At 43.1% G+C, this 280,437-nt stretch overlaps 4 protein-coding genes and 1 long non-coding RNA gene across 9 annotated transcripts in view; 1 reads left to right on the forward strand and 4 right to left on the reverse strand.

Moving 5' to 3' along the window:
- The window catches only part of SRSF10 (serine and arginine rich splicing factor 10), a 21,844-nt gene extending 6,831 nt beyond the window's left edge, over positions 1–15,013 (reverse strand). The window contains exons 1-3 of the mRNA XM_056557033.1: positions 14,206–15,013; positions 5,485–5,589; positions 1–73 (exon numbers count right to left, since the gene is read on the reverse strand). The exon at positions 1–73 is cut by the window's left edge and continues 31 nt beyond it. Of these exons, the coding sequence (XP_056413008.1) occupies positions 1–73; positions 5,485–5,589; positions 14,206–14,270 (243 nt within the window). The 5' untranslated portion in view covers positions 14,271–15,013. The remainder of the gene's footprint in view (positions 74–5,484; positions 5,590–14,205) is intronic.
- A 22,838-nt stretch (positions 15,014–37,851) lies between these two features.
- Positions 37,852–106,705, forward strand: LOC130356032 (uncharacterized). 5 transcript variants are annotated; one of them, XR_008888748.1, is made up of 6 exons: positions 37,852–38,226; positions 42,931–43,061; positions 43,348–43,502; positions 73,828–74,026; positions 76,077–76,098; positions 106,336–106,705. It is a non-coding gene; the product is annotated as an uncharacterized LOC130356032 (long non-coding RNA). The 5 variants fall into 5 exon arrangements; XR_008888749.1 differs by lacking the exon at positions 37,852–38,226 and adding an exon at positions 104,297–104,319 and having other exon boundaries at positions 42,837–43,061; XR_008888750.1 differs by lacking the exon at positions 42,931–43,061.
- LOC130356031 (fatty acid-binding protein, liver) lies at positions 40,016–43,500 on the reverse strand. The gene is made up of 4 exons (XM_056557034.1): positions 43,342–43,500; positions 42,800–42,972; positions 41,615–41,704; positions 40,016–40,124 (listed from the first exon to the last, which is right to left on the reverse strand). Exons 1-4 carry the CDS (start codon positions 43,406–43,408, stop codon positions 40,074–40,076), a joined length of 381 nt encoding a protein of 126 aa, XP_056413009.1. The 5' UTR covers positions 43,409–43,500; the 3' UTR covers positions 40,016–40,073.
- Positions 73,684–214,887, reverse strand: MYOM3 (myomesin 3). Its single transcript, XM_056557031.1, has 36 exons — positions 214,714–214,887; positions 203,748–203,828; positions 196,224–196,383; positions 190,259–190,416; positions 176,403–176,498; positions 169,645–169,733; positions 165,231–165,275; positions 163,645–163,785; positions 163,323–163,484; positions 159,847–159,988; positions 149,983–150,182; positions 148,684–148,737; positions 147,599–147,726; positions 147,259–147,442; positions 145,154–145,328; positions 129,222–129,343; positions 128,332–128,519; positions 128,101–128,227; positions 127,512–127,690; positions 124,538–124,652; positions 120,944–121,100; positions 120,686–120,792; positions 116,736–116,780; positions 109,872–110,008; positions 107,993–108,137; positions 106,300–106,359; positions 106,144–106,211; positions 104,394–104,504; positions 100,552–100,639; positions 99,092–99,130; positions 97,362–97,467; positions 93,469–93,632; positions 91,918–91,954; positions 77,745–77,767; positions 75,809–75,864; positions 73,684–73,999 (listed from the first exon to the last, which is right to left on the reverse strand). Exons 1-36 carry the CDS (start codon positions 214,818–214,820, stop codon positions 73,715–73,717), a joined length of 4,281 nt encoding a protein of 1,426 aa, XP_056413006.1. The 5' UTR covers positions 214,821–214,887; the 3' UTR covers positions 73,684–73,714.
- A 22,971-nt stretch (positions 214,888–237,858) lies between these two features.
- IL22RA1 (interleukin 22 receptor subunit alpha 1) lies at positions 237,859–260,935 on the reverse strand. Its single transcript, XM_056560126.1, has 7 exons — positions 260,893–260,935; positions 257,229–257,361; positions 254,163–254,356; positions 250,958–251,139; positions 248,227–248,365; positions 245,120–245,241; positions 237,859–238,814 (listed from the first exon to the last, which is right to left on the reverse strand). Exons 1-7 carry the CDS (start codon positions 260,933–260,935, stop codon positions 238,035–238,037), a joined length of 1,593 nt encoding a protein of 530 aa, XP_056416101.1. The 3' UTR covers positions 237,859–238,034.
- Between the last annotated feature and the right edge of the window lie 19,502 nt (positions 260,936–280,437).

Raw genomic sequence — 280,437 nt, forward strand, 5'->3', positions numbered from 1 at the left:
AATCTGGCGTCCACAAATCCATCTTCTGTCTAAGTTATGCAAAGCATCTTCTGCATCACGGACATCTTCAAACGTGCTAGCAGTTAAGGTACTTTACAATATTGCATGGATAGAAGTTACAAGTTCTTTATACAACATGTTAAAGAGTAAGAGACAACAATGGCAGCATCTTGTCTCTTCTGTTGAAGACAGTTGACCTTGTCAGGCTACTAAAAAAAAAAAACCAAAAGTATTAAAAAGAATACAAAAATTTGTGTACCTGTGTTGGTTAACTTAAGGTATAACTAAAGATCAGACCAAAACTCTAAATCCATCCTTGATAATTACTGCACTTGAACAGTGGAAGTGTCAACAACTGACACCTGAATGACCGTGAGCTGCAGTACAAGTAAAACCAACCAGCACATACAATAACCTAATTCCTCAAACTAGTCTAAGACGCAGCTTAAGCAGTCCATTACATTATCCCAAGAAGGGTGTAACAAGTTGATTTCATGGGGAAGGAAGTTGGAGGAGTTGTTAACAGCAACAAGTACTAAATATCAAAGTCTTGATACTCATTAGCTGTAAGTGGAAAAAATGTTCTTCTCTACTGCCACACCGTAGTACAGGTTTATAAACATGTTATATGTGGTAAATGTGAGCGATTACACTTTGCCAGTAGGGAAAGCTAGAATTTCGATTTGACAGTCATTTTTTATTTTAGTCTGTTACATCAAACACCATAATCACAAGTTGGCTATACCTAAAAGGTAATTTGAGGCAGCAGCAAAGTCATGCCTTGGCCAGCAATAGACTAAGTGGCTGTGTCACTTATTTAGCCCCAGGACTGTTCTTCCTGGGCTCAGTACGTCACACTGCAGTTCAGCCTATCACTGGCCGAGGTAATAATACATCACTGTGGCTGGCGACATTATCTGAGCAACAGTATCAGGCATGTGGAATTGCTATCGCCCGATGCCCAGGACTAGCAGTTTTGGGCGCCAGGCAGGTGAATTTGTCCGGCCCTTAGCCCGGCTTCGGGCAAGCAGGGCCGGACCTGACAAGTGCGGCGGCGATCTGCAGTCTGTATGGAGCGGGCTGCCGACTCCTACCCGCTCCATACTCTGCAGCCTGTGTCCTCGGAAGCAGAGCAGGGGAGATGAGAAGCTGTGTATTTGTCTTCTCTACCCTGCTCTGCAGACGTGCGGGGGGAGATGAGGGGGCGTGGCTTCTTGCTCTGCAGACGTGCGGGGGGAGATGAGGGGGCGTGGCTTCTTGCTCCCCGTGCAGACCTGCGTCCTCTGCCTTCACTCCCCCCAGCTAAAGCTTCGGAGAGCTGAGGGAAGGAGGCACGTCTGCACAGGGAGATGCTTGCGACGATCGCCGCGACTGGCTATTAACCCTTTAGATCGCCGCTGTCAAAGCTGACAGCGGCGTCTAAAGGGACATGTGTATGCTCCCTGGTGGGGTGGATCGCCCCCCCCCCCCCACAGCGTGATCGCAGGGGGGCGATCCACTATAGAGGTAGCCGGAGGGCTTACCTCTGTTCCCTGCTGTCCCGCTCTGTCATTGATAGAGCCTGGTCCAGCCAGGATCTATCAATGGACCACAGAGCACACCGATTAATAGAATTCAATAGAACTATATTCATCTGTCTGAGGAATCTAATGATTCCTCCTATAAGTGTAATAAAGTGTAAAAAAAAAAAAAAAAAAGTTTTTATAAAAGTTTGAAAGACACACATTAACCTAGTAGTCTTCAAACAGTGCCCCTCCATAGGTTACAAAACTACAATTCCCGCATGCCAGGACAGCCGTTGGCTGTGCAGGCATGCTGGGAGTTGTAGTTTTTCAACATCTGGAGGGCCACAGTTTGAAGACTGCTGCATTAAGCCCTTCCATGTTAAAAGTTCAAATCACCCCCTTTTCCTATATAAAAACATGCAAACATAATAAAAATAAACATATTTGTTATCGCTTCGTGCGTAATTGTACGACCTATTAAAATATAACATTATGTATCCCGTACGGTAAATGTAAAAAAAAATACCAAACCACAGATTTGCAATTTTTATAGTATCCCAGAAAAAAAAGTAAAAAAGCGATTAAAAAGTCAGATCAATACCAAAATGGTACCGATAAAAAAAACAGATTATGGCGCAAAAAATGAGCACTCATACAGCCTGGTATGTGGAAAAAAAAATAAAGCTGCAGGGGTTAAAAAAATGGCAATTAAAAAAAGTTCAGAATTAGTAAAACATGACGTAAACGATACAAATCTGGTATTGCTGTAATCAGGAGGCCTAAAGTATAAAACTAACATGTTATCTCAACCACAAGGTAAATGGCGCAGAAAAGAAAACCACCAAATCTGCTAAATTATCTTTTACTATTTCAATTCCCATATATATATATATATATATATATATATATATATATATATATATTTTTTTTTTTTTTTTTTTTTATTGTTCAGAGAATATGTTATTGAAAAATTAAAAGGTATCCTTATAGTAGGTAGTTATGGCTATTATAGGGCGAGAAGGAAAAAATTTGAGCGTAAAAAGCGAAAATTGTCCCGGACAAGTGGATCGTCATGAGGGACAAGTAGATTTTGCACCATTTTAGTCCCGTGGACAAGTAGTTTTTTTATAAAATTTCCACACCCCTGAGTATGCATGTCAACCACTGGCAACTAGGAGCAGCAATACCAGGGCAGCTGCAGGGTTTTAGTACAGGTTCTTGTGTTATATGCCATGTGAGGTGCAGAACTGCATCCTATGGAATTCTGCATTCGCTCTTCCCCTCAGCTGCTCGCAGATTGCAGACGATCCAGCGAGGGGAAGGCAGAGCTGGGCAGGAGGCGACACTGCACCTCCCTTCTCGTGCCTTCCTCAGCCCCCGCTCCCATATCGCACCTCCCACAGCAGCAGGAATGTAGCTCTGCACAGCCCTACTCCTGTCATGGGGACGTAGATCTACATCCCCATGACAGGAGTAGGACTGTGCACACCTGCCAAGCTCTGCCTTCCCCTCCCCTCTCTGTATATTTGTCAATCACTGGACAGCTAAGGGAAGGAGCAAATGCAGAACTGCACAGGAGGCAAGTCTGCACCTCACAGCGGAAGCCTGCGGATGATATAAACTGGTCAAGCCTTCACTACTTCAATAGTCAGAACCATGAATATTGCATCTGAGTACACTTCCTTGTCCAAGAACTATGAGGAAGATTTATCAAGTCTTGTGCAGAGGAAAAGTTGAACAGTTGAACATTGCTTTTTTCAATTTTTAAAAAAGGTGTACAAAAAATAGAAGCAATCAGATTGGTTGCTATGGACAACTGCTCCACTTTTCCTCTGCACAGGTTTTGATAAATCTCCCCCTATGGCATTCATTCTGCCAGACAATTACGCTATAAAATATGCAAGAATAGATTAAAAAGGCTTTAAAAGGAAAACTGTCTGGTAGTGCGGGGGACGCTGATCAGTTTGATGCCTACCGTGCCTGGATCAGCCCCACCGTTCGCCCAAAATCTTCAATTGTCTGTATATGCTAGTTAGGTGCTAACTGGCACTCTGACATCAGCGCCACCCAGATCATCAATATTCCTCCTCTCCCTCTTCATTACAGAGCAGGGAGAAGAGGGAGAGCCAGAGGGAGGAATATTGATGAGCTGGGCGGCGCCAGTTACCCCGCCTGTGCCAGTTAGCACCTAATTAGCATATACAGAAAAATCAATTTCGGCCGAACGGTGGGGCGGATCCGGGCACGGTAGGCATAAAAAATAATGATTAAGTACAAAAGTTAAGCCACCTACAAATAGACAACTAAGTAAGCAGCGATACCAAATATCACTGCATGTCTGCTATAAGCGGCGGTCCTCAGCTACAGACATCAGCTGAGGGCCGCCAGATAGGGCGCAGGCTCGAGTCGGGAGCCTGTGCCATACACTCAACAGCACACTGACGTGTATACACTGGTTGTTAATGGCAATACAGCCTGACCACCAAATGTAAAGACATTCTGGACACTCCATAATCTGAAATTACAGTCAAATAAACAGTTGTGTCTCATTCATTATGGAAGCATGTAAAGCCACGAGCTGCAAAGCAGTGTAAGGATCACTTCTAGGTCACAGCTAGTTTTGAAAGTGCAGATCAAACTGAAATCTGATCTACTGCAAGTTATTCTGAAAAGCCTGGGTTATAATTAGGTCAACCTTTAGCAAGGCATACCAAGAAACACTTACCTTTTATCAAAGAGCAAGACGGACATGCACACATGGCAAAGGCAATTTTACCATCTTCAATAGGGTTCCTTTGTATTTATTATCAGATTTCACATAGACTGGGTGAACTAGCAACTATTAGCCATTAAATACACATCTCCAAATATATCATATCATTAATTACACCTTACCAGCAATTTACATTATATTTTAGAAGGTTTTATATATGGGGAAAAAAAATAAAAAATACCACACATCCAGAAATGATAAACACCACGAAAAGTCTGAAAACAAATTGAGAATGTGTTGGAATTCAAGCTTGCAAAATCAGTTATCTAGTCCATCTAGTTATCTAAAGCAGTGGGAATGCCATAAAGTTATTCTTTCTTACGCTACCCTTTCCTATGAATATTTTGCACTTTTGATACTGGCCATGATGTAGTCAAATATACCCTGAGCTTGAATTGTAAAAAAGGATACCGATAACACCTCGCCTACACACAGAATGTTGGTGGTTAAGGCAACCAGTCCAAACCTATAGCCTACAGCGACCCAATGTCAAACCACGTACTTACACAAGACTGTAAACACGTCTTTGTTTGGCAGGATACATCAAGACTCCTGTAATCTTGACAACCATTCAACTTTATCTTGACCTTTTATTTCTAAGAGCTTGTCAGTAGGACTTGTCATGAGATGCTTGCCAATTATTAGATGCTTTTAACTTTGATAAATACATTTTCTGAATTAAGCGAAGCTTTGACCATATTTTGCCTTCTTCTTGCAGCTTTTCTTTTCCCACTTTCCCTTTAAATCTTCAAGCCTGATCAATAAGATGTCTTTGCTTTGTCTACTTGTCTCTACTCTAAAGGTTCTTTCATGCTTTCTCTGTGGTTCGCCTTTACTGTACAGCTTTAAACTCTGAGGTAACAATAGAGGACAGCAGAATTAATGCACAGTATTAAAATATATCTCCATCCAACACACAGATGCCATAAAATGCAGTGATCAATGTTAATGACACTATACCCGTTATTAATGAAATACTAGATTCCATAAATGTCAACGATAAACAAAATGACATCTTATGTGACTAACCGCAACAACGTGAAATACCACAGAATGCTGCAGAATTACTTTGCTATGTATGTACTGTATAGTGAGCAATACAAAAATAAATATGATCACAGCAAAGCAATTCTCACATGCTGTTACCTCACAACATCTTCCAAACGTCATATTTCCTCATCAAGCAGCTGGAGGAAGAAAGGATATTGAACATAGGCAAATCCTCTTGGGCGTCGTGTGTAGAAATCAAGGGGAACATATACATCAACGATAGGACCATATCGGCCAAATTCTCTGCGCAGATCTTCTGACCTAAAATATAAGCAAAGTTGTTTCTTTTTTAACTTGCATATGACCGGAATAACTTTCCAATAGGTCAGTCCAAAACAGTATTCATCAAATATATATCAGTGAACACCATAAAACTGCTATAATATCTAGTATTTGCAATTAGGGATCGGCCGATTATCGGTATGGCCGATATTATCGGCCGATAATTACGATTTTGGGCATGATCGGTATCGGCAATTACCTTGCCGATAAGCCGATAATGCCCCGCCCCCCACCCGCCCGCCGCATTGCGACCACCCCCCTGACCCGCCGCATCCCCCCAACCGCACCGCCCTGGCCCCATTGCCTCCCCGGTTTTATAATTACCTGTTCCCGGGGCCCACGCCACTTCTTGCTCCTGCTGCGCCCTGCGTTACGCTGTGCGCAATGACGAGTGACGTCACCGTCAGTGCGCACAGTGACCGCTCAGGAGGACGCCACCGGAGCCAGATGTAGAGTGGACCCCGGGAACAGGTAATTAAAAACCGGGGATGGGGGAGGCAATGGGGGCGGTGAGGTGCGGCGGGTCGGTCGCGGTGCGGCGGTGGGGGGGAGCGGTGGCAGGACTCAGGACCCCCGGACAGGCAGGGGGAGAGAAGCAGCGGTGGCGGCCTATGGCACCGCAAAAGCCACTCCAGTGCATTGATTTAAAGCGCCCGCTTTAAATCAATGATCTGCAGCGGTGTCGCGGGGGGATAAATAGCCGATAACTTATACCGGAATATCGGTACAAGTTATCAGCCCTAACCTCCACCAATTATCGGTATCGGCCCTAAAAAACCGATATCGGTTGATCCCTATTTGCAATTAGTGTTTCTGTGTAACAGTAGCATTCTCTGCTCACCAACAAAGGTCAGCTCCCAGCTGTTTCACAAATGGCGTGTGGCTGTCAGAGCATACTGGGAGTTTCAGTTTTATAGCTGAATATTTCTTCTCCATTAATTTCAAAGCACTATCCAGCTACCGTGTAATCACCCAAAAACTTCTATACATGTAGGGAGATTGATCAAAACCTATGGAGAGAAAAAGCTGGCCAGTTGCACATAGCAACCAATCAGATTTATTCTCAAAAAAATAAAAACAATAAAAATAAAAAGAAGCCTTTGAAACATAAGATCCTATCTGATTCGTTGCTAGGGGCAACTAGTCAGCTTTTCCTCGGCACAGATTTGGTTAAATCTCTCCCGCAGTGTTCTACTCATTCACACTAGGGCAGGGCGGTATTCCTGTTCATACCGAATACTGACATGTTTGTGCTGCACGATATGAATTTTAACCCATACCGCAATACCGGTTGGGCCCCTCCCCCTTGGGAATGAATTGTCAGCCCAGCGCTGCACTGTCCCCACATCGGGGAACTAATCATATGTGACCCGCGAGCGCTGCCACCCCCACCCCCCCCCCCCAAATTAATTATCAGCCAAGCGCGGTCCCCATCAGGGTACTACTCACATGTCACCCGCATGCGCTGGCCTCCTCGTCCCCCTGCTTGTCAGCGCCAGCGGCCGCAACAATCTATACCAGTTGTCTTCAACCTGCGGACCTCCAGATGTTGTAAAACTACAACTCTCAGCATACATGCTAGGAGCTGTAGTTTTGCAACATCTGGAGGTCCGCAGGTTGAAGACCACTGGGCTGCAAAAAAAAAGTAAAAAAATAAACTATCTTACCTCCCGTAAGTCCGGTACCGGCCTTACGCTCTTCTTGGGGACGGCTCTGTCCGGCTCCTTACATGACAGTGGGCTCAGCCTATCACCGGCCGAGGCGGAACATCGCTGCGGACGGTGATAGGCTGACGGCTTTCCGACATTCCCGGCCCCAGCGTAAGGCCAACATCGGAACATGCGTTGTTTTATTTTGTTTACCTTTTGCAGCCCGGGCATAGGGATACCGCACAGTATGGATTTCAGCGCCGGCAGCCGCAACAAACAGCACGAGGAGGGCAGCGCTTTGCGGGTGACATGTGAGAATTTACCCCCACGGGCAGCACTGGGCTGATAATTAATTGGGGGGGGGGGGGGGGGGGCTTCAGAACAGCGCAGCGCTGGGCTCATAATTAATTTGGGTGGCGGGAGAGAATACCATTATATACCGTGGAACCGCGAAAAGGTACAAAAATACCATGATACACACATTTGGTCATACCGCCCAGCCCCAATTCGCACACCATTTTTGGTCCAAATAAGTTTACTGGCTATATACAAAACAATTGTTAGCAAAGTAATCTATTTTATGGTAACCATTGATTGATCGCCGCATTTAACGCAAATTTAAAACCGTTCCCGGCAGCTCAGTTGGGCTGTTCGGGACCGCCGAGGTGCAATTGTGATGTCCCGAACAGCTGAAAGGACAACGGGAGGGCACTTACCCGCCTCCTCGCCATCCGATCGGTGATCTGCTGCTCCATGCCTCAGCGCCGATAACACTGATCAATGCTATGCTATGGCATAGCATTGGACAGTGTATGTAATCAGAAGATTGCATGTAATCGTCCCCTATGGGGACTAAAAAATGGTATAAAAAAATAAAAGTTAATGTGATTTAACCCCTTCCCTAATAAAGGTTTGAATCCCCCACCTTTTCCCCATTTAAAAAAAAAAAAAGCAAAAAACAAACATATGTGGTATCGCCGCATGCATAGATGTCCGAACTATAAAAATATAACGTTAATTAAATTGCACGGTCAATGGTGTTTAAGTAAAAAATAGCTTATTTTTGGTAATTTTGTATAACCTAAAAATTATAAAAACGTGATCAAAAAGGTCCCATCAAAACAAAAATTACAATAAAAACTACATACCACAGCGCCATAGATTGTGGTAAAATGACTGATGTCATTACAAGGTAAAATTGGTAGCGCATAAAACAAGCCCTCATATAGGTCTGTTGGTGGAAAACTGAAAGAGTTATGATTTTTAGAAGGTGAGGAGGTAAAAACAAATGTGAAAAAACTGAAAAACATTTAGGGTTTTTAGTTGGGACAATTAGGCACGCAACGATACCAGATGTTTATTTTCTCATATGGAAAAAGGGAAAAGAAGGGCGATTTAAACTTTCAGTATAGGTATTTCTTAAACTTTTATCTAACTTGTCTCTTTTACACTTTTTTAGTCCCCTTATTCAATTTCATAGCGCTCCATTGATCTGTCTCATCTGTGCTCATTTGGTTGACACAGCTACAGCCAGGCTCAATCAAATGAAGAGCCACAGACAGTGATGCAGAGGTAAGCTCTCCGGCCACCTCCACAGTGGACCCCCCCCCCCCCACCCTGCAATCGCGCTGCAGAAGGGCGAGCCCTTCCCTTTAGGCCCCTCTTCATCTGCCAGCAACCCCCCCATCCATAGGGGCCCCCTATTCCTCCAGTGATAATAGCATCAGCTGATTATGGGGGTACTGCTGGGGGGGGGCTGTGATTTGTGAGGTGTTGGTGGACAGACCGCAGTAGCACCCTAATCATTCATCCGCAACCTCCCCCCCCCCCCCAAAGGCTAGAACCCCCAGCACCCCTTTTTTTCTGGTCCTTAACCAGTTAACTGTCGGATATCGGGACAATCTTCAATGTGCGTCATTACAGGCAGACATCAGCTGCTGTTAGGGTACGTTCACACCACGGAATTCCAATTCCACCGCTGAAACTGTTCCGCGCAAAGAAAGAACATTAAATATTTGCGCGGATTCAGTGAGCACTGCATAGCCGTCAATGGTGACGGCTCAGTGCCCCGCGGCCCTAGTGCCGTATTTTTTCGGCGGCCGCGAGACGGAATCTCCGCTCACTGAATGAGATTCCGCAGCGTGAACTCACCCTTAGAAGCAGGCATCTCCCGATTACGACGTGGACCTGTATATGTACATGTATGCCATGGGTCCGGAGAGGGTTAAGCCCCGTACACCGAAATTAGCTGAAAATTACCTTGGACGAAAAAGCCGAAAGGGACATTTTTGGTGGCTGAAATTTTGGTGCACGCCTAATAAAGAGTTTCATATCCTGTTGATGTTTTAATGACTACCATACTAGCTGTGTAAATTTCTTCCGTAATAGTATTTTGGATTGTCCTATAAATGTATGCAAGTAAGATTTAAGTAAAAATAAATGCTACTGCGAGTTTTTACAAACCGATAAAAGTGGCCATTTTCTTTAACGAAAAGTGAAGTATGGTGAGTTTATATATGTTTCCAGTGTCTTGCTCTAATCAAAGGTCATAAACTCCCTTAACAAAAAAATTTCAATACAAAAATAGTGAGGGGGTATGTGAGCCTGATCAGGGATGTATGTACTCACAAGCCATGTGTCTTATTCACATCAACTCAACCTAAACATGATTTTTCAGGGAAAAGTGCAGACTCAAACAGTAATCCCTGTATACCTTGGATACTTTTTTATACTGCAGGGATGTGGAAATCCTATCGCCCGACGCTCGGGACATGCAGTTCCGAGCACCAGGCAGGTGAATTTTTCATAGCTTTAGCCCTGTATCGGGCTAGCAGGGCCAGAGCGACTCCCCCCCCCCCCCCCTCTTTTTTTTTATTTTTATTTTTTATGCCGGTGTGAGGTGCGTACTCTAAAAGGTGCTGAGCGGATGCAGGCTTGCATGGGACGCAAGTCTGCAGCTCACACCGGCGCTCAGGGTGTACAGAGCGGGCTCTGGGCTCCTGCCCGCTCCATACTCGGCGGCCCCCGGCTGTTTTCAGTAGCCGGGGGCCGCCGCTAGTAGCCCGGCATTCGGCGATTGCCGTGGCTGGCTATTAACCCTTTAGATCACCGCTGTCAAAGTTGACAGCGGTGTCTAAAGGGATTTTTAACCATCCCTGGTGGTCTAGTGGGGTGATCCCCTGTGGAGGTAGCCGGAGGGCTTACCTCTGCATCCATAGCTGCTCCCACAGATCTGCATTTGATTGAGCATGCCTTGAGCAGGCTCAACCAAATGAACGCAAATCAAATGGAGTTCAATAGAAATGTCTTTATATGTATGAGGAATCTAAATGATTCCTCCTAAAAAGGTGTATAAAAAAAAAAAAAAAAAGTTTAAAAACACCCATTAACCCCTTCCATATTAGAGGTACGTTCATATGGGCATATTTATTTGCAGGTTTCCCGCTGCGTATTTGAAAGGGGGCGGTCTCTTCTCGGCTGTCCGCAGATTTTCCACGGCAGATTTTCCACAGCGTAAATTCCGCCTCGGAAAATCTGCTGCGGACAGCTGAGAAGAGCCTGCCCCCTTTCAAATACACAACGGGAAACCCGCAAATAAAACCGCCCGTGTGAACGTACCCTAAAAGTTCATATCAGCCCCCCCGTTTCCATATAAAAATATATAAACATAATAAAAATAAACATATTTGGTATTGGCACGTGCATAATTGACTGAACTATTAAAAAATAAAATTTTATATCCCGTATGGTAAATGAGGTTAACGTAAAAAAAAAAAAAAAAAAATCACAGAATTGCTTTTTTATGTTTATAACATCATATCCCAGAAAAAAATGAAGTAAAAAAGTGTTCAAAAAGTCTGATCAATGCCAAAATGGTAACGATACAAACAGTATATTACGGCCCAAAAAATTAGCCCTCATACAGCCCAGTATACGGAAAAATAAAAACATTATAGGGGTCAGGGATTTTCTTTTTTAAATTAAAAAAATTAAAATGTGATGGAAACTAAAATTTGGTATTGGTGTAATCAGGCTGACGTAAAGTATCAAAATAATATGTAAGTTTGACCACAAGGTGAATGGCGAAAAAAAGGAAACCTCAAAATTAGCATTTTTTCAATTTCACCTCACAAATAAAATGTTTTTTGTTTCAGAGCATAAGTTATGGAAAAATGAAAAGTGTCATTACAAAGTATACTTTCCCGCAAAAAAAAAAGCCTCATATGGGTCTGTAGATTGAAAAATAAGTGTTATGGTATTATAGGACAAGGAGGAAAAAATGAAAGTGCTGAAGCTAATAGAGACCCTATTTATCTACCAGGACAAGTGGATTTTCTTGAGGGACAAGTAGATTGTGTTCCGCTTTAGTCCCTGGGACAAGTAGTTTTTTTTATTTTCACACCCCTGTACTGGCCATCCATCTGCTGCACTCCTGTGAACACCCCTGTACTGGCCATCCATCTGCTGCACTCCTGTGAACACCCCTGTACTGGCCATCCATCTGCTGCACTCCTGTGAACACCCCTGTACTGGCCATCCATCTGCTGCACTCCTGTGAACACCCCTGTACTGGCCATCCATCTGCTGCAATCCTGTGAACACCCCTGTACTGGCCATCCATCTGCTGCACTCCTGTGAACACCCCTGTACTGGCCATCCATCTGCTGCACTCCTGTGAACACCCCTGTACTGGCCATCCATCTGCTGCACTGCTGTGAACACCCCTGTACTGGCCATCCATCTGCTGCACTCCTGTGAACACCCCTGTACTGGCCATCCATCTGCTGCACTCCTGTGAACACCCCTGTACTGGCCATCCATCTGCTGCACTCCTGTGAACACCCCTGTACTGGCCATCCATCTGCTGCACTGCTGTGAACACCCCTGTACTGGCCATCCATCTGCTGCACTCCTGTGAACACCCCTGTACTGGCCATCCATCTGCTGCACTCCTGTGAACACCCCTGTACTGGCCATCCATCTGCTGCACTCCTGTGAACACCCCTGTACTGGCCATCCATCTGCTGCACTCCTGTGAACAGCCCTGTACTGGCCATCCATCTGCTGCACTCCTGTGAACAGCCCTGTACTGGCCATCCATCTGCTGCACTCCTGTGAACACCCCTGTACTGGCCATCCATCTGCTGCACTCCTGTGAACACCCCTGTACTGGCCATCCATCTGCTGCAATCCTGTGAACAGCCCTGTACTGGCCATCCATCTGCTGCACTCCTGTGAACAGCCCTGTACTGGCCATCCATCTGCTGCACTCCTGTGAACAGCCCTGTACTGGCCATCCATCTGCTGCACTCCTGTGAACACCCCTGTACTGGCCATCCATCTGCTGCACTCCTGTGAACACCCCTGTACTGGCCATCCATCTGCTGCACTCCTGTGAACACCCCTGTACTGGCCATCCATCTGCTGCACTCCTGTGAACACCCCTGTACTGGCCATCCATCTGCTGCACTCCTGTGAACACCCCTGTACTGGCCATCCATCTGCTGCACTCCTGTGAACACCCCTGTACTGGCCATCCATCTGCTGCACTCCTGTGAACACCCCTGTACTGGCCATCCATCTGCTGCAATCCTGTGAACACCCCTGTACTGGCCATCCATCTGCTGCACTCCTGTGAACACCCCTGTACTGGCCATCCATCTGCTGCACTCCTGTGAACACCCCTGTACTGGCCATCCATCTGCTGCACTCCTGTGAACACCCCTGTACTGGCCATCCATCTGCTGCACTCCTGTGAACACCCCTGTACTGGCCATCCATCTGCTGCAATCCTGTGAACACCCCTGTACTGGCCATCCATCTGCTGCACTCCTGTGAACACCCCTGTACTGGCCATCCATCTGCTGCACTCCTGTGAACACCCCTGCCTGCCCTTCACTAGACATCTTTCTTTACCTGTAGGGAGATTATTTGCACACTCTAGTACCAGTTTACTCACAAACAAGCTGCTTGCTTTAGGTATGTGCACAATCTTGAATGTCCACATACATTCCCACTAGTGTGTGCAAAACAAAGCCCAATGTAATCTCTGGGGCTGTGTGTACACACTACAAGTGAGGAGAGGGTGAATGAAGTCCTGGAACAGGAACCACCAAGACACCTATTACAGTTTCAATAACACATGGAAATGTTAAAGCGAATGTCCAGAGGTTTGGGGGCATATAACCAGTGTATGGTGTGTAAAATATGTCTCCAGTCTTACTTTTATCCCTCTTATTATGGCTTTTATTAGCTCAAAACACACATGTATGCTGCCACTGACAGACGGATAGGCGTGGCCAGGGGGTTCGCTATGTCCCGCCCATCCCGATTGACAGGTCCCAGCGCATGCGCCCCTTATCTTTCATATGTGAGCGCCGACTGACATTACAGAGCGAGTGCTCTGTCCATGCGCGCGGGCAATACTGGCGGCAGAGTGAGCGGTCTGGGAATGCAGAAGGGCCCAGCGCGGGAGAAGGAGAAGCACAGGCACTATCCGTGCACACAGAGCCGTCAGACGGTTGAAGTGAGCGCTCGCTCTGTAAAGTCACGTCGGTTGGCGCTAACATATGAAACTGCCATCTTCTTAGTACCATAGGCAGTTAGCATGAAGCCCCCACAGACGATGGTAGATACACTACACCGAGTATGTATCCCAATGAATGAAAGTCTATGAGAAAGCAAGCTGGGATCTGATTGGCTGCCTGCAGTCTTCCCACACTCCTCGTTATCCCGAGGACCCGCCATGCCGCGTCTCACATGGAAACCGCGCTACAAACAAAACGCCGCGACAATATCGACGCTATAAACCAACACCACGATACAAGAAAGCGCCGCACCGGGGCTCAGCTGCTTTCCCTGGCGCCGTTACATCAGAGGTTACCGGTGTCCTCGGGAAAGCCCTTACAATAGGCCTCCTCGGTCGTTTAACAAGAGCTCCACTTACCGAATGTCGTCCGCCACATTCCGAACGAAGAGCGAAGTGTTCGGGGGACGGAGGTACCTGGACATGGCTGATTTCTAGAAGAAAACAAACCGCGTACGTAACACGCTGCCACCAGCTCACGAGTACAATGGCTGCTCGCTCCTCGGCCAGGGGAGATCTCGCGAGACTTCCAGGAGGGGGCGGGGTGCTGGCAGTGAGTTGGGATTGTTGGCGCGGGAAAGTGAGCTCTTGTGTGTTAGGAGCCATGGGACAGAAAGAATGCAATGATGGTAAAAATCAATTGAAAAGAAAGAAAGAAAGAATGCTATGATAGCAAATAGTGACTGGACATTTTATACGGATATTTCTGAAATAAGCGCTACACATATTCGAAGTGGATGAAAACAGCTGTACTGTATCATATACTCAAAGGCGGGAATGAATAAAATCAGAAAAGGGGGGGGGGGGGTAATATTAATTATATGACTTAGCATTTACAATTCTAAAGGCAGTGTTTCCCAACTTCCAACATGACAGGACAGCCGGAGGCATGTTAGTTAACCCCTTAGGGACTGAGCCCATTATGATCCTACGGACCAGAGCATTTTTTGCAAATCTGACCACTGTCACTTTAAGCATTAATAACTCTGGGATACTTGTACTTATAAATATGATTCCGAGATTGTTTTTTCGTGACATATTCTACTTTATTTTAGTGGTAAATTTTCGTCGATGCTTGCATCATTTCATGAAAAATGTGAAAATGTAACATTTTTATAACTTTGAAGCTCTCTGCTTGTAAGGAAAGTGGACATACCAAATAAATTATATATTGATTCACATATACAATATGTCTACTTTGTTTCCATCATAAAGTTCACATGTTTTTACTTTTTGAAGACATTAGACGGCTTCAAAGTTCAGCAGCAATTTTTCAAGTAAATTTCAAAATCTTAATTTTTCAGGGACCAGTTCAGTTTTGAAGTGAATTTGAGGGTCTTTATGTTAGAAATACCCAGAATGGACCCCATTTTTACACAAACATGTTCTTGTAGACCCATATTTTTTATTTTTACCAGGGGCAAAAGGAAAAAGCCCCCCAAAATTTGTAACCCAATTTCTCTCGAGAAAGGGTGCTTTCACACTACGATTGTAGTGTATGGTTGCTGGATCCGGTTGGAAGGGGCGAAAACCGTCCGCTCCCGTATCCCAGCTGGATCCGGCCCGAATCTCATTCATTTCAATGAGCCGACTGGAGTCAAACGCTGACTCTGGTTGTCTCATTTGTGCCCCGTATACAGTTTTCTGACCGGACCTAAAACCGTGGGATACCACGGTTCTAGGTCCGGTCAGAAAACCGTATTCGGGGGAAAATGAGACAACCGTTTGTCAGCGTTTGATTCCGGTCGGTTCATTGAAATGGGCAAAAGGCATGTTGGGAGTTGTAGTTATGCAACAACTGGAGGAGAACAGTTTGAAGACCACCGTGTAGTGGTGTCCAAACTGTAGCCCTCCAGATGTTGCAAAACTTCAACTCCAAGCATGCTCAGACTGCCCAGGCATGCTGGAAGTTGTAGTTCGGTAACATCTGAAGAGCCACATGTTGCCGAACTACAATTCCCAGCATGCCTGGGAATGTTTGGAGTTGTAGTTTTGCAACATCTGGAGTGCTACAGTTTGGACACCACTGTATAGTGGTGTCCAAACTGTGCTCTTCCAGATGTTGAAAAACTACATATCCCAGCATGCTGAGACTGTCCAGGCATGCTGGGAGTTGTAGTTCTGCAACATCTGAAGGGCCAGATGTTACAGAACTACAACTCCCAGCATGCCTGGACAGTCTAAGCATGCTTGGAGTTGTAGTTTTTCATCATCTGGAGGGCTACAGCTTGGGCACCAAAGTGGTCTATAGTGGTCTCCAAACTGTGGCCCTCCAGATGTTGCAAAACTACAACTCCCAGCATGCTCAGACAGCCTTTGGCCGTCTGGGCATGCTGGGAGTTGTAGTTTGGCAACTCCTAGAAGGCAGCAGTAAAGGTCACTTACCACAGAATTTTACTGCTGCCTTCACCGCTGCTCCGCCGCAGCCTCCTCACTGCCGCAGATCCCGCCGCGATCGCCGGTCCCACCACCTCCATGATGACTCCGTTACCCGCCGCCATCTCCCCCCCCCCCCCCGCTTTGCCCGACATCCAGGGGCGGGCAGAGCGGGGATTTCAACTGTAACCCCCCCGCCACCCAATTGCCATTGGTTGGTTAGTCCTAACCAATCAATGGCAGGGGATAGGAGGAGGTGACATCACTGCCACCTCGCTCCAATCCTTCAGGATGATCGGGGATGTCTCTGACATTTCCGATCATCCCTATTTTCCGGGCAATCGGGTCATCAGAGACCGATCAGCCCGAATTTGCATTGATTGCCGATATGGGTATGGGTACGCCCTGCATCCTTAAGGGGTTAAGTGCCAGGGAGCAAGGGCGTACCTGTACGCCCTTCGTCCCCAAGAGGTTAAGGTCCTTTCACACCGGAAAAATGTGTGGCGCTGCACAATTTCGTTCACTAAGCTGGTGTAAGGAGAGCCAGCCTTGAGCTTCCATTGGTTTTTAGTGTGAGCTTTAGAACATAACTGGGCTGTAAGTAGGGACATGTTAGGTATTTTTACTAATTTCTAATCTCAAAAGAAAAGGAAAACAAGGGAAAAAAAGTGCAAAACTGCCAATATCCATAAAAATATGTCGACAACTTTTATTGAACAAATAAGTATAAACTACAGTAGAATCTCCCTTAGCAGACACCTCCCAATAGGGGACACTTCTCACTATCAGACAGTTTTTAATTCCCCGCCAGGGCTCCAGAAGACTTAAAGTATTTGCATACTCCGAATAAGGGACATTCACAATAGCGGATGTAGACACACCCAATAGGGGACAAAACACTCCCAATAGGGACAAAACACTCCCAATAGGGGATAACCAGGCTTATGTGCCAACTCCACCATGTACACAAGGACTCCTTCAGGGGGTAAGGGGCCCGAGCCCCCGCTGCAACCCCCCCCCACCCCGCAGCAGTACCAGTACAAAGGCAGAAGACCACTGTTTAGTGGTAAATCAATGTTTATTGCATAAGAACCACAAAATCAAAAGACACATGTCACCAACAAACAACATTGGCAAAAGAAAAGTAAGGCAATGGTGAACAGTCGCCGCCTATATGAACAGACTGTACGGTATCATGCGGCAAAAACATACCCCAATATCAATTTGCAAAAAGGAAAAGACAGGAGTAGACGGACAAGAAGATGAAGAGTAGTACAGAAAGACAAGAAGAAGCACAAACCAGGGAGGAAAAGACAAGGGGAAGGGAGCAAGGAGGGGAAGGCGGACAAGGGAGAACACAGGGAAGGGGGGGGGATAAGGGTAAGGGAAGCAGCGAAACTGACAATAAATCAGATAAGTCAGTGGAGAACTCAAGGGACTCTCTAAAAGCATCCTAGGAGCACCACGTACCGAAGAACGCCTCATTGGCATCCCGGTCGAGAGCGACCAACTCCTCCATCCTACGAAACCTCCAGCCTGGAAGGAACCACATTGGACTTCCAATGACGCAGAATCACAGTTCGAGCTGCACTCAAGAGGTGACACAATAGGCCGCTTTTAGCACAGGGAATGGAAGAGGGATATAAAGACAGGAGAACAAGGCTGGGTGAAGGGGCAACAGACTCAGCACAGATCCTGTTGAAAAGATCAAACACTGTATCCCAAAATGTCTTAATAAGGGGGCACCCCCACCAGATATGAAGGTAAGTGCCCAATGCTCCATTACAGCGCCAGCACACCGCCGATGCCGAAGGGAACTTCGCGTGGATCCTGTCAGGGCATCTGTACCACCGTGAGAGGATCTTAAAGTTCCGCTCCTGAGACCGGGAGGACAAGGAAGTTATATGGGTGAGGAGAAACAACTTAGAGACATCAGCGTCTGAAAGTGTAATATTCAAGTCAGACTCCCACTTTGACAGGTAGGGAGGCTTAACGGGAGTCTCCATCTCCATTCGCAGTGCTCCGTAAATCACTGAAATTGTATGAGAAGGGGGGGAGGAGAGCACACACAACTGTTCAAATAGGGTAAGCTGTCTATGAAGCTGGGATCTAGGGCACAGGGAGAGATAAAAATGACAAAGATGTCCGTACAAGAGCCATAGACTCGGGAGGGGGGAACAGGCATGAGATCATTCTCCGCCAGCGCCTGCCGGATGCGGGGCAAAGAGCCCGAAGGAAGACCCAACAGGGAGCAAAGGCCTGCAGCATCAGCGAAATGGGGATTACCAAAGAGGGGAGTCAGGGGGCCAGGGCGGCTGGAAAGGGACCAAGGAGTCATAATAGAATCCCATATAGGGAGTAAAACCCTAGAAATAAAGGGAAGGTCCAGGCCCGAGGGTCTGTGCGTCGGGTCGACCCAAGGCAGGGCCGCCGGGTGAAGAGGAGATAGATTAATTTCTAGGGCAACCCACTGCTTAGTCTGGGAATGGTGGCAGAGATCCAGGATCCTGGTGCAGACCGTGGCCATGTAGTAAAGATGAAAATCAGGGAGTCTTGCTCCACCTCTCTCCTTGCATCTAACCAGAACGGCATGTACTAACCTCGGGCCCCCAGGGGACCAGAGGAATTTAGAGCAAATAGGCTTGAAACGAGCCAAATAGGCGTCCGGAATGCTAACGGGCATGGTCTGCATCAGGTACAGAATACGAGGGAGAATGTCCATTTTCAACGCAGCCATTTTCCCAAACCAAGACAGAGTGAGGAGGCGCCACTGCCCCAGTTATTTCTCAATTTTGTACAATAGGGGAGGGAAATTGGAGAATAGATCGTTCAGGTCCGCCACTAGGTTAACACCAAGGTAGAGGGCACGATGTTGAAATTTAAATGGGAATTGGGAAGTAAGCTAGGAGAGAACATGAAAACCACTGTTTAAACAGTGGTCTCCAGCTTCTGTATGTCCACCTGCCACATCATTCACCCTCCTCCTTCCCTGATCCCTCAAGGCCACTTTATTTCCCCTTTGCCAAATCATCCCTCCATTATTACCCACTGTAACACATTTCCTCTTGATATCCCTTCCCCCCTGTGGCCTTTCATTCTTTCTTCATTTGCCACTTTATAAAGAGGGGGTGATGAATCTGCACAAAGGGTAATAAAGGAGGAATAAAATATCACAAAGGAAGGGGGTCTCTAGGAGAAATGATGTGGCATAGGGGGGAAGAGGGGAGTAATTTGGCACAAGGCACGGGGGAAGAAGGTGGCACAGTGTGTAAAGGGGGGATGAATTGGTACAGGGGGGGAGGATAAGGGGTGATTAAACAACACTCCTTTTTATCATGTTTTATAGGTAATTACACTCTGCAGTGAGTGCAGGACAGTATTTAGTCATTTAGAAAGATTTTGGAGCCTTTTTTACCCAATAAGGAACATCTCTCAATAGCGGACACTTTTTTATTCCCCGTGAGTGTACTCAATTGGGAGATACTACTGTATAAGCAAAAAAAATGTCACTCATTTCTATGCATTTCCCTGTCACCTACTGAAGTTAATGGGAGCAGGTTTTTCTTAAGTGACACTGTGTGGTTTGTGGCACAAATTCCTCAGTTTTTACTTGTGTGAACATACTATATTAGGGTACATTCACATGTGTGTATTTTTGCTGTAGACCTGCTGTAGATTTGCTGCTGCAGTTTTTGCCTCCTATTGACTTCAATGGGCAGCAAAATCTGCTGAAGCAGATCTGCAGCAGAAAATACACGTGTTAACGCACCCTTAGGGTAGGGTCACACGTAACGGATCTGCAGCACATTTTATGTTGCAGATCTGGCGGTACACCTGTCAAACAGTAACGCAGGTGTCCTAAGGTGAGCTCAGGGAGGACAAAAACCTCCCTTTGAGCGGAAGGGTGCCTCCTGCTCTTGCCTATACCCACTCGCACCCATGGTCTGCTCGCAGCGGCAATCCGCCACTCCAAGTATCCACGCTGGGGGCCTGCGAGTCGCCGAGTGCACTTAGAGATCGCAGTGTAGCCGAGATGTCTGAGTACACTGTGCATGCGCAGTGTACACAGACATTAAGGCTGCTCCGGCAACAGCAGGAGGCACAGTATAGGTCGGGACACCGGCGGATCCGCAGCGTGAAATATGCTGCGGATCCATTACATGCGACCCTACCCTTTCTGCAATTTGTTTTCACAAAACTGTGTGGCTATCAACATGAGTGACCGTGTACTTGTTATCTTTTGGGTTCTCAAGCTGCGACTGCCACTTGCTTGCCAACCATGGTATTAGGCTACATGTGGCCAAAATGTGACAGCCAATATTTTTCAGCCAATGTGCTAAGCAATTGGCTGTGAATGGCCACTTGTGTGGCTTCACCCTCACCAATAATATTGTTTGACTGTAGGTTAACAGATGTGGGTGTGGATTTGTCCGCATGTGGTAGCTGTAACTACGAAAGAAAGCTACAAACATACCCACAACGTATATCCAAATTGTGCAAATACCATCATACATCTGCGGTGAGGCTCGGTTCACGCTTTGTTCCTGCCCCGTTAATCGTATCCATTGGCATCCTGTTTTTTGCGTATACTGTTAACAGGAGCATCAGTTTCCATTCACTTCTATGACTGAACTTAGTCACCTAGTGACTCAGTTTAGGACTCATCTGATATTTTAAGCGGACTCAAAAGTGAAGGCTGTTGTGCTTTTGAAATAGCGCATACATCCTGAACGGAGTCACTAGTTGACTCAATTTGACCATAGACGTGAATGGGATTCACTACTCCTGTTAACTGTATACGTCAGGAACGTAGTGTAAACCGAGCCTGAGAGACATGAAAACACAAATAACCACTGAATTACCAGAAATTGTTGTGGGGTTTCAAGTAGTTATTCCTGTAAAGACCTAAAAAGACCTAGCAAACCTAAAAAGAAATCATGGGGTTAAATGAAACAGCAGTGGAACCTGTACTTTTCCTGAATGATACTAAAATACCCCTCAATATAGCGGACAATATAGGGGCTCCTATACCCCACAAGCGGACTCCAGATAAATCAAGGCCTTTGTGTTTTGGCATGTAGCTGGGGCAATGGCTGTAAAAAGGGAAACCCCCATACCTCTGAAAACTGCCCCCAATGATTTTCCCCTTGTTTTGGTTGGTTTCGGAGACACATATTAGTCCCATGACAGAGCTAAAAGAGCACTGGATATCACTCATCAAGCTGTCTAAATGAAGCGGTCTTTGATGTCCTTTGAAACCAATTACAGAGCAGCTTTTATTTTACCCGAGCAGTTTAGTTGAATGAAATCAGAGCTCTGAATGGTTTAAGTTTCCTTAAAGACTACCTCTCATGATCTTGTTAAATTTTATAATCCTCCCAGTTCACTGCCCCATCAGGATAAACCACCCCCTGCCTTTATTTTTATTATTTGTTAGTTTTCTACCTTGATATTGCTCTGTATTTTCTGCTCAGTCTCAGTTAGATTCACAGACTCAGAAGGGGCGTTACCCAGCAGGCTGTGACATCATCTGAAGCTGTAAAGGGGAGAACTTCCTCACTCGGCTACACACAGCCCAGAGCAGTTCAGTGTGTGAGGTGAGCTATGATTGGATAAGGTTCCACACAAACCCCTCAGCATTTCCTGCTTTTGGACTTCTGCCAGGCCAGAAGGAGTCCAAAGTCTGTGCAAAAGATTGGGGAAAATGTGCTTTGGACAAGCAGGGAGATACCTAGTGGCAGCTTTTTAAACACAAATAAAACATAGAAAACTTAATTTTTTTTAAAAACAAAGTACATTAGAAAGTACCTGTACGCCCATGGGATTTTTCGGTCCCCACCGTGCGGGAACTGGACCAGTATGCCTGCTGAAAACATTCAGCAGGCACCCCTGTGCAAACCCCATTCAGCAGGCACTCCTGTGCAAACCCCATTCAGCAACCACAGCGTGCAAACCCGATTTGCAGCGTTTGCGGGCTGATCGGGTCTCTGAAATCATTCAGTAGGCACCCCGTGCAAACCCCATTCAGCAGGCACCCTGTGCAAACCTGATTTGTGGTGATTCCGGGCTGATCGTGTCTCTAATGACCCAATAGCCCAGAAAATAGGGATGATCGGAGCTGTCAGAGACATCACCCTAAAGGATAGAAGCGAGGTGGCAGGGGTGCTACCTCCTCCTATCCCCTGCCATTGGTCAGAAGTATTGGAGGAAAAAAGCTGCGTTGGCGCTCCCAAGGAAGTTGTGACGATTCGGCTGGCAGGAGGTGGATCCTCTGTGCCAGAGAGGGATTGGCGTGGACCGTGCTGGTGGACCGGTTCTAAGTTGCTACTGGTATTCACCAGAGCCCGCCGCAAAGCGGGATGGTCTTGCAGCGGCGGTAGCAACCAGGTCGTATCCACTAGCAACGGCTCAACCTCTCTGACTGCTGAAGATAGGCGCGGTACAAGGGAGTAGACGAGAGCAAGGTCGGAGGTAGCAGAAGGTCGGGGCAGGCAGCAAGGATCGTAGTCAGGGGCAACGGCAGGAGGTCTGGAACACAGGCTAGGAACGCACAAGGAAACGCTTTCACTGGCACAATGGCAACAAGATCCGGCGAGGGAGTGCAGGGGAAGTGAGGTATAAATAGGGAGTGCACAGGTGAACACACTAATTAAGCCAACTGCGCCAATCAGTGGCGCAGTGGCCCTTTAAATCGCAGAGACCCGGCGCGCGCGCGCCCTAAGGAGCGGGGCCGCGCGCGCCGGGACAGGACCGACGGAGAGCGAGTCAGGTACGGGAGCCGGGGTGCGCATCGCGAGCGGGCGCCACCCGCATCGCGAATCGCATCCCGGCTGGGAGAGGTATCGCAGCGCACCCAGTCAGCAGGTCTGACCGGGGCGCTGCAATTGCGAGGATGTTGCGAGCGCTCCGGGGAGGAGCGGGGACCCGGAGCGCTCGGCGTAACAGTACCCCCCCCCTTGGGTCTCCCCCTCTTCTTGGAGCCTGAGAACCTGAGGACCAGACTTTTGTCTAGGATGTTGTCCTCAGGTTCCCAGGATCTCTCTTCAGGACCACAGCCCTCCCAATCTACCAAAAAAAATCTTTTTCCTCTGACCGTCTTGGAGGCCAGTATCTCCTTCACGGAGAAGATGTCAGAAGAACCGGAAACAGGAGTGGGAGAAACAAGTTTGGGAGAGAAACGGTTGATGATGAGTGGTTTAAGGAGAGAGACATGGAAGGCATTGGGAATACGAAGAGAAGGAGGAAGAAGGAGTTTGTAAGAGACAGGATTAATCTGGCACAAGACTTTGAAAGGACCAAGATAGCGTGGTCCCAGTTTGTAACTGGGGACACGAAAGCGGACATATTTAGCGGAGAGCCATACCTTGTCTCCGGGAGCAAAAATGGGGGGAGTTCTTCTTTTCTTATCGGCAAACCTTTTCATGAGGGATGAAGCCTGTAAAAGAGAATTTTGGGTCTCTTTCCATATGGTGGAAAGATCACGAGTCACTTCATCCACAGCGGGCAAACCAGAGGGCAAGGGAGTAGGGAGGGGGGGAAGAGGGTGACGGCCGTACACCACGAAAAATGGGGACTTAGCAGAAGATTCAGAGACTCTGAAGTTGTATGAGAATTCGGCCCATGGTAGAAGATCTGCCCAGTCATCCTGGTGGGAGGAAACAAAATGCCGTAAATAGTCACCCAGGACCTGGTTAATTCTTTCTACTTGCCCATTGGATTGGGGATGATAAGAAGAAGAGAAGTTTAATTTAATCTTGAGCTGTTTACAGAGGGCCCTCCAGAATTTAGACATGAATTGGACGCCTCTATCCGAGACGATCTGCGTGGGCAAACCGTGAAGACGAAAAATGTGTACAAAAAATTGTTTTGCCAACTGAGGCGCTGAAGGAAGACCAGGAAGAGGAATAAAATGTGCCATCTTGGAAAATCGATCAACGACCACCCAAACAACAGTGTTGCCACGGGATGGGGGTAAGTCTGTAATAAAGTCCATACCAATCAGTGACCAAGGCTGTTCGGGGACAGGCAGAGGATGAAGGAGACCAGCAGGCTTCTGGCGAGGAGTCTTATCCCGGGCACAGACAGTACAGGCCCGCACAAAATCAACAACATCCGTCTCCAGAGTCGGCCACCAATAGAAACGAGAGATGAGTTGCAAGGACTTTTTGATGCCCGCATGGCCTGCGAGGTGGGAGGAGTGACCCCATCTGAGAATCCCGAGACGTTGGCGTGGAGAAACGAAGGTCTTCCCTGGAGGAGTTTGCCTAATGGAGGCTGGAGAAGTGGAGATCAGACAGTCAGGAGGAATGATGTGTTGCGGATAGACCTCTACTTCCGAGGCATCCGAGGAACGAGAGAGGGCATCGGCCCTAATGTTCTTGTCGGCAGGGCGAAAATGAATTTAAAAGTTAAAACGGGCAAAGAACAACGACCACCTGGCCTGGCGAGGGTTCAACCGTTGGGCAGACTGGAGATAGGAGAGATTCTTGTGATCGGTGTAAATGATAACTGGAAATTTTGATCCCTCCAGCAGATGCCTCCATTCCTCAAGTGCCAATTTAATGGCCAGTAGTTCTCGATCCCCGATGGAGTAGTTTCTCTCCGCCGGAGAGAAGGTCCTAGAAAAAAAACCACAAGTAACAGCATGCCCGGAAGAATTTTTTTGTAGAAGGACCGCTCCAGCTCCCACTGAGGAGGCATCTACCTCCAATAGGAAGGGTTTAGATGGGTCAGGTCTGGAGAGCACGGGAGCAGAAGAAAAGGCAGACTTGAGCCGTTTAAATGCGTCTTCCGCTTGGGGAGACCAGGACTTGGGATTGGCATTTTTCTTGGTTAAAGCCACGATAGGAGCCACAATAGTGGAAAAGTGTGGAATAAATTGTCTGTAATAATTGGCGAACCCCAAAAAACGTTGGATAGCACGGAGTCCGGAGGGGCGTGGCCAATCTAAGACGGCAGAGAGTTTATCCGGGTCCATTCGTAATCCCTGGCCAGAGACCAAGTATCCTAGGAAAGGAAGAGATTGACATTCAAACAGACATTTCTCCATTTTGGCATAAAGTTGATTGTCTCGAAGTCTCTGAAGAACCATGCGGACATGCTGGCGGTGTTCTTCTAAGTTGGCAGAAAAAATCAGAATATCGTCCAGATACACAACAACACAGGAATATAAGAGATCACGAAAAATTTCATTAACAAAGTCTTGGAAGACGGCAGGGGCGTTGCACAGGCCAAAGGGCATGACCAGATACTCAAAGTGTCCATCTCTGGTGTTAAATGCAGTCTTCCATTCGTCCCCCTCCCTGATGCGGATGAGATTATAAGCACCTCTTAAGTCCAGTTTGGTAAAGATGTGGGCACCTTGAAGGCGATCAAAGAGTTCTGAGATAAGAGGTAGGGGGTAGCGGTTCTTTACCGTGATTTTATTAAGTCCACGGTAATCAATGCAAGGACGTAGGGAGCCATCTTTTTTGGACACAAAAAAAAATCCAGCTCCGGCAGGAGAGGAGGATTTGCGGATAAACCCCTTTTTTAAATTTTCCTGGATGTATTCAGACATAGCAAGAGTCTCTGGAGCGGACAGAGGATAAATTCTGCCCCGGGGTGGAGTAGTGCCCGGGAGGAGGTCAATAGGACAGTCATAAGGCCTGTGAGGAGGTAAAGTCTCAGCTTGCTTTTTGCAAAACACGTCAGCATAGTCCATATAAGCCTTAGGGAGACCGGTTACAGGGGGAACCACAGGGTCACGGCAGGGAGTACTGGGAACCAGTTTAAGACAGTCCTTGAAACAAGAAGTACCCCAGCTCTTGATCTCTCCTGTGGACCAATCAAGGGTTGGGGAATGGCGTTGAAGCCACGGTAATCCAAGGAGAATTTCGGAATTGCAATTGGAGAGGACAAAAAACTCAATTTTTTCGTGATGAGGTCGGATGCACATTAGGAGGGGTTCCGTGCGGTAACGCACGGTACAGTCCAATCTTTCATTGTTAACACAATTGATGTAGAGGGGTCTGGCGAGACTGGTCACCGGGATGTTGAACCTGTTGATGAGAGAGGCCAAAATAAAATTTCCTGCAGATCCGGAATCCAAGAAGGCCATAGTAGAGAAGGAGAAGGTAGAGGAAGATATCCGCACAGGCACAGTAAGGCGTGGAGAAGCAGAGTTGACATCAAGAACTGTCTCACTTTTGTGCGGAGTCAGCGTACGTCTTTCCAGGCGGGGAGGACGGATAGGACAATCCTTCAGGAAGTGTTCGGTACCGGCACAGTACAGGCACAGATTCTCCATGCGGCGTCGTGTCCTCTCTTGAGGTGTCAAGCGAGACCGGTCAACTTGCATAGCCTCCACGGCGGGAGGCACAGGAACGGATTGCAGAGGACCAGAGGAGAGAGGAGCCGGGGAGAAAAAACGCCTCGTGCGAACAAAGTCCATATCCTGGTGGAGCTCCTGATGCCTTTCGGAAAAACGCATGTCAATGCGAGTGGCTAGATGAATAAGTTCATGCAGGTTAGCAGGAATTTCTCGTGCGGCCAGAACATCTTTAATGTTGCTGGATAGGCCTTTTTTAAAGGTCGCGCAGAGGGCCTCATTATTCCAGGATAATTCGGAGGCAAGAGTACGGAATTGGATGGCGTACTCGCCAACGGAAGAATTACCCTGGACCAGGTTCAGCAGGGCAGTCTCAGCAGAAGAGGCTCGGGCAGGTTCCTCAAAGACACTTCGAATCTCCGTGAAGAAGGAGTGTACAGAGGCAGTGACGGGGTCATTGCGGTCCCAGAGCGGTGTGGCCCATGACAGAGCTTTCCCAGACAGAAGGCTGACTACGAAAGCCACCTTAGACCTTTCAGTAGGAAACTGGTCCGACATCATCTCCAAGTGCAGGGAACATTGTGAAAGAAAGCCACGGCAAAACTTAGAGTCCCCATCAAATTTATCCGGCAAGGATAGTCGTAGGCCGGAAGCGGCCACTCGCTGCGGAGGAGGTGCAGGAGCTGGCGGAGGAGATGATTGCTGAAGCTGTGGTAGTAGCTGCTGTAGCATCACGGTCAGTTGAGACAGCTGGTGGCCTTGTTGCGCTATCTGTTGCGACTGCTGGGCGACCACCGTGGTGAGGTCGGCGACAACTGGCAGTGGAACTTCAGCGGGATCCATGGCTGGATCTACTGTCACGATTCGGCTGGCAGGAGGTGGATCCTCTGTGCCAGAGAGGGATTGGCGTGGACCGTGCTGGTGGACCGGTTCTAAGTTGCTACTGGTATTCACCAGAGCCCGCCGCAAAGCGGGATGGTCTTGCAGCGGCGGTAGCAACCAGGTCGTATCCACTAGCAACGGCTCAACCTCTCTGACTGCTGAAGATAGGCGCGGTACAAGGGAGTAGACAAGAGCAAGGTCGGACGTAGCAGAAGGTCGGGGCAGGCAGCAAGGATCGTAGTCAGGGGCAACGGCAGGAGGTCTGGAACACAGGCTAGGAACACACAAGGAAACGCTTTCACTGGCACAATGGCAACAAGATCCGGCGAGGGAGTGCAGGGGAAGTGAGGTATAAATAGGGAGTCCACAGGTGAACACACTAATTAAGCCAACTGCGCCAATCAGTGGCGCAGTGGCCCTTTAAATCGCAGAGACCCGGCGCGCGCGCGCCCTAAGGAGCGGGGCCGCGCGCGCCGGGACAGGACCGACGGAGAGCGAGTCAGGTACGGGAGCCGGGGTGCGCATCGCGAGCGGGCGCCACCCGCATCGCGAATCGCATCCCGGCTGGGAGAGGTATCGCAGCGCACCCAGTCAGCAGGTCTGACCGGGGTGCTGCAATTGCGAGGATGTTGCGAGCGCTCCGGGGAGGAGCGGGGACCCGGAGCGCTCGGCGTAACAGAAGTAACCCAAGTCGTGGGTATTGATGCAAAATAATTTATTGCAGGTGGTTGCTGCAACCACCTGCAATTGAAAAAGGGAGATGTGACTCCCGAAACGCGTCTTGCTTTATATTTATTATTTTCTTTGATTTCTTCTGCTGTAAGAATAAATTATTTTGCGTCAATACCCACGATCCATGGGTTACTTCCTTGGGAGCGCCAACGCAGCTTTTTCCCTCCAATACTTCTGCATTACTCTACGGACTCTCCTCTGGGCTCCGTCCTCACGCTGCTGGCCTGCATACCAAGCTACCATCACCGCAAGGAACATGCTACCCCCACCTGGGTACCCACCCATACCTGATAAAGACCTACACCGCACCCGGTGCTACCTCCGCTTTTTTACTCCATTTTATTGCTCTGCCATTGGTCAGTTAGGATTGACATACCAATGGCAGTTGGGGGAGGGGGGTTAAAATTTTAATTCCCGCTCTGCCTGGCCCTGGATGTCTGGGCACAGTGGGGGGGGGGGGGAGTCGGAGCGGCGAGGGACCAGCGATTGCGGCGGGACTGATGGCAGGCAGTGGCTGGACCGGCGGCAGTAAGGAGGCAGCGGTGGAGGCAGCAGTGAAGATCAGTGGTAAGATCAGATGTTACAGAAATACAACTCCCAACATGCCTGGACTGTCTGGGCATGCTGGGAGTTGTAGTTTTGCAACATCTGGGGGGCCACAGTTTGGAGACCACTGTGCAGTGGTGTCCAAACTGTAGCCCTCCCAAATGTTGCAAAACTACAACTCCCAGCATGCCCAGACAGCCCAGGCATGCTGGGAGTTGTATTTCTGTAACATCTGGCCCTTCAAATGTTGCAGAACTACAACTCCCAGCATGCCTGGACAGTCAGAGCATGTTTGGAGTTGAAGTTTTGCAATATCTGGAGGGCTACAGTTTGGACACTACTACACAGTGGTCTCCAGTGGTCTGAGCATGCTGAGAGTTGTAGCTTTGCAAAAGCTGGAGACACACTGGTTGAGAAACACTGAGTTAAGTAACAAACTCAGTGTTTTGCAAACAGTGTGCTCCAGCTGTTGCATAACTACAACCCCCAGCATGCACGGACAGCCAAAGGGCATGCTGGAAGTGTTAGTGGTATGTTAGTAGTTTGTTACCTAACTCAGTATTTCTCAACCAGTGTGCCTCCAGCTGTGGCAATCTACAACTCCCAGCATGCACTGATAGACCACACATGCTGGGAGTTGTAGTTTTGCAACAGCTGGAGGCACACTGGTTGCAAAACATTGAGTTAAGTAACAAACTCTGTGTTTTGCAACCAGTGTGCCTCCAGCTGTTCCATAACTACAACCCCAAGCATGCACAGACAGCCAAAGGGCATGTTGGTAGCTGTAGTTTTTGTAGCTGGAGGTTTGCCCCCCCCCCCCCCAATGTGAATCGGGCAGGGGTTTACAGCGTGTTTTTCGCTGCAAGTTTGAGATGCAGCAAATTTTCCGCTGCAGCTCAAACTCCCAGCGGGAAACTCGCTGTAAAACCCTGCCCGTGTGAATGTACCCTTTGGTGTATTGGATCATGGAATTCGACTCGCGATTTCCGAAAGGTCTCAGTCGCAGACAAGATGTTCTTTTACATTATTAATGCAATATTTATTATATAGTGATTATATATTTGCTTACATCTGTCTTGCAATTTATAATAATTTTTAATTATGCCTCTCCTTTTATATGCTTTTTCGGCAACATGCATACTTATTTTTATATACTGACTAATATTTATACAATATCGTTTATACATTTTTCTTATATTTGCTTTTATGCCGAATTTGGCATATGCCTTGAAATATATGAATTATTTTATTGCACATTGTATTTTGTTACCTTTATGATGTGTTTTTTTTCTTTATACCTTTTGTATGTTCTCTATGGGGGTGGTCTCACCTGATTAGCCCAGGTGTTACCTGGGCGGTCCGTTGATCCTCTGCTTCCTATAAAGACATAGCTTTATTATCTGTTTCTTTGTATGAGTAAGGCTAGTCACACCGGCTGAAACGCGTAATCCTGTTTACTGCTGTCCTGTGGCTTGAATAAAAATCAGCTTTTATATGCACCGTTAACCTACGCTGGACTCAGTGGAGGACAAATCACATGTGCAGCATGTTCAGCTGCACAGGGGCCGCCACTACACATGGGCCCTCTGGCACTGGCCAAGGGCCCCCTTGAGAGAGTGGTGCAGCTGCTGAGGATCCAGGATAGTTGTCCCGATCCCCAATCAGACAAGCGATTTTTACAATCCCTGCGCTGCTCCTGCTCCGGTATCATTAGGGAGACAGGCAGTAGCGCAGGGATGAAGGTATCTGATTCATGGCTCCGCCCCCAGCACAGGAAGAGGATGGAGGCCGAGAGCTGACAGGCCTCCCAGGAGCACAGCGGCTGTGAGGGGAAGTTATGTCCCCTGTCCTGCCTCTCTTCTCACTAGCAGTATAACCTGGGACTGGGGGGTAGCAGCCCAGTGGGGTCACTTTCCCTGCTCCGGTGTCCACAGGTCACCTACAGGTCACATTACAAGAACAATTTTGGGGAAAAATTGTGGGAAAAATGGTGCGTTTTTTAAAAAATTGTTCTTGTAATGTGACCTGTAGGTGACCTGTGGACCTCGGAGGAGGGAAAGTGACCCCACTGGAGCCACAACATGTGGACACACTGCTTGTTTATTTATCATTAATCCATTAAGGCAGTGTTTCCCAACCAGGGAGCCTCCAGCTGTTGCAAAACTACAACTTCCGGACAGCTAAAGACTGTCCGGGCATGCTGGGAGTTGTAGTTTTGCAACAGCTGGAGGCACACTGGTTGGTAAACACTGAGATAGATTGACTGGGCATAGATCAGTGTTTTCCTACCATGGTGCCTCCAGCTGTTGCAAAACTACAGTTCAGGCATGCTGGGAGTTGTAGTATTGCAACAGCTGGAGACACCCTGGTTGGAAAACACTATCTATCTACCTATCGATCTATCCATCCCACAGGGTGCCTCCAGCTGTTGCAAAACTATAACTCCCAGCATACCTCAACAGCCAAAGGCCCAGGAGTTGTAGTTTTTTAGTTTTGCAACATCTGGAGGCACCCTGGTTGGTAAGAAGATATTCATGTCCTATCTATCATCTATCTTTTTTTACACATCACCACAGTCTTCTCATTTGGGCACTGAGCACCCCACTGCTGCATATATGAGCAAGCCTACAGCCAAATACAAAGATGGGTAGGTGGATGCCCGGAAGACCCAAAAACAGTGAGTGGACCGGTATACTGTCTCCCATATGGGCAACCACCAGGGACCGACAGTGAATCTGGTAAGTCTAAAAGAACGGATACCGTTTTGTGACGACCCCCCCTTAACATGGGTACTTCCCCAACCCCACGATGTGCTAGTATAACTAGTGACAGGCTGTATAAAAGCTTGTGTAGGAACGAGAGTATGGGGTTGCCAGGTCCCAAGATGGCGCATACTCCAACGAGCCATCAGGATGCATGCGCATGTGGCACCATGTGTTATTGTTTACCTACTTCACCTCCGCTCTGTACCGGAAATTATGCGAATGCCATCTGCACCGTATCCTATACAGTGTCTCCACAGGTTACGGTGTGTGACGCATGTGCCGGGACTCCTCCTCCCTGCCGGAATGTACACTCACCATGCTTAATAGCACTTATTGTATGGACTTTTTATGTACAGCAATTATGTTTTATTTGCACTATTTGTTTGATTTCATAGGCGTCTGATGTATATGCAGTGTTTGTATTTTGCCTGTACGCCTATGATCATATTGACACGTTGTTTGCTGTCTATTTTGTAAACACATTACGTCATTGATTACGTCACTAATTGTACCACACCTGATGTGTATATATACTCTGCACTATGTACTTACCATTACTTGACAAAGGCCTTGAGAGAAGGCTGAAACTTCTGATGCTTTGTGAATAAAGCCACACACTATTCACCTGCAACCTGCGAGTGCTGCTGTTTTTCTTCCATATTTACCTGGGACTTGGGACCGAGTCAAAAAGCTAACACCATCTCTCACTTCGTAGTGCTGCCTGTTTCTATCTACTATCTATCTATCTATCTACTGTATCTATCTCTATCTATCCATCTAATATCTTTCTATCTATCTATCTCACATCTATCTATTTCATATCCATCTCATATCTATCTATCTATCTATCTATCTATTCCATCTCATATCTATCTATCTATCTATCTATTCCATCTCATATCTATCTATCTATTTATCTATGTAATATCTATCTATCTTATATCTATCTCTCTCATATCTATCTCTCTCATATCTATCTCTCTCATATCTATCTATCTCATATCTATCTAACTCATATCTACATATCCAAAATAGATGCAGCACACCACCAGATTCAATACAAAGTGAAGAGGTTTATTCCATGATGTATTACAGACAACGTTTCACCAGCCTCACGCTGGCTTTTTCACCAGCGTGAGGCTGGTGAAACGTCTGTAATACATCATGGAATAAACCTCTTCACTTTGTATTGAATCCGGTGGTGTGCTGCATCTATTTTGGATATGTGGATGAAGGAGCCAGCCGGCCGAGGCTCTAGTTTGCTTGCACCCCGACATCATCTCTTCTGCCTACCTCGTGTGCTGCTCATATTGGAATTTTATCTCATATCTATCTATCTATCTCATATCTATCTATCTCATATTTATCTATCTATCTCTCATATCTATCTCATAGCTATCTATCTATCTCATATCTATCTCATATCTATCTATCTCATATCTCATATTTATCTCCTACCTGAACAATTGATGTATGGGTCGGAGGGGGGCACAGGCACGTTCTTTGCACAGGAGCCCTATGCTGTCTGTGTCCGCCCCTGGCTGGACCTCTACTTTTCTACATACCCTAAAAACACTACACTAACACAAACCCCTACACAGTCCAACCCCCCCCCCCCCCCCAAAAAAAATGTCTTGTACCACCCTGTTTCCAGAACGGAGCCTCCAGCTGTTGCAAAACAACTCCCAGTATTGCCGGACAGCCAGTGACTGTCCAGGCATGCTGGGAGTTTTGCAACAGCTTGAGGCACCCATTTGGGAAACACTGCCATAGGGTAATTTTGGTATTGGAGGCAAGTCTAATTCTTGCATCTGGGTCCATCCCTATGCAAATCCCTTATTTAGGCCTCAAATGCGCATGGCGCTCTCTCACTTCAGAACCCTGTCGTATTTCAAGGCAACAGTTTAGGGCCACATATGGCGTATTTCTGTACTCGGGAGAAATTGCCTAACAAATTTTGTTGTTTTATTTCTCCTTTTACCCCTTATGAAAAGGTAAAGTTGGGGTCTACTTCAGCATGTTATTTAAAAAAAATATATAATTTTACACTAACATGCTGGTGTTGCCCCATACTTTTTATTTTCACAAGAGGTAAAAGGAAAAAGAGACCCCCAAAATTTGTAACGCAATTCTCCTGAGTACGGAAATACCCAATATGTGGACGTAAAATTTGCAAAGCGGTTCTGACATAAATGCAAAAAAAATAGAAAACACCCACATGTGACCCCATTTTGGAAACGAAACCCCTCAAGGAACATAACAAGCGGTATAGTGAGACTCATCACCCCACAGGTGTTTGAAGAATTTCGTTAAAGTTGGACGTGAAAATGAAAAATGATTTTTTTTCACTAAAATTATCCCAAATTTTTCCATTTTCACAAAGGGTAATAGGAAAAAAAGCCCCACAAAATTTGTAACCCCATTTCTTCTGAGTATATAAATACCCCATATGTGGATGTAAAGTGCTCTGCGGGCAAACTACAATGCTCAGAAGAGAAGGAGAGCCATTGGGTTTTTTGAGAGAGAATGTGTCTGGAATTGAAGGCCATGTGTGTTTACAAAGCCCCCATGGTGCCAGAACAGTGGTGCCCCCACATGTGACCCAATTTTGGAAACTACACCCCTCACGGAATGTAACAAGGGGTACAGAGAGCATTTACACCCCACAGATTTTTTGAACAGTCGTCCGTAAAAATGAAAATTTTTTATTTTTCATTTGCACAGCCCACTGTTCCAAAGATCTGTCAAAAGCCAGTGGGGTGTAAATGCTCACTGCACCCCTTATTACATTCCGTGAGGGGAGTAGTTTCCAAAAGGGGGTCATATGTGGGGGGGGGGTCCACTGTTCTGGCACCATGGGGGCTTTGTAAACACACATGGCCCCCGACTTCCATTCAAAACAAATTCTCTCTTCAAAAGCCCAATGGCGCTCCTTCTCTTCTGAGCATTGTAGTTCACCCGCAGATCACTTTACATCCACATATGGGGTATTTCCATACTCAGGAGAAGATGCATCCCAAAATTTTAACCCCGTTTCTTCCCTTTGTGAACATGAAAAATTTGGGGTAACAGCAGCATTTTAGTGAAAAAAAAAATCTAATTTTTCAATTTCACGTCCAACTTTAGCGCAAATTTGTCAAACACCTGTGGGGTTTAAAGGCTCACTGTACCCCTTTTTACATGCCTTGAAGGGTGTTATTTCCCAAATGGTGTGCCATGTGGGGCTTTTTTTGCTGTTCTGGCACCATATGGGCTTCCTAAATGCGACATGCCCCCCACATGCCAAATGTGGCTCCTTCTCTTCTGAGCATTGTCGTTTGCCCGCAGTGCACCTGATATCCACACATAGGGTATTTCCATACTACAATTTTTTTCTTTGGGGGGGGGGGGGGGGCATTTTCTCCTATTACCTCTTGTAAAAATGGTAAATTTGGGAAATAAACAGCATTTTAGTGAAAAAAACAAATTTTTCTTTTACATATCCGATTTTACCGAAAAGTCATCAAACACCTGTGAGGTGTTAAGGCTCACTGTACCCTTTGTTACGTGCCATGAGAGGTGTAGTTTCCAAAATAGTATGCCATGTGTTTTTTTTTTTTTTTGCTGTTCTGGCTCCATAGGGGCTTCCTAAATGCGACATGCCCCCCAAAAACCATTTCAGCAAAATTGACTTTCCAAAATCCCATTGTTGCTCCTTCCCTTCTGAGCCCTCTAGTGCACCCACAGAGCACTTTACGTTCACATATGAGGTATTTTATTACTCAAGAGAAATTGGGTTACACATTTTGGGGGGCTTTTTCTCCTTTTACCCATTGTAAAAATTCAAAAACTGAGTGTAGAAGAACATGTTAGTGTAAAAAATGGAGATTTTTAATATTTCTCCTTCACTTTGCTGCTATTCCTGTGAAACACCTAAAGGGTTAACACACTTTCTTAATGTCATGTTAAATACTTTAGGGTGCAGTTATTATAATAGGGTAATTTATGGGGTAGTTCTAATATGTAGGCCCCTCAAATCCACTTCAAAACTGAACTGGTCCCTGAAATATTCCGATTTTAAAAATTTTGTGAAAATTTTGAAAATTGCTGCTGAACTTTGAAGCCCTCTGATGTCTTCCAAAAGTAAAAACATGTCAACTTTATGATGCCAACATAAAGTAGACATATTGTAGATGCGAATTAACATATAATGTATTTGGTATGTCTATTTTCCTTACAAGCAGAGAGCTTCAAAGTTAGAAAAATGCTAAACTTTCACATTTTTCATGAAAAGAAATGATGCAAGTATCAACAAAAATTTATCCCTATGATAAAGTAGAATATGTCACGAAAAAACAATCTCGGAATCAAATTAATAAGTAAAAGCATCCCAGATTTATTAATGCTTAAAGGGACAGTGGTCAGATGTGCAAAAAATGCTCTGGTCCTTAAAGGGTAGCTCCCACCATCACTTTTTTTTTCTTTTCTGTCCCTGCCTATTACCCATCTATCCCTAACCCCCTCCCTGCCTTTAATTTTTTTTTTTACATATTAAAAATGCTTTTTTGTCTGCCTGGTAGTGTGCTCACTACCAGGCAGACTTCCCCAGCAGGCACCACGTCACTGATGCCTGCTGGGGCCAACACTTCCGCCCGTAGTTCACCTATACAGGGTGCCTCCAGCTTTTTCCCCACTGCAACTCCCAGCTTGCCCTGACATCTATTGGCTGTCAGGGCATGCTGGGAGTTGTAGTGGGGAAACAACTGGAGGCACTCTGTATAGATGAACACCGGAGCACATCACCCGCCGTGCAGCCCGCAAACCCTCCCCCGCCCCCGTCGCGCCACTCAACTCCCTCCCCCTCCCCCTTAGTTCACCCAGAGTACTCCCTCCACGCCGAGCAGCCCGCAAATCCCCCCCCCCCCCCCCCCCGGCCCCGCTGCTCCGCTCAACCTACTACCCCTCAGTTCACCTATACAGTGTCCCTCCAGGCTTCCCCACTAAAACTCCCAGGGCATGCTGGGAGTTGTAGTGGGGGAACTGGAGGCATACTGTATAGGTGAACAGTATACATAATACAGTGAACATAATACTTTACCTTGTCCCCGAGCCTGCGCGCGTCTTCTTCCTTCAAAGCGCTCGCTCCCGCCTGTTTGATTGACAGGCGGGAGCGAGCACTGCAGTGCCTGAATTTCGACTCGTTGCCAGGCTTCAACGAGTCGAAATTCAGTGGTGACGTCACTGCTGAATGCATTCGGCCACTAGGAGGGCGACCCCTAGTGGCCGAATTTAAAAGTGATTTTAAACTGTTTTAAAATCACTTTTTTTAATTAAACTATATTAGAGATATGTTGTAGTACTGAAGTACTACAACATATCAATTTTTGGTTTTCATGACAGTGCCCATTTAAGGTTAAAATGGACTCGGTCCCCAAGGGGTTAAGAATAGGATCACATATAGTGTATATGCTTTGAATTTCATGCTGCTCAAAATCCATTGCGCGGTAGATTCTCTTATGAGACATACAAGGCTACCCCGTGGCAGCCCTGTGTGTAAAGTTAGTTTTGGAGGCGGGGCTGGCACATCATTGGGATTGACGCGCAGCCCCACCTCCAAACCTCTCTGCACACAAAGGGCTGCCGCCGGGTTGTCCTGTGTATCTGCGCTTAAGAGAATATTCCTGAGCAGCGTGAAATACTGCACATATGCTACTTATGACCCTCCCCTAAGGGTTAATTCATACATGACTTCCATGGGTAGCAAAACCTGCTGTGGAAAATCTGCAGAAGAATATACACATGAAAACTTACTCTTTACAGTTTTGAGTGGGTCCAAAGCACATAAAAAGGTGAAGATTTTTCCATCATGTACTTTTTTTCTGTGTCAATTCCACTCCCAGTTTTGGCTGTAAATACTAAACAAAATGCTATGTGTGAAACCAGCTTTATGATACCTGTAAATCAGGTGATGTTTAGTTAGCTCAGAGTTCAGAGTCATGGTCAACAATCTGGGTCATACACTGGAAGGCAACAAAGTATGGGAGGATAAAGCAGCGGTAAAGTCAGGAAACAGGCATAGGTCATGCACACAGGAGAAAGGAACCTTCGCTGTAAAAATTACAGTGTTACCCAGGCACCACATGAATGGAGGAGTGCTCTCATATAGGTGGTGCCTTTCAGGGATTGAAGGAGGACAGGAATCAGGCACGCGCATGGCTGTCAGGGATTGAAGGACAGGAATCAGAGATGTGCACACCCCTGGTCCCTACAGGGTGCGCCAGAAACTGTCGCCAGCTGCAACAAACAGAGGAGGATGCCCGGAGTCTGAAGCGGGGAGGGAAAGCCTAGCGCATGGCACAGCCAAGGTGGGCAGGTGGACGCGCTAGATGCTGGTGACTGCCAACTGCCAGTCTTACTCTATGGATTATTTAAAATGTTATTTCATTAGACCCTTGGGCACTAGTATATATGGTCACTCTAGTTTTAAACTACATCTCTTTATTTGATTGGCTATGTGATTCCTAACAGTTCTGTAAAGCACTTAATTTACCAAAATTGACTTCTTACCCCAGAATCTCTAATGTCTTGACCACTAGGAGTCTCCCTTCCCTTTCTTCCCTATTATTTTCTGTCCATTGCCTGTTTTCCAGGGAATTCTGTCTTGTTGATCAGAGAAACAAGGACAAAACTGGGAATTAAAGATAGGGCTAAGCTACTGTTATGCAAAGGAGAGGGAGAACTCTACCTGCAAGCTGTGTCTGTTCTCCAGTTGATTTGCAGTGCCCTTAAAAGGTAAATCAAGCCCTCTCTCTTTTTAACAGCATTTTCCGTGATCAGTCACTTTCTCTTTTTTCTCCATCTGGCCGTGACTATTTCTTATATCTAGAATTTATTTCTGCAGACCCTGCCAGACAAACATCTTAGGCTCTGTACTTTTTAACACCTTCCTTCCCTTTTCCCCACCTATTGGGTTCCAATACACAGTAGGTAGGTCGGTTGGGGAGGAGTTGGTAGGTCCCCCCATTAGATAGATAGGTTGCTCCAGTAGGTAGTTTTCCCTGTTTGGTAGTTTCCCTTAGTAAGCTGGCACCTGCAGTTTGTAATTCCCCCCAGTGTGTTGGGTGTCCCCTGTAGGGAGTTTCCCCAGTATGTAGTTTCAAGTTGGAAAGGTAGATACTCACCTTCTTGGTTCCCTTGGCTCCACTCATTCTTTGGGGCATTCGGATATTGCTGAGTGCTGAGGATCAGTGGGGTAACCAGCAGATGTATTTCCACCAATCTGCTTGTTTTCCTATATCCTGAGAATAAGGCAAAACTTTTCATCTTTGGGTAGTCCCTTATGTTGACTCATATGTACTGTATAAGTTAAGTGTTTGCTAAAATAGCCAATTTTAACTATTTTGGCTTACCGTTTTTTTTAAAGGAGTACTCCACCCCTAGACATCTTACCCCCTATTCAAAGGATAGGGGAAAAGATGTCTGATCGCGGGGGTCCCATCGCTGGGGACCCCCGCAATATAGCATGCAGCACCCACCGTATCTGCTTCCGGAAGCACTGGCTATTCTGGCTCCCGACCACGGGGACGGAAGATCGTAACGTCATGACTCCGCCCCGTGTGATGTCATGCCCCGCCCCCTCAATGCAAGTCTATGGGAGGGCTGCAGATACCTCCAGCGCTTCCGGGAGCAGATACGGTGGTGCTGCATGCCATATTGCGGGGTCCCCAGCGGCGGGACCCCCGCGATCAGATATCTTATCCCCTATCTTTTGCATAGGGGATAAGATGTCTAGGGGTGGAGTACCCCTTTAAACTTACTGTAAACTATTCATTAGGACCAATGGCAGACTCCTTTCTGTAAGAAATGTGAGCTGTCTTGTAAGAATTTTTGTGGCCATTGTCAGCTAAAGCTAGATGTGTATTGCATGATCATCTGATTACAGATGATCGTGCAAAAATTGTGCTGCACACCACTAAAGAAGGCTTCACTTGTTTTTTTGTTTTGTTTTTTAAATAGAAGTGATTTACAAATCTGTGTAACTCACTGGCACAAGTTAATTTAAAAAAAATGGAACACCCCTTTTAGTAAATTTTGCACTTTTTCCGGCTCCATCTTTTCTGGGCACCTAAAACACCAGTTTTTTGGAGCAGTTTACACCAGAAATCTAGAATTCTAAAACATTTGCCATAGTTGATCTGCTCCACAGTACTCAATTACTTTGATCTGCCTTTGCATAGTGGGATGTTCTCTAGATGCAGTTGTGGCAGTTTGTGTTACTTGTGCTCTTGTTTTTATCTGTGGGGCAGATTCCCATATATTATTATTTGCTTTGCTTTGTGTCTTATTTTGGTCAGTTTTTCCAAAACCAGAAGTGGGTCCAAAATATGAAAAAGATGAAAATCTTTCTATAATAGATTTTTTTCTGTGTTTGTTATACTACTGACCAAAATGTAGCTCAAAATTACTATGCATGACTCCAGCCTTATTGTGCATTCACCCATCTAAGCTGATGATCTTTTTTTTTTTCTTTTTAGCATGTATAGAAAAACAACACATTTAATGTAAATTGTAACTTTATTTATAGTCAACACACATATATATTTTTGTTTTATAATAAACACTATTTGCAGGGTTCTGCTTTAAGCCCTTTTACTTTTCCTCACCAGTGTTGCTGAGCCAACAGTGATTGTCTGAAAGGAATTAGAAAAGAGAACCAATTAAGTCACAAATAATATACATTATGTGCTCTATTTAGATGCTGTATTTGGCCTCTTTCACACATAGTATTTTGGCCAATGTGGGCATAAATAAAATGTGAGCATAAAATAAAATATGCCACAAAATTTTGCACTGTGTAGCCATAGCCAAACCTTTACAATAATTGTAGTTTTACACACAAAGAAAATTGCATCTATTTCAAACTGCAATATATGGTATGTTACATATGAGTGGATTATTTGGACAAATCATGGATTATTTAGCATCTGAGATTTACTTAGGAACACAGCTCAAATTTGCTTGGAGAGACGAGAGGGACAATCGGCCTACTGAGGTAACAACTTACTGTGGGTGCTACTGGAGCTTTTAGGGTAGGGTCACACACACACACAGCAAATCTGCAGCGTATTTGACGATGCGAACGAGCTGCCAGCAGTCATAGAGTAACTGAAAAGCGAGCTCCCTGCTGCGCTGGGTAGCTCTGTGACTGCCAGCAGCATATCCCCAGTGTCAAATATACTTCGGATGCTCTGTCTGTGACCCTTTGCTTAGTGAATATTAGTTCATACCCCAGTGCTGAATAAAAGAAGAAAGTGACAAAGCTGGAACTTTTTATTTGGATCATATAAAATGATACAGCAACCATCAAATAAACGCCAATGCTTTTCAGACCATACAAGATCCTTAGTCATGGCTAAGGATCTTGTATGATCTGAAACACATTAGCGTTCATTTGATGGTTCCCGGATCATTTTATATGATCCAATAAAGAAGTCCTGTTTTATTGCACTATAATTGCAGGACACTTTCTTTTTTGGAGTTCATATTGGGTCCGGGAGCACTACTCGCCAGTTGGTTCACCAGTGTGCTTATCAGAGGAGGTGTGAGCTGTCGATCACCCATATTGAGATATACCAGTGCTGAAAAAATAGCTTACACTGTACAGTATTGCTCTATAATATCCTTCATGCTGCTGCTTATTTGAGGGTCTGCTACAGACATATAAAGGGGCAATTCCTGCCTTCTGTGTGTGTGCAATGTATTGGAGAGATTATAGCAGATTGTCTCCACCTAAAATCTCAGGGACAACTAAAATTATAGAAGAAGCTTGCGGAGGTAAAAAATGCCATACACAAGTCTTACTTAATGGTCATAAATAGTGTTGCTCCCCATGTACCCACATGACAGTTCATCCTGAAAAGTTACCTGAAACTACAGGTATGTTCTAATATCTCCTCTGCAAATAAAGCTGGTCATACATGGCAGATAAATGTCGATTAAGTCTCTCGATTTAGTTGAGTCTGGCAGCGGCTTACCTCCCCCTTCTCTATTGAAAATATATGCACACTTGCCTGAGTCAAGTCTGATGTATATCAGACAGCTGTCGGGTGGATGAAAATTTGACCAACAGTTACATAAAGTGTATTGCCCGTTTAAGCCCTGTGATCTGTCAGAATCATACCTCCACCATTTCATCTCCTTTGACTTCCTGAGTGTGAGAAAATGCATCACTTTTACAGATAAGTTTTCCACCTTCTAAATTAACAGTAACCTGAAAAAGAAAAAAAAATCAATTTCCTTATTTTCCCAATTTTTCCTACAGGCATCTTTAAGAAAATAAGAGGCAAGAAAATAATAAGAATACCATAAAAAACAGCAAAACAATTTGATTTGACAACTCCTATATCATTGTTAAAGGGGTTATCCAGGAATAGAAAAACACAGCGAATTTCTTTCCAAAACAGCTCCAGGTCTGTCTCTAGGCTGGGTGTGGTTTACCAACTTGGCTCCATTTACTTCAATAGAACTGACCTGCAGAACCACACCCAACCTGGAGACAGACTTGGAGCTGTTTTTGAAAGAAAGTAGCTCTGTTTTTCTGTTTCTGGATAACCCCTTTAAATTTGTGTAATTACTAACACATATTAAAGTTTAACTATATATATTCAATTCAAATAAAGGCAAGAGTAACCCCGGAACCATTGTAGCCAATGTTACCTCAAAGAAAATAAATCCTTCCTGACCCCACAATTAAAGCAATTTCTCTATGAGATTATGGACATTTTTAGAGGTCTGACTGCTCCATACCTCTGTAGTGACTGCCACGTCTACCTGGTATTACAGCTCAGGTTCATTTACTTAAAGGGGTACTCCGGTGGAAAACTTTTTTATTTTTATTTAAATCATTTTATTTGTAAATTACTTCTCTTAAAAAATCTTAATTCTTCCAGTACTTATTAGCGTCTGTATACTACAGAGGAAATTATTTTCTTTTTGGATTTCTTTTATGTCTGTCCACCGTGCTCTCTGCTGACAACTCTGTCTGTATCAGGAACTGTCCTGAGCAGGAGCAATCCCCATAGTCAACATATGCTGCTCTTGACAGTTCCTAAAATGGACAGAGGTGTCAGCAGTGAGCACTGTGGACAGACAGAAATCCAAATAGAAAAAAAATTCCTCTGTAGTATTCAGCAGCTGATAAGTACTGTAAGGAATAAGATTTTTTAAAGTTATTTACAAATCTGTTTAACTTTTTGGCACCAGTTGATTAAAAAATGTTTTCCACCAGAGTGCCCCTTTAAGTGACTAAAGGCCAATATGTAGGACAAAAACAGTAAGATTTCCAGACAGTAACTTGATTCTTTACCTTGATCTTCTTTCCACCAATGCTGGTGATTTCAGACTCCTTTCCCACAGAAAAGGAATTGCTATTACTTTGCTTTGCGGTCTTTGAGGTAACAACAAAGTCATTTCCATTTTGTTGAATTTCAATTACAGGGTTGATATCCTTTGCTACTTTCACTACATCTTCTGGCAGTCCTGGAATAGAGAATATTAAGAGAAATCATGGGCAAATGTAAAAAAAACAAATGCTGGAAACTTTTTGCAGTTGAAGTGTCTGGGAACAGGTCCGTGTTAAAACAATGGTATAGTTTGTAAATGGGATTCTGAAATGCTCGACATAAGGGATTATGGGGGAGATTTATCAAAACCTGTCCAGAGGAAATGTTGCTCAGTTGCCCATAGCAACCAATCAGATCGCTTCTTTCACTGTTCAGAGGCCTGTTCTTAAATGAAAGAAGCAATCTGGTTGCTATGGGCAACTGGTCAACTTTTCCTCTGAACAGGTTTTGATAAATCTCCCCCTATATTCGCACATGTGTAAAGTCTAATCCATTCTGTTCTTACCTACAGCCCTCAGGAAATTCTCGTAGTTCTCCTGAGCATAAACATTCCAGATTCCATTGAAGGCCATGGTGACGCTTGATGTGCAGACTGAGGCAAGGAAATGGAAGTGACGGGAGTGATAAGTGATATTGCCTGTGCAAAAGCAGCTTATATCTGACCAGGTACCCCAATGAATGTATTGAATGTCATAATAATTAACCACACTACCATCAATTATTAATGACTTGTTTGATGAGCAGAGAAATGACCTATAGTTCAGTGTCCAGTGGTGTCTGTGTTAGTGAACATTATGTAACTTGACCCTTCCATTGTACTATCCTAGAAAAAGTAATGTTACAAGCACTGTCTTATACAATAGTGTCATGCAGGCTTTCTTTAAAATATGATATCAGAATAGTGATTTATGGCTTTTTCTTTGCATGGCTGCAAACTAGATGCAATCTTCACAACATACTTTCTAGGGGAAAAGTTGCATTATAATAATTCCTATTTAGTATTAGCAGGATAGAGGCTAATACCATGCCCAGGGCCGTTTGAAGGAATTTGAGGGCCCCAAGCAAAGTGGACATGGAGGCCCCCCCCCCTTGATGTTCACGCACGTCACGCTCTAGGGCCGGCATCAGGACGTAGTAACGCCGGCCCTTGAATTCTGGGAGCGCGTTGTGAGCGAACGTCGATATGAGGCCCCCACATTAGGTGCAGCACAGTTCCCCCCACATTAGGTGAAGCACAGTTCCCCCATGTTAGGTGCAGCACAGTTCCCCCAACGTTAGGTGCAGCACAGTTCCCCCCACGTTAGGTGCAGCACAGTTCCCCCCACGTTAGGTGCAGCACAGTTCCCCCCACGTTAGGTGCAGCACAGTTCCCCCCACGTTAGGTGCAGCACAGTTCCCCCCACGTTAGGTGCAGCACAGTTCCCCCCCATGTTAGGTGCAGCACAGTTCCCCCCACGTTAGGTGCAGCACAGTTCCCCCCACGTTAGGTGCAGCACAGTTCCCCCCACGTTAGGTGCAGCACAGTTCCCCCACATTAGGTGCGGCAGAGTTCCCCCCACATTAGGTGCAGCAGAGTTCTCCCCACATTAGGTGCAGCACAGTTCCCCCACATTAGGTGCGGCAGAGTTCCCCCCACATTAGGTGCGGCAGAGTTCCCCCCACATTAGGTGTGGCAGAGTTCTCCCCACATTAGGTGCGGCAGAGTTCCCCCCACGTTAGGTGCGGCAGAGTTCCGCCCACGTTAGGTGCGGCAGAGTTCCGCCCACGTTAGGTGCGGCAGAGTTCCCCCCACGTTCGGTGCGGTAGAGTTCCCCTCACATTAGGTGCGGCAGAGTTCCCCCCACATTAGGTGCGGTAGTGTTCCCCCCACATTAGATGCAGCAGAGTTCTCCCCACATTAGGTGCAGCAGAGTTCTCCCCACATTAGGTGCAGCAGAGTTCTCCCCACATTATGTGCAGCAGAGTTCTCCCCACATTACGTGCAGCAGAGTTCTCCCCACATTACGTGCAGCAGAGTTCCCCCCCATATTAGGTGCAGCAGAGTTCCCCCCACATTAGGTGCGGCAGAGTTCCCCTCACATTAGGTGCGGCAGAGTTCCCCTCACATTAGGTGCGGCAGAGTTCCCCCCACATTAGGTGCGGTAGTGTTCCCCCCACATTAGGTGCAGCAGAGTTCTCCCCACATTAGGTGCAGCAGAGTTCTCCCCACATTAGGTGCAGCAGAGTTCTCCCCACATTAGGTGCATCAGAGTTCTCCCCACATTAGGTGCAGCAGAGTTCTCCCCACATTATGTGCAGCAGAGTTCTCCCCACATTACGTGCAGCAGAGTTCCCCCATATTAGGTGCAGAAGAGTTCCCCCCACATTAGGTGCAGCGGAGTACCCCCCACATTAGTTGCAGCAGAGTTCCCCCCACATTAGTTGCAACAGAGTTCCCCCCACATTAGGTGCAGCAGAGTTCCCCCCACATTAGGTGCAGCAGAGTTCCCCCCACATTAGGTGCAGCAGAGTTCCCCCCACATTAGTTGCAGCAGAGTTCCCCCCACATTAGGTACAGCAGAGTTCCCCCCACATTAGTTGCAGCAGAGTTCCCCCCATATTAGGTGCAGCAGAGTTCCCCCACATTAGGTGCAGCAGAGTTCCCCCCACAATAGGTGCAGCAGAGTTCCCCCCACAATAGGTGCAGCAGAGTTCCCCCCACATTAGGTGCAGTATAGCTCCCCCATATTAGGTGCAGTATAGTTCCCCCACATTACATGCAGTATAGTTCCCCCACATTAGGTGCAGTATGGCTCCCCCACATTAGGTGCAGTATAGCTCCCCCACATTAGGTGCAGTATAGTTCCCCACATTAAGTGCAGTATAGCTCCCGCACATTACGTGCAGTATAGCTCCCCCACATTATGTGCAGTTTAGTTCTCCACATTAGGTGCAGTATAGTTCCCCCCCACATTACGTGCAGTATAGTTCCCCCACATTAGGTGCAGTATAGTTCCCCCCACATTACATGCAGTATAGTTCCCCCCATATTAGGTGCAGTATAGATCCCCCACATTAGGTGCAGTATAGTCCCCCACATTAGGTGCAGTATAGTCCCCCACATTAGGTGCAGTACAGTTCCCTACATTAGGTGCAGTATATAGTCCTCCACATTAGGTGCAGTATATAGTTCCCCACATTAGGTGCAGTATATAGACCCCCCACATTAGGTGCAGTACAGTTCCCCCACATTAGGTACAGTATAGTTCCCCCACATTAGGTGCAGTACATAGCGCCCCACATTAGGTGCAGTATATAGTCCCCCACATTAGGTGCAGTATATAGTCCCCCACATTAGGTGCATTATATATTCCCCCACATTAGGTGCAGTACATAGTCCCCCACATTAGGTGCAGTACATAGTCCACCACATTAGGTGCAGTATATAGTCCTCCACATTAGGTGCAGTATATAGTCCCCCACATTAGGTGCAGTATATAGTCCCCCACATTAGGTGCAGTATATAGTTCCCCCACATTAGGTGCAGTATATAGTCCCCCACATTAGGTGCAGTATATAGTCCCCCACATTAGGTGCAGTATATAGTTCCCCCCATTAGCTGCAATTTATAGTCCCCCACATTTGGTGCAGTACAGTTCCCCCACATTAGGTGCAGTATAGCTCCCCCACATTAGGTGCAGTATATTCCCCCCTACAGAAATACAGCCTTCAGCCATATACAGTGTATGGCTGGAGGCTGTTTGCCTGTTTATTGCCCCACTTCATTATTCCGACCATACTGCTATGGCCCATAGCCTATGATCGTGACCCTGGAGCGGTGGTCGGAATACTGAAGATGACTTGCCGCTGCCCGCTGGTCACTTACCTACCATGCGCGCGCGTCCTCCTCACCTCACCGCTCCTCTCTGTTGCCATGGGCGCACGCACGGGACGTCAATGACGTCCCTGCGTGCGCTACTTCCCGTCGGCCCCTGCGTTTTTAAAGTTAACGCGGGGCCGGCAGCCGCACAGAGGTAACCGGGGCATCGTTGTGTCCCGAAAAGATTTTTTGGGACACAGAGATGTCCTTAATAGTGATTGGGGGAATTGCCCCATCGCTACAGGATGGGCAAGCACCAGCCAGCTCGAGGCCCCAAGCAATTGCTTGGTTTGCCTGTCCTGTAGCGTCGGGCCTGACCATGCCTTATACTTCTATGCTTAACCATGTGTATAAAAAATGTTTGCATTATGCTAATAACACATGCAAAACAATTAATGAAAACTGTCAGAGGAAATTAAAGAGAGTGGTAGGTACCACCACAGTTTTGTTAAAGGGGTTATCCAGGAAAAAACTTTTTTTTATATATCAACTGGCTCCAGAAAGTTAAACAGATTTGTAAATTACTTCTATTAAAAAATCTTAATCCTTTCAGTACTTATGAGCTTCTGAAGTTTAGGTTGTTCTTTTCTGTCTAAGTAATCTCTGATGACACGTGTCTCGGAAAACGCCAAGTTTACAAGAGGTTTGCTATGGGAATTTGCTTCTAAACTGGGCGGTTCCCGAGACACGTGTCATCAGTGATTACTTAGACAGAAAAGAACAACCTTAACTTCAGAAGCTCATAAGTACTGAAAGGATTAAGATTTTTTAATAGAAGTAAATTACAAATCTGTTTAACTTTCTGGAGCCAGTTGATATATATATATATATATATAAAAAAAATTCCTGGAATACCCCTTTAACTCTTAAAGTATACATTTATGGCCTGCTGTCTCCAAGATAAATATTTTTAATCAGCAATTCAACAGAATTTTGCTAAGGAAGAGATTCTGATAACCCCTTAATGACCAAGATTATTTTATTTAGTTCTGTCTTTCTGTGGCTGAATTCAGGGAGCCATAACTTAAATGGGCACTGTCATTAAGCCCTTAAGACCAAATTTTATTTTTGCATTTTCGTTTTTTCCTCCTTGCCTTCTAAAAATCATAACTCTTTTATATTTTCATCTACAGATGAGTATGAGGTTTTGTCTTTTGCGCGACCAGTTGTCCTTTGTAATGACATCACTCATTTTACCAAATAATGTATGGCGCAACCAAAAAAAAATACTATTTGTGTGGCGAAATTGAAAAGAAAACCGTAATTTAGCAAATTTTGGAAGGTTTCGTTTTCACGCCGTACAATTTACGGTAAAAATGACATGTTTCCTTCCATGGGTCAATACAATTAAAATGATAACCATGATTACATACTTTTCTATTATTGTACCACTTAAAAAAAAACTGAGTGGCTGATGACTCGGACCGTATCGGGGAGCGAAGTCTAAGGTGCCGCTGGTCTTCACCAGAGCCCGCCGCAAGGCCGGATGGGCTTGCTGCGGCAGGCGACGCCCAGGTCACTACATCCGACACGGCTTGACCACACAGGTAGCTAGCGTACTCAAACGTAGCAAAAGGTCGAGGCAGGCGGCAAAGGTGCGGAGTCTAATAACATAATGGTTGGTCTGGAAACACTGGTAAGGCTAATAGGCTATAAGGGTCTCTTAAGCTCAGGCTATGGGCACTGAAGATCCGGCAGGGAAGTGTGGGAGGTGCAGGGACTTATAATGTGGTGTCAGGTGCAAACACTAATTATGGGCGCACTGGCACTTAAAAATTCAGAGCTCCAGCACGTGCGCGCCCTAGGAGATGGGGATGCGCGCGCTGGAGCTTAGACACAGAGGCAGTGGAGCGAGGTGAGTGACAGGCTGGGATTCGCATGTGGGCGCATCCCGCGATGCGAATCCCAGCACCGCCAGCAGACGGGGACACCGGCACGCTGCGCTCACGGCCGGAGCTTGTGGCTGGAGTGCAGAGCGTAACAGTACCTCCCCCCCTCCTTTTGGTCTCCCCCTCCTTCTGCGGTTCAGGAATTTCCTGAGAATGTCCTGGTCCAGAATTTTGTCCTGCGGCTCCCAAGATCTCTCCTCCGGACCGAATCCTTCCCAATCTACAAGAAAAAAAGCGCTTTCCTCTGACAAATTTGGAGTCCAAGATCTCCTTAACAACAAAAACATCTGATGTCCTTTTGAGAAAAACGGTTGTAGATGAGCGGTGTGTCTTCTGACAGATGAAAGAAAAATTCTGCACTTGTTCATCAACAGCAAAAACTCCAGAGGAAGAAGATAAGGGGTGAGGAGGACGAGGTTGAAGTACCAGTGGAATCTGAATATTTATGATTGTAGGAAAACTCTGCCCAGGGAAGCAGATCAATCCAGTCGTCTTGACGCGCAGAAATGAAATGGCATAGATAGTCTGCCAAGATCTGATTCACCCTCTTACATAGTTACATAGTTAGTACGGTCGAAAAAAGACATATGTCCATCAAGTTCAACCAGGGAATTGAAGGGTGGGGTGTGGCGCGATATTGGGGAAGGGATGGGATTTTATATTTCTTCATAAGCATTAATGTTATTTTGTTCCAGGAATGTATCTAATCCTGTTTTAAAGCTGTTAATTTTTCCTGCTGTGACCAGTTCCTGAGGTAGACTGTTCCATAAGTTCACAATTCTCATGGTAAAGAAGGCGTGTCGCCCCTTGAGACTAAACTTTTTCTTCTCCAGACGGAGGGAGTGCCCCCTCGTCCTTTGGGGGGTTTAACCTGGAACAGTTTTTCTCCATATTTTTTGTATGGGCCATTAATATACTTATATACATTTATCATATCCCCCCTTAAACGTCTCTTCTCAAGACTAAACAATTGTAACTCCTTTAATCGCTCCTCATAGCTAAGAAGTTCCATGCCCCATATTAGTTTAGTCGCGTGTCTCTGCACCCTTTCCAGCTCCACAGTGTCCCTTTTATGGACTGGTGCCCAAAACTGAACAGCATATTCCAGGTGAGGCCGTACCAATGCTTTATAAAGGGGGAGTATTATGTCCCTGTCCCTCGAGTCCATGCCTCTTTTTATATATGACAATATCCTGCCGGCCTTGGAAGCAGCAGCCTGACATTGCATGCTATTCTGTAGTCTGTGATCTACAAGTACACCCAGATCCTTCTCTACCAGTGACTCTGCCAGTTTAATCCCCCCTAAGACATACGATGCATGCAGGTTATTAGTACCCAGAGGCATAACTTTACATTTATCCACATTGAACCTCATTTGCCAAGTGGATGCCCAGACACTTAGTCTATCCAAGTCATCTTGTAACCTATACACCTCTTCTATAGACTGTACCATGCTACAAAGCTTGGTGTCATCTGCAAAGATAGAAACAGAGCTGTTAATGCCATCCTCTCAACCTGTCCATTAGATTGAGGGTGGTAAACCGAGGAAAAATCCTGCTTAACTTGAAGGCATGAACAGAAGGCCCGTCAGAACTTAGAAACGAATTGGACACCACGGTCAGATACTATATGGGAAGGAAGTCTGTGTAAGCGAAAGATATGCTGAAGAAAAAGCTTATCATGCTGTGCTGCAGAAATAAGTCCGGGTAACGGTACAAAATGAGTCATTTTAGAAAATCGATCTACTACCACCCAGATGACTGTATTGCCATGGGAAGATGGAAGGTTGGTAATGAAGTCCATGGAAATATTGGTCCAGGGAAGCTCTGGAATCGACAAGAGCTGAAGAAGTCCCTCTGGTTTGGAACGAGAATTCTTGTCCCAAGCACAGACTGAGCAGGACTGGACAAAATCAATGACATCCCGTTTTAAGGTAGGCCACCAATATTGTCTGGAGATGAGCGGTAGGGATTTTCGAATACCCGGATGGCCGGCCAGAAGAGAAGAATGTCCCCATTTCAAGATATGTAAGTCTTTCCGGGAGGCAGATGCTGAACACTTGCAGGTGCTGCAGAGATGAGACGTTCAGGAGAAATAATATGCTGCAGAGGAGATTCATGGTCATGCACATCAGAAGACCTGGAAAGGGTGTCTGCTCGTAAATTATTTTCCACAGGACGGAAGTGAATGTAGAAGTCGAATCTGGAGAGAAATAAAGACCACCGGGCCTGCCGAGGGTTGAGTCGATGGGCTGTCTGAAGATAGGGCAAGTTTTTGTGGTCTGAATAAATAGTGACAGGATGTACAGAGCCTTCCAAGAGGTGACGCCATTCTCGTAACACCAGCTTAATGGCCAAGAGCTCACGATCTCCGATGGTATAGTTTTTTTCCACAGGGGAGAAGGTTTTAGAGAAAAATCCGCAGGTTAAAGTTTTCCCCTTAGTAGATTTTTTCGTTAACACTGCACCTGCTCCATGTGAAGAAGCATCCACTTCCAAGATAAATGGTTTGCTAGGATCGGGTCTAGATAGAACAGGAGCAGACTTTTGGATTAGCAGTCTTCTTTTTGGGTGCAATGATGGGAGCTACCAGAGTGGAGTAGTGAGGAATTAATTGCCGATAGTAATTGGCAAATCCGAGGAAGGGCTTTCAGACCAATAGGTTGTGGCCAGTCCAGAACTGCGGATAACTTGTTGGGATCCTGTCAAGGCTGGCTACGATATAGGCCTTAAAATTAGCATTACTGCCGTTGTATACTTCTGAGTGTCGACACAAGAAATATACACCAGTTGGTATAAAACTCTTTCTCAGCAGGAAGCTCAGGAGCTGTCCCGAAGAGTTCTGAGAGTTCTGTTTATTACACGGAAGTACATTGGTTTTTACATTTCACAAAAAGGAGAGGTTAGTTATCACGTCAAAATCATCATGTTATATTTTGATTGGTTATTTGAGTATTGCGTCTGTAAATATTAGCATATTTAAGCATTCATTTCTCTCTTGGCCATAGTTCACTTATGTTGCCCTCTCACTCTTCTACCGGAAAATTCTGGATTTCCCTGTCTTTCTGCACAGTCTATATTTCTTCAAACATTTTGTCTTTTGACTTCTTATCTTGCTTCTTTTGGCCTCGTTCCAAGGTCTTCATCTTAGTCACAAGCAAATAGCAAGCTGATATATCTCATAAGGAAAATAATGTTTTTCCTGCAGCATATTAGCATATATATCTATTTTTAATATATATATTGATCAGTATTCAAAATCATTAGAGATGAGCGAACTTACAGTAAATTTGATTCGTCACGAACTTCTCGGCTCGGCAGTTGATGGCTTTTCCTGCGTAAATTAGTTCAGCCTTCAGGTGCTCCGGTGGGCTGGAAAAGGTGGATACATTCCTAGGAAAGAGTCTCCTAGGACTGTATCCACCTTTTCCAGCCCACCGGAGCACCAGAAAGCTGAACTAATTTATGCAGGAAAAATCATCAACAGCCGAGCCGAGAAGTTCGTGACGAATCAAATTTACAGTAAGTTCGCTCATCTCTAAAAATCATAATGGTCTTTTCAAAAGTACATTTCTCCAGTTTAGCGTAGAGATGATTTTCACAGAGACCATGTAACACTTGGCGGAGGTGAAAGCGATGAGACTAGACATTGGGCGAGTAAGTGAGTATGTCATCCAAATAGACAACGACACAGGAGTACAGGAGGTCACAGAAAATATAATTGATGAATTCCTGGAAGACTGCTGGAGCATTACAGAGTCCGAATGGCATCACTAGATATTCGAAATGTCCACGTGTATTAAACGCAGTCTTCCATTCGTCCCCTTCACGTATATGAATCAGATTACAGGCCCCACAAAGTTCTAGTTTAGAGAAAATCTTGGCACCTCGCAGATGATCAAATAACTCCAAGATTAAAGGAAGTGGGTAGCGGTTCTTTACTGTAATTATATTCAAATCTCGGTAGTCAATGCATTGTCCCAATGACCCATCTTTCTACGAAGAAGAAGCCGGCTCTGGCAGGGGAAGAGGACTTCCTGATTAATCCCTTCTGAAGGTTCTCTTTGATGTAAATAGACATGGCCAGAGTTTCAGGAACGAACAAAGGGTAGATTCTGCCCCTGGGAGGTGTGGTGCCGGGTAGCAAGTCAATTGGACAATCGTAGGAACGATGCGGTGGTAACACTTCGGCTTGCTTTTCACTGAAGACATCAGGATAGTTCTGAAGAAAGGAAGGCAAACTGGGCATAGTACGAGATGATGGTTCCAATTTTGAGACACGTATGTGGATACAGTGGTTGTTGCAATGTGGAGCCCAGTGATGAACTGCTCGATCTCAGACCAGAGCAGAAGACCCCAGGAGACAGTCGGAGGCAGGAGAGGGGACCTCCAGCTGCCATTTAAAGAAGATCGGATCACCGCGGCAATGCGACAATCCATATTAAGTGCTGCACTGCCGCAGATGCCATGATCTGTATTGATCAAGGCATCTGAGGGGTTAATGGTGAACATCAGCGCAATGTCCGCCATTACCGGCGGGTCCCCAGCTGCTGATAGCAGCCGGGGCCTGCCACGCATGACACGAGCACCTTTCCGGTGCTCGTGGTCATGTCTATGATGTAAATGTACATCATGGTGCGTTAAGTACAGTCATGGCTGAAATTATTCAAGAAAATTAAGTATTTCTCACAGAAAAGGATTGCAGTAACACATGTTTTGCTATACACATGTTAATTCCCTTTGTGTGTATTGGAACTAAACCAAATAAGGGAGGAAAAAAAGCAAGTTGGACATAATGTCACACCAAACTCCAAAAATGTGCTGGACAATATTATTGGCACCCTTACAAAATTGTGGATAAATAAGATTGTTTCAAGCATGTGATGCTCCTTAAACTCACCTGGGGCAAGTAATAGGTGTAGGCAATATAAAAATCACACCTGAAAGCAGATAAAAAGGAGAGAAGTTCACTTAGTCTTTGCATTGTGTGCCTGTGTGTGCCATTCTAAGCACGGACAATAGGAAGAAGAGAAGAGAACTGTCTGAGGACTTGAGAACCAAAATTATGAAAAAATATCAACAATCTCAAGGTTATAAGTCCATCTTCAGAGATCTAGATATGCCTTTGTCCACAGTGCACAACATAATTAAGAAGTTTGCAATCCATGGCACTGTAGCTAATCTCCCTGGGTGTAGACGGAAGAGAAAAAATGATGAAAGGTGTCAACGCAGGATAGTCCGGAAGGTGGATAAGCACCCCCAAACAAGTTCCAAAGATATTCAAGCTGTCCTGCAGATTCAGGGAGCATCAATGTCAGCACAAACTATCTGTCAACATTTAACCCCTTAAGGACCCAGCCAATTTTCACTGTAGGACCCGGACATTTTTTGCACATCTGACCACTGTCACTTTAAACATTAATAACTCTGGGATGCTTTTACCTTTCATTCTGATTCCGAGAATGTTTTTTCGTGACATATTCTACTTTATGTTAGTGGTAAAAGTTTGTCGATACTTGCATAATTTCTTGGTGAAAAATTCCCAAATTTGATGAAAAAATTGAAAATTTAGCATTTTTTTTTTACTTTGAAGCTCTCTGCTTATAAGGAAAATGAATATTCCAAATAAATTTTATAGTGATTCACATATACAATATGTCTACTTTATGTTTCCATCATAAAGTTGACATGTTTATACTTTTGGAAGTCATCAGAGGGCTTCAAAGTTCAGCAACAATTTTCCAATTTTTAACAAAATTTTCAAAATCGAAATTTTTCAGGGACCAGTTCTGTTTTGAAGGGGATTTGAAGGGCCTTCATATTAGAAATACCCCGCAATTGGCCACATTATTAAAACTGCACCACCCAAAGTATTCAAAATGACATTCAAAAGGTTTGTTAATCCTTTAGGTGTTTCACAGGAATAGCAGCAAATTGAAGGAGTAAAATTCAAAATCTGAATTTTTTACACTGGCATGTTCTTGTAGACCCAGTTATTGAATTTTTACAAGGGGTAAAAGGAGAGAAATCTTACTAAAATGTGTAACCCAATTTCTCTCGAGTAAGAAAATACCTCATATGTGTATGTCAAGTGTTCGGCGGGCGCAGTAGAGGGCTCAGAAGGGAAGGAGCGACAGTGGGATTTTGGAGAGGGAGTTTTTCTGAAATGGTTTTTGGGGGGCATGTCACATTTAGGAAGCCCCTATGGTGCCAGAACAGCAAAAAAAAAAAGCAAAAAAAAACCACATGGCATACTATTTTGGAAACTACACCCCTCAAGGCATGTAACAAGGGGTCCAGTGAGCCTTAACACCCCACAGGTGTTTGACGACTTTTTGTTAAAGTTGGATGTGTAAATGATTTTTTATTTTTTTTTGCTAAAATTTTAGTTTTCCCTCAAATTATTTTTTTTACAAGGGATAATAGGACAAAATGCCCCCCAAAATTTGTAACTCCATCTCTTCTGAGTATGGAAATACCCCATGTTAGGACGTAAAATGCTTTGCGGGCGAACTACAATGCTCAGAAGAGAAGGAGTCACATTTGGCTTTTGAAAAGCAAATTTTGCTGAAATTGTTTTTGGGGGGCATGTCCCATTTAGGAAGCCACTATGGTGCCAGGACAGCAAAAAAAAAAAAAAAAAAAACCACATGGCATACTAGTTTGGAAACTACACCCCTCAAGGCATGTAACAAGGGGTCCAGTGAGCCTTAGCACCCCACAGGTGTTTGACGACTTTTCGTTAAAGTTGGATGTGTAAATGATTTTTTTTGTTCACTAAAATGCTGGTTTTCCCTCAAATTTTTTTTTTTACAAGTGATAATAGGACAAAATGCCCCCCAAAATTTGTACTTCATCTCGTCTGAGTATGGAAATACCCAATGTGTTACTACAATGCTCAGAAGAGAAGGCGCGCCATTGAGCTTTTGGGAAAAAATTTTTTTGGAATGGAAGTCAGGGGCCATGTGCTTTTACAAAGTCTCCCGTGTTGCCAGAAAAGTGGACCCCCCCCCACATGTGACCATATTCTGGAAACTACACCCCTCACAGAATTTAATAAGGGTTGCAGTGAGTATATACACCCCACTAGCGTTTCACAGATCTTTGGAGCAGTGGGCTGTGCAAATGAAAAATTTTATTTTTCATTTTCACGGACCACTGTTCCAAAAATCTGTCAGACACCTGTGGGGCGTAAATGCTCACTGTACCCCTTATTACATTACGTGAGGGGTGTAGTTTTCAAAATGGGGTCACATGTGGGGGGGGTGGGGTCCATTGTTCTGGCACTATGGGGGCTTTGTAAATACACGTGGACCTCAATTCCGGACAAATTTTCTCTTCAAAAGCCCAATGGCGCTCCTTCTCTTTACATCCACACATGGGGTATGTTCTTACTCAGAAGAAATGGGGTTACAGATTTTGGGGGGCTTTTTCTCTATTTTCCCTTGTGAAAATGAAAATTTAGGGTAACACCAGCATTTTAGTGAAAACATTTTATTTTTTTCATTTTTCCACCAAACTTTGAAGAATTTTCATTAAACACCTGTAGGGTGTTAAGGCTCACTATACCCCTTGTTACGTTCTGTGAAGGGTTTAGTTTCCAAAATGGGGTCACATGTGGGTATTTCTTTTTTTGTGTTTATGTCAGAACCGCTGTAAAATCAGTCACCCCTGTGCAAATCACCAATTTAGACCTCAAATGTACATAGTGCACTCTCACTCCTGAGCCTTGTTCTGCACCCGCAGAGCATTTTACGCCCACATATGGGGTATTTCCGTACTCAGGAGAAATTGCGTTACAAATTTTGGGGGTCTTTTTTTCCTTTTAACGCTTTTGAAAATAAAAAGTATGGGGCAACACCAGCATGTTAGTGTAAATTTTTTTATTTTTTTACACTAACAAGCTGGTGTAGCCCCCAACTTTTCCTTTTCATAAGGGGTAAAAGGAGAAAAAGCCCCCCAAAATTTGTAGTGCAATTTCTCCTGAGTAGGGAAATACCCCCTAAACTGTGGCCCTAAACTGTTTTCTTGAAATACGACAGGGCTCCGAAGTGAGAGAGCTCCATGCGCATTTGAGGACTAAATTAGGGATTGCATAGGGGTAGACATAGGGGTATTCTACGTCAGTGATTCCCAAACAGAATGCCTCCAGCTGTTGCTAAATTCCCAGCATGCCTGGAGAGTCAGTAGCTGTCCGGAAATGCTGGGAGTTGTTGTCTTGCAACAGCTGGAGGCTCCGTTTTGGAAACACTGCCATACTATACATTTTTCATTTTTATTGGGGAGGGGGGGGGGGACAGTGTAAGGGGGTGTATATGTAGTGTTTTACCCTTTATTTTGTGTTAGTGTAGTGTAGTATTTTTAGGGTACATTCGCACTGGCGTGTTACGGTGAGTTTCCCGCTAGGAGTTTGCGCTGCTGCGAAAAATTTGACGCAGCCCAAACTTGAAGCAGGAAACTTACTGTAAACCTTCCTGTGGGGGGGGGGGGGGGGGGGGCAAACCTCCAGCTGTTTCAAAACTACAACTCCCAGCATGTACTGACAGACCGTGCATGCTGGGAGTTGTACTTTTGCAACAGCTTGAGGCACACTGGTTGGAAAACCTTCAGTTAGGTTCTGTTACCAAACTCAGTATTTTCCAACCAGTGTGCCTCCAGCTGTTGCAAAACTACAACTCCCAGCATGTACTGATATCACCGAAGGGCATGCTGGGAGATGTAGTTATGCAACAGCTGGAGGTACGCAACTACAACTCCCAGCATGCCGAGACAGCTGTTTGCTGTTTGGGCATGCTGGGATTTGCAGTTTTGCAACATCTGGAGGGCTACAGTTTTAAAAAAAAACACTGCAAAGTGATCTCCAAACTGTGGCCCTCCAGATGTTGCAAATCTACAAATCCTAGCATGCCCAGACAGCAAACAGCTGTTTGGGCATGCTAGGAGTTGTAGTTTTGCAAGATCTGGAGGGATACAGTTAGAGACCACTGTATAGTGGTCTCAAACTGTACCCTCCAGATGTTGCTAGGCAACTTACCGGCTTCCGTAGGATCCAGCCGCACGACATCGTCACCCACCAATCTCTATCGCCCGCTGCCTCCGGATGAGTAAGTGGATCTTCAGCGCCGGTCCTCTTGTGGGTGGGCAGGACGGGGAAAACGAAAGTTTACCCCCCCCCCCCCGCCCCCGATCTGCTATTGGTTGTCGCTTCTGACGACCAATAGCAGGGATAGGAGGGGTGGCACTCCTATCCCTTCAGGGGGATCGTGGGTGTCTTAGACAACCGCGATCCCCCTTATATTCCGGGTCACCATAGACCCGTAATGACCCGGAATCGCGCAAATCGCAAGTGTCAATTCACTTGCGATTTGCTGCAACCGCCGACATGGGGGGGGGGGGGGTCTGATGACCCCCCTGGGCGTTTGCACGGGATGCCTGCTGAATGATTTCAGCAGGCATCCCGGTCCGATCCCCGCCCAGCGCGCGGCGGGGGCCGGAATTCTCCATGACGTACGCGTACGTCATGGGTCGTTAAGTACCAGGGTGTCATGACGTACGTGTACGTCAAGGGTCCTTAAGGGGTTAAATGAAATGAAACACTATGGCAGGAGACCCAGGAGGACCCCACTGCTGACACAGAGACAAAAAAAAGCAAGGCTACATTTTGCCAAAATGAACTTGAGTAAGCCAAAATCCTTCTGGGAAAACGTCTTGTGGACAGATGAGACCAAGATTGAGCTTATTGGTAAAGCACATCATTCTACTGTTTACCGAAAACGGAATGAGGCCTACAAAGAAAAGTACACAGTACCTACAGTGAAATATGGTGGAGGTTCAATGATGTTTTGCTGCCTCTGGCACTGGGTGCCTTGAATGTGTGCAAGGCATCATGAAATCTGAGGATTACCAACGGATTTTGGGTCGCACTGTACAGCCAGTGTCAAAAAGCTGGGTTTCCATCTGAGATCTTGGGTCTTCCAGCAGGACAATGACCCCAAACATGCATCAAAGCGCTGGATAGTTCTAAAATGGCCAGCAATGAGTCCAGATCTAAATCCCATTGAAACCTGTGGAGAGATCTTAAAATTGTTGTTGGGAAAAAGGCGCCCTTCCAATCAGAGAGACCTGGAGCAGTTTGCAAAGGAAGAGTGATCCAACATTACGGCTGAGAGGTGTAAGAAGCTTATTGGTGGTTATAGGAAGCGACTGATTTCAGTTATTTTTTCCAAAGGATGTGCAACCAAATATTAAGGTAAGGGTGCCAATAATTTTGTCCAGCCCATTTTTGGAGTTTGGTGTGACAATTAGCTTTTTTTCTTCTTCTTTTTTTTTTTTTTTTTGTTCCAATACACACAAAGGGAATAAACATGTGTATAGCAAAACATGTGTTATTGCAATCCTTTTCTGTGAGAAATTTTCTTCATTTTCTTGAAAAATTTCAGGGGTGCCAACATTTACGGCCATGACTGTACCACCGCACCATGATGTACATTTACGTCCAATGTTGTTAAGGGGTTAAAGGTGTACTCCACTGGGAAAAAAAAATTCAAATCAACTGGTGCCAGAAAGTTAAACAGGTTTGTAAATTACTTCTATTTAAAAATCTAAATCCTTCCAGTACTTATCAGCTGCTGTATGTTCCAGAGGAAGTTTTTTTCTTTTTGAATTTCCTTTCTGTCTGACCACAGTGCTCTCTGCTGACACCTCTGTCCATTTTAGGAACTGTGCAGAGTAGGAACAAATCCCCATAGCAAACCTCTCCTGCTCCAGACAGTTCCTAAAATGGACAGAGGTGTCAGCAGAAAGCACTGTGTTCAGAAATAAAGAAAATTCAAAAATAAAAGAACTTTTATTAGTAGCTAGGTAGAGGTATTGAAGCGCTATCCGTTCTCAAGCGCTGCTGTCCCCCAAAATCTCGTATCTTCACAGCATAGACAATTGCCTTCAGATGACCCCAAAGATAAAAGTCTAAGACCTTGGGGGCCATTCAACTGGCCCACGACGACCAATCCACTTTCCAGGAAACTGTTCATCTAGGAATGCTCGGACCTGACACCCATAATGTGGTGGTCACCATCTTGCTGGAAAAACTCAGGGAACGTGCCAGCTTCAGTGCATACAGAGGGAAACACATCATCATGTAGCAATTTCGCATATCCAGTGGCCTTGAGGTTTCCATTGATGAAGAATGGCCCCATTATCTTTGTACCCCATATACCACACCATACCATCAATTTTTGTGTTCCAACAGTCTTGGAGGGATCTATCCAATGTGAGTTAGTGTCAGACCAATAGTGGTGGTTTTGTTTGTTAACTTCCCCATTCACATAAAATTTTGCCTCATCACTGAACAAAATCTTCTGCGTAAACTGTGGGTCCTGTTCCAATTTTTGTTTTGCTCATTCTGCAGCACCTGAAACTACGGATACTGGAAGCCTGTGCTAGCATTTCTCCTACGGTGTTGCTATCAGTGTGTGAAGAGTGGGAGAAGAGGGTTGCATTGACAATCCAACACAATGGGCAGCACATAAGTGGTCAGAAACTTGTAAATAACTCATGAAAGAATAAAGTTACGTTAAAACCAAGCACATCATTGTTTTTCTTGTGAAATTCCCAATAAGTTTGATGTGTCACATGACCCTCTTCCTATTGAAAAAACTAAAGTTGGATTCAAAATGGCCAACTTCAAAATGGCCACCATGGTCACCACTCATCCTGAAAAGTTTCCCCCCTCACATATACTAATGTGCCACAAACAGGAAGTTAATATCACCAACCATTCCCATTTTATTAAGGTGTATCCATATAAATGGCCCACCCTGTATTTTATTTCATGGAAGATGTATTGATAAGTATATATAGACATTGGAGGTTTAAAGAGAATAAGAAGGAAAAAAAAAATATTAAATAAAATAATATAATAGGAACAATTAGGAAAAGTAGGGTATGTTTGAGTATGTATAAATATGTTATATATTGCTCAAATACGATATATAATCTATATTAATGTTATAGTGCAATGAGGGGAAGTTGCAAACATATGACATTTTTTTTTGTGATGTATAAAAAAATGTATCACATTTTTTTTATAACAATGGAATACATAGAGTAAAATATATAAAATGTATAAAAAATGTATGTAAAACATAATATTTATAAAAATACTAATTACATTAAAAAATTAAAAATAATAATAAAAAATGACTAAGAAAGAGCCAAAAATCTCCAATTCTGAATTTAGGTCATAAGGTGCCAGTGTCTGAAATTCATAAATATTGCGACTTTCGATCCGGGACATTTTTGCTATATGGTGTCTAAAATGGACAGAGGTGTCAGCAGAGAGCACTGTGGACAGACAGAAAGGAAATTCAAAAAGAAAAGAACTTCCTGTGGAACATACAGCAGTTGATAAGTACTGGAAGGATTAAGATTTTTAAATAGAAGTAATTTACAAATCAGTTTAACTTTCTGGCACAAGTTGATAAAAAATATATATATATATTTTCCAGGGGAGTACCCCTTTAAGTAACAGTGTCCCTTGCCCAGCTGATTGTTCTTGGAGCCAGTGGACCTGAAATGCAATGGCCCCACCAGCACGAACACCCTGCATAGGCTGGCAGAGCAGCAAAGGTTTTATTTAAAAAACAAGTGGGCCAGTCCAAGCCTGCATTGGAGGCCATTCTCCCATTAATCTCTATAGCGCACCATCTGAAGAAGCAGCATGAAGGAAATTATAGAGCAGCCCTGAGTGGGGTGAGCTGTGAATCAAACACTAGGATGAGATAAAAGATTTACTACAAACTGTTGCTCGGTTTTGTGTCTCTCCCTGCCTCTATGCAGTCACTCCTTGCTCCTTTTCTCCCATGCCTCTTTCTAGATTGCTATGAGAAGTTGTAACCTGATTCCTTTGTGAGCTGATCTATGTTGTCTCTCATGACAACACTTGACCTTTTGAATATTTGAGGGTGTAAGTCTTCAAAATCTTTCCCTCAAATAGGTATGAGTAAACTTCATTAAAAGCAAAGAGGCAGCACTCCCAAGTAATATGCTTTTTATTTCAGCCATACATGCATTATAGAAAGTAGAAATTGCAAGGAGTTACACTAATTACAAATTCTCATTTGGAAGCTGATTAGTACATATTTACAGGTTAATGTCATGTCTCTATTCTGCTGTGTGTGTGTGTATATATATGTGGTGTCTAGGGGTGTGAATGGGAGGTGTATGGGGCAGATGTTGTAGCCCAGGGGCAAGGTGTTATTAACCCCTAAATGTTTGTGACGCCAGGGCGTGGTTTTCCCGGTAACCAGCCCAACGGTAGCACTGCTATCCCAAGGTTAGGCAGGGTTAGGGTTAACGGTAGCTTTACTGAGGTAGACAGATGGAAATAGTCTTTACGGCTAGGCCAGGATCCCAGATAGGTGGCAAGTAACACAAAAGGACCTCGCAGCTTGCTGGGACTTGTAGTGACTTTGACAGACTTTAGGACAGCCACGTTGACTATAATAGACTTGACTATAGACTTTACTGTAGGTAGAGACAGCAGACATAGATGACTTGACTTACTGGCATGTGGCTGTAGGTAGGCTTGAGGCTTGAGTCCAAATGTGCTGGACACTAGCTCAGAGACGTCTGTTGCCTCAGGATCAAGAAAAAGATTGTAATGGCTGCCCCTCTTATAAAAGGGGGCTGAGCCAGAAGCCCATAGGTCAAGCTGCAGGTCATTTGCTGGTTAGCTGGTGCTCTCTGGGTAACATAACACATCATGTGAACATATTATCATGTGACTAACTCAAATGTCCTTAAAGGTCCTTTATACATAACACACATAACACTATAATATATAGATATATTACTATGGGGGAGACACTGCAGGAGAGCCCCTAGGACACAGAGGGACTCAACCTGACAGGGCCCAAGTACTGTACAGGACTATATCCTGTACTGGGACATCACATATATATATATTTTAATATACTATAGAAACTTTGTTAAAACATTCCTGATAAAGTGATCTAAGTTGTCTCAAAAGCTTACTATTTAGCATAATTTCTGTAACACTTATTTTCTTGAGAGCAGTGCAATTTAACATTTTAGGCATCCGATTGAAGCACAGGTTACTGACCTTACAGCAGTATGATAAAAACCACCAGAGTGATATTTAAAAACTGTAGTAACTGATACATTAGAATGGAGTCTAGGTTACTCACCTTACAAAAGCAGCTTGTGACATGCAAAGTTCAATGACCTCTTACTGAGCGAAGACAAGGCCACAATTTTGCAACTAGGAATTGAAAGTACTACCGGTAAGTATAGATCTCAGAATGTAGCCATTTCCCCAGTGGAATTATTTTATCATAGAACTTTTATTACAGATGATAATACATTAAATAATGATGAAATATTCACAATGGTTCAGTCATGTTTATCCCTGTTCTTCTATTCCTTTTCTATAAGAACAGTATAGGCCTCTCAGAGAATGCCGGTGAGGGCTTCATTTATTTAATTTTAAGTAACCATAGCTAAAAAAAAAATTAAAAAGGCTAAACTCAGAATCGAAGAATGTGTATGTAGCTTTCCTACTCTTTTGTTAGACTACATGCAATCATGTTATCATCACACTATGATGGCAGGCACATCTGCTACTCAGGCAGCACATTTACTGTATCTACTGACATGGCGGCCAGTTTATTACACATATGGCACCTAGCTTTTCCAACCAAATTTGGTCATGTTATTTTTCTTGCAGCTGCCAGCTAGGTTCTATCTGCCCATACCACAGCCTCTGCCTTTGTCTTACTAAAGTTATGCTGTGTTTTCTTACTGTGGTTTTTGCACAGCAACACAGAACTGAAAGAAACTCCTTACTTTCCTGTTAAGAGATGGATTCTGATACATTGCCGCAGCCGCACCATTACTCACAAAGGAATTTACCTTCCCTCCAGCTGTAACTGCTTAGAAGCCCTTACTTCCTTTTCCTGCCCAAAAGAAGCATAAGCTCCAACTTTGGCAGATTAATGGCAGATATCAGTGATCACACCAATTTTTGGCATAACCGGTGAGTCCCGTTAGTCACTACATATGAAGCACCCTCAGCTTGTGAGCACACTTCATACACTCAGATCACGACCAGGGTGTACATGTACGATCTGTGTCATTAAATGGTTAAAATAATTATATTTGTTTAGTCCCGAGAAGAGATTTTTCCTGGGGTGTGGGAGGGTATGTTCAACTTTTTTAAGTATTTAAAGGGCCCATACCAAAACGAGAGCTTTAACACAAGCTCAGACAAATTCTTAGAAGAAAATAACATTAAAGGAGTACTCCGGTTAAAAACTTTTTTTTTATTTTTTTTTTTAAAGAACTGGTGCCAGAAAATTTAACAGCTTTGTAAATGACTTCTATTAAAAAATCTTTACCCACGGACAGAGGTGTCAGTAGAGAGCACTGTGGACAAGAAAAAAATAACTTCCTCAGTAGCATACAGCTGCTAAAAAGTACAGGAAGGGTAAATATTTTTTAATAGAAGTAATTTACAAATCTGTTTAACTTTCTGGCACCAGTTGACTTATAAAGACCTAAAAAAAATGTATTTTTCCACCGGAGTACCCCTTTAATACATATGTAGAGCCCCTTCCCTTCATTCACGCATATCCCTTCTTTTCATTCATTTCTTCCTCTCCCTGGTTTAACTTCATGAACATGTGTTTTTTACAACCGTACTGTATCACTACCAATAGGATACTCTTTTTTTTTTGCAATGCTTCACTATGGCAGACTAATGGGCCTTTAGTAGCATCTTCCAATTATTTCATGGCCTTGCAAGTGTCTGGCAGTTAAACAATCGCTGCTTGAATCCTCCGAAGGAAATGGGTATAAAAAATATAGATCTATTTAATAAAGTTTAATAAACCCTGCATAAAATTCAGATATTTTTTTTTTTTACATGAATGACAGATGTGCGGCTGGGGACTATGAAGCAAGCTCCTGAGCTGAGCTTGTGAGCTTGCTGATAGCATCAGCAGCCTATCCTCAATGTCAGTGACCAACATCAGCAATATGTGAATCTACACCAAATTATATCCTAGTTAAATAGTTCCAAATTACATATGGGAATATATTTGGTATAGGATATGACAGGGATGTGGAATTTGTCTCGCCCGATGCCTGGAACATGCAGTTCTGGGCGCCGGGCTGGTGATTTTTTCAGGTCCTTAGCCCTGCTTCAGGCAAGCAGGGTCAGACCTGAAAGCCCCCAACAAGCACGGCGGCGCTCAGAGGAGTGCATGATGTGGCTCCTGACTTCTGCCCGCTCCATACTCTGCAGCCCCCGGCTGTTTTCAGTAGCTGGGGGCCGCCGCCAATAGCCAGCATGCAGCGATCAACGCAGCTGGCTATTAACCCATTAGATTGCCGCTGTCAAAGCTGACAGTGGCATCTAAAGGGACGTGTAAATGCTCCCTGGTGGGCTAGTGGGGTGAATCGCAATTGTGCGTGCGTGGGGGGGGGGGATCGATCCACTATAGAGGTAGCTGGAGGGATTACCTCTGCTTCCTGGTGTCCGTGGCTCTGTCATTGATAGAGCTTGGCTGGATTAGGCCCTATCAATGGATTGCAGAGCACACAGATCAATGGAGTATAATAGAACTCTATAGATCTGTATGAGGAATATAATAATTCCTCCTATAAGGACTAATAAAGTGTAAAAAAAATAAAATAAAATTAAATAAAAGTTTAAGGGTACATGCACACCACGTTTTCAGGCTATGGCTGCTGGATCCGGCAGAGAAAACCTTGTGCTCCCATACCCCAGCCAGACCGGCGTTAAAATCCATGGACTTTAATGAGCCGACCGGAGGCTATGGCTGCCGTATACGGCTGGGGGAGGGGAAAACTGTGCGCTCCCGTTCCCCAGCCGGACGGGCGCTATAATCCATTGACTTTAATGAGCCGACTGGAGTCACCGCTCATTTTTTACCTGTATCCGGTTTTCTGACCGGACCTAAATCCGTAGTATTTAGTATATGGGGCAACTCCGGTCGGCTCATTAAAGTCAATGGATTTCAGCGCTGGTCCGGCTGGGGTACGGGGGAGCGCACGGATTTCCCCTCCCCCAGCCATATCCCGCAACCATAGCCTGAAAACGTGGTGTGCATGCACCGTAAAAGACACACATTATCCCCTTCCATATTAAAAGTTCAAATCACCCCCTTTTCCTATATAAAAATATCTAAACATAATAAAAATAAACATATTTGGTATCACTGCATGCGTAATTGTACAAACTATTAAAATATAACATTAAGTATCCCGTACGGTAAATGACATAAATGTAAAAAAAATACCAAACCATAGAATTGCAATTTTTATAATATCCCAGAAAAAAAGCTACAGGCATCAGAAAATGGCAATTAAAAAATGTCAAAAAAAGTTTAGAATTTTTTAAAATTAGTAAAACATGACATAAACTATACAAATCTTGTAGTGCTGTAATCAGGACGAACCTAAAGTATCAAAATAACATGTTAGCTCAACCACAAGGTAAATGGTGTAGAAAAGAAAACCACCAAATTTGCTAAATTATCTTTTACTATTTCAATTTCACTTCACCAATATTTTTTTTGTTTCGAAGCGTATGTTATGGAAAAATTAAAAGGTATCATTATAGTAGTTAGTTATGGCTCTTATAGGGCGAGGAGGAAAAAACGACAGTGTAAAAGCAAAAATTGGCCAGGACAAGTGGATCGTCATAAGGAACAAGTAGATTTTGCTCCGTTTTAGTCCCATGGACAAGTAGTTTTTTATTAAATTTCCAATTTTTGGAAGCAATGCTTCTAGAGGAGAATGTTTCCCTTATTTGGCATCTGATAAAACTTGGCATGATTTTTTTGGGGGGTTTGCATCAAATTTGTCTGGCTTCATATGAAATTAAAGACATGCTAAAGAATGTATTGTAGTATAGATTTCCATGTGTGCTTTTTAACCTCTACCTGTACACCCGTGGGAATTCCGGTCCCCGCCATTCGCCGGTCAGGGACCGGACCGGGATGCCTGCTGAAATCGTTCAGCAGGCACCCTGTGCAAACCCCTAAGGGTCCTGAGAATTCAGATTGGCGATTTGCGGTGATTCTGTGATTTGCGGTCTCTGGTGACCCGATCGCCCGAAAAATAGGGATGATTGGAGCTGTGAGAGACAGCCCCGATCATCCTAAAGGATAGGAGCGAGATGGCAGGGGTGCCACCTCCTCCTGTCCCCTACGATTGGCTGGTCAGGGTTGACCGGCGAATTGCAGGGCAGGTACGGGGGGTGAAAGTTCATTTCCCCCACTCTGCCCGCCCCTAGAAGTCCAGGCAGAGCGGGAAAGATGGCGACAACAGCTGCGGAGGCCGTTTATGCGGGGGAAGACCGGCGGCTGATACCTGGAGGGCATGCAGGGAGTGGGGACCAGCGGCAGAAAGGAGGCGCAGGCAAGTGGATGGACCGGCGGCGACTTCAGAGGATCTTCACTGCTGCTTCTGGGAGTTTCAAAACTAGCCTTTGGCTATACAGTGGTGCCCAAACTGTAGCCCTCCAGATGTTGCAAAACTTCAATTCCAAGCATTCCGAGACTGTCCAGGCATGCTGAGAGTTGTATTTTGGCAACATCTGGCCCTTCAGATGTTGCCAAACTAAAACTCCCAGCATGCTTGGGCAGTCTGGGCATGCTGGGAGTTGAAGTTTTGCAACATCTGCAGGGCTACAGTTTGGACACCACTGCATAGTTCTCCAGTTGTTGCAACTGGAGACTGTTCTCCAGTTGTTGCATAACTACAACTTCAGCTGTCTGGGCATGCTGGGAGTTGTAGTTTTGCAAAAACTGGAGGCACACTGGTTGGGAAACATTGTCTGTTTCCTAACTCAGTGTTTCCCAACATGTGTGCCTCCAGCTGTTGCAAAACTATAACTCTCAGCATGCACAGACAGACCATGCAAGCTGGGAGTTGTAGTTTTACAACAGCTGGAGGCACACGGGTTGGGAAACACTGAGTTAAGTAACAAACTCTCAGTGTGTTGCAACCAGTGTGCCTCCAGCTGTTGCATAACTACAAGTTACAGCATGAGTTTCTTGCTATAAGTTTAAGATGCAGCAAATTTTCTGCTTCAGCTCAAACTCCCAGCGGGAAACTCGCTGTAAACCCCCGCCCGTGTGAGTGTACCCTAAAAACACTACACTACACTACAGCTACACGAAATAAAGGGTAAAACACTACATATACCCCTACACAGTTACCACCCCCTCCCCCCAATAAAAATTAAAAACGTCTCATACGGCAGTGTTTCCAAAACGGAGCCTCCAGCTGTTGCAAAACAACAACTCCCAGTATTGCTGAACAGCCATTGACTGTCCAGGCATGCTGGGAGTTTTGCAGCAGCTGGAGGCACCCTGTTTGGGAAACACTGCTGTAGAGTAATTTTGATATCGGAGGCAAGTGTAATTCTTGCATCCGAGTCCGTCCCATGCAAATCCCTAATGTAGGCCTTAAATGCGCAAGGCTCTGTCGTATTTCAAGGCAACAGTTTAGGGTCACATATGGGGTATTTCCGTACTCGAGAGAAATTGCCTAACACATTTTGGAGGGCTTTTTCTCCTTTTACTCCTTATGAAGAGGTAAAGTTGGGGTCTACTCCAGCATGTTATTGTAAAAAAATTTTTTTTTTACACTAACATGCTGGTGTTGCCCTATACTTTTCTTTTTCACAAGAGGTAAAAGGAAGAAAGACCCCCAAAATTTGTAACGCAATTTCTCCTGAGTACGAAAATACCCTATATGTGGAAGTAAAATGCTCTGCGGGCACACAACAAGGATGAGGAGTGAGAGCACCATGTACATTTGAGGTGATGTGCACAGGGGTGGCTGATCGTTGCAGCAGTTCTGACATAAACGCAGAAAAAAAAATACCACCCACGTGTGACCCCATTTTGGAAACTACACCCCTTACGGAATGTAACAAGGGGTATAGTGAGCCTTAAAACCCCACAGGTGTTTGAAGAATTTTCATTAAATTTGAACATGAAAATGAAAACTTTTATTTTTTTTTATTAAGGTGCTAGTGTTATCCCAAATTTTTCATTTTCACAAGGAGTAATAGGAAAAAAGCCCCCAAAATTTGTTACCCCATTTCCTATGAGTATATAAATACCCCATATGTGGATGTAAAGTGCTCTGCTGGCACACTACAATGCTAAGAAGAGAATGGCCATGTGCGTTTACAAAGCCCCCATGGTGCCAGAACAGTGCTTACGGAATGTAATAAGGTGAGCATTTACACCCCACAGGTGTCTGAAAAATTTAGGATTACAAATTTTGGGAGGCTTTTTCTCCTATTACCCCTTGTGAAAATGAAAAAAAATTGGGGTAACATCAGCATTTTAGTGAAAAAATCTAATTTTTCCTTTTTTACGCTCAAGTTTAGCGGAAATTTGTCAAACACCTGTGGGGTGTAAAGGCTCTCTGTAACCTTTGTTACATTGGTTGAGGGGTGTAGTTTCCAAAATATTGTGCCATGTTGGGCTTCTTTTTTTGCTGTTCTGGCACCATAGGGGCTTCCGAAATGCGACATGCCCCCCAAAAACCATTTCAGCAAAATTTGCTTTCCAAAAGCCAAATGTGACTCTTCCCTTCTGAGCATTGTAGTGCGCCAGCAGAGCACTTGACATCCACACATGGGGCATTTCCATACTCAAAAGTGATGGGGTTATAAATTTGAGGGGGGGGGGCATTTTCTCCTATTGCTCCTTGTAAAAATTTTATATTTGGGGGAAAAACAGCATTTTAGTGAAAAAAAAATTCATTTCCGCATCCAACTTTAATGAAAAGTCGTCAAACACCTGTGGGATGTAAATGCTCACTGTACTCCTTGTTATGTTCCTTGAGGGTGTAGTTTCCAAAATAGTATGCCATGTTGTTTTTTTATTTTTTATTTTTTTGCTGTTCTGGCACCATAGCGGCTTCCTAAATGTGACATGCCCCTCAATAACCATTTCAGAAAAACTCACTCTCCAAAATCCCATTGTAGCTCCTTCCCTTCTAAGCCCTCTAGTGCACCCACAGAGAACTTAACCTCCTGAGCGGTTATCCCGAGCGTGACTCGGGGTTAATTTTCCCTGCCAGGATCGGTAACCCCGAGTCACGCTCGGGGTAGAATTGCAGAGTTCCCGGCCGGGCTGCACGATATATCGCAAAAGCAATGCAATATAGCGATGCGGCCCCCGGGAAAACATGCGATAATCTGCTCGGGTCGGCTCCCGTTGCGGGGGCCGGCCAGAGCAGGTAAAGAAAAATACTAAAAGTCAGTGTTTCCCTACAAAGGGGACTCCTGCTGTTGCAAAACTACAACTCTCAGCATGCCCGAACAGCCAAAGGCTGTCCGGGCATGCTGGGAGTAGTAGTTTCACAACAGCTGGAGGCCCCCTGGTAGAAAAACATTGAGCTAAGTGTAAAAGGAAGAAGTAGTAAAATAAAAAAACCTTTTGCTCACCTAATCCCGGTCCCTGCAGATGCCGTTCCCCTCCATGCGGTCCGGGGTGTCCTCTCTTCACTATTCATCTTCTAGGACCTTTCACTTTTCAGCCAATCACAGGCCGCAGTGGTGTAAAGCCTGTGATTGGCTGAAGGGGAAAGGGCTTGTTCTGCAGCAAATACAGTAGGTTTGAAATCTGCCGGGCAAACCTAGTGTATCCTGCTGCAGGACAAGGTGAGGGGGGGGGGAATGTGACATGAAGGGGGGATGTGACAGGGGGGGAGGGGAATGTGACATGAAGGGGGGATGTGACAAGGGGGGGGATGTGACAGGGGGAGGGGAATGTAACATGAAGGGGGAGAATGTGACAAGGGGGGGAATGTGACAAGGGGGGGAATGTGACAAGGGGGAAGAATGTGACAAGGGGGGAAGAATGTGACAAGGAGGGGGGAGAATGTGACAAGGAGGGGGGGAGAATGTGACGGGGGATGTGACAAGGGAGAGGGGAATGTGACGGGGGAGATGTGAAATGGGCGGAGGGAGATGTGAAATTCAGTTTAAAAAAATTGTACCGCTTTTGGTACACATTTCCAGACAGAATCATACCGCCAGGGAGGTTAACATCCACATATTAGGTATTAACTTACTCGAGAGAAATTGTGTTACAAATTTTAGGGTGATTTCTCTTCTTTTAACCCTTGTAAAAATGTAAAAATTGAGAGTGTAAAAAATGAAGATTTTGAATTTTCTTCTTCACTTTGCTGCTATTTCTGTGAAACACCTAAAGGGTTAACACACTTTCTGAATGTCATTTTGAATACTTTGAGGGGTGCAGTTTTTGTAAACGAGTCATTTATGGGGTATTTCTAATATGAAGGCCCCTCAAATCCACTTCAAAATTTTGTGAAAATTGGAAAATTGCTGCTGAACTTTGAAGCCCTCTGATGTCTTCCAAAAGTAAAAACATGTCAACGTTATGATGCAAACATAAAGTAGACATATTGCAAAATGCTAAATTTTCTAATTATTCATCATATTTTGGAATTTTTCACCAAGAAATTATGCCACTAACATAAAGTAGAATATGTCACGAAAAAACAATCTCGGAATGAGAATAAAAAGTAAAAGCATCCCAGAGTTATTAATGCTTAAAGCAGTTTTTCCCAACCTTTTTTGGGTCGGGGCACCCCTCGGAATAATTTTTTTTTCGCGGGCACCCCTAGAGAGGTTGGCAAGCAAAAAAGGAAAAAAAAAAAAAAAAAGGAAAAACTGCAATGCACTATATCTGTGGGTATGTAGATTACAGTGCTGCTTTATACAGCAACTCACAGATACCGTCTTCTCTAATCAGCGTTGTTCCCTTCTCTTATCAATCTAGTCTGGGCCATCATGACGATTTCTTCCAGCCACAATTCTTCAACGTTAAACCTGCAAAACAAACCTATTAGGCTGTAGGGGTGAAGAGGAGTGTACATGGGTGACAGATGGGTGTAGAGGAGTGTCCATGGGTGACAGAGGGGTGTAGAGGAGTGTACATGGGTGACAGATGGGTGTATATGGGTAACTATGTATAAATATATCAGGGGGCCGTACAGAGATCTCTTTCATGATCTATTTATACCCAGGTCTGTATCTATAACAAGGGGAACTCTGTAAAATAATTCAAAAGAGGTCTGGATGCATTTTTGGAGAGTAATAACATTGCTGGTTATGTATACTAGATTTATAGGGACAGAACCTTGATCCAGGGATTTATTCTGATGTCATATTTGGAGTCGGGAAGGAATTTTTACCTCTAGTATGAGGGTTTTTTGCCTTGGGGCTCATTAGGCATATAGGTTGAACTTGATGGACTCTGGTCTTTTTTCACACTTATTAACTATGTTACTATGATAGAGGTTTGTAGAGGAGTGTACATGGGTGATAGATGGGTGTACATGGGTGACAGAGGGGTGTAGAGGAGTGTACATGGGTGACAGAGGGGTGTAGAGGAGTGTACATGGGTGACAGATGGGTGTAGAGGAGTGTACATGGGTGACAGAGGGGTGTAGAGGAGTGTACATGGGTGACAGAGGGGTGTAGAGGAGTGTACATGGGTGACAGAGGGGTGTAGAGGAGTGTACATGCGTGACAGAGGGGTGTAGAGGAGTGTACATGGGTGACAGATGGGTGTAGAGGAGTGTACATGGGTCACAAAGGGGTGTAGAGGAGTGTACATGGGTGACAGAGGGGTGTAGAGGAGTGTACATGGATGACAGAGGGGTGTAGAGGAGTGTATATGGGTGATAGATGGGTGTACATGGGTGACAGAGGGTTGTAAATGGGTGACAGAGGGGTGTCGAGGAGTGTACATGGGTAACAGATGGGTGTAGAGGAGTGTACATGGGTGACAGAGGGATGTAGAGGAGTGTACATGGGGGACAGAGGGGTGTAGAGGAGTGTACATGGGTGACAGGGATGTAGAGGAGTGTACATGGGGGACAGGGGGTCAGAGAGGTGGACAAGGGTGACAAGGGGGGTGGACAGGAGTGACAGAGAGGGGTGGACTGGGGTGACAAAGGGACAGAGGGGTGAATATGGGGGGTGGAGTGTGGACATGGGTGATAGGGATGGCTGACAGAGGGGGTGAACATGGGTGACGGGGGGGTGGACATGAGTGACGGGGGGAAAGGTGGACATGGGTGACAGGGGGGTTTGGACAGGGTTGAGAAAGGGTAACAGAGGGGAGGGGTGGAAAGGGTACAGTACCTTAAGCAAGCCGGCATGGGAATCCGGCGCAGCTTGCAGTTCCACGGGACGGGAATCCGGCGCAGCTTGCAGTTCCTTCCACGGCATTCAGGGCACCATTTTCGGCTCACTGCGCCGCAAGGGGGACGCCAGGGGATGCTCAGTGCGCACCGTGAGTCATAGGCGCGCAGGCCGGGGCGGGACATTTAAAAAAAAATGTTATTCACAGCAAAATCCCGCGGCACCCTGGGCAGTGGCGAACAGCATTTCAGTGTGCCGGGGCACTTCGGTTGGGAATCACTGGCTTAAAGTGACAGTGGTCAGATGTACAAAAAATGCTCAGGTGCTTAAGGTGAAAATGGGCTGGGTCCTTAAGGGGTTAAAACTCTGTACCATTTAGAGATTACAATAGTCATAGCATTAATAGTTACATATCCGACATAAAGAATTGTTTATTACAGATATATAAAAACAATCACTTGTGACTGATGGATATTTTTTTCTTCGGGCAAAAAAGAGTTACTATCGATAAACATAAAATATACAAATACTACTAAGTTACCTCATGAATGATATTTGTAAAATTGGGAATGATTTTTGTGAATAGTGTTTTGGAAATGTCTGTAGCTAAGGGTATATTCACAAATTGTTGCTATATAACAGTTTTTGCTGCAATTTTGCAACAATCTTGTAAAAACTGAACTATGAGTGCAATGTGCGACTATATCCTGTGTTCTCCCTTAATGTTTTTTTGTGTGACATAATAAACCTATGGTTAGTAATGTCATTAAACATGCTGAAAGGTGTCTGTGCAGAAATAAGGATATACTAGATATAGACATAAAGATCATAATTTCTTTATTGAAAGTTAGTTTTTAACTTAACAATGTAACACGTTTTGATATCTAAGGCTCTGGAGCTTTGTCATTTGTGTTTTTAAGTTCTTCTGGTTCTTCTCCTTCTTTAAATACACTCACAGTCACTTGCCCAATCTCAGACCCATATTTATTCTTCACAGAAATGCTGTAGCGCCCAGTATCTTCAGCACAGATCTTCTCTATGGTCAAAGTTACGATTGTACCCTTCACATCCAGTTTATAGCGGTCTTTGAAAACCACCTTCTTCTCATTCTTTACCCAGGAGACCTCAGGGGCAGGATCTCCAGATATATGACATGTTAAACACAGGGTCTGGTAACAAGAGGAAAAATTTAAAAGGTTTGTTGTATGTTAAGTACATATTAATACAGTATTCTAAATACATTTCTTTTAGTGATCACAAAAGGTATTACCTTATGAAAAGTTTAACTGGGAAAGTTGAAATGGCAAGATGCATATATTCTAGGGCTGCAACGATTATGCAATAAAATCGATGAAATTCGATTACGGGATTCGTTGGCGACAAATCCCGTTATCGAATAATCGTCCGATTCAATTCACCAGCGGTCATAAGGCTGCTGCGGGCACCGGTGGTCATAAGGCTGCTGCGGGCGCGTGGTCAAATGCTAGGCCGCACCGCCGCAGACTCTGTTTAAGTCCCTGTCCCACCCTACACTCACCAATCATGCATGCTGCTGCTTCTCTCCTCCCCTTCCCCGCTGCTTGTGGATACTCTGTATATTGTGCCTCCATTTTATGGAGCCTCAGCCTTGCCTGGAGGACCTCACCCGTACTACTGCCACCGGTAGGCCGGTTTCCTGTTGTTTAATGCGCCCTGCCACTGTTACTGCCGCATTGCATATTGATACACATGGGGGTTATCATCTACAGACACTAGGGTGCAATGCTCTGCACAATACCCCCCATGGATATAGCAGTGTGTATATATATATATATATATATATATATGTATATATATATGTATGTATATATATACACACTGCTGTACCCATGGGGGCATGTGCAGAGCATTGCACTCTTGTGTCTGTACTACAGACATGGGTGCAATGCTCTGCACACACTGCTATACACATAGGGGTATATGCAGAGCATTGCACCCTTGTGTCTGTAGTACAGATACTAGGATGCAATGCTCTGCACATACAACCATGTGTATAGCAGTGTGTATGTAGTACACACTTACACTACTATACACATGGGGGTATGTGCAGAGCATTGCATCCTAGTGTCTGTAGTACAGGCAGTTACCCATGTGGCAATATCAAATTTACACTGGTTTCTGTACAGGATCATTGTACAGCAACTGGCGTAAGCATAAAAAATAAAAAAAAACTCGAATTGCTGCTGTTTGGTCACATCACATGCTAGAAACTTTTAATATGGCCATTGTACGTAATTTTTCAAGTAGAATCAGCTGAACCCCTTTTTTTTGTCATTTTGACATTTTTTCCGATTAATCGATGAAATAATTGGCAACTAATCGATGATTAAAATAATCGTTAGCTGCAGCCCTAATATATTCTACAAAGTGTACAGTGGTGAATGCAGAATATCCCAAACAATACAAACCCAAATAATTTTGTTACAGAATGCTGTGTTACCCAGATGGCAGCCCAGCTTCTAACAATAGATAGGGTTTTATAGATTGCCTGCAGTTGGTTTCATACAAAGTTAATAATATGTCTAAAATGTATCCATAATGCGCTCTTGTAAAACCAACCTAACACTGACAGGCACTAGAACTTTGGTTATACTATATACTGAAAAGCATTATATTTCCATTTTTGATCTACTAGGGATAAAAAAAAAAATGCTGAGATCAATAACATTAAATAAAAAGTCTCTACAATGAAAAAAAGCAGAACGTTTTTTTTCTTATTTAGGTTACGTTCATACGTTGCTAACTAGCAGTGCGTTTCCTGCTGCAAGTTACGCTACTATTTATTTGAACAGGTCTGCTGGTGGTCTGCAAATCTGGCACTATTGCAGACTGTCTGCGGACCAATACAAATAAAAAAAAAATCAGTTTGTCTTGTAGGCAGGAGAGTTAATAAGGTAATGTTGGGAAAACTATTGTCAATTACAAAGTTTAAATAATACCTTGCCTATCATTATTGTTGCCAGATCAGGTAGACCTCGGACCACTTTAGCACGATCTAGAAATAGAAACCAAATGTTAAACAATTAATTATACAGTGAATGCCACCAATACCACATAGTAAATGCTTTTTGTAAAAATGTTTGTCTAATTTGAGTTGAGTGCCGTTCCATATAAACATGTGAATGTCAGTAGCTGGGTATATTAGAAAATACGTTGCTTTGGTTTTCATCTGTTTTTAATATTTTTTATTATATGATTGTCTTGTAGCAATCTACAGGAAAGCATTAAGGTAAGTGAAACACTGGTGTACAGTGGTCCCTCAGTATACAATATTCATTGGTTTTAGAACAAACATTGTAAGTTAAAATAATCTAGACCAGTGGTTCCCAACCTTTTTTGCCTGAGTACTCCTTGGCAGCCCATGTCCAAAAATTGTACCCCCCATATTAGTGACATGTTTGTGTTTAATATAGTTGTTGTTATTTCAAATTTATATGTGTTTCTTTATTCTATATCCTCTCCGTGGCCCCCTGATCCTCTCACCACCTATGTACACAGTAACTCCACCAGCAGAATAGTGAGTGGAGCTCTGGAGTATAATACAGGATAAAACTCAGAATCAGTACAGGATAAGTAATGTAATGTATGTACACAGTGACCTCACCAACAGAATAGTGAGTGGAACTCTGGATTATAATACAGGATATAACTCTGAATCAGTACACGATAAGTAGTGTAATGGGCTGAGGGAGAATGTGTGTAAATGGGTAAGTAACTGGCTCAGTGATAGGAAACAGAGGGTGGTTATTAATGGCACTTATTCTGATTGGGTGAGTGTTACCAGTGGGGTACCACAGGGGTCAGTCTTGGGTCCTGTTCTATTTAATATATTCATTAATGACCTTGTAGAGGGGTTGAATAGTAAAGTAGCAATCTTTGCTGATGATACGAAACTCTGTAAAGCGGTAGACACAATAGAGGACAGTGCACTGTTACAAATGGATCTGGATAGGTTGGAGGTTTGGGCTGGGAAGTGGCAGATGAGGTTCAACACTGATAAATGTAAGGTAATGCACATGGGGAGGAAAAATCCAGGCTGGGATTATGTACTAAATGGGAGTACACTTGGGACGACAGACGTGGAAAAGGAGTTGGTAGTCTTAGTTAACAGTAAATGTAGCTGTAGTGACCAGTGTCGGGCAGCTGCTGCCAAGGCAAATAAAGTCATGGGGTGCATCAATAGGGGCATAGATGCCCACGACAAGGAAATAATTCTACCGTTGTACAAATCACTAGTCAGACCACACATAGAATACTGTGTACAGTACTGGGCACCAATGTACAAGTAACATATAGTGGAGATGGAGAGGGTTCAAAGACGGGCAACCAGAGTAATACGGGGAATGGGAGGATTACAGTACCCAGAAAGATTATCAGAATTAGGGTTATTTAGTTTATTAAAAAAAGAAGGCTTAGGGGAGACCTAATAACTATGTATAAATACATAAGGGGGCAGTACAGAGATCTCTCCCATGATCTATTTATACCCAGGACTGTATCTATAACAAGGGGGCATCCTGTAAGTTTAGAGGAAAGAAGGTTTCTACACCAGCACAGATGGGGTTCTTTACTGTAAGAGCAGTGAGACTGTGGAATTCTCTCCCGGAGGAGGTGGTCATGATAAACTCTGTAAAAGAATTTAAAAGGGGTCTGGATGCATTTTTGTGGGGGATACTATACTATCACCAGACTGTACACCTCCTCAGTGTTGTGCTGTACAGCCTGTACGGATTCCATTGAGCACAATATGTACAGAAATATTCTCTTCTAGAAGCAATGTTTCTTTAGTCTAGTAAATTACCTTTAGCCTAGTAAATTACATACATGACACAGATTGTGGTATCAGAATCCCATAATCCTATTCTTGTTACTTACTTTTTTCTACTACAGCTGTTTCCCTAAAAGAAATATAACAAAAATATCATATTACAAATGTCATATGCAGAGAGCACCATAATAGATTTTGTCTTATAACACAAGTACATGTGAAAAAGATACATTTTAACATGTTTACCAATTTTGATCTGTTGATGAAGTTTCATGTATAGATGGCCCCTAAAACCACTTCTATACTGTAATAGCTAAATTGGTAGTTAACAAAATACTGATTCTAGGAAAGAGAACAGAATGGCCACTTTCTGAGAACTATGGTGCACAGCTGTTGTGATATTTGTGCCAAGGCTTGACGCTCTGTCTTATGTATTAAATAAGCAGAAGAACCAAGTAAATTTTTTCATGCATGCCAACAGTTGAAACCAGCTACAAAAATCGCCCACTGTCTTACATCTTTATGGTTCCAAGTCTTCATACATTTAGTTTTTTTTATACTAGCCTAGTATATATAACCAGTAACATACTGTTTTTGAAGCAACAAGTCAGAATCATATGCACAAAATATATGATTTTGGATTTCAAGCATACCTGATGGTAATAAAATTCACCTTTTGTAAAATATGACCTCTGAAGTGCAGTCAAAACATTGCAACTATGCTTAGGTACATTGAATTCATATAGCTTAAACATAATTTTTTAAAGACTATCCTCAATTTTAGCTCATAATTTTGGAAAGTGTGCAACCTCCATCCATTAGATTAGATGAAAAATGACTGAACTCTAAACAGTCTGTAGTAGATTTTGTGTCTTCCTATTTTTATGTGGATTCAATTAGAATGAAATTAGGGATTATTGATGTACACAATGCGTTTCAACCCTGTACTAGGGTCTTCATCAGGCATACAGACAATTAAAATACCAGTAAATTACATACAGACTTAATCAATTACTTTTGGGTGATAGGTATAGAACCCTTTTGCAAAGCAAACTCACTGGGAGAAAAAAACTATTGTAAAAACAATATTCTATGTAACAGGTGTTACGCCGAGCGCTCCGGGTCCCCGCTCCTCCCCGGAGCGCTCGCAACTTCCTCGCATTTGCAGCGCCCCGGTCAGACCTGCTGACCGGGTGCGCTGCAATTTCTCTCTCAGCCGGGATGCGATTCGCGATGCGGGAGGCGCCCGCTCGCGATGCGCATCCCGGCTCCCGTACCTGACTCGCTCCCCGTCGGTCTTGTCCCGGCGCGCGCGGCCCCGCTCCTTAGGGCACGCGCGCGCCGGGTCTCTGCAGTTTAAAGGGCCACTGCGCCACTGATTGGCGCAGCAGGCTTAATTAGTGTGTTCACCTGTGCACTCCCTATTTATACATCACTTCCCCTGCACTCCCTTGCCGGATCTTGTTGCCATTGTGCCAGTGAAAGCGTTCCTTGTGTGTTCCTAGCCTGTGTTCCAGACCTCCTGCCGTTGCCCCTGACTACGATCCTTGCTGCCTGCCCTGACCTTCTGCTACGTCCGACCTTGCTCTTGTCTACTCCCTTGTACCGCGCCTATCTTCAGCAGTCAGAGAGGTTGAGCCGTTGCTGGTGGATACGACCTGGTTGCTACCGCCGCTGCAAGACCATCTCGCTTTGCGGCGGGCTCTGGTGAATACCAGTAGCAACTTAGAACCGGTCCACCAACACGGTCCACGCAAATCCCTCTCTGGCACAGAGGATCCACCTCCAGCCAGCCGAATCGTGACAGTAGATCCGGCCATGGATCCCGCTGAAGTCCCACTGCCAGTTGTCGCCGACCTCACCACGGTGGTCGCCCAGCAGTCGCAACAGATAGCGCAACAAGGCCACCAGCTGTCTCAACTGACCGTGATGCTACAGCAGCTATTACCACAACTCCAGCAACAATCTCCTTCGCCAGCTCCTGCACCTCCTCCGCAGCGAGTGGCCGCTTCCGGCCTATGATTATCCTTGCCGGATAAATTTGATGGGGACTCTAAGTTTTGCCGTGGCTTTCTTTCACAATGTTCCCTGCACTTGGAGATGATGTCGGACCAGTTTCCTACTGAAAGGTCTAAGGTGGCTTTCGTAGTCAGCCTTCTGTCTGGGAAAGCTCTTTCATGGGCCACACCGCTCTGGGACCGCAATGACCCTGTCACTGCCTCTGTACACTCCTTCTTCACGGAGATTCGAAGTGTCTTTCAGGAACCTGCCCGAGCCTCTTCTGCTGAGACTGCCCTGCTGAACCTGGTCCAGGGTAATTCTTCTGTTGGCGAGTACGCCATCCGATTCCGTACTCTTGCCTCCGAATTATCCTGGAATAATGAGGCCCTCTGCGCGACCTTTAAAAAAGGCCTATCCAGCAACATTAAAGATGTGCTGGCCGCACGAGAAATTCCTGCTAACCTGCATGAACTTATTCATCTGGCCACCCGCATTGACATGCGTTTTTCCGAAAGGCGTCAGGAGCTCCGCCAGGATATGGACTTTGTTCGCACGAGGCGGTTTCTCTCCCCGGCTCCTCTCTCCTCTGGTCCTCTGCAATCCGTTCCTGTGCCTCCCGCCGTGGACGCTATGCAAGTTGACCGGTCTCGCTTGACACCTCAAGAGAGGACACGACGCCGCATGGAGAATCTGTGCCTGTACTGTGCCAGTACCGAACACTTCTTGAAGGATTGTCCTATCCGCCCTCCCCGCCTGGAAAGACGTCCGCTGATTCCGCACAAAGGTGAGACAGTTTTTGATGTCAACTCTGCTTCTCCACGCCTTACTGTGCCTGTGCGGATATCTTCCTCTACCTTCTCCTTCTCTGCTGTGGCCTTCCTGGATTCCGGATCTGCAGGAAATTTTATTTTGGCCTCTCTCATCAACAGGTTCAACATCCCGGTGACCAGTCTCGCCAGACCCCTCTACATCAATTCTGTTTACAATGAAAGATTGGACTGTACCGTGCGTTACCGCACGGAACCTCTCCTAATGTGCATCGGACCTCATCACGAAAAAATTGAATTTTTGGTCCTCTCCAACTGCACTTTTGAAATTCTTCTTGGTTTACCGTGGCTTCAACGCCATTCCCCAACCCTTGATTGGTCCACAGGAGAAATCAAGAACTGGGGTACTTCTTGTCTCAAGGACTGTCTTAAACCGGTTCCCAGTACTCCCTGCCGTGACCCTGTGGTTCCCCCTGTATCCGGTCTTCCTAAGGCTTATATGGACTATGCTGACGTCTTTTGCAAGAAGCAAGCTGATACTTTACCCCCTCACAGGCCTTATGACTGTCCTATTGACCTCCTCCCGGGTACTACTCCACCCCGGGGCAGAATCTATCCTCTGTCTGCTCCAGTGACTCTTGCCATGTCTGAGTACATCCAGGAGAATTTAAAAAAGGGCTTTATCCGCAAATCCTCCTCTCCTGCCGGAGCTGGATTTTTTTTTGTGTCCAAAAAAGATGGCTCCCTACGCCCTTGCATTGACTACCGCAGACTTAATAAAATCACGTTAAAAAAACGCTACCCCTTACCTCTTATCTCGGAACTCTTTGATCGCCTACAAGGTGCCCACATCTTTACCAAACTGGACTTAAGGGGGGCTTATAATCTCATCCGCATCAGGGAGGGGGACGAATGGAAGACTGCATTTAACACTAGAGATGGACACTTTGAGTATCTGGTCATACCCTTTGGCCTGTGCAACGCCCCTGCCGTCTTCCAAGACTTTGTTAATGAAATTTTTCGTGATCTCTTATATTCCTGTGTTGTGGTTTATCTGGACGACATTCTGATTTTTTCTGCCAACTTAGAAGAACACCGCCAGCATGTCCGCATGGTTCTTCAGCGACTTCGGGACAATCAACTTTATGCCAAAATGGAAAAATGTCTCTTTGAATGTCAATCTCTTCCTTTCCTAGGATACTTGGTCTCTGGCCAGGGACTACAAATGGACCCAGATAAACTCTCTGCCGTCTTAGATTGGCCACGCCCCTCCGGACTCCGTGCTATCCAACGTTTTTTGGGGTTTGCCAATTATTACAGACAATTTATTCCACACTTTTCCACTATTGTGGCTCCTATCGTGGCTTTAACCAAGAAAAATGCCAATCCCAAGTCCTGGTCTCCACAAGCGGAAGACGCATTTAAACATCTCAAGTCTGCCTTTTCTTCTGCTCCCGTGCTCTCCAGACCTGACCCATCTAAACCCTTCCTATTGGAGGTAGATGCCTCCTCAGTGGGAGCTGGAGCTGTCCTTCTACAAAAAAATTCTTCCGGGCATGCTGTTACTTGTGGGGTTTTTTTCTAGGACCTTCTCTCCAGCGGAGAGGAATTACTCCATCGGGGATCGAGAACTACTGGCCATTAAATTGGCGCTTGAGGAATGGAGGCATCTGCTGGAGGGATCAAAATTTCCAGTTATCATATACACTGATCACAAGAATCTCTCCTATCTCCAGTCTGCCCAACGACTGAACCCTCGCCAGGCCAGGTGGTCGTTGTTCTTTGCCCGTTTTAACTTTGAAATTCATTTTCGCCCTGCTGACAAGAACATTAGGGCCGATGCCCTCTCTCGTTCTTCTGATGCCTCTGAAGTAGAAGTCTCTACGCAACACATCATTCCTCCGGACTGTCTGATCTCCACTTCTCCAGCCTCCATCAGGCAAACTCCTCCAGGGAAGACCTTCGTTTCTCCACGCCAGCGTCTCGGGATTCTCAAATGGGGACACTCCTCCCATCTCGCAGGCCATGCGGGCATCAAAAAATCCTTGCAACTCATCTCTCGTTTTTATTGGTGGCCGACTCTGGAGACGGATGTTGTTGATTTTGTGCGGGCCTGTACTGTCTGTGCCCGGGATAAGACTCCTCGCCAGAAGCCTGCTGGTCTCCTTCATCCTCTGCCCGTTCCCGAACAGCCTTGGTCTCAGATTGGTATGGACTTTATTACAGACTTGCCCTCATCCCGTGGCAACACAGTTGTTTGGGTGGTCGTTGATCGATTTTCCAAGATGGCACATTTTATTCCTCTTCCTGGTCTTCCTTCAGCGCCTCAGTTGGCAAAGCAATTTTTTGTACACATTTTTCACCTTCATGGATTGCCCACGCATATCGTCTCGGATAGAGGCGTCCAATTTGTGTCTAAATTCTGGAGGGCCCTCTGTAAACAGCTCAAGATTAAATTAAACTTCTCTTCTTCTTATCATCCCCAATCCAATGGGCAAGTAGAAAGAATTAATCAGGTCCTGGGTGACTATTTACAGCATTTTGTTTCCTCCCGCCAGGATGACTGGGCAGATCTTCTACCATGGGCCGAATTCTCATACAACTTCAGAGTCTCCGAATCTTCTGCTAAGTCCCCATTTTTCGTGGTGTACGGCCGTCACCCTCTTCCCCCCCTCCCTACTCCCTTGCCCTCTGGTTTGCCCGCTGTGGATGAAGTGACTCGTGATCTTTCCACCATATGGAAAGAGACCCAAAATTCTCTTTTACAGGCTTCATCCCGGATGAAAAGATTTGCCGATAAGAAAAGAAGAACTCCCCCCATTTTTGCTCCCGGAGACAAGGTATGGCTCTCTGCTAAATATGTCCGCTTTCGTGTCCCCAGTTACAAACTGGGACCACGCTATATTGGTCCTTTCAAAGTCTTGTGCCAGATCAACCCTGTCTCTTACAAACTCCTTCTTCCTCCTTCTCTTCGTATTCCCAATGCCTTCCATGTCTCTCTCCTTAAACCACTCATCATTAACCGCTTCTCTCCCAAACTTGTTTCTCCCACTCCTGTATCCGGTTCTTCTGATGTCTTCTCCGTGAAGGAGATTCTGGCCTCCAAGACGGTCAGAGGAAAAAAAATTTTTTGGGTGGATTGGGAAGGCTGTGGTCCAGAAGAGAGATCCTGGGAACCTGAGGACAGCATCCTAGACAAAAGTCTTATTCTCAGGTTCTCAGGCTCCAAGAAGAGGGGGAGACCCAAGGGGGGGGGGTACTGTTACGCCGAGCGCTCCGGGTCCCCGCTCCTCCCCGGAGCGCTCGCAACTTCCTCGCATTTGCAGCGCCCCGGTCAGACCTGCTGACCGGGTGCGCTGCAATGTCTCTCTCAGCCGGGATGCGATTCGCGATGCGGGAGGCGCCCGCTCGCGATGCGCATCCCGGCTCCCGTACCTGACTCGCTCCCCGTCGGTCTTGTCCCGGCGCGCGCGGCCCCGCTCCTTAGGGCGCGCGCGCGCGCGCCGGGTCTCTGCAATTTAAAGGGCCACTGCGCCACTGATTGGCGCAGCAGGCTTAATTAATGTGTTCACCTGTGCACTCCCTATTTATACATCACTTCCCCTGCACTCCCTTGCCGGATCTTGTTGCCATTGTGCCAGTGAAAGCGTTCCTTGTGTGTTCCTAGCCTGTGTTCCAGACCTCCTGCCGTTGCCCCGGACTACGATCCTTGCTGCCTGCCCTGACCTTCTGCTACGTCCGACCTTGCTCTTGTCTACTCCCTTGTACCGCGCCTATCTTCAGCAGTCAGAGAGGTTGAGCCGTTGCTGGTGGATACGACCTGGTTGCTACCGCCGCTGCAAGACCATCCCGCTTTGCGGCGGGCTCTGGTGAATACCAGTAGCAACTTAGAACCGGTCCACCAACACGGTCCACGCCAATCCCTCTCTGGCACAGAGGATCCACCTCCAGCCAGCCGAATCGTGACAATATCTCATAGGTATACTTACTATAATACAAATATAATATTTACAGGGAACAAATAACCAGCCAAAAGAGTGATATTATTTAGCAGATGACTTCAGAAAGTTAATTCAGACTTTCCAAAGAGAGAGAGAGAGAGAGAGAGAGAGAGAGAGAGTCCCCAACCTATAAATCCAAAATATCTCTTTTCTCCATAATTGCTCAAACCTATTGGAGGCTTCCTTGGTGATCGATTCTAACGGTGTAATTATGATCAGGGTGTATGTATATTTGCATAGTGCCTAGAGAGACTGTGTAGTTGGAATTTTGTCTTAATGTTATGTCTATGTTTGTTAAGCCTATTATAAAGAGGTTGTAACTGTACGGCCAACATATTGGAGGGAGCGCATATACATTGTATGACATAGATAACATTCGGTTTGGCATGTAAGATGACCTTTAATTTTAAAACTTTTCCCTGTTTTTCGTGATGTCACAAACATTGCTCTGTTGTTTATCTCTGAGCAGCACAAGCACCTAGTTTTATTACATTTGTAGCTACCTGATTTTGCATATATTCCTATTGTATTTTTTCTCATTTTTTGCTGTCGAAGTTGGCTGGGTGCTAGTAGTCTTTTTAAATTGGGGGCCCGTCTGTATGTCATGCGGGGTAGTTTCGGAAGGGATTTCTTTAGAAAATCATCTTGTATCAAGATGTGCCAGTGTTGGTTTAGTATTTTCTTAATTTATTTATTTTTTATTTTTAAAGGGGTTATCCAGGAAAGAACTTTTTCCATATATCAATTGGCTCCAGAAAGTTAAACAGATTTGTAAATTACTTCTATTGAAAAATCTTAATCCTTTCAGTACTTTTGAGATTCTGAATTTAAGTTTGTTCTTTTCTATCTCTGATGACACGTGTCTCAGGAACCGCCCAGTTTAGAAGAGGTTTGCTATGGGGATTTGCTTCTAAACTGGGCGGTTCCCGAGACACGTGTCATCAGAGAGCACTTAGACAGAAAAGAACAACCTTAACTTCAGAAGCTCATAAGTACTGAAGGGATTAAGATTTTTTAATAGAAGTAATTTACAAATCTGTTTAACTTTCTGGAGCCAGTTGATATATATAAAAAAAAGTTTTTTCCTGGATAACCCCTTTAAATCTTTCCTGTAAGATACGGGATTGTTTTTTGATACAATTTTGCCTAATCTGTTGATACTGGGCTGACTATAGGGGATATTTTGAAGCCATTTTTGTAATGTCCAGTGTGGTGTCCTGTACCATCTCTAGGTCCCCTCCGGAAGAGTCCCTGCAGTCCATAGGGCTCTCCTGCAAGGCTCACCCCTTGCTCTCCTTCTGTTAATGCATTGTAAATGTGTTGTGTACATATTGTTCATTATACATAAAGTTGTACAAATGTATAGAGGTTAGTCATGTGAACCACTGTCATGTGACACTACCCAGAGTGCCATGGGCACAGAAACCACAGGCTTAGCAACCAATGGGCTTTAGTCCAGCCCCCCTAGTAGATAAGGGGCTGTAGTCTCTAAACTCTCTCTCTTGATTCCTGCATTCATAAGAAAGCACAATTTCTTTACTATCTAAATTCATCTCCGCTAGGCCAAAGCCTAAAGAACCTGCAGCCACTTCAAAATATGAGTTGTCAAGCTCTATCTACAATTCTAGTGACTATTACTCAATGCAAGAATAATATTAGCAGCACAGTGGCCTGCATAAATCATCTCAATACTACAAGTCCCAGCAAGCCTGTGAGGTATCCTGCATCCCGGTTGCCTCTAGAGAAACTGCATATTTGTAAAGACTGTTTAATAAGAATTCCAAGTAAAAGTTCCAGCTATTTTCACAATTCCTACTGTGGACATTCCTTTATTGCCTGCCGTTTCTGGGTTGGTTGTCAGCAGGACCTTATACCGAAACAACCACATCCTGGCGTCACGACTAATCAGGGGTTAATAACACCTTACCCCACAGGGTTAATACCTTAATATTAATAGCTATTAGCATCAATGGATTTAAAATGCGTAGATGTTAGGAAAGAATTTTGATTGTGAGTTATGCACAGATCCAAAAACATTACTTTTTCAGTACTTGCTTCTAAAGTAAAAGAAATACCCCAATAATTTTAATTAAAGGGGTACTCCGGCCCTAAGACATCTTATCCCCTATCCAAAGGATAGGGGATAATATGTGTGATCGCAGGGGTCCCGCCGCTGGAGACCCTTGCGATCTCTGCAGCACCACTCCACCATCATCACTCCAGAGCAAACTGGCTCTGTGCATGATGACGGGGCGATGCAGGGGACAGAGTATCATGACGTCACTGCTCTGCCCCATGATGTCACGCCCCACCCCCTTAATACAAGTCTATGGGAGGGGGCGTAAAGATCACCCTGCCCCCTCCCATAGACTTGTATTGAGTGGGCGGGATGTGACATCATGTGGGCGGAGCCGTGACGTCATTATACTCCGTCCCCTGCATCGCCCCGTCCTCATGCAAAGAGCCAGTTTTCTCTGTAGTGATGACGGCAGGGTGGCACTGCAGAAATCGCGGGGGTCCCCAGCAGAGGGACCCTGCGATCAGACATCTATAGATGTCTGGGGTGGAGTACCCCTTTAAGGGTTTCTAAGATTACTTTCTCCGAACCATCAGGCACATCCCAGATAAAGATTAAATATTTAATAAATCGACAATATAAAATAATATAGGGGAATAATATACCATTAGTCCAAATACATTTATGTTCAAATACTCCCATAAACAGGTTAGTAAAAGAGGGGGCCACTATGGTCCCCATCGCTGTACCGACTTGCTGATGATACACTTTATTGTTATAGGTGAAGTCATTATTACGAAGAATGAAACTTAAACAATTCTCAAGGAAATCCTTCTTGAGAGCAGTTAAGGTTGCGTCTTTATTCAGGTATTCCTGAACACATCTCAGACCTACTCCGTGGCCAGTGTTGATGTACAAGGCGGTATCGTCACAGGTAATAAGTAGCCAGCCAGGTTGCCAGGGGATACGTAGAAGACATTCAATAAGATGTGCTGAATCCCTTAGCTATGCAAAGATAATATGTAATCTTGTAGGTATAAATCCACATAATGTGCAATATTGCAACTTGCTGAGTTTGTGCAGGAGACTATAGGATGGCCAAGGGGGATTATTGAGATATTTATGAATTTGTGGGAGGAAATGAAAATATGGCTTATTGCCATTTTTATGGTGATGTAATTGTACATCCTGAGTAAGTAACCAATTATCAAAAGCTTTATTAATAAGGCAGTGAAGGTTTTTTTTTTTCTAATTGAGGAAAAGGGTCTTTATGAATGAATGAATAATCTATTATGTATAGTATCTGATAATATATGATTAGCTTCCTTCTGATAATAACTATAGTTCATAATTACTAGGCCCCAACCTTTATCAGCGGGCCTTATCTCCTGGTTATTTTGCAAATCTCATAGAGCCTTCCTTCCGTACAAAGTGATGTTATGTCTGATGGATGAATTGGTAGCAGACAGTTTAATAAATTCAGTGGAAACTAATTCTGAAAAAACCTCTGTAAAGGGACCTTAATTGTAAGTGGGATAAAAAGAGGGTAACTTGAGTGACTGGTGCCTAGTGGAATTTGAATAATTCGTTTTAGTTTTTTATTGTTGTGCTTCGGTTACTCGTACTTTTATTCTCTTCATTATTTTCTTGAATGGAAAAGAATCTTTGTATAGTTAACTCTAAGAAATTTATTAAAATCCAGAAATCAAGATCGGCAATTTGTGGCAATTCTGGGCTGATCGGGTCTCTGTTGACCCGATCGGCCTGAAAATAGGGATGATGGGAGCTGTCAAAGACAGCCCCGATCATCCTAAACGATAGGAGCGAGGTGACAGGGGTGCCACCTCCTCCTGTCCCCTGCAATTGGCCGGTCAATTCCCCACTCTGCCCGCCCCTGGAAGTCCGATCAGAGCGGGGGAAGATGGCGGCAATGGTGCAGGGGCTGTGGATGCGGGGGGACCAGCGGCAGTTATCTTCGATCACGTGAGGACCGGGGACCAGTGGCGGAAAGGAGGCGCAGGCTACTGGGGGCAGAGGCAGAAGTGAAGATCGCTGTAAAGTGATCTTCACTGCTGCTTCAGGGAGTTTCAAAACTACAACTCCTAGCATACCCAAACAGGCTTTGGCTGTCTGGGCATGCTGGGAGTTGTAGTTTTGCAACATCTGGAGGGCCACAATTTGGAGACCACTGTGCAGTGGTCTCCAAACTGTGTCCTTCCAGATGTTGCAAAACTACAACTCTCAGCATGCCTAGACAGTCCATGCATGCTGGGAGTTGTAGTTCTGTAACATCTGGCCCTTCAGATGTTGCAGAACTACAACTCCCAGCATGCCTGGACAGTCTCGGCATGCTGGGAGTTATAGTTTTGCAACATCTGGAAGAACGCTGTTTGTAGACCACTATACAGTGGTGTCCAAACTGTAGCGTGCCAGAAGTAATTTCAAAGCATGCCGCGACTGTCCAGGCATGCTGAGAGTTGTAGTTCGGCAACATCTGGCCCTTCAGGGAGGCCCGGATCTGCAGCACTGCTGAGCCCAATAAACTGTCACAGAACCCGGCGGCGCTTTGACAGTTTATTTCCATCAGGTACATGTATGTGGTGATGCGGGAAGTCATCCCTAATCACCACGTACATGTACCTGATTTTGCATAAACGGGTTAAAGTCAGTCGGAGTCCCTGAGGGGTAATTTTCTCCGTAATATACACTGCTCAAAAAAATAAAGGGAACACTAAGATAACACATCCTAGATCTGAATGAATTAACTAATCGTATGAAATACTTTCGTCTTTACATAGATGAATGTGCTGACAACAAAATAACACAAAAATTATCAATGGAAATCAAATTTATCAACCCATAGAGGTCTGGATATGGGGTCACATTCAAAATCAAAGTGGAAAACCACACTACAGGCTGATCCAACTTTGATGTAATGTCCTTATAACAAGTCAAAATGAGGCTCAGTAGTGTGTGTGGCCTCCACGTCCCCGTATGACCTACCTACAATGCCTGGGCATGCTCCTGATGAGGTGGCAGATGGTCTGAGGAATCTCCTCCCACACCTGGACAGTCTGTGGTGCAGCGTGGCATTGGTGGATGGAGCAAGACATGATGTCCCAGATGTGCTCAATCGGATTCAGGTCCGGGGAACGGGCAGGCCAGTCCATACCATCAATCCCTTCCTCTTGTGGGAACTGCTGACACACTCCTGCCCCATGAGGTCTAGCATTGTCTTGCATTAGGAGGAACCCAAGGCCAACCGCACCAGCATATGGTCTCACAAGGGGTCTGAGGATCTCATCTCGGTACCTAATGGCAGTCAGGCTAAATCTGGCAAGCACATGGAGGGCTGTGCAGCCCCCCAAAGAAATGCCACCCCACACCATTACTGACCCACCACCAAACTGGTCCTGCTGGAGGATAGTGCAGGCAGCGAACATTCTCCACGGTGTCTCTAGACTCTGTCACGTCTGTAACATGTGCTCAGTGTGAACCTGCTTTCATCTGTGAAGAGCACAGGGCGCCAGTGGCGAATTTGCCAATCTTGGTGTTCTCTGGCAAATGCCAAATGTCCTGCACGGTGTTGGGTTGTAAGCACAACCCCTACCTGTGGACGTTGGGCCCTCATACCACCCTCATAGAGTCTGTTTTGGACCGTTTGAGTGGACACATGCACATTTGTGGCCTGCCGGAGGTCATTTTGCAGGGCTCTGGCAGTGCTCCTCATGCTGCTCCTTGCACAAAGGCAGAGGTAACAGTCCTGCTGCTGGGTTGTTGCCCTCCTACGGCCTCCTCCACATCTCCTGATGTACTGGCCTGTCTCCTGGTATCTCCTCCATGCTCTTGACACTACGCTGACAGACACAGCAAACCTTCTTGCCACAGCTCGCATTGATGGGCCATCCTGGATGAGCTGCACTACCTGAGCCACTTGTGTGGGTTGTAGACTCCGTCTCATGCTACTGGAGTGTAAGCACTGCCAGCATTCAAAAGTGACCAAAACATCAGCCAGGAATCATAGGAACTGAGAAGTGGTCTGTGGTCACCACCTGCAGAACCACTCCTTTACTGGGGGTGTCTTGCTAATTGCCTATAATTTCCACCTGTTGTCTGTTCCATTTGCACAACAGCATGTGAAATTGATTGTCAATCAATGTTGCTTCCTGAGTGGACAGTGTGATTTCACAGAAGTGTGATGACTTGGAGTTACATTGTGTTGTTTAAGTGTTCCCTTTATTTTTTTGAGCAGCGTATAAGTCCAAAAAAATAACATCAATTTGGTGCTGCATCTCTTCCTATTTTTATGTGAACATTTTAGGACAAAGGGATTATCCAAAGGGATCAACCTTCTTTATATGCTACAACTATACAGTGTAAACTACAGTGTAATAAAATTCATCTTAAAGGAGTACTCTGAAGCAAAGTTATTTTATGGCATTGCACAGCAAGCAAGAAGTTGTATAAGAAAGTCAAATTACCTCAGTAATCTCACTTGCATGCATCCCCGACTTTTCCTATATCCGGAAGTACAGCCTGTCTGCCAGAATTAGGAATTTCTCCCCCGTGTGTTCAGTCGGCTGCGGCCATCTTGGTAATGAAACGTCACCGCTCTCATAGTCCTACTTGCTCTCAGCCTGCCCCTCTCGCCGTGATCCGGTCACTCCCATCCTTTGCATATTCATCTGGTCTTCATTGGCACAGCCGTCATTGGTTGGGCTGTGCAAACGCATCAGAATACCCTGCGCCTATCAGTGTGATCGGGCCGTGCGTGCACACATATCATCTCGGGACCGGACGTGACTACTGTAGGCCAATGATATCCCTGATAGTTACGCTGACATAACTATCAGGGATATTCTACAAACTATTTAGTAACTTTTGTAGCGTAGCCCCAATTCAGAGTGCATGCGCTACTTGAATACAGTAAAAGCAATCCATTACAAACTTCTTCTCAGGCACCACGGGAGATGTATCTATGACAGCAATGTGTGCTTGCATAGCTATATCTCCGTTGGGAGCTGAGTGCAGCCGCGGAGCTCCCTTTCATTGGTGCGGGGGAATGGAGGGGGAGGGAGACAAAGATGATAGGGGTGTGTTTAGGGGCATGGGCGGCAGCAGGGGGCGTTTTTATTAAAATTATTAGGGAGGGGAGAGCAGGAGGGAGAGGAGGGGTTGAGGAAGAGGGAGGCACGGAGGGACAGGAAATTGTAGCAATGTAGCATGGGGGATGACGATTTTCACGTCATCCTCCACACCACCATAATCAGGAAGTGGCAGAAAATACGGGGCCCCTCACAGGGAGAATGGCTGCACCTATTTCAGAAATAAGTACATGTGCAGAGCGGTACAACCATGGGGAACATTTGGGTGTATACATTTTTTAATCAGAGTACTCCTTTTAGACATCAGACATCTTAAAATGAATGCCTCTTCAGCACTGTAATATAACTTTTAGAAGACAAGGCTGTACTTATTCTTTCTTAACACTTACTTGCATTTTTGGTGTTCTGCCATTGCATCCTCAAATGCTGAAAGTTAAAAAATATATCTTTAAAACATGGTTGCATAAGGTTGCTTGCTTTAAGTCAATTATCAAAAATATTGCATAGAAATGTGGTGAGCTGGGGTTAATGCCGTGTTGTGCCACAAAAAAGTATGCCATAGCAAACGGATTCCAGGGGAGGAGAGGTAAGGGCTGGAAACAGACCCGTCAAGGCAGCTTCTCTGAAGGATTTCATTGAATGTGCATTTTAGGTAAACACAGTGAGACTGTAGACAGTAATGTTTTTTAATAAACACTTATGGAGTAAATGTGTTTCTACCATTATCCAAAGTGGTCTATAGCCTTTAAGCCTCAATGCAAACTCTGTGACAGATCCGCTAAAAATTGTTAACTGGTGTCAAAAAGTTAAACAGATTTGTAAATTATTCAAAGCCTATAGATGCAGAAATGAATGTCCGGCACAGCACTGGCGAGCAAAGGGTATGCAATGGTATGATTGTATCCGTACATATGGTATTGGATCCGTACCAATGGCATGATTGGATCCGTACATATGGAGTGCAGATAGATCACTGGTGATGCAAAACGGGGTGCTGGTAGGGAAAGGCACAAATCGCTGTGTAATTAAACAGTAGAAGAAAACCGCACTCACCCGTTAGTAGTGCACCGATGCTTTATTGCAAGAGAACCGTGGACATGAACACAAGACGGCAGGATACCCATGTGTGTGTCCTGGCGTTCCTGCCGGTATACTGCCGTCTTGTGTTCATGTCCACCGTTCTCTTGCAATAAAGCATCGGTGCACTACTAACGGGTGAGTGCGGTTTTCTTCTACTGTTTGATTACAAAGCGATTTGTAAATGACTTCTATTTAAAAAATCTTAATCCTTCTAGTACTTATTAGCGGTTGTATACTACAGAGGAAATTCTTTTCTTTTTGGATTTCTTTTCTGTCTACAGTGCTTTCTACTGACACCTCTGTCTGTGTCAGGAACTGTCCAGAGCTGCATAGGTTTGCTATGGGGATTTTCTCCTGCATTGGACAGTTCCTGACATGGACAGAGGTGTCATCAGAGAGCACTGTGGACAGACAGAAAAGAAATCCAAAAAGAAAAGAATTTCTTTTGTAGTATACAGCCGCTAATAAGAACTTGAAGGATTAAGATTTTTTAATAGAAGTAATTTACAAATCTGTTTAACTTTCTAGCACAAAAAAAAAAGAAAAGAAAAAACATTTTCCACCAGAGTACCCCTTTAACTATCTTGTGCCATTTTAATACTGATGACTTTTAATTTGGTAGAGGGTTCCTTGGGCCTTTTGATGTGCCAGCCACTAGGTGCAGCTGCTACCTCTGCACCCCTGTTTGTGACATAACAGAAGAAGATGATTTTGTCCTGATTTCCTCCTTAAAGCATTATGGTCTAGTTTTGTAAGAGGATTGTATGAACACATTACAGTATTTGATGCAGGCGTTAAATTAAACGTTTATGTTTTTTTAACACAGGCAGAGTCTAAGACACAACATGATTTTTTATTACCTTTACCACTCAGGTCCAGGGTCCGTTTATGGATGTCTTTACCATCAAACAGTTCAACTGTATACAGACCTCGGTCTGAATCAGTGGGATCCTTCATTTGAAGCCACACTTGGTTTTCTGTGCTGCCAGATTTAATCCTTTCTGTACTGGACAATTTCTGAGTTCTGCTTAAATAAATTGCAATACTTTATTTATACAGGCATTTAATGCACAATCTGTAACAGAACCCCATGTAAACCATCTGCCATTTATAATATTGGTGTTTTCTTATGGGGCAGAGGTGCCTTTGGGCCCCCTTAGCCACCAGGGCCTTGATGGGACTGCTACCTCTGTCCCCCCCTATAGTTACACACCTGTTGGTTTACAAGGGTTATCCAGGAATAGAAAAACAGAGCTAATTTTTACCAAAAACAGCTCCACGTCTTTCCTCAGGTTGTGTGTGGTAGTACAACTTGGCTCCATTTATTTCAATAGAACTGTGCTTCAATACCTCACACAACCTGGGGACAGATGTGGTGCTGTTTTTGGAAGAAATCAGCTCTGTTTTTCTAATCCTGGATAACCCCTTTAAGCTGCCCAATTGCTTCAGCTCACATATTGCTTTAAGATTTCCTTCCTGACACTTTGATGGCTTCCTTGTTCTTCTTTGTATAATTTTATTTTCTAACCTACCCATTTTGTGTACACTTTTATTTGCTTACAGGTTTGTTTGTTTACACCTTCCATCATTTTTTTCTCTACTTGATCTGGAAAAACATATGTCACTAAATAAAATAATTTTCAGTTATTGACCCCTTCCCCTATGGGGCCTTAATGCCAAAGTATTTTTTTTTCTATTGTTGCTTTCCAAGTGCTGTAACTGTTTTTTATTTTTCTGTTAACATATAAGGGCTCGTGTTTTGCAGGACAAGTTGTTCTTTTAATGCTGCCATTTTGGGGTTCATATATTTCATTGGTTATTTTTTATTAACTCTTCTTTGGCTGGTCAAATGGAAAAAAAGAGTGCAATTTTATCATTTATTTTTTAATTGAAGCCGTTCACCCTAAAGAAATTACAGCTTTATTTTATGGGTCACTATAATTACAGAGCTACCAAATTTATATAGGTTTCTTCTTTTTTTTTTTTTTACTACATTGTCAAAATACAAGTCATTGTATTGTCACATTAAAGTTTACGTTACATTTTTTTTAGCGGATGGCGCTATGTTAGGTCAAATATTTTTTACAGGGAGGCAAAGTTTTTATAGGTACCAATTTGGAATGTGTATACATTTTTTTTTTTACTTTTCAGTTATTCCATAAGGGGGCTGACAGCGATCATCAGATCAGTGTATGGCCAGGTAGACAGACACCCATGGCAATCCAGGGGGGGCTTTACAAGACCCCTGGCTGCCGTAGAAACCAGAGTCTGGGTTCACAAGAGCCAGGGCCGCTGCATGAGGATGGCACCACTCTTCACATGCAGCAGTCATGATTTGAACGCAGCATGAGAAGGGCTAAACTACTGAAGTGAAAACACAGCAAAAGCACAGCTATCATATTGATGGCCGAGCTCCTGCGATCCCTGCACAGGAGAGTGGCGCTGCCTTATTCTAGCCCTGCTAGAGAACACAACTGGCTAGAATAAAAACCCTGAATGACTTTCATAAAAAGCGGTAAAAGGCGTATCAGTGGTTCTTTTTTTTTTAATCAACTGGTGCCCAGAAAGTTAATCAGATTTGTAAATTACTTCTATTAAAAAATCTTTACCCTTCCAGTACTTATTAGCAACTGTATACTACAGAAGAAATTCTATTCTTTTTGAATTTCTTTTTTTTTTCTTGTCTACAGTGCTCTCTGCTGACACCTGATGCCCATATCAGGAACTGTCCAGAGCAGGAGAAAATCCCCATAGCAAACCTATGCTGCTCTAGATAGTTCCTGACACAGACAGAGGAGTCAGCAGAGAGCACTGTGGACAAGGCAAAAAAGAAATTCAAAAAGAGTAGAATTTCCTCTGTAGCATATAGCTGCTTATAATTACTGGAAGGGAAAATATTTTTTAATAGAAGTTATTTACAAATCTGTTTACCTTTCCGGCACCGGTTCATTTAAAATTTTTTTTTTCCACAGGAGTACCCCTTTAAGCAATGCATTGTCAAATCTGTACTATTTGTATTTGTTATAAATAAATAAAAAAACAAATGGGTAAACATCCTTGCAATATGATGTTTCCATGATTGTTTCCACTGGTTGTATAAATGTCATAACTATTCACGTGACAATTTTATTTAAAGAGTAGCTCCCACCATCCTTTTTTTTTTCTGTCCCCACTTATTTCCCATCCATCCCTAACCCCCTCCCTGCCTTTAGTTTTTTTTTTTTACTATCTTAGAAAAGCCTTTTTGTCTACCTGGTAGTGTGCTTACTTACCAGGCAGACTTCCCCAGCAGGCGCGACATCACTGATGCCTGCAGGGGGCTGACTTCCGCCCTTAGCTCATCTATTCAGGGTGCCTCCAGCTGTTTCCCAGCTTGCCCTGACATATATTGGCTTTCAGGGCATGCTGTGAGTTGTAGTGGTGAAACAACTGGAGGCACCCTGTGTTGAAAACAATATCTTTCCATGGCTGTGGCCGCCACGCAACCCGCTACCCCAAACCCGCTACCCCGAACCCCACCGTGCAACTCGCTCCCCCCACCCACTCGAAGAAGACATACCCGAGTGCAGGACAGCCCTGAGGCAGCGGCAGCAGCACATATATTCCAGGAGGCGGAGCCGGCGTGCGAGGCCAGGGAGCCATTGTGCGCATCCTCTGTTCTCACCACTCGCTCCTGCCTGTCTGATTTACAGGCAGGGAGTGAGCACAGCCTGACTGAATTTGGACCGATTGCCCGGCTGGCATCGGTCCTAATTCAGTCGTGACGTCACGGCAGGCTGCAGCCGGCTACTAGGAGGGAGACCCCTAGAGGCCGGTTTTCAAATATAAATATTATAATAAATATATTTTTATAGAAAAAATAAATGAAAGTATAATAGAGATATGTTGTAGTACATAAGTACTACAACATATAAAAAAATTGGTTGGTAACAGTGCCCATTTAATATTAAACATTGTTAAAGGAGGAATATTGTAGCCCTAAATCAACAGAGCTTACAATAATGTTTGCAAGCCCTATAGACAATAATTGAAGTGAGGCACAATAATTCTAAGTTCATTTGGAGTTACAATTTATTCAATTTATCCCATTTATTCAATGGCCCAAGTGTAGTCAGCTAGTGACAATGTTCGGGTCATTTTCACAACATATCCGAGTTTTGTCCCGGACAACAATTTGCTGCATGCAGCATTTCTCAGTCCGAGTCAAAACTTGTAAACGCTCAGGAATTTTCCTGTCGTATCCGTGCTTCAAAGTCACAATCAGGATGTGAATCTAGCCTTAGATAGGAACATCACTTTATTCATTTTATTCAGTGCATAAATCTGAAATAATTAAAGGGGTACTCCGGCGCTAAGACATCTTATCCCCTATCCCGGGGACGGAGCATAGTGATGTCACGGCCCTGCCCCCATGTGACAGCTGTCACGCCCCCTCCATTAACTTGCATTGAGGGGGCGGAGCGTGCGTCACACGGGGGCGGGGTCGTGACATCACTATGCTCCGTCCCCGTGATCGCCAGTAATCAGACCCAGAGCGAGCACGCTCTGGGGGCTGATTCTATCGGGGTGCGGCGTGGAAGATCACGGGGGTCCCCGGCGGCGGGACCCCTGCGATCAGGCATCTTATCCCCTATCCTTTGGATAGGGGATAAGATGTCTTAGCGCCAGAGTACCCCTTTAATAGTGGTAGACATCCTTTAAGTAAGCCATCTACAAGTTTTATTTAATTCAAGAAAGGGGAGATAGGACATACTTGTGGTGCCACACTGGATTCATTATATCCGTGAATTGTTTCACATCACTATAAATCTTTATTCCTTCAGGCGTGCCCTGACATTTTAGTGGGGAAGCAGAAAAAGCTGTGGGGAAAAAGACAGATGAATCAGTTAAAGGCACACTGTCAACATTACTTTTAATAGACACCAAACGATAAAAGGTATTTTTTCATTTTCTCAATATTATACAAAAAATGTCTTATATTTTCAGTTCTATGTAACTAAATATGAAATACAAAATAAGGCAGTCAGCACAAATGCCTAAAATTCCTTAATGGCAGGGCAAACTAAAGTCCGTTTACAATCTTCTGAAAATGAAAGAGGTCCCCTCATTATAAGGCTATACTCACACACTGTAAAATAAAAAAAAATCTATGTATATAAAACTCAATGTGTGTATGTATGTGTGTATGTTCCAGCATCACGTCCAAACGGCTAAAGATATTAACATGAAACTTGGCACACATGTTACTTATATGTCAACAACAAACATAGGATAGGTAATTTAACCCTTACTCACCCCCATTTGCCAGGGGCGGGGCTTATGTTTAAAGTCCCATACAAGTCTATGGTAAATAAATGTTACTGCATAACTTCCAAACGGCTGGAGATATTTCGATAATACTTGGTCACATGTTACTTATATGTCCACTTAAAATATAGGATAGTTAATTCAACCCTTAACTACCCCCATTTGTGAGGGTCAGGGTTTTTGTTTAAAGTCCCATGCAAATCAATGGGAAATGTATGTTCCCATATAATTTCTGTACGGCTGGAGCTATTTCAATACCTGGTACACATATTACGAGTCGGGATATGAGGACGGGATGGGTGCCCTGGATAGGAGGTCGAGATAGGAGGACGGGATAGGAGGACGGGACAGGAGGTCGGGATAGGAGCTCGAGATTGGAGGACGGGATAGGAGGTCGGGATAGGAAGCCGAGATAGGAGGACTGGATAAGAGGACGAGATAGGAGGACGGGATAGGAGGCCGAGATAGGAGGACTGGATAGGAGGACGAGATAGGAGGACGGGACAGGAGGTCGGGATAGGAGGACGGTATAGGAGGTCGGGACAGGAGGTCGGGATAGAAGGACTGGATAGGAGGTCGGGATGTGGGGTTGGGATATGACAACAATATATGAGGATAGGATATGAAGTCAAAAGCTTCCTCCTTTGTTTATTTTCCTCCCCAAAAAGGATTTGTAAGGAAAAACCGGGCAATGCCGGGTATTCAGCTAGTAGGCTATAAAATAGGCATAAAGGGGGTCATCTATTAAGCTCCGCCAGTGGCACAGATGCCTAAATGTTGCTTATTATAATTTTGATACATTAGATTATAATGACTGATTTCCGATTTCTCTATGACATTCATGTCTGTTATGTACACATTTTACAGTAAGGCTACTTTCATACTGGCGTATGTCTCCGGCAGTGTGAAGCCCGTTATATTAGGATCGCGAATAATGGGAGAAAAACTCGCCGCTAAAAAATAACGGGTCCGTCGGGACCCCATCACAGTGAATGGGGTCCATCAGTACCCGTAGGTACCCTTTAGGACCCGTCAGGTAACGGGTCCGTTTTCGGCCAGAAAAAAAAATAGAGCCTGATGGACCCGTTAGTGACTGGTCCCGACGGCAGTGTGAAAGGAGCCCTAGAAGTTTTGCTGCTTGCATGCAGTGGATATCACACTTTTTGTAACTCTTACCACTTATTCTAGAAATTTCCTTCATTATATCTTCAAAGCCTGAAAAAATACAAGCACATTAAACATGCAAGTTTTTTAATTTGATGCATACATGTCTCTGTATCCATTTATCTGTCTAATTCACCTGATGCCACCAAATAATCTATAAGTATGTTTACTATGGATGCTATTGGAGCTAGTGGCAATGATACAATCAATAAATGGCAGCCTATTCGCTTTGCTACTTAAAAATACTAAATTTTAACTCAAGGGGTAAATAAAAACTATCTATTTCTTATTGTAAACTTAGACTAGACAGTCTAAGAAAGTACCAGATTTATCTTAGTGGCTTAGCCTGTTTGAAAATATCGCATATTTAGACTAAATGTAGTACTCAAAATTTAGTACGCTGGATAAAATGTAATGACATCCAATTATTTTGCCGACTGATAACCGACCATCCTCATCTAAAAAGATGTTGGATGTGACTGAAATTTTCCGCTGACAGCTAGATAAAAGATCTATATTCAAAGAAGGTCCTTTGTTTATGAATAATATTACCAGAATATTTCCAGAACGATTATGTGCCCTTATTTAGTTAATATGAACTAAAATTTGGATGGTTTTGTCTCTTAAAGGGGTACTCCGGTGGAAAACAAATGTTTTCAAATCAACTGGTGCCAGAGAATTAAACATATTTGTAAATTACTATTACTGTAAATTACTATTCTATTTAAAAATCTTAATCCTTCCAGTTCCTTCAGCTGCTGTATACTACAGAGGAAGTTGTGTAGTTCTTTTGAGTCTGACCACAGTGCTCTCTGGTGACACCTCTGTCCTTTTTAGGAACTGTCCAGAGTAGAAGCAAATCTCCATAGGAAACCTCTCCTGCTCTGGAAGGTTCCTAACATAGACAGACGTGTAAGCAGAGAGCACTGTGGTCGGACTGGAAAGAAGTACACTACTTCCTGTGTAGTATACAGCAACTGATAAGTACTGGAAGGATATAGATTTTTAAATAGAAGTACAAATCTGTTTAACTTTCTGGCACCAGTTGATTCAAAAACATTTGTTTTCCACTGAACATTTGATACCTCTTTAAATAATCATCCATTAGTTTTAGGGCTATATAAAATTCCTTCAACAGGCATGGTTATTGACAGATTATTTGCATTATGTGCTGCTCAGAAAAGAGGATTTTTGAGTCTGCATAAAAGATATGTTCAACCAATGACAAACATTTGCTCATTCATTGGCTGACTACAGGGCAATCATTAGAAACAAATGTTTCTGGAACATTTATTAGACTAATGATTAACCTATGTAAAAGGACCTTTACCTAGTTTATGGAAATCTTGCCTTATCTCTATAAATAAGAGTGCTAGAAGTTGAGGCATTGTATGTTCATTCTCTGCACACAACAAAATATCCTATAAAACAATGATAACTGATCTTTCTTGAATATAATATTTTTAACATACCTTCCTTAGTTAGATCCAAATCACTGATATCTTCTCCTCTAACATCCTTTACTATAGCTTTGTAATGCCCTTTGTCTTCATTTGTGAACTGCAAAGAAAGCGCTATAGCAGTTTAAAGGAGTATTACAATAATTTTGTTTATTTGACTATGCTACAGGGGCAGTAAAGTTAGTGTAGTTCATAATATAGTGTCTGTACCTGTGTGTGATGGTTTTCTCACAATTCTTCTGTGATTTTCACCCCAATATTTATGTTTACCAGTATACAAAATGACTGTTGTCTCAGATTTTTCCCAGCTTGCAATGCGGCCAAGACCTGACTCACTAGTCAGCTGATGACAGGGAGCCTGTCTGCTTCAGTGGGTGGAGGGTAGTGTTGCTCGCGAATATTCGCAATGCAAATTTTATTTGCAAATATCGCATATTTGCGAATTCGCGAATATAGCATTATATATTTGCAATTGCGAATATTATTTTTTTTTCACAGTACACATCACAGAGATCATCCCTCTCTGCTTCCAGGTTGTGTGGTGTAAAGAAGGGTCTAATACTACTGTGTGAGACTGGCGTGCGAATCTTCGCATATGCGAAAATTAGCATATGCTAATTTCCGCATATGCAAATTTTCGCATATGCACATTTTTGCAAATGCAAAAATAAAACGCGAATATTACGAATATGCGAATTTAGCGAATATATGACGAATATTCGTCCATATATTCGCAAAATATTGCAAATTCGAATATGGCCTATGCCGCTTAACACTGGTGGAGGGATCAATCTGCAACTAATGCAACAGCTGTAGGCACCCTGATTGAAAACCACACATCTTTTGTTTCAATGGGTGGGGTGGCTGATGTGTGGGAGGGAGGAAAATGGAATTGTGGGATTTGTAGTCAAAAAAACATAAGTCAAACAGGAAATACCAGTTCACAAAAGGCTAGCCACAGTGTTATTGTAATCTCACAACATAACCATTTATCCCCAAGACAAGCGCAGATCCTTCCTAATCATGTCCATTAATGTCTGCCAGGTACATACTAAAATCCCCTTATGGTGGAGAACCCCTTTAACAACAATGATACAGATTAACCCCTCAAAGAGTTTTTCCGGGCTACAGGATTATGATGTAATGTGACCCTGGCCCTCATTTTCTATTAAAGTAAAGTTTTAATTTTGGGTGAAAAAAGTGTGGGGAAATGGAAGTTGTCAGCTAATTTTCCAAAATGTGGGCATGATTTTCTGTATTTTCACAATTCAAGTCCTTTTATGAAATTGTTCACCCTGTTTTTTTTTATTGGTGCCCTTTTACCCAGTGATTTTTCCCTTTTAATAGAGGTTAAATAAATAAAAACCACTAACATTTTCAGCAATGTGAAAAACATATTTGTGAATATATGGGGAAAAAAAATCACTATGTTACTGGAAAATTAAGATTGGAAAAACGTAAATGAGGACCCCTGTGCACAGAAAATGAAAAAGCTGGCACACTTACATTCTCTACATATACCCTGCTGTCAGATTTTCCGGTCCCCACTACACTCCTGTTATAACTCCTTCCACTGATGTGTCACTCTCTGCTCAGCCAATTACAGCCGAGATTCGGCAGTGTGTGGAAGCATTAGTGGAAAAAAACAAAACAAGAGTGCAGCAGGTAAGTATGTTACATTTTTTTTCTGTACACAGGTTTTCACGTTACATAATAATGACGTAGCTTGAAAAAACCTGTTAAGGATGGAGCCATTTTGTCCTTCACTGGGTATTCCAATAAAAAGCATTGTTTTTGCTATCCATTGAAGAGGACATGTCAGCTTTAGTAATTAATTGTACTCCCCATGAATTCATTTTTGGATATCTTTTCTTAGAACTATGCAGCATGGTATTCATCTGTAATACTTTTTGGAAATGTATAAATCAATTGATAACTGGGTGCTTCTTACGCAGTAGAGTGTGGCCATCCACAACCTGACATTGTCAGTGTAGGAACACACTATAGTGTGAAGGGACACACTATATCAGCAATGGGAATTGTAACGTAATAAAAAGTGCTCCCACATTGTAATTATATTAATAGGTAAAGCTAAAATAGGGCTTAGGGCCGACTGAGCTGTAAATGTAACCAAGTCAGTGCTGCATTTCTGCTGCTGTAATGCATTAGGGACTGACGCAGCAGAGACAACTATCTGACTGTTAAAGCAGTCATCTGTGTGCTGTCTGCAGTGCTGGTGCCTTGCAGTCTCTAAAGAATACAGACAAAAAGGCACTGTTGGTGTGGGAGTGGAAAGGAGGGGAGTTTTTATAATTTTTTTGTAATGAGGCACCTATCTAGCGAGGGACAACTTTTTACTAGTTAAGTTAAAGGGGTATTCCGGGCAAAAACATCTTATCCCCTATCGAAAGGATAGGGGATAAATTGTCTGATCACGGGAGGCCCACCGCTGGGACCCCCCGCGATCTCCCTGCAGCAGCCCGTATTGCATAGCTGCGTCTGCAGTTTCAGAAACCTGCTGGGCTTCCGCGACGGGGACATGACATCACGCCACGCCCCCTCCATTCGGGCGGTTTCAGAAACTGCAGACGTAGCTATGCAATGCGGGCTGCTGCAGGGAGAGTTTACTAGGGGGGTGCAACTATCAACCTAGTGGGGTACAACTGTTTGCGAGGATGGCCAACTAGCTACAAAACAAAGCTATACATACCTTTCATACTCCTCCACTGCCTCTGGTAATGCTGCTTCCGGTCTCCAGTGCTCTCCTCTTCTGGGTGTTGGGGCTCAAAACGTGGACTGCTGCTCAGCCAATTCCTAGCCTCTGCTGAGGTAATCTATTGTGTAATGTATTGGGCCCCAGCACCAGGAAGACTAGGGCTTGGCCAAATACATAAATAGCCACTTACTAGATGAGGCGGGACACCACGGTGACCAATCATTGGCTGAGCAGGAATTAACGTATTGGGCCCTCACAGCGAGGAAGCTTGAAAGGTATGTATAGCTTTGTATTTTCTATCAGTTATCCTGGACATTTTATTTTTTATTTTTTTAAATCTTCAGCTGGATAACTCCCTTTTTATATGTCTAGCGTCTATCTTCTTCTCACAAATACCTTCTTAGTTTGTAATACTGTGCTTTGGAGGGGGCATGTCCCTCACTCTGCATGGCTCATCTTCCTCCCTGAGTATGCTGTGCTTGGTCTTTTCATCCAATCAAAGCAGGCTGCTTTGTAACTCCCTCCTGTTTTCATGCTGCAGTCTAATAGGACAGGAGTGAGCACAAAGTAGTCTAGTTATTGGACTTTGTCCCTGCTTTAGCTTGGACAAAGATGCCAGACAGGATTATGTACTGGATGGTATGGGGACCCCTAGTGGTGTTTTGTATAAGCCATGATTTCTATAAAAAGGAGATATCATTTTTTTATGAAGTATATTAAAATAGTTAATGTTTTGCTAAGGCGTACAACATATAAAAAGTTTTTGAATCTAACATTGCCCATTTAAGTATCTACTATGATTCCTGAAATTCTTTAGGAAAACAAACTACATGTAGCTAAAGATTCTAATTATTTTTGCTTGATTGAAATCCTTGCTGAATCTATGGACTTGAAATAAAAATGAAACTTCTAGACACATGAAGACAAGTGTTTTGTGAGTAAATGGTTAATGCAGTGCAGCAAGTGATGTATCTATTTGTCCTGAAATAAAAAATATTCCTTTTTATTTTTTTTATTTTTTTTTATATATACCTTGGACAGCTCAAGAGCATGGTAGATTGCAGGTGTGTGGGATTTCTACTTAGAAGAAATAAGCATTGGTGCTTTTATTTGACTGTATTTCAATTATTTTGCTTACCTTTTTAATAACCAATGTTCCTGATCCACTTTGTCCATCGTATTGTCCGTTTGGAAGTGGTTTCTTATCAAAAGTCCATTTGAGAGTTGTTTCTTTCTCAGTGTTTGTGACCTAAACAAAAAAGCAAATCTAATTAGTCTGTTGTACTATCATGCATATTCTGTATAATCTGGGATCTGGGCAGACTTATCAGGTTTTACCCAATATAACACATGGCAACGCATTATATATGTTAAAATCTACTTCCTTGCTATGCCCTGGAAACAATGGAACCAGCGATGGTGAAGATATGAACTCTGAAAGGTGCCCCCCCCAACTTGTAACTAGTTCCCTTGGCGGGAGTCAGGGATCCATCCTCTTCTAGTCTCATCTTGCCCCCTCGGCATGATTGACAGCCTGTGTCACCAATCTACTTTCTAAGCAGATGGGGCAGGGTGAAGGGTTGTGTTTACAGCCCAAGCAGACAGGATTAAGGCTGCATTCACACCACGTTTTTGCAATACAGTTCCCGTACCAGGTTTTTGATGATAAAACTGATTTCTCAAAACCGTACTAAACTGTATCAAAATGTGTGTACAAATTTCAACCCGTATACAGTTTGACAAATAATGTTCAGTAGCAATTTTTAAGAAAAAAAAGTATATGTTTTTAACTTTTCACTCTATTATGAATAAAGTTTCACTTGTATGATTGAAATTCTAAGAAAAAAACCTTCGGCGTGCACTGCGCTTGTGCATAGTCAAAAACCATATGGTGCAAACCAGATGGAACTGTACGCACATACGGTTCTCTACTGTTTCCATTGACTCCCATGTTAAATGAACCGTATAAGGTTTCAATATAGTTTTTCACCCGGACCAAAAACCGTGGTAGGCTACGGTTTTGAGTATGGGAAAAAAAAAAAAAATACAAAAACGTACAAGACGCAAATAGTACACAACTGGATGCATCGTTTGGCATACGGTTTCAAATGGGGAGTCAATGCATACGGTTTTCAATACGGTTCTATATGGTTTTCAAATTGAAAACTTATATGGGAACTATATTGCAAAAACGTGTTGTTAATGCACCCTAAAATAGGATAGCTCCCACACAGAGGATTACTTATGGGCTGGCGGGGGACACCTTTTAAACTTTATATCTTCACCATCGCTGCTGACAGGAACATCTTCTGGGCATGGTAAGAAAGAAGATTTTACCATACATAGCGCATTGCCTCGCGTTATATATGGTAAAATCTAATGACAGTGGTCCCTTTAACAATTCAGTACATAGATTGGAGTGTATATTGAAAAGTATAGCTTGAAGAAGAATTTAGTCACTGCCCCTTTAAAACAATACTTATTTACAGAAATAAATTGTTAGTTTTTTGGCACATGTACTTGAATATTTTCTCTTCAGATATGTGTAGACGTTGCAGTTACTTTAGTTCATAACCTAATTTATGGAAATTACTAGACAAGGATTTTCACAAGGGTATATTGTGGGGTAATATGGAGACTCCACATTACACTCTTTAGAATACTTAAGTTACAATCCAGCCAACCTTCTGTTATCTCAGCCTCCCGCCTACTATGATGGGTCGCAGCTGAAACAGCTTGTGCTGGGCCACCACAGGTCCATATGCAGATATACACTTAATACCTTAAAATATCTGAGGCTTGGAACCACACCTGTGTGTGTATGGGAAGGGGGTTAGTCTTGGAAACCATGCATTAGGCCCACCAATGTATAAAAACGTCCCTGATACCTTGCATGTCATTATAACATTGCACTCTTCTGTAACCGTCCATTCCAACTGCTCCACAAAATGTGGTCCTGTTAAAAGTAAATAAACTGCTATAAATGACTGTTTGCAGTTTACTAAAAAGTAATGAAATATTGTTGTAAATGTATTTTTTTTTACCTTTCTTCTTTTTCCATTGCTTTTGTTTCTGTTTAGACTCATCAAGTACCTTGTCAAAGTCTGTGAATGAAAGTACATTCTAGGAAGGAAGAAACTCCATAGAATATAATTGACTACAAACTGTACAGAGCTACAGATGAGCTGCTCTATATAGGCAAATCTAGACATACTTAGACCCCATCATCTCATAGCTGTCATACTGTACATAAAATATATATGCTACAGAATACAATTATCTTTTCTAATTATAATATGGACCACATGCACCATTTTTCTAAAGCATGTTACATGACTTTTATTGCATTTTATTTAAATATAATAGTTTTATTAGAAAAATACATTAAAGGGGTTGTCCAGGAAAAGAAAAACAGCTGAGTTATTTTAAGAACCAATCCCTGTCTGTCTCCATTAGTGTTGCTCGCGAATATTTGCAAAGCAAATTTTATTTGCGAATTTCGCATATTCGCGAATTCGTGAATATAGCACTATATATTCGTAATTACAAATATTCGTTTTTTTTTTTTCCACAGTACACATCACAGTGATCACCCCTCTCTGCTTCCAGCTTGTGTGGTGTAAAGAAGGCTCTAATACTACTGTGTGAGACTGGCGTGCAAATTTTCGCATATGTGAACATTTGCATATGCTAATTTTCGCATATGCGAATTTTCACTTATGCAAATTGTTTTATCTGCTAGTTTTCGTATATGCGAATTTTCGCTTATGCTAATTTTTGTATCTGCTAATTTTCGCATATGTCAATTTTCACATACGTGAAGTTTTCGCATATGCGAAAATAAAACGAGAATATTACGAATATGCGAATATTCGCGAATATATGACGAATATTTGTCCATATATTCGCAAATATTCGCGAATTCGAATATGGCCTATGCCGCTCAACACTAGTCTCCATGTTGGGTGTGGTTCTGCAGCCCAGTTCCACTGAAGTGAAGTTTTAATACCATATATAATATGGGGACAGACGTGGAGATGTCTTGGACAGAAATTATCTCAGTTTTTCTATTCCTGGGGATGTATTGTGCAGAGTCTTATCTTATTGTGAAGAGGGTTAATAAATGAACTGTGCCATACTCTAAATTGTAGAGGCAATCTGTTAGCAGAAATTCTAATGTACTAGTGATAAAGATGGATAATGCCATTAAAAGTGTTTGATGTAACAATTAAAAAGCAGTGCCTTACATCATCGAAGAGGTAATTTTGTATAATAATGTGGGAAAACTGTGTTTAATGCTATGGGGGGCTCCTGGCTGGAAGTGGGCATATATTGTGGTTTATACAGGAAACATTTTTTTGCCACAGTAGGACTAAGTTCACAGTTAGGAAGAATTCTGTCCGGAGATTCGGAGTTCGCCCTGCACGGACATAGCTGCACCCACAGGCGACAATGTCTTTGGTGCGGATTGCGCCAAAAGAATGAGCGGGTGGAATTTTAAAGGTGTTTATTCCGTAGTGTGCAGTGTGCAGTGGAATCCCATTGCCAGCTATTAGTCAGTATCGTTTTCTCTCATTTGTGTCACAAAAAAGACACCTGTGGTCCACAGAATGGGGAAATATACTTTTTTGGCATCCAAATTCTTTAGTTTATAACTAGCTTAATCTTACAGGACTGAAACAGACTAAAGCAAGGACATGAATAATAATGATTATATTGTTTCTAGACTTTTCTCACCGTCTCCAGTAAGGATGATACTGAACAGGTTGGATGCTTTTCCATCCACCACTTTGGCAGCATATGTGCCCTTATCTTCTTCTCCAAAGTCTTCTTTAATAATTTCTATAAGACCATTTTCCTTGTCAAACTTTATTTTCCGTTTCTGCAATAAGAAGTATATACTTGACTTACGGTACTATGTCTGTACTATCACTACATTCGTTTAAAGGAGTAGTCCAGTGGTGAACAACTAAGGATAGGATAGGGGATAAGTTGCAGATTGCGGGGGGTCCGACTGCTGGGGCCCACCACGATCTCCTGTACGGGGGCCCAACAGCCCGCGGGAAGGGGGCGTGTCGACCACCGCAGGAAGCGGCGGCCGACACGCCCCCTCAATACAACTCTATGGCAGAGCCGGAGCGCTGCCTTCGGCAATCTCCGGCTCTGCCATAGTGATGTATTGAGGGGGCGTGTTGGCCGCAGCTTCGTGCAGGGGTCGACACCCGCTATCTGGCTGGAGAGCCTGGCCCCCGTACAGAGAGATCGCAGGGGGCTCCAGCGGTCAGACCCCCCGCGATCTCAAACTTATCTCCTATCCTTAGGATAGGGGATAAGTTTTTCACCACTGGACTACCCCTTTAATGTACTGCACAGTGAACACATTCCACATGTCATAATGGATATAAATGTTGCATTTACTTTAAACTTAAAATAGGATATTCCCATCTTAAAAGATATATTCCTATCTGGACACTTATGGCATATGCCATATATGTGTGATAGATGTGTCTCACAGATTGATAAAATAGTATATAGGAGGGTGGACATTGTTCACACTAGACTAAAAACATTGCATTAATTGCCACAGTTGACAATGACTAACTGCAGTGTGGATTTTAAATCAGCAGCATGTCAAATTATTTAGCTGAAATGCAGGTTTGGTGCAGATTTTGCCCTTTGACCTAAATGGCCAATGTAAAATCCACAGATGCTCTCCATACTTAAAAAGTTTTGGTGTGGCTTTGCTGCCGCAAATCTGCAATAGTTAGGGAAGCTTAATAATATGTTACTGCTCCCATTGGTCATATCCATTAGCATCCCTCCGAAAATGGGATCCGACATATACTGTTAACGAAATCAGTGGACCCCATTGCTTTCTAGGCCATATGGAGTCATATGGAACCTTGTGACTCCATTCAGGACATATGTACTATTTTAAAAGCCCAGGGGCCTGCACTTTTTGAGTCTGCTGATAAAAGCGCATGTGTCCTGAATGAACTCAGCCAAAGAAATCAATGTGGTCTGCTGCTCCTGTTGACAGTATATGTTGGTATCCCATTTTTGGCAGGATGACAATGGATCCAACTTGAAGCACTGAAGTAGTGTGAACTTACCCTTACTGTGAAATTAATTTTGCAGATTTTGTATGCCACTGATTCTTCGATAATGATTTTTCACAGCTGATTCACCCATGTGAAAGTATCCTAAGGGCTTGTTTACATTGCAGAAAATTCTAATTGGAAAATTCTGCTTCAGAAGCTGTGTGAAATCCACATCTAAAATCTTTTTTTATTTTGAGGCAGATTGTGATCTGGATTTTCAAGCTCTAATTGATTTAAATAGTGAGTCATTCTGTGAAGACCCACTGGAATTGCTTTCTCTTCTGACAAATGTACAGGTCTATACTATGATTGCTCTTAGTAGCCATATAACACTACATTTTTCTTCTATTATGGCCAATGCAAGAGGAGTGGACACTGTACTATTCTGCCCTTACAAAGTACAGCATAGTCTGATGAAAGGATTCTGTTTAATGAATAAAGCAGAAATAAAGGCATGCACAGCTACATATATTTAGGTGCTATATATTCATATAAGCAAAAGTAAAATAACATACTGGTGTATTTTTGATGATTTTGTCATTGAGAACCATTTCTAAGTCTGCAGCAGGGGAAAGTTTTTCCAATTCTAACCAGAGCCGCACATCACCATTTTCCAGCACTTCCACATTCCATCCTGATATTTTCTGTATCACTAGGAATATTAGCATAATGTGATATAATATACCATCAGGTTTCAGCTATAACTTTGCATACACTATAATTATAAATGAAAACATCAGTTAGCCATAACATCAAAACCAATGTCAGGTTAAGTAAATGCCATTGATTATCTTGTGCCAGTGACAGAAGAGCTACTGTAGCATAAATTGCTGAACAATGCCAGAACAAATAGGGCCTTATAATGTACTGTGTATGGAGCTGCTTATCTGTAGACCAGACCATCGGAATGTGCATTCCTGACCAATGTCCACAATGAGTGAGCCTCGGAACTGTAAGAAAGTGGCTTAATCTGAACTGTAAGAAAGCTGGCTGCCAAATTCCACAAATTTCAATCAGATCGAGCATCTGGAAAAACAAGGCTTATCCATGAAAGCTTTATCTTAATTAACAGGATTTGTCCCAATGTTTTGGTGCCAGATAATACCACAACGGTGTTGTTGAGTCCATGCCCAACAGGGTGGTTTTGGTGGTCTGAGGAGGAAATTTAAGTCAGGTGATTTTAATATTATAGCTAATTAACCCTTATCCAAAGGATAGGGGATAAGATGCCTGATTGCGGGGGTCCCGCCACTGGGGACCCCAGTGATCTTTGACGCAGCACCCCGTTACCATCATTAGCCCCTGGAGCATGTTCGGTCTGGGTCTGATGACTGCTGATCACGGGGCCGGAGTATTGTGACGTTACGGTTCTGGCCCTGCTTGACGTCACGCTCCGCCCCCTCAATGCACGCCTATGGGAGGGGGCATGACAGTTGTTCTTGTAGGCCCAGTTTTTGAAATTTTACAAGGGGTAAAAGGAGAAAAAGCCCCCCAAAATTTGTAACCCAATTTCTCTCGAGTAAGGAAATACCTCATATATGGATGTCAAGTGCTCTGTGGATGCACTACAAGGCTCAGAAGGGAAGGAGTGACAATGGGATTTTGGAGAGTGAGTTTTTCTGAAATGGTTTTTGGGGGCATGTCACATTTAGGAAGCCCCTATGGTGCCAGAACAGCAAAAAAATAAAAAAAATAAAAAAAAACAACAACATGGCATACTATTTTGGAAACTACATTCCTCAAGGAATGTAACAATGGGTCCAGTGAGCCTTAACACCCCACAGATGTTTGGCGACTTTTCGTTAAAGTCGGATGTGTAAATTAATTAATTTTTTTTCAGTTATAGGGGTAATAGGAGAAAATGACAACCAAAATGTGTAACCCCATCTCTTCTGAGTATGGAAATACCCCATGTGTGGACGTAAAGTGCACTGCGGGCGCACTACAATGCTCAGAAGAAAATAAGTCACATTTGGCTTTTGGAAAGCAAATTTTGCTGAAATGGTTTTTGGGGGGCATGTCGCAATTAGGAAGCCCCTATGGTGCCAGAACAGAAAAAAACACATGGCATGCTATATTGGAAACTACACCCCTCAAGGAATGTAACAAGGGGTACAGTGAGCCTTAGCACCCCACTTAACACTTCCGCTAAAGTTGGACGTGAATATGAAAAGTTCGATTTTTTTCACTAAAATGCTGGTGTTACCCCAAATTTTTCATTTTCACAAGGGGTAATTGGTGAAAAAGCCTCCCAAAATTTGTAAGCCCATATGGAAATACCCCATATGTGGATGTAAAGTGCACCGTGGGCGCACTACAATGCTCAGAAGAGAAGTTGTGCCATTGAGCTTTTGGTGAGTGAATTTGGTTGGAATAGAAGTGGGAGGCCATGTGCGTTTACAAAGCCCCCCATGGTGCCAGAACAGTGGACCTCCCCACATGTGACCCCATTTTGGAAACAGCCCCCCCTCACAGAATTTAAAAAGGGGTGCAGTGAACATTTACACCTCACTGGCGCTTGACAGATCTTTGGAACAGTGGGCTGTGCAAATGAAAAATTACATTTTTCATTTTCACAGACCACTGTTCCAAAAATCTGTCATACACCTGTGGGGTGTAAATGCTCACTGTACCCCTTATTACCTTACGTGAGGGGTGTAGTTTCCAAAATGGGGTCACATGTGGGGGAGGGTCCACTGTTCTGGCACTATGGGGGCTTTGTAAAACACATATGGCCTTCAATTTCGGACACATTCTCTCTCCAAAAGCCCAATGGCGCTCCTTCTCTTTTGGGCATTGTAGTTCACCCGCAGAGTACTTTACATCCACATATGGGGTATGTTCTTACTCAGAAGAAATTGGCCTTTTTTTTTGCGCGGGGGGGGGGGGGGATTTTTCCTATTCTCCCTTGTGAAAATGAAAAATGTAGGGTAACACCAGCATTTTAGTGAAAAAATATATTTTTTTTCATTTTCACATCCAACTTTAACGAAAATTCATCAAACACCTGTGGTGTGTTAAGGTTCACTATACCCCTTGTTATGTTCTATGAGGGGTATAGTTTCCAAAATGGGGTCACATATGGGTATTTATTGTTTTGTGTTTATGTCAGAACCGCTGTAAAATCAGCCACCCCTGTGCAAATCACCAATTTAGACCTCAAATGTAAAATGGCACGCTCTTACTCCTGAGCCATGTTATGCGCCCGCAGGACCCCCTGGGCAATATGTCGGGATGTCTGCTGAACGATATCAGCAGGCATCCTGGTCCGGTCCCTGCCCGGCGAGCGGTAGGGGACGGAAGAATGCAGGGCGTACCTATATGCCCTGAGTCCTTAAATGGGCACTGTCAGATACAAAAACGGTTTATATGTTGTAAAGCATGCAAAACCAATAGGTTTTGCAATTGCTTTCATTATAAAATTTTCAGTATTTCATACTGAAAAAGACAGTCAAACAACTGCCCCCCCCCCCTGCCTGCTTGGACATATTCTACTCCTGCTGTGTCCATGCATCATCACCTATGTCATGGACACACTTCCTTGATTGACAGCTGTGAAAGCAGGGCTCATAGCTGGAGGAAAAATCCTCCCACTGTCAGCTTGTGTCCCACTACTATCAGTGAGGACAAGCTGCGTGTTGTAGTTTTGCTAATGGTAGGGGAGATGTGAGATTCCGGGTCAATCGTAGTTTTGCTAATGCTAGGGGAGATGTGAGATTCCGGGTCAATCGGGTCTCCAGTGACCCGGTGACCCGGAATTACTGGCTGATCGGGGCCGTCTCTGAACAGCCAGAGCCTGCAGGGGTGAGGTGGCACTGGTGCCACCTCTCGATCGCCCTGATTCGTCGGCCGGATTACCGGCCGACCAATCAAGGCGCCTGCTGCGGGTGTCACTCCCGCACCCACTCCGCCCCTCTTCCGGAGGACGTGAGCGGGTGCGGGACGTGCACCCTTGGTGCTGGGGACCCCGATCCCCAGCGTTAATGTTGGGATCGGGGCCCCAGGAGCGACGACGGCGGCGGCGGCGGGACTGACCTGTGCGGCGATCAAGCAGCAGCAGGAGGTGAGTGACAGCCTCCTGCTGTTGCTTAGCAACAGCTCCCAGCATGCAAAAAGGGCATGCTGGGAGCTGTAGTTATGCAACAGGAGGAGGCAGACCACCACAACTCCCAGCATGCACTTATGGGCATGCTGGGACTTATGGTTTTGCAACAGCTGGAGGCACATTCTTTCTATGGAAAAGTGTACCTTCAGCTGTTGTGTAACTACAACTCCCAGCTTGCACAAACAGCTTAAGTGCATGCTGGGAGTTGTAGTGGTGCATCTGCTGGTTGCATAACTACAACTCCCAGCATGCCCGTTGGCTGTCGGTGACTGCTGAGAGTTGTAGTTTTGCAACAGCTGAAGGCACACTGAGTTAAGTAGTAAACCAGTGTGTCTCCAGCTGTTGCATAACTACAATCCCCAGCATCCCCAGCCAAAGTAGTATGCCTCCCGCTGTTGCATAACTACAACACCCAGCATGCCCTTCCACTGTCCGTACATGCTGGGGGTTGTAGCTTTTGCAACAGCTGAAGGCACACTGGTTGCAAAACACTGAGTTTGTTGCCAAACTCGGTGTTTCACAACCTGTGTGTCTCCAGCTGTTGCAAAACTACAACTCCCAGCATGCACTGATAGACCGTACATGCTGGGAGTTGTAGTTTTGCAACAGCTGGATGTTCCCCCCCCCCAATGTGAATGTACAGGGTACACTCACATGGGCGGAGGATTACAGTAAGTACCCGGCTGCAAGTTTGAGCTGCAGCAAATTTTCTGCTGCAGCTCAAGCTGCCAGCGAGAAACTACTGTGAACCCCCCGTCCATGCGACTGTACCCTAAAAACACTACACTAACACACAATAAAATAAAAAGTAAAAAACAATACGTATACACATACCCCTACACAGCCCCCCTCCCCTCCCCAATAAAAATGAAAAACGTCTGGTGCGCCACTGTTTCCAAAACGGAGCCTCCAGCGGTTGCAAAACAACTACTCCCAGTATTGCCAGATAGCCGTTGACTGTCTAGGCATGCTGGGAGTTTTACAACAGCTGGAGGCACCCTGTTTGGGAATCACTGGTGTAGAATACCCCTATGTCCACCCCTATGCAAGTCCCTAATTTTGGCCTCAAATGCGCATGGCGCTCTCACTTTGGAGCTCTGTCGTATTTCAAGGTAACAGTTTAGGGCCACATATGGGGTATCGCCGTACTTGGGAGAAATTGCCTAACAAATTTTGGGGGGTATTTTCTGCTATTACCCTTTTTAAAAATGTAAAATTTTTGGGAAAACAAGCATTTTAGGTAAAAAAATATATATATTTTTACATATGCAAAAGTCGTGAAACACCTGTAGGGTATTAAGGTTCAAATTACCCCTAGTTACGTTCCCCGAGGGGTCTAGTTTCCAAAATGGTATGCCATGTGTTTTTTTTTGCTGTCCTGGCACCATAGGGGCTTCCTAAATGCGGCATGCCCCCAGAGCAAAATTTGCTTTCAAAAAGCCAAATGTGACTCCTCTTCTGAGACCTGTAGTGCGCCAGCAGAGCACTTTTCACCCCCATATGGGGTGTTTTCTGAATCGGGAGAAATTGGGCTTCAAATTCTGGGGGGTATTTTCTGCTATTACCCTTTTTAAAATTGTAAAAATTTGGGGAAACCAAGCATTTTAGGTAAAAATATATATATATTTTTTTACATATGCAAAAGTCGTGAAACACCTGTAGGGTATTAAGGTTCACATTACCCCTTGTTACGTTCCCCAGGGGTCTAGTTTCCAAAATGGTATGCCATGTGTTTTTTTTTGCTGTTCTGGCACCATAGGGGCTTCCTAAATGTGGCATGCCCCCAGAGCAAAATTTGCTTTCAAAAAGCTAAATGTGACTCCTTCTCTTCTGAGACCTGTAGTGCGCCAGCAGAGCACTTTTCACCCCCATATGAGGTGTTTTCTGTATCGGAAGAAATTGGGCTTCAAATTTTGGGGGGTATTTTCTGCTATTACCCTTTTTAAAAATGTAAAATTTTTCGGAAACCAAGCATTTTAGGTAAAAAAATATATATATTTTTTTTACATATGCAAAAGTCGTGAATTACCTGTGGGGTATTAAGGTTTACTTTACCCCTTGTTATGTTCCCCGAGGGGTCTAGTTTCCAAATTGGTATGCCATGTGTTTTTTTTTGCTGTCCTGGCACCATAGGGGCTTCCTAAAGGTGACATGCCCCCCAAAAACCATTTGTCACTCCTTCCCTTCTGAGCCCTCTACTGCGCCCGCCGAACAATTAACATAGACATATGAGGTATGTGCTTACTCGAGAGAAATTGGGTTTCAAATACAAGTAAAAATTTTCTCCTTTTTACCCCTTGCAAAAATTCAAAAATTGGGTCTACAAGAACATGCGAGTGTAAAAAATGAAGATTTTGAATTTTCTCCTTCACTTTGCTGCTATTCCTGTGAAACACCTAAAGGGTTAATACACTTACTGAATGTCATTTTGAATACTTTGGGGGGGGGGTGTAGTTTTTATAATGGGGTCTTTTATGGGGTATTTCTAATATTAAGACCCTTCAAATCCACTTCAAAACTGAACTGGTCCCTGAAAAATAGTGAGTTTGAAAATTTTGTGAAAAATTTCAAAATTGCTGCTGAACTTTGAAGCCCTCTGGTGTCTTCCAAAAGTAAAAACTCATAAATTTTATGATGCAAACATAAAGTAGACATATTGTATATTTGAATCCAAAAAAAATATATTTTGAATATCCATTTTCCTTACAAGCAGAGAGCTTCAAAGTTAGAAAAATGCTAAATTTTCTTTTTTTTTCATCAAATTTTGGGATGCAAGTTACCATAAAATTTTACCACTAAGTTAAAGTAGAATATGTCACGAAAAAACAATCTCGGAATCAGAATGATAAGTAAAAGCATTCCAGAGTTATTAATGTTTAAAGTGACAGTGGTCAGAATTGCAAAAAACGCTCCGGTCCTTAAGGTGTAAAATTGCCTGGTCCTTAAGGGGTTAAGTATCTTGTGTCTTTAGGGAAAATATAGTTTTTCTTTATAGACTGATAAAAGAATAAGAGAAAAAAATGAAAGGGAAAATGGATGGTGGCTTCAACGAAAATTTTCAAGGCACAAACAACAAAATGTTAATCTTCAGTGAGCATTCAATATTTCAGGAATTCGATACAGAACAATAAAATAGATTTAGCAATGTTAAAGCATCATGTTCTATGTAAGCATTTACAGTACAATAATCCAGAATATTTGATAACCCAGCATATTTAAAATCTCAAGAATACTAAATGAATTGCACTGTGCAAATTATAGACTGTATACTTACATGGGTGTTGTACATCGTGGCTTTTTTTGAGCAAGTTTGACAATTCTAACCAAATAGATATAAAACAAAAAGAATAAATAAATCTGTCATAATGATTTGTGATATACACAGCTATTTATAATTGACACCATCATATATGTGACCTAAACGCCTTGATTTCTTAGCATTAGCAAGTTAAGATAGCTCTACGTGATAAATAGGTATTATTACATTGTTAAAAACGTGTATAGGGAGCTACAACCCGACAATAGGGACAATAGTATTACTGCCAGACCAGTGCTAATGTGAAAAAGGTTGTGTATCCCATACAACCTGCAAACAATGTATAAAGTGGGGGTACATTTTCCTCAAGTATGGGCTTGATTGTCACCAATAAATGGGTGTATATAAAATATATGTAAAATATGATGTAGATCCTGTGAATTCATTTAAAAAAAATGTATTATTACAATGATAGTTCTTGTGGTGTCCTTTGTAGGGCCCTTACATTGGACTCACCACAATAAACAAGGTAGTGAATGTATAAAATATTCATACAATGAAATAAAATAAAATAGACATATAATATTCAAGGTAAAAAAGTGCTGGTATCCCAGTATGGTAAATAGTCTGTATCACTTATAGATGTATGAATGGAGATCGTGCCTTGTATGGTTGATTACAAATAGTCTGAGTAGCAATATCTCTGTATAGCTTGTATCTGCTCAGGATACTACATGCGGTAGCATGTTGGTAAGGGGTTAAAATCAATGCGCTCTGCGGCGCTGGGGTTTCCATGTGTGTATCCCACTCTACCCTGGCGACACAGGGATAGAGATTGGTGAGTGGGATATAGATAGTCTCTTAATTGTAATCCTGTGGGTGCATGAGGCTGCGTTCTGCAGTACTGGAGGCCCCTCAAATGTGGACCACTCTACCCCGGCGGCACGGGCAATGTCCTGGAGCCGGGTTGCCAGAAAAAGGTTTTCGCCAGGGAGACGTCCGCTGGCAGGCGGGATGGGTACAACCCCGAAACCGTGCTCCAGTAAATTTATGGCAATCCAGTGAATGATGGTAAAGATCGTCGGGTTTGCCAATATTGGGGTACAGGTGATAGAGGCTAGACGCGTTTCGAGGTACTCATCTATTTTTTCAATAGCAATTGAAAAAGAGGTAGATGAGTACCTCGAAACTAAAGGTCTTTTTCTATTGAAAAAGAGGTAGATGAGTACCTCGAAACACGTCTAGCCTCTATCACCTGCATCCCAATATTGACAAACCCGACGATCTTTACCATCATTCACTGGATCGCCATAAATTTACCGGAGCAAGCTTCCGTGGTTGTACACATCCCACCTGCCAGTGGACGTCTCCCAGACAAAAACCTTTTTCCGGCAACCAGGCTCCAGGACATTGCTGGTAAGAGGCACAGTGTGCCAAATCCCCAAATCCACTCAAAACTTTCCCTGTGCCGCCGGGGTAGAGTGATACACATTTAAAGGGGCCTCCAGCACTCAGATCGCAGCCTCATGCACCCAAAGGATTACAATTAAGAGACTATCTATATCCCACTCACCAATCTCTATCCCTGTGCCGCCAGGGTAGAGTGGGATACACACAAGGAAACCCCAGCTCTGCAGAGCGCATTGATTTTAACCCCTTACCAACACACTACTGCATGCAGTATCCTGACCAGATACGAGCTATACAGAGACATCGCTACCCAGACTTTTTGAAATCAACCATACAAGGCATGATCTCCGTGCATACATCTATAAGCGATACAGATTATTTGCCACACTGGGATACCAGCACTTTTTTACCTTGAATATTATATGTCTATTTTATTTTATTTCATTGTATGAATATTTTATACATTCACTACCATGCTTATCGTGGTGAGTCCAATGTAAGGGCCCTACAAAGGACACCACAAACACTATCATTGTAATAATAAATTGTTTTAAATTAATTCACTGGATCTATATAATTTTTTACATATATTTTATAATTTATATACACCCATTTATTGGTGATAATCAAGCCCAGACTTGAGGAAAGTGTACCCACACTTTATACATGATTACATTGTTATCAATATCAGTCTATGACAGTATTCTGATACAGTGGGGCAAAAAAGTATTTAATCAGCCACCAATTGTGTAAGTTCTCCCACTTAAGATGAGAGAGGCCTGTTATTTTCATCGTAGGTATACCTCAACTATGAGAGACATAATGAGAAAAAAAAATCTATAAAATCACAGTCTGATTTTTAAAGAATTTATTTGCAAATTATGGTTAAAAATAAGTATTTGGTCAATAACAAAAGTTAATCTCAATGCTTTGTTATACACCCTTTGTTGGCAATGACAGAGGTCAAACATTTTCTGTATGTCTTCACAAGGTTGCTGTTATTTTGGCCCATTCCTCCATGCAGATCTCCTCTAGAGCAGTTATGTTTTAGGGCTGTCGTTGGGCAACACGGACTTTCAACTTCCTTCAAAGGTTCTCTATGGGGTTGAGATCTGGAGACTGGCTAGGCCACTCCAGGACCTTGAAATGCTTCTTACATAGCCACTCCTTCTTTTCCCGGGCGGTGTGTTTGGGATCATTGTCATTCTGAAAGACCCAGCCACGTTCCATCTTCAATGCCTTTGATGATGGAAGGAGGTTTTCACTCAAATTCTCACGATACTTGGCCCCATTCATTTTTTCCTTTACACGGATCAGTTGTCCTGGTCCCTTAGCAGAAAAACAGCCCCAAAGCATGATGTTTCCACCCCCATGCTTGTCAGTAGGTATGGTGTTCTTTGGATGCACCTCAGCATTCTTTCTCCTCCAAACACGACAAGTTGAGTTTTTACCAGAAAGTTCTGCTTTGGTTTCATCTGACCATATAACATTCTCACAATACTCTTCTGGATCATCCAAATGCTCTCTAGCAAACTTCAGATGGGCCCGGGCATGTACTGGCTTAAGCAGGGGGGCACATCTGGCACTGCATGATTTGAGTCCCTTGCGGCATAGTGTTACTGATGGTAGCCTTTGCTACTTTGGTCCCAGCTCTCTGCAGTTCATTCACTAGGTCCCCCGTGAGGTTCTGGGATCTTTGCTTACCATTTTTGTGATCATTTTGACACCTCGGGGTGAGATTTTGCGAGGAGCCCCAGATCGAGGGAGACTATCAGTGGTCTTGTATGTCTTCCACTTTCTAATAATTGCTCCCACAGTTGATTTCTTCACACCAAGCTGCTTGCTCATTGCAGATTTAGTCTTCCCAGCCTGGTGCAGGTCTACAATTTTGTTTCTGGTGTCCTTCGACAGCTCTTTGGTCTTGACGATAGTGGAGTTTGGAGTGTAACTATTTGAGGTTGTGGACAGGTGTCTTTTTTACTGATAACAAGTTCAAACAGGTGCCATTAATACAGGTAATGAGTGGAGGACAGAGGAGACTCTTAAAGAAGAAGTTACAGGTCTGTGAGAGACAGAAATCTTGCTTGTTTGCAGGTGACCAAATATTTATTTTCCACTATAATTTGCAAATAAATTCTTTAAAAATCAGACAATGTGATTTTATGGATTTTTTTCCTCATTATGTCTCTCATAGTTGAGGTATACCTATGATGAAAATTACAGGCCTCTCATCTTTTTAAGTGGGAGAACGTGCACAATTGGTGGCTGACTAAATACTTTATTGCCCCACTGTATATGTTATCAAGGAAAAGAATGATCTGACTTGTTGAGTATTAACTTGATCTATCCTTTGTTCCTACTGGAGATAAGTAATGTCAGAAATGTCTGTCAGTGTATTATTTCTCTCTCCCCATTGAAATAAATATTCACACATGGCCAATTCAAGCGCTCATGTTGGAAGAGATGGTTGAGACAGCTATTTAAAATGTGCTTGTAATCACATAATTTGCTTATAGAAACATTTTTTGCAACACATTAGATATAAACAAGTTACCTACCCTCTTTTGTTAATGTATGACTAGCAGATACCCCATCTGTATTTGGAACTTCCACAGAATAGATGCCCACATCTTCCTCAGATGGTTTTGTCAAGATTAGTTTGGACCTATGCAAAGAAGAATGCATTCCTAAAATATTGCAATGCATCTATACAAAATGCTACAACCTTTCTTTTTAAAGTAAATTGCATTTATGGAAATCATGTAAGACATAACTGTCAGAACAGTACATGCTTTATTTGTTAAACTGGCTTTTACTTGTTTCCTTCTGTAGAAATGTCTGTTCTCTCTGGATCTGGAGCTCCCTTGTAGTCTTTAGACCACTCAAACTGTGGGGACTCAATTTGCTCTGGATTCTCAAAGGAAAGGTATATAAGTCCCTCATCATCCACGCCAACTTCAATTTCATTTGTGCCTTTGGGTTTAAAACAGATGATGTAAATACCATATAGTGCTCAGGGCCACCATCAGTGCAGTTAGTACTGCCATCAGGACCCTGGACAAACAAGGAGGCTGCTATTTTGCCAGCCACCCCAATGATTGAGTTAATCCATAAACAACAATTTTACTCTATTACTGTAAAAAAAGAATTCAGGGAGTTCTACATTAGAAAACCTGGTGTTCAACTCCAAAAATATATATTATGACATTAAAGGGGTACTCTGGGGAACTGAACAGCCACTTATTCCCCCTTCACAAACTAGGGAATAAGTGGCTGATCACAGGGGGTCAAACCTCCCTGCGATCTCCTGTATGGGGCCCATCCTACTTAACTGTCCTCAGCGCTCTTTGGCCCCCACCTTCCTAAACATGGGCAAGGGATGACCTGCTCAGCCAATCACCAGCTGCAGCAATGTCCCACCAGTGATTGGCCTAGCAGGCCATCACTTGCCCATGTCCAGGAAGGTAGGGGCTGAAGCACGCCAAGAATTGATAAGTAGGATAAGCCCCATACAGGAGATCGTGAGGGGGCCCCAGCGGTCAGATCCTCCGCAGTCAGACACTTATCTCCTATGCTGTCGATGGGGAATAAGTGTCTAATAAGTTAAAAATTTCAGAGTACCCCTTTAATTATTATTTGGGGAAAAAAAGTAAAGTTACACTTATCTCTTTATTATCCAACACTAATACCATTAACATAATATTTGCACCCTCTCCGTCCTAAATAACCAGAAATTCAGTTAACAGCTTTTAGAAGTATGTTTTGCAGCAGCCCCATGAACACAGGAAACCATAGTCTGGAGTTGACTAATTGATTATAGGAGAATTTCCTAGGCATGCTTTAAGACCTGTGCATAGGTCAGTGTGCAGCAAATGTCCTGATCCAGCCTCATCTATATGAGGTTTATTTTATAATAAAGATTGTTCCATGGAAAACTGGAAAAAAAATCAGAAAAATCTGGAAAATGTGTCTAATTAGAAACCTGACAAACTAAAGGTCTTTTTCTGACGACAGATCACTTTATTTATGCAAAATGACTCCTTACCCCAGAAAAATAAGTCATAACCACTGGGTGTCTGACTTTTCTAGAAACTGCTCTCCATCCTCTGTTATTAGAGAATGGAGACCAAGACAGAACACAGGAAGTTGGGGTGGGGCTTAGTTAGTGCTATGTAGAAAAAAAGACTGGACTGTTTACATGCAGCCTGAGTTGTCCGACTCTTCCAGATGGTTTCTGCTTCCCTCTCATGTCTGAACAGTGACCATTCATAAGGTCCTGGCAGCTGTCCCTTGTCTAAGTAATTGTTTTTCTATTACTGTATGTACACATTGTTGCCACATGAATGAAATGTCCCCCTCCCCTTTCTTTAGACTGCAGGCTTTATGATATCATTATCATCATCATCAGCAGCAAAGTGCTTAGTGTAACCCTCCCTTGTTGTGCTGCTGCAGTTTTTTTCTGACATAGCACCTTGCAAACCCAGTGCATCAGTAACCCTCTTACCCTCTCCCTTAAATGTCATCTATAGTAGTCAATTGTGTTAATTATCCCCCAGTATATTGATCCATTCAGTCCGGTGCAATTGCTTGAGCACTATGTCATGTCGTAGCAAAAAGGAATGTGTGATGTCCTCTGATTGGTCAAACAAGTGAGGGAAGAAAGGACGTTCTTGTGTAAATATTCCTGAAAAACAGACCGCTTTGGTCCTGACCCTTCAATGGAGAGAATGAGAAATAACTATGCACCATGGAGGGGATTCCCAGGAGCTCAAAAACAGCAGTGAAGGCACTAAAATCACCATTCACTCTGAGAGGTTGATCTAACAAACCCATGCAAGTTTTTAAACATTTTTGAAAGTACAGGTATGCTTTAAGGCATCCAAGGTGTATGTCAGCAACCTGTCAAAAATGTATGCTGATATATACCACAGTACACTATCAATTTGCCCATTGATCTTATTTGGCCAAATGCAGTCAGCCAGTGACTATGGTTAGTTTTTTCGCAACATATTAATGTTGTGGTACTCAAAAACTCAGCAGACCACAGTTTGAAACAAGAAGTAAATCTATAAATCTGAAAAGTTAATGAACAACAGAATCCATTCTATGATCTGAGTTCATATATATGACCTCACCTTAAAGGGGTATTCCAGGCCAAAACTTTTTTTTATATATCAACTGGCTCCGGAAAAAAAATTAAAAAATCTTAATCCTTCCAATAATTATTAGCTTCTGAAGTTGAGTTGTTGTTTTCTGTCTAACTGCTCTCTGATGACTCACATCCCGGGAGCTGTGCAGTTCCTATGGGGATATTCTCCCATCATGCACAGCTCCCGGGAGGTGACATCATCATTGAGCAGTTAGACAGAAAACTTCAGAAGCTAATAACTATTGGAAGGATTAAGATTTTTAATAGAAGTAATTTACAAATCTGTTTAACTTTCCGGAGCCAGTTAATATGTATAAAAAAAGGTTTTGCCTGGAATACCCCTTTAATTCAGCTCGACCAAATAAAAAGTAAGGTATAGACATATTAAAAGTTAGCTTAAAAAAAAAGTGTCCCCCAAAAACCGTACTGTTGTAAGGGTTTACATGTTTTTTTAAGGTAACTTCGAATTTTAATATGTCTGTACCCCAGTTTTTATTTGGTAATAAAAGTAAATCCAGCCTGAAACTTTCATTTTTCCTATTGGCCACAATAGACTTGCCACTTCCTGTTTTATACAGATCACTTCTCAACATTTATCTCTTAATCATCACAGGCAAAATAAAAAGATAAAATCATTGAAAAAGGCCATTGTTACTAATAAAAAGTCAGGTTAGAATGACAGTTAATCAGAATGGGTCTTGCAGAAATTCCAGTGTTTTTCACTAATACAATCCGGTTGAAATTAATCTTCAGCAACAAGTCAGCCATGTATGAATATACCCTTACAATGAAAGGTAAAAACTCTTTTATAAAGCTGGAGGTTGATAGCACCGGCTCCACCTGTGGCAACAGTGTTCACAGCACATCTCCTCCCTTTCACTGTAGATTGACCTCTGCACAGGTCACAGAGCATGCCCAGAATACTCTTTCGTAGATGTTAGTCTATCAACTCCAGGCACCATTATTCTATGCCCATGTGGCTGCTGTCAAGCATATATCTACACTGCTTTTCAAAGAGCACATCAGATCAAGCAAGGATGGATGTTTAAAAAGTAATGTGCAGGCTATAAAATATAATAAATCTACAATCATAAACTAAAAACAGAGAAATAAAAAAGAATATAGCTGGTTTTATTACTAAAAATATAGGCAACACATTCCATTTAAGGTAGATGTATCTATTGATATTACTGAAAGCTTATAAAGCAGTGGGATTTTTAGAATAAAAATTGGTTTCCAAAATTGTTAAAACTTTCCAAACCTGGCTTGGTAACAGGGATCACAGGATCACAAGGCTCAGACACAATGCCAGGACCAGATGTGTTAACAGCACTAACACGGAACCGATAACTCTTATCTGTTTCCAGATCGGAGATCTAAAAAAGAAATTTCAAATGAAGTCTATGTCATATTGATTTCATTGAACTGTCAATAAAGCTTAACTTTTATATTCATATTTAAATACTATTTTTTTTATCTTATCTCTAAGTTATAAGATAACAGACCATAACTGTTATGGGACTTTTGGTAAAGTCTGTGAGAGGTCTGAATTTTTATGGAATGACAGGCAGGTTTGTAGTGGTACTTGTCACTTATTTCCTGTCCAGTTCAGGTTCTCAGTTTGGCCAAACAGGAGCTAAGGACTGCTTCTTGCTGGCTTACCAAAAGGGTATAAATCAGTCTACAGGATAGGCTGTAAGGAACTTGAACTCAGATGGGGGTTGGAATCCTGATGACTACAGCCTCTAAGGGGACATTTTGGTTCATGTGTAAGTAACACATATTGGTACCAATTGTTTGGTCAGGTGGCTGGTAGGAAGTCACCTGTATAGATAATGAAGATATGTCTTTGTTGATAGGTCTTTGTCACTGTCTCTTACTGCTACTAAGGTTATGAAGGTTGCAGCAGCAATCCTTGTCAAATGAATTGAGTATCTTAGCGCACTTAGCCTCTGACTGGGTGATATACCCAGGATCCACTTTCAGTTTAACCCCTTAAGGACTCAGGGTTTTTCAGTTTTTGCACTTTCAGTTTTTCCTCCTTACCTTTTAAAAATCATAACCCTTTCAATTTTCCACCTAAAAATCCATATGATGGCTTATTTTTTGCGTCACCAATTCTACTTTGCAGTGACATTAGTCATTTTACCCCAAAATTCACGGCGAAACAGAATAAAAAATCATTGTATGACGAAATCGAAGAAAAAACTCCATTTTGTAACTTTTGGGGGCTTCCGTTTCTACGCAGTGCATATTTAGGTAAAAATGACACCTTATCATTATTCTGTAGGTCCATATGGTTAAAATGATACCCTACTTATATAGGTTTGATTTTGTCGTACTTCTGGAAAAAATCATAACTACATGCAGGAAAATTTAAACGTTTAAAATTGTCCTCTTCTGACCCCTATAACTTTTCTATTTTTCCACGTACAGGGCGGTATGAGGAAGGACTCATTTTTTGAGCCGTGATCTGAAGTTTATATCGCTACCATTTTTGTTTTGATCTGACTTTTTGATCACTTTTTATTCATTTTTTTAATGGTATAAAAAGTGACCAAAATATGCTTTTTTGGACTTTGGATTTGTTTTGCGCGTACGCCATTGACCGTGCAGTTTAATTAATGATATATTTTTATAGTTCGGACATTTACGCACTCCGCCATACCACATATGTTTATTTTTATTTACACTGTTTTATTTTTTTATGGGAAAAGGTGGGTGATTCAAACTTTTATTAGGGAAGGGGTTAAACCTTTATTAACACTTTTTTTATTTATTTATTTATTTATTTTATTTTGCCTTTTTTTGCAGTGTTATAGGTCCCATAGGGCCCTATAACACTGCACACACTGATCTCTCATGCTGATCACTGGCGTGTATTAACATGCCTGTGATCAGTGTTATCGGCGCTTAACTGCTACTGCCTGGATCTCAGGCACGGAGCAGTCATTCGTCGATTGGACACCGAGTAGGCAGGTAAGGGCCCTCCCAGTGTCCTGTAAGCTGTTCGGGACGCCGCCATTTCACTGCGGTGGTCCCGAACAGCACGACTGAGCAGCCGAGTTACTTTCACTTTCACGATTTCACCGCGGCAGTCAGCTTTGATCACCGCGTCTGGAAGGGTTAATACAGGGCATCATCGCGATCGGTGATGTTCTGTATTAGCCGCGGGTCCCGGCCGTTGATAGCCGCCGGGACCGACCCGATATGACGCGGGGAAACCGCGTGACCCCGCGGCATATCGTGGGAGCCAGCGGAGGACGTAAATATACGTCCTTCGTCGTTAAGGGGTTAAAAACCTCCTTCTGGAAAAGCCAAAGGCTATATGCCTAGCAGAGGTAGTAGAGTAGAGTGAGCGCGTTAGGATCTAAAGTGAGGCCACCTGCACTTGGTGGATGTAGGACACATTTTGATCAAAGCATGCGCTAAGAGCCTCAATTTTAGCACAGTGCTGCTGCAACATTCTATTTGTATACTTTGTATTTTCCACAGCAGCATGCCCCCATGTATTTGGTACTTGTGCTGGCTATTAAGCTATTTTTCTGTTTGTTTGTTGGGCTTCTGCAATGAGTTGATGTTTTTCTTGGTACCATTTTGAGGTACATATGCACTTTTGATCACCTCTCTTTAATTTGTAAAACAGGGTGAACAAATAACAGGAATTCCAAATAAATATTGGTATATTTACATAGTATAGTCTCAATTACATAGTATTTTAATTTTAGAGTTAGGGTCATGAAGAACACAGTAGTACTAATTATTTGTAGCTTTTATTTATTGCTTTATTATTAACATAAATAATGAAGTGATGTTTGAACAATGTATTAAACCAAAGTGTGGAAAGGAAGGCCAATATGTGATTTAACCGTGGCCTAAGATAACAGGCCCGCGGGCCTTCAATAGGCCACTGGCTCCAAGACAAGCCATCAGCACTCCATAGTTGTGTCATTGTGCAAGGGTCTTAAAAATAGGTTCCACAATTGCTATGGGGGTTAAACCACCAGGATTGGAGTTATCTCTGCAGATGACTTAGTGCATACATTGGCAGACACCATAAGATCACTGTGACGTTCTGTTACAGAACAAAAATAAGCCCTCTCCCCTGGTTCATAACAGCATTATCAAGTTGTTGCGAGAATACCCCAGATTGTATCTAGATTATTCTGTATGAAAACTGTGAAACATTGGATTACTGGCACCACTAAAATGTGTTCCATGCATACAAATTGTACCCTCATATGTGTGTCTGGTATTGGATTTTCATTAATCTTCTTCCAGTCTTCAGAGCCTTCTTCACATGCCTCTACCAAGTAGCCAATAACAGGACTGCTTCCTATGTATACAGGGCTTTCCCAGTGAAGCATCAGGGTGTTATCTCTTATTTCTCTGCATCTGACATCATGTGGCGGACCTTAAATATACAACGCAAGTTTTCCAAGCAGAAAAGTAATTTGACAGTCTTGTGCCACTTTGTAAAATCTGTTACACGATCCGGAGCTACTATATGCCATTTAGTCCTGTTGTATTTCCTTATGGCTTAAGGCCTTTGGGCCCCCGCAGACACCAGGTGCAACTGCTATCTCTGTACCCTCTTTAACTACACATCTGGTTCCAAGTAAGATTTATTCTTTCAGTTTTCCCCTTTTAAGGTACTATATTTTCACAAATGCCATTTACACCTAGTAGTAAGTAAGTAAGTATGGTAGTTAAGATCAATGGAGAATAAAGGACTAAACCCCTTTAGCTCTGGCTTGTATCATCTTACGTATTTCTGTATATCAGAAAGGGCATTAAACTCATTTGAAATCCCTGCATATTTACCTGGCTCAGGCATTGTCCACTCCTCACATTTAAAAAGGTCACTTTGCTCAGACATCTTTCCTACCCCTGCCGAATTCAAAGCTCGAGCACGGAACTCATAGAAATGTCCTTCAGTCAAACCTGTTACCTTGAATGAAAATAAAGATATTACAATAACCTGATCTACTAAATTGAAAAAGGTGATTTGTTGAATAAGTGACATGTACCCTGCAAAAAGACAATAAACAGTACCTTAAGCATTGTATTTTGAATTGGTTCGCTATTCACGTCTTTCCAAGCAATATCCTCAGGATCATGTTGATCAAGAAAATATCCAAGTACTTCTCTTCCCGCCGTGAATTTTGGAGCCTTCCAACAAATTGTCATTTCATCTTTCCCACAACTCAAGAGGGCAAAATCATATGGAGCCGATGGACAGTCTATGGAGGAATTATAGATTTGAGGTTATGGGTTTCTAATTGAGGAGGAGCTACACAATTTATAGCATATATGTCACAGAGCAAATGTTAAGTTCGGAAATATATAGTTTTCCTTTATTTTCTTCAGTACTTTAATGTTGAAAGCTGTTCGAATGCTGCAAAGACTCTTACAGAAAGAGGCTTAGAAAATGTGGCTAGACTGGGTAAAAATAAATAAATAAAAAAATAAAATATTTACTTACCTGACCAATCCTATGCCGCTGCCATTCTGGTTCCTGGTCCTTGCTAATAGTCACTTTCTGGTTCCACTCTTGACACAAGGAAATTACTGCTTAGCCAGTCACTGATAAAGGCAAGGCAGGTCACTGCTTTACTACTGCAACCAGTGATTGGCTGGCCAGAAATTTCTGGAGTGCTGAGAGGAGACCAGGAGGTGGTGATAGTGGAGAGCAGACATCATTAGAATGGCAGCTGCAAGGATTGGGCAGGTGAAGACAGAATTTTTAAAAATTTCTTTAACCCAGCCTGGCCACTAAATAAAAAATGCTGGACAACCCCTTTAATGTTTTATGTCCTCATTTCCATTTTTAGTACAATGAAAAAACTCACTGGAGCATATAAAAAATGTTTTTTTTTTTTTTTTTTGCATAAAGGAAGAATCAGAAGGAAAGCAAGGTTTTTCCATCATGATTTTATACTTACAAATGGCCTCATGAATTGTCAATGGTTTTGATATTGGTGATCTTTCACTAAGCCCAGCTTCATTTACTGCTGCCACACAGAACTCATAATCTTTCCCAGTCTGTAACTCGGGCACTGTAAACCTGTATAGGTGAAGAATTGTTCGCAAATTAGGGTTCATAGAATTTTTCAAAACAGTTCAACAGTAACATTCCTTCAATGAGGTTTATACCCTATACATTCAAATAGCCATTGGGTAAGTGTAATTGGCCCACCCAGTGCCTTGCAACCTCACTTCTGAGAAAGAAACAAAACTGTTTCTCCAACCCTCTGGTACCAAGAGAACTGTCTGATAATACAGAAAATACTTCTGGTCATAGAACTTGGGAGTGATCGGGTGAGCTGTCATTCACAAAGTATCACCATGTTTGTTTATTAGCATAATATTCTCAGAAAACAGCAAATCGCCATAAGTCAGGCATCTTATACTTCCAATAATAGAGTGAAGCCACGAATAGTCGCATATTTTTACTGCAGTGATGCTACAGGTAAAATGTATTTAAATAAATGAGTGATCATGTTATTAGTCATATATATATATATATATATATATATATATATATATATATATATATATATAACCTGATCAGCTTTTATGAGGAGGTCAGCTCCAGACTGGACCAGGGGGAATCACTGGATGTCGTATATCTGAATTTTTCCAAAGCATTTCATACGGTGCCACATAAAAGATTGGTACATAAAATGAGAAAGATGGGGCTGGGGGAGAATATGTGTAAGTGGGTAAGTAACTGGCTTTGTGATAGGAAACAGAGGGTGATTATTAATGGTACTTATTCTGATTGGGTGACTGTTACTAGTGGGGTTCCACAGGGGTCAGTCTTGGGTCCTGTTCTATTTAATATATTCATTGTAGAGGGGTTGAATAGTAAAGTGTCAATCTTTGCAGATGATACTAAACTCTGTAAAGTGGTAAACACTATAGAGGACAGTGAACTGTTACAAATGTATCTGGATAGGTTGGAGGTTTAGGCTGGGAAGTGGCAGATGTGGTTTAACACTGATAAATGTAAGGTAATGCACAGGTGGAGGAAAAATTCGGACTGGGATTATGTATTTAATGGGAGAACACCTGGGACGATTGACATGGAAAAGTACTTAGGGGGTCCTAGTTAAAGGGGTATTCTGGGCATAAACATCTTATCCCCTATCCAAAGGATAGGGGATAAGATGTCTGATCGCGGGGGGCCCGCCACTGGGACCCCCCCGCAATCTCCCTGCTGCAGCCTTCACTCTATGCGTAGCTGCGTCTGCAGTTTCGGAAACCGCTGGGCTTCTGAGACGGGGACTTGATGTCATGCCACGCCCCCTCCATTCATTTCTATGGGAGGAGGCGTAATGGCCGCAACGCCCCCTCCCATAGACATGAATGGAGGGGGCGTGGCGTGATGTCATGTCCCCGTCTCGGAAGCCCGGTGAGACGTCTCTCATGTCCCAGTCTCGGAAGCCCAGTTTCCGAAACTGCAGACGCAGCTACGCATAGAATGTGAGCTGCTGCAGGGAGATCGTGGGGGGGGTCCCAGCATTTTTGGAGAATAATAACATTGATGGTTATGTATACTAGATATTACTAGGTATATACCAGATATTACTAGGTATATATAGATATATACTAAGGACAGCATGTTGATCCAGACATTTATTCTGACTGCCATAATTGGAGTCGGGAAGGAATTTTTACCTCTAGTATGAGGGTTTTTTGCCTTCCCCTGGATCAACTCAGTAGGGACTCATTAGGGATATAGGTTGAACTAGATGGACTCTGGTCTTTTTTCAACCTTATGAACTATGTTATTATGTTACTACATACAGTGTATATATATATATATATATATATATATATATATATATTGTAGGGAACAGCTCAAACGGTGGGGTCGGCAATGATAGTATTCACACAGGCAGCGGGTTTCAAACATCCAAGAGGATGTTTTATTTAAATGAGTTTAGGCTCAAAGCACAGTGCAAACAAAAACAAGAAAACCTAAGGCGGTCCGGCACTAACTAAACATCAGGATACCTCACTATCCTACTGTGGGCCTAATGTCTGGCCCCGAGCAAACTCACAAAATGTCCATAGAGGAAGGTTCAGACCTGGTAGGTTTGAGCTGCAGTTCTTGCTGTGGCTGCTTCTCATCTCAGTCTCTCCAACAATCAGCCCCGGAAGCCTCACCTGAGAAGATCTTGAACTAGGGAAACTCGTAGTGGACTAGGGGTGTTGACTGGAGAACTCCCACTTCCAACCTGTCCTCTAGTCCAGGAAATCCAGCCCATGCAACTTAAACAAATAGCCCCAGCAGACTATGCTCTGCTAAAGCGACATAACTTACTGGATTTCCTTTATCATTTCTGGCTGGTCCATATCCAAGGTTCAATATTCCCGTAGCAAAGAAAAAATTCAAAAACCAATGCAGCACTCAATAAAAGTGAAAAATGTGAAAATTTTTTTTCCCATTTAACACTTTTTCTGATAGAATAAATTTTTGCCAAATGTTTGAATCATAGAGTGCTGCACTGGTTTTTGAATATACAGTGTGTATATATATATATATATATATATATATAAACATATATATATATAAATATATATATATATATATATATATATATATATATATTCTAGCTGAGTAGCCTGCGTTTCCCAGTTTTTCCTTCCTAATCCTTGTTAGGGAGGAAAATCAACAAAGGAGGAAGCTTTTGACTTCATATCCCATCCTCATATATTGTTGTCATATCCCAACCCCATATCCCATCCCCATATCCCGTCCCCATATCCCTTCCTCATATCTCAACCTCATATCCCGTCCTCATATCCAGACCTCATATCCCGTCCTTATATCCCGTCCCCTCATATCCCGACCTCCTATTCCGTCCTCATATCTCAACCTCATATCCCGTCCTCATATCCCATTCTCATATCCCGTCCTCATATCCCATCCTCATATCCCGACCTCATATCCCGTCCTCATATCCCGTCCTCATTTCCATCCTCATATCCCATCCTCATATGCTGTCCTCATATCGTGTCCTTATGTCCCATCCTCATATCCTGTCCTCAGGTGGGACTGATTTGTGATGAAGATATTGTAAGCTGAAAATTGAAGGGGGCATGGCTTTGTGGACTGGGTATAATTTGCAAGCCAGACCGATGCACAAAAAGGGTAGATAATAAAAGGGTGGAGCTTAAACTGTGGGTGTGTCTTTGTGAGACTGGGTGTGGCTTGCAAGCCGGACAGACACATTCACCAGGAGATGCAGAACGGAGCTTGTGGAGTAAGATATTGGAAGTCCCATATACTTGCATGAGACTTAAAACAAAAACCCATCTTTTCTATAAAGGTGTAGGTAAGGATTAATTTAACTATGATATATTTTTATTTGACATATAAGTAATATGCTGGAACATACACATACACACACGCACATACATACACACACATTGAGTTTTATATACACATATATATATATATATATATATATATATATATATATACACTGTATGTGTGTATATATATAGATATATAGTTTAATCTATAAATCCATATCTATTTAAGATTATGTTTGTGCATGTCAGTTTATATTGCTGTTGTGCTGAAATCTTTGTCTACAGATAACAGTCCATTATCTTTATCTCTGTATTATGTCATGCTGACATTTCACATAGTACATAGCATGTAGTGTCAGCAGGTTTTTTTTTGTTATACACTGCTCAAAAAAATTAAGGGAACACTTAAACAACACAATGGGGGACATGTATCATTATTTGTCTATTGTAGACACAGTTCTACCCCTTTACACTGCTGTCTAATTTACACTCTTGGTCAGAATTTATTAAGGCTGTGCATGTCCTTTGATAAATCTTGTGCAAATATAGAAACGCCCCCCTACCGTACACTCCTTCTCTACCTCACAGGAAAAGTGGACGTAGGGATTTTGTTCTATTGCTTTGAGGTTGGATTCCATTGAGGTTTTTTGTCCATCAGCAAAAAACGCCAGAAAAACTGTCACAGCTTTTTCCTGTGTTTTGTCAGGTTTTCTTGCGTTTTTTACTTGCGTTTTTGCTGGTGTGTGGAAACAAAAAAATGTACTAAACTTTTTGTTGATTTTTTTTTCTTCGAAAATTTAGATACGTGAATGTGGAGGGCTATGTCAGATTTGGTGGATTGCGACGATGAACAGCATTTTTTTAAATGTCAATAAAAGGGTTAACGAGGGCTGTGGGGGAGTGTTTTTTTTTAACAAATTTTTTTTTCAACGTGTTGTGTTTTTTATAATTGATTTTTCAGGCTTAGTAGTGGAAGCCGTCTTATAGATGGAATCCATTACTATGCCAGGGCTTAGCGTTAGCACCAAAAACAGCTAGTGCTAACCTCCAATTATTATACCGGTACCCACCGCCACAGGGGTGCCGGGAAGAGCCGATACCAACAGGCCCAGAGTGTCAAAAATGGTGCTCCTGGGCCTAGGTGGTAACAGGCTGGCGTTATTTAGGCTGGGGAGGGCCAGTAACAATGGTCTTCGCCCACCCTCGTAATGTCAGGCTGTTGCTGCTTGGTTGGTATCTGGCTGATACTGAAAAAATGAGGGAACCACACACTTTTATTTATTTATTTATAAGCCAGATACCAACCAAGCAGCAACAGCCTGACGTTACCAGGGTGGGCGAGGACCATTGTTACTGGCCCTCCCCAGCCTAAATGACGCCAGCCTGTTACCGCCTAGGCCCAGGAGCGCCATTTTTGACGCTCCGGGCCTGTTAGTACCAGCTCTTCCCGGCATCCCTGTGGCGGTGGGTACCAGGATAAAAATTGGGGGTTAGCGCTAGCTGATTTTGGGGCTAACACTAAGCCCTGGCCTAGTAATGGATTCCATCTATAAGATGGCTTCCACTACTAAGCCTGAAAATTCAATTATAAAAAACACGACACATTAATAAAAAAAAATTTATTTAAAAAAATCACTCCCCCACAGCCCTCGTTAACCATTTTATTGAAATTAAAAAAAACGCTGGTCATCGTTGCAGTCCACCGAATCTGACGTAGTCCTCCGCATTCACGTATCTGAAATGAGAAGAAAAGAAAAACAAGAAATATGAGTTAGTAAATTTTTTGCACTCTCCCCTGGGAAGAGCGCATATAATGCAGTGTGTTCCTAAACAGGGAGCCTCCAGTTGTTGCTAAACTACAACTCCCATCATGGGGGCAGTAGTTAAGCAACAGATGGAGTCTCCCTGTTTGGGAACACACTGCTCTGTTCCCATTATGCAAAACGCATAATGTGAACAGAGATCTGTCCCTCTGCCCTTGGACTACTACGCCTATCATGGGAATGAGTCTGTCCCATGATGGGAATAGTTGTAGTACCGAAGCGCTGCTGAGGGATGGCACTTGCACATCCCCGGCTGCGGGTCTTTTAGGACTGTCCATGATGGGGGTTGTAGTCCAGGGGCTGAGGTGCAGATTGCACTGGGTCATTCTGCAGAGACCCGCTGCGATCAGCATTTAAGTTAGGAAGCCAGGCGGTACATGCGTCTACACTGCGCTGCACGCGGCTTCTATATACACTGTCATAATGCATAATCCCTGCCGCCGGGGAGAGGGGAGCTCTGATTGGTCAATAGCTATTCTGCAATCAGAGCTCCTGTGTTCCGGCGGCGAGGATTATGAATTATGACAGTGTATATAGAAGCCGTGGGCAGTGCGATGTAGATGCATGCACCGCCCGGCTTGTTAACTTAAATGCGGATCGCAGCAGATCATTCTCTGGAGATCAGCTGCGATCCGCATTTATTAACTATACAAAGCGGCGATACATGCGTCTACACTGCGGCTTCTATATACAGCTGTCATAATTCATAATCCCTGCCGGGAGGCGGGTGCTTTCATTGGAGAACAGCTATTGACCAATCAGAGCTCCCCTTTCCTGGCGGCGGCGATTGTGAATTATGAAAGCTGTATATAGAAGCCGCAGTGTAGACGCATGTACCGCCGCTTTGTATCTATATATATAAAACTCAACGTGTGTGTGTGTATGTATGGATGTGTGTATGTTCCACAAAAACTTTCAAACGGCTAAAGATATTAACATGAAACTTGGCACACATGTTACTTATATGTCAACAACAAACATAGGATAGGTAATTTAACCCTTACTCACCCCCATTTTCCAGGGGCGGGGCTTATGTTTAAAGTCCCATGCAAGTCAATGGGAAATATATGTTACTGCATAACTTCCAAACGGCTAGAGATATTTCTATAATGCTTGGTCACATGTTACTTATATGTCCACTTAAAATATAGGATAGTTAATTTAACCCTTAATTACCCCCATTTGTGAGGGTCAGGGTTTTTGTTTAAAGTCCCATGCAAATCAATGGGAAATGTATGTTCCCATATAATTTCCGTACGGCTGTAGATATTTCAATACCTGGTACACATATTAGGATATGAGGACGGGATGGGAGGTCGGGATAGGAGGTCGGGATAGGAGGTCGGGATAGGAGGACGGGATAGGAGGACGGGATAGGAGGTCTGGATAGAAGGTTGGGATAGGAGGTTGGGATAGGAGGTTGAGATAGGAGGATGGGATAGGAGGTCGAGATATGAGGACGGGAAAGGAGGTCGGGATAGGAGGTCGAGATAGGAGGATGGGATAGGAGGTCGGGATAGGAGGTCGGGATAGGTGGACGGGATAGGAGGTCGGGATAGGAGGTCGAGATAGGAGGACTGGATAGGAGGACGGGATAGGAGGATGGGATAGGAGGTCGAGATAGGAGGTCAGGATAGGAGATCGTGATAGGAGGTTTTGATAGGAGGACGGGATAGGAGATCAGCATAGGAGATCAGGATAGGAGGTCGGGATAGGAGGTCGGGATAGGAGGATGGGATAGGAGGACGGGATAGGAGGTCGAGATAGGAGGTCGGGATCGGAGGACGGGATAGGAGGACGGGATGGGAGGACGGGATAGGAGGACGGGATAGGAGATCGGGATAGGAGGTCGGGATAGGAGGTCGGGATAGGAGGACGGTATAGGAGGTCCGGACAGAAGGTCGAGATAGGAGGACGGGATAGGAGGTCGGGATGTGGGGTTAGGATATGACAACAAGGATTAGGAAGGAAAAACCGGGCAACGCCGGGTACTCAGCTAGTAGATATATAAAACTCAACGAGTGTGTGTGTGTGTCTATGTATGTATGTGTGTATGTTCCACAAAAACTTCCAAACAGCTAAAGATATTAAAATGAAACTTGGCACACATGTTACTTATATGTCAAGAACAAACATAGGATAGGTGATTTAACCCTTACTCACCCCATTTGCCAGGGGCGGGGTTTATGTTTAAAGTCCCATGCAAGTCAATGGGAAATATATGTTACTGCATAACTTCCAAACGGCTAGAGATATTTCTATAATGCTTGGTCACATGTTACTTATATGTCCACTTAATATATAGGATAGTTAATTTAACCCTTAATTACCCCCATTTGTGAGGGTCAGGGTTTTTGTTTAAAGTCCCATGCAAATCAATGGGAAATGTATGTTCCCATATAATTTCCGTACGGCTGTAGATATTTCAATACCTGGTACACATATTAGGATATGAGGACGGGATGGGAGGTCGAGATAGGAGGTCGAGATAGGAGGTCGGGATAGGAGGTCGGGATAGGAGGACGGGATAGGAGGTCTGGATAGAAGGTTGGGATAGGAGGTTGGGATAGGAGGTTGAGATAGGAGGATGGGATAGGAGGTCGAGATATGAGGACGGGAAAGGAGGTCGGGATAGGAGGTCGAGATAGGAGGTCGAGATATGAGGTCGAGAAAGGAGGATGGGATAGGAGGTCGGGATAGGAGGTCGGGATAGGAGGTCGGGATAGGTGGACGGGATAGGAGGTCGAGATAGGAGGACTGGATAGGAGGACGGGATAGGAGGATGGGATAGGAGGTCGAGATAGGAGGTCAGGATAGGAGATTGTGATAGGAGGTTTTGATAGGAGGACGGGATAGGAGATCGGCATAGGAGATCAGGATAGGAGGTCGGGATAGGAGGTCGGGATAGGAGGATGGGATAGGAGGACGGGATAGGAGGTCGAGATAGGAGGTCGGGATCGGAGGACGGGATAGGAGGACGGGATGGGAGGACGGGATAGGAGGACGGGATAGGAGATCGGGATAGGAGGTCGGGATAGGAGGTCGGGATAGGAGGACGGTATAGGAGGTCCGGACAGAAGGTCGAGATAGGAGGACGGGATAGGAGGTCGGGATGTGGGGTTAGGATATGACAACAAGGATTAGGAAGGAAAAACCGGGCAACGCCGGGTACTCAGCTAGTAGATATATAAAACTCAACGAGTGTGTGTGTGTGTCTATGTATGTATGTGTGTATGTTCCACAAAAACTTCCAAACAGCTAAAGATATTAAAATGAAACTTGGCACACATGTTACTTATATGTCAAGAACAAACATAGGATAGGTGATTTAACCCTTACTCACCCCATTTGCCAGGGGCGGGGTTTATGTTTAAAGTCCCATACAAGTCAATGGGAAATATATGTTACTGCATAACTTCCAAACGGCTGGAGATATTTCAATAATACTTGGTCACATGTTACTTATATGTCCACTTAAAATATAGGATAGTTAATTTAACCCTTAACTACCCCCATTTGTGAGTATCGGGGCTTTTGATTAAAGTCCCATGCAAATCAATGGGAAATGTATGTTTGTACGGCTGGAGATATTTCAATACCTGGTACATATATTACGGGTCGGGATAGGAGGTCGGGATAGGAGGACCTGGATAGGAGGTCAGGATTGGAGGATGGGATAGGAGGACGGGATAGGAGGATGGGATAGGAGGATGGGATAGGAGGTCGGGATAGGAGGTTGGGATAGATGGACGGGATAGGAGGTCGGGATTGGAGGTCGAGATAAGAGGTCGAGATAGGAGGACAGGATAGGAGGTCGTGATAGGAGGATGGGATAGGAGGACGGGATAAGAGGTGGAGATAGGAGGACGGGATAGGGGGTTGAGATAGGAGGACAGGATAGGAGGTCGGGATAGGAGGACAGGATAGGAGGTCGTGATAGGAGGTTGTGATAGGAGGTCGAGATAGGAGGACGTGATAGGAGGTTGTGATAGGAGGACGGGATAGGAGGTCGGGATAGGAGGTCGAGACAGGTGGTCGAGATAGGAGGACGGGATAGGAGATCGGGATATGAGGACAGGATATGAGGTTGAGATATGATGTCGGGATAGGAGCTCCCCAAAAAGCAGTAGCAAGGAAAAACCGGGAAACGCCGGGTATTAAGCTAGTATATAGATATATATGAAACTCAACGTGTGTGTGTATGTATGTTCCACAAAAACTTCCAAACGGCTAAAGATATTAACATGAAACTTGGCACACATGTTACTTATATGTCAACAACAAACATAGGCTAGGTGATTTAACCCTTACTTACCCCCATTTGCCAGGGGCGGGGTTTATGTTTAAAGTCCTATACAAGTCTATGGGAAATATATGTTACCGCATAACTTCCAAACGGCTGGAGATATTTCGATAATACTTGGTCACATGTTACTTATATGTCCACTTAAAATATAGGATAGTTAATTTAACCCTTAACTACCCCCATTTGTGAGGGTTGGGGATTTTGTTTAAAGTCCCATGCAAATCAATGGGAAATGTATGTTCTCACATAACTTCTGTACTGCTGGAGATATTTCAATACCTGGTACACATATTACAGGTCGGAATATGAGGACGGGATGGGAGGTCGAGATAGGAGGTCAAGATAGGAGGACGGGATGGTCGGGATAGGAGGTCAAGTTAGGATGTCGGGATATGAGGAACGGATTTGAGGTGGAGATAGGAGGACGGGATAGGAGGATGGGATAGGAGGTTGAGATAGGAGGTCGGGATAGGAGGTAGGGATAGGAGGATGGGATAGGAGGTCGAGATAGGAGGTCGGGATAGGAGGTCGAGATAGGAGGTCGGGATAGGAGGTCGAGATAGGAGGATGGGATAGGAGGACGGGATAGGAGGACAGGATAGGAGGTCGAGGTAGGAGGTCGGGATAGGAGGTCGAGATAGGAGGTCGGGATAGGAGGTCGAGATAGGAGGTTGAGATAGGAGATTGAGATAGGAGATTGAGATAGGAGGTCGGGATAGGAGGATGGGATAGGAGGAAGGGATAGGAGGTTGGGATAAGAGGATGAGATGTGAGGATGGGATATTAGGTTGGGATATGATGACGGGATAGGAGGTCAGGATATGAGGACAGGATATGGGGTTGGGATATGACAACAATATATGAGGACGGGATATGAAGTCAAAAGCTTCCTCCTTTGTTTATTTTCCTCCCCAACAAGGATTAGGAAGGAAAAACCGTGCAACGCCGGGTATTCAGCTAGTAGTTAATAAATGAGGATCGCAGCGGATCTTCAGAGAATGATCTGCTGCGATCCGCATTTATTAAGCGGTACATGCGCCTACATTGCGGCTTCTATATACAGCTGTTATAATTCCTAATCCCCGCCACTGAAACACGGGAGCTGTGATTGGAGAATACCTATTGACCATTCAGAGCTTCCCTCTCCCGGCGGGGATTATGAATTATGTCAGTGTATATAGAAGCCACGGGCAGCGCAGTGTAGACGCATGTACCACCAGACTTCCTAACTTACATGCGGATCGCAGCGGGTCTCTGCAGAATGACCCGGTGCGATGTGCACCTCAGCCCCTAGACTACAACTCCCATCATGGGCAGAATCTGTCCATGATGGGAGTAGTAGTCCCCCAGCCGGGGGATGTGCAAGTGCCATCCCTCAGTGCTGCGGTACTACAACTACTCCCATCATGGGACAGACTCATGATAGGAGTAGTAGTACAAGGGCAGATCGCACCTGGTCATTCTGCAGAGACCTGCTGCGATCCGCATTTATTAACTATACAAGCCAGCAGTACATACGGCTACACTGCACTGCCCGCCAGCTCCTATATACAGTTCTTATAATTCACAATCCCCGCCGGGAGAGGGGAGCTCTGATTGGTGGATAGCTATTGACCAATCAGAGCCCCTGTATCCCGGCGGCGGGGATTATGAATTATGACAGTGCATACAGGAGCCGCGGGCAGCACAGTGGAGCCGCATGTGCCTCTGGCTTTTTAAATTAATAAATGCGGATCACAGTGGGTCTCTGCAGAATGATCTGCTGTGATCTGCACCTCAGCCCCTGGACTACAACTCCCATCATGGGCAGAGTCTGTCCATGATGGGAGTAGAAGTCCTATAAAGTCCCCCAGCCGGGTGATCACAAGAGTCCATAATCATTACATTATTATTAAAAGGTACATGGAAAGATTTTAAGTAGCACAGAGATAATCTGTCCAAGACGGCTTATATTTGCATTCAAAAAAAGGTACTTGCGGAAAATTTTGAGGTGTAAAGGAAAAGTACGCAGTTAATAAATCCGTGCCTACTATAGATGTCACTCCAAGGTACCCCATATTGGGACAACAGGAGGAAATGCTCTATCAGAAAGTACGCAAAAAAAAAAAGATGCAAAAAACAGCTTGCACAAAATTTAGCGCAAGAATTTACACACAAAAACTGTGTAAATTCTTTGATACATGTCCCCCAATGTAACTCCAAGTCAATCACACTTCTGTGAAATCCCACTGTCCACTTAGGAAGCAACACTGATTGACAATCAATTTCACATGGTTCAACAGGTTGAAATTATAGGCAATTAGCAAGACACCCCCAATAAAGGAGTGGTTCTGCAGGTGGTGAGCACAGACCACTTTGGAATGCTGGCAGTGCTTTCACTCTAGTGGTAGCATGAGACGGAGTCTACAACCCACACAAGGAGCTCAGGTAGTGCAGCTCATCCAGGATGGCACATCAATGCGAGCTGTGGCAAGAAGGTTTGCTGTGTCTGTGCTGTGTCAGCGTAGTGTCCAGAGCATGGAGGCGCTACCAGGAGACAGGCCAGTACACCAGGAGACGTGGAGGAGGCCGTTCGAGGGCAACAACCCAGCAGCAGGACCGTTACCACCGCCTTAGTGCAAGGAGGAGCAAGAGGAGCACTGCCAGAGCCCTGCAAAATGACCTCCAGCAGGCCACAAATGTGCATGTGTCCACTCAAACACCGTGAAGGATGTTTGGCATTTGCCAGAGAACACCAAGATTGGCAAATTTGCCACTGGTGCCCTGTGCTCTTCACAGATGAAAGCAAGTTCACACCGAACACATGTGACAGATGTGACAGAGTCTGGAGACGATGTGGAGAACATTCTGCTGCATATCCAGACCTCCGTGTGGCTTCATATCCAGACCTCCATGGGTTGATAAATTTGATTTCCATTGATAATTTTTGTGTGATTTTGTTGTCAGCACATTCAACTATATAAAGACGGAAGTATTTCATACAATTAGTTCATTCATTTAGATCAAGGATGTGTTATCTTAGTGTTCCCTTTATTTTTTTGAGCAGTGTATTAGGCACATAATGCTGCAATGAAAATATTCAGTCAATCCTTTTATTCACCAAAATATATTTATATATATTAACATAAAATGTTTATTCAATGCGGTTATTTAAGAATAGAAAACAACAGCACACCTTTCCTCACGTTTCGTGTGCTATTACAACTTGACTCCATTAATTACAATGGAACTGAGCTGTAATACCACACACAACCTGGGGACAGATGTTGTTCATGTTTTCAGAAAAAATCGGCACAGTTTTTTTTAAATCTTAGATAACATCTATAAGCTACAAAGACATGTCATTCAAGTTGACCTTGGGCTACAATATTTGTAACATGTGATGGTCTTCCCATGGCCATTATAACTTAAAACCATATTCAACATACAGTCCATTCCTACAGAAAGAGCTAATAGGTGGAACCTTCGATGGAGGACAATCAAACCAATCAACATGGACATCTTACGGGAAAAACACCTGCATTACTTTTAAGTGCAGACACTTATTGGCTGTACTGGCATCCCTAGAAAGTAGTATGGTACTTCATGATCTGTTCTAGGATAAGCTAGGATGTGCTAGGATGAGCTGCTCCTTGAACATCATGTGAGGTTGGCTCTATTTTCCTTTTTTCTCTTTTGGGGCCTCATTAGCAATTTCTAGTTTTCCATAGAATTACTGTTCTCCAGTTACCCTTTTTTCCACTTACAATGGTCATATCTTAAAGACAAGCTGTGGTCAGCATAATTTTTTTTTTTTATATATATCATTAGTAAGTCTCAGGTGCCATGATAAATGTGATGTTTCCCCCCCTGCCCTTCCATTTAGGAGATATAGGGGGACATTTATCATTGTTCGATTTGGAAAGTTAGTTCAGAAGTCATTTTTCTTGCTTTAGTTTCACTTATGTGCTACATATTTATCATACTATAAGGGGGTTGATAAATTTGGAGCACATAAGCAAAACACAATAGTCTCAGTTTAGACTTTTTTGCTAATTTTTTGACGTGCTTACCACAGGCAGTGGCCTGGATGTTTTTCTAGAAAATTATAATATTACAGGTTATGAATACCAGATTGATGTTGATAGATTGTTTATCCAGGGATTTATTCCGATTGATTTTAGGTTTAAAAAAAAAAGGCTCTAAATACCTTGATAAATGTCCCCCATAGAGATTTGATTATTTGACTATTCATACTTTTCCCTGAATAGTCTGGTGCATGAGGACTTTCAAAAAGAGTGTGAATGCTAGGCTCACAGGAGTGTGAATATGAGGCTGAATGGGTGTGGATATGTAAATTAGTTTTATTAGAATTCACACAGGTTAAGAAATATTTCTAAAAAAAAATGTATCCCCTATTCGCTGGGTAGGTGATAAGTTTTAGATCGCGGGGGGTCCCACTACTGGTGTCCCCCTCAATCTCGTGTACAGAGCCCTGGCTCTCCCCTAGAATGGCACGTCACGACCCCTGCCCAAAGCGGGGTGCTGCCTTGCCCCCCTATATTGCTCTATGGGAGAGCTGAAGATTGCAGAACGGCTCTCCCATAGAGTTATATGGTGAGGGCTCTGTGCAGGCTCCTGGCTTGTCAATCATCCTGCTGTGTAAGCCGGGAGCATATCACAGAGCCTCACTGCACAGAGCCCTGCTTGTCCTCAGTGTACAGAGCCCTGCTTATCCTCAGTGTACAGAGCTCTGTTTGTCCTCAGTGTACAGAGCCCTGCATGTCCTCAGTGTACAGAGCCCTGCTTGTCCTCAGTGTACAGTGCCCTGCTTGTCCTCAGTGTACAGAGCCCTGCTTGTCCTCAGTGTAGAGAGCCCTGCTTGTCCTCAGTTCACAGAGCCCTGCTTGTCCTCAGTGTACAGAGCCCTGCTTGTCCACAGTGTACAGAGCCCTGCTTGTCCTCAGTGCACAGAGCCCTGCTAGTCCTGTCCTCACTTCCTGTACTTGGTCTCCTCACAGAGACATACAGGCTATAGCTGCAGGGACAAAAATATACAGTACATATTATTTATCATATGTATATTACAAATATATGTCATGTCCTAGTATGGGATATGCTCCTACAGTTCTGTCAAGTTGAGTCCCTGAACGTCCTCAGGGCTCTCCTGCAGTGTTCCCCCATATTGTGTATAGGTTGTATATTTAGTATAAAGGACCTTTGATATGGTCACATGATTGTTAGTCACCTGATAATGGTTGTCACATGTTTAAGTCATATGTTTTGTTACCTAGAGAGCACCAGGTTACCAGATGACCAGCAGCAAGCCTATGGGCTCCTAGCTCAGCCCCCCTTTATAAGAGGGAGAGGTACTACATTCTCTCTCTTAGATCCTTAGGTCAAATCCAGTCCAGACATCTCAGAGCTAGTGTCCAGCACATCTGGAGGCCTCAAGCCTAAATTGCAGACATAAGTCAGTAAGTCAAGTCATCTTTGTCTGCTGTCACTATCTTCAATCAAGTCAGTTATATTCAGTGTGGCTGCGCTAAAGTCTGTCAAATCACTGCAAGTCCCAGCAAGCTGCGATGTCCCCTGTGTTACTGGTCATCTCTCTGGGATCCTGGCTGAGCTGTAAAGACTGTACCATCTGTCTACTTCAGTAAAAGCTACTTTATCTGTCTACTTCAGTAAAAACCTAAAACTGACCTTGGACTATTATTTGCCCTGCCTAACTTAGGACTAGCGGTGCTACCTTCGGGTGGTTACATAGGCAAACCCCACCCTGGCGTCTTGAACACTAAGGGGTTAACACCACGTACCCCTGGTGCCCCTACACCTCACATCGCACCCCGACACCACATATACATTTAATGTTACTTTCTACATTATATAAAATGTTTTTGCTAATGACAGGTACCCTTTAACAGTGGAGTTATGAACTTCTATTGAACGCAATTCTATACTAAATGAGCATTGCTATTAACATACAAAGATTACTAAACTGAAAGAGTTTTGTCTAGAGTGAGCAGGACACACACACCAATCCTTGTCATATTTTAGTGATATGACAATGGAAATTGATTGTTGCAAATTAAAAGGCTCATATTAAGAAGGAATTGGTAGCATACATGCTCACAGCCACCTTGAAGGAGTTTTCCTACCCCAGAAAATGATTACAGATTTCTAGGATATGTTATAACTTTCTAAATGGAGGGAATTTCTCTATCACAAGTTCCACAGTGCAGGGAAATATATGGAAGGGGATACAGGACTTAACAAGTTCTGCTGTACAGAATTATTAGGATTGGTGGGGTTCTGATAAGAACCCGACCGTTGTGCCAATATGTCATCTCTTCCGGAGATGTAAATACCCCTATAATTTAGGGTACAGTATCTGTACAATGATATTATTGCATTCAAAAAGCAGTCCTCAGACACCTACCTTGTACATTGTAGTGGCTTGTTGTTGACAGGTTTCCACTCTTCCTCGCCTACCTCTCGAATGTACAAGTAATAACCAAGGATGTCAGGCTCATGCTCCACTTTCTCCCACTGTACTATTGCAGATGTCTTTGTGTCTCGAAGGGCTAAAATATGCCCAGGTGCAGGAGGAACCACTGTAGGGTGAGATTGAATAGATAGTATGTACAGTATGTTTTCAGAACTGTAATAAAGAGTGAGCTATTCATTTATTGGCTTGTCTTAGAATTTTATTTTAAAAAGTCATATCAAAATTTGCCTCTGATGTCAATAAATGTAAATATTAAAAGAGCATATGAAAGAATGTAGCCTGTTAGTGCATGTGAAATTGCTGATAGGTGGCGCTGCTGTGAAGTACTAGGTGATTCTAGTGTGCAGGCTAGGGGGCACTATTGTTCAGGTACTATTTGACCCAAAGTAATACTATGTGTAGTCACTACTATGTTGAAAGTCTTAAGTAGTCTTATAGTGTATATATGTCATGACATTATGACTAGGCTTAGTTTTTGAAGTTTGGCCAGTTTTTGGCCTGTTTTATAGCTATTTTTGCTTACTTTGGCCTTGTATTTTCTTATGATGGATGGCATAAATACATGTCAAATGTTTTAATTGGTTGGGTCTGGGTGGTTAGACCCCTACTGATTGCTAGAACTAGCAGCTAGAAGGTTCAACACTTCTAGTATCTCCCCTTGCTGAAAGAGACAGATTCTATAAAAAGTCTAAAAAAGCCTGTCTCTTACAGTGGGGAAAAGAGATGGGGAGAAAAGTTCTTAGCTGGACACTCGTTCTAGCAGTTGGTGGGGTATAAGCACCCAGACCTCGATCAATCTAATGTTTTGACATATTTCTATGACAATAACACTTTAATCAGTATATTTAAAACTCAACGTGTATATGGATGTATGTTCTACCATAACTTTCAAATGGTATTTTGATGAAACTTGGAACACATGTTACTTGTTAGATTAACCATAACCCAGACCCTTATGTGAGGATAGGGGTTCCTCTCTGAAATCTCATGCATGTCTAAGGGAGTTCAAGTACATCTCCTGATCGCGTTATTCTAGGAATGCAAAGGATCCTGGGATTTTTAAACATCTTGCTGACTGTCCGTCCGGCAGGTGTAGAGAACAGTCTGGCAATGGACGGGATATGAGGGTGGGATTTGAGGATGGGATATGAGGTTGATGCATGAAAACAAAAGCTGCATTGTTTCTCCCAAAAGGTTTTGGTAGCAAGACTGTGCAATGCCTGGTACTCCGCTAGTTAGTATCTTTCTGATACATCAGACAACTGCTTTTTTATACATTATGCGATCTGATAATGTTATAAATTTTTGTAAAATTGCCTTGTTATGTTTGACCTAGCTTTGACTATAGTCCGTACAAAAAAATCATTTTCTGACATTTGTCTGCACAGATGAGAGTCCTTAAAGGGTAACTCCTGTGGAAAACTTTTTTTGAATCAACTGGTGCCAGAAAGTTAAACAGATTTGTAAATTATTCTATTAAAAAATCTTAATCCTTCCAGGACTTTTTAGGGGCTATATACTACAGACTAAAAGCTTTACTTTTTAGATTTCTCTAATGTCATGACCACAGTTCTCTCTGCTGACCTCTGCTTTCCTTTTTAGGAACTGTCCAGAGCAGCATATGTTCGCTATGAGGATTTTCTCCTGCCCTGGACAGTTCCAAAAATGGACAGCAGAGGTCAGCAGAGAGCACTGTGGTCCTGACAGAAGAGAAATCCAAAAAGATAAACATTTCCTCTGTAGTATACAGCCCCTAAAATGTACTGGAAGGATTAAGATTTTTTAATAGAAGTAATTTACAAATCTGTTTAACTTTCTGGCACCAGTTGATTTAAAAAAAAAGTTTTCCACGGGAGTACCCCTTTAAAGAAAACAATAGCAGGAAATCCAGCAGTACAAATCCAGATTAAAACATCATCTTTATTGTAATACTTGACGCATTTTGGTTAAGATTAATGCAAACTGTTCAATAGTTTTATCTAGTCCATACAAAGGTTTAAACTTATCATTTATACATAGATAAAATAAGTAGTCACCTAATATATCTTTAAGGCAGATTGGGGAACTTGACTTAGATGGATCACTGACTCCATATTTGTTTACAGCTTTTACACGGAAACAGTAGGATTTGCCTTTATCAAGATCCATCACAGAAAACCGTGGGGAATGGAGAGTTGTGTCCACATTAATCCTCTCCCAAACGTTACTTCCTGCAATGCACTTGACAGCAAGGTAAGAAAGCACATAAATGCAAATAATGAATAGACAAATACATTTTTCTGTGACAATATGAGCACTGTATAGTTGCTACCTTTAAGGTCTACCTACAACACATATTTGGCAATGGAAAGTATTAATGGTTGGTTACGTACATACCTTTTCTACATAATAATTAATAGGCTCCTTGCCACATGGATCAGGTTCATCCCATGCAAGTACAATATAGTCTTTGTTGACCTCTGATGCATAAACATTTTTTGGTGATCTGGGAACTTTGACATCTTCTTCTGTGTAAAATAGATGAGAATGAAGTGCAAAGAATAGTCATAGTCATTATAGTTTAAGACTATGTTAACACAGTGTTTTTCAGGCAAATCTTATTTGTAAATATCCATCTGCAAAATTGTTATCTGCACTTTTAACATTAAAGGGGTACTCCTCCCCCTCAATGCAAGCCTATGGGAGGGGGCGTGACAGCTGTCACGCCCCCTCCCATAGGCTTGCATTGAGGGGGCGGAGCGTGATATCAAACGGGGGCAGAGTCTTGACGTCACTATGCTCCGTCCCCATGATCGCCAGTAATCAGACCCGGAGCGAGCATGCCCCGGGGGCTGATACTAACAGGGTGCGGCGTGGAAGATCACGGGGGTCCCCAGCGGCGGGACCCCCACGATCAGGCATCTTATCCCCTATATAGGGGATAAGATGTCTTAGCGCCAGAGTACCCCTTTAATGTTCTCTATGTAAGTTTATGGCAAAGTGGATGTCTCTACACAGAGTATGTAAAAAAAACAAAAAAACCTATGGATTCATTTTTACAGTCTCATAAATAAATGACATGTTACATTTTTATGCAGCCAAAAATATGCATCCATATTCTTTTTTACATATTTTGTGCACAGACAACCACTTTACCATAGACTTACATTATGTTAAAAAACGCAATTATGCAGACGTGTTATTCCGATTGAATTACACCTCAATTAACACTGTGTGAACATAGCATAAAGGTGTTGAGCAGATAACACCATTCTACTCTTAATACTTTAATGCAGAAGGATGTCATTTTTTATTGTTACATTTGAATTATGCATTATAAATATATAAATAAAAAGCAAACCCAATATATATAAGATGGAAAAAGATTCTTTATATTTTCTTTGTTATTTAGTGTTATTTCCGTGGCCTTTAGACACTATTTCAGACCATAAATCATAGCATGCCTTCTAGCACATACTCACCCTCAAGCTCTTTTTCATTGAGTGTAATCTCCCTTGCTTCATCATATGGAATTACTAGACATACAAAAGGAAGCAAAAAAGTAAAACTAATATGATAACAATAAAAACTGTGTACTTTTACCAACTCATGCATGGATACATTGTTGTTATACATATGTATTTTATGTTTATCAAACAAAACAACAGTAACTGCTGAAGTGGTTATCCTGGCTTTACAAATGAATGGTCTCTAGACAGGTAACGGGACTACACTGCAGTACTTTGATCTGCCACTACAAATAGCAAAGGTGATTGCACAGATGAGCACTGGTAAACACTGAACAGGCAGCAGCTCTTGCAGGAGCGCCATGGTTCCTTCAAATGGCTGATCAGTGGAGTGTTGGAGAGTAGACCCATGCTTATCTAATATTGGTGGCCTATCCTAAGGATAGGCCATTGTTTTTTTTAAACCTGGTTAACCTCTTTTAGGGTAGAGTCACACAATATGGATCCACAGCATATTTTTATGCTGCCCATCCACCGGTGACCAGACCCTTAGTGTGCTTCCAGCTGTATCTCCCTGCTCACAGCAGCAATCCTCCACTCTGAGCAGTCACACAGGACGAATCGATATGCAAGTGAGTAGACTGTGACTGTGTGTGGCAACTCGCAGGCCCCTATGTGACTGCTCAGAGCGGCGGATCACTGCTGCGAGCAGGAGGGAACAGCTGGAGGCACACTAAGGGTCAGGTGACCAGCAGATCCGCAGCGTAAAGTATGTAAGGAGTTCTGTAGTGAAAGATAACTTAACCCCTATCCAAAGGATAGGGGATAAGTTATAGATCGCAGGGGTCCAACCGCTGGGACCTCCCCTCGATCTCCTGAACAGGGCCTAGGAAGTCTGCTGGAAGGGGGTGTGCCGACCCACGCATGGAGTGGCGCCCAAAACGCCCCCCTCCATGTATCCCATGGCTTCCTGCGGCTTCCTGCAGGGGTTGGAATGGCTGCTTCTGGCAGACTGCCGGGCCCCCATTCAGGAGATTGCGGGGGTCCCAGTGTTCGGACCCCCTGCGATCTATAACTTATAAAAATGATAAGTCATTTTTCACTGCACTACTCCTACTCCTATAATTCATGACTTAGAAAATATACAGAGAGGAAAAAGGCTGGGTGGGTTTTTATTCAGTGACACCAGTTTTGAGTCATGCAGATAAATGTTGTATGCCATATTTTTAGCTATAGATGCATGTTAAGGTTTACATTTTGGCTACAGATATGTAAAAATCTAATGTTTACAAACTATCAGCATATAATACAAACCTATAGATTTGCTCTCCTGAGCTGGATCTCTCATAGTGACAGGTTCACTTGGCTTGGAAGGAAGACCAACTCCAGCCTGGTTTAGGGCCTTCACTTGGAACTGATATGTATTACCTTCTGTAAGTCCACCTATAGGAAACTTGCAGATCTTTGCTGGACTTTGATTGCACTGTAGCCATTCATTTGTTGAAACATCAAGTCTTAGTAAAGACAAACAATTTTGTCACATTAGAAAGCATACTTTAACCCCTTCAGGACGGAGCCCATTTTGGCCTTAAGGACCGGAGCGTTTTTTGCACATCTGACCACTGTCACTTTAAACATTAATAACTCTGGAATGCTTTTAGTTATCATTCTGATTCCGAGATTGTTTTTTCGTGACAAATTCTACTTTAACATAGTGGTAAATTTTTGTCGATACTTGCATCCTTTCTTGGTGAAAAATACGTAAATTTGATGAAAAATTTGAAAATTTAGCATTTTTCTAACTTTGAAGCTCTCTGCTTGTAAGGAAAATGGATATTACGAATACATTTTTTTTTGGTTCACATATACAATATGTCTACTTTATGTTTGCATCATAAAATTGACGTGTTTTTACTTTTGGAAGACACCAGAGGGCTTCAACGGTCAGCAGCAATTTTCCGATTTTTCACAAAATTTTCAAACTCAGTATTTTTCAGGGACCAGTTCAGGTTTGAAGTGGATTTGAAGGGTCTTCATATTAGAAATACCCCATAAATGACCCCATTATAAAAACTACACCCCCCAAAGTATTCAAAATGACATTCAGTCAGCGTTTTAACCCTTTAGGTGTTTCACACGAATAGCAGCAAAGTGAAGGAGAAAATTCACAATCTTCATTTTTTACACTCACATGTTCTTGTAGACCCAATTTTTGAATTTTTACAAGGGGTAAAAGGACAAAATTTTTACTTGTATTTGTAGCCCAATTTCTCTCGAGTAAGCACATACCTCATATGTCTATGTAAAGTGTTCGGCGGGCGCAGTAGAGGGCTCAGAAGGGAAGGAGCGACAAGGGGATTTTGGAGAGTACGTTTTTCTGAAATGGTTTTTGGGGGGCATGTTACCTTTAGGAAGCCCTTATGGTGCCAGAACAGCAAAAAAAACCACATGGCATACCATTTTGGAAACTAGACCCCTCGGGGAATGTAACATGGGATAAAGTGAACCTTAATACCCCACAGGTGTTTCACGACTTTTGCAAATGTAAAAAAAAAAAAATAATTTTTACCTAAAATGCTTGTTTTCCCCAAAAATTTTTATTTTTAAAAAGGGTAATAGCAGAAAATACCCCTAAAAATTTGAAGCCCAATTTCTCCCGATTCAGAAAACACCCCATATGGGGGTGAAAAGTGCTCTGCTGGCGCACTACAGGTCTCGGAAGAGAAGGAGTCACAATTGGCTTTTTGAACGCAAATTTTTCTCTGGGGGCATGCCGCATTTAAGAAGCCCCTATGGTGCCAGGATAGCAAAAAAAAACCCACATGGCATACCATTTTGGAAACTAGACCCCTCGGGGAACGTAACAAGGGGTTAAGTGAACCTTTATACCCCACAGGTGTTTCACGACTTTTGCATATGTAAAAAAAAAATTTTTTTTTTACCTAAAATGCTTGTTTTCCCAAAAATTTTACATTTTTAAAAAGGGTAAAAGCAGAAAATACCCCCCAAAATTTGTAACACAATTTCTCCCGAGTACGGTGATACCCCATATGTGACCCTAAACTGTTGCCTTGAAATACGACAGGGCTCCAAAGTGAGAGCGCCATGCGCATTTGAGGCCTAAATTAGGGATTGCATAGGGGTGGACATAGGGGTATTCTACGCCAGTGATTCCCAAACAGGGTGCCTCCAGCTGTTGCAAAACTCCCAGCATGCCTGGACAGTCAACGGCTGTCCGACAATACTGGGAGTTGTTTTGCAACAGCTGGAGGCTCCGTTCTGGAAACAGTGGCGTACCAGACGTTTTTCATTTTTATTGGGGAGGGGAGGGGGGCTGTGTAGGGGTATATGTAATGTTTTTTACTTTTTATTTTATTTTTTGTGTTAGTGTAGTGTAGTGTTTTTAGGGTACAGTCGCACGGGCGGGGGTTCACAGTAGTTTCTCGCTGGCAATTTGAGCTGCAGCAGAAAGTTTGCGGCAGCTCAAATTTGCAGCCAGATACTTACTGTAATCTTCCGCCCATGTGAGTGTGCCCTGTACATTCACATTGGGGGGGGGGACATCCAGCTGTTGCATAACTACAACTCCCAGCATGCCCGTTGGCTGTCGGTGACTGCTGAGAGTTGCAGTTTTGCAACAACTGTAGGCACACTGGTTATGTATCACTGAGTTTGTGACCTAACTCAGTGTTTCACAACCAGTGTGCCTCCAGCTGTTGCAAAACTACAACTCCCAGCATGTACGGTGCATGGTGTACGGTGACTGCTGAGAGTTGTAGTTTGCAACAGCTGGAGGCACACCGGTCGTGAAACACTGAGTTAGGTAAAAAAAAACTCTGAGTTTCACAACCAGTGTGCCTTCAGCTGTTGCAAAACTACAACTCTCAGCAGTCACCGACAGCCAACAGGCATGTGTTACGCCGAGCGCTCCGGGTCCCCGCTCCTCCCCGGAGCGCTCGCTACACTCCTCTCACTGCAGCGCTCCGGTCGGTTCCACGGACCCGGGGCGCTGCGATACCGCCTCTGGCCGGGATGCGATTCGCGATGCGGGTAGCGCCCGCTCGCGATGCGCACCCCGGCTCCCGTACCTGACTCGCTCTCCGTCAGTTCTGTCCCGGCGCGCGCGGCCCCGCTCCCTAGGGCGCGCGCGCGCCGGGTCTTTGCGATTTAAAGGGCCACTGCGCCGCTGATTGGCGCAGTGGTTCCAATTAGTCTTTACACCTGTGCACTTCCCTATATCACCTCACTTCCCCTTCACTCCCTCGCCGGATCTTGTTGCCTTAGTGCCAGTGAAAGCGTTTCCTTGTGTGTTCCTAGCCTGTGTTCCAGACCTCCTGCCGTTGCCCCTGACTACGATCCTTGCTGCCTGCCCCGACCTTCTGCTACGTCCGACCTTGCTTCTGTCTACTCCCTTGTACCGCGCCTATCTTCAGCAGCCAGAGAGGTTGAGCCGTTGCTAGGGGATACGACCTGGTCACTACCGCCGCAGCAAGACCATCCCGCTTTGCGGCGGGCTCTGGTGAAAACCAGTAGTGACTTAGAACCGATCCTCTAGCACGGTCCACGCCAATCCCTCTCTGGCACAGAGGATCCACTACCTGCCAGCCGGCATCGTGACAGTAGATCCGGCCATGGATCCCGCTGAAGTTCCTCTGCCAGTTGTCGCTGACCTCACCACGGTGGTCGCCCAGCAGTCACAACAGATAGCGCAACAAGGCCAACAGCTGTCTCAACTGACTGTTATGCTACAACAGTTACTACCACAGCTCCAGCAATCTTCTCCTCCGCCAGCTCCTGCACCGCCTCCGCAGCGAGTGGCCGCTTCTGGACTACGACTATCCTTGCCGGATAAATTTGATGGGGACTCTAAGTTTTGCCGTGGCTTCCTTTCCCAATGTTCATTACACTTGGAGATGATGTCGGACCAGTTCCCCACTGAAAGGTCTAAGGTGGCTTTCGTAGTCAGCCTGCTGTCTGGAAAAGCCCTGGCTTGGGCCACACCACTCTGGGACCGCAATGACCCCGTCACTGCCTCTGTACACTCCTTCTTCTCGGAAATTCGAAGTGTCTTTGAGGAACCTGCCCGAGCCTCTTCTGCTGAGACTGCCCTGTTGAACCTGGTCCAGGGTAATTCTTCCGTTGGCGAGTATGCCGTACAATTCCGTACTCTTGCTTCTGAATTATCCTGGAACAATGAGGCCCTCTGCGCGACCTTTAAAAAAGGCCTATCCAGCAACATTAAAGATGTTCTGGCCGCACGAGAAATGCCTGCTAATCTTCATGAACTTATTCACCTAGCCACTCGCATTGACATGCGTTTTTCCGAAAGGCGTCAGGAGCTCCGCCAAGATATGGACTCTGTTCGCACGAGGCGTTTCTTCTCCTCGGCTCCTCTCTCCTCTGGTTCCCTGCAATCTGTTCCTGTGCCTCCCGCCGTGGAGGCTATGCAGGTCGACCGGTCTCGCCTGACATCTCAAGAGAGGACACGACGCCGCATGGAGAACCTCTGCCTGTACTGTGCTAGTACCGAACACTTCCTGAGGGATTGTCCTATCCGCCCTCCCCGCCTGGAAAGACGTACGCTGACTCCGCACAAAGGTGAGACAATCCTTGATGTCTACTCTGCTTCTCCACGTCTTACTGTGCCTGTGCGGATGTCTGCCTCTGCCTTCTCCTTCTCTTCTGTGGCCTTCTTGGACTCTGGATCTGCAGGAAATTTTATTTTGGCCTCTCTCGTCAACAGGTTCAACATCCCAGTGACCAGTCTCACCAGACCCCTTTACATCAATTGTATAAACAATGAAAGATTGGACTGTTCCATACGTTTCCGCACGGAGCCCCTTCTAATGAGCATCGGATCTCATCACGAGAGGATTGAACTTTTGGTCCTCCCCAATTGCACCTCGGAAATTCTCCTTGGACTTCCCTGGCTTCAACTTCATTCCCCAACCCTGGATTGGTCCACTGGGGAGATCAAGAGTTGGGGGCCCTCTTGTTCCAAGGACTGTCTAAAACCGGTTCCCAGTAACCCTTGCCGTGACTCTGTGCTTTCTCCAGTAACCGGTCTCCCTAAGGCCTATATGGACTTCGCGGATGTTTTCTGCAAAAAACAAGCGGAGACTCTACCTCCTCACAGGCCTTATGATTGTCCTATCGACCTCCTCCCGGGCACTACTCCACCCCGGGGCAGAATTTATCCTCTCTCTGCCCCAGAGACTCTTGCCATGTCTGAATACGTCCAGGAGAATCTAAAAAAGGGCTTTATCCGTAAATCCTCCTCTCCTGCCGGAGCCGGATTTTTCTTTGTGTCCAAAAAAGATGGCTCTCTACGTCCTTGCATTGACTACCGCGGACTTAATAAAATCACGGTTAAGAACCGCTACCCCTTACCCCTCATCTCTGAACTCTTTGATCGCCTCCAAGGTGCCCACATCTTTACTAAATTGGACTTAAGAGGCGCCTATAACCTCATCCGCATCAGAGAGGGGGATGAGTGGAAAACAGCATTTAACACCAGAGATGGACACTTTGAGTATCTGGTCATGCCCTTTGGCCTGTGCAACGCCCCTGCTGTCTTCCAAGACTTTGTTAATGAAATTTTTCGTGATCTGTTATACTCCTGTGTTGTTGTATATCTTGATGATATCCTAATTTTTTCGGCCAATCTAGAAGAACACCGCCAGCATGTCCGTATGGTTCTTCAGAGACTTCGTGACAATCAACTCTATGCTAAAATTGAGAAATGTCTGTTTGAATGCCAATCTCTTCCTTTTCTAGGATACTTGGTCTCTGGCCAGGGACTACAAATGGACCCAGATAAACTCTCTGCCGTCTTAGATTGGCCACGCCCCTCCGGACTCCGTGCCATCCAACGTTTTTTGGGGTTCGCCAATTATTACAGGCAATTTATTCCACATTTTTCTACCATTGTGGCTCCTATTGTGGCTTTAACCAAAAAAATGCCGATCCCAAGTCTTGGCCTCCTCAAGCGGAAGACGCCTTTAAACGACTCAAGTCTGCCTTCTCTTCGGCTCCCGTGCTCTCCAGACCTGACCCATCTAAACCCTTCCTATTGGAGGTTGATGCCTCCTCAGTGGGAGCTGGAGCTGTCCTTCTGCAAAAAAACTCTTCCGGGCATGCTGTTACTTGTGGTTTTTTTTCTAGGACCTTCTCTCCGGCGGAGAGGAACTACTCCATCGGGGATCGAGAGCTTCTAGCCATTAAATTAGCACTTGAGGAATGGAGGCACCTGCTGGAGGGATCAAGATTCCCAGTTATTATTTACACCGATCACAAGAACCTCTCCTACCTCCAGTCTGCCCAACGGCTGAATCCTCGTCAGGCCAGGTGGTCTCTGTTCTTTGCCCGATTTAATTTTGAAATTCACTTTCGGCCTGCTGATAAGAACATTAGGGCCGATGCTCTCTCTCGTTCCTCAGATGCTTCTGAAATTGAACTCTCTCCTCAACACATCATTCCTCCTGACTGCCTGATTTCCTCTTCTCTAGCCTCCATCAGGCAAACTCCTCCAGGAAAGACCTTTGTTTCTCCACGCCAACGCCTCGGAATCCTCAAATGGGGTCACTCCTCCCATCTCGCAGGTCATGCGGGCATCAAGAAATCTGTGCAACTCATCTCTCGCTTCTATTGGTGGCCGACTCTAGAGACTGATGTGGTGGACTTTGTGCGAGCCTGCACTATCTGTGCCCGGGATAAGACTCCTCGCCAGAAGCCCGCTGGTTTTCTTCTTCCTCTGCCTGTCCCCGAACAACCTTGGTCTCTGATTGGTATGGATTTTATTACTGACTTACCCCCATCCCATGGCAACACTGTTATTTGGGTGGTCGTTGATCGATTCTCCAAAATGGCACATTTCATCCCTCTTCCTGGTCTTCCTTCAGCGCCTCAGTTGGCTAAACAATTTTTTGTACACATTTTTCGTCTTCACGGGTTGCCTACGCAGATCGTCTCGGATAGAGGCGTCCAATTTGTGTCTAAATTCTGGAGGGCTCTCTGTAAACAACTCAAGATTAAATTAAATTTTTCTTCTGCATACCATCCTCAATCCAATGGACAAGTAGAAAGAATTAACCAGATCTTGGGTGACTATTTACGACATTTTGTTTCCTCCCGCCAGGATGACTGGGCAGATCTTCTACCTTGGGCCGAATTCTCGTATAATTTCAGAATCTCTGAATCTTCCTCCAAATCCCCGTTTTTCGTGGTGTACGGCCGTCACCCTCTTCCCCCCCTCCCTACCCCCTTGCCCTCTGGTCTGCCCGCTGTGGATGAAATTTCTCGTGATCTTTCCATCATATGGAGAGAGACCCAAAATTCTCTCTTACAGGCTTCTTCACGCATGAAGAGATTCGCGGATAAGAAAAGAAGAGCTCCTCCCATTTTTTCCCCTGGAGACAAGGTATGGCTCTCCGCCAAATATGTCCGCTTCCGTGTCCCTAGCTATAAGTTGGGACCACGCTATCTTGGTCCTTTCAAGATTTTGCGCCAGATTAATCCTGTCTCTTACAAACTTCTTCTTCCTCCTTCTCTTCGTATTCCTAATGCCTTTCATGTTTCTCTTCTTAAACCACTTATCATTAACCGTTTCTCTCCCAAATCTGTTCCCCCCACTCCTGTCTCCGGCTCCTCGGACGTCTTCTCCGTCAAAGAAATTTTGGCATCTAAAAAGGTCAGAGGGAAAACCTTCTTTTTAGTGGATTGGGAGGGTTGTGGTCCAGAAGAGAGGTCCTGGGAACCTGAGGACAATATCCTGGACAAAAGTCTGATCCTCAGGTTCTCAGGCTCCAAGAAGAGGGGGAGACCCAAGGGGGGGGGGTACTGTTACGCCGAGCGCTCCGGGTCCCCGCTCCTCCCCGGAGCGCTCGCTACACTCCTCTCACTGCAGCGCTCCGGTCGGTTCCACGGACCCGGGGCGCTGCGATACCGCCTCTGGCCGGGATGCGATTCGCGATGCGGGTAGCGCCCGCTCGCGATGCGCACCCCGGCTCCCGTACCTGACTCGCTCTCCGTCAGTTCTGTCCCGGCGCGCGCGGCCCCGCTCCCTAGGGCGCGCGCGCGCCGGGTCTTTGCGATTTAAAGGGCCACTGCGCCGCTGATTGGCGCAGTGGTTCCAATTAGTCTTTACACCTGTGCACTTCCCTATATCACCTCACTTCCCCTTCACTCCCTCGCCGGATCTTGTTGCCTTAGTGCCAGTGAAAGCGTTTCCTTGTGTGTTCCTAGCCTGTGTTCCAGACCTCCTGCCGTTGCCCCTGACTACGATCCTTGCTGCCTGCCCCGACCTTCTGCTACGTCCGACCTTGCTTCTGTCTACTCCCTTGTACCGCGCCTATCTTCAGCAGCCAGAGAGGTTGAGCCGTTGCTAGGGGATACGACCTGGTCACTACCGCCGCAGCAAGACCATCCCGCTTTGCGGCGGGCTCTGGTGAAAACCAGTAGTGACTTAGAACCGATCCTCTAGCACGGTCCACGCCAATCCCTCTCTGGCACAGAGGATCCACTACCTGCCAGCCGGCATCGTGACAGCATGCTGGGAGTTATGCAACCAGCAGATGCACCACTACAACTCCCAGCATGCACTTTAGCTGTTTGTGCAAGCTGGGAGTTGTAGTTAGACAACAGCTGAAGGTACACTTTTCCATAGAAAGAATGTGCCTCCAGCTGTTGCAAAACCATAAGTCCCAGCATGCCCATAAGGGAATGCTGGGAGTTGTGGTGGTCTGCCTCCTGCTGTTGCATAACTACAGCTCCCAGCATGCCCTTTTTGCATGCTGGGAGCTGTTGCTAAGCAACAGCAGGAGGCTGTCACTCACCTCCAACGATCCAGACGCTGCAGGTCAGTCCCGCCGCCGCAGCTGCTCCTGGGGCCCCGATCCCAACAGGGGTGCCGGGGATCGGGGTCCCCAGCACCCGGGGTGCACGTCCCGCACCCACTCACGTCCTCCGGAAGAGGGGCGGAGCGGGTGCGGGAGTGACACCCGCAGCAGGCGCCCTGATTGGTCGGCCGGTAATCCGGCCGACGAATCAGGGCGATCGTGAGGTGGCACCAGTGCCACCTCACCCCTGCAGGCTCTGGCTGTTCGGGGCCGTCTCTGACGGCCTCGAACAGCCAGTAATTCCGGGTCATCGGGTCACTGGAGACCCGATTGACCCGGAATCGCCGCAGATCGCTGGACTGAATTGTCCAGCGATCTGCAGCGATCGCCGACATGGGGGGGCATAATGACCCCCCTGGGCGATATGCCGGGATGCCTGCTGAACGATTTCAGCAGACATCCGGCTCCGGTCCCCAACCGGCTAGCGGTGGGGGCCGGAATTCCCACGGGCGTATGGATACGCCCTCGGTCCTTAAGGACTCGGGATTTAGGGCGTATCCATACGCCCTATGTCCTGAAGAGGTTAAATGGGCACTGTCATTTCCAAAAACTTTTTATATGTTGGTACTGATGAAAATGAAAGACCTATTTTTTTTGAATAGTTAATAAAGTAAACAGTTCCTGAAAACCCCACCACTAGTGGTCCCCATACCTACTGGGACACTAACCAGTCCTGCAGCAGCATCAGGCTTGTCCATGAGTCATGAACAAGAGAGGAAAAGGCTACATGAGCAGACACACTAATAACCTCCCACCACCACACGGGAGGGACACGCCCCTTCCCCTGAGAGGATTTCTAACGCTTTGAGCTGATAAAAAGAGGTATTTCATAATAAATAGATACAGGCAGAAAAATGGATGTACATAGAAGTACATGGTCAGAATTAGATAATAAGTAACATATTACTGATCTTCGGCGAGGCACCCCTGATCTCCAGCAGGCAAGGCACCCCTTCCATTCAGTGCACTGAGCTCCATGCCGGATGATGGGTGACCACAGCCATCATAGCCCCTCCATTCATGTCTATGGGAGGAGGCATTATGGCTATGCACTAGCCGTCATGCCCCTTCCTATAGACATGAATAGAGGGGGTGCGGTGTGATTTCATGAACATGGAAGCTCCACGTGTCCTTGTTCATAATGCCGCGGTGCCAGCCCGAAGGTCACGGGGGCTCCCAGTGGCCCGTTAGATAGGGGATAAGATCTTGGGGTGGAGTACCCAATAATAATAGTGCAGAGCTGCCCTTAGAATCCCAATCCCTAGATTTACAGTGAACTTACTTCTCAATAAAATAACCAATTATGGAGCTGCCCCTGTCATCACTTGGAGGAGTCCAGGATAAAAGTAGACAATCTTTCTGGACATCGTTGCACTGCACATTGAGAGGGGATCCTGGTACCCCAGCCTTAGTTGGTACAGCATCTTGGCAAGAATAAAGGAAACAACATTAGCTCAACAGTGCTGTTTATGTACTATTTTAACATCGAGAACCATTAGACATACATGGTCAGCATCAAGAAACATTGGACAAATGCAATGGAAAAAAGTTTGCTTTAAAATACATAAATCTTTTATTGATAAAAAAAATAAAAAATCAGTATTCATATAAAATTAGTTTAAACTGGACTTCCTTGCCCAATGGCTTACACAAGAGATGCTACAAGGCAGTAAACTACCAGGACCCAATACTCCTCATGCTAGAAGGTGTTTATATAAGAGTTGTAATAGTACTATAGTTATGTTGTCTTGCTGATTCTTATATATGATTGGTTTCCTTTCTGGCCTATGGATTGTTGGTCCTACACCTGCTAACTGTGCTGTTTAACAGTTTAGTTGTATTGAGATGACAAGGTAATGTTTAAAATACAATTTAAGTATATGCTACAAATCAGGAAGTTGCACTTAACATATTAGGGCAGGAATCTTGTACAGACAGAAAGACAATATTCATTAATGGACCCTCATAAGTAATAGATAACACAGAGCCGACTTTCTTGTGAACAATTCACTGTTCTCATAGTAGTTTTATTTGTATTGAGTCATATCTTTTGCTGAAGATAATGTGATTACAGGTTGGGTTCAGAAACCTCTTGGTGAAAAGGTAAAAGGTCTAGAGATTTTGTGCAGTAAGGTCAGTATGGCAGTATGGGACTTAACCTCTCTGCTTTCAAATTCTATTACTGATTCCTGAAATATGTTCAAATTAAATATTTAAAATTGCCCTGATATATATATATATATATATATATATATATATATTAATAATAATACTATGAACAGTAGCCACATGAGTAGATTAGTCCTGCAATATCATTTAGTATGATATTGCAATTACATTAATTTCATTGTAATTTAAAACGTATATTTTATTTCGGGTACTCTGGTGGAATTTTTTTTTTTTTTTTTTAAATCAACTGGTGTCAGAAAGTTAAATAGATTTGTAAATTACTTTTATTAAAAAATCTTTACCCTTCCAGTACTTTTAAGCAGCTTTATGCTACAGAGGAAATTCTTTTCTTTTTGAATTTCTTTTTTGTCTTGTCCACAGTGCCCTCTGCTGACACCTATTGCCCGTTTCAGGAACTGTCAAGAGCAGCATAGGTTTGCTATGGGGATTTTCTCCTGCTCTGGAAGTTCCTGATACGGGCATCAGGTGTCAGCAAAGAGCACTGTGGACAAGACAAAAAATAAATTAAAAGAAAAGAATTTCCTCTGTAGTATACAGCTGCTTAAAAAGTACTGGAAGGGTAAAGATTTTTTAATAGAAGTAATTTAAAAATCTGTTCTGGCACCAGTTGATTTAAAAAAAAATGTTTTCCACCAGAGTACCCCTTTAGGACCCCATGCACATTAGGGAAATTTTGCTTCATAGTTGCTAATTGCTAATACATACAAGATTTTCTAGTTTAGAGTTTAAAGGGGTGGAGCTTTAGAGCTTAAAGGGATACTCCAGTGGAAAACTATTTTGTTAATTTGACTGGTGCCAGAAAGTTAAACAGATTTGTAAATAAGTATAAATAGTGTATTGAAAGTGCAAAAATAGGGACTTTGAGAAGTTATGTATAGTGTTCATAGTTTCAATCTTGAGAATCTCACCCAATAAAGCTCTGTAACGATATGCTCCTTTTCATACTGTCCTCCAGATGATGTGGATATAGCAATTCCCTTGCAGGTAATGCTTGTTAGTCTGAGTTTGGGAAGGTTTGGGACTATCCATACTCAGACTATCAAGCATTACCTCAGGGCAGTAGCTCCCATAAGGTGACTGAGGCCTCAGGCGTGCTGCTGCAAGGGGGCATATCAGCTAAGGATGTCCGGCACAGGGAATCCAGCACACATTACACTTGGCAGTGATCCCCAACCAGGGTGCCCCAGCAGGGGTACCAGGACACTCCAGGACACAAAAATGTTGTTGAATTTTCCATCCTGGCCTATACACCTGTGACTCGCAGTGCGGCAGGGCCTGCAGCGCTGGGAGTGAGTCACAGGCGTGCAGGGTGGGTGGTAGAGATGTCTGTGCACACTGCTGGGACAGGATGCTGCAGCTCTTATCCCCGTGTATCCTTCTTCTCCTGTGAAAGCAGCTGTGGACACTGGATTCTCCCTAGTCACTCAGCAGAATGATGTGGATCGAGGGAGCAGGGGCGGCACTGACAGAGACCTACTCAGCTTCAGGTAGTGCACCCCATCCTTCTTTCACTCTTCTACACCTCTCTGTCACCCCTTGTAACCTCTCTGTCACCCCTGACACCCCTCTGTCACCCTTCTACACCCCTCTGTCACCCCTCTACACCCCACTGTTACCCCTGTACACCCCACTGTTACCCCTCTACACCCCTCTGTCACCCCTGTATGCCCCTCTATCACCCATGTACACCCCTCTACACCCCTGTCTCCCATGTACACCCCTCTGTCACTGTAAGGGGTGAGGCTGTAGGCATTGTGTGTGGGAAAAGCTGGAGGAATATGGGAAAGGCAGAAGGCGATGTGTGTGCTTGTGGGTGGGTGGGTGGGGGGGAGCTGGAAACATTGTGTGTTATGGGAAGGCTGGTGGTATTGTGTTTGCAGGAGGCTGGAGGCATTTCTGGGGAAAAGGGGAGGATCATGCTGGAAAATTGCAGAGCCTAATATGTTTGTGTTGCAGGTTCTGCCCTGAAGAGTTTTAGTTGGAAGAGATCATCATGATATTCTGGGCCAGATGGGGAAGACAAAAAAAGAGAATGACTCTGATCAGTGAATATATCATTTGTGAGCCACTGCAAAAAGCAGTACTGTTATCTACATAAGAAACATATTTAAAAAATAATTTGGTTGGGGTAGCCCGCGAAAATAAAACTTTCTGCAAATCATATAATATATTGGGGATTTGGGGTTTTCATGAGCTGTAAGACATAATTATTAAACAAATCACTTGAACTTTCTTGCTTTGCATGTAATGAGTCTCTCCCATATATTAGTTTCACCTTTTAAGTTGCATTACTGAAATAAATTAACTTTTGTACCATATTAAAATTTTCTAGTTTCATCTGTAGGGTCGGAAATCATACAGCTTGCATGCATTTCTATTGACACAAAAAGGAGTCACAGGTACTAATATGACTTTTGTATAAAAGTAAGTAGGAGAAGCCCTGATAAATGTTATGTGTTAGAGCTATTCTTTTCTATTGTAAGCCCCCTTAATTCTCTTCTCAGAGGTGACCCGCTGATAGACAAGAGTCTAAAGTGAAATTGAAGAACAAATACTATTTTATCTAACCTCTCACAAACATATAGGTAGTTTGTTCCTGATGCCCAGTTGCAGCGGGTACAGAGACTGTATAGAAACCTTCATCTTCTTTAAAAGCAGGAGACCCAGTTATAGACACCGCTAAGCCTTCACAGCTTATCTTCTTGCCTTCCGTCTCTTTTACTAATTTTCCTGTTGGTTGCAAACAAAAAGTATATAGGTATGTATGTGTGGATTGTCATTCTTTTGGTTCAATTGAAAGCTGTCGCCATCTTGTATGAGTGTGTCAAATACCCTATATCAGATATATGTATGAATATATGTAATTAATTTGGTTATAAAATGTACATACCATCTCTAAACCACTGTACACTTGGCTTGTGTCTTTCAAGACTGGAGGAAACAGAACATGACAGAGCAAACGATTCCTTCTCCCTTGTATACACTGGTCCCAAGTTACTAGTGAATTCACCTTCATATGCTGGCAGCAAAGCTACAGTTATTAAAATCATAAAATAATATATTAAATACAAAATTAAATTGTTTTTTTCATTTAAGACTGTTATATGCCGTCAATGCCCTATCTGACCTTATTAACCTCACCAGTAGCTGCATTTGGGAAAAGTGCCTTGCCCCTTTTTTTCTAAATCTTCACGGCCTGCTCATTAAGTTCACTGCACATACAGCATTTTTGGGGATAAACCCCACTGCAATTTTTTATGCAGTTTTTTTTTGTGAAAGCCATAAGTAAATGCCAGAAAGAAGAAGTATAATTGTTTCTTTATGCATCCAATTCCTTTTAAAATCCCCTCTTGGCTTTTGACATGCAGACTTTGGTGTATTTAGGTTTTGTGCTGGTATGTATTTGTAAACTTTGCTGTTTTGTGTACTATTGTACATTTTTGTAAATGCTATGCAAATAAACTAATACATTTATATAAAAAAATAAAAAATATATATATATATATTTTTACCAAGATCGGTCATCGATACCAGAGTTATTGACAAGTCACAGTAGGGACATGTCTGTGTCCTTATTGTCTCACTGCCCTGCATCCCCCACCCCCCATCCCTCACACCTCCTCCCATTAGGGGCAGCCGAATTTAATCAATATAAATAAATGGCTGAAATGTGCAGCACACAATCCACATCAAATTAAGTACATGTGAATGTCCACCTAAAGGAGTACTGTGGTCCAGGAAAACGTATCCCCTATCTAAAGGATAGGGAAAAAAGTGTCTGATTGTGGGGGTCTGACCACTGGGACCCCCGCAATCTCCTCCATGGCACCCTAGCTGTCCCCAGGAATGGAGTGTGTCGACCCCCGCACAAATGACTGACATGCCCCCTCTATTTGTCTCCATGGGAAAGCCAGAGATCACTGTTTCTCATGCTCTCCCATATAGATACACGTGGGCCTCTTCTTCATGCGCAGCACTCCTTTAAAGGGGTTCTCCGGCGCTAAGACATCTTATCCTCTATCCAAAGGATAGGGGATAAGATGCCTGATCGCGGGAGTCCCGCTGCTGGGGACCCCCATGATCCTGCACGCAGTAGCCCATTATAAACGGTCCCTGGAGCAAGTTCGCTCCGGGTCTGATTACTGGCGATCACGGGGCTGGAGCATTGTGACGTCACGGCCCCGCCCACGTGTGACGTCACGCTCCACCCCCTCAATGCAAGCCTATGGGAGGGGGATCAGGCATCTTATCCCCATTGGATAGGGGATAAGATGTCTTAGCGCTGGAGTACCCCATTAATTTTAGCCCTTAATCCTTTAAACAGAATTTTTATGTGGAACCTTTCCACTTTTGTTCCATTTCTGTGAATTACATATACGTTTCACATGTAAAACCATGTGTATAAATTTGTTATATTCCTTCTTAAGTACAGTTATATTTAACATGTTTATTTAAGATATTTAAAAGTTAACTCACCAGGATAGGAAATTGAATCCCAGCCAGATTTTAACCCTAGATATTCTGGAGAAAAAAAAGGATTACTATTGCAACAGGACCATGGATAAATTATATTAACAAAGACATTTTACACTGAACCTTCTTCTCAGTTTGATAATTGCTTATATATTTACATAAGTAAGTTATTAGGCACACAAAGGGATTGTCAGTAGTGAACAGTAATGACTAACATTGGTAACAAATGACATGCCAGCCACTACAGAGCTTGTTATCAACCTGCTTTTCTTAGATCATCAATGTTCTCCTAGAGAACTGCAGCAGGAGCTAGGAAGGTATTGATTGTGTTTTTTAAAATGTTTGCGTAGCACAATTACCTTTAATCATGCCACCCACTCTAATAAAAAGCATCATGCCAAAGTGAAACCTACTTTCTTAATCACTTTACAAAAATAACTACCGTACTTTTCGCCGTATAAGACTTTTTGGTGCGTCTTATACGGCAAATACACACACCTATCAGGTCGGTCCCTGTGGCCTTCAACGGCCGGGACCCGCGGCTAATACAGGACATCACCAATCGCGGTGATGCCCTGTATTAACCCTTCAGACGCGGCAATCAAAGCTGACTGCCGCGGTGAAATCGCTGCGTCCCGAACAGCTTACAGGACACCGGGAGGGACCTTACCTGCCTCCTCGGTGTCTGCTCCGTGCCGGGATCCCCTGCATGGCCGGCGCTCTCCTTTGACATCATCACGTCGTCAAGCACGCCGTCCCCTCATCCAATAGGAGCGGCGTGTGTAGCATCATGATGACGGCGACTGAGAGCGTGGATCCCGGGGAAGAAGACGTCTGGAGCGTCGGGGACACCACGGGGACGCGGCGACAGCGATGGAGCATTACCTCCTACCAGTGGTCTTCAACCTGCGGACCTCCAGATGTTGCAAAACTACAACTCCAAGCATGTACGGACCGCCAATGGCTGTCCGAGCATGCTGGGAGTTGTAGTTTTGCAACATCTGGAGGTCCGCAGGTTGAAGACCACTGTTGGGTTCAGAATCTTTTTTTTCTAGATTTTGCACCTTTAAAATTGGGTGCGTCTTATATGCCGGTGGGTCCTATAGGGCGAAAAATACGGTAGTTACAATTACATGTTAATATGAGTTTAACCCCTTAAGGACCAAGGACGTACCGGTACGTCCTTGGTCCTGCTCTCCCGATATAACGCGGGGTTACACAGTAACCCCGCGTCATATCACGGCGGGCCCGGCGTCATAGTGAAGCCGGGACCCGTCTCCAATAGCGAGCAGCGCCGATCGCGGCGCCGCGCGATATTAACCCTTTAGCCGCGCGCTCAGAGCTGAGCCGCGCGGCTAAAAGTGAAAGTGGCCGGCTAGCTCAGTCGGGCTGTTCGGGATAGCCGCGGCTAATCGCGGCATCCCGAACAGCTGACAGGACAGTGGGAGGGCCCCTACCTGCCTCCTCGCTGTCCGATCGCCGAATGACTGCTCAATGCCTGAGATCCAGGCATGAGCAGTCATGCGGCAGAATTGTTGATCACTGGTTTCTAATGAGAAACCAGTGATCAGCATAGGAGATCAGTGTGTGCAGTGTTATAGGTCCCTATGGGACCTATAACACTGCAAAAAAAAAGTGAAAAAAAAAAGTGAATAAAGATCATTTAACCCCTCCCCTATTAAAAGATTGAATCACCCCCCTTTTCCAATAAAAAAAAAAAACACAGTGTAAATTAAAATAAACATATATGGTATCACCGCGTGCATAAATGTCCGAATTATAAAAATATATCATTAATTAAACCGCTCGGTCTATGGAGTGCGCGCAAAAAAATTCCAAAGTCCAAAATAGTGCATTTTTGGTCACTTTATATATCATTTAAAAATGAATAAAAGTGATCAATATGTCCTATCAATGCAAAAATTGAACCTTTAAAAACATCAGATCACGGCGCAAAAAATGAGCCCTCATACCGCCCCATACACGGAAAAATAAAAAAGTTATAGGGGTCAGAAGATGACAATTTTAAACGTGTTAATTTTCCTGCATGTAGTTATGATTTTTTCCAGAAGTCCGACAAAATCAAACCTATATAAGTAGGGTATCATTTTAATTGTATGGACCTACAGAATAAAGATAAGGTGTCATTTTTACCGAAAAATGTACTACGTAGAAACGGAAGCCCCCAAAAGTTACAAAACTGCGTTTTTTTTTCAATTTTGTCGCACAATGATTTTTTTTTCACAGTAGATTTTTGGGCAAAATGACTGACGTCATTACAAAGTAGAATTGGTGGCGCAAAAAATAAGCCATCATATGGATTTTTAGGTGCAAAATTGAAAGAGTTATGATTTTTTAAAGGCAAGGAGCAAAAACCGAAAATGCAAAAACCGAAAAACCCCCGGTCCTTAAGGGGTTAAACCATGTCAGTTTTCTATATAAATGAGAGATGAATGTGCATATTGCTTAGTACATTTGGAAAGGTGTATCTGGGATTATGCATTTACACCAATCCATTCTGATCAAAGAAGCACCAAATCTACCGCATTTTGCTACTGAACGCTTTAATGGACAGCAAAAAAGATATTACTAAAATGCACTTGCATAAACAGTGCCAAAAAGTTTCTAAATACTTCTAAACAGATTTGTCTGATGTGTATTGCATGTGCACACTACGTTTACTCAAATTGTTTGCCTTTTTTTGCTCAATAGTGATAATTGTCCTCTCAGTTACAGACCTGTACAGATAAACCATAGTACAATGCTTGGATTGGCACAAGCTACAATGAGGAACAGAGTAAGCACCATGTGAGCTGCAGATGGGTTGTCTAGAACATAGGTACTAAGGCCTGGTTCACCTAGTGGCCGCAGTGCCATGAAAGAAAAAGATGCTGCCAGTTGTAGAACATTATTGTTATACTACTATTAACAAGGGTAAAATGAGCTACTGAAGTGTGGAGGGTGTAAATATACTGTTGCCTGTATGACATGAATACTCCCACATACTGTGCCTTTCAATAGAATACTGCAACACTGTGCCCCTAAGTAATAACACTGCCACATGCTATGCCCTTTAATATAATATTGCCAAATACTGTGCCCTGAAGTGAATAATTATACCTCTATGTCCCTTAAAACAATGAATCAGGTGTCTGTTCCCCTTCAAAGAATGATGCTACTGTGCCCCTAATGAACTATACCACTATGCCCTCCATGAACTGTGTCACTATGCCCTCCATCAACTGTGACACTATGCCTCCACATGCACTGTGCCACTATGTACCCACATGGAATGTGCCACTATGTCCCCACATGAACTGAGCCACTATCTCTCCACATGAACTGTGCCACTATGTCTCCACATGAACTGTGTCACTATGCCTCCATATCTCCTGTGCCACTATGCCTCTATATCTCCTGTGCCACTTTGCCCCCACAAATACTGTGTCACTATGCCCCCACATGAACTGTGCCACTATGCCCCCATGTGTACTTTGTCACTATGCCCATATAATTCTGTCACTCTCCAGCTGTTGCAGACTACAACTCCCATCATGCACAGGCGGTCATGATTGGAGCTGTATTTCTCCAATAAATGTAGAGACACAGATAGGGGAACACGTGTGACTATTCACCTGATAAGGCCCCCATCCTAGGTCCCACATGGATCCTCTGCTCTGTCCTCTTCTTGTCAGGGCTGGCCAGAGCAGAATGATGGAGGTAGCACAAATCATGCCCCTTGCATCATAGAAGAAACTCTTTGTAAGAAAAAGGGTGCCATGCTCAGCTATTTATTTATATCATATCTTAAGGACACTGACACAAATTAATGCAGGGAGAGCCGACTGCCTCCTCAGGCAATCGGCTGGTTGTCTGGATGACTGGGATCTGGACCACGGTTCGCTAGTCTGAAAGAATGTGTAGACAATCCGGCCTCAATGGGAATAAAACTTCTGGTACAGCACTTAGAAATGCTACAGTGTCTATTATTCAGTTCAGTCAAATTCATTGTAGGCATATACAAGTCTGTAGTGCCACTTGTAGTGGAGAGATTGTGGTTGCAACACGTGGAAGCATTTCAGTGGAAAAAACTAGGTAATGATAGATAGAGTCATAGGAAGTTTTACAGTGTCAGGGTAAGACATAGAAGGCAGCATTTAGTGACATGACTTGTCAGCTGAACATTCACTTGATGCAAGTCTACTTTATTTGCTTATATGAATTGCAATTCTCTTTGGGATAAGCAACTTCTAAACAACTGAATTATAATGGTGTGATTCTCAGTGCATTCTGTATACTGCTGTATACATGTATATTTTCAAGATAATAAGACAGTTTAAAACGCTCAATATCTACCAGTTTTCCGATAGGTTACAAATTCAGTTGCTAGTGTTTACAATACGTATTTATGACTTACGTTTAACAAGCACATTTGCAAAAGAGGTTGCCTGTCCAAAGCTATTAGTAGCCACAACACTATAATCAGCAGAATCTTCCATGGAACATCTTTTAGAGACAAAGGAAAAAACACAATGATTGATGTAGTTTATGACACAATAATTTTTTCATTAAAATAGTAGCCATCCCCTCCCACCCCCCTTGACTCCCTAGTATTTTTGGGTGCCAAGTCCTATTGTATTACTAGGCACAGCACTGTACATTGGGTTGTAGCTGTGCCTTTAAGTTAATAAGACTGAGTTGTACTACCATTAACAGTCACAACTAAGTGAACAGTGCTCTGCCTAGTAAACAGTAAAGGGAATTTGAGTATCTTGGCACCGTCATTTAGCTGATCAGCAAGGTTCCTGGGAATTGGACCTAAATCATTTAGAATGGCAGCGGCAGGGGAAAATAACAAACAAGCCATAGTTACCTATCTGAAACTAAATAGCAACAAAAGTATGGGCACCACTAACAATATTTTAAATTTGGGGGTACCTAGCTTGTAAATACGGTAAAATAATCACAAAAGAATAAGATAACAAAAAAACAAAAAAAAAGAGTTTGCAACCACCAATATACGCAATAAAAAGTAACATTTTTGGCCTTTACCATGCAAAATCAATTACATCGTATTATCATAGTTTGAACATTTCTACATCAAGTAGGCTTTTTATTTATTTATTTTAATTTACGTAAAACACTAGCTACATTAGAGTGGATTGTTTATTTATTTATGACTAGCTTTTGCCCGCGGCTTCGCTTGTGTTAAATTTGGGGTAACATAGATCTACTTTTTACGATTTTATAGTAATGAGGCCACTCTGGGTAAAGTCTACAGGCATCAAAACAACCCGAATTCTTTCAACTTTGATCGCCGGGTCTAAAGAGTTAAAGAGAGCTGGAACGGCGATGTCTGGAATTAGCCACAGGTCCTGGCTGCTGATAGCAGCCGGGACCGTGCGGGTATTATGTGACCTCAGCTCCTGAGCTCGCTTCATAACCCTCCCGTGCTGCAGCGCTGGGTATACCCGGCGTTCTGCAGCAAGGGGTTAATTCATACAAACTTTGAACCCCCGTTTCACCCCTCTAGGGGTGGAATTTTAGAAAACGTTAAAACATGTATTTCTTTATCTCTAATTGTTAGCCCAAAAACAAAGTTTCATGCTTCTAGCTTCAAAAATGACAACTTCCATTCGAACTTTCAACCCCTTAAGGGTTGAATTTCAAAAAATCCTTTCTTATTCCTCATCTATGTGTTAAAAACAAAAAAAATCAGCTTTCTAGGTCTAAGGGTTTAGGCTGCGCATGATGCGTCAGTGAGTCAGGCCTTCTGTTTTTATATACTGTATATAGATTCTGAGTATTGGAACAGGCATGTAAACAAGCAATACTGTGCATATGTCCTATTGATACCATATGCCTGCGCTCTATTTTTTCTCCATATTTTGTTGATGGATATTAATAGTGCATGTAATTAGCATCATTACCACATGATGGTGCCTGCACTCTACTATGTGTGCACAATGTATTTTTCATATTTCCTGCTGGTACGTGCACTCTTCATATTGACCACAGGATGTCACTTGTACCATTTATCAAGCACATTATATTATAACTGTCTGTGTAATTTTGTGTTGGTCCCTATCATTCCGGCAAGATAACAATTATTATTTTGTGGTGTGGACTACATAGAACCCCTGAAGGTGTCCTGTGATATCTGGCACTGAGTTAGCAGCAGATCCTGCAAGTTCTATGGCCCAGATTTATCAAACTGTATGAAATAAAAAAATTAGTGATTTTCCAGCAGCAACCAATCACAGCTCATGTTTCACTTTACCACAGCTCGTTAGCTGAGCTGTGATTGGTTGCTGAGGGGAAATCACTCTGTTATTTCTCACACACAGTTTGATAAATCTGGGCCATAGGGAATAAGATGTCTAAGCGCCGGAGTACCCCTTTAAATTCTTAAAAGTAAGGCTACGTTCACATGGCCCTTTACTTCCGTCGCGCTTTTCTCCTGTCACTGCCTCCTAAACAGACCATACTACTAATGGATGCAATCTGATGCAAACGGATGACATTCTGTGATATCCTTTTGCATCCGTTTTTCATCCGTTAGTATGAAAAGTCAGCCACCTACAGACTCCCGCAGCCAGGACTACTACTACTCCCATCATGGAACAGACTTGTTTCCATGATGGGAGTAATAGTTCCTGGCTGCAGGAGTCTGCAGGCGACTGGGGAGGCTACATTAGTGCTTGTACTACTACCCCCATCATGGAAAAGAGTCTGAGAGATTGATCGCACTGGGTCTCACTTCTGAGACCTGATGCGATCAGAAGTTATAAAGCAGGGGAGTGGGTGGCATGATTCTCAACCCTGCAATGTATCGTGTGTTTTTACTTACATTTTTAAATCCCCTGCCTGGAGCCCTGAATGGCCGGTACTGAGGAGTCATTTAGGGTTTTTAAAATGAACATTATGAGTGGCAGCGGGGGCCATATCTATATTAACCCCTTCCCGACCTATGACATACCTGTACGTCATGGGTGGCAAGGTGTTCCCGACCCATGACATACAGGTACGTCATGGACATTACTGCCGCTACTCGCGGCATCCCGCAGCGCCCGGAAATATGGTGGCTATCTTTCGTCCCCCCCCCCCCCCAGCGATCGCTGCTATCAGCTGGTCAAATCTGACTAACTGATAGCAGCGTTTCGCTATGAAAATACTTAGCAGCGCGGTGTGTGAGTCCCGATCACGGGGATCGGGACACACACCGCTCTGCTAAGTGTCCCTGACCCGTCCCCCGGCGTCACTTACCCGTCGGAGCGGTGTCCCGAGCGGTCCCGGCGTCCTCCGTGCGGTCCCGGCGTCCTCCGTGCGGTCCCGGCTGCGATGCGTCCCGGAGGTGAGTTTCCGGCAGCAGTGCGGCATCTTCATTGGCAGCAGTGAGATCGCCGTAAAGCGATCTCACTGCTGCCTCTGAGAGTTTCAAAACTGCAACTCCCAGCATGCCCAGACAGCCTTTGGCTTTCTGGGCATGCTGGGAGTTGTAGTTTTGTAACATCTGGAGGTCCACAGTTTGGAGACCACTGTATAATGGTCTCCAATCTGTGCTCTTCCAAATGTTGCAAAACTACAAATCTCAGCATGCTCAGTCTGTCCAGGCATGCTGGGAGTTGTAGTTCTCTAACATCTGGAAGAGCACAGATTGGAGACCATTATACAGTGGTCTCCAAACTGTGGACCTCCAGATGTTGCAAAACTACAACTCCCAGCATGCCCAGACTGCCCAAGCATGCTGGAAGTTGTAGTTCGGCAACATCTGATCCTTCGGATATTGCCGAACTACAACTTCCAGCATGCCTTGGCAGTCTGGGCATGCTGGGAGTTGTAGTTTTGCAACAACTGGAGGCACACTAGTTGGGAAACATTGTCCGTTTCCTACCTCAGTGCCTCCAGCTGTTGCAATTGTTGCAAAACTATAACTCCCAGCATGCACTGACAGACCATGCATGCTGGGAGTTGTAGTTTTGCAACAGCTGGAGGCACACTGGTTTGGAAACACTAAGTTTGGTTGCAAAACACTTGAAAGTTTATTACTTAACTTAGTGTTTCCAAACCAGTGTTCCTCCAGCTGTTGCAAAACTACAACTCCCAGCATGCACGGACAGCCAAAGGGCATGCTCGGAGTTTGCAACAGCTGGATGTTTGCCCCCTCCCCCCAATGTGAATGTACAGGGTACACTCACATGGGCGGAGGTTTACAGTGAGTGCTGCAAGTTTGAGATGGCGCAAATTTTGCGCTGCAGCTCAAACTTCCAGCGGCAAACTTGCTGTGAACCTCTGCCCATGTGACTGTACCCTAAAAACACTACACTACACTGACACTAACCTAAAATAAAAAGTAAAAAACACTACATATACACATACCCCTACACAGCCCCCCTCCCCCCAAAAAATGAAAAACGTCTGGTACGCTACTGTTTCCAAAACGGAGCCTCCAGCTGTTGCAAAATAATAACTCCCAGTATTGCCGGACAGCCATTGACTGTCCAGGCATGCTGGGAGTTTTGCAACAGCTGGAGGCACCCTGTTTGGGAATCACTGGCGTAGAATACCCCTATGTCCACCCCTATGCAAATCCCTAATTCAGGCCTCAAATGCGCATGGCGCTCTCTCACTTTGGAGCCCTGTCGTATTTCAGGGCAACAGTTTTGGGACACATATGGGGTATCGCCGTACTCGGGAGAAATTGCCTTACAAATTTTGGGGGGCTTTTTCTTCTTTAACCCCTTATGAAAAGGTGAAGTTGGGGTCTACACCAGCATGTTAGTGTAAAAAAATAAATTTTTTACACTGACATGCTGGTGTTGCCCTATACTTTTCATTTTCACAAGAGGTAAAAGGGAAAAAAGACCCTCTAAATTTGTAACGCAATTTCTCCTGAGTACGGAGATACCCCATATGTGGGCGCAAAGTGCTCTGGGGGCGCACAACAAGGCCCAGAAGGGAGAGTGCACCATGTACATTTGAGGCGATTGGCACAGGGGTGGCTGATTGTTACAGCAGTTCTGACAAACGCAAAACAATAAATATCCACGTGACCCCATTTTGTAAACTACACCCCTCACGGAATGTAATAAGGGGTGCAGTGAGCATTTACACCCCACTGGTGTATGACAGATTTTTGGAACAGTGGTCTGTGAAAATGAAAAATAAAATTTTTGATTTGCACAGTCCACTGTTTCAAATATCTGTCAAACGCCAGTGGGGTGTAAATGCTCACTGCACCCCTTATTAAATTCCATGAGGGGTATAGTTTCCAAAATGGGGTCACATGTGGGGGGGGGTCCACTGTTCTGGCACCATAGGGGCTTCCTAAATGGGACATGCCCCCCGAAAACCCTTTCAGAAAAACTCACTCTCCAAAATCCCATTGTCGCTCCTTCCCTTCTGAGCCCTCTACTGCGCCCGCCGAACACTTTACATATGCATATGAGGTATTTCCTTACTCAAGAGAAATTGGGTTACCAATTTTAGGGTGATTTCTCTCCTTTTACCCCTTGTAAAAATTCAAAAAGTGGGTCTACAAGAAAATGCGAGTGTAAAAAATGAAGATTTAGAATTTTCTCCTTCACTTTGCTGCTATTCCTGTGAAACACCTAAAGGGTTAAAACACTTACTGAATGTCATTTTGAATACTTTGGGGAGTGCAGTTTTTATAATGGGGTCATTTATGGGGTATTTCTAATATGAAGATCCTTAAAATCCACTTCCAACCTGAACTGGGCCCTGAAAAATTACGATTTTGAAAATCTTGAGAAAAATTGGAAAATTGCTGCGGAACTTTGAAGCCCTCTGGTGTCTTCCAAAAGTAAAAACTTGTCAATTTTTTAATGCAAACACAAAGTAGACATATTGTATATGTGAATCAATATGTAATTTATTTGGAATATCCATTTTCCTTTGAAGCAGAGACTTTCAAAGTTAGAAAAATGCTAAATTTTCAAAATTTTCATGAAATTTTTCGATTTTTTACCAAGAAAGGATGCAAATATCAGTGAAATTTTACCAATAACATAAAGTAGAATATGTCACGAAAAAACTATCTCGGAATCAGAATGATAAGTAAAAGCATTCCAAAGTTATTAATGTTTAAAGTGACAGTGGTCAGATTTTCAAAAAATGCCCAGGTCATGAAGGTGAAAATGGGCTGGGTCATGAAGGGGTTAAAAGCGCTGTGGGGGCAAGATATATAGCACTGCAGGGGGGGCAGACATATAGCCTATATATCTAGCCCCCCAGTGCTTATCTAGCCCCCCCCAAGACCCCTGCCGGTGCATTTATCAATATATACTCCCGCAGCAGTGTATGTATAATGTGCCCCCCGCAGTGCATTTGTCATAATATGCATCCGCAGTGCTATATGTGAAAAGTATATCTAGCAGCAGCACATCACAATATTCATTTTAAAAACCCCGCCAGGAGCCCTGAATGGCTCCTCGGTACCGGACACTCAGGGCTCCCTGCGGCGGATTCAAACATGAAACTAAATACACAGGATACATCACAGGGTTGCGGATCCTGCCGCCCGCTCCCCTGCTTAATAACTTCTGAACGCATCGGGTCTAAGAAGTGAAACCCGTTGCAATCAATCCCTCAACCCCTGCACTACAACACCCATCATGGAACAGACTCTGTTCCATGATAGGGGTAGTAGTACAAGCACTAATATAGTCTCCCCAGCCACCCGCAGACTCCTGCAGCTGGGGGAATTACTACTCACATCATGGAAACAACTCTGTTCCATGATGGGAGTAGTAGTCGTCCCACAACATTGCAGGAGTCTGCTGATTTCACCTCTTCTGAGCATGCTCAGAAGTAATGATGGATAGTATAAACTGGGGGCAAACGGATGACATTACAGGTTCATCTGTTTGCCATGACTTCAATGTTAAATTTAAAAGATCCGTTTTTCCCCCGTTATTTTTGACAGGCAAAAAAATTTGGCATTCAACGTCTTTTGCCCGTCAAAAATAAAGGATCAAAAACAAAACGGGTGCACACGGGTGATAAAGGACTGTAAAAAAAATCTCATTGAGATCAATGGGATCCTTTAACAGCCCTTTGCAACCCGTTTGCAAAAGTAGTAAACGGATTGCAGAATGGGCATTTTTTGACGGGAACAGGCGACCGTGTGAACGAGCCCTAATACAGTTACTTTACCTGCGAATCTCCAGGGTAAGCATGCCAAATTCATTTAGGATTCTATATTTTCCGGGTGGTGATGTTTTCAGTTCAATAGGCTGTCCATTTTTAAACCTGTAGAGACAGTTTATCAGTCATTAAAGTGTGAGTCTCAAACAGTATAACAACCTGCTACATATAATTAAAAAAAAGCCCATATTTTACCTCTATTTTTATGATGTTATATAACAGTTCTAGGCTATCTTAAAGGGGTACTCCGGTGAAAACCTTTTTTCTTTTAAATCAACTGGTGCCAGAAAGTTAAACATATTTGTAAATGACTTCTATTAAAAAATCTTAATCCTTCCAGTACTTATTAGCTGCTGAATGCTACATAGGGAAATTCCTTTCTTTTTGGAACACTGATGACATCACGAGCACAGTGCTCTCTGCTGACATCTCTGTCCATTTTAGCAACTGTGCATAGCAGATGTATGCTAAGGGCAGCATGGTGGCTTAGTGGTTAGCACTGCTGCCTTGCAGTGCTGGGGCCTTGGGTTCAAATCCCACTAAGGACAACAATAAATAAACACTTATTATTATAATAACGTCAGCAAAGAGCACTGTGCTCGTGATGTCATCAGAGAGCATCCCAAAAAGAAAAGAATTTCCTCTGTAGTATTCAGCAGGTAATAAGTACAAGAAGGATTACGATTTCTTAATAGAAGTAATTTACAAATCTGTTTAACTTTCCGGAGCCAGTTGATTTAAAAGAAAAAGGTTTTCACCGGAGTACCCCTTTAAAGGTAAATTTAGCCAAAAACAGTCTGTGACATATGATAGATACTTTGAAGCATAGCTAGCTAGGATACTGAGCAATAAGGGCAAGTGCTGCAGCCATAAATTCACTCTGTCTTGGTCAGGATATTTAAGGTATATAATGCTCTTGGTAAAGCAATCCTCGATACACATCTGTAGGCACTCTTGAGAAGTAGGCTAAGTCTATGACCAGAATCTTTTTGATTTATTGAAGCCCATTGAAATTGTACATGTTGTGTTAGAAGATACAATATTTCACGGGGTTATCCAGGCAGTTATGGCATATAAACATGCCATGACTGCCCATAAGCAGGCCTGCCAACTCAGGTATAACAATGTCAATAGAAAAATGCAGTTTAAATGGGCACTGTCAGATTCAAAAACTTTTTATATGTTTAAATCTTGACCAAACATTAACTTTTCTAATATACTTAATAAAAAAAATGTTATCTTGTTTTTATAAAAATCATTGCATATAAAAAAGACCCCTAGAACATATATCTGGCTGGCTGCAGCATAATCTTTGTCCCAGCAAAAGCACAGGCTGGGACAAAGTACAGGAAGTGATTGTGGGACTCACGCTTCTCAGTGATCACTCCTGTCCTATGAGACTCCTGTAATAGAGCAGCCTGCAGTGATTGGAAAAAGAAACCCAGCACAGCAGACTTGGGGCAAAAGTGAATGCATGGTGAGTGAGGGTGGGCTCAGTGCTTACCACTGACACATCCCTTCCTGTGCAGTGGATGTCAGAATGAGTGAGCAGCAGAACAGAGGGATTTGTGAGCCAAATAAAGAAACTAGACACATAAAAAAGACATGTAAAGCATTTGCTTGACCTAGTGAGCCACATATATGAGCATTATTTTATATCAAATGACTGGTATGCTCTAAAGGGGTACTCCGCTGCCCCAGCATTCATAACATTTTGTTCCAAACACTGGGTACGGGTGGCGGGGTCACTGGGATATGATGTCTAGGGGCGGAGTACTCCTTTAAGGCCAGGTTCATTTGTGTTCCCTATCTTCTGGCTTTAACTTAATCTTCAAACAGTATTTTATGATGCTATAAGTGTATGATTGTGTTTCTCAGAGAATAATGCAGCGTATACTCCACAAGCAATCCTTCTGGAAAATTCTGTCCTTGACCTGTCACTAAAAAATGTCACTTACAAAAGCTTATACATAGAGATCAGTAATCATAAAATGATTAAAGTGTACCTGTAAACATTTATGAAAAATGACTATAGTGCAGCACTGTGCTGGATTTTTCTCAATTACCTTCATTTTGAATTCTTAAAATACCTTAACATAGGTGGCGTTGTCCCTGATCTCTGCTGCACATAACTCCACATGAGGAGAAGGCACTCTCTGCTCCATCTCAATAGCAAGACCCAGGGCCGTAGAATCACATTACACTGGGTCTCTGATGATAGGTGGTATAGAGACAGAGCTGACATTTTTGTCTCATAAAGCACAGTTACTAATAGTGGGGGAGTGGGGACAAAGACGTCTCCTGCAAAGAGCTTTACTATAGTCATTTTTGATAAAACCTTCGGTATACTATAATGAAACAAATGATAGACATACTTACCTTGTTGAGTCCAGCACTGGTGCTCTGGTCCATCCTGGTGTCTCTGCTTATTTCCCTGTGTGACACTGGGCACAGCCATGCAGTCTTTATAGACAAACATTGGTAGTAGTATGGATACGTAACTATGGTAGTATTCGTAACTTTAGAGAGAACCGGGCCGCACATAAGTGCAACCCAAACAGCTCCCAGTACTTCCTGGGGCATAACTTCATATGTAAAAAGTAATGCCACATTCTACAGTAATGAATATTTTAACATCCCTCACGCCATATACAAGTGAGCCTTCTCCAGTCATGGAAGAATAAGCTCTGAAAGTTGCAGCTATTAGCTCACCCAGGCTTGAGTGATAACTCTGAGCACTGAAAATAGAAACATTGGTGCAAGAACAAGATTTGGACAGAACTTGGCTGTGGCTTACATGGCTACAACTGGAAAACCTACATTTCAGTGACTATATAAGATCAATTTGCATATGGTGCAAGCACTGTTAAAATATTCATTTCTATAGAATGTGGCATTGCTTTCTAAATTCAAAGGCATGATAAAAGTGCTATTTGCCTACATTATAGGTTACTGGGATCTGTGTATGTTGCATTTATGTTCCCAAAGGTTTTCTTTAAACATGGCACTGTCATGGAATGCCATTAGTCAGTTTGTGAAATTACTGATTTGCCAGATCTCCCGCTAAAAATGACTGACTTAAATGGGCACTGTCAGATACAAAAACTTTTGCAATTGCTTTCATTAGAAAATTTTCAAAATGTCATACTGAAAAAGTCAGTCAAATAACTGCCCCCTGCCTGCTTGGACACATACTAGTCCTGCTGTGTCCATGCATCATCACCTATATCCTGGACACACTTCCTTGATTGACAGCTGTGAGCACAAGGCTCACAGCTGGAGGAAAAATCCTCCCACTGTCAGCTTGTGTCCCTCTACTGTCAGTGAGGACAAGCTGGGAGTTGTAGTTTTGCTAATGCGAGGGGACATGTGAGCAGACAGCATACTGAGGGATCGGGCGGAGACCTGCACAGTGTGGCCACGTCACCTCCATATGAGAGGAATTCAGACTAGTGAGCTAAATTAAAAGTGTAATAAAAAAATAAATAAAGGTGCTAGACACATAAATGTACATAAATTTGATGTACATGGTCAGGATTAGGTACTGAGTGATATATTAAAAAAAAAGTTTTTTTTTGTTGGATCTGACGGGTACACTTTAAGAATTCCAGACTGTCTCTGTAAGTGATATTAGCAAATGAACTATGCTCTGGTGGCTTAATCAAACAGGTTTCCATGGCCAAGCATTATCAAGTGGAAGTGTCCAAATAAGGCCCAAAGTGTCAATATTTTGTGTGGCCAGCATGATTTTCCAGCACTACCATAAAGGAAAACTGTCAGCCAGTTCACCTACACTAAACCTTGTACACTGGCTTATATTGTGGGTGAACAGGAGTCCAACGAGATGTCACTTACCTAAATATGTCCAGTAGGTCCTGAGATATGTCCCTCAGAAGATCCACTGCTGAATTCAGTGAATCGTGCAGTGGGGGCGGGGCTTCTTCAGCTTAATTTACATATTCATTGTCTGTGACTCCACATCCTAGCGAAGTGGAGTCACTAAGCCGCGCCCCCACTGTGCGATTCAGCAGTGGATCTTCTGAGGGACATATCTCAGGACCTACTGGACATATTTAAGTAAGTTAAATATAACAATTCAGGACAACTCCTCTAGGCACAATATAAGATAATACATGTATATATGGATATAAATATATAGAATCGTGTTTGAAGTACAAAAAAATATATGTATTAAAAAAATATAAAAAATATATATTTTCTTTTCTCCTTTTTCTTTTTTCCCTTTCCTTATCTCTCTGTACAAATTTTGCCTCTATACAGATTTAACCAACACCTGCTATATGATTAAGCACAAATGTCTTTATTACAAATTAAAATAGATTAACCCCTTGCCGCAAATGGACGTTCATTAACGTCCATTTGCATCTCTCGAGGTATGGCACGCGCTGAGCAGGTGAACGCGCATCATACCCGGTGAATTCCGGTTGCTATAAGCAACCAGGACCCACTGCTAATGCCGGACATCGCCGATTGGGCAGATGTCCGGCATTAGTCCTTTAAACGCGGCGATCAAACTTGATTAGCTCAGTGGTGCTGTTTGGGACTGCCACAGGGAAATCACGGTGTCCCGAACAGCTTGCAGGACGTGAGAAGGATCCCTACCTGCCTCCTCACTGTCCAACCGCTGAATGACTGCTCCGACGGACATGCTATGGCGGACTGATCAGTGTAAGAGATCAGAGTAATGCATGTTATAGTGCCCTATGGGAGCTATAACATTGCAATAAAAAAAAAAAAAAAGTTAAAGGGGTTATACACCATAATATTCACACTGTTTCAGATGGAGGATCGCTGTACTCAGCATTACATTGCATGTACCTACAGAGGATCAGACACCAAAACACATTTGTGTTTTTTCCTCTATTAAATGTTGATAAGCGGTTTCTAATGTTTCCAGTTTTACTATTAACCTAATAATTTATGCAGTATCTGACCACTATTTAAGCATATGCATAGGGATCCCATGCAAAGCTAATTACATCACTGTATTTTAATCTATTTTAATTTATAATAAAGATATTTGTGCTTAATCATATAGCAGGTGTTTTATTAAGTCTGTATAGAGGCAAAATTTGTACAGAAAGAATAGGAAAGGGAAAAAGAAAAAGGAGAAAAAATATATATATATTTATATATTTTTTTATTATATATTTTTTATATACATATATATATATAATTTTTTTTTTTTGCACCTCAAACACCATTCTATATATTTATATCCATATACACATTTATTATCTTATATTGTGGTGCCTAGAGGAGTCGTCCTGAGTTGTTTTTTATTTTTCATTTTATACTTGTTCAGTTCAGGGAGTTGCAAGAGTAACACTCACGTTTCTGAAGACAGGAACTCTGGTGGATGTGGATCCGCTGAACCTGTGTGGCAAATGACTCGGACCATACCAGGAGCGGAGTCTAAGGTGCCGCTGGTTTTCACCAGAGCCCGCCGCAAAGATGCATGGACTTGCTGCTGCAGGCGACACCCAGGTCGCTACCCCTTGCACGGCTTGACCACACAGTCGGCTGAGGAGATGCGAGGCACAGGAGGGATAAGACAGCTCGTAGTCTGGATAGCAGAAGGTCAGGTCAGGTGGCACAGTAGCGTAGTCTAGACGTAGCAGGAGGTCAGTAGGCAGGCGGTAGAGGAGCAAGGTCGAGTCACAAAGCAAGAGATCAGATACACGGCAAGGCAATAACAGGAATACTTTCTCTCAGGCTCAAGGCAACAAAGATCCGGCATGCAGCTGAGGAGGGTGGAGGAATTTATAAATGAGCCACATTCGGATTACACTAATGAGCATACTGGCCCCTTAAATGTTAAAGCTCCGGCGCACGCACGCCCTAGGGGACAGGGAGCCTAGAAGCAGAGGCGAGACAGGAGAAACACCCGGAGAGTGACGGACTGGGGCTACTGCAGGTAAGGGGACCATGCGCTCACGGTCAGCGTGTGCGGCCGGAGCACATAACGTAACAGTACCCCCCCTTTGGTCTCCCCCTCCTTTTATGATTCAGGAAACTCCTGAGAAGGTCACAGTCCAGGATATTCTCCTCAGGTTCCCAAGATCTCTCCTCAGGACCGTAACCCTCCCTTTTGACCAGAAAAAATTGTTTACCTTTCACGGTTTTAGTGGCAAGAATCTCTTTAACTTTGTAGACGTCAGAAGAGCCGGAGACAGGTGTGGGCACAAGATTCTTTTGAGAAAACTGGTTTATGACAAGAGGCTTGAGGAGAGAGACGTGGAAAGAATTGGGAATACGTAATGTAGCAGGTAGACAGAGTTTGTAGGAGATAATTTTTTGTAGAATCTGGACGGGACCAAGGTAGCGAGGACCAAGCTTGTAACAGGGTATCTTGAAGCGGATGTACTTGGATGAGCCACACCATGTCACCAGGAGAGAAGGACGGAGAAGGTCTTCTACTCTTATCAGCTTGCTCCTTCATGCGTGAAGAAGCCTGGGACAACGACTGTCAGGTCTGTTGCCAGATGATGGAGAAGTCACGGACCAGCAGGCAAACCGGAGGAAACTGGGAGAGGAAGAGGAGAATGGGGATGGAGTCCGTAGACAACAAAAAAGGGAGACGACTTCGTGGACTCGAAATCTTTATGATTATATGAGAATTCAGCTGAGAGGAGAAGGTCGACCCAACCGTCTTGGCGAGCTGAAACAAAATGTCGAAGATAAGTCTCAAGAATTTGATTAACCCTCTCTACCTGACCATTGGACCGAGGGTGGTAGGCTGAGGAGAAGTCTGGATTGATGTCCAGACGGTTACAAAGGACTCGCCACACCACGATCCGAAACAACATGCTGAGGAAGACCATGTAAATGAAAGACAGCCAGCTGTGGGGCAGAAGTAAGACCTGGTAGAGGAATGAAATGAGCCATCTTGGAAAACCGGTCTACAACGACCCAAATGACAGTGTTATTACGAGATGGTGGCAAATCGGTGATGAAATCCATGGCGATATGGGACCAGGGAGTCTCCGGAATGGGTAAAGGCTGTAAGAGTCTTGCAGGTCTCTGTCGAGGAGTTTTGTCACAGGCACATATTTCACAGGAACGAACATACTCAGAAACATCACATTTAAGATGGGGCCACCAGTAGTGCTGGGAGATTAGAAGTAGAGTCTTGCATATACCAGGATGACCTGCTGTCAAGGAAGAGTGACCCCATTTCAGTACCATGCGTCTCAATCTGGTGGGCACAAAGCATTTTCCCAGAAGAACATGCTGAATTTTAGCAGGAGCGGCAGGAATCAAATGGTCAGGAATTATATGATTTGTCAGAGCAGAGGACCTGGAGAGAGCATCTGCCCTGATGTTCTTATCTGGACGGAAGTGGATGAAGAAGTTGAACCTAGAAAAGAACAGTGACCACCTTGCCTGGCGGGGGTTGAAACGCTGAGCAGACTGAAGGTATAGAAGATTCTTATGGTCGGAGTAGATGCTGACTGGATGAGAAGAGCCTTCCAATAAATGTCGCCATTCCTCCAAAGCTAGCTTGAGAGTGAGGAGTTCACGATCTCCCATGGAGTAATTCCTCTCAGCAGGAGGTCTTGGAGAAGAACCCACAAGTCACAGTCTTGCCCTTGGCATTTGTTTGAGTAAGAACGGCACCTGTTCCAATAGATGAGGCATCAACCTCCAAAGCAAAGGGCCTCTCCAGATCTGGTCTTGCAAGCACAGGAGCAGAGGCAAACGCAGACTTTAAACGTGAGAAGGCCTCTTCAGCCTCTTGAGGCCAAGATTTAGGATTAGATGTCTTCTTACTGAGAGCCACGATTGGAGCAACCAAGGACAAAAAATGTGGCATACATTTTTGATAATAGTCGCGAATCCCAGAAAGCATTGAATAGCACGTAGGCCCGAAGGACGAGGCCAATCCAATACTGCAGACAATTTATCTGGATCTATCTGCAGGCCCGATGAGAGACAATGTAGCCAAGGAACGGAAGACGGCATTTCTTAGGTAGAGGAGATCCTTCCATAGTCGCTGAAGAACCAGACGAACATGAATACGATGTTCCTCTAAGTTGGAAGAGAAGATCAGGATGTCATCAAGGTATACGACAACACATGTGTAGAGAAGATCACGGAAGATATCATTGACAAACTCTTGAAAAACGGCTGGAACATTGCGGAGACCAAAAAGCATTACGAGATACTCAAAATGTCCATCACGTATTGAAGGCCGTTTTCCATTCATCTCCCTTACGGATACGAATGAGGTTATACGCTCCACGTAAGTCCAACTTGGAGAAGACCTTGGCACCACATAGACGGTCAAAAAATTCTGAGATAAGAGGTAGTGGGTAATAGTTCTCGAACCGTGATTTTAATAAGTCCCCTGTAGTCAATGCATGGAAGGAGTGAGCCATCCTTCTTCCCTACAAAGAAGAAACCAGCTCCAGCAGGAGAAGACTTACGGATAAATCCCTTTTGAAGATTCTCCTGGAAATACTCAGCCATAGCTTTGGTCTCAGGAACCGATAGAGGGTATATCCTTCCAAGAGGAGGAGTGGTACCAGGCAGAGACTCAGGCAGAAAATCTGAGAAATCTTGGTAAGGTGGTGGCAGGCCAGGTAAAGGAGGAAGACTAAAAAACTTTAGACTGAACTGGTTGGAGGTAAAAATTGTGACAGGATTGTCTCCAGCAAATTATTTCTCCAGAATGGCGTTGCAGCCAAGGAAGGCCAAGAAGAATCTCCGAAGTACAGTGTGGTAGAACATATAATTCCATTTTTTCTTTACGCAATACTCCCACTTGAATGACGAGAGATTCTGTGCAAAAGTGAACCATACAGTCCAGATTTTGTCCATTAACAGGAGAGATAAATAAGGGCTTGGCAAGCCGAGTAAGGGGAAGATGATACTTGTGGACCAAAGCCGCATCAATAAAGTCACCTGCTGATCCAGAATCCAAAAATGCTGTAGTGCTAAAGGAAGACTTGGCTGAAGTGAAGACTTGTACAGAAATAGTTAAGCGTGGAGAGGTAGTATTCACAGCCAGGGATGCCTCTCCCATGTACCCTAGGTGTGGGCATTTCCTGGACGCTGTGGGCGAACTGTACTTGGGTGAACTGTCCTTGAGAAAGTGCTCCGGGCTAGCACAATACAAGCACCAATTCTCACTGCGTCGTCGTGACCTCTCCTGTTGCCTAAGACGAGAACGATCTACTTTCATAGCCTCTTCGTCAAGAGGCGCAGGAAACTGCAGAGGTGGACGTTGAAACACGGGTGCCAGGCGAGGATATCTCTGTGTTTGGGCAGGTTCCCTCTCTAAGTGCAGTTCCTCCTGTCTCTTAGCAAAACGCACATCATTGCGTGTTGCCAAGTGGATAAGTTCAGTCAAAGAAGATGGAGAATCACGTGCTGTGAGGGCATATTTAATCATGCTTGACAGTCCTTTTCTGAATGTGGCACACAAGCCCTCATCATTCCATGCAAGTTCTGAGGCTAGAGTGCGGAATTGAACTGCATAGTCACCAACAGAAGAATTCTGTTGACAGGGGTTCAGGAAAGCCGACTCAGCAGAAGAGGCACGTGCGGGTTCCTCAAAGAAATTCTGCCAAAAAAGCCGTCAAATTGGAGGATACCGGATCACCCCGGTCCCAAAGGGATTTAGCCCAGGCCAGGACTTTTCTGGACAGTAGACTAATGACAAAGGCCACCTTCACATGTTCCGTCTGAAACTGTTCAGACATGAGCTCCAAGTGCGTGGAGCACTGTGTAACGAAACCTCTGCATAACTTGGAATCACCATCATACTTAGAAGGTAAAGGCAGACGTAGCTGGGAGCCAGAAGACACTGCAGGAACTCGTGGTGGGAGTGGGCCAGGTTGCAGTACCTGCTGCTGTTGTTGCTGCAAGGCCAAAAGCTGTTGCATCATAGCTGACAGTTGGATGAGTTGCTGCACCTGTCATGCCAATTGCTGAGACTGACGTACCACAACGGAGGGAAGATCCGCGACTTCAGGCAAGGGTACCTCAGCGGTATCCATGGCCGGATCTTTCTGTAACACTCACGTTTCAGTAGACTGGAAAACTGATGATAGTGGATTGTTGACTTGGTGACTTGATGATAGTGGTAGATGACTTGGAACGTTCCAGGGAGCGGAGTCTAAGGTGCCGCTGGCTTTAACCAGAGCTCACCGCAAAGCGGGATGGGCTTGCTGCGGCAGGCGGCAACCCAGGTCGCTACCCCTGGCACGGCTCGACCACACAGGCGGCTGAGTAGATTCGAGGCACAGGTTGGATAAGGCAACTCGTCGTCTGGATAGCACGAGGCCAGGGCAGGCGGCACAGTAGCGTAGTTGGGAACGTAGCAAATGGTAAGTTGGCAGGCAGCAAAGGAGCAAGGTCAGGTCACGGAGCAAGGGTATGATACACGGCAAGGCAATATACAGGAATGCTTTCTCTAAGGCTCTAGGGCAATAAAGATCCGACAGGGAAGTGTGGGAGGTGGAGGAATTTATCAATGAGCCACAGGTGTTACTAATGGGCGCACTGGCCCTTTAAAGCTTAAAGCTCCGGTGCGCGCATGCCCTAGGGGACAGGTACATGCGCGCCAGAGCAGAGAGGCAGAGGCAGGAGCAGGAGAAGAACCAGGTGAGTGACGGGCTGGGATTTGCATGCAGGTGTGTCCCACGATGCGAATCCCAGCCCCGCCGGCAACAGCAGGTAACAGGACCATGCGCTCACGGCCAGCGTGTGCGGCCGGAGCGCATAACATAACAGGTGGATTCACTGTAAGATGCTGTTTATATTGTAGTTCATCAAATAACTTACACCAGGAGGTAGGCTTAGCCCCCATATGTTGACTTACTATTTGATATCTATTTAAGTATAAATATAAGCACATTTTGAAATCGCCTATCATTAACAAGGGTACATCAAGAATCTGAAAAAAAACAGTCAGCCTGTTCACCCACACTAAACCCAATACACTGGGTTATAGTGTGGGTAAACAGGAGTCCAACGAGGGGTCATTCACTTATATATGTTTAGTAGATCTTGAGATTTGCCCCCCAGAATATCCTTTGCTAAATTCAGTGAATCACGCGCAGGAGGCGGGGCTCTGCCGGTTCAATTTACACATTCATCCACTTCATGGGTTTAAACCATTTGGGCTTAGTGTAGGTGAAAAGGCTGACAGTTTTTCTGTTAACCCCTTAAAGGGGTACTCCGGTGCTTACACATCTTATCCCCTATCCAAAGGATAGGTGATAAGATGCCTGATCGCGGGAGTCCCGACGCTGGGGACCCCCAGGATCATGCATGCGGCACCCCGTTTGTAATCAGTCCCCAGAGCATGTTTGCTCCAGGACTGATTACTGGCGACTACAGGGCGGGCGGCATGTGACATCACGCCCCCGCCTCCGTGTGATGTCACGCTCCGCCCCTCAATGCAAGCCTATCGGAGGGGGCATGACAGCACCGGAGTACCCCTTTAAGGACATGCACTGTAAATGAACGGCGCTGCTAAAAGAAACTTAGTGCACAGCGCCATACATTTACTGGGTGGCATCTTGGGATCACCGCGTCCCCGGGCTCGGAGATTCGGACGGAATGGCTGCTGTTGTCTACCAACAGAGCACAAAGCGGCAAATCACAGTTTTTCTTGGGCAATTGGGTCTCTGGTGACCTGATGACCCAGATAATAAGGCTGATTCGTGCTTTCCGAGGCAGCACCAATCACGCTGAATAATAGGAGAGGGGTGACAGGGGTGCAACCCCTCCTATCCCTGCAATTTGTTGATCAGGAGCTATCAACCAATCGCAGAACAGGGGCGGAGGGGTTAAAGTGGTAGTCCGGGCAGAGTCCATGGTAAGAAGGAGAACATGGGCCGCAGAGGCAGCTCTTAGCGGCAGGCAGTGTGGAGGTGTGTCATCTCCAAACTGTGGCCCTCTAGCAGTTGTAAAACTACAACTCCCAGCATGCCCAGAAAGCCATTGGCTATCTGGGCATGTTTGGAGTTGTAGTTTTGCAACATCTGGATGGCTACAGTTTACACCTGGGGTGCATTTTTTTTCCCCACTTTTTTGTGGGGCGTTTGCAGTCCATGCCGCCAGCAACTGTTCTTTGCTGTGTGGACGGACTCTACCCCATGTGCAGATTGTGCTGATTGCTGTTCAGCAATTTTGAGGGGTACAGGTGTTTTCTTTTGCTATTTTGGGGGGGGAGTTTGCGGTCTGGTCACACAGAAAAGCCACTTGTGGCATGGACCACAAACGCCCCAAAAAAGTGCAAAAAAAAAACCCTGCACCCCAAAAATGCCACCAACATAACCCCCTCCCCCACCCCCATACACACACATGATTTATCATCTATATAATGGCAATTGTCCAGCCAAATACCACCCCCATCCTTTTTTTTATACTTTGGCTTTTACTTTACCGCAGATAACATTATTCACTTCATTTCTCAATTATTAACTGTAAGACTGCCACCATAAGTGTAATCGACAAACAGCCTTGTTACTACTTTACTCAAATCCATGTTGTTGTTTCTGTGTTTCTATTAGTTTGACTGAACACACCCAGGAATCTAAATTTACTGCAAAGTCAATTTGATGGCGACTTAGACAAACTTGTCTGTCCAACAGTTTACCACCCAACACTCCAATGCTTTTTTGGTTAGACCCAATAGATGGACCCCATCAATACAGCCAAAATGAGGAAATATTGGGGCCTCGCCCTCTAAGTATATCCAGTGACTTTGTGGCCGCCCTTGAGCATGGTGCAGAAATATACACCATATATAGATGAGGTGTATACTTGTGCCCCTGCCACACCCCCTCCATGTGAGACACTCACAATCTCTGCAACGGTCATCCACCGCGTCCAAATCCCTAATTTAGGCTACAAATGTGCATGGGACTCTCTCACTCCGGAGCCTTGTCATATTTCAAGGCAACAGGTTATGTCTATATATGGGGTATTTCTGGCAGAAATTGCATAACTTATTTTTGAGGGTCTTTTTCTCCTTTTACCACTTGTGAAAATGAAAAATTTGGGACTACACCAGCATGTTAGTGTAAAAAAATTATTAATTTTATACTCACATGTTGGTGTTGTCCCATTTTTTTTAATTTTCACAACAGGTAAAAGAAGAAAAAGCCCCCCAAAATAAGTAACACAATTTCTCCCGAGTACGAATATACCCCATACGTGGACGTCAAGGGATCTTTGGGCACACAACATGGCTAAGGAGTGAGAGCACACTATGTACATTTGAGACCTAAATTGGCGATTTGCACAAGGGTGGCTGATCGCTGTAGAGGTTCTGACATAAACGCTAAGCAAAAAACACCTACATGTGACCCCATTTTGTAAACTACACCCTCGAGGAATCTAACAAGAGGTGCAGTGAGCATTTACACCCCACAGGTGTCTGAGAGATTTTTCAAACAGTGGAACCTGTTGGGGACTAAATGCTCACTGCACCCCTTGATACATTCGTGAAGGGGTGTAGTTTCAAAAATGGTGTCACATGAAGGGAGTTTCTACTACCCAGGAACCATGGGGGCTTTGTAAATGCAACATGGCCCCCACTTCTATTTCAGCCCAAATGCTCTCTCCAAAATCCCAATGGCGCTCCATCCCTTCTGAGCCCTGCTGAAAAAATGAATAAGGGAGTGAGAGCTCCACTGAGAAACCCCACGTGTTCCTCAGGGGTGCCTGCCCCTGAGGAAGTTGCCTGATGTTTACTCCACGTTCACCACAAAAGTAGCATTAATGCTTATAGGTTTCTAGCCTTTAGGGGCTCAAACCTATGACTAAGAGCCCTGAGGGGCTAGAAACAGGTTTTGAAGCAATATAAATAAATAATGCTGCCTTACCATTGGATAGTTGGTTTAGGTGTTCCAAGTACAGTGCAGACCAGCACAACAGACATTCTTTCCCACACACAATGTGGCCTGAGCGGTATCCAAAACATAGGTGCACGTCTTGCACATAGCTCTCTGAATTCTTTATTCCGTCTGGAATTTTCTTCAGCCTACAGGGAATAATTTTAATACATTACATTATATATTAAAGGGGTTTTCCAGGACTTGTTTTTTCCGAGACTTTAATATATTTTTGGTGTGTCGCTGATACCCTCCATACATTTTGTAGTGGCTGTGCTTGGTTACATAGTAACATAGTTCGTAAGGTTGAAAAAAGATCAGAGCCCATCAAGTTCAACCTATAACCCTAATGAGTTGATCCAGAGGAAGGCAAAAAACCCTCATACTCGAGGTAAAAATTCCTTCCCGACTCCAAATATGGTTGATCAACAGTCTGACCCTTTAGATCTAGAATACATAACCTGTAATATTATTATTCTCCAAAAAGGCATCCAGACCCCTTTTAAATTATTTTACCGAGTTGACCATGACCACTTTCTCAGGCAGAGAATTCCACAGTCTCACTGCTCTTACAGTAAAGAATCCCAATCTGTGCTGGTGTAGAAACCTTCTTTCCTCTAAACATAGAGGATGCCCGCTTGTTATAGATACAGTCCTGGGCATAAATAGATCATGGGAGAGATCTCTGTATTTATACATAGTTATTAAGTCTACACTAAGCCTTCTTTTTTTCTAAACTAAATAACTCTCATTCTGATAATCTTTCTGGGTACTGTAATCCTCCCATTCCCCGTATTACTCTGGTTGCCCGTCTTTGAACCCTCTCCAGCTCCACTATATCTTTCTTGTACACTGGCGCCCAGTACTGTACACAGTATTCTATGTGTGGTCTGCCTAGGGATTTGTACAGTGGTAGAATTATTTCCTTGTCGTGGGCATCTATGCTCCTATTGATGAACCCCATGATTTTATTTGCCTTGGCAGCAGCTGCCCTACAGTGATCACTACAGCTAAATTTACTGTTAAGTCCTTTTCCACATCAGTCGTCCCAAGTGTGCTCCCATTTAATACATAATCCCAGCCTGGATTTTTCCTCCCCATGTGCATAACCTTACATTTATCAGTGTTGAACCTCATGTGTCACTTCCCAGCCCAAACCTCCAACCTATCCAGATCCATTTGTAACAGTGCACTGTCCTCCATTGTGTTTACCGCTTTACAGAGTTTATTTTCATCTGTAAAGATTGCTACTTTACTCTTCAACCCCTCTACATGGTTATTAATAAATATATTTAATAGAACAGGACCCAAGACTGACCCCTATGGTACCCCACTAGTAACAGTCACCCAATCAGAATAAGTACCATTAATAACCACCCTCTGTTTCCTATCACTGAGCCAGTTACCCACTTACACACATTCTCCCCCAGCCCAAGCATTCTCATTTTATGCACCAACCTTTTATGTGGCACCGTATCAAATGCTTTGGAAAAATCCAGATATACGACTTCTTGCAATTGCCCCTGGTCCAGTCTGGAGCTCACCTCCTCATAAAAGCTGATCAGGTTAGTTTGACAGGACCGATCCCCCATAAAGCCATGCTGATATGGAGTCATACATTTATTTTTATCAAGATACTCCAAAATAGCATCCCTTAGGAAACCCTCAAACAATTTCCATACAACTGAGGTTAAACTAACAGGCCTATAATTCCCAGGGTCACCTTTTGACCCCCTTTGAAATATTGGCACCACATTTGCCATGCTCCAGTCCTGGGGAACAGTCCCTGTTACTATAGAGTCCCCTAATATTAAAAATAGAGGTCTGTCTATTACATTACTTAATTACTTTAGAACACGGGGGTGAATACCATCTGGACCTGGTGATTTGTCTATTTAGATTTTTTGTAGGTGGCACTGTACTTCTTCCTGGGTTAGACAGGTGACCTGTACTGGGGAGTTTACCTTATCTCGCTGTATGTCACCTATCATTTCATTTTCCTCAGTGAATACAGAGAAGGAGAAGAAGTTGTTTAATATATTTGCTTTTCCCTAATACCCGTTTATTATTTCTTCCTCATCATTTTTTAAAGGGCCAACACTAAAATTTTTAACCTTTTTGCTATTTATATAGTTAAAAAACAATTTGGGGTTAGTTTTCCTCTCATTGGCAATGAGTCTTTCTGTCTCTAATTTTGTGGCTTTTATCTGTTTTTTTTTTACATATTTTACATTTTTCTTTATAGCTTTTTAATGCTTCTTCACTGCCATCCTGTTTTAGTAGTTTAAATGCTTTACTTTTGTCATTTATTGCCCCCTTAACATTTTTACTCATCCATATTGGTTTTCTTTTATTTCTGACCCGTTTATTCCCATAAGGTATATACATCTTACAGTGAGAATTTAAGATATTTTTTAAAGTCTCCCATTTAGTGTCAGTATTCTTGTTTTTGAGGACATTATCCCAATTTATATTGTTAAGAGCTTCTGAGTTGGTCAAACTTTGCCTTCCTAAAGTTCATTGTTTTTGTGGCCTCTCGAGAGATTCCCTTATTGAAGAACAAGTTATAATGTTTTATATTATGATCACTATTTCCTAGGTGTCCTTCTACTTGCACATTAGTTACTCTGTCAGGTCTGTTGGTTAATATTAAGTCCAGTAGGGCACCCCCTCTGGTCGGGCCCTGCACCAATTGGGACAGATAATTGTCTTTAGCTATAGTAAGAAACCTGTTTCCTTTATGAGATTCACAGGTCTCAGTCTCCCAGTTTATATTCAGGATAGTTAAAGTCCCCCAATATTATCATCTAATTTTGATTTGCTGCCTTGTTTATTTGCCTCAGTAATTGATCTTCTGCCTCTTCCATTAAGTTTGGTGGCTTATAGCAAACCCCTATCAGAATTTATATATCCTCCCGTAGTGTGACCTTCAGACTCGATTTCACATAAAGACAAACTCCTCCCCCTTTCCATTTTTGTCTGATCCTTCCTGAATAGACTATAACCCTGTTTGTTGACTGCCCAGTCACATGCAATTCAAAGGGGTATGTTTTTTCCTTAACTATTCTAAACCCTTCCTCCACTCCACCCCCAAGTACATTAATAAGCCCCCCTCTCTATCTACACTATCTTCCCCCTCTATGTTGAAGGTTCCCTCCCCCCAGTCCCTATTTTAAACACTCCTCCAACCTTCTATCCATCTTCTCCCCAAGCACAGCTGCACCCTCCCCATTGAAGTGCAGCTGTCCCTACGGTAGAGCCGGTATCCATCTGCGATGTCGGCACAGTTCTCCATGAACCCAAACCCCTCCTTCCTACATCAGCTTCTGAGCCACTTGTTTACCTCCCTAATCTCCCGCTGCTTCTCTGGTGTGGCTCGTGGTACAGGTAATATTTAAAAAAATATTATATTGGAGGTCCTTGCCTTAAAGGGGTACTCCGATGGAAAACATTTTTTTTAAATGAACTGGTGCCAGAAAGTTAAACAGATTTGAAAATTACTTCTATTAAAAAATATTTACCCTTCCAGTACTTATTAGCAGCTGTATGTTAGAGAAAATTATTTTCTTTTTGAATTTCTTTTTTGTGTTGTCCACAGTGCTTTCTGCTGACACCTGATGCCCATATCAGGAACTGTCCAGAGCAGGAGAAAATCCCCATAGCAAACCTATGCTACTCTGGACAGTTCCTGACATGGACAGAGGTGTCAGCAGAGAGTACTGTGAACAAGTCAAAAAATAAATTCAAGAAGAATAATATTTCCTCTGTAGTATACAGCTGCTAATAAGTACTGAAAGGATTAAGATTTTTAAATAGAAGTAATTTACAAACCTGTTTATCTTTCTGGCACCAGTTCATTTAAAAAAAGTTTTCCACTGGAGTAACCCCTTAAAGCTTGCCGCCTAAGTCCCTGAAACCATTTTTAAGGACACTCCACCTACCTCTTACTGTCATTTGTGCCAATATGTACCATGACTGCTGGGTCCTCTCCAGCCCCACGAGCAACCTGTCAACCCGATCCGCAATGTGCTGAACTCGAGCACCAAAAAGACAATGCACTGTTCGGCAATCCCGGTCTTCGTGACAGATCTCCCTGTCTGTCCCCCACTACCAGTACCTGTCTAGCCTGCCCTGCACTCCTCCCTCCTTACTGAAGCAGACACCCCGCCGCCCCCCCCCCCCGGCCGTCAGAGGCAGAGTCCAGAGTTATTGCAGCTCAGCTCCCATTGAAGTGAAAGAGAGCTGACCTGTTTAACCCAATTTGGCCACTACAAAATGTGCCGAGCTGTCATTTTCCACATCCGTTCAGTGTATTTCAGGTGGTGTGGCTCTGGCAAACAGCTGGTTAGTGTGGTGCCGGATGATGGACCCACACCGATCAGATATTGATGGCCTGATACCTGCATGCTGAGTGTCAGAGCAATATGACATTACTATCTGGGTGCATTATGTTTTTTTTTTCTATGAATCAGTTTTTCTAAGTTTTAAGCATCAATGAACTGCACACAGAAAAGAAGACATACCTATACTACTGTTTTTTTTTTTTAATTATTATTATTCTGCTGTTGCCAAGTAAATAAATAAATAAGTGCTAAATGTGTCAACAGACTGCCTGCCATCTAGGTCTTTCAAGATTTATGCTTTGTATGTCAAGTTTATGGACCAAAAAACGGTGTGTAGCCCTGTCTTAGAGAATGCGATTTTTACGTGAACAGAAAAGTATCGTACAGTAGTCTCATTGAACTCCTGGGCATTAGGGCTTCTTAAGAGTCAGCCACTCATTCTACAGATATGGAGGACGATGCACATTTACTTCTTGCTTGATCACTATAGGTGCTCCTGCCGGATGAGCATAATTCATACTCTAATGTTCTTCAGTTTAGTTTGGCAGCAGCCATACTGGCTCTTATCTCTTTAACATTTTTTGTTATTATTTAACTATTATTAAAAACCATGAGCAAGTGATAAAAACAAGCAAATACAAAACCCATAAACTTACTGTGTGACATGCTGATATGACAGGAATAAAAAGTTGCTAGCTATTACATAACAGTAACTTCTGGTTAGGTAGGAAAAATGTTTTTGAATAGAAGAGACTACTTTATGTTTTTTTAGGAACACTAGTTGCTGTAGACAGTTCCATCTAAAGCTGTTAAAGGGGTACTCCACTGGCAAAAAAATTTTTTAATCACCCGGTGCCAGAAAGTTAAACAGATTTGTAAATGCAAAAGTAGAAGATAGTCAGCTCACCAGGCCACCGCACGGCAAAATAGTCCTCCAAGGTTAAGAAGAATGCAGGAAGATGCCAGCGATTAAGAAACTTCACCTTTATTGGATTCACGTTAAAAACATCGACATGGAGAGACTTCAATAAGACAAGCGATTATGCTTGGCGCTGACTCCTGGGATTTTAATTGCTTGTCTTATTGAAGTCTGTCCATGTCGATGTTTTAACGTGAATCTAATAAAGGTGAAGTTTCTTAATCGCTGGCATCTACCTGCTTTCTTCTTAGATTTGTAAATGACTTCTATTTAAAAATCTTAATCCTTCCAGTACTTATCAGCTGTTGTATGATCCACAGGAAGTTCTTTTTTTTAAATTTCCTTTCTATCTGACCACAGTGCTCTCTTCTGACACCTCTGTCTATTTAGTAACTGTCCAGAGTAAAAGCAAATCCCCATAGCAAACCTATCCTGCTCTGGACAGTTCCTAAAATGGACAGAGGTGTCAGCAGAGAGCACTGTATTCAGATAGAAAGGAATTTAAAAAAGAAAAGAACTTCCTGTGGAGCATACAACAGCTAAGTACTGGAAGGATTAAGATTTTTAAATAGATGTCATTTACTAATCTGTTTAATATTCTGGCACCAGTTGATTAAAACATTTTTTTTCACCCACTGGAGTACCCCTTTAAAAAAAAACAATAGCCATATCAGTCTACCCAATAGCTACTTACTATTTCATGCAAGGTTTTACGATCTGCTCTAACACGCAATGATCTGCAAGCTTGAAGTATCTTGATTTCCAGCTTCTCCATATTGTTTTTGAAACCAACACGCTTCTGCCCTCTTGTTTCATACCACAAGTCTGAGGAATTCCACTTTATTCTGCTATCCCTGTTGAAGGATACAGTGTTGATCAGTAACTTTCCTTAAGTTTTCATAAGTTTGTCCGGGGCTAAAAGGAGATATCCAGTGCTGAAAAACGTATCCCCTATCCTAAGGATAGGGGATAAGTTTCAGATCACGGGGGGTCCGACCGCTGGGACCCCCCATGATCTCCTGTGCGTGGCCCCGGCAGCCCGCGGGAAGGGGGAGTGTTGACCACCCAGGAAGCGGCGGGTGACACTCCCCCTCAATACAGCCATATGGCAAAGCCAGAGCACTGCCTTTGGCAATCCCTGGCTCTGCCATAGCACTATATTGAGGGGGGCATGTGGGACGCCGTTATGTGCGGTGGTCGACACTGCTATCTGGCCAGCGAGCCGGGGCCCCATACAGGGGATCGCAGGGGGCCCCAGTGGTCGGACAACCGCGAGCTGAAACTTATCCCCTATCCTTAGGATAGGGGATATTTTTTTCAGCACAGGACTACTCCTTTAAGCGTAGTTGCAAAATACCATGTAAATAGTGCAACTGGTGAACTGCTGTTCTATTCTACCATATACTAACACACAGTAGTTACAGTAGTAGTCAGAATTTATCATTTCATAAATATAAGCAGTTGAGATAGAATATGTATAACTTTATCTTAAGATTAAAATATTCTGCATTGTTGGAGGGTAATAAGAACGATGAACAGCAAAGCAACTGGACTTCTCATATTACATTTACATATTCTAGATATCTGCCAATTATTACCTGCAAAGATGGGATTTTTTTCATTTACTCCTTCCTATATAAATACACTGGCCTTTATTAAGCAAACTACATTCTTTTTTATTTAGACATACATTGCACCAAAGTTTGGCGCATCTTTATCTAAAGCACATTTTATTGTGTGTTTTAGACACTCTTTGCTCCTCACTCAAAAAGAACACGTGGCTCATCGAGGAGTGGTATGACTTTATTGTAAAGAAGGTATGGCCTTAAATGCAACATACTGTGGCAAGATGTGCCAAAATGTAGGCACAGATGTTTTAAGATAACTTAAAATGGTGTAAAACTTAAACTGGAAAATCTATGGTTGTGCCAAATGTATTAACCAGCCTTAGCCACTTCAATAAGTGTGCCTCATTCTTAGGCCGTCTAGTTCCAGCCTACACCATCTCGTTTTTAAGCAGCATTGTGTTACTTTTAGCACTATAATGTGCCAAGCAACTTAGAACCTCCACAAGTCATTATTCCATAAATAAATGCATGCACTTTTTGGTTTTATCCAATTACCCAGAAAACCTGTAAAATATCCTATTTATCTACAGTCCATATGAAAATACTCTTGTAGAGTGGCACACAAAGTAGCTAATATTCTGCATTACCACCTTTGAAATATTTTCATTCTATGACAGGTGTTACGCCGAGCGCTCCGGGTCCCCGCTCCTCCCCGGAGCGCTCGCTTCACTCCCTCCGCTGCAGCGCTCCGGTCACGTCCTCTGACCCGGGGCGCTGCGATCCTGCTGCCAGCCGGGATGCGATTCGCGATGCGGGTAGCGCCCGCTCGCGATGCGCACCCCGGCTCCCCTACCTGACTCGCTCCCCGTCTGTTCTGTCCCGGCGCGCGCGGCCCCGCTCCCTAGGGCGCGCGCGCGCCGGGTCTCTGCGATTTAAAGGGCCACTGCGCCGCTGATTGGCGCAGTGGTTCCAATTAGGGTTTTCACCTGTGCACTTCCCTATATTACCTCACTTCCCTTGCACTCCCTTGCCGGATCTTGTTGCCTTAGTGCCAGTGAAAGCGTTCCTTGTGTGTTCCTTGCCTGTGTTTCCAGACCTTCTGCCGTTGCCCCTGACTACGATCCTTGCTGCCTGCCCCGACCTTCTGCTACGTCCGACCTTGCTTCTGCCTACTCCCTTGTACCGCGCCTATCTTCAGCAGCCAGAGAGGTGAGCCGTTGCTAGTGGATACGACCTGGTCACTACCGCCGCAGCAAGACCATCCCGCTTTGCGGCGGGCTCTGGTGAAAACCAGTAGTGGCTTAGAACCGGTCCACTAGCACGGTCCACGCCAATCCCTCTCTGGCACAGAGGGTCCACTACCTGCCAGCCGGCATCGTGACAGTAGATCCGGCCATGGATCCCGCTGAAGTTCCTCTGCCAGTTGTCGCTGACCTCACCACGGTGGTCGCCCAGCAGTCACAACAGATAGCGCAACAAGGCCAACAGCTGTCTCAACTGACCGTTATGCTACAACAGTTGCTACCACAGCTTCAGCAGTCATCTCCTCCGCCAGCTCCTGCACCTCCTCCGCAGCGAGTGGCCGCTCCTGGGATACGCTTATCCTTGCCGGATAAATTTGATGGGGACTCTAAGTTTTGCCGTGGCTTTCTTTCCCAATGTTCCCTGCATCTGGAGATGATGTCGGACCTGTTTCCCACCGAAAGGTCTAAGGTGGCTTTCGTAGTCAGTCTCCTGTCCGGAAAAGCCCTGTCATGGGCCACACCGCTCTGGGACCGCAATGACCCCGTCACTGCCTCTGTACACTCCTTCTTCTCGGAAATCCGAAGTGTCTTTGAGGAACCTGCCCGAGCCTCTTCTGCTGAGACTGCCCTGTTGAACCTGGTCCAGGGTAATTCTTCCGTTGGCGAGTATGCCGTACAATTCCGTACACTTGCTTCAGAATTGTCCTGGAATAATGAGGCCCTCTGCGCGACCTTCAAAAAAGGCCTATCCAGCAACATTAAAGATGTTCTGGCCGCACGAGAAATTCCTGCTAATCTACATGAACTTATTCACCTAGCCACTCGCATTGACATGCGTTTTTCTGAAAGGCGTCAGGAACTCCGCCAAGATATGGACTCTGTTCGCACGAGGCGTTTCGTCTCCTCGGCTCCTCTCTCCTCTGGTCCCCTGCAATCTGTTCCTGTGCCTCCCGCCGTGGAGGCTATGCAGGTCGACCGGTCTCGCCTGACACCTCAAGAGAGGACACGACGCCGTATGGAGAACCTCTGCCTGTACTGTGCTAGTACCGAACACTTCCTGAGGGATTGTCCTATCCGTCCTCCCCGCCTGGAAAGACGTACGCTGACTCCGCACAAAGGTGAGACAGTCCTTGATGTCTACTCTGCTTCTCCACGTCTTACTGTGCCTGTGCGGATGTCTGCCTCTGCCTTCTCCTTCTCTACAGTGGCCTTCTTGGACTCTGGATCTGCAGGAAATTTTATTTTGGCCTCTCTCGTCAACAGGTTCAACATCCCAGTGACCAGTCTCGCCAGACCCCTCTACATCAATTGTGTAAATAATGAAAGATTGGACTGTACCATACGTTTCCGCACGGAGCCCCTTCTTATGAGCATCGGATCTCATCATGAGAGGATTGAACTTTTGGTCCTCCCCAATTGCACCTCGGAGATTCTCCTTGGACTTCCCTGGCTTCAACTTCATTCCCCAACCCTGGATTGGTCCACTGGGGAGATCAAGAGTTGGGGGTCCTCTTGTTCCAAGAACTGTCTAAAACCGGTTCCCAGTAACCCTTGCCGTAACTCTGTGGTTCCTCCAGTAACCGGTCTCCCTAAGGCCTATATGGACTTCGCGGATGTTTTCTGCAAAAAACAAGCTGAGACTCTACCTCCTCACAGGCCTTATGATTGCCCTATCGACCTCCTCCCGGGTACTACTCCACCCCGGGGCAGAATTTATCCTCTCTCTGCCCCAGAGACTCTTGCCATGTCCGAATACGTCCAGGAGAATCTAAAAAAGGGCTTTATCCGTAAATCCTCCTCTCCTGCCGGAGCCGGATTTTTCTTTGTGTCCAAAAAAGATGGCTCCCTACGTCCTTGCATTGACTACCGCGGTCTTAATAAAATCACGGTTAAGAACCGCTACCCCTTACCCCTCATCTCTGAACTCTTTGATCGCCTCCAAGGTGCCCACATCTTCACTAAATTGGACTTAAGAGGCGCCTATAACCTCATCCGCATCAGAGAGGGGGACGAGTGGAAAACGGCATTTAACACCAGAGATGGACACTTTGAGTATCTGGTCATGCCCTTTGGACTGTGCAATGCCCCTGCCGTCTTCCAAGACTTTGTCAATGAAATTTTTCGTGATCTGTTATACTCCTGTGTTGTGGTATATCTGGACGATATCCTAATTTTTTCTGCCAATCTAGAAGAACACCGCCAGCATGTCCGTATGGTTCTTCAGAGACTTCGTGACAACCAACTCTATGCCAAAATTGAGAAATGTCTGTTTGAATGCCAATCTCTTCCTTTTCTAGGATATTTGGTCTCTGGCCAGGGACTACAGATGGATCCAGACAAACTCTCTGCCGTCTTAAATTGGCCACGCCCCTCCGGACTCCGTGCTATCCAACGCTTTTTGGGGTTCGCCAATTATTACAGGCAATTTATTCCACATTTTTCTACCATTGTGGCTCCTATCGTGGCTTTAACCAAGAAAAATGCTGATCCCAAGTCCTGGCCTCCTCAAGCAGAAGACTCCTTTAAACGACTCAAGTCTGCCTTTTCTTCGGCTCCCGTGCTCTCCAGACCTGACCCTTCCAAACCCTTCCTATTGGAGGTTGATGCCTCCTCAGTAGGAGCTGGAGCTGTTCTTCTACAAAAAAATCCTTCCGGGCATGCTGTCACTTGTGGTTTTTTCTCTAGGACCTTCTCTCCAGCGGAGAGGAACTACTCCATCGGGGATCGAGAGCTTCTAGCCATTAAATTAGCACTTGAGGAATGGAGGCATCTGCTGGAGGGATCAAGATTTCCTGTTATTATCTACACCGACCACAAGAACCTCTCCTACCTCCAGTCGGCCCAACGGCTGAATCCTCGCCAGGCCCGGTGGTCTCTGTTCTTTGCCCGATTTAATTTTGAGATTCACTTTCGTCCTGCCGATAAGAACATTAGGGCCGATGCTCTCTCTCGTTCCTCGGATGCCTCAGAAGTTGATCTCCCTCCGCAACACATCATTCCACCTGACTGCCTGATCTCCACTTCTCCTGCCTCCATCAGGCAGACTCCTCCAGGAAAGACCTTTGTTTCTCCACGCCAACGCCTCGGAATCCTCAAATGGGGTCACTCCTCCCATCTCGCAGGTCATGCGGGCATCAAGAAATCTGTGCAACTCATCTCCCGCTTCTATTGGTGGCCGACTCTGGAGACGGATGTTGGGGACTTTGTGCGAGCCTGCACTATCTGTGCCCGGGATAAGACTCCTCGCCAGAAGCCCGCTGGTTTTCTTCATCCTCTGCCTGTCCCCGAACAGCCTTGGTCTCTGATTGGTATGGATTTTATTACTGATTTACCCCCTTCCCGTGGCAACACCGTTATTTGGGTGGTCGTTGATCGATTCTCCAAAATGGCACATTTCATCCCTCTTCCTGGTCTTCCTTCTGCGCCTCAGTTGGCTAAACAATTTTTTGTACACATTTTTCGTCTTCACGGGTTGCCTACGCAGATTGTCTCGGATAGAGGGGTCCAATTCGTGTCTAAATTCTGGAGGGCTCTCTGTAAACAACTCAAGATTAAATTAAATTTTTCCTCTGCATATCATCCCCAGTCCAATGGACAAGTAGAAAGAATTAACCAGATCCTGGGTGATTATTTGCGACATTTTGTTTCCTCCCGCCAGGATGACTGGGCAGATCTCCTTCCATGGGCCGAATTTTCGTATAACTTCAGGGTCTCTGAATCTTCCTCCAAATCCCCATTTTTCGTGGTGTACGGCCGTCACCCTCTTCCCCCCCTCCCTACCCCCTTGCCCTCTGGTCTGCCCGCTGTGGATGAAATTTCTCGTGACCTTTCCATTATATGGAGAGAGACCCAAAATTCTCTCTTACAGGCTTCTTCACGCATGAAGAGGTTCGCGGATAAGAAAAGAAGAGCTCCCCCCGTTTTTTCCCCTGGAGACAAGGTATGGCTCTCCGCTAAATATGTCCGCTTCCGTGTCCCTAGCTACAAGTTGGGACCACGCTATCTTGGTCCTTTCAAAATTTTGTATCAAATTAATCCTGTCTCTTATAAACTTCTTCTTCCTCCTTCTCTTCGTATCCCTAATGCCTTTCACGTCTCTCTTCTCAAACCACTCATCCTCAACCGTTTTTCTCCCAAATCTGTTCCTCCCACTCCTGTTTCCGGCTCCTCGGACGTCTTCTCGGTCAAGGAAATTTTGGCTGCCAAAAAGGTCAGAGGGAAAAATTTTTTTTTAGTAGACTGGGAGGGTTGTGGTCCTGAAGAGAGATCCTGGGAACCTGAGGACAACATCCTTGACAAAAGTCTGCTCCTCAGGTTCTCAGGCTCCAAGAAGAGGGGGAGACCCAAGGGGGGGGGTACTGTTACGCCGAGCGCTCCGGGTCCCCGCTCCTCCCCGGAGCGCTCGCTTCACTCCCTCCGCTGCAGCGCTCCGGTCACGTCCTCTGACCCGGGGCGCTGCGATCCTGCTGCCAGCCGGGATGCGATTCGCGATGCGGGTAGCGCCCGCTCGCGATGCGCACCCCGGCTCCCCTACCTGACTCGCTCCCCGTCTGTTCTGTCCCGGCGCGCGCGGCCCCGCTCCCTAGGGCGCGCGCGCGCCGGGTCTCTGCGATTTAAAGGGCCACTGCGCCGCTGATTGGCGCAGTGGTTCCAATTAGGGTTTTCACCTGTGCACTTCCCTATATTACCTCACTTCCCTTGCACTCCCTTGCCGGATCTTGTTGCCTTAGTGCCAGTGAAAGCGTTCCTTGTGTGTTCCTTGCCTGTGTTTCCAGACCTTCTGCCGTTGCCCCTGACTACGATCCTTGCTGCCTGCCCCGACCTTCTGCTACGTCCGACCTTGCTTCTGCCTACTCCCTTGTACCGCGCCTATCTTCAGCAGCCAGAGAGGTGAGCCGTTGCTAGTGGATACGACCTGGTCACTACCGCCGCAGCAAGACCATCCCGCTTTGCGGCGGGCTCTGGTGAAAACCAGTAGTGGCTTAGAACCGGTCCACTAGCACGGTCCACGCCAATCCCTCTCTGGCACAGAGGGTCCACTACCTGCCAGCCGGCATCGTGACAACAGGTATTGGGTATGCCACATTTAAAAAACAAATCTCTATAAATCTATAAAAAAAAAAAACTTTATCTATAGATATTAAAGCCACGTGAAGTTTGGACTCGCGTAAGACTAAGATCACATATTCATAATATTGTCATGTGCAAGGTCCCAAATTCTGTACAAGTAGAGTCTTCTAGGACAATTATGTTATCCTGAATTACATATTTGTAACATCTTAGGTTCTTTAGTATGATGTTAATGTTTTCTTTAAGAAAAACTAGATTGTCAGTTAGTAATAATCTATGAAGCAATGAAACCGTTTTTTTGTATGTGACAAGAAAAACAAAAGAGGGTCCACTTACAATGTAGATCTCAAGGTCTGTTCAGCTCTGGCTATTGAAAGGTCTATAGAATTAATGGGTATGTCGGCAAGTTCTTCCTCACTGAAAGATACAAAAAAGAAACAATATTTTTAGCTTTTCAGTTTATGAAATTCTATCAGCAAACCAATAATGTAGATTCTGTATATATTTCAGTATACATTTCACTATGTATGTATTAATATTATGAAGATTACATTAATTTACATTTGTTTTTAAATACATTTTCACAATTTACTAAGTTTGATTAGTGACAGAATACAAAATAGAAGTGATAGAATACAAAATAATAAAAAAATAGAAAGGGAAGTACTATATATGTTAGAAGACAAGCAGCTGCTGTTCAGTAATAATGTAATGAGGCTGGGTCTCCACTGAGTTTTTTGCAGTGGTTTTTTTTTGTCCAAAAAAACGCCAGAAAAAACTCCAGAAAAACTGCCCTGCGTTCTTGGCTTTTTCTCTGGCGTTTTTCCTTGCGTTTGAGGCTTTATGTGGAAATAGCTTTTTTTTGCACTTTGGTGTTTTTTTGGTACCCTTTGTTGGGTACCAAAACCCCCCCCCCCCAAAAAAAAAAAAAGGATGCTGTAGGGATGTAAAAAAAAAGTATGTTTTTAATAATGTGTTTAATAAAGTGTACTTGTGTTTTTTTGACTTTTTAACCTTAATTTTTTACATTTTTTAGGTAGTACTACTACTCCCATCATGGAACACACTGTTCCATGATAGGAGTAGTAGTACTTTGACTCACTGTCAGATTGCCCCGGCTGTTACATTTGCCATCCACGGCGATCCTCCTGTATACTGTATAGGCTGGCCGCTCTTCTCTGGTCCCCTGTACTGCTGTATATTTACAAATATTCATATTTCCCGCTGAGATGTGATTGGCCAGAGGGTTCTAGCCAATCACAAATGTCTGAGAAATATGAATATTAGGACATATACGGCAGGGACCTTAGAAGAGCGGCCGGCCGGATCTATACTTTAAACAGGATGATCGCAGTTGATGTCTAGAGTGACATCAGCTGATGTCACTCTAGACATCAGCTGCGATCATCCTGTTTAAAGTATAGATCCGGCCGGCCGCTCTTCTAAGGTCCCTGCGGTATATGTCCTAATATTCATATTTCCCAGACATTTGTGATTGGCTAGAACCCTCTGGCCAATCACATCTCAGCGGGACCAGAGGAGAGTGGCCAGCCTATACAGTATACTGGAGGATCGCCGTGGCTGACAAATGTGACAGCCGAGGCAATCTGACAGTGAGTCAAAGTACTACTACTCCTATCATGGAACAGTGTAGTCCATGCTGGGAGTAGTAGTACTACCTAAAAATGAATAAAAAAATTAAAGACACTCACATACACTATATTTTTATAATTGTCAGTACATTTTAGTGCCCTGCCCGCCCACATAAATTGCTTACTGTTTCAAAATTAAATAACATTTCTTTATAAAAAAAATATACATTTCGTTAGATACAATTTTTTCTAACACTAATGTATATTTTTTCAAATTTTTTTAATGTTACCCTATGAAATTTAAATAAAAAAGGTATCTCCCTCACTTTTTTGGATCGCTAAAGTCCAAAAAAGATGTGCAAAAACGCCAAAGTTAAAACCCACATAGCGTTTTTCATTGCGTTTTTTCATCCCCATAGACTTCTATGGGGGGAAAACGCAACGTTTTTGCAACAAAAACGCCAGACCCTCAGCAAGCAGACGTTTTTGAAATCCAGCGTTTTTGGCCAAAATCACGAAAAAACGCCAAAAGGATAAAAAAAACGCCAAACTCAAAAACGCCAAGTGGATAAGGGTTTCTGCAGTTTCCTTTAGACTTACAGCTAACATCTGGCCGCAGCATTTTTTCGCAAAAAAAAAGCCATGCGGCAAAATGGTCATGTTTAACAGCGTTTTTGTGAAAAATTACTCAGTGGAGACCCGGCCTAATAGAGGTTTTTGGACATACAGATGATAGAGATTGCAGTATTAAGAGAGATGCAGTATTAATTCAAATGCAGAAGAATTGGGAGACTGATGGCTAACATTTCATTGATCAGTGCAGTCCCAGCCATGAGGACTAGTGAGGACTAGTGATTTACATGATGATAAATGTGTTCATTGGGAGTACAGTATGCTTGCACCATAATGAGAGTACAATTGTTTGCCAACTTTTGCTTATGTATTAAAATAATCTTTTATGCCATTGGTTCTTGTTAACATTGATTAAACACCAGTAGCTAGTGTATAAACTGTAAGGATCTGGTGAACTACTTAAAATAGCAAAGCAGTAGATAAATTGTATTCTTGGTGCACCACAGATGCTTTCTGTCAGGTAAGATCACTGTATTGTAGTACTGTACATTTATACATACCAAACGATGAAATAATAATCTACATATGCCGGCCCAATATTTGTTATATAATATTTGTAAGACATTTTCCTTTAAAGGGGTACTCCCGTGGAAAACTTTTTTCTTTAATCAACTGGTGCCAGAAAGGTAAACAGATTTGTATATTACTTCTATTTAAAAATCTTAATCCTTCCAGTACTTATTAGCTGCTGAATACTACAGAGGAAATGGTTTTCTTTTTGGAACACAGAGCTCTCTGCTGCTCTGCTGGCATCTCTGTCCATTTTAAGAACTGTCCAGAGCAGGAGAAAATCCCTATAGCAAACATATGCTGCTCTGGACAGTTCCTAAAATGGACAGAGATGTCAGCAGAGAGCTCTGTGTTCTAAAAAGAAAACCATTTCCTCGGTATTATTCAACAGCTAATAAGTATTGGAAAAATTAAGATTTTTTAATAGAAGTAATTTACAGATCTGTTTAACTTTCTGGCACCAGTTGATTTAAGAAAAAAAAAAAAAAAAGGTTTTCCATGAGAGTACCCCTTTAAGGGCCAATAAATCTTTTTTAATGAGGTCAGTTTTTCCATGCCAAAGAGGATTAAAGCCTATGTAATACTATCATGTTATGCAAACATGTTTAAATGCCTGGCATCACATCTACATTCTTGAGAAGAACACGGAGGGTGAGAAGGGTGACAGATGATGATCAACACTTAGAGTTAACATTTAGTGAATTATTATTGATCTCACAGCTGCTTGGAAATAAAAACAAAGCTAGGAAAATATTTGGTAGATGTGGGCTAATATAATAAAACAACCATAGAAGACATCACTGACTAATGGGAGGTTGCCTAAAACTGGAAAAAAGATTATAATTGTTATTTTTGTTAGAAACAGCACCACTCTTGTCCATTGGCTCCTTCTAGTATTACAGCTCAGCCCTATTCAAGTAAATGGAGCTAGGCTCTAATTTAAATGTATCCAACTTAAAGGTAAGGAATAGAGATGAGCGAACTTACAGTAAATTCGATTCGTCACAAACTTCTCGGCTCGGCAGTTGATGACTTATCCTGCGTAAATTAGTTCAGCTTTCAGGTGCTCCTGTGGGCTGGAAAAGGTGGATACAGTCCTAGGAAAGAGTCTCCTAGGACTGTATCCACCTTTTCAAGCCCACCGGAGCACCTGAAGGCTGAACTAATTTATGCAGGAAAAGTCATCAACTGCCGAGCCGAGAAGTTCGTGAAGAATCGAATTTACTGTAAGTTCGCTCATCTCTAGTAAGGAAACCTAAATGTAAGGAAATATTGCAAGAGATGTAATTTTTTGAATTTTTGTATATCCATTTAATGCCTGTAAAAGATAAAGAGGAAAAATAAAAATGGAGCTAGGCAATAGCAGGCAAATCCTATGGACACGAATGGTGCTGCTTCTGGGAAAACCTCTTCATGGCGGCGTTTTCACTTTTTTTTTTTTGTAAAACTGCGACTGCAGTTTTTGAGCCAAAACTGTATTCAAAAGTAAAAGGGAATATACAAGAAAAATTGATAATTCTCTTTTTTGCTGGATACACTTCTCGCTTTGGCTCAAAATCTTCAGCTGCAGTTATCTTAAGATTAAAAACCTGCCAAGTGAAAACACAGCCTTAGAGCCCTTTCACATAGCGGAATTTTCAAGCGTAATCTGGCATTCTGTTGCAGCAGCCTCCCACTGTTTTTAATGGGATTCTGCTACGAAACATCTGCTGCAAAAATTCAAATACTGAAGTAAGCGGAGAGAATGAACATATTCATTCTTTCAGAAAATAGAAAAAAGCAAAAAGGACTGGAATTGCTTATAGTTTAACAACTAAAACTTTCTTTTGACCGAGTTAGCCAGAATATACACCTATACCCGTGGTGCTAAATGTAGTTTATATTGAAGATTAAGATCATACAGCATATATACAAAATGGGTCACCAGAAGTGGTCTTGATAATAAATGATTGTTTGAAAAAAAAACTGAAATCCAGTAGAGCAAAATTATAACATTATAAAAAAGAAAATGTCAATATTGAAGAAAAAGCTACTATGCAGCACCATGTAACTAACAGCTGTAATGTGTAACAGCAATTGTAGCAATGTGGTAGCAGTCCCGATAAGGGCAAATAGACCAGTCCAGAAACAGTCATAATAGATACAGCTCATTTGAAGTTTGGCTAGAATAAAAATAGAAATAATGCTACACACCTAAAGGAGAAGTATCATGTAAGAAAACGTATCCCCTATCTGAAACATGGGGGCCGCCACGCCCCTTTATATAACTCTATGGGAGAGCCGAAGATTGCCGAACGGCTCTCCTATATGGAGGGGGTGTTACAGCCCTCGCTTCGGGCAGGGGTCATGATGCACCGCTGTGAAGGAAAGCCAGGGCACCAAACAGGAGATCCAAACAGGGTCCCCTGTGATCTGCCGCGGCGATCCAATCATCCAGCACGGCAGCCGGAGGTCCACTCACCTGCCTCCGCTGTCTTCCGGGAGTCTTCTGCTCTGATCTGCCTTCCGGCAGACCAGAGCAGAAGACGACCGATAACCCTGATCAGTGTTGTGTCCTATACATAACACTGAACAGCATTAGCAATCCTATGGGGACTATTAAAGTGTAAAAATAAAAGTTAAAAAAGTAAAAAAATAAAGTAAAAAAAATGTGAAAAACCCCCTCTCCCAATAAAAATGTAAATTGTCCCATTTTTCCTATTTCACCCCCAAAAAGTGTTAAAAAAATATTTTATGTACATATTTGGTATTGCTGCATGTGTAAATATCTGAACTATTAAAATAAAATGTTAATGATACCGTACGGTGAACGGCGTGAACAGAAAAATAAAAAAAAGTCCAAGATAGATGCTTTTTTATAACATTTTATTCCCAAAATTTTTTATAAAAAATGGACTAAAAGTTCTATATAAGCAAATATGGTATCAATAAAAAGTAAAGATCACGGCGCAAAAAATGAACCCTCATACCGCCGCTTATACGGAAAAATAAAAAAGATATAGGTCTTCAAAATAGGGGGATTTTAAACATACTAATTTGATTTAAAAGTTTGCGATTTTTTTTTAAGCGCAACAATAATAGAAAAGTACATTATCATGGGTTTCATTTTAATCGTATTGACCCAAAGAATAAAAAAGCAAATGTCATGTTTACCGTAAATTATACGTCGTGAAAACAAAACCTTCCAAAATTAGCAAAATTGCAGTTTTCTTTTTAATTTCCCCACACAAATAGTATTTTTTTGGTTGCGCCATACATTTTATGATAAAGTGAGTGATGGCATTACAACGGAAAACTGGTCGCACAAAAAACAAGCCCTCATACTAGTCTGTGGATGAAAATATAAAAGAGTTATGATTTTTTGAAGGCGAGGAGGAAAAAAAAAAAACGTAAAAATTAAATTGTCTGCGTCCTTAAGGCCCAAATGGGCTGAGTCCTTAAGGGGTTAATTCCCTTACAGAACCACTAAAGTAGGGGGAATATATCATTCCCTGTACCTGCGCAAAATTTGAAAATTTGTCCAATTTTTTTTTTTTGCATAAAAACTGGTTTTGCACAAATTTTTGTGTGCAAAAACCAGAACTTGCACAAAAAATGATGCAATGTTGCGCCGCTGCAATGGTGCTGGGAAAGGTAAATTCCCCTTACTGTGTTAAACAATGCTTAGCTTCAGGTTCTTCAGATTGTTAAACAATAAGGCAGGATTGCTGTTGTAAGTTCACCTGAATTTTGGTACAATTTGCATCAAAAACTGGTGCTCAAGTTTTGCACCACATTTAGTATGCATTTTAGATACTTTTTGCACGCCATCAGACAAGGAAGGGGGCTTCTTCGGATAGGAACATGACTTCACAGGAAAGGGGTGACAACATGTGGTAAACATTTACACAAAAACTGTTAAGCCAACTAATAGGTGGCAAAAGGTTGAACAGAAGAGTCGGACGATGTTCCAGATTTATCCTGAGCCTCTATGATAAATCAGGTGTCTTCTTAGATTGTCTAGTCCAAATTTACAATGTCTAAGAATAATAACTCATTTCATTCTGGTTGATAGAAGAGGATTCTGAATGGGGAAAATGAATAGGGTAATTGAAAATGGGCTTTCTAGAATACACATATTTTTCACAAATGACTATTATGATGTACTGTGCACAATAGTCATTTCTTAAATGTGATCCATTTCCAAATCGACACCTAAATTGCAGAACGGAGACCTTTGCACAGTGGCTGCTTTCAGCTGTATATTGCTGTACTATATTAGCCCTTCTGCCTGTAAAACATAACATTTTGAAAAGAAAGCCTTTTCACTCCTCTAGATTTGTTTTTATATACACATTGCAATGTGTATACAAGTGACTAACATCTATGTTTTATAAGCTTAGTGCAGTAGAACAGAAGGGGACCAGATGTTCCCTCCATTATAAGGATGCTAGAATTCCATGGGGTGTGAGACTGGCCTGAATGACAAGATCGAGTACGAATGCCTCCATTGTCCTGGTAATCTTGTACTACACTTAAAACAAATGTATAAAAGGACCTGTAAGTCAGATCTGCATACAGTGATATTAAAGGGGTACTCCGGTGGAAATTTTTTTTTTTTAGATCAACTGGTGCTAGAAAGTTAAACAGATTTGTAAATTACTTCTATTAAAATATTGTAATCCTTCCAGTACTTATCAGCTTCTGTATGCTCTAGAATAAGTTGTGTTGTTCTCCCCAATCTAATTGCGATGCTCTCTGCTGCTGCCGCCTATGTCCATGTCAGGAACTGTCCGGAGCAGGAGAGATTTGCTATGAGGATTTGCTCCTACTTTGGACAGTCCCCGACATGAACAGAGGTATCAGCAGAGAGCACTGTGCTCAGACTGTAAATAACTTCACAACTTCCTCTGGAGCATACAGCAGCTGATAAGTACTGGAAGGATTAAGATTTTTAATAGAAGATTTGTAATTTACAAATCTAGACAAAAATAATTTTTGAGGCTCAAGGTCTTTGGATAAGGAACACACTTGTTGGTTAAGATATATGAAATATTTATTAATTAATTAATTACTATCAACTGATAGTCCGGGATCACAGGGCCCTTGTAAATCCACGGAATCAGAAGATTCATAAAAAATATAAAATCATAAAATTCATATGTATATTCATAAAATAAAAGATATCTTATATATTTAAGCCGCTGAAGAAAGCACCTAGTGGGTGCTGAAACGCGTCCGGCGACCCCCCCTAAGAGACGTATGAGACCACTATCATCATTTGCAGTCCAGAGCAATTACCGGCTATCACACGGACATTTCTGAGCGCGCGGTCAGAGACCGGGAGCGCGTGCTCTCTACACGAGGACGCCACCTGGATTACCTGCCTTGCAAGTGCAGCAGCCCCTGTATCTATCGCCCACCATCTGCTAACATCGCGCAAATAGGAGTCGGCAGAGACTCCAGCGGTGCGCTCTCAGGCCAGAGAGCGGGGACAGACGGCTGCCTGACATCGCTGAGGACAAGCAAGGAACCGTAAAGTTACCTCCCGAGAATCGCATCAGGACCGGTGAGCTAAACCTTTCCCAAACACTATGCTCATAGTTTGAATTTACCGCTGGGGAATACAGCATCCTAGGATTGCTCTATATAACATACAGAGCGACATCTAAGTCTGGAGCCACAGACACCTGAATAATATTCAACTGCCACTTTACTGTCTTGAAAGGACATTCATAAGTGTGATAGACTGTGTTACATATTTTCAGGACTGCACTAGCACTTTGATGGACATTATTTATACAATTACTATCCAGAGTGCCGATTTGAGATAGCTGCTACCCTTTCCAGTGGTCTTATACATCTATATATATATATATATATATATATATATATATATATATATATAATTTTATTTTATGAATATACATATGAATTTTATGATTTTAGATTTTTTATGAATCTTCTGATTCCGTGGATTTACAAGGGCCCTGTGATCCCGGACTATCAGTTGATAGTAATTAATTAATTAATAAATATTTCATATATTTTAACCAACAAGTGTGTTCCTTATCCAAAGACCTTGAGCCTCAAAAATTATTTTTGTCTAGTACTCCCTTTCCAGACACCTTGGGTACAGGTGTTAGTTTGAGTTACCCGGGTCATTCTAGTGAAACTTTCCGCAGGAGCCTCTCCGTCCTTTTTCTAATTTACAAATCTGTAGAACTTTCTGCCACCAGTTGATTTGAAAAAAATAGTTTTCCACTTTAATATGGCTCAATATTCAGGTCTCCTATAATTTATTATTATATTAGATAACATAATCTTGACATTTCCATTTCAGTGTGTGGGACTATAACTCCTTGGCAGCTGGTCCACTGTCTTGGAGTTATGCTAGTCTTTGATTTATAATTGAGTTCCTATAGTAAGTTCCTTTTAACATTCTTGTCACCTGCACCTCAAAAACATCTTCAGAATTCAACATTTTTTTTTTATTATGGAAACAACTAAAACTCTTGTTGTTGCTCTGATTCTTTCTTACATTGACTATTGTAACTCCACACTAATATCTCTTCTCTACACTTTCCTTTCTCCTGTCTATTCTAAATGCCGCACCCAGAATCATCTTCCTTTCCAAATGTCACATTGATGTCAGTCATTACACTGGTTATGCATTTGGTCCAGAATACATTACAAAATCCACACTCTCATCCACAAAGCTCTCCACAGTGCTGCACCTTCCTATATCTCCTCCCTCATCTCTGTCTACCATCCTACATGTGCTCTCTGCTCTGTTAAAGGGGTACTCCGGCGCTTAGACATCTTATCCCCTATCCATGGGGACCCCTGTGATCTTGCATGCCACACCCCATTAAAATCAGTCCCCGAAGCGTGTTCACTCCGGGTCTGTTTACTGTCGATCACGGGGCCGGAGCATTGTGATGTCACGACTCCGTCCCCGTGTGACGTCACACTCCGACCCCTCATTGCAAGCCTATGGGAGGGGGTGTGACGGCCGTCACGCCCCCTCCCATAGACTTGCATTGAGGGGCGGGGCGTGATGTCACACAGGGGGCGGAGTCGTGACATCACGCTCTTTCGCTTGCGTGGTCGGGATCCGAAGCCTCCAGCGTTGCCGGAAGCCATTGAGGTGGGTGCTGCAGCCGAGATCCTGGGGGTCCCCAGCAGCGGGACTCCCGCAATCTGACATCTTATCCCCTATGCTTTGTATAGGGGATAAGATGTCTAGGGGCGGAGTACTCCTTTAATGTTCTAAGACCAACACAGAATTCGACTGTCTCACTCCAGTCTTCAATACTTTACTGCACCAATTCTCTGGAACACAACACCCTGAACTCAACATCCACAGTTTTAAATGTTTCCTAAAGAAAAATATTTTCAAGTAGAATTATGACATTCCTGATTGATGTCCCCTACTATCAATATGCCCCTCCCCCACACTATCATTCAGTGTTCCCCCTATGCTCTATGCACTTCAAACATTCAGATTGGTTGATGACTGGTTCACCACCTTTATGTGATCAACCTTATTTATAAGAAATGGCTGGAACATAGTATTAATAAAGCATTTTCTGCCCTTTGTCTTAACCCCAACTACTCTTGTTTTAACAACTAGTATATAATATTGCACTCCTTTTGTACCCTCAGAAATATAAAGTGCTGTGAAATGTGTTGCCAATATATAAATAAATATTTTTAGAATTATTATTATTTCTTAAAGGGGTACTCTGGTGGAAACTTTTTTTTTTTTAATCAACTGTTGCCAGAAAGTTAAACAGATTTGTAAATAAGTCTATTAAAAATCTTAATCCTTCCAGTACTTATTAGTTGCTGAATACTTCAGAGGAAATTCTTTTATTTTTGGAACACAGTGCTCTCTGCTGACATCTCTGTCCATTTTAGGAACTGTCCTGAGCAGCATATGTTTGCTATGGGATTTTCTCCTACTCTGGACAGTTCTTAAAATGGACAGAGATGTCAGCAGAGAGCACTGTGCTCGTGATGTTAGCAGAGAGCTCTGTGTTCCAAAAAGAAAATAATTTCTGGAAGGATTAAGATTTTTTACTAGAAGTAATTTACAAATCTGGCACCCGTTGATTAAAAAAAAATAATAAAAAATAATTCCACCTGAGTACCCCTTTAACTGTCTGATAAAATGAAAGCTGAGCTGTGATTGGTTATAATGTGCAACAAAGACAATTTTTCTGTTAGACAGTTTTGATACATTTGCTTCATTGTATCCATATATATATATATATCACTTTAATTGGTTATGGTTGAGGATGTAACATTGGTGCTTTGCTACTAGACATCGAGAAGACCCAGGGAGAATAATTACAATTTATACAATGCACGTGTGAATCATTTAGGGTGGAATTTATTACTACTTTCACCCCAAAAAAATGAGTGTAAACTAAGTCACATATTATTGCCATTTTAGTGATTGCGCAATTTTTTTTTTTGCCAAAACCTGCTCAAAAACCATAAATTCCTCCCTGAATTTATATATTGTTTAACAATATATATGTAAATTAAGAATTGTATGCAACAGTTTAAGATAGACTGACCTTGTTTTAAATTTCCTTTTGGACGTCACTGTTTCCATTTGAAGTTTGCGCTTATTTTGCTCAGACTCCTCCTCTTCCATGTGGGCATATCTAATGCTCTTCTCCATTTCAGAAACAGACTGCTGAATATAGTTAGAAAAAAGGAAACATGACTTGACAACTGTGGGTCCATAAGACTGGGTTCACATTAAATTTGTGCCACCTGTGGCATTTATACATTGTCAAAATGTCAAAATAACATGCCATCATACACTTACTGGCCCCTTTATTTGGTACACCTTGCTATTACTGTGTGTGACCCCTTGTTGCCTTCATTCTTTATAGCATACTTTTTACAAGGTGCTGGAAACATTCCTTAGAGATTTTAGTTTATATGGACGTGATGGCATCACATAGTTGCAGCAGATCTTTTGGCTTCACATCCATAATACGAATATCCCATTCTACTACATCCAGAAGATGCTGTATTATATTAAAGGAGTTAATGTAGTGTATAATAAATGGGGAGGGGGGCCGCGTCAGTCTGCAGGAAGCGCTGTGTCGTCCCCAGCAGGAAGCCGAGGCAGATGGGATATGGGATACATGGAGGGGTTGTGTCGGCCGCCGCATCATGCGGGGATGGAACGCCCCTTCCAGCATACTGCCATGGCCCTGTACAGGAGATTCACCAGATCTTAAAGGAGAACTGTAGTGCAATATAACTTATCCCCTATCCTTCGGATAAAGGATAAGTTATATTGCACAACAGTTCTCCTTTAAGATCTGGTGACTGTGGAGGCCATTGGAGTACAGTAAATTCACAGTCATGTTTGAGAAAATAGTTTGAGATAATGTGAGCTTTTTTAACATGGTGCATTATCATACTGGAAGCCATTGGAAAATAGGACCACTCTGGTCATAAAGGGCTGGACATTGTCAGCAACAATACTCCGGTAGGCTGTTGTGTTTAAACAATGCTCAATTGTTACCTGCCATCTGAATATCACAGCTGGAATTGAGAATCATCAGAAAACCATTACTAAGCAACATTCATCCAGTCTTCCATTGTCCAATTTTGAAGAGCCTGTGTAACATCAGCTTCCTGTTCTTAACTAAGAGGGGTGCCACCAATGTAGACCATTTGCTTCAAGGTTTAACAATGACATATATAGGTACGTTTACATATATAGGGTTTCATACATAGGCGTGCGCACGGGGTGTAATCGCCCCCGTCCCCTAATCGCCCCATGTCACATTCGGGACATCCCTGTGTCCCGAAAAGATATTTTGGGACACAAGTATGTCCCTGTTACCTTTCTGCGGCCCCGCATTGGCTTAAAAAACACATGGGCTGCCGGGAGGTAGCGCATGCAGGGACGTCACTGAAGTCCCATGGAAGCACCCATAGGAACGGAGGAGCGGCGCATGGAAGAGGAGCACGCGCGGGCATGGTAAGTTGAACGTCATCTTCGGTGTTCCAACCACCGCTCCTCCAGTCCACGGACCTACTGCTATGGCCTAAAGGCCATAGCAGTAGATCGTGACCCCGGACCGGAGGAGCGGTGGTCGGAACACTGAAGTGAGTCAGTACACAGACATACAGCCTCCAGACATACACTGTATATGGCTGAAGGCTGGATGTCTGTGGGGAACAATACTGCACCTAATGTGAGGAACTATACTGCAACTAATGTGGGGGAACTATACTGCACCTAATGTGGGGGAGCTTTACTGCACCTAATGTGGGGGAACTATACTGCACCTAATGTGGGGGAACTATACTGCACATAATGTGCTGGAACTATACTGCACCTAATGTGGGGGAACTATACTGCACCTAATGTGGGGAACTATACTGCCCCTAATGTGGGGGGAACTATACTGCACCTAATGTGGGGAACTATACTGCACCTAATGTGGGGGGAACTATACTGCACCTAATGTGGGGGAGCTATACTGCACCTAATGTGGGGGAACTACACTGCACCTAATGTGGGGGAACTATACTGCACCTAATGTGGGAACTATGCTGCACCTAATGTGGAGGAACTATACTGCACCTAATGTGGAGGAACTATACTGCACCTAACGTGGGGAACTATATTGCACCTAATGTGGAGGAACTATACTGCACCTAATGTGGAGGAACTATAGTACACCAAATGTGGGAACTGTACTGCACCTAATGTGGGGGAACTATACTGCACCTAATATGGGGAACTATACTGCACCTAATGTGGGGGAACTATACTGTACCTAATGTGGGGAACTATACTGCACCTAATGTGCGGGAACTGTACTGCACCTAATGTGGGGGAACTATACTGCACCTAATGTGGGGGAAACTATACTGCACCTAATGTGGGGGGACTATACTGCTCCTCATGTGGGAACTATACTGCACCTAATGTGGAGGAACTATACTGCACCTAATGTGGGGAACTATACTGCACCTAATGTGGAGGAACTATACTACACCTAATGTGGAGGAACTGTACTGCACCTAATGTGGAGGAAATGTACTACACCTAATGTGGAGGGACTGTACTGCACCTAATGTGGGGGAACTGTACTGCACCTAATGTGGGGAAACTGTACTGCACCTAATGTGGGGGAACTGTACTGCACCTAATGTGGGGGAACTGTACTGCCAATCTAATGTGGGGGAACTGTACTGCACCTAATGTGGGGGAACTACTGCGAATCTAATGTGGGGGAACTTGTACTGCCAACGTAATGTGGGGGAACTTGTACTGCCAACGTAATGTGAGGGAACTTGTATGGCCAACCTAATGTGGGGGAACTTGTACTGCCAACCTAATGTGGGGGAACTTGTACTGCCAACCTTATGGGGGGGGGAACTTGAACTGCCAACCTAATGTGGGGGAACTTGTACTGCCAACCTAATGTGGGGAAACTTGTACTGCCAACCTAATGTAGGGGAACTATACTAACTATGTGTGTGTGTGTGTGTGTGTGTATATATATATATATATATATATATATATATATATAAAAACACAAAAAGAAAAATAGCCAGCACAACTACCTGATACACGGGTGCACACTGCTCTGGCACATACAGAGTATATAGACAAAGAAGGTTGCAGCAGCACACATTGGTCAAAAAATTGAGGCTCTCAGCGCACTTTTTGATCAAAACGTGTCCCCCCATCTACCACGTGGAGGTCGCCTCATTTAGGGTGGGACCCTAACAACAATTCTGAGCTTAACGCTCATATCCACTCACCTCTGCTGGGCATATAGCCTCTGACTGGGTGACATGCTGGATCCATTATCAATCCAAATTAAAACACCTCCTGTGAAAAAGGGGAGGGGTGCACAGCTACAGAGGGTGCCATTCCCCCTATGTTGTACAAAAATTTGCTGGCTATTTTTCTTTTTGTGTTTTTGTACAACATAGGGGAAATGACACCCTCTGTAGCTATGCACCCCTCCCCTTTTTCACAGGAGGTGTTTTAATTTGGATTGATAATGGATCCAGCATGTCACCCAGTCAGAGACTGTATGCCCAGCAGAGGTGAGTGGATACGAGCGTTAGGCTCAGAATTTGTGCTAGGGTCCCATCCTAAATGAGGCCACCTCCACGTGGTGGATGGGGGGACATGTTTTGATCAAAAAGTGCGCTGAGAGCCTCCATTTTTTGACCAATGTGTGCTGCTGCAACCTTATTTGTCTATATACTCTGTGTATATATATATATATATATATATACACACACACACACGGCTTGAGTTTGCGCTTTACGGTGCACACCCTAATGCAGTAGGCTGTGCACGCCTATGGCTTCATAGGATAAACAACTTTCCTTTGCTCAGCTGAGCTATTGAAGGTGTATGGATGGTGGTAGTGTACTCCTCAAGGTATAAATCCACTGTGTAGTGGCAGCCATCGTATATAGACTCTGATGTTATGAAATTTATACTCTGCTGTATTCTTTTTTTTTTTCTTTTTTTACTGGATTCTTTCTGGAATACTGCACAGTTACATCCAGTAATCAACCTGACACCCATTCATTTCATTATCTAGTTCTTATGCTCATGTGCTCATTGTAGCAACTATTCTTGTATTCTGCAAATACTCCCTATGTTATTTCTTGTATGTATTCTAATGAAGAGGTAAGAACTTGAAATACTTACTATCTACCTTATCGTTACCCCTTTAATGTGAAATCTCATGTTGTCTGTTAGAATAGAATATTATTCTTTTTATTCTTTTTAACAATTATTACACAACCAAGCATGATATAGTTTGCATGGGTTTTAGTGATCGTTTTAGTGATTGTTAATATGGGTATTGTTTATCATATAGTTAATATGGGTATTGTTAATCCAATCCTGGTGATATCTCAATTACTTTCTATATATATATTTTTTTTAATTCAAATTTTTTATACTTTGTTCAGATACTTTATGGAGTGTTATTCCAAATATTTAGCTTAAATATCTCTGATATCTGTATTAATAATTGTGTGCATTTATATATGACTCGACAGAGATCCGAGAATATTCTGTGTTCTACTTTTATACACAATGATTTTATTAAATTTGGTTTAGATATGACCTTGTAAGTAATATCATCTTCAATTCATAATATCAAGTATGACATAACTAGAGTATAAGATATAGCAAATTCTTGTTATTGTCATAATTAGGGATGAGCGAATCGAATCTGACGAATCCGAATTAGTTACGAATTTCAGGAAAATTTTGATCTGCAAAGAATGCGAATATCGCCATGATTAGATCGTGCGAATCGCTTCTTTAAACTCCATTTAGTGCGGTCCAGGCGGATCCACATGTGAGGACATGGGGCAAGGAATCCTAAGAAGGTGGGAACAAGGGTCAGCGGGATGACTCTGAATCACATGCAGCCTATCAGCAGCCAGCCACCCCTGTGATATCACACCCCTATATAATCGGCAGCCATCTTGCGGCCAGTCACTTCAGCCTTTTATTGCAGAGAGAAAGATAGGGACAGACAGCACTGTGTGTTGCACAGAAAAGCATTTTTCCAGCATCGATTCACCTCCCAGTCACATCAGCATTCTGTTGCACAGAGAGGGGGACAGAGAGCAGTGTGTGTTGCACAGAAAAGCTTTTTTACAGCAGCGATTCACCTCCCAATCACTATATTGTTCTCTTACAGAGAGGGACAGAGAGCAGTGTGTTGCACAGTGTGTTGCACAGAACAGTAGCGATTCACCTGAAGCCCAAATTCTGCCTAGAAGCATTGATAGGAAAGGGAGTGAGATTGAGAGAGGGAGTGCAACTTTGGGTGTAGTACACAGCGACTGTGTGCTGCAGTACTGGTGTGTACTGATGTTGTTGTACACAAATACTTTTTTAAGTGACCTGGAGCACAATGTCCTCCCCTCATAAGTGCATACCTCATATGTACATCTAAGTGGTGTACTATTTTGTTCCTGTTAAAGTCTTAAGGGCCTATATACTGTGAAAGGCCAGCCAAAAGTACACAACGGCTGGTGTTGTACACAAATACTGTTTTAAGCGTACTGGACCGCATTGTCCTCCCCTCATAGGTGCATACCACATACGTACATCTAAATGGTGTAGTATTTTGTTCCTGTTAAAGTCTTAAGGGCCTAGATACTGTGAAAGGCCAGCCAAAAGTACACACCAACTGGTGTTGTAAACAAATACTGTTTTAAGCGTACTGGAGCGCATTGTCCTAAGAGTTACCCTCACTTAGGTCTATGGAACTGACTGTTACAGAAATTTTTACAACTTAAACTGCCCCCTCTTTTAAATCCACCCTTGATGACCTTGTCACATATAATGCTACTTTTTTTATAGCACTTTTATCACAGAGTTTAGTGTTTTTTGAAATTTGTGTTTTTTGCACTTGTATGTTCTGTAATCAGGGCTGTAGCTCTGATGAGGCGAGTGAGGCGATCTACATCAGGTGTGCTGTTGCAAGGGGGTGCAAGGGGCTCCAGCACACATTACACTGATGCATTGATTCCCAACCAGGGTGCCAGGACACTCTGGTGGGAAATATGGCGCTAACATTTTTTTATTTTTTTGCCCAGGCCTGCGCACCTGTGAGACACAGGCGTGCAGGCCAGGTGGGAGGGAAGTCTGTGTGCAGGGACAGGTGATACTGCAGCTCCCATCCTTGTGTATCCTCCCTCTCCTGTGGAGCAGCTCTGGATTCTCCCTGGTCCTTCAGCAGAAGGATGTGGATGGAGGGAAAGAGCAGGGGCAGTGCTGACAGAGGTCTACTCAGCTTCAGGTAGTGCATACCCACCCTCTACACCTCTCTGTCAACCCTTGTAACCTCTCTGTAGCCCCTGGACACCCCTCTGCTATCCCGTACACCCTTCTGTCACCCCCTACACCCCTCTGTCACCCCTGTATGCCCCTCTATCACCCATGTACACCCCTCTACACCCCTGTCTCCCATGCACACCCCTCTGTCACTGTGTGGGGTATTGTGGAGGCATTGTGTGTGGGTGAGGCAGGAGGCATTGTGCATGGGGCAGGCTGGAGGAATATGGGTAAGGCAGGAGGCATTGTGTGTGCTTGTGGGGCTGGGGTGCTGGAGACATTTGAGAGAGCCTGGAAACATTGGGGGAGATTTATCAAAACCTGTGCAAAGGAAAAGTTACCCATAGCAACCAATCAGATTTCTTATTTCATTTTGCAAAGGCCTTGTTAAAAATGAAAGAAGCAAGCTGATTGGTTGCTATGGGCAACTTTTCCTCTGCACAGGTTTTGATAAATCTCCCCCCTTGTGCATTGTGGGAAGGCTGGTGGCATTGGGTTTGGAGGAGGCTGGAGTCATTTGTAGGGAAAAGGGGAGGATAATGCTGGAAAAGTGCAGAGCTTAATACTAATATGTCTGTGTTGCAGGTTCCATGATGTCCTATGCCAGATGGGGATGAAAAAAAGAGAATGGCTGACTATTTGGTAAGGGTGACCCCTTTAGGTGGGGGAGCACAATTTTATGTTCTCCCCTCAGGAGCAAAAAGAGCTAGCTACAGCTCTGTCTGTAATGCACATCATGTAACAATGTTTAGCACTTATAGGATCGCTGTTATAAGTTTGAAGACTTTGTTTACAGACGTTTTCTAATTTATGAAAAGTGACTTGTAAATTTTTAAATAATGTTTAATATAATTTAAACAAATAATTGCTATACATAAAAGCCAGGTAAGAAGTCTAGAATGGAAGGTAACTCTTGTCACTACATTCTCATGGAATGAAGGACATTTCCAAAAGAAACTGCATGTCATGTTACAGCAAGTCAAAGTGTTCTATACCCCTATTGAGGCTCTCTGTAGGCCAGAAATAGCCGTTTTTAATAGCAATTTGTTGCGAATAAATTCGGACCGAAACAAATTTTGGGGGAAAATTCGGCATATCGGCCGAATCGGCCGAATCGAATCTTATAAAAATTCGCTCATCTCTAGTCATTGTCATGTTCCATTGAGTGTTTCTAAGGTAAGGTTTTCTGCCACATTTTCCTTATATGTGAACACATACATAGAAACATGCAACCTTATGAATTATGTTCCAGTGACAGCTCTTTGCAAATCATATCAAGTATGAATAATACATTATTTCTATCCTTTTTGTTGCCAACTGTTGGCCAATATTTTACATGTCCATATATGATGAAAGCCTTGTGTCCATTTGATACAATTGCTATCTTCACCATCCCTGGGGGACGTTTGTTCCCCCAGGGATGGGGAAGATATTAAGTTATAAAATCCCCCCCCCCTTCCGGCTGCCCGGCAAGTAGCATACATTGCTCTGCCCTGTCTGCTTAGGAAGCAGAGCGGTGACGCGAGCCATCATTCAAGCTATAGGGGGGTGGGGGGCAACGGCTGCTGCGAATGGAGCTGTAAGTGTAAGTCCCTGCCCAGGGGACTACTTGCCGGGCGGCCAGGGGGAACTTTATAATTTAATATCTTCACCATCCCTGGGGGGCACAAATGTCCCCTGGGGTTGTGAGGATAACAATTTAACCATATATAACGCATTGCCAAGCATTATATATGCTAAAATATGCTGATTGGTTCCCTTTAATTCCCTGTTATGTTAACTTTATTCTTGTAATAGGATTTTATTTGATAAACTCTTTTTAGAATGAATATGGTTGTTTATATGTTCAATAAAGAGAAGCTGTTAGACAGTTGTATTAAATGGGCAGATGACTGCTCAATGCAAATGCCAATTACATAGATTGACGCTTGCTTAAGTCAACTTGATTATTATGCAGAGAAGGCCACACAATCACTCCGATTGTTAATTGTTAAACAAACTGGATTATTATTGTGGCCCTTAACTTTTATTATTCCTCAGCTGCATGTTATATAATACATTAGGAGATTAGGCAGCCAACAAGCAAGGATTTTTAAACATGCAAACAGTCATTTGATGTCTGACCACAGTCTCTATTCACAGGGCAATTATTAGCCTCTTTGGCCAATAATTGCCCAGTCTTTATTGTCTAGAATTGACAGTAGAATCATATCACATTTCTAATATTTTTCTAATAGACTCACAGTCAGTAAGGAGCTCCACCAAATGCTATCTACTTGTCTTGCTTAGCTTATAACTATCTTTATGTCTTCAAGTTTATGTCTAAATACTAAGATCTTCACAGCTTCATAAACTATTTTACTATGTTCTATATCCAACCCAAAGATAACGAAACACCCAGCTAATATAGGGAAGGACAATCTTCAAAAGAAACTTTGTCCTAAAAGTAACCCTAGCTAGTAAAAACCATATGAATACTGCTTAACGCAACAAATATGCAAGAAAATGTACCATATCAGAATAATCTTAATTGAAATACTTTAAAGGTTAATTAAGCCATATTGAACAAAGACATAGTATAGGGACAATAACAAAAAACAATTAAAAATTATATCTACACAATGTTTGCAAAGATGGTGGCAAATGGAAACACAGGGGTGGTCTGGGCTATATAGATAATTAATACATAAAAATACAAGGTGTAAGTACATCCCAACAATAATAGTGCCACTGGAACAATTAAGGATAAGGCTAAAAAAAATAACATCTAAAAGAGTTATGAAAAGAAACTACTTACGATTATTGCTGTGGCTGTTGAAGAACTTGTTGCTCAGAAGATAGGCACCACTGTCCCCTATCTTAGCTGGTGACATCAGAAGGGAATTCAAAAAAGAGGATGATTATAAGCTTTGTAAAAATAGCTGCTCTTTGAGGGATGAACCTTGCAAACTATGATCCCAAACAATCTCTGCTTTAATTTCAACAAAACTCTCAGTACATAGTGTATCTTCTATTTCATACCAAGATGAGAGAATGCACTATAGGTATATAAATATACTAGGGATTAGGCTGGATTTCAGAAAGGCCATTGGGAGGGGTTTGATCAAGAGAGGATTAAATCCTGGTCAATGACATTTAAAAAGAACAAAGAAGAAACTATCTCATATAATTAAAGTTGTGTGTAAACCACAAAAGGTTCCTGCTAATAACTCTCTAATAATAAATCTATTTACACAGTTGTATATAGCAATATACTACAGCATATCCATTTATATATAATTCACTAACTATGAAGTTAGTCCAGTTTGTCATCAGAACTATGTGATATTTACACCAGGGTGATTTAGATACTCTTAAAGTGAACCTGTCATGGTGCTTGACATGCTTATTTGAAAAGTCTCATTGGTTGGAACCAGACAACTGGCGCCCCCACAATATAAGCTCTTTCTCTTTCACCCAATCAGAACAGAAGATTGTGTATGACTGGTCTTTGAAACTGTTACGTTTAATCATAAATATATAGTTTATCTACCTGATGAATGCCTATAGTGGTGGAACCCTTTAAAGGGGTACTTCACTGGCCAGCATTCGGAACACTTAGTTCTGAACGCTGTGTGTGCCGACCAAACCCCCTTGTGACATCAGGCCCCTCAATGCAAGTCTATGGGAGGTCGTGACGGCCGCCATGCCCCCTCCCATAGACTTGCATTGAGGGGGCATGGCCTGATGTCACAGAGGGCGTGGCCAACTCCTGCAGCGCGCTCTCAGCGTTCGGAACTAAATGTTCCAAGCGCTGGCCATTGGAGTACCCCTTTAACAGTTACGAGATCCTATTCATAAATCATGTATTAGTCTGTTGTTTTCGGAAGGTTGACAGCATTTTGCGGTACCCAGCTTTAAAGAAGTTATCTTGGATTAGAAAACTAGAGATGATTTCTTCCAAAGACAGCTTTAGGCAAGGTTTCCGCAGATTCTTTTTTTTTTTCTGGCATTTAAAAAAAACTGCAGTTTTTGAGCAAAGTCATAAGTGGGTCCAGCAGGTAGAAGAAGAAGTATAAATCCTTTCTTTATATTTCCTATTTCTTTTGAATACACTTTGTGCTTTGGCAAGGGCAGTATCCTAAAAAAATGCCAGAAAATAACCTGTGTGGAAACCTAGCCTTACACTTGTCATCATGTTTTATGTGGTATTGCAGTTCAGTTGCATTGAAGTAAATGGAGCCAACATATACAACGAGATGTGGTGCTATTTTTTGGAAGAAATTAGCTCTGTTTTTCTATTCCTGGATAACCGCTTTAACCTTTTTTTTTCCAGTTCTAAATTTGTATTAGACATTTTCAAATGCAATATCTAAAATGACATGAAATGATACTACTGTTTGTGAAAACACATGCCGAGAGACAAGGCAAGCTATTAAAAACTATAGATCAGGGGTCTCAAATTGGTGGCCCTCCAGGTGTTGCAAAACTTCAACTCCCAGCATTCCCGACAGCCATTAGCTGCAGCAAATGGCTGTCTGGGCATGTCCAGGGATGCTGGGAGATGACGTTTTGCAACATCTGGAGGGCAGCCAGTTTGAGATCCCTGCTATAGATGCATACAGGATCCATCCAAATGAGATCTATGCCTTCAACTACTGCTGATAGACAAACTGTACATAAAGAGCAGAGTAAACAAGTAGGGCATCAGCCCAACTATGTACACACTAGGCCAAGGAAGAGAATAAGAATGGCTAAGAGGGGGAGGAGGGGGTTCACTTATATGTTCCAATAAAGAACTGTGAGGGTGAGAATTCGAATTCAACTTGTGGACAGAAATTCCATACTCAGTCAGAGCGATTTTTTCAGATAGGAAGGGTGGGAACTCTGAAGTTGCAAGTGGGTAGCATTAAATAGCATACCGAATGGTTGAGCTGTAGGCTATGAACTCTTCCCAACCACTCATCAGTAGAAGGCAGACCTGCCATTTTACTGGAATAACCAGTTTAGCAGCAGTAAGCATAAGGGTGGCCAGGATGGTTTTTCTGGGCCAAAAGGAGGAACTCAGTGCCCAAAAAGGAATCATGGGACCCTAGAAGAGAATTTTACACTCTGTGACATTCTTAATCATTTTCAAAAAAATAGCTGAGTTGCATAAGTTTCTTTACCTTGAACCATTGCCTGCAAGACCCCATATCTCAGCTGGATCCTTCCAAGGAGAAACAGTACCCCTTACATCTTCTAAATCCAGTACAGCATTTAACAAGCACAAAAAGAATTATTTTCAAAAAATGTTTGCGTGCAAGAGAAAGACCTGTTTAGTTTATTATCACTTGTGTCAAGGTGCCTCTTTAGTTGTACCTCACCAACAGCTAGGGGGCGCCTCACTAATGAGGTGGCCTTAAAGGAAAACTATCAGCTTGTTGATCCACACTAAACCCAATACAATGGCTTATAGTGTGGGTGAAAAGGAGTCCAACGAGGAGTCACTTACTTAAATATGTCCAGTAGGTCCTGAGATATGTCCCCCAGAAGATCCTCGCAGGAGGCAGGGCTTTGTGACTCCACTTCACTAGGATGTGGAGTTACAGACAATGAATATGTAAATTGAACCAGTGAAGCCCCGCCCCCTGTGCTTGATTCACTGAATTTAGCAGAGGATCTTCTGGGGGACATATCTCAGGACCTACTTGACATATTTTAGTAAGTGACCCCTTGTTGGACTCATGTTCACCCACACTATAAGCCAGTGTATTGGGTTTAGTGTGGGCAAACAGGCTGACAGTTTTCCTCTAATAGTTCCAGAAGCTTTGCTCCAGAGAACTATATTTTGAAAGTAAAAACACTCGTAACATACTGGATGAAGCAGCTTTTCCTACTGCAGTAGAAACTGTCACTAAAATACTCTGTAGACAGCAGACACATGCTAGAATTTCATTGCTGGTGACAGTGTGGTATAGCAGGTGCAAGGGATTATCACAGAATTCCAGCACACTGTACTTTTTTCCTGTATCAGCTGAGAAACTGCCAAATTATTCTACAAGCTCACACCAAGAACTCCTAGAATAAATCATGTCTCTGTTATACTACTTCAACATTTTACAGGATACACATGAAAGTTTTTTGCCCTTTTATACACTGTGTATTTGACATGAATAGAACATATTTGGAGAGATTTATTAAAACCTGTCCAGAGGAAAAATTTCCCAGTTGCCCATAGCAACCAATCAGATTGCTTCTTTAATTTTTAACAAGGCCCCTGCAAAACGAAAGAAGCGATCTGATTGGTTGCTATGGGCAACTTTTCCCTTGCACAGGTTTTGATAAATCTCCCCCATTACAGTCATGGCTGCAAATGTTGCCACCCCTGAAATTTTTAAAGAAAATTAAGTATTTCTCACAGAAAAGGATTGCAGTAACACATATTTAACTATACACATGTTTATTCCCTTTGTGTGTATTGAAACTAAACCAAAAAAGGGAGGAAAAAAAGCAAATTGGACAAAATGTCACACCAAACTCCAAAAATGTGCTGGACAAAATTATTGGCACCCTTAACTTAATATTTGGTTGTTCACCCTTTGGACAAAAATAACTGAAATCAGTCACTTCCTATAACCATTAATAAGCTTCTTACACCTCTCAGCCGGAATGTTGGACCACTCTTCAAACTGTTCCAGGTCTCTCCTTTTGGAAGGCGCCTTTTCCCAACAGCAATTTTAAGATCTCTCGACAGGTGTTCAATGGGATTTAGATCTGGACTCATTGCTGGCCACTTCAGAACTCTCCAGCGCTTTGTTGCCATCCATTTCGGGATGCATTTTGATGTATGTTTGGGGTCATTGTCCTGCTAGAAGACCCAAGATCTTGGATGCAAACCCAGCTTTCTGACACTGGGCTGTACAGTGTCAGACATATTGGGCTAAGTCCAGCATGTAAGACTACATTTTGTCTCCGACAAGTCATCTCTATATGAAGTTTAAACTTCGTTAGTGCACATTTAGCATAGTTGCTGATCCTTCGCTACCTTATTTGTCATAAATAAAAATATATCCACGGAGTTCCTCATAGGAGCTCCTAAAACAAAATGAAGAGGCACTCCATGGTGCAGGCTTGCTACAAGGTAAAAGCAAGGGATGGGAGATCAGCGGCTTACCGGAGCAGGTTGTGTACCCGCATACACAACAATGGTGAGCGCGTGAAGGGAGGTGAAAATTCAGCCTGACTGCAGCATTCCTGGATAGGTATAATGAACAGCAAGCGACTTCAGCAGATTTCAGGAATTCGTTGGCGCTGTACAGGACTTCAGACACGGGAGCCAGCAGGTAATGTATAAGATCCTTTACTATAAAATCATGCAACGCGTTTCGCTGCGCATGCACAGTGAAATGTGTTGATTTTATAGTTAGGGATCTTATACGTTACCTGCTGGCTCCCGTGTCTGAAACCCTGTACAGCGCCGACAAATTCCTGAAATCTGCTGAAGTCGCTTGCTGTTCATCATAGGAGCTCCTGTGAAATTTAGACCGTCAGATATATATAGTGCTGTATCTAAATTGTTGTTCCGGTTGTGTGGGGTTAGGCAGATGGGCTGGTATTAACGATTGCGTCACTTAAATCTTCCAATAGTGGTAAAGATTGTGTCACTTGTATTTCCTACATATGAAGAGTAGGGAGGGATGCCCATTCTGTATTCATCTTGGTATAATATTCTCTCGGGGAGTGATTTGATTTGCTGACCATGTGGTGACCATTATTAATACATAAAGAAATGTTGAATGAATGAGTAAATGAATGAATGAATGAATGCTGTATGAATGATTGATGTTTTTGATTGTCGGGTGATTGAGGTCAATGACATGCATAGTAATTGCTGTGGGTACATTTTTCATTCATAAAACTGCAGACTTAATTGGATAATTGCAGTGTAGAATGTTTGGTGTCCTTAACGTTCTACATGGCAATTATCCAATTAAGCCTGCAGTTTTATGAATGAAAAATGTTCCCACGGCAATTATTATGCATGTCATTGACCTGGTCACCCATTTCTGACAAAAGCCAGCGGAATTTGAAAATGAATTAAAAAGCATTGCGCGAATGCGTGTGTTTGCCAAAGTGTGCCTCCAGCTGTTGCAAAACTACAACTCCCAGCATGCCCAGACAGCCACATGCTGGGTGGGTGTTGTAGTTTTGCAACAACTGGAGGCACCCTAGTAACAGTAACTAACAGTCAGAAGCAGTGTAGCGCAAGGAAAAATAAAAAAATTAGAAAGAATTCTTTACTTTTGTTTTTTTACCGCATGCATTCGGAGAATAACGAATGCATTCGTTATGTTGCTATTCGTTTTATCGTTGCTATTCGGAAATATTCAAAAAATGTTTTCGTGCATTCGGAACGGCCCGAATGCACGAAAACTGCAAAATTCTGTAAATTTGACATTCGTGCCGAACCGAATTGCACATGTCTAATATTAAATAACGCTTAAATAATGTTAAATATGTGTCATATTCATTTACAATACATATATGTATAAGATTTGTCTTTATATACTCATTTTGTTTATAAATCATAACCAATAAATGTGCATACTTAATAAAACCTGTGTGATTTCATGATATTGCAAAACATACCGCCAAAGCGTAAATCAATGAGCTTATAAATATTCTGAGTAAATAGTCAGGTCCAGAGTTATGAATTGCATGGTTTAGATATTTTAGCTTGTAGTGGGCTTGTACTTTTTGATCAAAATGTATACTAACAACCTGTAAGTTTTTTAATTATGCTGAGAAGCAAGTAGATCAAAATACAAATTGTGGATGTGTGGCTATGTTTCTCTGTTTGTGTTAGATATTTTAGCAGTTCATAAGATCACATATATTAAATTACTGGTGACTGTAGGTCATGATGTCACAATGACGTAATGACCGCCTGCCATAGCGAGATAGACACAACATTCATATGGGGGTCATCCTGTGGGGGGAACTAATCCTATATTCAGGGAGCTGCCCACAGGGATGATTTACATATGAAAAGTGGCCTCACCGTGCTAATCTCCTCCCACAAATTTAAGGAGGTCCTAAAGTCGGTCACCATCGTGTGTGATCAATAATACTGACATATTTGGTAGGTCCTATTGAAAACAGATAATACTGACATTATTTGGTAGGTCCCACCGTAGATCAGATCAATAATACTGACAACATTACAACCCAAAATCTGTTGGTTATCCTCAGATTTAACGATGCCTTGCACACATTCAAGGCACCCAATGGCAGAAGCAGCAGAAAAAAACAAAATAAAAAACATAATTTAGCCTCCACCATATTTCACTGTAGGTACTGTTTTCTTTTCTTTGTAGGCCTTATTCAGTTTTCAGTAAACAGTAGAATGATGTGCTTTACCAAAAAGATCTTGGTCTCATCTGTCCACAAAACATTTTCCCAGGATTTTGGCTTATTCAAGTTCATTTTGGCAAAATGTAGTCTTGCTTTTTTATGTCTCTGTGTCAGCAGTGGGGTCCTCCTGGGTCTCCTGCCATAGCGTTTTATTTCATTTAAATGTCGACAGATAGTTCACGCTGACACTGATGCTCCCTGAGCCTGCAGGACAGCTTGAATATCTTTGGAACTTGTTTGGGGCTGCTTATCCACCATCCGGACTATCCTGCGTTGACATCTTTCATCAATTTTTCTCTTCCGTCCAGATATATTTTCACAATTTTGGTTCTCGAGTCCTCAGATAGTTATCTTCTCCTCTTTCTGTTGTCCATGATTAGTGTGGCACACACAGACACACAATGCAAAGACTAAATGAACTGTTACGCCGAGTGCTCCGGGTCCCTGCTCCTCCCCGGAGCGCTCGCGGCGTTCCTCTCTCTGCAGCGCCCCGGTCAGACCCGCTGACCAAGAGCGCTGCACTGACACTGCCGGCGGGGATGCGATTCGCATAGCGGGACGCGCCCGCTCGCGAATCGCATCCCAAGTCTCTCACCTGTCCCAGTCCCCGGCTGTCTTGTCCTGGCGCTCGCGTCTCCGCTCTCTAGGGTGCGCGCGCGCCAGCTCTCTAAGATTTAAAGGGCCAGTGCACCAGTGATTGGTGCCTGGCCCAATCAGTCTGATTAGCTTCCACCTGCTCCCTGTCCATATAACCTCACTTCCCCTGCACTTCCTGGCCGGATCTTGTTGCCATTGTGCCTTGAGAAAGCTATCACTGTGTTTGCCATTTCCAGTGTTCCTGACCTCTTGCCGTTGCTATTGACTACGAACCTTGCCGCCTGCCCCGACCTTCTGCTACGTCTGACCTTGCCTCTGCCTAGTCCTTCTGTCCCACGCCTTCTCAGCACTCAGTGAGATTGAGCCGTTGCCGGTGGATACGACCTGGTTGCTACCGCCGCAGCAAGACCATTCCGTTTTGCGGCGGGCTCTGGTGAAAACCAGTAGCAACTTAGAACCGTTCCGCCGGCACTGTCCACGCCAATCCCTCTCTGACACGGAGGATCCACATCCAGCTAGCCGAATCCTAACATGAACCTCTCTCATTTTTATCTGCTTTCAGGTGTGATTTTTATATTGTCCACACCTGTTACTTGCCCCAGGTGAGTTTAAAGGAGCATCACATGGTCGAAACAATCTTATTTTTCCACAATTTTGAAGGGGTGCCAATAATTTTGTCCAGCCCATTTTTGGAGTTTGGTGTGACATTATGCCCAATTTGCTTTTTTTCCTCCCTTTTTTGGTTTAGTTCCAATACACACAAAGGGAATAAATATTTTGGGGGTGCCAACATTTGCGGCCATGACTGTATTTTTTATATGCTGTAAATACTGAATGTTGTGCATTGTGTGAATAACATTAATCTCCTACTGATGCTATAAGCTGTTGAAGCCCCACTGACTTTTGCAACTACATGTAAAACTTATAATACCCAAACAGTGACTACAGGGTCAACTATTGAAGTGAAATAAAGTGAAGTAAAAATGCCTTTATAGATGTTTGTAAGGGGATTCTCCAATGAACACTGTTAGGGCACTGAACTACCCCTTTCTGCAAAAGGCGGTGCTGTTCTTAATTTTCAGAGCTTCCCTATTCTCTGCCCTTTCATGTAGGAAATACCAGCTCAGCCAATCACTGAGCAGGCATTTCCAATGTGTCAAGATGGAGAAACAATCAGTGGAATGATCTAAATTATCAATGATAAATTATAAACATTCTAAATTATAGAAGTTGCTGCAATATTTATTTTTTTTTTTGCTTGAAATTAGCGCAGAATTACGCATGAAGAAAGAACATGTTCATTTTCATGCAGAATGGAATTTAGTGTCGGAATTCCGCTTGCAGAAATTCCTCAGTATGAACTGAGGAGCGGAAATACAGTTAAACTATATTTGGTTTTTCCCTGCTGACTGAATTGGAGAGGAATTAGCTAGCGGAATTACTGAGTAAATTCCTCTCCAATTCCTCAATGTGAACATAACATAAGAAGATATATTCTGTCAGATTTACTTTATTTTCATTAGATAATATAATACCCTAAAGATGTTAGGAAAATTATTTAAGGAGAGATTACCCTTGTACCCTTGTATCCAAAATGTGAGAATGATGAGACAGATCTCATCGATATGGTATGAAGATGTCTGAGATTGAGAAGATGCTAGAAAGCAACAGAATAAGAATATGATAAAAAAATTGAGAAATTAAGTTCAATTGTGTATTTTGTGGTGCCAGTAGGTTTTGGAGCCATTGGATGCCTTAAAGCGTACCTGTCATAGTGCAAAAAAGAGAAAAAAAGTGATATGTTACTCAGGACCCAATTCTGATCATGTGCTTATAATTTTTATGTGTCTCGGACCTATATATCCAGAGATATAATCATTTATCTGCTGGTGAGTTACTTTTTCATTGTGCAGGCTGGAGGGGGCGTGTCAGTCTGTCTCCCTCACAGGAGCAAGCCTGTGCAGTCAGCCAATCAGTACTCTCTACTCTGTAACCCTTTCCTCTCTGGTTTTATGCTGTGTCATGTGTCAGAGGAAGATACTTGAAGCTTGCCTGCAGTAATCAGAAGACATTATGGTGAATTCATAACAGGATAAAATGTATAAATATAAGAATAGATCTTTATAAAATGAGTGCAAGGATTTTTTAGATAAAAGTACAGCATTTTTATGAATACATGTTCTCTCTGTTTTATCTTCTCCTAGTAAAGCTGGATGCTAATCAGCATAGCTGTCACTATTTGTGTCATTCATCTTTCACAGACTCCTGAATGTCTGATCAACTTCTTTGTCATTCAGGAGTCCGAGAAAGCTTTGACTATTTCAGCATGCTGGGAGTTGTTGTTTAGTAACAACTGAAGCTGCAATGTTTGTAAATAACTGTGTTAGAGCAGTGTTGCCTCCAGCTGTTGTAAAACTACAGCTCCCAGCATGTCCACACATCCTGTATCTGTAGTTTTGCATACACAATAGAAATCTCCTATACTGGATACTGGTATGTTTACGGCCGGTATCCAGTATGCTGTAAAATCTAGACTAGTCTGTCTGGCTAAAAGACAGGCGACCCCTAGTGGTGGCTATTTTGAGCTTGAATTTCAGGTGAAAATTTAAACTTTTTTAAACAGTCCTGTCATGCCCCCTCCCATAGGCTTATATTGAGGGGGTGGAACATGACGTCACATGGGGCGGAGCCGTGACATCACGATACTCCGGACCTGTGATCCTGATTCAACAGACCCAGAGCGATGTTCAGTCTGGAGGCTGATGATAGCGGGGTGCTGCATGAAAGTTTGTGGGGGTCCCCAGCGACGGGACCCCCGCGATCAGGCATCTTATCCCCTATCCTTTGGATAGGGGATAAGATGCCTTAGGGCCGGAGTACCCCTTTAATATAACAATATCACTAAAAATATCAACTCAACAGTAAAATATATTTTTTCCAGCTACTGTAATAAAATGTAATGTGTGCATGATATGGGAAAAAAAATCTTGAGTGTTTCTTTATTCAACATATTAAAAAAGTGCAATACTAATCCCTGTGGTACCCCATTAGCAGTCTAGACAACAATACACAGCCATCACTCAATTTACATATACAATCTTCACAGCTTTATTTTCTTCTTGTACACAGATTACACACGTACAAAAATAGCAGCTAATAAAAGTCCATATAAAGGAGTATTCCCATCTGGGACATTTAAAGCATTTCCACATTGATGTTAATGGGAGTTGTGCAAGCAGCATAGCTCCACAAGCTGCTCTGTTATGTAACTCTGGGAGATGCATAAATAGTGTAACCAGTAGGGCCACACTGTTAGTGCAAGTGAATGGGAGTTACACTAATTGCTCAATTCCCCATAGGCAGGCTCTATCAATAGCAGAGTCCCGGTAGCCATGTAACTCTTTTATTTTTTCATCCACAGTGCCATTTAAGGGCTTGTTTTTTGTTAGACTTGTTGGACTTTGCAATGACACCTTTCATTAAAAAAAAAATTTTTTTTTTTGGGGGGGGGGGGGGGGGGGGGCAGGGAGTTTATTCTCGTGCATTTTAGTTTAGTTTTTGTGTTATTTAACTTCTTTAAAAAAAAAGTTTATTGTATTTTAAACAAAGCTGTATGCTTAAAATTTCTCTGAATGCCTTAAATGTCCCGACAACTATACCTCTATTTTTGTGTCTGTGGGGCTGTTTGGGGGCTCATTTTTTATTGTTATCTGTAGTTTTTATTGGTATGATTTCATTAATATTTTTTCCTATGTATGATTTCACCAAAAATCAGTAATTCCTGGTTGTTTATTTTATTATTGTTTACGCCTTTCACAGTACAGGATAAATAATATATTATAACAATTTGGACTATTCCGCACTTGGCGATATCATATATGTATATTTTTATGAAACAAAATGTTGTTGTTTTTTTACACGTGAGACTCTGGATTTAGCACTTGGGTGAATATGCTTTGCATTGAGATGTAAATTGTGAAGTATTTTTCCATTTTTAAATGAAGATTGTGCATACTAAGCTTTCTCTGTGTATTTCTTATGCACTATACAAGGAGGGGCCGTGGTCCACAAAATTCATTCATGCAGAGAGCTGGGGTGCTGGGCAGCAGATCCGACACACCTTCGGATAGGGAATCATTTTTTTAAATTTAATTTTTTTATTTTTAGACTGGACTACCCCTTTAAAGCAGGAATTTAGAAGCTAGGACTGGAGAAAGTCTTGGATAAAAAACCTCCTGAATGCCACAGGGTGCATCGCTATCCAACCGAGATCTGCTACTGGAACTTGCTTGAAGCAGGGTTTTGCTTGAACAGGTTATTCACTAGTCCTAAACTTTTCTGGCAGAGCCTTGAAGGACAGACACTGACTAAACTGATCTACCAAGCGGGAGCAAAATTGGAAGATGCCCTCACACTTCCCTGGCTAGAGCCAGGCTCAACTGGTTTGGGTCCAGCTCTTTAGGCAACTCTTTTGGACTTGGGAAACAAATTTTTCAGGCCTTCTAGTAGTTTATAAATAGAAACTAACTGAGGTAAGTCATGTAACCAAAGTTGCAGACATTTTTACATTTGTACAGCTTACCAGTGCTGGAAACAAAGAGTAAAATGTTTCTCCAGAGAAAAAAAAATGTTTTTTCAAATCAACTGGTGCCAGAAAGTTATACAGATTTGTAAATTGTAAATCCTATCAGTACTTATGCAGTATGCTCCAGAGGAAGTTGTGTAGTTCTTTACAGTCTGACCACACTGATCTCTGCTGACACCTCTTTCCGTGTCAATAATAGTGTTGAGCACGAATATTTGAAATGCAAATTTTTACTTCAAATATCGTCACTTCGTGATTTCACTCATATTTTCAATATAGCGCTATATATTCGTATTGCAAATTATCGTTTTTGTTTTCTTCACAGTATACATCACAACAATGATGTGTCCTGTGTAAAAAAAAGTGATCATCTCTCCCTGCTTCCAGCTTGTGGTGTGGAGCACGAATATTTTGTATATGTGAATATGCAAATATTCACGAATATCGGCACTTTTAGAGGACACTGATCCCTCCCTTCAATTAGGTGAAAGATATAACCACGCATGCGCACTACACGAATTTCATTACGATTTTCGCATGAAAAAAAGTGAATGAACATAGCAAATATGTGAATTTCGCGAACACAGGACCAATATTCGTCCATTTATTCGTGAAATGTTCGTCAAATTTGAATATGGCACCTGCCGCTCATCACTAGTCAGGAACTGTCCAGAACACAACATGTTTGCTATGGGAATTTCCTCCTGCTCTAGGCACTTCCTGACACAGACAGAAGTGGCAGCAGAGAGCACTGTGGTCAAATTAGAAAGACAACATGACTTCCTCCAGGGCATAGAGCAGTTGATAAGTACTGGCAGGATTAAGATTTTAAATATTAGGAATTTACAAACCTGTTTAACTTTCGGGCACCAGGTGATTTGTAAACTATTTTTTTTTCCTCCAGGGAACCCCTTTAAGCCTTACACAGCCATAATACCCCAATGTATGCAGTAGTAGACAATACAATGCAGCAAGTAGCAAGGTATGCATATTTAACTAACAAATCCAACAGACAGCTCACCGCTATATTATTGATGAATGGATTCAGAGTAAGGCCCGTAGTTACTGGAAGCACAGGACCGTATGCCGAGTTGTTCTCCCAGTAAAATGATGATCCAAACAAAAAGGTGATGTCCAGCTCCCAAAAATTAAACGTCATAAAAGTCCAAAGTTTAATCTATGTTCTTTAAAACATAGTCAATCCACCATAGAAAGCACTCGTACAACAGTTATGTTTCAAGACTTTTACACTTTACTTCCAATTTTGATTCATATAAGAATACTTTTCATACAGGAATAGTGTACTTGAACATATTGCAAAATCACCCAGTGCATACTCGCCGATACGTGATCACAACTTTACAATGGACTTCTTCGGCTCCAGCCGGAGCTCAATGCGAACATGTCCAACAGTGCTGTGAAACCTGCTTCCTCTGAGACCAGCGTAGAACGCTCACCAGCCAGTGAGCTTGATTGGCGACATTTCAGGATCACTCCCTTTCTCAAGCCTGACGTGAGTCAACCCACCACCACATTATATAAACCTTGATCTCGCGAGAATTCATGTCTAAAAGTTAAAATCATTATAAAATCAATATAGTGGTAGATGGTATATCCACATAAATAATCTTCGGAACAGAATCTACAAAAATGCACTAAAATTACAATGTTCATTAATACCATTTGGGGTCAAAGCATTTAACTTAGAAATCTAGAATACCTCCCTCTTCAATAACCTGTTTTTTTATTTCTACACTGTTTATTCCATTTATTTCTTCTAACACCATCCATTTTAGATTGCAAACCTGGTGCTGGTTCTGTGGAAAGTGTCTAGCGACACTCGTTTCCCAATGTTTAGAAATTTTTTTTTCTTCCTTTTCCTGTACGCTCTTTTTTGCCACGTTTCTGATTGTACTTTTATGCTCATTAATACGAACTTTAATAGATCTTGAGAAAGGGAGTGATCCTGAAACGACGCCAATCAAGCTCACCGGCTGGTGAGCGTTCTACGCTGGTCTCAGAGAAAGCAGGTTTCACAGCACTGTTGGACATGTACACATTGAGCTCCGGCTGGAGCCGAAGAAGTCCGTTGTAAAGTTGTGATCACGTATCGGTGAGTATGCACTGGGTGATTTTGCAATATGTTCAAGTACACTATTCCTGTATGAAAAGTATTCTTATATGAAGAAAAATTGGAAGTAAAGTGTAAAAGTCTTGGAACATAAGTGTTGTACAAGTGCTTTTTATATGGTGGATTGATTATATACTGAGCGTTGTGGAAACTCAGGTGCACTTCGTTACACCCAGTTGCTAAAATACACCCAGACCCTTGTTTCTATTTGACTTTAAAACATAGTAAATAGAAAAAACACCCATAGTGAACGTACAATCTCACAGAAATGCCAACGAGTTTCGAACCGTAACGTTCTTAATCATGGCAACTAGTGAATCATGCTAACAAATTTCTGGATAACTTACAGACCACATTGCTGTTTGTATGCAGTTGTTTTGACAAAAGTTTTTGTTGTAAAGTTTTCTACAGGACACTGTAAAATGTAGGAGCTATCATCATGTCCCACATGTTCCATGTGTTGCAAGTTGAGTTCCTCTATCCGGTTACTTGTACAGTCATTAAGGTACAAGTCTGATAGTAAAACTGGTGAAGGTTCCTCAGTCTGTTCCATCGGTGCAGGAAAATCCCCATAATCTTTTATTGTAACACTTGATATTAATCCAATTGGAGACATGCTGTTGGGAATATTATTTGACTCTCCACTTAGTAAAGAAGAAAACAGATTGAATTTGAAAGAATTACCAATAAAGGCATTGGACACATCTTCATCATAGTCTAGAAAAGGTTGAGTATTTATCTGAAACTCTCCTTCACATTCATGCGAAACTTTCCTGTAGGCACTTGGGGTAGTGTTTTGGAGATATGTCACATTACTGGTCGTCATGTCAAGCACCTTGCCATAATGTACTGAGGAGACTAAACTGCTCATATTTCTCTGAGGGCAGTATGATTCCTGTATGTCCACTTCAGAATCTTTTTCAGGTGTAACAGCACCATGTGACTGACGTGCATACGTGTGCAATTTTAAATCCCCAGGTATGTCTTGCCAAATCTTTCTTGATGTCTCCTGATGTTTTTGCTCATAATTCTGCATAGCTGGACAAAATCCTAGAGTCCAAGTACTGATCACTTTATCCTTCGACAGGGTCAGCAGAGGTAATGTTGTAGATTTCTGGAAAACCTGTATGGGTACATTAATGACATTTTAATTGAGGAGAAACTTGAGAATATTGAGCCTCATTTACTAAGCTGAAACCGACCAATTTTTGTTTTGTCGCAGAGTGCCTGCAACATGTCTGCGCCAGTGTGCGAGAGGAAAATCTGACAAACCAACATTGCACTGTGAAAAGCCGAAAAAGGGGCGTGGTCTGTCACGGTCGACCCAAAAATGGGCATGGTTTCACAATCCAACGAATTTACTATTGAATTCACAGAAAATCCTGTGGATAAATAGTTGGAAATTTCCACCTAGATAAAGCTGGTCAGAAAATTTTCCTGACTTGTAAATCTGTGATCCCCATAGTAAATAAGGTGGAATTCTACAAGTCTGAAACAACATTTCCCACTAGTAAAAACCCGACACTTGTAGTACACGAGGCCCATTGTTTAACCCCTTAACTCCTTACGTTTTAAAAATCATAACCCTCTCAATTTTCCACCTAAAAATCCATATTATGGCTTATTTTTTGCATCATCAATTATACTTTCCAGTGACATTAGTCATTTTACCCAGAAAATTCATGGCAAAACAGAAAAAATAATAATTGTGTGACAAAATCGAAGAAAAAAACGCCATTTTGTAACTTTTGGGGGCTTCCGTTTCTACGCAGTGCATATTTCAGTAAAAATGACACCTTATCTTTATTCTGTAGGTCCATACGGTTAAAATGATATCCTACTTATATAGGTTTCATTTTGTCGTACTCCTAGAAAAAATCATAACTACATGCAGGAAAATTTATATGTTTAAAAATGTCATCTTCTGACCCCTATAACTTTTTTATTTTTCCACGTACGGGGCGGTATGAGGGCTCATTTTTTTTGCGCCGTGATCTGAAGTTTTTATCGGTATGATTTTTGTTTTGATCGGACTTTTTGATCACTTTTTATTCATTTTTTAATGATATATATATAGTGACCAAAATACGCTTTTTTGGACTTTGGAATTTTTTTGCGCGTACGCCATTGACTGTGCGGTTTAATTAATGATATATTTTTATAGTTCGGACATTTACACACGCGGTGATACCACATATGTTTATTTTTATTTTTTTTTACACTGTTTTATTTTTTTTTATGGGAAAAGGGGGGTGATTCATACTTTTATTAGGGAAGGGGTTAAATGACCTTTATTAACACTTTTTTTTACTTTTTTTTTTTGCAGTGTTATAGGTCCCATAGGGACCTATAACACTGCACACACTGATCTCCTATGCTGATCACTGGCGTGTATTAACACGCCTGTGATCAGTGTTATCGGCGCTTGACTGCTCCTGCCTGGAGCAGTCATTCGTCGATCGGACACCGAGGAGGCAGGTAAGGGCCCTCCCGGTGTCCTGTAAGCTGTTCGGGACGCTTCATATCGCGGGAGCCGGTGCAGGACATAAATATACGTCCTGCGTCGTTAAGGGGTTAAATATCAGCAGTATTTATAACAGCTAGGTGCAACCCAACTACATATTTAAAATGCTAGGAAGCCAGCTAGTGGCATAGCGTGGGCAGGGCCACAGGGACGGTTATTTTGGTGGAGGGGCACACAATTTTAAAAGAAAAAAAAGAAAGTTGTATTAGTAAATAAAACATAGCACCCCCTTCTCAAAAACCTATAACATTTTCCATTATTTTACACTTTTTCAACATAAACATGGGTTCAACATCAACATGGGTCAAATAAAAATGAACCTATAACCTATGAATAGGCTATGAATGTAATTCACCAAGAAGGATTATGGGGGGAGATTTATCAAAACCAGTGAAGAGAAAAAGCTGACCAGTTGCCCATAGCAACCAATCACATTTCTTCTTTCATTTTTGAAAAGGTCTCTGCAAAATGAAAGAAGTGATCTGATTGGTTGCTATGGGCAACTCAGCAACTTTTCCTCTGCACAGGTTTTGATAAATCTCCCCCTATATGACTATAGTATGGACATGCTGACATATTTATTTGTATTATCATGTTGAAAAACAGTTTGGAACAGTGGAAGATTTTCTTTTGGGGGGAGGGGTTCTATTTTTATTTATTATTACTATTATTACTAACTGTTTGAACATTAGGAGATTTTCTGCTGGGGGAGGGGTGCTATTTTTGTTTATTATGACTACTTTTTAGGCAAGTCATGGATAATGTTCCAAATCCTGCATAACTTCACTGAATTGCAACAGGCACTTCTTTTTTCTCTACTCTCCTTGTCTATATGTCTTGAGAACACCGCTGTTTTACTTTTGTCCTCCTTGCCTTCTTAGAGGCATAACTCTTTTATTTTTCCACGTACAGAACCATATGAGGGCTTGTTTTTTGTGCAACCAATTGTACATTCTAATGACATGTTTCACTTTACCATAAAATGTATCGCGGGTGGAAGAAAACTGCAATTTTGCTAATTTGGCGGATTTTTACCATAAAGTGCGCTGTGTAAAAACCATGTTCTCTGTATTCTGTAGGTCAATGCAATAAAAACGTTACCCGTGTTTATATAGCTTTTGTAATATTATACAACTTTTAAGAAAGGTAAACTTTTTTTTAACAGAATTGCTAAGCATAAAACTCTCCTTTTCTGGCCCCTATAATTTTTTTTCTGTATATGGGGATGTATAAAAGCTTTTGATGGCTTGTTTGTTAATTCTTTTCTGATATAAGATGTGACTAAAAATCTGTATCTTTGGTGTTTGGTTTACAGCATTTACTGTGCAGGATTGTAAACATTATATTTTAATAAATTGAACAATTATGCACGAGGTGATACCAAATATGTATGTTTCTATTTTTTTGTAAAATTGGATGATAAGGGTAAGTTTATTTTTTATTGGTGAAGGGATTTTTATAAAATTTAAGAAACTTTTTTATTTTACACTTTTTAAGTCCTCTTATATGAAATCTTTAGATTGCATTCACTGTATAATGCTATGCCATAGGCTAAGCCAGGCTGCATCAGTGACTCTGTGATTGGCGGCAGGAGGCAGGAAAGGGGACCCTCCTCCACCATTTTAGCTCATCGTACCCCGGCGTTCACATCGTGGGGGTACAATGAGCTCCTCAGTGCTACTGGCAACTTTTTACTTTCACTTTAGACGCCATGATCAGCATAAATCATGGTGTCTAAAGGGTTAATTATGGGCAGCGGCACCAGTCAATAGCAGTGAATGTCTGGCTACTGACAGTAGCCTACACTCAGTGCTCAGAAGAAAGCGCAACGCCTGGTGGTTCCTGGGTTAATTGCAGTGGTCCCTGCAGAATGGCATCCAAGGTCCTGAACCCACTGATTTTTATTTTTTATTTGGGGAGCTGTTGAAGGTTATCAAGTACCAGTTAACCTCTCAACGACACATTTGTTTGCATTTTCAATTTTTAACTCTTTAAATTTTCTATCAATATTTCATGTAAAAGGCTTGTTGTTTGTGGGGCTAATTGTACTTTGTAATGACATCACTTATTTTGCAACAAAATGTATGGTAAAGCAAAAAAAAATATTTATACAATGACAATGATACCCAATTTATATAGGTTTTGTTTTATTTTAATACTATGTAAAAATCTAACTTTTTGTAAGAAATTAAGATGCTTACAATTGTCCTCTTCTGCAGTTCTTGACTTTGGCATTTTTTTTACATCTACATCATTGACTGTGCAGTTTAATTAACCTTATATTTTACTGGTACAGACATTTATGCATGCAGTGATACCACATATGTTTATGTTTTTTTTTTATTTACATTATTTTATTTAAAAAATGGGAAATGATGGGTGATGCAAACTTTTATTAGGGGGACATTTTAACCACATTTGTTACTTTTTTTTTTAGGGGACTATAACATCCAACCTTTAGATTGCTAACACTATTCAATGCTGTGCTGGAGCAAAGAAGACATCAGAAGGCAGCTAGGAACCCTCCAGCCATCATGTAAGCTGTTTCCAGCCATCATGTAAGCTGACCCTGTAATTATTTCATGGTGGTCCCGATCAGTATACACAACCAGCTGCCCACACACAGTAACTTTCTTTAGGTCCCCCGATCGACTTTGATTGCAGGATCTAAAGGGTTAATAGCCTATACGTCCTATAACAGGAATGATTTAAAGAGAATAAACATTTGAAATGTTTGAAGTATTCAAAAAGCACACACAAGATGTATTAAGGTGAGATTAACTCACCTGTCTAGCAGGCGGTGGAGAGTTGTGTGACATATTGAAAGTTTTTTCAAATGACAGGGACACTTTAAAGTTTTTTTTATTATAATGGCTACTTAAAGGGGTACTCTGGGTAACTAAACCCATTGCCCATCCTTTCCCTCTCACCAACCTACATATTTGTCTAAATTTGATTCATTAGCTATATAGAGCAGTTTCCCTCTTTCAGCTGTCACTTACATGCAGGGAGTGGGAGAAAGACATCATAATCAAATCCTGCTTGTCTCTTTACAAAGCCCTCAATGAGACTAGCCCCCACCCTCATGGAAAACAAACACCATGTGATTTCTGTCTTTACAGTCTTCCCTCCCCTCCCTGTGTGAGGATCTTGCAGGCAGAGAAGCCCAGTCACCTCAGCACATAACATTGCTCATTTCCTGCTGTAGATCTAATCACTGACTGCTGCCATTCAGAGCATAGCATGATTTATTGCTGGGGGGAAGGATAGTTTGAAAGAAAAGACTTGTACAGTGTGTACTGCTGACTGTGTTTACAACAACACAGCATGCACACAGATAGTAAAAGCAATTGGCTGGCAGCCATTACACAGAGCCACACTAACTGCTGTGAGTTGTAGTCTGGGCTGCAAGCAAGCAAAAGTAATATTTAGGAGACAACAGGGGCCACATGAGCTGGCAAAATCACATGGATAATTACACAGAACAGGTATTGTGGCTTTGGGGCATTTTTATTTTTCCTAACTTCCCGGAGCACCCCTTTAAGACCTATTAACAGGATAAGAGGAAAGTGTCTGATTGGTGGGGCTTTAATCGCTGGGACCTTTACTGATAACAAAATTGGGATCCCTAGAGGCCCTGTTTTAATAGAGTGACAATTGACATGTGCATTGCTGCCACCTCAAATTTTATTGGACTTCCAGACCTAGGCAAGAGCTATCTTTGCTAGTCGCCATTGAATGGAGCTGCAATGCACAAATTTCATCTATTAAAACTTGGTGCACCCATTCTAGTGATAGGTTGGGTTCCTCGCAATCAGAACAACCGACTACACACATATGGGAAAATCCATATAATGAAATCTGACTCCTAAGGGTAGGCTGTGCTTGATGCCAATTTTATTTTGAAATGTTGGGACACATGGCTAAAGTGTGCTGTCAAAGAAGCAAATAAAATAGAAATGCTAAATGCAAAACTACCAGTTTTACTAGCTGCCTCTATATTTGACCTGCATAAGAATTTGAAAACTTTTTTCTATTTGTGACTGAGAGAATAGGACTAGTTGTATTTAACCCCTTAAGGACCATGGGTTTTTCCGTTTTTGCACTTTCTTTTTTCCTCCTCACCTTTTAAAATCATAAACCTTTCAATTTTGCACCTAAAAATTCAGTCATTTTACCCAAAAATCTACGGTGAAACGGAAAAAAAACATTGTGCAACGAAATTGAATAAAAAATGCCATTTTGTAACTTTTGGGGCTTCCGTTTCTACACAGTACATTTTTCACTAAAAATTACACCTTATCTTTATTCTGTACTTATATAGGTTTGATTTTGTCATACTTCTGGAAAAAATCATAACTGCATGCAGTAAAATTTATACGTTTAAAATTGTCATCTTCTGACCCCTATAACTTTTTTATTTACTGCACATGGGGCGGTATGAGGGATCATTTTTTGCGGTTTTTAGCGGTACCATTTTTGTATTGATCTGACTTTTTGAGTGATTTTTATTAATTTTTTTCATGATATAAAAAGTGACCAAAAATATGTTATTTTGGACTTTGGAATTTTTTTGCGCATACGCCATTGACCGTGCGGTTTAATTAATATTATATTTTTATAGTTCGGACATTTATGCACACGGCGATACCACATATATTCTAAGAATAGAATTTAAAAGTATTTTGTTATCTGGAAGTGTTCTCACCACAAAAAATAGTTTATCACTTTTCCTCTCATTATCAATTGAAATATAGACGGTTCCATTATATTCTATGCCAGGAGACCACCCCCATAGAAGACCACATTTTTTATGGAAATTTGGAAGCCCTTCTCAAAAAGATTTCCCTGTAAGACGAAACTTTCTAGTAAAACATAATTATATTTCTCTGTTATATACTCACTAAAGAATTTGGTGTGTTTACTCTTTGTTTTACGTATTTATAGCTCAACAAAAAAAATCCAGCACACAGGGCAATGACAAAAACCGCAACCAGACTTGTAACCAGGATTACCATGGAATAATCTGCAAATAGACAACAGACATACATATAAAAAATTATTTACAATATAAAAATTGCATAATTTATATACAAAGAAATTACCTGTCACCATGATTTTGCATGAACATTAGTGCTGTGATAACAAATAAAGAAAACTGATATGTCATAAAGGACAAAAATGGTTGCAGTGCCAAGGCGGATACCGTATATACTCGAGTATAAGCCGACCCAAATATAAGCCGAGGCCCCTAATTTCACCCCAAAAACCCAGGAAAAGTTATTGACTCGACTATAAGCCTAGGGTGGGAAATACATCATCCCCCCTGTCATCATCCAGACCCCCATCATCATCCCCCCCCTTCATCATCACCGCCTGTCAATCCCTTCATCAGTGGTCTTCAACCTGTGGACCTCCAGATGTTGCAAAACTACAACTCCCAGCATGCCCGGACAGCCATCGGCTATCCGGGCATGCTGGGAGTTGTAGATTTGAAACCTCTGGAGGTCCACAGGTTGAAGACCACTGCGGCATTCGTCATCATCCAGACCCCCCCTTTAGTTTTCTACTCACCTCCCCTCCGTGGGAAGGAAGGGTGAGCTGGTCCGGGCCATCTATGCTGCAGGGACCGTCCAGTGGGGAGGGTTAGTCGTTCCGGCCTGTCCATTTTCACCGGGGGGCCCTCTTCTCCATGCTCTGGGCCTGCCCGGACTAGTGACGTCGCCTTGACGACGACGCACAGGGACGTTCATGCGCATCCCTGTGCGTCGTCATCAAGGCAACATTACTAGTCAGGGCAGGCTCGGAGCATGGAGAAGAGGGCCCCCCCCCGGTGAAAATGGACAGCCCGGAACAACTAACCCTCCCCACCAGATGGTCCCTGCAGCATAGATGGCCCGGACCAGCTCACCTTTCCTTCCCATCGAGGGGAGGGGAGTAGAAAACAAAAGGGGGGGGGGGGAGGTCTGGATGATGACGAAGGTCTTCAACCTGCGGACCTCAAGAGATTTCAAAACTACAACTCTTAGCATACCCGGACAGCCGATGGCTGTCCGGGCATGCTGGAAGTTGTAGTTTTGCAACATCTGGAGGTCCGCAGGTTGAAGACCACTGAGAAGGGATTGACAGGCGGAGAGTTCATTCGAGTATAAGCCGAGGGGGGCTTTTTCAGCACGAAAAATCGTGCTGAAAAACTCGGCTTATACTCGAGTATATGCGGTACATGCCTTGTAAAGCTGGGTTCACATATGTCCGGTATCTGGCATAGGTGAACTTAGCCTAGATCTTGACACAACTGATGCCACAACTGATGACAAGTTGTCATCAGTTGTATGGCATCTGGCATCCATTGTTTTTGGACACCGGAGAAGGGGAGCGTAGCAAGCTGCGTTCCCCTGCCCGGTGCACTCCGGCATGTCCAACCATCAAAATTGAGACCCTGGATGATTGTGAACTGTCCCATTCAAATGAAGGGGATCAGTTTTAGCATCAGTTTCCCTCCGATGCACGCCAGATGAAAACTGTGCCGGACGCCTGATATGTGAACCCAACCTTAGTGAGTCTGCCATAGGTTAAACATAATATCAGATCAGATGCTTTTTTTTTTCTTACCCTTTTCAAACCATGAGAATCACAATTGGTGCAAAGCTGAAAACTAGCTGTTTTCTTTCCAATACGTTTATATGTGTCAAAAAGCTGTTTGTCCTTTGTACCCTATTTTTCACGTGTTTGTATTGTGTAATATGTAATTATATTCATAAATCCTCTCCTAGTATAGTTATAGTTTCAGTGACAGTATCAAAGTACATTGTTTTTGGTAAGGCATTAAGCATTGAAATACTGTGAAAATGTGTCATTCATTTAATTATTAATCTTTTTATCTGTATACCAAGCAGATAAACCAGAGGATAAGTGCAGTAAATAAATTGTATTCTGCACATATGCTGGGCAGGTGAATGTAGCCAGTCATATGAGACACATTTTGGCTTACTTCCTCCTCACCTTCTTAGACCCATTACTTTCTATTTCTCCCATGACTGAGTAATATTAGGGCTTATTTTTTGCTGGACAAGTTGTACTTTTTACAGGCATCCTTTATTTTACCCTATAATGTATTACAGAGCCAGAGCAAAAATGGAAAAAAGATATTTAAACAGTTAATTGATGGACCAATGTCCGTGATTACCGCCAGATTTGGAAATCCTTTTCCTCACCTACCGGAAATGGTGTGAACCTGACTCCTGAGCCTGCTCTATCACTTGACCCATGATGTAAATGTACGTCATGGGTCAGGAAGAAGTTAAAGGGTTATTCCAGGTAACTAAATGTATCCCCTATCCTGTGAATAGGGGATGTGTCTGATTGGGGGAAGTCGACCACTGGGACCCCCTGCGATCTTCTGTACGAAATTTAGTCACTTACCCATCCATGGTGTGCTCTCGTCCCCACCTTCTGAGACAAGCGGGAGTGACGGCTCTCTCAGCAAATTTAGACCCCACAAGTAGCTGCTGGCTTAGTGCAACATGATTATGATGTGGTTCGTACATTATTGCATAGTTTTTGTATCTGTATTTTTATATTGGAACATGCACATTGCACTTTCCTCTGAGGCATGCATTAAATTCTCAGTCTTTTGATGGATTTACCTGTACTAGCTTTCAGTGATACCTGTTCTTATATGTAGCTTTGCCATTTTTATGTTTCATACATGTATGTAAGTGAATAAAGAGGGTATTTTGTATCTTTTTGTTGTATGGTGTGCTTCCTATTGGAGTTAATGGATAATAAAAACACTCTGGTCTAGTTAGGAGTTATTTACTGCAGACACCATTGTATAGCTGTATAGAAACAAACTGTATCTTTACTGGAGTTGATGGTGGTTGTAAGCAGAAATTAAAAATGTGTATTAAGGAATGCAAGCAATTAGTAACCAAGGAAAATGTTAATATAATCTGATACCACAACAACATAACGAATGCACTAAGAATAGAATAAAAAAGTATTTTGTTACCTGGAAGTGTTCTCACCACAAAAAATTGTTTATCACTTTTCCTCTCATTATCAATTGAAATATAGACAGTTACATTATATTCTATGCCAGGAGACAAGCCAGTCACTTTAAACAATCTCTCTGTCTGGGTTTTTTGCCACTGTAATGTAATAAAAAGAGTGTAACCTTTAGGGTCATACATATATTAAAAGTGCATCCATTCCCTAAACTAAACCCTGCAGGCCCTTAAGCACATTCTCCTCATAAAAATAAACATACTTTTATTTTATATATGCGGTGTCCAAAAATAAGCAAATAAAGATCTTTGTCAGTTCATTACCAGTGTTCTGGAGAAGGGGCCAGCGGATGCGGAGCTGAGCCTATCCGGTACACCGCTCTCTTAGACGTCACCGGCCTATGATTGACACACAGGGCTACTCGGCCGGCAGCAGCTGGAAATAACACAGTAATACTAATGTGCTCATAGGCCTGCATTACATGGGTCAGTTTAGGTGACAGATGCATTTTAAATAATAGTCAGAAATGACAAACCAAAGCAAACAATACAAAAGGTTGCCTATTGATGTTTCCCTGTAAATATATTGTAATATGTATTTTTTGTAAATTAGAGAATAGTATCAAGAAAGGAGGCTAATTTGAGGTGTCTATATTAAAAACAATCCTTAAAAACATTACAATAAACATTTAAAATAGAATTGTTATAACTAAATAGTTGGTGATGCTTTTGGAGGGGGTTTCTATAGCAAAAACATCCTGTTTTACACTTATAATAAGCTTTTTTTTTTAAAAACTTCTTAAAATAAACATTAAAAACTCAAACTGTTTTAGCTAACTTGATGATGATGTTTTTTCTCATTTTATTGTCATGTCTGGTGAGTGATGTACAATAAACAGCCTGTCAAAAGTAGTGTGATGTTTACTACTCTTAAACTGACCATACATATGAGATAATAATTATCTTAATGTTGAAGGCTGGATGATGAAAGTCCCATGTGTATGGTCAGCTTAAAGGGGTACTCCGGTGAAAACCTTTTTTCTTTTAAATCAACTGGTGCCAGAAAGTTAAACATATTTGTAAATTACTTCTGTTAAAAAATCTTAATCCTTCCAGTACTTATTAGCTGCTGAATGCTACAGAGGAAATTCCTTTATTTTTGGAACACTGATGACATCACGGCCACAGTGCTCTCTGCTGACATCCCTGTCCAACCGTGCATAGCAGATGTATGCTAAGGGCAGCATGGTGGCTCAGTGGTTAGCACTGCTGCCTTGCAGTGCTGTGGCCTTGGGTTCAAATCCCACTAAGGACAACAATAAATAAAGAGTTATTATTATTATTATAATGACGTCAGCAAAGAGCACTGTGCTCGTGATGTCATCAGAGAGAATTCCAAAAAGAAAATAATTTCCTCTGTAGTATTCAGCAGCGAATAAGTACAGGAAGGATTAAGATTTTTTAATAGAAGTAATTTACAAATCTGTTTAACTTTCTGGCACCAGTTGATTTAAAAGAAAAAAGGTTTTCACCGGAGTACCCCTTTAAGCTCAGATATCTGTGCTAAATGCGGATAAAGAAGATTCTGACAGCATCCGTCTAGATGAAAAAAGCAGGTCACATATTTTTTTACACATCCAACACATGTCAATGTTTTGACCTACACAAAGGTCTCTGCCAAGCTTGACATGCTAGATGGACCTCCAAGAAGGTCACAATGTGTTGAATAAATCAATAAAGATGTGACCTGCTTTTTTCCACCTGGATAGATGATGTCAAAATCTTCCTTTATTGGTCTGTATTTAGCCATTGGGGATAAGTGTCTTTTTTATCTGCATCCATACCAGTACAATAAAATAATATAAGGACCAATGAGACGTTGCAATGGGGTAAGTGCACCCCAAATGAGTCCATGGGCCTTTTATTATTTTATTGTACTGCAAATGCAAATTTGGTTTCCCCTGACTTGTAACTTATATTCATTGGGATAAGCAGCGCCTGACATAAGAAGAGTTTTCTTTCTTCACCTCAGTACTACATTCAATATGGAAGGGAACTGGGTCTATAGTCTGTGTTTATAGCTATGTTGTTCTGTAAAATATAAAACAGTGCAAGAGAATCTTGTCCGGCTACTGCAGGATATATATAGAGACCACTAAGGACAAGTGTATAGGTGAAGACTTGTGGCGTTGAAGATATGTAGGTGGTGCTCTGGCTTAAAAATGTGCAGATCTAAATACAAATTCCATAGGAAATAAAGTCGGCGACTCACCAATCTTCTTCTTCTTCTTCAATCTTTATTAATACTAACATAAGACATTACAGGAGAGGGATGATGTAAGTGGGGTACAGCAGGCAACGGTAGCCGTTTCGCACAGGTTAGTGCTTCATCTGGCCTATAGGCCAGATGAAGCACTAACCTGTGCGAAACGGCTACCGTTGTCTACTGTACCCCCCTTACATCATCCCTCTCCTGTAACATCTTATGTATTAATAAAGATTGAAGAAGAAGAAGAAGAAGATTGGTGAGTCGCCAACTTTATTTCCTATGGTTCTGTAAAATATATATAAAGTAGGAAGTGGTACCATGTAAGTGGGCCTAGACACAGCAGAAGAAAACAAGAAGCACCCTTGCTAGACTTGTAATATCCTCAACTATGAAATAGCAAATTTACAAAAATGGAAAATGCCTTCCAAATGTTAGCAATTATTCCTGAAGGTAGAAGTACAACTTACTTTAACTTGTTTTTCAGAGTTTAAAAAGATCAAATGGTATTCAAAGGTATCATTTTTATAAAGATCTTCCACTGTTACAGGCTGTTTGTCTCTACCTCTTATAGGTATGTAAGGAGTTGGAATGAGAATTGTTATTGAATTTACATTTGGAGTGTAGCTCAATTTTGGTAAAATCAAACATGCTGCAGAAAAAAAGCACAATAAATGAACACAAATAAAACAATAAATAGCAATAGAGAATAACTTCAAGACACTAAATGAATTTCGGTCATAGTTTCTTTACTATAGAAGCTCTGAAAATACAGAGGAGACGTGCACTGTAGCAAAAGTATAGTTGACTATACACACTGGAATGCTCATTCAGCCTCTCTCACTATATATATATATATATATATATATATATATATATATAGATTCATGTTTTATCTGTATCTTTGTGCTAGCAGTGTGCTGCTGTATTCTCCTGTTTATGTATATTCAGCCTAGCAGCATGCACCTGTATGCCGGGTCCATGCAGTAGTTTCGGTATCAGTATGTGCTGGCCAACTTATCCTTGTTTATATAGATAGATGTATATACACTTGGATTCACAGAACTCGCATATTTATTTCCCTGGGGTAAAGCAGATACAACACTTCTGAAGGAATCTTCAGTTGAGCTGCCCCACCGTGGCTTGTCTGACCCTATCATTTTTCCTATCATTTTTATCCTTATATTACAATAAATATTTTACAATCAACATGTGGCTTGGACTTTGAAGGATTGTCCCACCATTACCACTTATCCACTTTAAGTGTATAAGTGTATGGGAGCTGACAAAGATAGTTGAGCGCTGTATGACAGTCAGATTCCCCACAATAATACACTTATCGATAGGGGATAGGTTTTAATGGTGGGATAACCTTTTTAAAGACTATTGACACCTTTGGCAAAAAAAAATAAAAAATAGTTTTGCATATGTTAAAGGAAACCTACAGTCCAAAAACATCGCACTTAGTTTCAGGCTGCCATCTTTGTTTCTTTATTTATTTTCAGACCCACTGATATGCAGTTTTAAACTGGCTCCTAGTTTCAGACTTCTTCATAATGGTGTGTCCTTCCCAGTAATGGATGTGGGGTCTTCACTAGCTCTTTTGCACTAGCATAGCTTCAGTAATGTACAGCCTATTTGTGATCTCCTCTCCCCTGTATTGGCAGTCATCTATGCTGCCAACATGTGTGTGAACCCCCATATCCCTTGCAGATTTTGTTGTACTCTCTCTCTACACTGATGCAGTGTAATGACTTCCCAGCCTACTCTGCTGTGTACAACTTCATTACTTTCCTGCTGCTATTGCTAACATTGTGCTACTATAAGAAAATAGAGGGGAAGATAGAACACCAGGATCTGTGTGGCATCTGTGCCAGAGGCAGTAGCACAGCCATTTATTTAAAGCAGCTAGGTAACAAACTGGAAAAGTTGCATCATTTTGCATTTAGAAGAAACAGGTGAACAATAAAAAGAACTAGTTCAAATGTTTCCATAGCCTTTAAAGGGGTATTTCAGTGGAAAACAAATGTTAACTCAACTGGTGCCAGAAAGTTGAACAGATTTGTAAAAATATTTATCCTTCCAGTACTTATTAGCTGCTGTATGCTACAGAGGAAGTTGTGTCGTTGTTTCTAGTCTGACCACGGTGCTATCTGTTGCAACCTACATCCATGTCAGGAATGGTCCAGATCAGGAGAGGTTTGTTATGGGGATTTGCCTTTACTCTGGACAGTTCCTGACATGGACATAGGTGTCAGCAGAGAGCACTGTGGTCAGACTGGAAAGAACTCCACAACTTCCTCTGGAGCATACAGCAAATTGTTTTGAAAACATTTGTTTTCCACCAGAGTACACTGGACATGTTCACATAAGGTTGAAAGAATTTCACCAATTCTAATTCATTTAAAGTAGTAGGGCTTATGGGGGCTCCAACACACAGTTTTTTTCCAGCTTTTTTAATTAACTGCATTGAGCCACTGCCAGAGAGGGGTCCAGCAGTAAGGATACAGATATAGCCCCCATCTAGAGCATCACTAGAGACCTGTGGCTTTCAATCAGGGTGCCTCCAGCTGTTGCATCAGTTATAGATTGATCTCTCTCCCACCAAGCGATCGCTCCACCCATTGAAGCAGACAGGCTCCCTGTCATCAGCTGACTAGTGAGACAGGTCTTGGCTGCATTGCAAGCTGGGAAAAATCTGAGACACCAGTCATTTTGTATGCTGGTAAAAATAAAAATTGGGGTGAAAATCACAGAAGAATTGTGAGAAAACCGTCACACACAGGTACAGACACTATATTATGAACTACACTAACTTTACAGCCTCTGTAGCATAGTCAAATAAAAAAAAATCCTGGAATACCCCTTTAAGTGAACTAAAAGGCTAAAAGGACTTTTTGTTAGCTCACATCCTGTTCTTTTAACAATTCAACATATATATATATATATATATATATATATATATATATATATATGTATATTGGTCTTTTGGAGAGGTTTCACTCTGTATAAAAGCATTACCCATTTCACAATTCACCCACCGCTTATATTTACACTGATTTCCCTTTCCTGGCCCGATCCTGATGATCACTGCCATGACCGCCTATCCTAGTGATTGGAAAGGAGGCATTTCCAGCTATTTCCTGTGTGTTGAGACAAAAATTGAACAGAGGGCTGGGGAAATCAGCAATGCTCATTTCATTTTATTTATTTATTGTTAACACAGTCTTCCTCTTTTAAAAACATGTACACCTTCCTATATTATATCCTATGTTGTTCCAGGAGCCAGTTTGAATGTTAGCATATAAGTAATGTTGACAAATGACTAGTCAAAACAGAGGGGTGGCTTTAGAGTTAGCAACGTATAATTAAGTAGGCATAGGTTAAAAGTTCTAGCAGAAAACAACCAATGCGCTCCATATAGTTTATATAGGAGGTTAGTATAACCAAGAACAATTAGGTTTACATTTTTTACTCCTTATATACACACAGGACAGCTTTAAGTACATTTATTTATCAGATTCAGATAATAGAGCAACACCTATAAAAACGTTGTATTACGATTTATAAAGGAACATAGTTAAGATATATATATATATATATATATATATATATATATATATATATATACATTGAATTATGTATTAACATATTTTGTTTCTTAATAATACTCACTGTCTACTCTTGGGTTTAGTCTTTTCGATGTGACCCAGTCAGAGGTACAGTTTGGTGACAGTGCCATGACTCTTCCAAAATACTGGTTATCCATGAAGTGTTCTTCATCTCCAGTTATTGCATTTGTTAAATTACAGTTTTCCCTAGTAATATTTTGACAGTCATGAAGCAGCAACCATTCTGGCTGCCCATACCTAAATAAATATGAGAACAATGCTTAGGAACTGCAGGCTTGAATGAGTTTGTAGCAGGCAATAAAAACCAAGAAAAAGCCGTGCATCCCCTCCCCTATTTCACAGGAGGTGGTTTGGATTGTTAGTGGATCCAGCATGTCATCCAGCCTGAGGTGAGTGAGTGTTAGAGTCCCATCTGATATGAGGCCAGCTCCGCGTGGTGGATGGGGGGACACGTTTTGATCAAAAAGTGCGCTAAGAGCCTCCATTTTGTTGACCAAGGGTGCTGCTGTTTTGTAGCAGGCAATGCCTTTATTCACAGAGTAAAATGTATTTAATCTAAAATCAATAGGTTCTAGATGTCAACTATTCTAGAATTTTAGACATGGATATATTTTCAGAAATATATAAGGCTAAATTCACATCTGCGTCAGAGGTTTTGTTAGTAGCCTTCATCACAGATTGTTTTTATTTCAGCACATTGCACAGATCCCTGATGCCATCACTACTCTCCTCATGATTGCTATGTTCCTTCTAGCCACCCTGCACAGCGAGCTGCCCTCTGTCACCCTCCTTCTGCTAGCGTTCACTCCCAGCCTCCTAAGTGACCTACATGGCTGGTTCACTGATTGATCTTTCTTGGACAACTTTTAGTAGGCTGTCCACTAATCACTACATAGTAGGAACACCCTCAACATTTTTTAGATACTCTGACCCAGTCCTCTGACCATCACATTTTTGGTCCTTGTCACTAAGCTCCCCGTACTCGCTCATTTTCCTTACTTCAAACAGATCACCCTTCAGAATTGACCACTTGCTGCTTCAAATATCAAACCATGGATGGTGCCATTTCCACAAGATGATCTGTGTTATTTACTACACCTGTCAGTGGTAGTAATTTATTGCAGCAGTTTACACCAATTTGTGGTGTGACCCATTTCAGTGCAATGAGACAAATGATGACGTTTGGCATTTTCCTTAAAATTTAAGACTTTTCATGCCGAGCCCTAAAGTTGGAAAGTGACAAGTAGATGTTGTCTTCAAAGAATCAGTATGCAAAATAGTTCTGAAGTAGATTTAAAGCGTACCTATCATATCCCCAAAAAATAAAAACTGTCACGTGTTACTCAGTACTTCACCCTGATCATGTATGTGTTTAGCACCTATATTTCTATTAAAAACAGCTTAATTCAGTTGCAGTCTGGATTCTCATCTTCTCAAAGACCCCCTATCTTTGAGAAGATGAGAATCCAGACTGCAACTGAATTAAGCTGTTTGTAATAGAAATAAAGGTGCTAAACACATACATGATGGCGTGTGTCTCTTCTGCCCTCACTCTACATGATTAAACTTCCTCGCTTACTGTGTGTCACTGAGTCTCTGGAGCAAGCCTATATGTGTGTATATATATATATATATATATATATATATATATTGAAACCAATAGAAGAGATGTATTCAGGGGGCACAATCAGGCTGTTCCATATGTGCACACAGGGAAAAACACTTGATGAAATGAACAGGACAGCAGCCAGTATAGTGGAATATAATTCTACTGCGGGGTGCTAAGCATCAAATAGTAGTAGCAAAATGCAAGATACAATATTGAAATAGAAGCTTGCACTCACCGCTCCTGTAGAATATTTTCATGCGGTCATTCCGGAACAGAATGACCGCATGAAAATATTCGACAGGAGCGGTGAGTGCAAGCTTCTATTTCTATACTGTATCTTGTGTGTGTGTGTATATATATATATATATATATATATATATATATATAAAAATCCAATAAGAACAGCACCTCCAGAAATGTCAAGAAAAAAAGAAATTGGGGTGCCCGCATATTCTGAACCTCGGTCCACTGGTTCCTCAATGCATACAAAAATATAGAAGCAGCACACCACAGTTAGAGTTCAAAGGAACGGTGAATTTATTCCATGATGTGAGAGACAAACTCTCACATCTCTCACATCATGGAATAAATTCACCGTTCCTTTGAACTCTACAACTCTACCTGTGGTGTGCTGCTTCTATATTTTTGTATATATATATATATATATATATATCCTCTTACATAATGCACGGCTGGCTGGGATTTGTAGTCCCCAACACACAATATCTTATGCAATATGTAAGAGGATCAGAGGATATATATATATATATATATATATATATATATAAATAAAAATTTTTTTTTTTTTTTATACACTGCTATCCCAGTCAGTCACTGCATGACTGGCTGGGATTTGTAGTCCACAACACACATTATCTTTTGCAATATGAAAGAGAAGCAGATGATTATATATGTTATCCTCTGCTCCTCTTACATATTGCATGTCTGGCTGAGATTTATAGTCCCCTACACACAATATCTTATGCAATATGTAAGAGGATCAGAGGAAAAAAATAAATAAATAAATATATATATATATATATATATATATATATAATCCTCTGCTCCTCTTACATATTGCATAATGCACTACAAATCCCAGCTAGTCGTATACTCCGACTGGGATAGCGCTATAGCCCCAGGCAGTACATGTGACGGACGAGCAGCTGCAGCACGGTGCGCGGAGCGGGAATACATACCTCTGTTTCTCCTTGTGCTGAGTGACAGGCCGGGAGCGCGCACAGAGCCTTCTAAAGCCCACCCTCTTTTCCTGTATTCCGATGGGCCAGGAGTGTTGCCACTGTCGGTTTTCCTATAGTGACGGGCAGAGAACGGCATGGGCCTCTTTTGTAACGACCCCTAGTGGCCACTTTTATACAGGCGATTTTAAAGGTAAATCAATAAAAAAAATAATTGAATGTGTTTACAAATATACATATTTTATAGTGCTCTATTGTATTTTACAAAAAAAGTTTAAGTTACTAGCACATTATAACTTACCGTTTGTATTGGACATTGAATGATACATCTGATCCCAAGTCATGTTTGCTCCAGTGCAATATGTATTCAAAATTTGTTGAATTAAAGGTCACATCGTAGGTAGAAAAGTTCTGGCAGTTCTGACAAATATGCACTAAAATAAAATAAAAAGATATGTGTATAAACATTAATAATGGGTAATAATATCAACCCCTTAAGGAAACAACAAATTTTGGCCTCATAATAAACAGTATATATTTTTTTCTTTTTGTTTTACCAATCTGTAAGAGCTATCATCCATCATTTTTCCCCTCAGTGTTGCCTTGTAAGGACATTTTTGTATTTCAGGAATACATTTTTTTTTGTTGGCCTAATTTAACTAAAATGTTATGTGTGCCAGAATTTTGTTTGCACAAAAACAAACAAAGAACAACAGAAATAATAAGCGCATTAGGCATAAGACTGATTTTTACTTTTTATTTAGAATTTTGCACCATGCTCACAAGGGGACAGGGTTAGCAATAAGAGGGCAAGGCTTTGATGCAGTTTTTTCTTTTTTAAAACTGTTGCATTTCATTTGGTTTTAGGTATCCTACCTTAAAAAATTAGTTAGTACTACACTATGGCTTAAGGCTAAATTTGGTTGTATGAAATTTGCTATAAAAAACAACAAACAAACAAATGGCAGACTGGTTTAAATCCTTAAAGGGGTTATCCACCATAATGTGATTTTAGTATGTACCTGGCAGGCAGTAATGGACATGCTTATGAAGGATCTGCGCTTGTCTTGGGGCTAAATGGCTATGTCGTGAGATTACCATAATACTGTGGCTAGATTTTTGTGAACTGGTATTTCCTTTTTGAGTTTTCTTCTTTGCCTACAAATCCCATAATTCCATTTTCCTCCCTCCCACACATCAGCCACTTCACCCAATGAAACATAAATGAGCTGCATCCATTCAAAAGACCTGTGGTTTTGAATCAGGGTGCCTACAGCTGTTGCATTAGTTGCAGATTGATCTCTCTCCCACCAAGCGATCACTCCACCCATTGAAGCAGACAGGCTCCCTGTCATCAGCTGACTAGTGAGTCAGGTCTGACATAAATGAGCTGCATCCATTCAAAAGACCTGTGGTTTTCAATCAGGGTGCCTACAGCTTTTGCATTAGTTGCAGATTGATCTCTCTCCCACCAAGCGATCACTCCACCCATTGAAGCAGACAGGCTCCCTGTCATCAGCTGACTAGTGAGTCAGGTCTTGGCCGCATTGCAACCTGGCAAAAATCCGAGACAACAGTCATTTTGTATGCTGTTAAAAATAAACATTGGGGTGAAAATCACATAAGAATTGTGAGAAAACCGTCACCCACAGGTACAGGCACTATGTTATGAACTACACTAACTTTACAGCCCCTGTAGCATAGTCAAATAAAAATAATTCCTGTAATACTCCTTTAATTGACAACGAACATACATATATGGCATGGTACACTGGGCCTAACACAACATAATGCCAATATACAGTCTGTCTATGAAGAAAGCACAGGAGCCTACACTTGTTTCATAGATAGTAAGTAATGGCTGCTATTAGCAGTCGGAACTCTCCACTATTGACAGCAGTAATTGCCAATGTCTGCCAGTAACCCTTTAGGTGCTGTGACCAGTGCCAATCATGATATTCAAAATCTGAAATGACAGGTGTGGGGGCACTCATCGTGGGCATTGTTTTCATGCCAATAGTCAATCTTCTGATACAGTCTTATGGTAAATGTATAAAATGTATCTAATTTATTTTAATTATGGAGCTAAAGCTGCAATATAAAGTCATACAGTTAGCATGTAATTTTATGACTTGCAACTGTCAACTACAGGAAGCCTCTGTGTAGTCCAGGCCTAACCACTCTCTTTGTTATTAGTTAAGAGACCGAATAGAGGGCAGCCGTTTGACAAGGGTGACAATTTCCTGGAGGAATAATAAGGGAATGCCACTAGATAGAGAAATGATGCTCCAGATTTGTTATTTTGCGAGAAATAAATTATACTCTTATATAGTCTGCAAAGTGATAATACTCTGCAGAGTGCCTTAGACCTGGCATCCACTATGGAAGTATTATTTGTCATATTGCCATTTGTATTATGGTAACAATTACTAACAAACTATTTTCCATTACTGAAAAAGCACAAGAACACCTGTGCCTAACTAAATGTTTTTTTGGGGTTCTGTTGCACTTTTTCCCTTCATGTGTTGATGGTGACTCTTACATATTTAAGGGAGTGGTGAGGAATACCTCAAAGTACAGCAAAATTCACCACAACAACAACTGGTATTTATTGGTAATTTGGGGTGGGGGGGGGGGGGGGGACAACATTATATATATATATATATATATATATATATATATATATATATATATATATATATATGTATATATATATATATATATATATATATATATATATATATATATGCATATATAAATAAATAGGTATAAATGTATCAGGTGGTGGTAACAACATATCTCCCATGACTTATTTATACCCAGGACTGTATCTATAACAAGGGGGCATCCTCTTTGCCTAGAGGAAAGAAGGTTTCTACACCAACACAGATGGGGGTTCTTTACTGTAAGAGCAGTGAGACTGTGGAATTCTCCACCTGAGGAAGTGGTCATGGTAAACTCAATAAAAGAGTTTAAAATTGGCCTGTATGCATTTCCGGAGAATAATAACATTACAGGTTATGGATTGCTCATCTTTAGGCATGGTCATTTTGTAGCGTAGCCGGCAGTTATTATTATTATAATTTTTTTTTATCTAGTTATGTTCCATTAGTTCAGTAAGCATCCCTTTTCGTTGGTTATTTTTTGTGTCCCCTGCGGTTACATATTTTGTGCTTGTGGTCATCTGTGTTACATACCAATACTAACTTCTGCATATTGCATGTATTTATCTGTAATGTGGCACAGATGACATTATACATAGCTTATACTTAGACCTCTTGGATGTGAGTTTGCAGACATAGTTCCAGCATTTTTTAATACCCTTTTACCATTTACCATTTTTTGCCACTCTCTTTTGTAAGGTTTTTTATATTTTTTTTACTTTGTTTGATCCTAATAAACATTCTATGTTATATGAATTCCTCATCCTCCTCCACCATTACATCCACACTTCTCATATTTTTTCTCCAAGTAAACGGGATTGTCCAGTGAAAGATAAGATTTCCCCTATCCACAGGAGGTCCTGAATGGGACCCTGTCTCTCTCAGAGGAGCGTGTGCAGTGTGCTGCATGCGGCTCTTGCTCAATTCATTTTTATAGGACCACCAAAGACACCTGAGTGCTGTACTCGGGTGTCTCCTGCGCTACCATAGAAATGAATTAAGCATGAAGCACGCAGAGAGCAGGGGTAAATGAATAATAAATCATAAGATGCAATTATTTCTCTTTGAATCAAATGACTGCAATATTAAAAAAGACATTAAAAAGGAACATCATTATTTAAAATGTATACAGTTCTATAGAATAAAAAAGCAAAAACAAAATGCCTAGATAAATAATGCAGAAAGTGTTATGAAGTTAAATTTTCATGAATGCCATGACCTGCCATAGAAGTACATTTAACCCTTCTTAATGGTTAGTAGACTTCCTGAAAGTCTTTACTGTAATATGGTTAAAAAACTTACCTGAAATCAAGTTGAAAACCAGGTATAAATATGTTCTCGTCATCTACTTCTAGAACCCACAGATTTATACTTTATAATCTATATACAGTTTTGCTTTCAAGAGAATGAAACATCATCACAGAGCTCCTATGCGTGCTGTGTGTCCCGCTGTCATAATAGTGCAAAGATTGATTTTTTTTTTGCCAGATGGGAGTTTCCTATTTCAAGGTTTATGATGACTCAAGACTTCATTATATTTACAACCAGAAAGTCAGGTCTTGTGAAATAGACCAATGGATGCACACATGTATGTTGAGTTATGTGTAGAAATATATGTAGAATGTTACATTGTTCACTTTAAGTTATTCTCACATAGCTCATACTCTGATATATCATATCTCTGCGTGTGAGTGTGTGTGTTTGTATACGTGTGTATATGCCTTAACACCTTAAGGACTTGCCAATTTTCATTTTTGCACTTTCGTATTTTCCTCCTCCCCATCTAAAAATAACGCATTCAATTTGCACCTACAAACCCGTATAAGGGCTTGTGTTTTGCATCACCAATTGTACTTTGTAATGACGTCACTTGTTTTATAACATAATCTGTGGTGAAACGAAAAAAAAATTTTGTGGGGTGAAATTTAAATTTAAAAAAAATAAAAAAAAATGTTTTCATTTCATAGTTTAATATCTATAGAATAATTTTATAATTGGGTTCTATTAAAAAAATTTATACTTTTATGTGTTTTTTTGTGTTTAAACTTTTGTCCACTAGAGGTCTCCCTAGGAGTCCCTTTTTTAGTGATTTCGGACTCGCATATTCAGCGCAGCTCCCCGCCTGTCAATCAGACAGGCAGGAGCAAGCGCTGTGCGCGCATCCCTGCCGGGTGCACTCCTGACTCTGCTGGCCAGCGGCGACTTCAGGCTCCTCCCGCTGACAAGGAGAGCTGGTGCGTGTTGGCCAAGAGTCAGTTGAGCGGAGCTCTGCAAGATAGAAGCAGCGGGGCCGGCAGCTCAGTCCTCCGACGTTCCTCCTCTCTGTATGGCACACTTATAGCCAAACAGAGAGAAGGAGGCTGCTGTCCCTCCCCTGTACTCCGCCTTTATGTGCGCTCCCAAAAGGCTTCTGATGACGTCGTTCCTGCCGGGCCACGCCCACTTCCTGCCCTTGTATACTGCTCAACACTGAACCACCGAAGATGCTATGAAAAAGGTATATACATGGGGTTTTAAACAAAAATAAATACAGGGATAGAGATAGAGTCAGGGACAGATGGGAAGAGGGATTTTAGTTGATGATAGGTGCTCTTTAACCCGTTCAGGACCCATGACGTAACGTTACGTCCCGACACCCTGGGTCTTAAGGACCCATGACGTACAGTTACGTCATGGGCAGTTCCTGTCCCCGCCGTGCACCGGGCGGAGATCGGGTCGGGATGCCTGCTGAAATCGTTCAGCAGGCATCCCGTGCAAATGCCCAGGGGGGTCATGTGAATTCACACATGTGATTTGCGGCTATTCCAGCAATGCGGGTCACGTGTGACCCGTTGACCCGGAGATACAAGGTGATCGGGGTGTATGATACACCCCCTATCACCCACTGTATCTATGGGGAGGTGGCGATTTCGTCACCCCCCCAGGATCGCTGCTATTGGCTGGACGATCGTACAGCCAATAGCAGCCGGCAGGGGAGGGGTTAACAGCATCTTCCCGCAGCTCCCGCCGCTGGCTGATTTCAGTCAGCGGTCAGAGCTGCTGGAGGAAGACCGGGACCCCCCCTCTGCCGAGATCGGAGCCCCCACAGAAGAATAGAAGCCCACCATAGATCAGGGAAAGAATACAATCCAGGGAAAGGTAGGGTAAAAAGTAAAAAAAAAGTAAAATCCCCCCCCCCCCCGGGCGCTGCATTAGCCCCCCCATTTTTTTTTTGTCTGCAGCATTTCCCCCCCCATATATATATATATATATATATATATATATATTTCTAATCACACACCGTTATACATAGTTACACCAAGCACACACACAGTACATACCCCCCCCCCCGCCACCGTAGAAAAAAGGCGATGGCTCGCTGGGCATTTTCGGTAGTGGAGGCATATGCTTTTCTTGCCACCGACTCCGAATCTGCCAGTGAGGACGATGAAGATCCAACATTCCTGTGTTCTTCATCGTCCTCCTCATCATCTAGTACTGATGATGAGCCCCCTGCATGGCGGCGGAGACGCCGCCAGGCGAGGCCACGCACCCCCCTTGATAGTTGCCCAGTGGCCGGCACTAGTGTGAGTGGTGATGCCACTGGTACTAGGAGTCCGACCCCCCAGACAAGTTTACCGGAGCCCCCTTCCAATTAACCTGTCTGGAGACCCCCAGAGGCTTATCAGCCACGGATTGCGGAGTTTGTTGGCGACTCCGGAATCCGGATTGACAATTCTGGATTCACTGAAATTGACTATTTCAGTTATTTTTTCAGTGACAGTTTTGTCAATCTGATAGTGGAGCAGACGAATCTGTACGCCAGGCAGTTCATCGCCCACCACCCGGATTCTATTTTGGCCAGGTCCAATGAATGGTACGCCGTCAGTGCAGCAGAAATGAGGACATTTTGGGGCCTCTTGCTGCATATGGGCCTGGTCAAAAAGCCAAGTGTCAGACAGTACTGGAGCAGGGACGTCCTATACCAGACCCCGCTTTACAGTATGGTCATGACACGGAAGCGGTTCGAGGCCATTTTGAAATGCCTGCATTATGCAGAAAATGCGGCATGTCCACCCCGAAGTGATCCCGCCTATGACCGGCTTTACAAAGTGAGACTGGTCATTGATCACTTTGGGGCCAAATTTTTGGAGGCCTACGTACCGCTTAGGGAGCTCTCGGTTGATGAGTCTCTTATCAGTTTTAAGGGGAGACTCATCTTCCGCCAGTATATTCCCTTGAAGCGGGCGCGATATGGCGTGAAGCTCTATAAACTTTGTGAGAGTACCTCCGGGTACACTCTCAAGTTTAGAGTGTATGAGGGACGAGATTCCCGTATTGAACCCCCAGATTGTTCCCCCACTCTGGGTGTTAGCGGGAAAATCGTTTGGGAGCTTGTGCACCCATTGCTGGATAAGGGTTACCACGTGTACGTGGACAACTTTTATACCAGCATCCCTCGGTTCACATACCTTGCCGCCAGATCGACGTCCGCTTGTGGGACCGTGCGGAAAAACCAGAGAGGCCTCCCTCTAAATTTTGTTAAGACACCTATCCCAAGGGTGAGTCCCGTGCCCTTACCCATGAAAACCTGTTGCTGGTCAAGTATAAGGATAAGAGGGATGTCCTTATGCTGACCACTATTCATGGTAACGGCAGCTCTCCTGTCCCTGTGCGAGGTACCACAACAACAGTCCTCAAGCCCGATTGTATTCTGGACTACAATCGGTATATGGGGGGAGTTGATCTTTCTGAACAAGTCCTCAAGCCATATAACGCCATGCGGAAAACACGGGTATGGTACAAGAAAGTTGCAGTCTACATGGTACAGGTTGCCATGTACAACTCTTTTGTACTGTCCCAGTACGCTGGCAACAAAGGGACATTCCTCCAGTTCCAAGAAGAAGTCCTAAAGGTCCTGATCTTTGGCGACTGGGAAAGAGCAGGCCGGACTTCCCAAGGAACTGGAAATATAGGTGCCAGGATCGTCCCAGGCCAACACTTTCCAGGTGAGGTCCCCCACACTGGAAAGAAGGGACGAGCCCAGAGTCGATTTACCGGTGTCCAAGCATTTTTTGGAAGCGGGACATCGAGAACAGGATTTAAAATGTATGGTGGTAGATCATATTCCACCGCTAAGGAGAGGTGGAGATAGGGTCGCCGCACTACAGAAAAGAGAATTGAGGTGGATATATGACCTCAATTCCCTTAAACCAAATGGTCTGAACGTAGAATTTGTAGTTACGCCAAGGATGATGATGAGATAATTGCTGTGGGGTCCCAGTGTAAGGCTATGTTCAGTGTGGTTATGTATTCTACAAGTGATATTATTTACTAATACTTGTCGTCTTAAATTTCAGAAATCTTGAAGTATTGATTATCGACGTTAAAATCAAGCAACCCTGAGAAATGAACCGAGTACCTCAACACGGATCCGCATTCTTTTTTGTATATAATTTTTTCTATAATTTCTACTTTTATATTTGCTTAAAATTCATCAGTATAGTGATGGCGCCCCTATACTTATATTGCTACTGTAAGCTATTTACCCCTTATGTTCTTTAACTGATTTACTACAAATGTTGTGCCCTGGTATGATTGTCACGTGTATGATGGGTTGCCGTTGGACACCTCTGTATTGACAGGAACGGTCTGGTGAAGTATCCTAACAGCCAGAAGGTGAGACTTTTACCAATCTGGTAGGGAGAAGCGTACTTTGGGACCCTATGGATTCCATAAGTCGCACCCAGATCCGTGCGGTACATAACAGAGGGCAAGTGTCCAGGTCCCTTGACTGTTTTCCAGCATGTATGCAGGGTTACAATTTTGGAATTATATGATTCCTACTATACATTTATCAATTGAGTGAAGTGCTTTGCCAGCAGTTCGCTACATAACCTAATGTTCATTTGCCCTGAATTAATATGGCGCTTGTGAACACCGATATATACACTGAGCATGCGCTGAGAGCCACGGAGCTTGGCCGCGACGCGCAAGTGATTGTTTACTTGACAGGTCGGGAGGTCTCTATGACTACCAGGGACGCCGTTACTATGATTGGTTGAATTCCGGTTACACCGGAAGTAGATCCCGGCGTCCCATGTGGACTCGGGTCTGCGGATCATAGCGCGTTTGCGAAGAGGCCGGCTAAAACAAACGGGTTTGCTTGATTGGGTAACGTCTTTTAACCCCTTTTTTTACTTGTTTTGTTTACACGATCACTGTTGTAATTGTACATTTATATCACAACCCGATCCGATAAATGATTGGCGATCGGAATACAGAGATGTATACACTTTGTACCACAGTATAGAATACACTAAATTGATCATGTTTATATTTATTGGTTTGTATAGTTTTATACTTTGTTTATAACATGTCAGATGTCACATGATATGTAAATGTTAATGATGTCACTGATTTGGGGAGGTATTTAACCCCGCTTGTATCACTTGTAAATCACTTGAAAATGGCGGTGAGAGATCGCTGAAACGTTGTCAATTCTCCTTGGAATAAAAGCACTTACTTTTTTCACTCATTTTGGGGTGCTGCCTATATCCATTTATATCTAAAGAGGACCGGAGCACCGAGGTTCAAGGGCTTGCACCCAATCACCTGGATACGAGGAGGTGCTGCTTTGTATGATAATTATTGTTTGTGGGTGAACAAGCGAGCACTCCACTAACCAAGAGCAACAATTTTCATGGACATTTCCAACAGCAACCATACTGGTATGGCTACTCATCCATATTCCTCGGATGTTTTTTCATATTCCACACTGGACGCAGACCGAATACTGGGCAACACAACAAATGATGCATCATTTCTTCATAACCCATCTAAACTGGACCTCCGCAGAATGTATGAAACAGCAACAAAAAAATCTTTGGGACTTGAATTACATGTCACTACAATGTCGGAATATCACCGGTCACGCAGGATACCTAGAGGTATGCGCATACAACCGAATGGGAACTCCTTTGTTAATGACCCTGAATATAGGGCCCGGTATGAAGCCATATCGAATAAGTATTCACTTGATCTCATTTTGCTAAATGTGGAATTTCTTCAAAGGGACTTAGCAATGACCCAAACCAAAGTTATGGAGTTGGAAAATACTCTAAAAAACTGCTGTGACTTGGAGGAGTACAATAAATTTTTGGAAAAACAGAACAACTTTTTGGTAAAGCAAAGGAATACTATCGAAGAAATTAAACGGAGGAAATGGTTTAGGGATAACCAGGACTATTCCAACAACAGAGTATATTCGTGGGATAGAATTATCCACAACATAAGGAGATTTAACAAGAAAGTGAATTCACCTGAATACTTGGATGGAGAGATGGAACGCCCAAAAAGACCTGCCACAAGTAGTAAGGAACAATCAGAGAATAAACAACCTTTTTTAGAGTCCGGAGCCTCTCCAGTAGACGGAGAAGGGGAGGCAGTAGACACGACCGCACCCGTAAGAAAACCACAGAGGAATACACGGAATCAAGGCCAAACAACACAGAAGAAAAAGTAGAAATCATGGACAATAAAACTGTGGTAAATATCTCTTCCTATAATTTATCTGATGAACAAGTATCCTTATTGACAAAGGGACTAAATTTTTGCCCGAACAGACTGAATGATTGGTTCCAACTAGAGTTGGACCTCATTCAGTTTGTTCGGAGAGTAAAGCTTAAGATCTGGTTTGCACAACACAAATCTGATATGGTTGTTCCTACCACTATTGGTGATAGTGCTGATTTTGTTTTAAAAAAATTGGATGTACATATTCCTAGCAAATTTCAGCCTACTGTAGAATCCCCTGCGGTCACTACATTTATGGAGTGTATGAGGAGAGAATTTACTATGATTAAAGAACAACAGACTAAGCTTAAACATCCTAACTTAACACATACCGAGTTACTAGCTATGCAGGAACTGGTCCATGATCACAACCTCATTATCAAGCCGGCGGACAAGGGCGGCGGGGTTGTGATCATGGACCGGAGTACCTATCTTAGTGAGGCACATAGACAGCTGGGGGACCCAGATGTATATAAAATGCTGCCCAGAGACCCCAAACGACAGATAATGGACAAACTACAGGTAATTATCACTGATGCACTTGAGCAGGGCCTCATTGATAATAAATTAAGTGAATTTCTTGTAATTGATTTCCCGGTTACTCCTTTACTGTACCTCCTGCCGAAGATACACAAAAGCCTACAGGATCCTCCTGGTAGGCCCATAGTCTCCGGCAGGGGGTCAGTATCTAATAATGTTTCCATCTTTTTGGACAAAATTTTACGACAATTTGCTGTGGAAGCACAATCATATCTACGTGATACTGGTGATTTTTTATCAAAAATCTCACAAATTGTTGTACCTACCAATGCCATAATTGCCAGTTTTGACATTGTTAGTTTGTACACATCAATCCAGCATGAGAGGGGAGTAAGAGCCATTAAAAAGACACTGGTGGAGGCACATTTTGATGTAAAACAGATTGACTTTATTTTAGATCTATTACTGTTTGTACTACAGAATAATTATTTTCTTTTTGATGAAAAATACTATGTCCAACTACGTGGGACTGCCATGGGCAGCAACATGGCGCCCACGTATGCGAACATAGTGATGAGAGAGTTCGAGGAAAGCCACGTCTATGTGGCCCACCACTCCAGGAAGATCCTGGGGTGGTGGCGCTACATAGATGATATTTTTTTGATCTGGGATGGCACGGGTGAGGAATTATTGGAATTCCAAACATACCTGAACAGTGTTGACAGGGACTTACAGTTTACCCTGACCTATTCACAGGATAAGGTACAATTTTTGGACACAGAAGTTTCTATTGTAAATCATAGACTCTCTACAGACATATACTACAAGCCCACAGACTGTAATACCCTGCTACAATTTAATTCGTGCCACCCGAGACAGATGATTGAGTCACTGCCATACAGCCAATTTCTACGTGCCAGCAGAATTGTTGACAGTAGTGAGAAATTGGATCAGGCAGTAAATAAAATGGCAACCCAATTTATGACCAGAGGTTATCCCTCCACTCTGGTTAATAGGCAGAAAGAGAGGCTTTATGAGGAAAGGAGGGGACAGAGGATGTCCAGAACTAAAAGAGATCAGACAACACGTATTCCATTTATTTCTACCTTTAATGAAGTATCAGGACAGATTGCCCAAAAATTAAAAAAACATTGGCACTTGATCAGTGAAAGTTTTCCCAACATTCCTGAATTTAGGGAAATGCCCCTCATGTCCTATCGTAGGGCTAGAAATTTGAAGGATGAGCTAGTAAGGGCGGATGTGTCCAAACAAATTCAAACACAGAAATATGTTTCAGTACAGGCAAAGGGATGCTTTCCCTGTAGGAGGTGCGTGAATTGTAGGTATGTGCAGAGGGGAAATACATTCACGCACCCCCAGACAGGCAAAACTTATCCTATAAAATTCTACCTTAATTGTGAGAGTGATTTTGTGGTCTATATTTTGTGGTGTCCTTGTGGGTTTATTTATATTGGAGAGACAAAATGTGAGTTCAAAGTAAGATTAAATCAACATAGATACTCTATACGCAAAGGGAGAGTCGATTTACCGGTGTCCAAGCATTTTTTGGAAGCGGGACATCGAGAACAGGATTTAAAATGTATGGTGGTAGATCATATTCCACCGCTAAGGAGAGGTGGAGATAGGGTCGCCGCACTACAGAAAAGAGAATTGAGGTGGATATATGACCTCAATTCCCTTAAACCAAATGGTCTGAACGTAGAATTTGTAGTTACGCCAAGGATGATGATGAGATAATTGCTGTGGGGTCCCAGTGTAAGGCTATGTTCAGTGTGGTTATGTATTCTACAAGTGATATTATTTACTAATACTTGTCGTCTTAAATTTCAGAAATCTTGAAGTATTGATTATCGACGTTAAAATCAAGCAACCCTGAGAAATGAACCGAGTACCTCAACACGGATCCGCATTCTTTTTTGTATATAATTTTTTCTATAATTTCTACTTTTATATTTGCTTAAAATTCATCAGTATAGTGACGGCGCCCCTATACTTATATTGCTACTGTAAGCTATTTACCCCTTATGTTCTTTAACTGATTTACTACAAATGTTGTGCCCTGGTATGATTGTCACGTGTATGATGGGTTGCCGTTGGACACCTCTGTATTGACAGGAACGGTCTGGTGAAGTATCCTAACAGCCAGAAGGTGAGACTTTTACCAATCTGGTAGGGAGAAGCGTACTTTGGGACCCTATGGATTCCATAAGTCGCACCCAGATCCGTGCGGTACATAACAGAGGGCAAGTGTCCAGGTCCCTTGACTGTTTTCCAGCATGTATGCAGGGTTACAATTTTGGAATTATATGATTCCTACTATACATTTATCAATTGAGTGAAGTGCTTTGCCAGCAGTTCGCTACATAACCTAATGTTCATTTGCCCTGAATTAATATGGCGCTTGTGAACACCGATATATACACTGAGCATGCGCTGAGAGCCACGGAGCTTGGCCGCGACGCGCAAGTGATTGTTTACTTGACAGGTCGGGAGGTCTCTATGACTACCAGGGACGCCGTTACTATGATTGGTTGAATTCCGGTTACACCGGAAGTAGATCCCGGCGTCCCATGTGGACTCGGGTCTGCGGATCATAGCGCGTTTGCGAAGAGGCCGGCTAAAACAAACGGGTTTGCTTGATTGGGTAACGTCTTTTAACCCCTTTTTTACTTGTTTTGTTTACACGATCACTGTTGTAATTGTACATTTATATCACAACCCGATCCGATAAATGATTGGCGATCGGAATACAGAGATGTATACACTTTGTACCACAGTATAGAATACACTAAATTGATCATGTTTATATTTATTGGTTTGTATAGTTTTATACTTTGTTTATAACATGTCAGATGTCACATGATATGTAAATGTTAATGATGTCACTGATTTGGGGAGGTATTTAACCCCGCTTGTATCACTTGTAAATCACTTGAAAATGGCGGTGAGAGATCGCTGAAACGTTGTCAATTCTCCTTGGAATAAAAGCACTTACTTTTTTCACTCATTTTGGTGTGCTGCCTATATCCATTTATATATATATATATATATTTCTAATCACACACCGTTATACATAGTTACACCAAGCACACACACAGTACATACCCCCCCCCCCCCGCCACCGTAGAAAAAAGGCGATGGCTCGCTGGGCATTTTCGGTAGTGGAGGCATATGCTTTTCTTGCCACCGACTCCGAATCTGCCAGTGAGGACGATGAAGATCCAACATTCCTGTGTTCTTCATCGTCCTCCTCATCATCTAGTACTGATGATGAGCCCCCTGCATGGCGGCGGAGACGCCGCCAGGCGAGGCCACGCACCCCCCTTGATAGTTGCCCAGTGGCCGGCACTAGTGTGAGTGGTGATGCCACTGGTACTAGGAGTCCGACCCCCCAGACAAGTTTACCGGAGCCCCCTTCCAATTAACCTGTCTGGAGACCCCCAGAGGCTTATCAGCCACGGATTGCGGAGTTTGTTGGCGACTCCGGAATCCGGATTGACAATTCTGGATTCACTGAAATTGACTATTTCAGTTATTTTTTCAGTGACAGTTTTGTCAATCTGATAGTGGAGCAGACGAATCTGTACGCCAGGCAGTTCATCGCCCACCACCCGGATTCTATTTTGGCCAGGTCCAATGAATGGTACGCCGTCAGTGCAGCAGAAATGAGGACATTTTGGGCCTCTTGCTGCATATGGGCCTGGTCAAAAAGCCAAGTGTCAGACAGTACTGGAGCAGGGACGTCCTATACCAGACCCCGCTTTACAGTATGGTCATGACACGGAAGCGGTTCGAGGCCATTTTGAAATGCCTGCATTATGCAGAAAATGCGGCATGTCCACCCCGAAGTGATCCCGCCTATGACCGGCTTTACAAAGTGAGACTGGTCATTGATCACTTTGGGGCCAAATTTTTGGAGGCCTACGTACCGCTTAGGGAGCTCTCGGTTGATGAGTCTCTTATCAGTTTTAAGGGGAGACTCATCTTCCGCCAGTATATTCCCTTGAAGCGGGCGCGATATGGCGTGAAGCTCTATAAACTTTGTGAGAGTACCTCCGGGTACACTCTCAAGTTTAGAGTGTATGAGGGACGAGATTCCCGTATTGAACCCCCAGATTGTTCCCCCACTCTGGGTGTTAGCGGGAAAATCGTTTGGGAGCTTGTGCACCCATTGCTGGATAAGGGTTACCACGTGTACGTGGACAACTTTTATACCAGCATCCCTCGGTTCACATACCTTGCCGCCAGATCGACGTCCGCTTGTGGGACCGTGCGGAAAAACCAGAGAGGCCTCCCTCTAAATTTTGTTAAGACACCTATCCCAAGGGTGAGTCCCGTGCCCTTACCCATGAAAACCTGTTGCTGGTCAAGTATAAGGATAAGAGGGATGTCCTTATGCTGACCACTATTCATGGTAACGGCAGCTCTCCTGTCCCTGTGCGAGGTACCACAACAACAGTCCTCAAGCCCGATTGTATTCTGGACTACAATCGGTATATGGGGGGAGTTGATCTTTCTGAACAAGTCCTCAAGCCATATAACGCCATGCGGAAAACACGGGTATGGTACAAGAAAGTTGCAGTCTACATGGTACAGGTTGCCATGTACAACTCTTTTGTACTGTCCCAGTACGCTGGCAACAAAGGGACATTCCTCCAGTTCCAAGAAGAAGTCCTAAAGGTCCTGATCTTTGGCGACTGGGAAAGAGCAGGCCGGACTTCCCAAGGAACTGGAAATATAGGTGCCAGGATCGTCCCAGGCCAACACTTTCCAGGTGAGGTCCCCCACACTGGAAAGAAGGGACGAGCCCAGAAAAGATGCAGAGTGTGTTACAAGAGGGGGATTCGGAAGGACACCATCACTCAATGTGACACTTGCCCCGATCAGCCGGGCCTCTGCATTAAGGATTGCTTCAGGGAGTATCACACTTCCATGGAGTACTAAATTTTCCCTCTTCATTTTAATTTTCCACAATTTGACCCCAGTGTACCAAGTCCAGAGTACATTCCAAGTTTTAACCCCATAAAACCACTAAATTGCCCAAAAAAATGTTTAATAAAAAAAAAAAAATAATGATAAGACTATCTTTTTTTTAATAAAAAAATGGGTCATGGGTCACTGAGTCGCTATCATCGGGGACTTTTTACGTTGCCTCAAATGCGCAGCGCTCATTCCACCTGAGCGGGGTGCGCATTTGAGGCAACAGGTTAGGGACGGCCACACACATCGCATTCCCAGAATGATGATTCAGAGCATAGGGTTTGGGGTGGGCATATTTTTTAGTTTTGGCTATGCTCTGGATCATCATTCTGGGAACATAACCTGTTTTATAATTTTATGTCCCACTGTACCCCATTTTAGTTATTTAGTGTACCCCAGTTATTTACCCCATGTAATGCCCCTTGAGGGGGGGGGGGGGTCCCATTGTTCTGGCTCCATAGGAGAAATACACAGCTCAAGGACCCTGACTGATCTCCGGCACCTCTGAGACCGGTGTGCATGCCCAGACATGAGGTATGTCCTTACTCCAAAAAAATGTACTTACAAATTTACAATGACATTTTCTCCTTTTACCACTTTTTTTTTTGCTGTCCTGGCACCATAGGGGCTTCCTAAATGCGACATGCCCCCCCCCCCCACCATTTCAGCAAAATTTGCAAATGTGACTCCTTCTCTTCTAAACATTGTAGTGCGCCCGCAGTGCACTTGACGTCCACATATGGGGTGTTTCCATACTCAGAAGAGATGGGGTTACAAATTTTGGGGGGCATTTTCTCCTATTACCCCTTGCAAAAATTCTAAATTTGGGGGAAAACTAGCATTTTAGTGAAAAAAAAGAAAAAATAATTTACACATCCAACTTTTTACGAAAAGTCGTCAAACACCTGTGGGGTGTTAAGGCTCACTGTACCCCTTGTTACTTCCTTGAGGGGTGTAGTTTCCAAAATAGTATGCCATGTGTTTTTTTTGCTGTCCTGGCACTATAGGGGCTTCCTAAATGGGACATGCCCCCCAAAAACCATTTCAGGAAAAATTGCTTTGCAAAAGCCCGATGTCACTCCTTCTCTTCTGAGCATTGTAGTGCGCCCGTAGTGCACTTGACGTCCACATATGGGGTGCTTCCATACTCAGAAGAGATGGGGTAACAAATTTTGGGGGGCATTTTCTCCTATTACCCCTTGCAAAAATTGAAAATTTGAGGGAAAACTAGCATTTTAGTGAAAAAAAAGAAAAAATAATTTACACATCCAACTTTTAACGAAAAGTCGTCAAACACCTGTGGGGTGTTAAGGCTCACTGTACCCCTTGTTACGTTCCTTGAGGGATGTAGTTTCCAAAATAGTATGCCATGTGTTTTTTTTTTGCTGTCCTGGCACCATAGGGGCTTCCTAAATGGGACATGCCCCCCAAAAACCATTTCAGGAAAAATTGCTTTGCAAAAGCCAGATGTGACTCCTTCTCTTCTGAGCATTGTAGTGCACCCGCCATGCACTTGACGTCCACATATGGGGTGTTTCCATACTCAGAAGGGATGGGGTTACAAATTTTGGGGGGGCATTTTCTCCTATTACCCCTTGCAAAAATTGAAAATTTGGGGGAAAACTAGCATTTTAGTGAAAAAAAGAAAAAATAATTTACACATCCAACTTTAACGAAAAGTCTTCAAACACCTGTGGAGTGTTAAGGCTCACTGTACCCCTTGTTACGTTCCTTGAGGGGTGTAGTTTCCAAAATAGTATGCCATGTGTTTTTTTTTTTTGCTGTCCTGGAACTATAGGGGCTTCCTAAATGGGACATGCCCCCCAAAAACCATTTCAGGAAAAATTGCTTTGCAAAAGCCAGATGTCACTCCTTCTCTTCTGAGCATTGTAGTGCGCCCGCAGTGCACTTGACGTCCACATATGGGGTGTTTCCATACTCAGAAGAGATGGGGTTACAAATTTTGGGGGGCATTTTCTCCTATTACCCCTTGCAAAAATTGAAAATTTGGGGAAAAACTAGCATTTTAGTGAAAAAAGAAAAAAAAATTTACACATCCAACTTTAACGAAAAGTCTTCAAACACCTGTGGAGTGTTAAGGCTCACTGTACCCCTTGTTACGTTCCTTGAGGGGTGTAGTTTCCAAAATAGTATGCCATGTTTTTTTTTTTGCTGTCCTGGAACTATAGGGGCTTCCTAAATGGGACATGCCCCCCAAAAACCATTTCAGGAAAAATTGCTTTGCAAAAGCCAGATGTCACTCCTTCTCTTCTGAGCATTGTAGTGCGCCCGCAGTGCACTTGACGTCCACATATGGGGTGTTTCCATACTCAGAAGAGATGGGGTAACAAATTTTGGGGGTCATTTTCTCCTATTACCCCTTGCAAAAATTGAAAATTTGGGGGAAAACTAGCATTTTAGTGAAAAAAATAATAATTTACACATCCAACTTTAACGAAAAGTCGTCAAACACCTGTGGGGTGCTAAGGCTCACTGTACCCCTTGTTACGTTCCTTGAGGGGTGTAGTTTCCAAAATAGTATGCCATGTGTTTTTTCTTTGCTGTCCTGGCACCATAGGGGCTTCCTAAATGCGACATGCCCCCCCAAAACCAATTCAGAAAAACTCACTCTCCAAAATCCCACTGTCGCTCCTTCCCTTCTGAGCCCTCTAGTGCACCCACCAAACACTTGACATACACATATGAGGTATTTCCTTACTCGAGAGAAATTGGGTTACACATTTTAGGAAGATTTCTCTCCTTTTACCCCTTGTAAAAATTCAAAAACAGGGTCTACAAGAACATGCGAGTGTAAAAAATGAAGATTTTGAATTTTCTCCTTCAATTTGCTGCTATTCCTGTGAAACACCCAAAGGGTTAACAAACCATTTGAATGTCATTTTGAATACTTTGAGGGATGCAGTTTTTATAATGGGGTCATTTGTGGGGTATTTCTAATAAAAAGGCCCTACAAATCCACTTCAAACAGAACTGGTCCCTGAAAAATGTCAATTTTGAAAATTTTGTGAAAAATTGGAAAATTGCTGCTATAATTTGAAGCCCTCTGGTGTCTTCCAAAAGTAAAAACATTTCAACTTTATGATGCAATCATAAAGTAGACATGTTGTATATGTGAATCATTATATAATTTATTTGGAATATTAATTTTCCTTATAAGCAGAGAGCTTCAAAGTTAAAAAAAATGCAACATTTTCAATTTTTTTCATAAAATTTTGGAATTTTTCACCAAGAAACGATGCAAGAATCGACAAAATTTTATCACTAACATAAAGTAGAATATGTCACGAAAAAACAATCTCGGAATCAGAATGAAAGGTAAAAGCATCCCAGAGTTATTAATGCTTAAAGTGAAAGTGGTCAGATGTTCAAAAAATGGCCGGGTCCTACAGTGAAAATTGGCTGGGTCCTTAAGGGGTTAAAAAACACGACAATTTGCACATTTTTAGGGCTTCTGTTTTTACGCAGTGCACTTTTCAGTAAAAATGACATGTTATCTTTATTCTGTATGTCCATACGCTTACAAAGATACCCACTTTTTAAAAAAAAATTATAACTACATACACCAAAATTATAATGTTTAAAATTGTCATATTCTGACCCCTATAACTTTTTCATCTTTCTGTATATGGTGGTATAGGAAGGCTCACTTTTTTGCACTGTGGTCTGTAGTTTTTATCGGCATCAATTTCGTTTTAATGGGACTTTTTGATCGCTTTTTATACATTTTTTTTATGATTTATGAAGTGAGCAAAAATGCAAAATTTTGGGTATTTTTTTACGTATACGCCATTGACCGTGCGGTTTAGTTAACCTTATATTTTAGTAGTTCGGACATTTACGCACGCAGCGGTACCACATATGATATGAAGAAATGGGAAGTAGGAGGTGATTCAAACTTTTATTAGGGGAGGGGCTTATTCACATGGCCAGACAAAGCACACCAAGTGTGCGAAACTAGAGCTCGGTCGCCACCACTTGTCCCCCCCTCCCCTCTCTTCTGTACGCCGCATGTGAGTATGTCTCAATAAAGAATACCCTGCAGCCACACTGGTGAGTGCCGATATTTTCATTTCTCTTCATGGATATCATGAACTTTGCTTATTATAGTATCTGAGCACCACCAGAGGCATTACAGCTACACCAACTCCCACCTGCCATTCCTAATCCAGCACACTCACGCAGTGCCGCACTACCTCCTTTGTGAGTCTGTAGTTTTTATTGACATCAATTTCGTTTTAATGGGACTTTTTGATCGCTTTTTATACATTTTTTTTTATGATTTATGAAGTGAGCAAAAATGCACAATTTTTGGTATTTTTTTACGTATACGCCATTGACCGTGCGGTTTAGTTAACCTTATATTTTAATAGTTCGGACATTTACGCACGCAGCGGTACCACATATGATATGAAGAAATGGGAAGTAGGAGGTGATTCAAACTTTTATTAGGGGAGGGGCTTATTCACATTTATGAACCTTTTTTTTAACACTTTTTACTTTTTTTTTTTTGTGGGCTATACCATGCAATCTTGTTCACTGCAATGCCATAGCATAGCATTGATCAGTGTTATGGGTGCTCTGCTGCTCCAGCCTGCATAGCAGGCTAGCAGCAGCAGAAGACCAATCGGACGGTGAGGAGGCAAGTAAGGGCCCTCCGGCCATCCTCTCAGCTGACCGGGACATTGATATTTCATCGCGATGGTCCTGATCAGCTCCGCTGAGCTGCCGGGATTCTTTGACTTTCATTTTAGACGCCGCAATCAAATTTGATTGCGGCATCTAAAGGATTAATGCCGCGCATTGTCATCGGTTGTTGATAGCGGTCAGCCGGGTTTAATGCACTGTCAGCCAATGAGCATGTTTTAAATGCTGGTAATGGGATCAGGGTGTACCTCTCAGAAATCTTCTCAGGGGAAGGGTATGTGTCCCTCTTTGTGGTGGTGGGAGGTGATTGGTGTGTCTGCTCATGTATCCTTGTCCAGGAGTCATCTCTTGTACATGACTCATGGACAAGCCTCATGCTGCTACCGAACTGGTTAGTGTCAAAGTAGGTATGGGGAACTCTAGTGGTGTGCTTTTCAGGGCCCCTTTTTCTTTATTAAATATTCAAAATCTTTTAAACAACCATATTTCAAATGGTCTTTAATTTTCATCAGTAAGTTTGGATCTGACAGTGCTCATTTAACTTCCTTCCTGAGTAGGAGCAAATACCCATAACAAACCTATCCTGCTCTGGACAGTTCCTGACATGGACAGAAGTGCCAGCAGAGAGCACTGTGGTCAGACCGAAAGGAAATTTGAAAAGAAAATAAGTAGGGATGCACCGATATATCGGCGGCCGAAAATAGCTATTTCGGCAAAATGCCGAAACAACAAAAAATGTGCCGATAATGACCACCTCCCCTGCCCGCCCACAGCACAAGTTACAAACAGAGGCACTCGTGGGCGGTGCAGGGGGGGCCGGCCGCAACATCTGGGGGGGTTTGCGCTCTCCGGGATAGGATTAGGAATACTTCTTTTTATGTGCCCGGGCCGGCTGCTGTGTGTGGCTGCAGGCGGGGGACGACCAGAGCATATAAAAACTAATACTGTGTACTAAAAACCAGGGGGCCTACAGCTGTTGTGAAACTACAACTCCCAGCATGCCCGGACCGGCAAAGTCTGTCCGGGCATGCTGGGAGTTGTAGTTTCACAACAGCTGGAGGCCCCCTGGTTTTTAGTATACAATATTAGTTTTTATATGCTCTGATCGGCCCCCGCCTGCAGCCACACACGGGAGCCGGCCCGGGCACATAAAAAGAAGTATTCCTAATCCTATCCCGGACATCCCTGTGTCCCGAAAAATCTTTTCGGGACATAAGGATGTCCGGTGGTCACTCACCATTTCCTGGCGTCCTCCTGCGATCCTCCTTCGGTCCTTTGCTTCTCTGCCTCTATGGTCGTACGCACGGGACGTCACTGACGTCCCGTGCGTACAACCATAGAGACGCAGGAGGACCGCAGGATCGTCGCGGGAGAACGCGCGCTGGCCGGGGCCTGGTAAGTGACCGTGTCATCTTCTTGAGTGTTCCGGTCACCGCTCCTCTGGTCCCGGCACCTACTGCTATGGTCCACAGGCCATAGCAGTAGATGTGACCCCGGGCCGGAGGAGCGGTGACCGGAACACTGTGGGGGCAGCAGTACAGACATACAGCCTCCAGTCATACACTGTATATGGCTTGAAGCTGTATGTCTGTGGGGTGGGGGAACTGCTGACCTAATGTGGGGGGGAGCTGCCTACAAATGTGGGGGGAGCTGCCTAATATTGTGGGGGGGGGAGCTGCCTAATATTGGGGGGGGGGAGCTGCCTAATATTGTTGGGGGGGGAGCTGCCTGATATTGTGGGGGGGGGGGAGCTGCCTAATATTGTGGGGGGGGGGGAGCTGCCTAATATTGTTGGGGGGAGCTGCCTGATATGGTGGGGGGGAGTTGCCTAATATTGTTGGGGGGAGCTGCCTAATATTGTTGGGGGGAGCTGCCTAATATTGTTGGGGGGAGCTGCCTGATATTGTGGGGGGGAGCTGCTTGATATTGTGGGGGGGAGCTGCCTACAAATGTGGGGGGAGCTGCCTAATATTGTGTGGGAACTGCCTACTATTGTTGGGGGGAGCTGCCTACTATTGTGGGGGAAATGCTGACCTAATGTGGGGGAGCTGCCTACTATTGTGAGGAACCTGCCTACTATTGTGGGGGAACTGCTGACCTAATGTGGGGGGGGAGCTGCCTAAAAATGTGGGGGGAGCTGCCTAATATTGTTGGGGGGAGCTGCCTAATATTGTGTGGGAACTGCCTACTATTGTTGGGGGGAGCTGCCTACTATTGTGGGGAACCTGCCTACTATTGTGGGGGAAATGCTGACCTAATTTGGGAACCTGCCTACTGTTGTGGGGGAGCTGCCTACTATTGCGGGGGAGCTGCCTACTATTGTGGGGGAGCTGCCTACTATTGTGGGGGAGCTGCCTACTATTGTGGGGGAGCTGCCTACTATTGTGGGGGAGCTGCTTACTATTGTGGGGGAGCTGCCTACTATTGTGGGGGGGCTGCCTACTATTGTGGGGGAGCTGCCTACTATTGTGGGGGAGCTGCCTACTATTGTGGGGGAGCTGCCTACTAATGTGGAGGAACTCCCGACCTAATGTGGGGGAGCTGGCAATCTAATGTGGGGGAATCTAATCTAATCTAAAGAGCGGAGCGCTGCATTTTACCAGAAGACGGGGAGAAGTCATTTTCGGTATCGGTTTCGGCCGGACATTTTTTTTTATTTCGGTTTCGTTTAGGTTCTGAAATTTCCATTTCCGTGCACCTCTAAAAATAAGTACTGGAAGCATTAAGATTTTTAAATATAAGTAATTTAGAAATCTTTTTAACTTTCTGGCACCATAAAAAACATTTTTTCCAGTGGAAGACCTCAGACTGCTGTGGTCTCCCCCATCCCCCCTTCCTTCATGCAATTTGGTTGTTTCCACCTTACTATGCCCCCCCCTTTTGTTTACTGTCAGTTTGTCCATCCAATTATATTGTGTCCCATGTATATCAGGAGTGGTAATTCTAGGCCAAACACGGTTCATCATAATGTATATTACCACCTGTTTTCCCATTTTTTCCCTCACTCATCAGCCTGTTTTCCCTCCCTCCCTGGTTTTCATGTTATGTACAATGTGTAAGTCACAGCAGGTCATATTTAATATTTGGATCAGTGGGCACGTAGGCAAACATGCACCCCGGGAGTATGGGGTGCATAACACTACATGC

The sequence above is a fragment of the Hyla sarda genome, chromosome 2 (genome assembly GCF_029499605.1).
Source record: "Hyla sarda isolate aHylSar1 chromosome 2, aHylSar1.hap1, whole genome shotgun sequence".
NCBI lineage: Eukaryota > Metazoa > Chordata > Amphibia > Anura > Hylidae > Hyla > Hyla sarda.

What these genes read in the sequence shown, in the direction of transcription:
- LOC130356031 (XM_056557034.1), bottom strand. Translation starts at nt 43,408, where the DNA reads ATGGCCTTCAATGGAATCTGGAATGTTTATGCTCAGGAGAACTACGAG. An exon ending in TTGGTGGAAAGAAGATCAAG is followed by an intron (nt 41,705 to 42,799) that starts GTAAAGAATCAA and finishes TTTCTTTTTCAG; the next exon opens with GTTACTGTTAATTTAGAAGG. An exon ending in AAGGAGATGAAATGGTGGAG is followed by an intron (nt 40,125 to 41,614) that starts GTATGATTCTGA and finishes AATTCCTTTCAG; the next exon opens with ACAATCACTGTTGGCTCAGC.
- MYOM3 (XM_056557031.1), bottom strand. Translation starts at nt 214,820, where the DNA reads ATGGAGAAGAGCATTAGATATGCCCACATGGAAGAGGAGGAGTCTGAG. An exon ending in TTCAAAATACAATGCTTAAG is followed by an intron (nt 128,228 to 128,331) that starts GTACTGTTTATT and finishes TTTTCATTCAAG; the next exon opens with GTAACAGGTTTGACTGAAGG. An exon ending in CAACAATAATGATAGGCAAG is followed by an intron (nt 74,000 to 75,808) that starts GTATTATTTAAA and finishes TCTTGTTACCAG; the next exon opens with ACCCTGTGTTTAACATGTCA.
- IL22RA1 (XM_056560126.1), bottom strand. Translation starts at nt 260,935, where the DNA reads ATGACGAGAACATATTTATACCTGGTTTTCAACTTGATTTCAG. An exon ending in ACTAAACCCAAGAGTAGACA is followed by an intron (nt 251,140 to 254,162) that starts GTGAGTATTATT and finishes TTTTTTCTGCAG; the next exon opens with CATGTTTGATTTTACCAAAA. An exon ending in TAAACACACCAAATTCTTTA is followed by an intron (nt 238,815 to 245,119) that starts GTGAGTATATAA and finishes GTACCCATACAG; the next exon opens with GTTTTCCAGAAATCTACAAC.